Consider the following 274,340-nt stretch of genomic DNA (forward strand, 5'->3'; position numbering starts at 1 on the left):
TAATAAGCAAAGTTACTTTCCCAAAACCACAGACTCATCAGATGGCAAACTAATTAAACCCTAATCCAGCAAAGCCCTTATTGCGTATGAAATTTACAGCATGTGAATAATGACAATGAAATCAAATACTTAACCTGACCCACATTCTTAAGAAAATTACTAAACAGCATATGCCACACTACTTGATGCAAATCCACACAAACTAATGTGGATACCAGTATTTATTTAACCATGAGAAAAACAGCTCAGTGCCAGCTGCTTTGCCCTGCTCCACTGCCTCATGTCCTAAATTCAGGTTTGGTTTGTTTTTTTTTTCAGATGTCATTTAAGCTTTTAAAACCTGGTATCAATTTAGTGCAAATTAAGGAGGCTGTCTTCTTCTGTCAGTAAGGTACAACCTAACTGCCTCTCTGGATCCCTCATGTCAGATGAACAGTCCCAATTCTAATAATTGGGAGATGAGTGGTTCCTGCACTGATAGCTCAGCTCTGTGCAAGTCCATTAGACAGGCTGGCTATGAAACCAAATGTAATGCAGTTACCTGGAGTATTTTTCTCACGTCTCCATTATGAAAACTGAAACCACAGTGATTCCACAAGGAATCATGAAGTTCCCTCCTACTCATGATAGGGATGAACCCACACACCTACCGCAAAGCTTATATTCACTAAAACACATTTATCCTAACGCCCGCTCACACCTCCCCTGTTCTGGGCAGGCCGCCCCTGGCCCGGCCCTGCTTCCTCCACGGGCGCCGAGGGGAGCGGAGCCGACCGCAGGCTCCTCGGAGCGAGCTGGGAGCCCTGACATACCTGAGGGGCTGAGGCGGGCGCGGGGAGGGGAGAGAGACAGCGAAGCGGGAACTGAGGGGCGAGGCGGGCACGGAGGGGTGAGGGACGCGCTGAGGGGTGAGGGATTCGCTGAGGGTTGAGGCGGGAAATGAGGGCTGAGGGACACGGTGGGCACTGAGGGCTGAGGGACGTGCTGAGGGGTCGGGAACGCCCCGAGGGCTGAGGCGGGAAATGAGGGCTGAGGGACGCACAGAGGGACGAGGGACTCGCTGAGGGCTGAGGCGGGAAATGAAGGATACGCTGAGGGGTGAGGCGGGCACTGAGGGGTGAGGCAGGCACTGAGGGGTGAGGCGGGAAATGAAGGGTGAGGGATACGCTGAGGGGTGAGGCGGCCACTGAGGGTGAGGGATGCGCTGAGGAGAGCGCCCCGGGGCGGTGGCGGGCGCTGAGGGCGGCGGCAGGGGCGGAGCGGGCGCGCTTGCGGAGCCCGGCAGCCGCGCATGTACCGCGCGGTGATTGCCCGGCGAGCGCAGCGGGGCGGGCCGAGCCGGGCCGCGCCGCCTCCCGTCCGCCTCCCTCCCTTCTTTCCTCCCTCCCTCCGCCGCTCCCCCGCCGCCGCCTCGCCTCCCGGCCTCCCTGATGCCGAGGGATGGATAGAGCGGCTGCCCTGCGAGCCGCCGGCATGCTGGAGAGGAAGGAGCGGAGCGGCGGCGAGGCGGCGGGGCCGCGGGGCTTGCCGGCCGTGCGGACCACGCTGCAGCAGTGCGGGCTGCTGCAGGACCTCATCGACATTTCGCTCTCCAACCTGCGCGGGCTCCGCACCAAGTGTGCCGCGTCCAACGACCTCACGCAGCAGGAGATCCGCACGCTGGAGGTACGGCGCGGGCTGGCAGCCGCGGGCGCCGCAGCGGGGCCGCGCTGCCGCCTCTGCCCCGCACGGCCGGGGCTGCGGCCGGGGCCTGCCGCTGCCCGCCGCCCTGTCCCCTCGGCACCGGGGCCGCGCCGCGCCCGCTCCTTCTCCCGCGGGCCGAGCGCTGTTGGCGGGGACAGCGGCCCCCCGGCCCCGCCGCGGAGCTGTCAGCGGGCTCGGCGCTCCCGGCGCGGGGCCCGCCGCCCGGGGAAGCCGCGGAGGGGAGCGCGGTGCCGGCCGAGCGCGGACAGGTGCGGGGCAGCCCCTCGGGTGCCGCGGGCTGTCGGGCGGGTGCGCGGCAGCTCCGTGAGGCAGCGTGCGGCCGCCCCGCCGCGCCCCGGGGCCTGGGCCGGGCTCCCGTGTCCCTGTGGAGCGGGATGCGATGTGAGGCGCGGAGCAAAGGTGACTCTGGGCTCGCTGGCAGGAGGTGTGTCCCCACACCGCTGTCCTGGCGTGCTGGGAAAACTCCCCTTTGCCTCGGGTCCTTGGTGTTTGCTCCTGATGCTTCCTGCCCTCTGATCCAGGCCTGTCTCTCTATCCCTGGCTCAGTTTCACTGATCTAATCTGATCCTCCCTTTCCCTCTGTTGCTGTGGCTCAAACGGCATCATGGACCGGGCTGGAGAGATGTTCTGCTGTGTAGAAAGATTATATGAAATTCTTCAAACACAAAATATGTGCTGCTGTGGTGCTCTCAGAGAAGAGCTGTATCTGTATAAAAGTCTGTATAAGTGCATAGGATGTATTTTTCCTTAGTTAATTTGACCTTTAGAAACTTAAATAACATTTCCTTTTATCTTCTTGGCAGGTAGTTTTGCTTTAAGCAAGCAATCCCCTCCTGTTCCCTTCTTTGATTTAAGTTTGATACAAATGCTAATGCTCCTCTACCTGGTACTGGAGACAGTGGAGCTAAATAGAGCTTTAGGCTTTTTAGGAAGTAAGGATCATCACAACACTGTACCTGTACTAAACCTACATGCAGAAAAATCCATCGCATGAGAAATGAAGGTTGGAAAGAAAACCATGAAACAATAGGTGGTAGGTAGCTTTTGGCACAGTCTCCTGGAAATCTATCATTCTTCCTTTATTTTTTGTCTGACTTTTTTGTAGTTTTGTAGTTTTGGCTGATTGGTTGGTTTGTTTTGTGGGGTTTTTTGTTTTGGTTGGTTCTTTTCCCCCAAAAATTTATAGCGCTGTTCTTCCCCCTGTCACCTCCAAATAGCATCCCAAAGGCTATTCTCTGTGAAACAATATTTGTAGAGCCTTTTGGCAGCCCTACTTGAGGGCCTTTTCGATGCCCAAACAATGCCAATCAGCATCATTTTGGAAAATGATCAGCACTATTTTGCTTGTGGACCTGTCTAAAAGAAAACCTTATTCACAAAGTGTAAAGGCCTTTTATGATCTTGAGGCTCTTCTTAAAGCAACGAAAGCTGTTTCTAGTGATAGTTGTTGAGTGTGTGCACACAATCCTCTTCAGCATTTATCTGTTTAAACAAATGGGTGCCACATTCACCAATGATCATAAAATTTATGTTCAGAAGAAAATCTCTTCGATGTACAGTCCAGTGTGTGATTTCTCTGGGAGTTCAACCAAGTGCTGGATCTCTGCCCAAACATGGAGCTGTGGGCATGGGTACAGACTCCGTGTTCTTTGCACTGCTGGGCTGCCTGTACCAAAATACATGTCAGGCATAGCCTGAGTCTTGTGCTTGACTGTGCCAGGCTGCAGTCACAGAGCCAGACTGCAGGAGCTCAGGGGCTGGGTTTGCTTCCCCAGGCTGTCATTGCTTGTGAAGCCCCTGAGGGAGGTGGGCCCAGAGCTGTCTCAGGTACCAGCTGGAGTTCCTGTGCCCTGATTCCTGTGCCAGCAGTGCCACTGAGGCAATGTGCCTCTGCCTGTAGGGTTGTGCCAGCACAGACATGAGCTCTGGTCCTGCAGGGAGCTGGGTACTACTGGTGGGTGGACTCTGCAGGCAGCTCCTGAAGAGTCCAGAGTGCAGCTGGGAGCTCGGAGTTCTCCAGGGCCTGCTGTGCTTTCCTGGTGGCCTCCATGAGACACCAAATGGCTCTGTGGGTCATGATTAGTGTCTGCTGGTGGTGCAGTGCTGTGAGCCACATCTGTGCTTTACATCCACATCTGTACTATAGATATTACTAGTCCTGAACTGAGAGCTTGTCTAGGCTGGGGCTGAATGCTCACAGGGCTTTTCTTCTGCAAAGACTTCAGAGGAAAAAGAATTGTGAAAACTTAGTTCCATTAATATAATGTGTAGTGATGTGTAGTCGCCAGGTAAAGAACACCAACCTAACCAAGGGCACTTGGGCTCAAGCTTAGCTCCCTCCCCATTTACTGCAATGCTTTAATTCCTTCCTCATTCCTCTTGCATGTAAGGTGTTCTCAAAATAAAACACACAGTAGATAAGGATTTCAAACTGGACCTTGGCAGGTACAGATAAGGACTCACAGAGGCTCAGAAGAGTTCAGGGAAAACTGAGATACAGGAAGGAGAGGAAAGAAAGGGCTGTGGGAATTGCTTGCAAAGGATGTGTTGAGTGTAATGTGTTGTATGAGCTGACCCTGTTTCAGGGTAGGAAGGCCATTTCTTAGAAGGGCAGGGAGTTTCCCTGTAGTGGAAAGTAGGTTCTGTTAGTTTGGTTATTAGCAGACTGGGTTCTTTGATGCCACAAGGTCTGGTTTGGGGTTTTTAAGCTTTATATCTTCTGCCCAATAAGTGCTTGAGTGTTTTTCTTTTTACCCAGTGCTGGTCTGTGCTTTCAGTTCTGTCCTAGCATGTTTACTCACTTCTCAAGTTGACTACAAAACTGAAATGGAAAATAATGGCAATTTTAACCCATATGTAAGAGCAAAAAATGTCTGCCATGTAGTGAGCATCCAGTGTGTTTCCAAGCATCATTGGAAAGAAATAGCTCTGTCAGTCTTTACCTCTGTCCTTACACTAATCCCTTGTATGACTCAAATTGGTTTTGCAAAGTTAGAAGCATATTATTTTTAGCTGTATTTCTTTGTGAAGGCAGTATCTTTCTGGATTCATTTCCCTGGCTGGGAAACTGCTGGTGGGACTAGACATCTGTGGTGAAGCACATCCAACTTCCAACTGCAGCTCAAGCCAGTCTGCTGGAGGTGAGCAGGAAAACGCAGTCGCAGGTGTTGGCAGCAGGAAAGGTTCCTGTGGTTTCTCAGCTGCAAACAGCTGCTTTGGTGAGCTGTGGGAGTCCCCAGACTGGGGGGACACCTTCCCCCAGCACCCCCCAGTTTTAACTGCAGCAAAGATGAGAGAGGAAGGCTGAACTGTGAGACCTGGAGTGGATTTAGACTGCAGATGTATTTTCTTTCTAGCTGGGTTCTTGCCTCAGAAGAGCTGACTGCAGTGGCTCTGGCATGGCAGCTGCCTGCAGACTGGTTACGGTGGGAGTGTTGGGGTGAGGCAGTAGCACGCATTCTGAGGTCTGCTGCTCTTTGGGAAAACTGTCCTGCCTCTCTGGCCAGACTAGATCCATGGTAGAGACACTCCTGGCCCTGTGTGCAAAGATCAGTTTGGCCTCTTCCTCGGGAATGTCTTCTGTTTGACACCTTCAGCAAACAGAGCACAGATCAGAAAGCCTGACTTCAGCTGGGCTGTCTCACAAAGAAGTCAGTCTGCTCTCCACAAATCAGCCGTTCAGTGCTGAATGGTACCTGTGCATTAAATCTGTTTGAACTTGCTTTGGCATTATCTCAATTCATTTGGCAATTTGTCTAGAAAAGGCTTATCTTGCCAAGCAATCTCTGAACAGAAACAACTATTTGAAAATGGGGGGAGGCATGAGAGAAGAGGAAGAAGGATTGTAATAGTCCACACTTGCAAATTGGAAGTTGGGCATGCGTAAGAGAAGGACAACTGGGTTTGTAAATTGGAAGCAGTGGGAGTAGTGAATTTTTCAGGCCAAACTGCAACCTGTAGCCACATGTTTATGAGCTTTGTTCAGCTGAAAAGACTTCCTTTCCCGGCAGGTCTTATGTAAGAGAAGAAGAAAGTCTCTTACTTCATCTTACTTTTTGCATATATGCAACACATTTGTTTTTCTTAAAGTGTGTTTTGTTTTTTTAGGACTCTTTCTCCTTTCTAAAATTTGTGCACTTCTTGTACAAGATAGTCTTCAACAGAGATTCTATTTGAGTTGGAAGAAGGGAAGACTATATATTATTATCTAGTCTGCAGTCATCATCTTTCCTTTGTAACAGTTATGATCAGAATTTCCACATCATAATGGAATTTAGCACATCTCTTACCACTGATTTTATATAAATGTTGACACAAAAACTCAGCAGCAGTGTTTTCACTTACCTGGAGTTCCCAGGACAGGCTCTGGTGAGCAGGTTTTCATCAGTATGAAGACAGTACAAGGAACTCTTCACTTTTCTATCAGGCTCTGTGTACTCCTTGCCTAGTGTTGGATTCCATGGTGCACTGATTGAGAAACAAGAAAGGAAGTGTCAGAGTAAGGCTCTGTGCTGCCTTTGCCTTTCTAGGGCTGCCTGTGTGGTCACTGGTAGCACAGCATTATTCCTGCCCACCGTCCTGCAGCCCTGGAGCTGCGGGGCAGAGCCTGGCTGGGAGCTCTGTCTGTCTGTCTGTCTGTGCCTGCACACAGCCACAGGAACCCACAGCCTGTGCTGCCACACTGGCCTCAGTCTCTGCACACAGCTTCTGACACAGAGCTGATCTAGTCAGGGAAGTGGCCAAGCTGGGTCCCAGCTGTGTCCAGCTGAACTCCTGGTTGTGACCAAGCTTGCCCAGATCCCACCTGCACAGACCTTGGGCTGCTGCTCCATTTCCAATGCTGTGAACTGCATTTCACCCAAGGAAAGCCCCAGTCAGTGTTCCAGCTGCATGCTAGAGACAGATGTACAGCAATGAGTCAGCACTGGGTACACAAATTTATCACCTGCTTTGGTCATAAATAGGAACACTTAACAAAGAAGTCAGGTGACATACCAAATTATTTAAGGAATAGTGTCTGGTACAATATTTCCAACTAAGTGTAATCTATCAGATGCTTGAGGGATTAACCATCACCTTTCTTTTAAGATTAATATTTCTTACCCTCATTTTCAGCTTAGAGGGATTCCTTTTTTTTTCTTTTTTTTTTTTTTCTCCTTAATAAAAGGAAAATGATGCTGAAAGCAAGCCTGGCTATCTCCACTGTTAGGGGGTTGGGGAATATATTGGCTGGATTACTGCTGTGGTGAAAGGCACAGAGTGATGTATGGATGATCCTGACTCAGCCAGCTCTCAGACTTCCCTCCCTGCTCATTTTTCACTCCTGTGGAGCAATCCCACACAGTTGACACTACCAGCAGCACAGAGTTGCCACAGCAGGCAAGTATAGGGAGCAGAAGTTCTCTGAATCTGGAAACACACCTGCTCCAAAAGAAACGGGGACTTCTTCCAGCACATGACTTGTGAGCAGTTGTGCATGGAAGTGTCGTGGGCATTGCTGCTTTGGTGGGAATCTGCACCTAGTCAGACTAGCACATGATTAGGAAACAGTTTGGCATTCTGGCTTAGCACCAGTCCTCATTGGCATAGCCCTTGGAATCTAGGACAGGATCAGTCCCCAGTTAAACTAGATAAACTCTGCCTTGCTTGTGGGAGGACAGCTGGGAAGCACCAAAGTATACAGGTGGTCAGAGAGGCCTTTTGCCTTAAGCCAGAGCTGCACAGAGCTCCTGTGGCACCTACAGATCTCAGAGGCGTGTCCCAGCCAGCCCTGCTCCCACTGCACACCTCCAAGGACATGAGGTAATCACCTCTGCAGCTGTGGTGTTCACTGGCCCCTGTGCTAGGTGACAGTCACCTGTTCTGTGCTCGGCTCCCTGCCCTCCTTGGGAACCTGCTTTTTGCATCACCTGTTTAAAATGAACCCTGGAGCATTCCTGAGTGGAATCTCAAGCCTTTGCTTAGGCCCTGCTCTTGGGTTTGAGGGAATCACAGCCCAGGCTGATCATAGGTGTCTGGTGTTTATCCTGCTCTAAGTGCAGCACATAGGGCTGACGTCTGAGCTGGAGGCAGATGGAAGATCCAAATCTCATTGGACTTACACACCTGAGCTCAAGACTGTTCAAAATCTGTCTTTAAAGGTAAAGTCAGTACAGTTATCATTTGTGTATATATTCTAAAGTGAGCAGAGGCCAGGTCTCTCGTTCCTCTTAGGCCTAGTGAGAACATCCAGCTGGTTCTGTGTGCATCATGGGCAAGCAGGGAAGGGTCACAGGACACTTAAGCACAGAGTCAGGAATCACGCTTTGGTCGTGGTATGGAGTGCCCCTGATAGGATGATTAGTAGTTATCCCACATGGAAGAGCTCTAATAGCAGAGCCTGTGAGCTCTTTTTAGAGCAGTAATTAACGTGGCACTGAGGAATGCTGCTGGGATGCAGCAGATCCAGGCTCTGGTCTGGTCTGATCTGATGCTGCCAGAACAGGTCATTGACCCCAGTGTTCAGCATGCAGCCAGGAGCCTCAGGGTTGAGGCCTTGGAAATCTTCAGAAGCTTTTTGCAATGAGTTTAGTACCTTCCTGTCCAGTTCTGCTCCCCTTACGTGCTTCTAAAACGTGGGTTTGTTGATTTATCAAAGAACTTTCACTTCTGTTTGAAGCAACCTAAATTTGGAAAGGAAGTCTTGAGCTCCTTGTTGTTGTGTATGGGTTATTGTTGAGGCCTGCAGGTTCCAGTGTGAGGTTTTAGTTATTAACTGAAGAGAAGAAATAATTAGTAGGTTTTACAGATTGAGAACTGCTCATTGATTTTTGGCCATCAGCAGTAAAAGACACTGCTAAGGGAGGTGATGGGTTTGTCAATAGGTGCACTCATGGGGAGATGTGTGTCCCTTATGCTGCCTACAGTGCTCTTGGAGAACCTCTCCACACCTGGTTCCTACCAATTTTCTAGCAACATTTTTCTTCTTCCAGAGCAGTTTTTCCCTTTTATTTCTAGAGTAAGCTAGAGGATTAAATCCTGCTTTGAAATACAGTTACATAGTTCCTCTGAAATAAGCTGAAGTGGGGAGATTTTGTTTTTTAAAGCTTCCTGACTTTTTTAGATGTCTCCTTAAAAACTGTTCTTTATCTGCCAAGCAAAAGACTTCAGGCCTTGTGTCTTTATGAGCAAAACTGAAACTTTCCACAGTTCTCTTAATGCAAAATGCTTCTGTCTTCATCTTTGCTAGGCAGAGCTCTGTGATGTCCTGCTGCCCGTGCCTCCTGCCTGTGCCTGCAGTGGCTGTGTCCTGCCTGTCCTCACCCTGCAGCGTGTGCTCAGCTCTGCCTCAGCACAAGGTTTTGTCCTCTGGCCCTGGTGCTGTGACAGCTTCTCTGAGGCCCCACAGACATGGCCTGACTCAGCAATTTTCACACCTCTGCCTTGATCTTTCCTGCAGCTGTAAAACCAAGGTGCAGAGGGGAAGGGGAAACACGTGAGGAAATGCACGGTCTGATCCCTGCCTCTCCCTTTCACTCCTCGTGGATCCTCCACATGAATAGGCTGGCTCAGCCCTTTCAGTCTTCCTGTACTGCTGACACGAGGAGCCTGCTGTGAGCTCTCTGCCACTGCAGGCATGGCCCCTTCATACTGCAAAGAATAAAGTCTCCACATTCTGGCTGTGTTTTACAGGGTGGGTTAGCACCATGGTCTGTCACTTCCCTCACAGAGCCTCAGTGGTGTGGGAGCAGCATCAGTGAGCTCTGCAAGTCTCTGCATTGCTAGAATTCTTTAAGAGTTCTTCTAAGTGCTGAGCCTTCAGCCTCTTCATGCAAGTAGCTGTGGCTCTGAGATTTATCTAACCTCAAACTCTGGGAGAGAGGATGGGGAAGAAGTTGGAGAGCCACCCTGATGCATGGGAGATTTGAAATCTATCAGTAAGAAACACTCATTTATTTGGGAAAAATAATTTTGGGAGCTTTTCCTCCAAGATGACTGTCTGACTGCAAACAGACTGTAGCTTCTGGGAGGTCAGGGTGGGTACCATGGCACAGCTTTGCTCTGATCTCAGGTAGCTGCACCAGGATCACATTTAATTACTTTGAAAGCCTGTCTCTGAGCAGTAGATTCTCTTCCCCCAACTGGGATGGACTTCATTATACAGAGGACAAAAGTCTGCGTTTTCTTCAGTAAATTCTTATTTTCATGCAAAACTTTGAACTGGGTGATAGCACATTTGAACTTTGAGACTACTTTAGATTTATACTTGAGCTCTGATGTGAGTTTTATGTTCATATTTCTTCTTAGATTTGAGGTATGAAATAAAGCTCTTTTATTCCTCAGAAGTTGAAAGACATGGAAAACCTTCTGTGAGCTGTGGTGCTTTATGTCAAAGCACATATCATTTCCAGCAAGGTAGCTGTTACATTCCTGTAATGTATTGTCCAACTATTATTTAATCAATAAGACATATATTTCACAGCACAGCAGATACACAGCTGTGAAGCCAACAGCCTTGCAAAGCTTATAGTATTGGCTACCAAGTACCGTCCTCCAAAGATTTTCTCATGTTCCAATGAGCTTCTGCTTGCCATCTGCCCTTCACACAGTCGTCATACCATGTCTGTTCTTTGAAAGACAATTTAATTAGATCTTCTTTCAGTAGGTTTTAATCAAGTGTTATGGGGTTGCTGGTGAATTATTTACAGCCGTATCACTTGATGGAACACTTGGTCTGCTAAAGGTATCATGTAAGTGACATCTGTAGCAAAGAGTAGAGCTGGCTTTGACCGAGAACCCCACTTATGTTCCTTGGGGTTGTCCAGTTGACATCAGATGAATGTCAGGTTATGTGAGCCCACTTTCCTTTACAGGAGTAGCAATTGAATGTGACTGCACTGAAAACAAAGGAGTTGAAGCAGTTTAAAACTAGGGTAAAAGCTGAATTTAGCTCTAGTCTCTGCTGGCTCAGTTCTTTTATAAGTGCCTTTCAAGGCTGAATACCTTAAACAGCATGGCCTTGACCCCACTTGAAGCTCCAGCTATTTAAACACGAGTACTGTTGTACTGTCTTCAGACTTGGTCTGATGTTAAAGTGTGTTTTGAATGAGCAAGGGACTAAAAAACAACACTCACATAGCAAAGGATAACCAACTGAGAAAGGGGATATTTTTAGAATTCAGAAGGATTCTTTCTGTGCCTTATTTCACCTGACTCTTGGTAGAAATTCTACAGTTACAAGATAGCCTTTCATTTTTCATCTTCTTGAATGCACATTTCAGCAACATTGCTCTTTTGCCCGTTCAGCTCCCATTCTGCATGAGACAGCCCCAGCATGAGGCTGCCATCCACCCAAGTACACCTGGAAGTTTACAGCAATAACTGTTCAGCTCTCTCTTGGCATCCAGAACTGACATTTAATTGTTCTTGTCCTTTTTGAGCCATGTGTGTGGCAAGAAATGCCACATACCATATGGTGGTCTCATCCTTAGCATGCAAGTGCTGTTGCCCACGGCCTAAATAATATTCAGTGTTTGTATGAAGATTTAATTTGCTCACATCTATCTCTGAAATCTCTGCTACTGAAATGATGACAGGAATGCTTTAAAGTCCAACTACTCTTAGGCTCCTTCTCTGAATTTTTAAGTGCTTGGACCTTTTCCTGGGGCTGATAGTGCACTACTAGTACTGCTGGCAATCGAGAACTGTATGTAGGAAAGCGACCCCTACCATTGCCCAATCCATGCGTTCTTTCAGTGGGTAAGTGCAGCTGTTTGGCTTTAGGGAATGATGTACAGGGAGGTCCTGGAAACCCCCAAGAGACCAATAGAGAATTTAGCAGGTCATCGTGGCTCGTTGGAGATCGTTGTGTGTCATGAGCCTTTTGTGAAGGACAAGACTAATTTACAATTTAATTGTGTTGAAATCCTGGATGTGTCAGCATGCTTCACAGGCTCCTCAGAAGGGACAATAGGGTGAGAAGTTGTGCACTCTGCAGTTCCCTCTGCAGTAAGAGACACACTGCCTACACTCAACCCATGCTTTGATCCTTCCTCATTCGCTAGAATGACCAAAGACGAGGAGGGAGTTTTTAATGTTGGCCAGTGAAAGCTGAGTAGTTACAGTCGCACTGAGGAACTGAAAGCAGTCGGCCTATTCATGAGAGGCTTTCCTAACTTCTCTTGGCAAGTAGCAAGGGCAGACGCATTTCAGAGAAAGTGCTTCTAGTCCTGATTTTACTTAGTGTTTGGGCCAGGACAGTGTGGAAGTTGGGATAAGAGGGGAATTAACTGCGCCTTTATTGCCCTGTAATTCTCATATTGCTGCTGCAGATGGCCTGGCTGGGAGACAAAGGGAGCCTTAGCATTGCTTATCTGGGTTGGATATCTGGAGCACACACCTGACAGGTTACCTTCGAGTCTCAAGGTTCACGTTCAGGTGACACTGTACAGTAGTGGGCTTTATAGTGGTTCCTCTCCTTTCAGCTGCTGTGGAACCCACAGGTGTTTTCCTCTCTGTGTCTGCCATTGCTGTTTGTTGGTTCCATATGGATCCTCCCTGGTCCCAAGCCTTGTGCAGCTGCTGGCAGAGCCTTTGCAGCAGAAGGTGCTGCTCGTGTCAGTGAGAGTCTTCCCCTCCCCCAGGCTGGGATATTCCTTGTGCAACGTGATCTAAGCCAGAGTGGTTGGGAACTGATGGTCCAGAGTTCATTTCCAGTTATTATTGTAGTAGGGAGTCAGGCTGGATCGAGGTACTCATTTCCAGCACAGACCATATACCCTTTGAAAGCATAAACAACCTCTAGGTCAGTTTTACTTAGCTTCATACACAAGGGTTTCAGCTAAACAGGAAGAGCAAGCAGGAGCTAAGGCACTGCAAGAAGCTGGTTCAGCGCTCATCCATACTGGACTAAGTAAGGTCCCTTTTTAAGTAGAAAAAGATATACATGGAGGACTAAGCTCTAAAGCAGCAGTGGGAGCTCCCTGTTTTTGTCTTTTGAGCTGGTCATCTTAACTGCAATGCCTTTTTTCTCATTATCCAGGATCCTACAGAAGCCCTGTGTAGACAGGATCTAGGATAGCTTTGAAGGCAGGCATGTTCAGAAGTTATTGCCACGGTCTCTTGGAGAGACTGGAGATTAAAGGGGCTGAACTAGGTGAATCATTAGAGTATGAAATTGTAGTGTTGGGGATCCATGCCTGGTGTTTGTGCAGCAATCCGTGTGTAACTACAGCCAGGGTGGGAGCACCAAGTTAGTAGCAGTAAAGCCTCCCTCAACTGTACTTTGCTGCACTCTAATACAGCCTTCTGTTAAGATTTGAGGCTGAAAAGACTCTTTGCACAGCTCAGTGTCTGTATGTTAGATGAGACTAACTTGTGGTGGCTGGCTGTCATTGCCCATTCCAGCTGCACTTGTGCTGCCCTGGCAAACGGGGCTCAGGCAGCTCCTGGAGCAAACTGGGGTCAGAGGCTGTTCAATTCAGAGTGCACTAGGGCTGCGCAGCCAGTGGGGAAGGGGAGCCTCTGGGCTGGACAAACAGGTCACACAGGTTTCCAGAGCTCTGTCCTACCTGAGCAGAGCTCCAAGGCTGCAGGAGCTGGATGCTTTCAGGTAGGAGCAGCACCAGCACTTTGTGAGATAAAAGCTTGTCAGAATTGAAGTTCCATCAAGTACTAGAGCATTTAAGCTTAGTTTAGCAAGCATCCATCTGAATAGTCAATAATTTGACTTCTTTGCAGTTAATAACTAAGTTCCTCCTACAAAGCACCACTGATACAATTAAATTTAATTTCTGACTCCAGATTAACAGCTTCACTTGGTCCTTGCCATAGCCTTTCCTTTAGGGAGAGACCAGCTTGGATATGAGAATCTAACCATTTGTGCCCTCTTCAGGGAGCAGAGGTCACATCCTGCTCTGTCTCTGTAGAGGTGACTCCTACACTCCTGCTCTTCCTGTTGCCTTGCTCGCTCTGCCTGTGGCCCTGCAGAGTAGCAGAGGAGTAGGAAGGAAGAACTAATCCAGCACAAAACCTCACTGAACAGTCAAAGACACCCAACAACTGACCAGCAACTTTAGAGCAGAGTAGAACACACAGCTCATCCCAGTAACTTCAAAACAAAACCAGGGAAAAGGCCATAAATAAAATTTTTCTGCAACACCATCTTCTTTCTCACAGCCTTTCCCCACAGCCCACGTTTAACCCAAAATTCTTCAAGTAACCCTTAATTCTCACTGCAATTATACTGCCTCCTTCAGTGGGAGCGTCCTGGGCTTTCAGAAAGGATCTGCACAGAGGTTTGTCTGGGACTGTGATGTTCCTGATCTTGAGAGCGCAGGAAGGCTAACCCAAGGACGTGGAACTGCAGGGAGAGGGGGCTTTGGACAGGTGCTGGTGAGAACGTTTGTTAGCTGAGAAGGAAAGAGAGCTGACCCTGGAAGCAGATTCACTGGCAAATGGCATCACCAGTCCTGGAGGGAAGATACAGCTCAGACAGTCCACTGACACCATTTTACTTTTGAACTGTTTTAGGAGTGTCTCCTAGAGCTGAGCTGTGGGGGACCCAGTTAACCTGGCAGCTGAATCTCAGTTACACTCACAGCTGTTCCAGTCCTGTATTTTGTGTCTCAGTGCCTGTACACAGCACTCTGGGAGCATTCTTGATAATTGGTGAGCAAACTGAAAGTCTCTGATCCCACTGCATGGCAGAACATACCAAAGCTTTTTTTTTTCCCTTTTAAAATTTTGGGTTATAGGTTCAAAGCATTTTGAACGGAGTGGGGTTTAGTGTATTTTGTTCTTCCTGACAATCCCAAAGTACAATCTCATAGCAGCTTGTTAAAATAAAGCTGTTTTGCAGTTTTAAAAGAGAGAATGTGGCAAGTTGCCACATTCCAGTTAAGCAATTTCCTATAGTTGACTTTTTTTTAAACGCACATTTTTTTCAGCTGTGTCCCTACTCTGTTTTCTCTACAAGAAGACAAAATACCCCAGACAAGACAGAAGCCCCCAACTCTGTATTAATACTTGAAGCAAACCCCCCTCCTGAGTCTCATCATGAGAACAGAACACAGAGCATTGGCACGGGGGACTGTCGTGTATGTGGCAAACTGGAATTTTTAAGAACTGTGGCTTTTTTTGGAAGCAGCATTTTCCTTCCTGGGGGTAGCTTTGCTGTTTTTTACTGCAGCAGCCCTGAGAAGCAGCTCGGCGATGGAGTGGTTGGGAGCCCTGCCGTGGGCACGCCGGGCTGTGCGGGGCTGTGCGGGGCAGCTCCTCAGTCGGAGCCCAGGCTCGCTCCCAGTGCAGGAGGGGAGCAGGCTGTGCCTGCCTGGGCTCAGTGGGTGCGTGCCTGTCCTGCCAAATCGGGCTTTGGCAGGTGCACGCAGAAACCCAGTAGCTGATTGAAGAACATCTGCTGAGTAATTGAAAAGGAAGAGCAGGCAAGTCCTCAAGGTAGTGAGTAATGCTACAGCTTCCTATTTCTGGGTGACTCTGCTCAGCCCTCTCCTTTCTCCTTCCAGCTGAAGGAAATGATTGGCAGTGGCGGAGCTGAAGAGGCAAGACTGGACATGCAGGGGCTTTGCAGGCAGGCCATGGAAATGGGCTCCAGAGCCTGCGCAGCCAGACTGCTTCTATTGAGCTCCCAAATGCCTGTGTTTGTAACCTAACCCAGCACAAGGCTCAGCTGTACTGCTGGGGTGACAGGCAGCGCGGGCAGGACCTCGTCCAGCATTCGGGGAAATCAGGGTATCTGGAAGTTTCAGATAACTTCAGTGTTGTTTGAATGAGATCACAGCTGGAAAGCTAATAATAATGTGCTGCCGATTATTTGCACTTCCAAGATTTTACTGTAAACAATCTAGTTGAATTTATAAATTTCCTTTGCCAAAACACAAAAAAGAAATAAGACTATGAAGGAAGGATGGAGGTAAAAAGTTTTTTTTTCTTTTTGTTCAAGACATTTTTGGATTCAGAAGTTGATTCTAAAGCAAGACTGCTGATACTTAGGGAATTCTGCTATTTTGTTTGCTCATCCTGTGATGGCTGAGCACTGTAAGTTTTGCATTTGTGGAAATCCTCAGAGTGACTGAGCTGTGGAAGGACAGCTTGTGCTCTGTTTTGGATCATGCCAAGTATTAGGAAAGCTGAGTGTGGGCACTGACTTTGTGCCTGTGAGACAGGTAAGAAGCTGTCTGCAGATCTGCTGGATGCCTTGGCCATTTGTAGGCCTTCACTGTGTTTCTGGCTTTGGTATTCTGGAGGAGTGCTAGAAAGAGTTACTCCCAGTAGTGTTTTACAGCACACCTGGCAGGAGGTGTAGTAGAGTAGCAGTGGCATTTAGAGTCTGCCACTGTACAGGTGTGGCATTGCAGCTTTCTACAGCATCCTCAGGATCCAGGATATTCAGTAATGCCTAACTTATCCATGTTCCTGTTGGAGAGATCAAGGCGAAATACTGTAAATGGAGTCGGACAAACCTGTGAGTGATCTTTGTATAATGATGCAGAGCTGCTTGGCTGCAGTGAAAAATCTCAACTCCTGTGGCATGAATTTGCATCCAGCACTCAGAGCTGTCCGCTGGCAGGCAGAGAAATACAACACAGAATCCCTTTGTGTTTCCCCTGCTCCTTGGGAGGAGAGTATTTCCATGACAGACTGGCACACAGGCTGTACAATGGCTTTTTCTTTTCTCCTCAGCAGTTTGGGTTTTGTGTGTTTCTGGTGGATGTGGCTCAGCACAGTGAGTCCCTCCTCTGGGCTGAGCAGGGGCAGTGGAGACCCTGAACCCAGAGCCTGCTCAGCTTCTCTCCAGCACATAATCCAAGGACAGGCTTTAAGAGAAAAGAGATGTAACTCAGCACAAGGGGTGCAAAGGGGTGATGAAGAAGTTTTCTGAAGAGTATTTCCTAAAGAGCCTGAAGACCATGAAAAGAGAAATGGAATGAAAGCATACAAGTGCATAAATAATGTTTTAGAATGTTTCTTACAGGCTGATGCTCTGGACTTTTTTCTGAATTGTGGAAGTGATGGCAAGTGTGAGGACTTTGCTCTGTTCTAAAGGCCTTTTTCCAACTCCCAACTGGAGCAAAAATGTCAGGCTCAGATTTTTCACAAATTCTGCATAAAATAATTTTTGGACACACAAGCAAAATGCTTAAACTCTGATTCTAAACTGGCACGTTTTCTTCCATTGTACATTTAATGCCGATTTTTATTAGAAGAATATGTTTTGAGAACTTTAATTTGCTTCCATAGAATGCTTTGAAAATGAGAAACTTGGTTTTAGCCAACTGTCACAGTACACTTCTCTAAAATGAGCAAAACCAAAGGAAAACCAGCCCCAACCCCAACCCTCTGTTCTGCTTAGGTACAGAGACAAATGTGGTGTGTGAAGTTTCTGTGGAAATTCACAAAAGTAATGGATATTGTACCTGCCTGAAAGATGCTGAGCTTGGAGCTTGTTATCTTTGTATCTGTGATCTTTTTTCAAGTGTTGATTAAAATCTTTCCAGGCTGCTCAATGATGCCAGGTAGGTGTTGCAGAACTGTCTGCTGTATGGCCAATTGCTGCTTATCAGTCTCCTCTGTATTTTTCCTCATACAACTATTACTGGGTCATCACCTGTATTTTTCTCTACTTTTTAAGTGGCCACAACATGGTTTGGGTGAAAGTCTCAGGGTCATAAGAAAAAAATGTTCTTTTTGGGGTTGGCAATCTGGGTTCAGGTGTCTGCACTCTAAATCCTGTATGTCTGCACTCTAAATCCTGTATTTGTATTTAACTAATGACAGAAACCCCTCGTGGTTGCTACAGGCAAATGTGAACCAGTAAGAGAGAGCCCCAAGGAGATTTTTTGAAAAACAAAATGTGAGCAGTGAGCCATGGCAGCTTTCTCACTCAGTGTCTGTGAAAAGAGAAATGTGACCCCCAGTCCTTGCCAAAATAGCTCAGTTCTTTCTAGCAGAAACCCAATAATTGGGAGCATTTCAGAGAATACAGTTCCTTAGCTGAGATTTCCCAGGGTGCAGAGACAGAACATCTTCAGCTCCACGACCTGCAGCCTGCTCCTACCGAGATTTAACACTTCTCTGTGTAAACCTCTTCCCCAAAGCCCAGCCCGGCAGCAGCCTGGGGAACCGTGTGTGCCGTGGAGGAGGGGAAGGTGAACTCTGGAAGTGCTCGAATAATTGAGTCAAACAAGCAGAGGATTTGATTTTGTTGTGTTTTTGTTTCCTTCCCTTGGTGTGCTAATAAGCCTGAGAAAAAACTGCTAATCTGTCTCATTCCCCAGCCAGTACGTGAGGGAATGGTAGAGACTGGAGGTTTGTGCTTGTGTTTTATTGAGGCTACAGAAAAAGAAACGTGTAAGATAAAAGGAAGATCGCTGTGAAGGCAGGGGAAGAAAAATGGGAAAAAGCCTTTGGGATTAGGGACACCTAAATGCTCCATTGAAGGAGATTGATTCCTTCCAAGACCTCTCAGTTCTGTCCTGGGAAGTGTTCAGACCCCATCCAAGGTGTTTGCCTTGGAGCTCACTGTCTGTGCCAGCTCGGGGTGCTCAGGACCTGCAGAATGAGGCCTGCAATGAGGAAAGGGAAGTGCAGGAATATGACGGGGATCCACAATTAGTCATTCTCTTCCTGACCTTGCTGAAGGAAATGTCTGGCTTTATATTGTCTGCTGTAAACTCGCCTTTATTTAGGCTCTAAGTTTACACATGCACAGCTTGTTGGTGTCTTTATTTCCACTTCCTGAACCATCAGCCAAATATACCTGAGAGTTCTTTCAGAGATGTGTGAGAATGATTAGTGCCATCATAAAAACTATGGAGGATATTCTCTTTAAAGGCACTTTAAGTTTTGAATTTTACAGAGAGATCCATGGGCTGTAACACAACTCCTTTCCCCAGAGCATGGCCTGGTGCTTCCTTTCCAGATTCTGAGCCTTCCATAATCTTTCTCACTGTCACTTGCTGCCTTCTGCTGCAGTCGTTGGAAAGCCCCCAGGGGTGGGGGGTAATTGTTTTCTTCATGGGAGGAGAGATCCAGTGGGTTTGCCAAGATACTGAATAATTACAGAGAGAGGCAGAGTATTAATGTTATGTTTGGGCTGCATTTGCCTCTGTAGGACTTCACAGGGTTGGACAGGTACTGGTTTACCTGCACTGCTTGGAGAAGCCTGTGTGGTGTTCTTCACAGGGTAAATCCACTGGCCTGCCCAATGGCCATGCCCCAGCTCCGTGAGGGAAGGGAAAGCTGCACAGGTGTGTAGGGCAGTGTGAAATAGCAATAGCCTTCAGGAGAGGCTGGGCAGGAGGAGCTTGCTGTGCTCCCTGTGGAGGCACAGCTGAGCCTGATCAGGCGTGGCCGAGTGAAGAGGCCCCACTGGGTGCAGCAGAGCTGGGAGCAGCAGAGCTGCAGATCTCATGTGGCAGCAGCAGGGCTGTGCTCAGCAAACGGCAGGTACAGTTCTTAGTCTTGCAGAATGCTCTCAGTCATTCTGTTACACTTGTGTGTCCTTGGGTTGCAAGGGGAGGGGGAGGGCTTTCATTTGTAGTGTTCAGTGGGTGTGAAATCTCTGATCTTTAAGCAGAGCACTGTTCCTGTAGCTGCATTAGGCTCGGATGCCTCGCTGGGACGAAATCTTTGAAGAGAATTATGTTATGAGGCTCAGGGAACTACTTGATTGTGCAGTTTCATCCTCCCACTCTTAGCTGGGAAGGCCTCAACTGAGTGTTTACAGCCTCACTTGCTGGGATTGTGAAAAAGAGAAGAGTGGAGAAGAAAAGGAGTGGTATGTGGCCTTCAAGTGACCCAGAAATGATGCTGTCTGCATCATTTGACAAAGCAGAAATAACATACTGTAGTGTTTGGGCAGTGGCTATTGTGTCAGCCTCAGGCATGACTGAGGGTTCAAAGGAAAATCCATCCATCTGGGGTTCCATCTCTCCCTACCCCTCTACCTCTCTGTGCTTGTATTTACCAGTTTCTCCTAAGGCCTCTCCCCCCCAGCACACCTTGCCAGCACCCTTTCCTGCTGCCTTGTGCTGGGTCCTGTTTTGCAGGGTCTGTTTAGCAATGCATTCAGAAATTATTTCCTTTTCTGTTACAAGTGAGCCCAAAGTCCCTGAGCAGCACAGCTGGGTCATTCAGGAGCAGCAGGGCTGGCACCAGGGCTCCGTGGTGGGACTGCCACCTGGGGGCTTGTTCCATCCCTTCTGACACCTTCTGCTTTTCAGAGTCCCTGCTGCTGGGAGCCACTGCTTAGAGCAGAGCACTGAGAGAGCTTTCGTGGCCCCTCTTCAGAGCTGCTCCTTCACTTTGTGCAAATTATTTTAATCCTTCTTCCTCTTTCTTGTTTTTAACAAGGTGCTCCTGCATGGGGTCCTTTGAGGGCATTGATGTTCCTGAGGTGTTTGTGGCATTCAGAGCAGTGTCACTGTTGTGCAGCCACTCTTGTTCAAGGGCATGGTGCCTGTGGCCCAGCACAGCAGTCACCCCAGACCTGGGGCCTGTCACTGCCCCTGTGTGACCAGGGCAGGGGGCGATAGCAAATGCACCAGGCGAGCGAGAGCTCTGCTACTGTTTCAGCACAGCTAAAGCTACAGAAACCAGGCCTCCCATTCTGGACAGGTGTCCTGCTCACTGCCAAGCTTCTTGCTGAATGAGTCAGCTGGGTTCAAGCAGAGAATGAATTCCACAGCCTGCAGGTCAGAGGCTGACGTGGAAGTAAGTGAGCCCCTTTTATTTCTCGGATGCCACCTCAAATAAAGCAAATGACTTTGCTGCCAGTTATTTCTCTGTAATATTTTGTCTGATACCTATTTTACCATGCATGGCTGGTGAAAATACAGGTCACAATATCATCCTTTAGTAGCTTTGGTTTTCTTGGTTTTGAGGGCAAAGCCATGTGGGTGACAAATGGAGTGACCTAATTTTTTAGGATACAAATAATTCCTTGAAATGAAGTGTTTTACTTCTCTTCCTCATACTTTGGGTCCTGTGCAGATCCTGTGCTTGCCTTGGAAAGAGCTGTTTGAATTTCTTGCTGATCTCAAGGTAGTTTGGAAATTTGTGAGATTGTGAGACTCTCCAGCTGAATCCTGCATTATGTGACTGTTCCTAATGGAAGCACAGATGGGAAGGATGGTTTTCTCTGTGGCTGAACGAAGTGTTCTATGAACAGGTTTGGATCAGATTTCACTGCAAATTGAGCATATGTCATGTGAAAAGGGTACAGACCCACTCTCTCAGTTTAAGCAAGCAGATTTGGTTCTAAACCAGTCAAAACCAGGCAGTGGTTCAATTCTCCCTGTACTAGAAAGGGAACACTTCACACTGCCATCAGGTATCTTTATAGCTACAGGCACAAGGAGGAGTTGTCTGAACAGAGGGGGAAATGAGAATTTCTGAGGCTGCAGTTGGTGCTGGTGATGCTGTGATCAGAGGCTGATAACCATCCAGATAGCTGGGGGCACTCAGATGAGTCAGCTGCTGAGCGCTTGGGTTCACACAGGAGCAGCTCCGTGCTCTGTGGGCAGAGCTGCGCACGGTTGGGTTGCTGTCAGCTGAAGGGCCCTGCAGACCCTCACATGGAGCAGAACTGCTTTGGATGGTTGGCTGCCCAGCACAGAGAAGCCTGTCCTGTGCCTGCAGACCCCTGGCAGAGCTGAGCCTTGTGTGGGCACCTGCACAGGGGCTTTCTGAGCTCTGCCCCAGATCTGTGTGCTGTGTAACAGTGACATCCTAGGCCTTTCCCTTGCAAGGATCAACCCCGCTGCACCCTTTTTTCACTTTAAACTGGATGACTTTGAGAAAGTGCCCTGAAGTATCCTCACATGCTGCTGCTCTCCCAGTAGCTGGTGAGATCTTTATCAGTTTCTCACATGGTTGTCAAGCATGACTTCAGAGACAAATTTGGTAAGTCCAATTCTGACCTTTTATGTTCTCTTCAGTTCTCAGGTGGCCTGGAAGGTTTTTTGGTCTGACATAGCATTTGTATATATAATGGCACTGGGGAGAATAGATAAGAGTCAGCAAAAGGTGTGAAGGGAATCCATTTTCACTGGATGCCTTCAGATGACTCATCTGACTCTCCCCAGTGCCCTGTGCAGATAAACTCCAGCTCAGAAATTTTGTCTTCTGTTTGAGGAGGCAGAAATGCAGAACATTCCTCACGCTGTGATCCTAATCTGGCCAGTGCATGTCCTGCTGCACCAGGAGCTGCTGGGGTGCTTCAGGGAGTGCTCCCTGCCCTCTGGGCTGGTTCTTGGCAGGAGCTTAATAGAGGAGTTCCTTCCTGATTAATTCCTGTCTGAGGCAAGATAGATGACTTGCATTTCTCTTAACCACATGCAAGAGCTGGGCCATACATCGATCTGATCCTTTTAAAGCCTCAGCCAGCAGCTGGGTAAATTGCAGGGCAGGACTTGGTTGTAGCCTTGGAAGTGTCCGTGTAAGCTCATGTTTATCGTCTCCTCCCATGCTGCCAAGCTCCCTGAGATTTCATCTCTGGGCACAGGAGCAATAGGATCTGCTTTTGACCATGTGCTTGATTTGTTGATTAAATCATGACAGTTGTTTGTTTTGGGTATTGCAAAACTCCTCTTCTAAACATTGCGTATGTTTCAAGTCAACAAGAAAAGTTGCAGGCTTCACTGAGCAGATTATAAGTTTTGTGAAAGTGTGAAAACATGGCATTTGGTTGTGAAACGTATGATTGAATCAAATTTGGTCTCCAACTGTTGATATTCTGAAGAAATCTTGGCTGGCACCTTGGTATAGCAGAGTCCTCCCTCTGCCTGTCTCCAAGTTGTTTAATTTATAATTTCCATTTATAATTTCCAAGTCTCCCTTGTTTTTTGTGAGTTGAAAATTACTATATTTGCTGCATTTATAGGGTATTTCAAGATAAGCAGATTAAAAACATGAAACTAAGCCACAGAAGGCTTCAGAAAAATGGGGAGTCTTCTAGCCTTTGCTCCTTTTTCCATGTTTATTTGGATCAAGTGCATTGGATTCAGACTGGGTTTTGACAAAGTGCAGAAGCTGCAGTAGGTCTAAGTTTAATGCCTTTTAGTGACTCTGGAACAAGATGCCACTTTTCTAAACACAAATAAAACATAATCAACAAGAAGCTTGGGGAGAGTTGATGCCCAAATGCATGAAACTTGATTTATCTGGTTAGTATCTCCTGAATTCTGCACCCCAGTGTCAGTGATGTGGTTTTTCAGATGCCTTTCTGTGCCATGTCTGCAGAAGTGCAGCTGAAAAACTTGTGGGCATTTGCTTTTTGTTTATCGTCCTCTAAAGTCCCAGCTGTTGGCTGGAGGTCATGGATACAGGCAGACTTGCATCTCAAGAGATCTGCTGTTTATTTTGCAGAAATAAATTAAAAAGTAGAAGCGTGGCAGATTTCTCCTAAACTTCTTGGAGCTGCTTCTCCTCTGTGCTTTAAAGGTGCTGTAAGGAGATGAACATGCATCCAGGAGCCCCTGGCAGCGTGTGCCCTTCTCGGAGCAGTGAGGACTGGTGTCCTGGCCATCAGCTGCACCAGGCAGAGCAGCAGGGCTCTGCCCTGGAGTCAGTGATGTGCTCCAGCTGCTCCGTATCCTGTCTCTGTTCTTGCCCTTTCCCATCTCTGTGGGTTCAAGGCAGCTGGAGTACTGCTGCTTCTGGTGTGGGGTTTGCCATTTGTGATGAGTAGGACGTGCCATTTAGCAAGCAGGCAGTGAGTAGCTACTATTGGCTTTATCTCTCAGTCTAGTTTGTGGTTGGAGACCTGTGTGCTGGTTGTGGGTTTTTATGTGCGTCACTGAACCCAGAAATTTTATTATATTCTCAGAAAAGGGTTTTGCAACAGCTCAGCTATTAAAGCCAAACCATGTAGTTTAGTAAAAAGTCTGGGCAGGAAACAACAAAATGAAATTCATCCTAGGGGAGAAGCGTGGTGCATGTAGGCTGGGACGAGAATGCAAATACGCTATTTATAGGACTAGGGGGAAACAAATTTGGACTTGAGGAGTAAAAGCGAAAGAGTTATCCGGGAAAAACCAGCCTTGGCCCTCTGAGACACTCAGACCTGTGCTGCCAGAGTGCTTATCCATTTTGGAGAATTTGTTACATTCCAGCAAAGGAGAAAAGCTCCACATTGAAACCCATGCTGCACAGAGTCCCTTCCAGCAGTGTCCTTTAGGAGTTTGTGCTATGGATGGCACCTGGGCAGGGGAAATTCTTGAACCAGTATTTTTTTAAGCAGTACCAAACCAGCTGAGGCCGGTGCCTGCTCCAGGGAGCTCCTGCAGGACGAGCAGGCAGAGCTGTGCAGGGAGAAGGGGAGGGATGAGTGCATTTGCTCCTGATCACTCAGACCAGTCTGTGTCAGAGCCAGGAGTGCAGCCCAGCTCTGTTCTCTTACTCATGTGATGCTTCTGGAGTTGCTCTGGGGCTGGCCAGGAGAACTTCTGTGAGGAGTGCAAAAGCAGTGGCTGTACCTCTGCCATATCCTGCCTGGAGCAGCGTGCTCTCCTCGTGACACTGCATGCTGGAATTGGGTAACGTGGGGCACACACTTTGTGTATCGTTTCTTTTACATAATTTGTGATTTTTCATTTATAAATAGATGCTAAGCCCTCCTTTCCTTCCACTGTGGTTTTTAGAACAGATTCTGACACCTCCAATGCCTGCAGTTCCCTGCTTTATTCTGGAGCATGTGCCACTTTTAGGGCATTTGCCTGTAATTAGCGTTCCATATAACGAAGCATGGAGCTCTGTCTTTACAGAGTATGCTGATAACTCATCCTTCTTCCAGGAAAAATAAATCTTGCCTGATGGGAGATCCTACACTAAAATAACAGATTATAGTCAGACTGCAGATCCAAGCTGCTGCTTTAGACACAGGCCCATCAGAGCTGGCTGTACCAGTTCCAAAACCACTGTGCAATCTTGCCTCTGTCCCTAGGTGCTCTGCAACCCTGAGGCGTTCCCAGGAATGGAGAAGGGTGAGGTGAGCCAGGGGCAGCAGCAGCTACATCCTGCAGTGCCCTGGGAATTCCATGGACAGGCTCACAAACACGCTGAGCTGTCTGCCTGGGCTGGATGTTGTGGTTGCAGTTTGTGTATCAGAACACATATCGTCATTGGCCCTTCCCTCGAGTGGCATCTGCAAAGAGACAAGGCTTGGGTGATCTCTGTCTTCCTCCTCTTTTCCATGACATAGCTATTGCACAGTTGGGAAGCTGTTTCTCATTTGTGTAAGCTGATTTTTGGCATGCCGGGGACTGTTGAGTCTACAAACTTCCTGCAGCCTCTTCTTTCTGCCTGCCCTGAGGGGCCCTTGCCCATCTACTCATCCCAGTGTCAGTGTCCATAGAGGGGAAAAGCACACTGAAAGAAAGAAAATTTAAACCAAGCACCGGGCAGGAAAATCCTTGGGACAGCACCTGCAAGCTGCTTTCTGCCATGGCAGTGATCAGGAGAGCCCTGTGGACAAGCTGCTGTGGGAAAGGACGTGTGACAGTGGGAAAGCAGAAGGTCAGCACTGAGGCAGCCCGTGACACGTGTGTGCCCCAGAGTGCACAGGGCTCCCTGCAGGATCCCAGCTGCCCTGCAGGATCCCAGCTCCCCTGCAGGATCCCAGCCCCTGCAGGATCTCAGCTGCCCTGCAGGATCCCAGCTGCCCTGCAGGATCCCAGCTCCCTGCAGGATCTCAGCTCCCCTGCAGGATCCCAGCTCCCCTGCAGGATCCCAGCTCCCCTGCAGGATCCCAGCTCCCTGCAGGATCCCAGCTCCCTGCAGGATCCCAGCTGCCCTGCAGGATCCCAGCTGCCCTGCAGGATCCCAGCTGCCCTGCAGGATCCCAGCTCCCTGCAGGATCCCAGCTCCCTGCAGGATCTCAGCTCCCCTGCAGGATCCCAGCTCCCCTGCAGGATCCCAGCTGCCCTGCAGGATCCCAGCTCCCTGCAGGATCCCAGCTGCCCTGCAGGATCCCAGCTCCCCTGCAGGATCCCAGCTGCCCTGCAGGATCCCAGCTGCCCTGCAGGATCTCAGCTCCCCTGCAGGATCCCAGCTGCCCTGCAGGATCCCAGCTGCCCTGCAGGATCCCAGCTCCCCTGCAGGATCCCAGCCCCTGCAGGATCCCAGCTGCCCTGCAGGATCTCAGCTCCCCTGCAGGATCCCAGCTGCCCTGCAGGATCCCAGCTGCCCTGCAGGATCCCAGCTCCCTGCAGGATCCCAGCTGCCCTGCAGGATCCCAGCTCCCCTGCAGGATCCCAGCTGCCCTGCAGGATCCCAGCTCCCCTGCAGGATCCCAGCTGCCCTGCAGGATCCCAGCTGCCCTGCAGGATCCCAGCCCCTGCAGGATCCCAGCTCCCTGCATGATCCCAGCTGCCCTGCAGGATCTCAGCTCCCCTGCAGGATCCCAGCTGCCCTGCAGGATCCCAGCTGCCCTGCAGGATCCCAGCTCCCTGCAGGATCCCAGCTCCCTGCAGGATCCCAGCTGCCCTGCAGGATCCCAGCTGCCCTGCAGGATCCCAGCTGCCCTGCAGGATCCCAGCCCCTGCAGGATCCCAGCTCCCTGCAGGATCCCAGCTCCCTGGAGGATCCCAGCTGCCCTGCAGGATCCCAGCTCCCTGCAGGATCTCAGCTCCCCTGCAGGATCCCAGCTCCCCTGCAGGATCCCAGCTGCCCTGCAGGATCCCAGCTGCCCTGCAGGATCCCAGCCCCTGCAGGATCCCAGCTCCCTGCAGGATCCCAGCTGCCCTGCAGGATCCCAGCTCCCTGCAGGATCCCAGCCCCTGCAGGATCTCAGCTGCCCTGCAGGATCTCAGCTCCCCTGCAGGATCCCAGCTGCCCTGCAGGATCTCAGCTGCCCTGCAGGATCCCAGCTCCCTGCAGGATCCCAGCTCCCCTGCAGGATCTCAGCTGCCCTGCAGGATCCCAGCTCCCTGCAGGATCCCAGCCCCTGCAGGATCCCAGCTGCCCTGGAGGATCCCAGCTCCCTGCAGGATCCCAGCTGCCCTGGAGGATCTCAGCTCCCCTGCAGGATCTCAGCTCCCCTGCAGGATCCCAGCTGCCCTGGAGGATCCCAGCTGCCCTGCAGGATCCCAGCCCCTGCAGGATCCCAGCTCCCTGGAGGATCCCAGCTGCCCTGCTCCAGAGCCAGGGAAACTCAGGGCAGGGCACAGCTGAGGGGCTGGTGCGGAGAGGGCAGCCAGAGCGCAGCCAGCAGCAGCCCCTGGGGTGACACAGGGCCCAGCACAGGGCACACAGGGCAGGGACAGAGCCCCTGGGCCCTGCCTGGCACACAGCAGCAGCGTGGCAGCCGCTGGGGCCCAGGCACTGCTGAGCCCACAGCCAGTCTCTCCCCAGGCTGGCCCTGCCCTGCTCTGAGGAAGCAGAGCAGGGGTGGAAAAAAGGAAGTGCTGTGAGCCCCTTTATATAAAAAGGGGTACTGAGAATAAATGGTTGGGATTTCCAGTTCACTGTAGGGCTGGGGCTCCAAAGCCCTGTTGGGAAGTTGTGGTGAAAAGGCTCCTCTGGTTTCAGCAGGGGTGGTCAGGGCGAGAATGCAAAGGGATGGCTGAGTTTCTAGGACATGGTAGTCCTGGATTGCCTCTCCTGGGAATGGCAGTGCTTGCGTTGCTCTGGGCATTACAGGAATTGGAATCACTTCAGTATTCACACACTTTTTGACAAATCTCAGGCTGCATGGCACTGCTGTCAGAATTTGGTGTGTGGGCAGGGACAAACTTGTTACAGCTGATAGTTGTAAGGAATAGATTGCTCATAAAACATGTTCTCAACTAACTTCATAGGAAAGCACTTAAACTGTAAGAGGAGACACATGATGGTCAAAGAATCCATGTTTGTTATTTCCTTTACATTTTCAGTCTGATCATGTCCCAGATGCTAAAATTTGTTGACTAAGAACATGTTTTGGTTTATAAATCATGGATCAGCTAACTTGCTTTGAGGCATTGTTTTGTTAGGAAGGTTTTGAAGCTTAAGCCTGCCTCATGGGAATGTGTGACACAGCGAGCAATCTTTGGAGAGTATTTTCTTTTTGATACGCAAACATAAGGCACAAATAATACTCCTTTTTGCTGTTTTATTCTTTTGTGCCTTAAGTGAAGAATTCTGTGTAGTGCATTTGCCATGAGATGGTCAGGAGATAAAAGCTTTGGAATAAAACTTTAGAATAGAAGATGTGCAGAAATCATCTAGTCCAACTGCCTGAATTTTTGTTCTTTCAAGTTAGCTGGTTTTAATGTTGATTTTGTAATAGAAATGCCCATCAGATAACAGGCCTCAGAGTCTTTGGGTACTTTGGCTATTCCTGCCTCAGAACTGCTGTTGATGGGGGTTTAGAGCAGGCCCTGCCTTCTGCTGGAATGCTGAAGAGCAAAGATGCTCAGTGTGAGGGAAATGCACTGCGTGGATTTCCCCAGAGCTCACAGGAGGATGTCACTCCTGTGTCACAAGCCAGCACACCCCGGGAAGGTCAGCCCGTGCCCAGGAAGCTCAGAGTTTGTTTCTGCTCCCCAGGTGAAGCTGATTGACTACATCCACCGGCAGCGGCAGTGCAAGCTGAGCGTGCCCCTGAGCGACCGCACGGCCGAGCTCAACAGCTACCCCCGCTTCAACGACTGGCTGGACATCGTCAACGTCAGGAAGGAGGTGGTGCAGGTAAGGAGGGGACACAGCCCCCACAGCGCCCTCCTGTCCCTTCAGTGCACTCCCAGCTGCCTGTGGCTCTGCGAGCCACGGCAGGACTTAATCACTCACTACCTTTGTGATACTAACAGTGCTGTGCTGCGCTGTGTTCTGTGTCCAGCATTAGCCAGAACAGGACTGTTGTTACAGTCTCTCACACACACACACGTAGAGCTCAGTTCACTGACAGTTAAACAAAGCAGAAAAGGCTTTTTCTATTCTTTTTCCCATTTTTGCCTCTGCAGGCCAGGTCACAATGTTCTCATTCAGTTTCCTTTGATCGCTAAACAACCACAATTTTTCTTTGACCTCAGCAGGAATCTGCCTGGGTGAAAAATTCCTTAAATTTTCATGGAAGTTATTCCAGCTTGGTTCTGATGTAACTAAGTGGTCTCTTAGTTAAACAGTACGGGTTCAGGACAAAGTTGTTCCTTTTATTTCCTACTGTTCATTTTGAGTGTGGTGCTGGTGTTGCCTTCCAGCCCAGCAAGGTTTTGGGTGGCACAGCCAAAGGTGCAGCACTGACAATGAGAGGACAAAAGCAGCCTGTTGCTGTGGCCAAACTGCCAGGCTCCCAGCTAGTGTTGGTTTCTAAGGTTACTGGAATTGCCTGAGTCTAAAAGAATGTCTTTGTAGCTCTTTTATAAATCCTTTGTGATGCCTACAGAAAGGAGGGGCGAAGAGGTGAAGGAAAGGGAGGAGGGAGGTAGACAGTTCAAATCTGCTACATCCTGCTAATGCAGGAAGCAGAGAGGGTTGAGACTGCCCTTCTGTATGTGTGGTCACTAAAAGGGGTGAACAAGTTCGGGTTTGGTCTAAGGCAGAAAGAATTTCCCAGATCTGTATTATTTTGATTTGTGCTCTCTTGCTGTCCTGTCCCAAGCAGTGTCCAAATAAATGAACTCTGGTCCTTCTGGGACAGAACTGTAAGAAGTGTACAAAGCACTGAAACTCCTCTGGGATTCTGAGTGTATGGTTATCTTTTAAGGGTTCTGCATCCATTTCATGCAGCTGCAGGCAGCTTCTGTAGCACTTGTATTAGCTGGACAGCAGAACTGCAACACCCTGTGTGTCATTAAAATAATTTCTGAGTAGGCATGCTGGAACAGGCCGTGAGCTGGGGGAAGTGGAAATAGCTGGGCTAATAAACTAAGTGCTCTGCTCTTGCAGTGGTTTTTGTTTTGGTCCTGTTATTTCACTGCTCAAAAAATAGCCATGCAGCCACTGTTGGTGCTGGACACTGACATCAGCACAGTGCTGAGCTGTCTGGGATGAGTTACCTTTCAGAAATGTCTCAGGTATCATGGGATCATTCCTGCTGTTGTTTAGATTTCATACAGCATGTTGAACTGCATTTCAGCTGAAAGCTTTCAAAATGGAAATCACTGACAGAAGGAGCTTTAATAGGTTAGTTATTACAAAATCTAGAGTGGTGTCCTGCTTTGTGCACACTGCCTGTGACAGGATGGGGAGGAGCCTTTGCAGACAGAGCTGAGCAGGTAATGCTGTGAAAATGGGGACCCTCGAGTGATTCTGGCTCTGGGCAATGGGGAACAGCTTTCCATCTCTCAGATACTGTTAGGTCGCTGTAAAATGGAAATAGGCATGCTGGGTTTCCTTCTTAAGGCTTCCAAAAAATTGTGCAGAGAGGAGGAAAAGTGCACAAGTGTCACAGTGTGGTCACATGGTAGAACAGCCCTCTCTTCTTGTGCCTTTCAGGCTCTGAAACTGGAGAGGTTGCCAAGTACCTGTGGAGTCTCAGAAGAGCTGCCTCAGAGCCCTGCCCTGAGAGCTGAACAGAACAGCAGGTCTGGCACAGGAGGAGGTGCAGTGGAGGGCTCTCTGTGCCTGCTGCCTCTCAGGGACAAACCAGGAGAAAGGCCTGGGTTGATGGGGTTTTGCTTTTTTAAATGGTTCTGAGTCCCTTTGCATTTCTAGTGCTACTGGAGGGAGTATTTTCAAGACTGTGCTAATCTGTGACATAACACTGTTGAAAAGCAGCCTAATTGCAGGAGTTCTTTAGCTCAGCGGTGAGAAGAACAATGCTCTGTTTCTCTGTCTCCCCTCCCCTCCCCTCGCTCCCCCCAGTCCTCTCCCAAATAAAGCTGCCATGCAGGGAAGCACAGAAGCTCCCAGGCTCTCCTGTCAGAAATAGAGCAGCAGCTCCAATTTAGAATATCTGCTGACTCCTCCACTCCTGAGTGAAGACTATTTTTGCTCAGTGACTTGCTCTAGACATTGTGAAGCTCGAAAGCTCTGGTGATTATAATTGCTGGGCTCCTTTATTTCTTTGAAAACCTATATTTAAAACGAGAATAATGACTGCCTGTAAAATCCTTTAGTTGTGGAGGAGATTACAGCAATAACAATGCAGTGTTTGTGGCGCTGGGCGACAGCTAGAGCTGCCGAGAGCACGGACGGCAGCGAGCCGGTGACGCTGCGCCGGGTGCGAGGGCTGGGCTGCGACCTCGCGGGCCTGCAGGTACGTGGGCACTGCCAGCCCAGCCTGGCATCCTCCTTGGCAATGCACTGCTGCTTCCAGAGGGGTAAGGGAGCTTGGAGCCCCCACCCCAACCTTGCTATTTCTGTGGCTTTGTTACTGTTCCTCTAATCAGCTTCCAGACAGATTTTTATCATAGAAAGTGGCAGCAGGCTCTGCTTTGGAGCTGGGCTAACGTGGTGCTGTAACTTGCTGTTTAAGTGTTTTTCTAGGGAATGCTGGAGTCCTTGTTTTTGCTTAGGAGTTCTAGAATCTGATCAGTTCTAGAGATTGATTAATTCTAGAGACCGATTGTATGTGTGGTTTACTGCCAAAAATTATGTATAAATGGTTAAATATGGTGGGATGAAGGTGAGCAAAGAGGAACTTGAACTGAGACCTAGAAAAGACAGGGCAAGGAGCCTTACAGACAGAAGCTGTGTGCATGCTATGTAGTCATCTTGAGTGGATAAAAATTGCTCTGAAAATGGTCCTAGAAAAATACATTGATCTGGATTGTCCTGCTTGCCTTGGGAGTTGGAGTCAGGAATTGGGAGGGCAATGGGAGAGAAGGAGGATGGGAACAGAGTGCTCTCTCCACTCTTGAGCTGATGGAAGAAGTCTCTTGCAGAGCTATTTACTGGGTTCTGAGCTTGGAGTATGTCTGTCAAATAGAAGAGACTAAAAAAATTCTGTTGGCTTATTTTCTTCAGCCCAGAAAGCGATTTTCTCTGCCTTTATCACTGTGCTTCCCAGAAACAGAACTATTGTATTTCTTCCCACATGTAACTTGTCACTGTCTTAAAAACTAACTTAAGAACAGAGTCATCTTCTTATCATCATCTGAAGCATGTCTGGGCCAGCCCTGCTGGCTGTGGAGCAGAGGTGCCAGTCAGTCAAGCTTGGAAAGCTGTTTTTAGAGTGGATAACTGTCCTGCACAGGGAGGGGCACATCCTGCCCCGGGGTCTGGCCATCAGCAGGGCTGTGTCACCAGGGAGACTGGGAGCAGGTGGAACAGGGCTGTGGTTGGGGCTGCTTTGAGGCTGTTCCTTTTGGGAACAGATGTGAGTCCCAGTTGTACCCTTGTGCCCTTTTCTCCTCCTTGCCTGTGAAGGCCGTCCCCAGCCAGCATCGATGCCAAAGAGCTGCAGAGCTGAGCAAGGCAGGGGCAGGAACAGAGCAGGAAGGGCTCATGCCTTGAGCAGGAACTGTGTGCCCAGAGCCTTGTGCTGCCCTGTGAAAATGCCCCTGCCAGGAGTGAGCCAGGGCCTGGGGCTGCTGCTGTGGGCCCGTGGCAGAGGGTTCTGTTAGCACAGGGTGGCCCCAGCCCACAGCAGATCTGTCACTGGAGGAGCTGTGAGGGGTTTTGGTGAGTGCATCCTTTGGATGGGGGGTAGAAGAGGCAGATCTGCCTATGCCTATCAGGTTTCCCCAGCTGTATCCTCTCATCTTTTTCTGTCAGCATATCTGCATGAACAGGCCATGAGGACCGTGGCTGGCTCTTGGGGATTTCCATGGGTCTGGCAGCAGGAGCTCTGGCTGGCCAGCCAGATAGCAGAGATCCTGGATGTGCTAATTGTGTGTATGCAAATTAATTCTGTCCTGCAGGCTTCCTAGAGCTATAAAATTCCTTCAGTGTTCCAGCTGAAGGCCCTCCCCAGTGTAAACAGCTCCTGGAAGATAGTCCCTACCACTGCCAGGGCTCCCCTTCCCTGCCAAGGGCTCCAGGTGCCCCTGGCAGCTTTGGGCACTGTGAACCCTTCATGCCTTGAGCTCAGCCCGAGGGATCTGCAACTGCTGCACCTGTCTGCCACAGAAGAGTCGTGACAGCAGCTCTCCTGTCCCCAAAGAGCCAGCTGGACACAATGCCCTGAGCTGTCAGCTCCTCTCCAGCCTCTGCTGCGAGGTGGAACAGTGAGGAGGGTGATGTTAGGTGGAACCGTGGCCTGTTTATGCTCACAGCTTAATGCAAGCTGGAAATTTCAATTGAGAGGCTTTCCAGAATGCCCATAAAATCTCCAGGAATTTAATAATACAGCAATTTTTCAGTGCCTTCATTGCTGGGCACCAGAAAAACACTGCAAAATAACAACTAGCAGGCACAAGATGTTCTTAAGAGCATCTTTACATGCTTTGCTTAGAGCTATCAGTGGGAATTTAAGCACCTTATGTAATGGGCTTTCTCTTCTAGCATCTGCTGCTTCACGGGAGGATGATTGGAGAGGGAATGTATTGATTTAAGAGGAGGCATTTGGGGCCTTGACAACTGTCCAGCTTTATGGGAAGAGCTGTGGCTACTGGGTCGAGGAGCAGGTCAGGCTGATTTTGCAGAGTGCCTGCAGCAGCATTAGCTACGTAGGCTTATCTGCAGGGTGGAATCTTTACCAAAAATAACCCCTCCACTGTGTTAGATACCAGCATTTTTGCCATGTTTCAGGGATTTAAGTTGGACACCAGACAAGATTAAAGACTGTTGTGAACTCTTCACCCGGGCTAATTGAGACTGACCCTTGGATGCACTGGTGCTCACTTTTCTCTCTTTAGACATGTGCACCATGAAGTGCAGTCTGTGTCTGATAAGCACGACGTCTTCAGGGAGAAGTCCTCTTACCTGTTGTAGGGAGGAATAATTTCCTGCTTTGGACTTTTTAGCATCCCTTCTGCTGAGCAGTGCATGGTTAGGCTTTAGATTTTGCTGGCAGTTATGAGGTGCTGAAGATCGAAAGCAGATTCTGTCTTCTGCTTTTTCTCTGTTTTTAAATCTGACCTTATTAGTAGAGTACTGTCTGAATATCTTGTAGCTCTCCCTGTCAAGACAAGGTGTGCCCAGGGAGGTGGTGTTGAGCTTGGTCCTAATGCAACCCTTTAATCTGCATTTTTAAAGCTGTTTTTAAAAAAAGCCTCAGCACCCACTGAAGAAGCAGGTAAAGAGAGGTCAGCTGGGCCCACATGTCTCACCCTCAGTGGTGAAGAGTTGGAGTAACCCCTGTGCAAGGGCCCAGAGCTGCACTGAGGGCCAGAGCCCCCCACGTGCCCCTGAGCAGGGGCCCTCCTGCCCCCAGAGCAGCTGAGGCAGGGCAGCAGCAGAACCTGTTTGAGAGCCACCCTGAACTAGTGACCCTCCTCGCTGTCACACTGCCTGCCGGGGGGTGACACGCAGCCAAGGCAGAGCAGGCCAATCTTACAGGGATCAGGTTGACCAGTTTTATATTAAGCCCCCACATATGTGCAGCACATGAGTGGCTGTTTAAAGAAAGCCTCTTACTTCCCCTCCCTCCCCCTCTCTGAAGGCTTATTTCTTTTGTCGCGTGTCATGGGGGCTGGCAGCAGGTTCAGAAAGTCTGAGCTCTCCCAGCTCAAGGTCATTGGGATTGTTTAAATATAATCTCCTTTTCTGTACTTTCTACTTTCCTACAACTTGCTATTCTGTCTTTCTAAAATTAACCTATTGAGCAGAAGAGAGGCCTGGGCTTTGTGTGTGGGTGCAGTCCCCTCAGGCAGGGTCTGTGTGAGAGCTGAGCTGGGGTGCAGAGCAGGGCCTTGTGGGGACCATCATCAGTCAGCTCTGGGCACAGAGAGACTGGGCACACAAAGGGATGGGGCAGTCCTGTGTCCTGCATCATGGTGGTGCAGAAAAATTAATAATACCCAGCATCAGTTGTGATGTCTGTGCGCTTGTTATTCTGCAAAGATTAGTTACAGGGAAAAAGAAAGAAAGTCTGCCCAAACTTCATTGAACTCTGGCTCTGCTCTGCTCCTGCTTCATGCTTACTGCTCATTTAAATTCCTGGCCTCCCTTGAGTCAGCTGTGTTTTGTGTTTCATCCAGTTCAGGGCATGTGACAGAAGATACAGGATGTGTTTCTTAGACTTCTGCCCTTTCTTAATTTATTCTTTTTGTTTGCTCCATGCCACAGTTACTAAAATTGGAAACTCTTTGTGTTGCCACCTACAGAGCTCCAAAGGTTGGGGCAGTTGGGCAGTGTCACAGCTGAAAGTCCTGCGTCAGCTCTCAAAGCCAGAGTCTGGCGTAAGAAAGATGCAATTGTGAAAGGACATTCAGCACATTCACGTCTGCTTCTGAGTCGGAAGTGGGCTTTAAGGACTAGAGAATTCCATGCTTTTTGTTTCACCAAGCAGTGACACACACTTCTGAGTTTCCCCTTCAAATAAAGTTCAAAGCCTTTTATATAGTTTGATTCCAGGAGTCGAAACTTTAGGATGAAGGCCAAATATTGTGAAATTTGTGATCTCATTGTGAGAATAGGCAACAGGGAGGTTTGTTTAGGCAGAACTTTACAGGGAAATTCCTGGGTAACTGGGCTAAGTATCCTGGTTTTGTTTATTAACCACAATTGCTGCAGACTTACACTGGAAACATTTGAATGGGGGAGGAGAGAGAGACACAGCTCAGTTCTGTGTCAGGAAATACCAGATCATTTTGTGTTTTCCAGGCTCTTGTATCTTTTGTGTCTGCCTGATCTGAGCCTTATCACTGTGGGGCTTTGGTGCATTAAGATGTAGAAGGAGTTCTGCACAGATATCTCTCCAGGCAGGATATGGGTAAGGCTGGTTCTCTGATGAAGGAAAGACTGCTTGAGGAGGAGGCCGCTATCTTTGTCAAAACATTTCTTTTTTGTTCAAATAAAGAAGTCATTTTCCTCACTGATTCTCTTGTTCACTTTAATACTGAAAAGCCAAACATCCTTATCTGACTATTTTTCAGGTTTTAGACCTGTTTTATTTCTGACCCTATTTTTAATGAGAAAGCTAAGGTTTATTAGTAGCTTTGCAAAAATTTTCCACAAGGGGAGGAGTATTTTGATCCCCTGTAATGCTAAGTGGAATAGCAGAGGATGAGCAGCCCTGGAGGTGCAGAGCACACTCACACCCCAGGCAGGGGGGAGAGCAGCTGTGGGCACTGCTGGCCATGCCAGAGGGGCACTGCCCACGGGAGTGAGCCATGAGTCAGCCCCGGCAGTGAGACAGTGCCACTGCTCAAATACCCGACAGGTGACACTGCTGTTTGTACACAGAGCAACAAAAGGGTCTCTCTTGCTTTCCTGCAGAGAATACCAGAGGAGCTGACCCTGGATGCCTTACTAGAAATGAATGAGTCAAAGGTGAAAGAAACGATGAAGAGATGTGGAGCCAGAGATGAGGAGTGCTCCAGGCTCAACGGGGCCCTGAGCTGCCTGCGGAAGGTGACGGAGTCAGGTACACACGGCCTTGTTCTCCTGGGGCACCGGTGTCCCCAGCCCAGCCCCACCTGCTGCCTTGCAGACGCTGCTTGGGGGTGTTCTGGGAGCAGTGTATGGCTCTGGGATGTGTGCTGATCAAACCTGTCGAGAGCTGTCAGCTGGGTTTGGTTTGGACATCAAGTCAGATAAAGAAATGGAAATGAATGTATGTAGAATCCTTTCCTACTCAGTAGATGATGTCCTTATTAACCCTTTCTGTTCAGAGTCGTGTCTAATGCTCCAGCTCATTCTCCATGGGTCAGTGACACACATCCTTGACTTACTAAATACAACCAGATTCCTTCTAGGTGATGCCTTTCCCAAATATTGCCAGCTCAGAGAGAAACCTTCCCCTAGCACTTCCACAGGCACTGTACAATCTGTTTGTACAAGAGCCTCTCCCAGCAGACTGGGACTCACATGCACCACATCTTTCTTTGTAGCAGTTATCAATCTGTCACTGAAAGGTGATGTTTCCTGTTGGTATTATGACAGTTCATCCATTTGCAAATGGTAAAGATTAGTTAATGGAAAAAATCAGCAAACAGCTCGGTGTCATGTTTCCCTTTTTCTAATCTTTCTTGTCCCAGGCTGTCAAATATTTCCCATCCACACTGTATAAACCAGCCATTGCTCAGGAATGATGGTGTTCACCTCTTAGAAAGAAATGTCATTTTTAAAAACACAGATATATGTCTCTGAAAAGCTCAGATCAGGCTCTGTCTGAGTTTTCGCAGCCTGGGGCCCTGCTGAGGCTCAGGGGAGATCATTGCCGGGTGAAACGGGCACCGGAGCCCCGAGCAGCCCGGGCTCGGCTCGCTGCGGGCCCGCGCTAACGCTGCTCGTGTCACAGGAGCGGAGCCGAGGGACGACGTGCCGCTGGCCCTCCCCGAGCGCCGGGACAGCTCCTGCCCGCAGCCGGAGCCCGCGTGCCCGCCGTGTGCCCCGGGCAGGGGCGGCCAGCCGCGCCCCGCGCCCTGCGAGCCCTGTCCCTCGGCAGAGGCGCTGCTGGAGCCGCCGGCGCTGCCCGCGGGCCGGCCCCGCGCCCCGCACAGCATCACCGTCACCCCCCCGGCCACGCCGCAGCCCAAGCGCCGGCACCGCCTGAAGCCGCCGCGGACGCCGCCGCCCCCCTGCCGCAAGGTGTTCCAGCTGCTGCCCAACTTCCCCGCCCTCACCAGGAGCAAGTCCCACGAGTCTCAGCTGGGCAACAGGATAGACGAAGTTCCTCCAATAAAGTAAGTTTCCTCCCGGGCTGGAGCTGGGGCTCTCCCCGGCAAAGGCTGCCCTAGGTAGGCAGGAGAATATTGGCAACGCAGCAACCTCAGGAGCCTGTGCAAAGCCACAGGCGTCTGTAAACCTGACAGCGCGTGCTGCAGGCAGCAGTTCCTGCTCTAGCAAAGTGTGTACCTGTCACAGGAGTATCAGAGCCTAAAAAAATATATCTTTTCTTCTTTCTAGGTTCGGTAAGAGATTCTCACAGGGGTGTCCGCAGTGCCTTGCTGAGAGAGAAGAACCTGTGCTTGTCAGCTCCCTGTTGGCCATCCCTGGGCAGCCTCTGGAGGTTCTCCACAGGCCCTCCTATCCCAGAGCTTCTGTTAACTGAGCAGGAGCTTGGCCTGCCACAGAACCACAGGGTTTTACTTGGTTGCACCTGGTATTTTCTAAGATGACACAAGCAAGGCAAAGGAATACTGATGTTTCAAGGGTTAAAGCCAAGGGGGGCTTATCTGTGACCTCAGACAGCTGGCACAGATGCCTCTTGGTACAGGAATTTCACATCTAACCATTTGGATATGCATTGCCCAGTGTCTTTGCAGTGAAGTTAAGACACTTGTGGAAGCTGAAGCATGTGCTGGAATGGGGGGTGTTCCCTGTGTGCTGAGGAGTCTGTTCACATGGGTGATGGCTGGCAGGAGCAGGGCTGGGTTTCTCCAGGGCCACTGGGAGTTCTGGCCATCCTGAGGTGTGTCCCAGACACCACCTGTAACCTTGGAAGCTAATGGAGAGAGATTGGAGCAGCTTGGAAAGTGTCCAAAAGCATCTGAGTATTAAAAGCAAGTATGAAAGTCCAAGCTAATGCCCTTTGAAACAAAAATCTCAGGAATTACTTTCAGAAATAGAAAGATTGTAAAATGAAAGTGCCAGCAGAAATCTGAGCATTTCCCTGAGGAGAGTGAGATAATTGGTGCAATAAATGAAAAAGGCACTAGAATAAACTCAAACAGAAATGAAGGATTTTGGTGCTCCTCTTCATATAGACCTATTGGCTGGGGTGAAGTGGCTGCTGTGGGCTCTGCTGAGTCCTGGACAATCCCAGACCGGTTGATATTCATTCAGTGAGGATTTAACCGTCTGACCCGATGTTCACAGCCTTCTTTACTGCTGTGCTGGGATTGTTTGGACGGCCACACTAGACAGCAGCATTTCTAGGAACAGCAGCTCCCCATTCCAGCCTTTTCCAAGAGGCTGAGGATCACAGATGCCTCTAGGAGCTCCCTGGACTAATGATAAAAAAGACTGTGGTGCCATCTATGGTCAAGTGAGGAGACTGGCTCTGAGCCAGCCCTGCTGCTGTGCTGACACTTGCACATTGGGGTTTGCCTCACGTGTGCAGTATTTCTGTAGATTTCGTTTGGGAAATAATGCCAGAATTGTGAGTATTGGAGAGTTTTCAGGAAGTTATGTGCTCTAACCACTGGCATGCTGGTTTGGCATATGGAAGTCTTACTTCCTGCACTTAGCAGAAAGTTAGGTGAGCTCACATGTATGTTTTCATTCTTCTGGGTCATGCTGGCCCTGTCTAGAAAATTGAGATAATTTTCTGTGAAATAGAATATTCTGAAATCTACTGACACTGCAGGAAAACTGGGTGATGGTAAATCAATTAGGAGTAAAGTCTGACTTTCCACTTTAAGAATGGCTTAGACCTGATCAGATGGACTTCTGTAATCCCTAAATATAAAACATCATGATTTATCCAATCATATGGAAACAAATACAAGGGCAACTTCACAGGGGGCAAATCAGTCTGAGCTGTGTTCCTGTGACTCCTCTTGGCTGGAGGTGCTGAGCTGGGGCAGTGACTGCTCAGTTTCTGTGCAGGGTGGTGAGCACACGTCAGCAGTGCTTCCCTAAACCCTCCTCTTGTTCTCCATCAGAGCTCTCCCAGGGATCCCCCCAGACGGTACGAAGAGACTTTGGCCTGGCTGTGACTCACAGGTGAGCAGGGAGGGATTGGGGGATTGGGGCTGGCTGTAACTCACAGGTGAGCAGGGAGGGATTGGGGGATTGGGGCTGGCTGTGACTCACAGGTGAGCAGGCTGGGACTGGGGGATTGGGGCTGGCTGTAACTCACAGGTGAGCAGGGAGGGATTGGGGCTGGCTGTGACTCACAGGTGAGCAGGCTGGCATTGGGGCTGGCTGTGACTCACAGGTGAGCAGGGAGGGATTGGGGGATTGGGGCTGGCTGTAACTCACAGGTGAGCAGGGAGGGATTGGGGGATTGGGGCTGGCTGTGACTCACAGGTGAGCAGGGAGGGATTGGGGCTGGCTGTGACTCACAGGTGAGCAGGCTGGCATTGGGGCTGGCTGTGACTCAGGTGAGCAGGCAGGGACAGAGCCCAGGCAGGGCTGTGGTGGCACAGCACTCTGACATGGGTTTGGAGTCGGGTCAGGTGTCTCACTGTCAAGTTCAGCTACCTACAAATGTTCATTTTCCCTCGGACACCACCTAATGTCAGTTTTCCCTCTCTTGTCTCTGGCAGGTTCTCTACAAAGTCCTGGTTATCTCAGATTTGCCAAGTGTGCCAGAAGAGCATGATGTTCGGGGTGAAGTGTAAGTACTGCAGGTGAGCACACGGGGATGGTCTCCTTCAGAACAGCCTGGGACTGGACTCACCCCAGCCTGCAGCAACTCCTGTCTCTTGATGTGATGCACTTTTGGCAGTGGCATCATTTTTTCAGTCATTCTGACCTGGCAAAGGGATGCTCCTGGCACAACTCACACTTGAAGGTGGCAGCCTGACACGTGAATGAACCAAATTTGTTTCTCTGCCACAGGCTTCCCACCTCATCCTGGGCAAATCTTGTAGTGGGAGCTGGATCCCTAAATAACAGCCGGAATATTAATTTCTGTTTCTCTCTCAGGCTTGTTAGTCCAGAGGACTGAGATTTTGCTACTTCATGGTTGCTGGCTGAGAGTCAGTGAAAGTAATTCTATTAAAAATAAATCAGATGCTAAGATATGTTTGTGGTTTCATTAGCCTCAATAATAGAATTCTCCATACGAATGCCTGCTGCTCTGGGGCTGAGCATTCCAGAACTCCTTCTGAGATTAGCATAAGAATTACAAATTAAGGGTAGACTTCCTCTATTTGGGAAAGAACAAGTTGCTATTTAACATGTAATGGTTATCTTTCAGATTAAAATGTCACAACAAATGTACTAAAGAGGCACCTGCTTGTAGAATATCCTTCCTTCCCAGTAAGTAATTTTCTACAAATTCTTGGCACTTCAATGTAATTGATTGCATGGAAAGAATGAAAAGTCTCATTAAAGCTGTTTCTCTCCCTTCTCCAACCTGTTTTTCAGTAACAAAAATAAGAAGAACAGAGTCTGTCCCATCTGATATCAATAATCCAGTAGACAGACCCACAGAACCCCAGTTTGGAACCCTCCCCAAAGCACTAACTAAAAAGGTACGAGGTGGCTGAGGCACGTCCAGAGTCCCTGGGGAGCTGCATTAGGGAGAGGCTGGATCTCCCTGGTTGGAGTGAGAGCTTTCCCTTTGCAAGGCTTGGATATGAGACATTTTGTCCCTGTAAAGCAGGGGCTGTGCAGAGCTCCAGGTGCTTATTCAGCACAGCAATGCCACGATCAAGCCTGGGAACAAGTTCCCTCTGCTGTTGTGCAGCAGACACAGGGGAACTCTTCCTTTCTCTTTATTGCTCTCTCACAGTGTCTTTGCCTGCTTTGCAGGAGCATCCACCAGCAATAAACCACCTGGACTCCAGCAGTAATCCTTCTTCCACAACCTCATCCACTCCCTCCTCCCCAGCACCCTTCCAGTCTTCCAACCCTCCCAGTGCGACGCCGCCCCCCAACGCGTCCCCCATGGGCCAGAGGGACGGGCGCTTCAACTTCCCAGGTAAATCCTCCCTGCCAGCAGGCTGCAGGAGCTGGCCAGGCATTCAGAGGGACTTGTGGGTTTCTGAGTACCTGATTCTGCCTTAAACAAGGTGTAAAAGTACCTTACAGATTTTTAAAGGGTATCAGCAAGATATCTTTGCAGGGAACAGATTATTGAGGAACGTTTCTCCTTTTCCTTTTTGGAAAAGGACTGAAGAGAAAAGCTATTTTTTTCTCCTCCTTTCCCTTTGTGCTGTACAATGCATGCTGCCTGCAATGTGTGCTCACCAGGGGCTTTCAGTCAGGAGGGAGGTGCTTGCTGGAGCCGGCTGTAAAAGTGAGAACTGGAATGAATTACTTTACCAAACCTTTCCAAAATATAACCCACAATCAACACCAACTTTTAAACCATTGTCAAGCATAACTGGTAGAGAGAAGTTCACCCTTCATGCCCTATGGATTGAGAGCCTCAGTGTGCAGCTTTAACCAGAGCTGAGAAGGGCAAGCACCTCTGACGAGGGCAAAGATCTAAACAGTGAGAATAAATGGAATTCCTTTGACCTAAAGTCACAATGTGCTCAGTAGCTACTACATCTGGCCTTGAACACTGCTGAATTTTGCATCAGCTTCTGACCTGTGAATTCAAGTTGCTGTTTGAGCCTGCTGAAAAGGACTAGAGGCAGTTCAGTGTAAGGATTCCACTGCAGTTACTTTGCATTGGGACAAACTGCTCAGACTCACTGAAAAAATAAAAAAGGCAGATGGTTCATGAGCTTCACCTTCTGTGGGGGCACCTCTGCAAAGCTGAGACACAAGAGCACATCACATCACACCTGATGTGGGCCTGCCTTGCACATTCCTGGGCTCTGCCTTTGCCCACCAGGCTGTTTGAGAGAGGTGGCAGAGCTTGTGTGTGATACCTGTCATCTGTCAGGGCCCTCCCAAAATGCATGTGCTGAAATTCCCCCCAGCAGGCCGATAATCCACTAATCTGTTCCCAGCAGTGACCTGGGACTAATTCATTGTATGCACATGAGGCACTCACTGATGATCCTCTAACTTGTTTGTGTTGTTTTGTTTTTTTTTCTCCTGGTATTTTTTTTGCTGTTCCTTTCTTACAAAACCCCAATTAATTAAAAAGCTGCCTACTACCTTCAGCATAGACAACAGTTTGTCTTCCCAGGTGAGTTGATTGTTTTAATTCTACTAACCAACTTCTATGCCAAAACATAACTTGTTTGTAAACCTCTGCATGCTGCCCAAGAACAATCATTCTGCTTTAAAATACCTGTCTAAAACAATCCAGACTTTCTCTTTACTCAGGCCTCTCTCCCCTAATCTGAGGTGTGATTTATGTATTGAGATGGAACTTTGAATATTCAGCTGTAGAACATTTGTTTCCTGCTGTGGGATTCTACTCACATCCATGTTCCTCCTTTCTAAAGATTCACTTTTATGGCTCTGTGCCCAGCCAAAAGGACTTCACAGATAGGTGGGGGAAATGGAAGAGGACTGGGCTCAGCCAACATGCAGGCATAGGAGAGATGAGCATAGTTTTAAATCAGTAAAAGTATAAAATCCCTTTGTCTGTGGTTGAGCTTATAATTCCTAAACAAGAAGCAAATAGTTGCTATTGCAGTGTTAAAACTTGCAGTCCATAGGAGATTGAAGTGTAGAAGATGTATCATAACTGTTTCTACTTTCCCAGAAATTCCCAGTCCTGCACAAACAGCACAGCTTCCAGAAACTGCTGCAGACACTAAGTAAGTAGAGTTTTAAATCTTTTCATTTGCACAGCATTTACATGGTAATCCTCACGTCAGCCCAGAAGTGCTGTGTTATGGCCAAAACCAGATTTAACACCCAAGAATTCCCAGGGTAACTTTAGTCAGTGAGGGTGATGCTGGTATTGCCAGTTTTATAAAGCTGAATATGACACTTTAAATGGTACACTAAGGAGTCCAAGCCTTTAATATCTAGTCCTGGTTGTGTGAAGGGTCAGATGAAACAGAAATTGGAGTTCTGTAACTTGAAGGGCACGGCCCACTGAGCTGCAAGCAAACAACTCTTTCAGGATCCCAATTGCAGGGCGTGGAAAAGCTTCCAGCCTGCATTGCCAGCTGCTCCACTGCAGGTGTTTCAGGGGTAGGAATGGGAGCATCTATTCCTGGAACACAGTGTAATAACAGAGCCATGCCACTGCCAAATCAATTCCTGCCACTTAATTATCAAGAATCACTTCCAATCTTTGTCTTACATTTGCCAAACTGAGCTTAGAGTCCTTCTCTTTTACATGGAGCAGGAATTGTATTTTTCTCTGCTTCTGTAACTGTCAGGATCTGTTCTGTATTGGCTTCTTCTGCTCCCCACTGGCAGCAGGGGCCCCCATTGCCCAGCGATGTCCAACTGCTCTCTCTGTTGCTGTTGCAGCGCTGCCCAGCAGCCGGGCACGGGCGGAGGCTCACGGGAAGCACAGGTGGGTTTGTGTTTGCCCCGGGGGTCTCTGGAGCAGCCTGTGCTGCTCTGCCCCCCCGAGGGACTGCGAGCACACCTTTCCCTTCCCTTGCTGGGCACAGGTGGAGGAAGCAGAGGCGGGGAAGTCGGAGCCCGAGGATGATGAGGATGAGGTGGAAGATTTGCCCAACCGGCGGCCGCACCTGCAGGGGATGATCTACCGCAAACCCAGCCAGACCAGCGTGTACCTGCAGGAGTGGGACATCCCCTTCGAGCAGATCCAGCTGGGGGACCCCATCGGCCAGGGCCGCTGGGGCAAGGTCTACAAGGGCAAGTGGCACGGGGAGGTGGCCATCAGGCTGCTGGAGATCGATGGCAACAACCAGGATCACCTGAAGCTCTTCAAGAAGGAGGTGATGAACTACAGGCAGACCCGGCATGAGAACGTTGTGCTGTTCATGGGAGCCTGCATGAACCCCCCTCACCTGGCAATCATTACCAGGTAGGGAGAGAGATCTTTCTGTTGGTTCTACTGGATATGTATTGTAGAGCTAGCAATGTTCTCATATATAAACGTTTCCTGTAGCTTCTGCAAAGGAAGGACGCTGCACTCCTTTGTGAGAGACCCCAAGATCTCCCTGGACATCAACAAAACCAGGCAGATAGCACAAGAGATCATTAAGGTAAGAGCTTATTATGCCAAGGGAGCCACTGGGTAGGGCCTCAGGCAGAGCTCAGAGCTGCACACAGCACTGGGAGCTGCTCCCTCAGCCTCTCCCCACACCTTCCTGCACGAGTCCCACAGGGGCCCTGCCCCCAGTTACAGCTAATCCCTGACACTGGAGTTAGGAAGGGGAAATGTGTTAGAAAGCAGAGTATGCTTGGAAATAATAAAACCCCAAAAACATTTCCATCTCTGCTGTGTTTCCCAGGGCATGGGGTATCTCCACGCAAAGGGGATTGTACATAAGGATCTGAAATCCAAAAATGTCTTCTATGACAATGGGAAAGTTGTGATCACCGACTTTGGATTATTTGGAATTTCGGGTGTGGTCCAGGAAGGAAGGTAAGTGGAGGTTTCAGTGCTTGGTTCCAGCTCTGGAATGACAAATGGTCACATAGGGAAACATTTCCTGGAGTGCACAAGAAGCATCCATTGGTTTAGTACACACTCAGTTTGCATTGTGCCTGTTTGCTTTGTTTTCCTTTTTAGCAGAGTTCTTCCTACAGTTGCAGTAGCACAGCTAGAGAGTTTGGATTAAGCCTCAGAGCACAGAACAAACAAGACCTTAATGCCAGGAAGGAGCTGTGAGTGTCAGGCTGACACGTGCCTATTTGTTAACATGGCAAGAAAATTAGAAATAAAACATCAGCAAAAACATTGGAGTAAATAAAGCCAAAGCATAGGTGCAGCACAGATATGGCCTCCACACCAATGTTTTAGTCCTGCTTCTTTCTTTTGGACTCAGGAGGGAGAATGAGCTGAAGCTGCCTCATGACTGGTTGTGCTACCTGGCCCCTGAGATTGTCCGTGAGATGGCCCCAGGGAAAGATGAAGACAAGCTGCCTTTCTCCAAAGCTGCAGATATCTATGCCTTTGGGTAAGAAAGGAACACCCAGGAGTACCATGAGAGCTTGCTAAGTGAGGCTGGCTACTGGCCTAAGCCTTTCAGTCAGTGCTCCCCTTCTCTCAGACTCAGGATTCCAGCTGGGACACATTTTCCTCACCTATTCCAAAAGTCGTGGGTGGAAGGGGTTTGCTGCACAGCCTCAGGCACCTCCCAGAGCTCAGCTGAAGCAGCTGGAACAGTGCCAGCACCGGGTACTTTGTCTGTCAGGAGCAGCAGAGGCCTGACCCGTCTGTTGGTCTGTTGGCATTGCAGGACCGTGTGGTACGAGCTGCAGGCACGGGAGTGGCCCTTCAGGAGCCAGCCTGCAGAGGCTCTCATCTGGCAGATCGGCAGCGGAGAGGGAGTGAGACAAGTCCTTGCCACTGTCAGCCTGGGCAAAGAGGTCAATGTAAGTACCTCAGCTGCAGGAGCCCCTCACACAGCTGCTTGTCAGGGACAGAGGGGGCTGCTTCAAGAGTTACTATACTCAGAACTCGAAAGAGAAAGGGCAGGAAAGAGAACAGAGGAGAATGGCATAGGTTTAGCCTGTGCAGAAGTGAACGTCCTCAGCACGGGACATTCTCGGGCTCTGGCAGTGTCCAGGCCCGCTGTGAGCAGTGTCTGCCTGGGCTCACACATCCCAGTGCTCTGACAGTTTTCTGGTCTGCACAGTTGACCCATGACCTGAGATAATGAATGAGCCACCACTGTCCTCTGCAGGAAATCCTCTCGGCCTGCTGGGCCTTTGACCTCAGCGAGAGGCCCAGCTTCACTGTCCTCATGGAAATGCTTGAAAAACTGCCAAAACTGAACCGCCGGCTCTCCCACCCAGGGCACTTCTGGAAGTCTGCCGAGTGAGTACCTGCTGCTGCTCACAACACTGATGCCATGCAATTTGCTAACTGGTCATTTCTGAGCTTTATTTGCTTTCCTGGGGCTGTCAGACATGACAGGGTGGGAGCACTGCTCCTGTGCTTCTCTAGTTCCTGGGAAATGATGTGACTAAGCCATGAGCCTCAGACAGTTAATTTCCAACTTCACCATATTCACCTCCCTCCAGCAGCTGACTGATCCCCTGTTTGTGTCAGAGAATATCCACAACAGCATTGGGAAGGGCCCTCACTGACCCCAGAGTGGTCAGAACTTCCCCAGTGATTGTAATGGCAGGTACTGCCTGAGGAGGGGAAGGACCCAGGAACTGTTTCCCTCTGAAGTGGTTCAGACTGCGTGGGTTTGAGGCCACAGACACATCTGTGCCCAGTGCCCATTCACCGTGCCCTTGGTCAGTGTTTCTTTTCATCTCCTCAACTGCTCGTATTTAGTTTCTCTTTGTTCTGATGTTTAACCCATCCCTTCCCTTCCTATAATCCTTCACTCTCTTCCTGTAACACCTGATCAGAACCACCCAAACTCTTGACACAGGAACTGTGGTGACAGCTTGGTCTCTGCTGGGTGTGGGGGCTTTGGAGTTTTGGTTGAAAATTCTGCCACTTCTCCTGTGCAATTTCCCCCCCGTTTGTACTGGAGCCTTGACACACCAGTGGTGTCCAACAACTTTAAACTGCAGAAAAGCTTCCCCCAGACTCTGGCCTCATCCTCACACAAAGAACATGCACTGAGCAGTGGAGCTCCCCCCACCTCACCCAGATCCTTTCACACACGGCACTAACCCTGCTGCAGCCTGGTCAAGCTGTACAATGTGTAGTTCTCAAGGGCTTGCTTTTAATAACTGAAAACTAACTCTCATGGTGTCTTTTTCCCTTCCCTCCCATATTTCTTTGTAGGTTGTAGCTACTGGTGCAATAACGGGCTCCACCTTGCATGCTTCCATGTGTCGTATCCTAACCGGCAACTTGGACAATCACCTTCCATTAAAAAAGCAAAAACAAACCACGAAATTAACCCACGGACATAATCAACACTTTATCCGATTCTCCTCTCTGCCTTTGGCTTGGTGTGGGCTGTAGCTTCAATAACCACTCGTGTCTGCGAGACCCTCGTGGCTAACACCGGGCTCCTGTGCCACGGCAGCCGAGACTCCTCTGGGCAGGGCACGGGCCCCTGTGCCCGAGCAGGTGCCCCCCAGGGCAGCGTGCCTGTTCCACACTGCTGCACCTGTGCGGGGCCCTGAGCCCCTCTGGGGCTGTGTCCTTGGGCTGCAGCTCTGTGCCTGCAGTGACAGGGACACCGTCACAGCCCTTGCACTGCAAGCCAGCAGGGGCTGAGGCCAGGCCGGCTCTCCCTCGGGCACAGAGCCAGCGCTGCAGCCAGGGTCAGTTCTGGAGTGGAAGGAAGGATGGTCCTTGCTCTGCTCGGAGGGTCCTGTGCCCACTGGGAACCAGGCTGGGGCAGTGTCCGGGGCAGGTCCACGTGGGTCACCTGGGATCAGCTACAAAGCTGTGTAAAAGAGGAGGAAAGCAAGAGCAGCCTTCAGCTCCTCCCCTTGCAGATCCAGGCCTTGGAATGTTACAGTTTGCTTCTGTTTACATCGCTGGGCAGCAGGAGGACTCAATGTAGGGCCTTGGCAGAGTCACAGCTACCACAGCAAACATGTGCCTTCTAGAAAAGGTCTGTCTTCACTGGTTTGGAGGGGAGAGGACAGGGACGGGGAGAGCACACTCCAAGGGGGTTTCTGCTGCCTGACATCAAGCTCCCACATCATTCCCTGAGCCTCCTCAGGAAAGCTCTGAGCTGAAAGTGCTTCTGGCTCTGCCAGCAGTGTGAGAGCAAGGGGAGACACCCCTTTATTTGTTTTTAGAGCCTGGGGAGGAGCACATGGGCTTGGGTTTGTTCTGTTGGGGTTTTTTAGCCTGTTCATGTACTTTGTCAAAACTCCCCTTTCTCTTACAAAGAAAATTCTGTCAGTTTTTCCTTCCCTTCTACTTGAAGAGAAGCAAGTGCCCACTGAAAACCAGCGTCAGGCTTCTACCCACGGTAGAGACCTGGGAAAACTTCCTGCTCCTCTCCCTTGGGCAAATCAGATGGTGCAGTTTCTTCCCACTGATAATGTTTGCATGAATAACTTCATGTGTTTGCTGCTGAATTACTTGAGCATCTCTTTGGGTGAACTGATGTGAGAGCAGAACCAAACTCATTGCAGCTCCTGTGACAGGGCAGTAGCTTTGTAAGATGAATCCTCAGTAACTGTTTCCCCCTCCCTTCTCCTCTCCCTCCTCACTCTCTGCAGCATTAACAGTAGCAAAGTTGTCCTGCGTTTTGAAAGATTGGGCTTGGGGATCCTGGAACCGAGTAACCCAAAGCTGTAGGCCGGTGTCATTGCGACCATGCTGGCTGCCTGCTCCCACACAGCACCAGAAACCCTCCCTGGCTGCTCCACGCCGAGGCTGAAGGACCATCAGCTCAGCCCCGGGTCCCGCCTGAGCACCAGCAGCTATTTAACAATGTTTACATGATACTTTTGTGTCAACTATATTTTTTTAAACATAATAAACAGTGAATCAAGTTGAATACAGCCATTCTCAAATGGCACTGAGAAAGAGCTGAGCTGTTCTGGTTCCTCCTCGTGTCCGTGGTCCGTAGGAGCCACTCTGCCCTCAGAGCGGGCTCCGGCAGTGGAACAGCGACGTGGCTCCTGCAGTTGTGGCCTTGCAGTCAGCTCTCTCCTGAAGGAGAGCCCAGCCTGCCGCACTGGCATTGCCCAGGCCACCCATTGTTCCAGCAGGGCTGCTCCAGCTCTGGCTCACCCTGAATTCAGCTACAGTTCAGCTACAGCACAACAGAGCTGCTGCAGGCGCAGTGTCTGGCCATGGGGGCTGGCTCTCAGTGACTCAGGTGCTCTTCTCCACAGAACTCACACTAAAACCTGCTCCTTCTCATACAATCCCAGAGGAATTAAGAATTGCTGGCCTTAAAAAATAAACTCATGACTTGTCACAGCTCTGCACAGGGACCAAATTCCTCTTTTGGTTCAGACACAAATTTGAGTGCAGGGAAAGGCAAGAGAAACAGGACAAAGGAAAAGCTATTCCTAAATAACGCATTAACTAAGGCCTTGATGCACAGAGCTGCAGTGTCCCTGCACACCCACAGAGTGCTGCCACTGCCTACAGTTGGCCACGTTTGAGCTTGCAAGTTCTTTGTTTGAGAAACATAGGACCAAAGCAGTTGCTTTGAGGAAAAAAAACCTTTAAGAATAACAAATCTTGTAACCAAGAAGGCAGTATCTGGGCCTGGAGGTTCTGCCTGACCCCAACACCTCAGACTCGTTTCAGAGGTTAGTTTTAAAATCAAAACCCACCTCCTCCTCCTCCAGTGCACAGTGTGGAGGTTATGGAGGTGACAGCCAGTGACCACACTGAGGTGACAGATGCATCGTCCCCCTTGGAAATCAATGGCAGGCCCCATTAGCAGAGGCTCCCCTTTCCCATCCCTGAGGCTCAGGGGAGCTCCCAGATCTCTGAGCAGCCAAAGCACCAGCCCTCAGTTTGGCTGCCTTGTGTGAGGAACTAAGTGGCACAAAACCTGAGTCCTGTTGAGCAGAGAGCCTCAGTCCTGTGTGCAAGTCCATTGCAGCCTCTTACAAGTGTTGACAAAGACTTTTTAAATGTGTCTCAGATCAAAAAGAGAAATGGGTTTGGCATGGCTGGGCACTGCAGGGCTGCCCTGATCCCTGTCCCCCTCGGGCTCTGCAGTTCTCACTGATGGTGTGTCAGCAGCCTGAAGCAGAAATTGTTTTCCCCCCAATGCTGCTTAATTAAGAGCAGCACAACACAAACCCAAAGCAGGGCAGAAAGGTGCTGCCCCTGGGCTGGAACCCTGCTTTAGGGGCTGCTGCTGGGTGCAGACTGGCCCTTAGCTCAGTCGGTGTCAAGGGCAGCAGCAGCCTCAGGGTGCTCCTCACTGTTTTTGGGTGCACAAAGCAGGCCCTGAGAGCTGGGACACCCAGAATGTTCTGTGTGGGATCAGTGGCCTGGCTGTGCACGGGCCCCAGACTGAGCCTTGGTCCCTCCCGTGCAGGGCAGGCCCTGTCTGTGGAGCCCTTCGTGTCCTGCCCTGCCCTGGGTCGGGGTGTTGGGCACTGCGGGATGGGCCCAGTCCTGGCACAGGGGCTTGTTCACAGCCTGCCCTTAACAGGGGGATCGGGATCCAGCCTGGCCTGGGTGCTGTGTGGGACACCCATAAATTGCCCTTGAACACGGAGCTCATCCTCTGCCCCAGCACAGCCAGAGGAGAGGCTGACAGTGTCTGTGGGGTGGTTGAGTTTTGGCCAGCCCCTGTGGGTGGTTGAGTTTTGGTCAGCCCCTGTGGGTGGTTGAGTTTTGGCCAGCCTCAGTGAGTGGTTGAGTTTTGGCCAGCCTCAGTGAGTGGTTGAGTTTTGGCCAGCCCCTGTGGGTGGTTGAGTTTTGGCCAGCCTCAGTGAGTGGTTGAGTTTTGGCCAGCCTCAGTGAGTGGTTGAGTTTTGGCCAGCCCCTGTGGGTGGTTGAGTTTTGGCCAGCCAGGGGCACCCAGCCGAGCCCAGCAGGGCTCTGGGCACCGAGCTTGGGGCCATGGAGCTGCCCCAGCCCCGCACACCAAGCTGTCCCTGGGTTGTGTTTGTGTCACGCGTCCTGCCCCGTGGAGCTGTCAATGTGACAATGCTGTGCAATGCTGCTACAGGAGCCACATGTCAGTAGTGAATGTAAATGGTCGTTACATGGTGAACATGGACACGTTTTCTTTTCAAATGTGATGTAAACTTTGTACAGTACAAATTTTTTTTTATATTTTCTATGAACTGAGTGTCTTCCAGAATTGCTATTAAATTAATTACAAATTGTTAGAATTAACAACAGTTTCTGTATTAGTTTATGCAACCAGGAAAAAAAAAAAAGAAAAAAAGAGTGCACTCCATGCTACTGGAATTCTGGATATGTAGGAATCTTTTCAGTGAATAAATCTTTGGTCTGGATAAAGCAAGTGTTACTGAGTCCTGGTTTGACCTCTCCTCTCACTGACTTGTAGCTGAACCACAGCAGGAGCAGATTCCCACAGAGACCCCCCAGCACAGCAGCTCCTCCACCCCTCTGCTCCCTGCCCATTCCCTGAGAGACACCTCAGGTGATCTCCCCCTGCAATTACCAAAGTTTTCCCTCCCAGATAGGATGAGTTACATTATTAAATGGGAAATACAACCGCCACGGAGTTTTCTCGAGGCACTGAACTGTTTAAGAAGCTGCTTCCCTCCCAAGAGCAGCACTTGAGGCCATTCTGGGCCCCCCAGCACCTTCTCTGTCCTTTGCTCAAGGTCCTGCCACCACCTGCAGAGTGGGGCAGAGCTCTGCCACACAAACCCGGCCCTCCCCACTGCAGGGCAATTACCGCGTGTTAATTAATCCCAGGAAGGTTCTGCTGCTGCCAGCAGCTTTGTGCCCAGAATAACGGCAGCTTTGTGCTGTCCTGCCAGGAATGGGCCAGGGCATCATAAAAGCACAGTCTTACATCTCATTCATCTTATCTACATCTCACATGCAAGCAATAAAAAGCTTAAGATAAGATGAGCTTTGTTGTCTTTTATAAAGAATAAGAAATAATAAATTTAATTCTCAATTATATTTGAAGGGCAGAGATGTTTCATTTAACAAACCAAACCACACAAACTGCAGTCCCCCAGCACAAAGGCTCTGCCCTGGCCGTGACTGGAGCAGTTTGATGTTTCCCTGCTCAGAGCTGTACCCCAGAACTGCCCCAGGAGGCACCAACATGGGGGTCCCTCTGCCCTGGGAGAGCCACAGCAAACAGGAACAGGAGCAGCCAGCACAGACCCCCCAACAGAGACAGACCCAGCACAAAGGGAGCGTTTCCAGCCCCTGCCAGCTGCACTGCCACGCCCGAGGGCATCCAAAACCCCCACACCCGACAGGAACATTTCGCCAGCCCAGCTGGGTGCTCGACAGCAAAACATCCCAGAGCAGCCACAGAAATGGGGTTTCACTCAGAGGAGACACCAAATAACAACTCACAAAGCACAGCTCAGGCTACAAACGAACAGACTGCAGCAGGGTCTGGCAAACTGGACACACCACGTCCAGCCTCAGCCTGCTCCTCCCAGCCGAGGCAGCAGCTCCAGCCCTGGCTCCCAGCAGCGTTACCGGTCAGCAGAACCCCTGTGCACACGGACAATGGAACACAGCATTACCAAAACACCAAGGAGAAGAAAAAGCCTTTCACTTACCTGGCCTCACTGTCTCCAGGGCCCAGAGCTCCACAGCCTTGCACATCACCCCAACACAAGCAGCCTCTGCCAGACCCTGCCCCACAGACCTTTGCTGGCCCTTGTGAGCCTCAGCTGTCCCTAACGAGCCTCAGGTGTTCCTAACGAGCTTCAGGTGCTCCTAATGAGCCTCAGCTGTCCCTAACGAGCCTCAGGTGTCCCTAACGAGCCTCAGGTGTTTCTAATGAGCCTTAACCATCCATCATCCCCCAGCCCATGCCTGTCCCTATCAGCCCCCAGCTTTCCTGCATTTCCCTGATGCAGGGCCCAACCTTCTCTCACTTCCCTGCACTCGTGGGCTCTGTCCACACGTTCCCTTCCTTTTCCTTCAGTCCATAGTGTTATGAAAATCAGGCTCCAAGTATATCCCAATGTCAGGCTGCTCCCCAAAGCCCAGGGATGCACCCTGCACACTCAGGGGTGGAGGGCAGCCAGCAGTGCTCCTGTGCTGCCAGCCCAGGCTCTCCAGCTGCCCCAGCTCAGCCCAGCTCCTGGGGGTTTTACCAGCACCCAAAACCAGGTACAGAATGAGGCTAAGAGCAAAGTTTGTCTGCACCTCAGTGCCCTGGCACACGGCCTGTTATGGATGCTGCATTCCCTTAAAGCCATATAAATTTGGCTTAAATGTCAATGAAAAAAGCCACTAATTGCTTCAGAAAGTGTTTATCTGCAACTCCCAGTCCAGTCCCAGCCCAGCAAGGTGCACAACCACCTCGGCCCAGTTCCAGGGGCCAAGGGCTGTCCTGAAGCATGTGTGAAACACACTGTTCATACACAGAACTGCTGACTTTAGAGTCTCAACTCTGCCTTCATCAATTCCAGCTCCTGGAGATGAGGGATGGCAGGAAAATCTCACCTTTTTAATATGCTCAAATAGTCCTGATAATTTCAGAGAAGGAACTATTTCTGATGTAACTGCCACACATAGAAAGAGCCTGAGTCCAAATACAACGAGGGCAGTTTCAGGCCAGTCTCACTCCCTGGTGCAAACTCACATTGCCTGGCAGTAACAAAAATGCAAAACTGCTGATAGGCAGGCTGTAACTGCTGGAGATGCCCTTAGCTCAGGGAGGAGCCAAACCCACCTCACCACAGCCTGGGAGCTGCTTGTTACCTCTGCCTTTGCAGGCTGGAGCCAAGAGCAAGAAGAGGTTCACTGATCCACATCCTTTGTGTGAGTATAAAGACAGATTTATTACAAACAAATCAAGTAAACCAGAGCATAGAATTCAAATGTACAAAGTGCTTTGGAATTTTTGGAACCCTCCTGCCATAGGCTCTGTAACAACAACAGCTGATGTTCGTGTACCTGAGTCCCACAAAGCACAACTCCCCACTGCTGCCTGCTGAGCAGACACATCTGAGGTGATGCAGCAGGTGGTGCCACCTGGGGACCAGCACATTATTATTTCATTTGCAAACATTGCTCCAGATCCAGGCACGTGGCCAGACAACTCCCAGCAACACAACCATGCATTCACTTGCTTTCAAGTGAAGATAATATGCAAGTAAACCAATCTGATATAAATAAGGTCACAAAGATAAACAGTACATTTAAAAAAAAGATTTCAGCTCCAGGTAACTTAGTACAAAACTGTAATTTTCCTAGTATGTATAAAAACCACCAGATTATACTAGCATAGATGGTATTAAAAATAATTTGCACTTTCACTATTAAGGTAATGTATTAAAATTTCAGAATAAATAGCAATAAAAGTTAAATTTAATATTTTACTTAATTAAGGCTGAGGTTTATGAGTCAAATCCTACAATCCTATACCCATGCATGATTGAACAAGTATAAGAAGGAGGATTTGACTCTTTGTTTTTTGAAAATAACAACAAATGTGCAAATATTGTCTAAAACACAAGTGGATTTGTTCTTCAGCTGGTCGGTTGCAAAGCTCTTTTGACTTCATGTGGGAACACAGCCCCAAATATATCTTCATGGTATCGCTTTTGGCTCTGCAAAAAGAAAGGACACCCAAGAAATGAATGAAATGCTGCCAGCTACTCCTTATCCATCAGTTCAGTAACTAAAAGGCCTTTTGCATTCGTAGCACTGGTTCTGTGATTGAAGATTTTGTTACTGCCAGTGAAAGGGAGCTCCCTGAATCCGGGGCACAAATGCACCAGGATGAGTTGTGATAACAAGAGGGTCTGAAAAAGCAGCAGCCCCAGGCACGGGGTTCTTAGTGATGGGCGCACAAAATTCCTGAACTCACTTTTCCTCTGTTGGTACAATAAAACCTCAAATCCCAACACCCTGCAAAGCTGATCCCCAGGACCCCGTTTGCAAGAGCAGAGTCCCTCTCTCACCCCGACCGAACAGAAGCCGTGCTGGCAGTGCGGGGGCACCGGGCTGCTCCCTCAGAGCTCACACACAGGAGCCCATGGCAGGCACAGCTGCGCTGCTCCCTCAGAGCCCGGGCCCTGTGCCTGCACACACGGGGGCTCACCACAGCCCCAGCACCCGAGGCCGGCCGTGCCCCGCCCGCCGGAGGGAGCGGCCGGCGATGAGAGCTACCTTGAGCTGCTGGAGGTACTCGTTGGCCTGCTGCGGGCTGAGGTGCAGGGCCCGGGCGAGCAGCGCCCGCAGCGCCGCGGCCACGTCCCGCGCCATGCGCACGTCCCCGCACACGTAGACGTGGCCCTGCTGCCCGTGCAGCACCTCGCACACGCGGGCCTCCAGCTGCCCCTGCAGGATGTCCTGGACATAGACCTGGGAACACAGAAACCATCAGCACACCCGGCTTCTGAAACGCTGCTCTGGCTGCTGGCTCCTCCGAGTCCATCGTGGGTCTGAGCACCAAGTGCCCCGTCTGCTCCAGCTCTGTCCTGCACCACAGCAAGGGTGAAAAATGCCTTCAGGGTGCCCTTTACAAGCCCAGATTTGGAAGCTGGACCTGTCTCTTGATCAAACTTGAGCAGACAAAAACTCTTCTACATGCTAGTGTCTCCTAACTGCCAGGAGAGCTAAAAAGAGGATAACTTTTATTCTGTTGTGTTTTTTCCCAGTCAAGATTCTTCTACATAAAATTAATTTCCATGGTCACTGTGTCATTGAAATGGGGGAAAATGGCCAGTGCCAACTCATTTCTAACTCATGGGCTAATCAAATCCTGCAAAATACAAGGTTTCTGAAAATGTTCCAGTTCTAGTTCCAAAGGCTGTTTGCACTGGACATGCCTCTCTATGGCAGCGAGGGGTTATATTTATAGCAATTTATAGCACAGTTTGCTTGTGCTGGAGTGCACAGGGAGATTTTCCTTCATTTGAAGAATCTCAAGCCTGCTCACAATACGCTGAAGCAAAATGCTAACATTTTTTAAGAACTAAAAGAGTCCAGATCTTAACTTGAGGGATGATTCTGGAGGAGTAAACCTTTAAAGAACAAAGGAACCAGCATTACCTTCTCTTGGCCAGGCAGTCTGGAGTAAGCTGTGTAGACATCTCTCAGGACTCCCCTCCTTTTCATCTCCTCAGTCTCCTCCCTGTAGATGTGATCCAGGTCTGGCTGCCGGCAGCCAAACAGCAAGGTCATGTCCCCTCCTCTGAGCCCTGAAACCCGCAGGGACAGAGGCAGTCTGAGAGCCTGGGCAGCCACTGGCACATAGGACTGGCGCACAGGCTGTGCCCTCCTGGTCCCCAAAGGACCCCTGCCCATGGGAATGGTCCCTGGGGGATGGACTGGCTGTGCCAGTGCAGTGCCCGGTGAGCCTGGGGTGCTGATCCCTGCAGGGGCTCTGGGCTGACCTTTGGGGGTGCCTGTGCCTGCAGAGCCCATGGCTGCAGGGCTGGGGGTGCCTGCAGGGCTGGGGGTGCCTGCAGGGCTGGGGGTGCCTGTGCCTGCAGAGCCCATGGCTGCAGGGCTGGGGGTGCCTGCAGGGCTGGGGGTGCCTGTGCCTGCAGAGCCCATGGCTGCAGAGCCCATGGCTGCAGGGCTGGGGGGGTCCCTGAGCCAGCCCTGCCCCAGGGCCCTGCAGGTACCTCTGTGCTCCAGGTCATAGAGGCGCTGCAGCCAGAAGCTCCTGAAGGGAGCAATGCCTGTGCCCGCGCCGATCAGAATGCAGGGCTTGGCTGGCTCTTCGGGGAGGTGGAACTCATTAGCACTAAAAGGCAAGAAGATGGTAATTAGGTAACTGGTTTCAGACTGAAACTCACTGTTCAGTTGCTTGAATGACTGAGCAGCACAGCCCAAGTCCCCAGTGTGAAAGCAGCAGTGGGGCTGAACTGGGTGCTCCTTGTTCCCTCCCCTTTCCTTGCTCTGCAGTGGAGAATGGGGTCATAGGAATAGAATTATTTCAGAACTTTCTAATGATGTGTAATTTTACTAAATGAAAGTCATGGTAAAAGATCAAATCTCTGGAAGACAGGGAATTCCCTCTCTTCTCAGACTCAGCTGTTCCAACTTCAACTCACCAATCACTTGAAAATATCCACAGGAAAACCCACTGAGGAAGCTGAACTAGGAGCTGCTGTTACCTGTTTAATTTTCTTTACCTGCGGATGAAGCAGGGAACGGTTTCATTGAGCTCTATTGTGTTCAGCCACGTGCTGCAGACTCCATGGTGCAAAGGCCCTTCTCCATCTAAAAGCAGAGCAAGGCAGAACACCTCTGATAGCACCCAAAAGCCCTCTGTTTTTAAAAAAGCACACTTTATACTTAAAATTATAGCTTTAAAATAAATGTATGTCTAGTAATGATTTATAAAACATGGATACACTGATGATGGTGCAGGATTTTAGCAAATCTTGGCCCAGGAGGAACACCTGCTCTGCAGATACTATTCTGCAGGTATGACAACGCAAATTTTTTATTACAGATATGCTTCATGCTGTATGGCAGACATATTTTTTCCCCTGAACCACAATGTAGTCTAAACACCATTTAATTAAGAGAGAGATGAAAACAACAGTTCATTACCTCTTGTCCTGTAGTTTACAACTGCAACTGTCAGATGAATCTCTCTGGCTGTCATGTCACAGGAGGAGCTGACAGAATAGTACCTGGGCTTCAGAAGTGGCAGCTGAGTCAGCAGGAAAGCTGTGGTGACCTCAGCAGAGGGGAACTCCTCCAGGACCTCCAGGATGTTTGGGCTGTTGTAAAACTTCCATTTATTGTATTCCTCTGTGCTCTGCAAGCCAAAGGGCATCACCACAACATTACCAGGTCATGTTGAGTTCAGGAGAGCAGGGGTATTTGAAACGTCACTTATAAATAAGATTCCTGCTTTACAGTCAATTAAATATTCAGGTAAATCAACAAAGAGTTCTCAAAACTTTGCCAGGACCAATACTGGGGTTTCCTAAAATAATTTACTTTTGAACATGGAAGTTCAGAACTCCACTACAATGTTCTCAGAGACCTGCTCTCTCAGTGAGGATGCAGAAACTGGAGTAGAATTCATTTCTCAGCTCCCTGTCATGGCACATCCATGAAATTGTGTAGTCCCAGGTCCTGAGCCCTCCCGACTCTCCCTGAACCTGGTAGGAGGAGGCAGCCCTCACCACACCTGTGAGTCACGACTTAAAGCCACATCCCTCTGACTCTCAGGATAGCAAATTCTCTGACAAAAACATCTACCAGCTCCCCTGCAGCTCCTCCACATGCAAGGTGTAAGGTAAGGTCTTCAGGGATGTCTCAGAAACCACCATGAGGCAAGAGAACCAGGCAGGCAAGTGACCCATCCAGAACCACACAGGAAACACCCGATGCTGGCTCCCACACCCAAGCTGAGCCTCAGACCCCTCCTTCTCTCGCCATGGCTGGCTTTCTAAGACCACAGAATATCTAACAGAGGCATAAAAATCCATCACTACAAAAATTCTTGAGCTTCTGCTACATGGTCAAAGGGAATCAGAGGGCCCAGTGGACAGTAGTGCAAACAAAACTCCAGTCCTAAGGCTCACCTGACACAGCACCTCCAGCCTCTGCTTGTCTCCTTCTGCTGTCACCAGCTGGGAGAGTTTTTTTAGCAGTTGTTGGGAGGGTGGAGTAGTGATATCAAGCAAGTATGTCAAAGCCTCGGGTAGTGTGCAGGCTGGAATCTGTTTGTGCCTTGCCCAGTACCCACCTGGAAATGAGGGAAAGAAAAGGACTTAGCAACACCTGTGGTATTTGACTGCTGCAGAGCTTTGCAAAACTCACTGTCCTTCAAAATACCCCTTCAGGTGAGGGTGCAGCAGGTCCAGACCACAGGGCCCTTCTGAAAGAGGTTATTGTGAGGTTTTCAATGCCTTGTAAGGGGAGGATCTGACACAGAAAACTTCATGACAACAAGACACCGCTTGGAAATGCACAGTTTTTCATTTGGGGAAACCATCTTTCTGTGTTCCAGAATCCTATGATTGTTCCTACTAATATGGGAAAGATGCGCAGGACATATATGTCTATTTTAGGACTTTTACATGTAGCAATAAGCAAACTGCTGATTAATTTAATTGCAGTCAATGGCCAATTCAGCAACTGAATTACAGTGTCACCTCGGGTACCTCTTCAAACCCTGGTGAAGTCATGGATTTTCCAGAAAGGGCAAAATCAGAACCAAGAATAACTAAAAAGCAGCCACAAAATCCTATTGAAACTTGAGAAAAAGATCACAGAATCAAATTCAGTCAGCGAAAATTCTTAGGAATTTTAAAGGAATCTGTCCAACATCCTCTGTTGTTTTGTCTAAAGAGACTCAACTTACCATCAATGCAGGTTTCAAGCCTGATGGTCTGACCAGCTGGAGGGGCATCCTTGACACGGGCAATGATGCCATGGACTAATTCTGCCTGGTTGCCTGGGAAAATCCCAATGTGCTCCCCAGGAAGGTAGTGCACTTCCTGGTTAGTCTCACAGTGAAGTTTAACCAGAATGGTGACACGACTGCGTAGCAAAGAAAGAGAAATGAGACAGATCTTGGTTACACTGACAGGATTTCCCTTGGATTGCACAGGAAAGGAATAAATCTGCAGTGGCTCTTGGCAAGGGCTCCCTTGTGTTCATTACCAAATACCAGACCAGCTTAGGGCTTCACAGAGACTTAAACAAATCAGAGTCCAGGCATGTGAAGTACTTGTATCCAAACAAACTGGGTGCTGAAGTTCTGCCTGTCTGTCCAGTACAGAATAAACATGCCTGGAATCAGCCAGTGGAAGTGCTGTCCCACTGTAGACTGCACAGCTCACATGCTTTTACTAAGGACAGTACAAAAATCCAATATCTTTTGTAATAACTGCAGGGAGAAGATGTTTATAACCAGGCACTTAAATGTTTAAGATTTCAGTAAAATGTAGTATTGCAATATTCAAAAGAATGAGGTGGCATACCTGGACTTCGAACTTTGAAGATTCTGCCTGAATTTCAGCTTCATGGGAATTACATCCTTGGCATGAATGTTTGCAAGAGCTGGTGAGAAAATAAGATATGACTCTTGGTAACCTTGTGATTAGGTTTGTTTAAAATGCCTTCAAATAATATGCAGAGGAGAACTGAACCACGCTTGCCCTAGAAGGTGACCAACCACCTTCAGTTGTGTGTGCCCCATTCCCTTACTAAAAGCAGTTCATCTCAGCTTTTGTTCCTCTGGGGCTGTACAAATGTGTGATAGTTCCAGTGTTACTGTGCTGGAAAAGATAACTTACACAATGTAAACCAGTGTCTTTTTAAATCTGACCATGTACTTCATTATATGCATTCTAGCATCCAGCACGGCCAAGAGCACTCCTGAGAAACCTTCACAGTGAGCCCCTCTGAAGCAGCAAAGGCACAGGGAGGGGAAGGTGGGAGCAATACCTTTAGCCAGGTCCATGGGCTGGGAGTCATGCACTACTCTGTAACTGGTAGGGTCCCAGCTTTCCTCAGAGGTGTAGATCTCAGGCAACTGAATACTGTGTCTCCCACGGATGTTAAAAATGTCACAGGCAGCCTAGATAAAAAACCCACAAAAATAAAGGCTATCCACAGTAAAAAAACTCTTCTTAGCATTGTCATAATGCTAATAAGGAGCTATCAGTTTCACAGATTGCTGGATTTTAGTGCCTCTGGTGTGTGGGTTCAGTGAGTTCAGTAAGGTTCCACTTCTATAACAGTATAGCCAAAAAGGATCTACTGTAAAATATGTTTGATGCCAAACTTGTTCATACTGAGCATTCCATTATCCAAAAGAGTTCACACAATTTTGTGTGGATATTAAAAATAATAAAAAAGGGACTCCGTTCCCTCTCCTTGTTAGGTGAGCAGTAGAGAAGAGGGGAGTTCCAAATTCAGATATAAATTCAGATGTTTGTTTCCTTCATTTTCTCTCATTTTTATGGGAATTAAAGTGCATGGATGAGTGGGTAGAATATGAGCTGTATTTCTATATTCACCTTGAAAGCACTGACTGCCCAGCTGCGGAACGCCTCTTCTTGCCCATTGAGCTCATCCCCTTCACCCACTGGAGTGAGCTGGGAAGCCCCGAGCTGGGCCAGTTTTTGGTCAATGGTGTGAGCAAAGGCACAGAACTCTGGGTACATGCTGGACCCCAGACCAAACACAGCATACCTGCAGGAGATGAACAGAAGATTGCTGTGGTCTGCTATGTGGAGTGCTAAAGGACTCAATCACATGCAAACCAAACAACAAAGTATTTTTACCTAATTTTGTTTCTCAGCAGTTTCAGTCTGAGCAAGGAGTCTTTCAAGGCCTGCAGAAAAATACACAAAATACTTAAGGTTAGAAAAATACTCTGATTTAAGACAGAATACTTTGATCTGAAACCTGATCCATATCTTACTGAAGGACATGAGATAAATGAAAGGCTTGTCTTTGGCCTTTGAGCTGAGTCTCATACACATTCTGAGGTGAACATTACCTTTCCGTTACCTGGAGAATCTCCATTTCCAAAGGTGCTAGTAACCACTAAAAGAAGTGTTTCGTTTTCCAGGTCACAAATATTGTACTCATCCATGCACAGGATCTAGAAGGAATAAAGCTCATGAGACATCACTAGCAGACATAAGAAGTAGCCTTAGATATCTCAGATGACTGCTGACCAAACTCACACAGCATTATGCTAAATGAATACAAAATCAAAGTTCTAGTCCATCTTGTATTTACAGAACATTCCAAACACAGGTTTGGAGACTGGAAAAGCCTGCAGAAGCCAAACTCCTGTCTCCAGGAGGCGTGGTTGGTTTGTACTGCTCACCTTGGTGCTGAAGGCACAGCTGAACAGGCTGCACAGGTGGTTGGCGAGGGTCTCCGACTTGCCCGTCTCTGTCGCGTAGATCACGGTGACCTTGGCCCTGGTGGCCACTGCCCCTCGCATGAGCGAGGATGCAAAGAGCACAGCCCTGGGGAAGAACAATCACACACAACTTTGCATGAAGCTACACTAATTCAGGTTGATTCACAAACAAGCTAGGAAAGACTGAGCTGGAGTATGGCTTTTCTTTGGAAGATCGTTCAGAAGCTGAGCAAGAACCTTAGAGAGGAATGTTACCTCAGGGTGGACAGGTAAGGCTATGATTCAAACCACTCAAGTGGTCCTAACTATAAAAATGTTTTTTAAAGAAGTAGAGCACAAACATTACAAGAATACAACAGTTGGACAAAGCATGAAGAATCTTATTTGAACAACTTACTTTGCCAAGATGCTAAACTTTATTTCTTTTTTCCTTGGCCTCCGGGTCTCATCATGCCACACATGTGTTTTCCATGCATCCACCTTTAAAGAAAAAGAAGTTATGCTTTAGGGAAGGAATGCAAAATGGTAAATAAACAATTTGTGTATCTTTAAGCGGCCAGATCAAATAGAACCTGTATATACAATCCACTGAGTAAAAATATGGTATCAGTCTCTGTTTCATTAAACTGCATTTTACTTAAAGCCAGAGAATTCAACAGAACTAACAGCACCTCCCATGTAAAACAGCTCCTGTCTGCTACTCCTGAATCTGTCTAGTGACCTTTCATGAACCAGGGCTTGGCACCCAGACTCCCTCACGTCCCATATCACATCTGCACTGCTGAGGTTGTCTGCTAGGGTCGGTTTTTCTTTTTGATGATGTGTACCTGGTAGTAATAGAAGGGAGTGAGGACATAGTTCAACATCTCTTGGTGGAAGACGGGGGTTATGCTGCCTGACATGGGAGGCACAATCCACACCCAGTCGGCCGGGCAGCCGCCCCGCGCGCGGTACTCGCTCTGCATGTACTTCAGGAAGGACTCGGAGGCCGAGTGGTGATCCATGATGGTCACGTTCTGTTTCTAGAACAATGGCACAAAGAAAAACATGCATTAAAAACCCTATTCTGCCCTTCTGCCCGGGGTAGCTAAAGTAATCTTCTTGCTTTGGTCAATATTTCAAGGACTTTACTCAGAGTAAAGGGAGTATTTATGGGAAATAAATACTATCAGCAGTTACTCTAAAGATACAGATTGAGGCGCGGGCCTTTGATTAAGAACTCTTAGATCTTTTCTTTAACATCAGCATTTTACCTCCGTAGCACTGGGAGTGCATATTGCAAAGCCTCTGACTCACTTTTACCCACTTTTCATATTGTCATGATACGTTAAACTTGAACTAAAAATAAAATATATTAATCCAATGGCTTTACATAGGTTTTGAAACATAGATAAATGCGTTAAAAGGATGGAAAATCTTTCCCTTAACTCTCTTTGCTTCTTTCTCTTCTGCCTTTACCTGTGAGGAAATACGGATTCCTCCACTTTCTCGTGTGAAAATCAAGAATAACTCTATTGGAATCAAAATGCCATCTCCACTGAGTGAGAGGAAGAGGGGACAGTGAGTGCTCAGTGTCTGTCCAGATCCCACACTCAGTGACTTACCTGGAAGCTGTGAAGCACAGCCACATTGATCTCTACAACAGCTCGGTCCTTCCATAATGATGACAGTTTGTTTGTTTCCAGTCCCATTCTCCTTCCTACCTCCTACACGTAATAGAGAGACAAAATGGAAAAGCAAATTTACTATATGGAACTGAGACCCCATGATTTCTCAACCTCATCCGCTTTGTATCAAGAAAAAATTGTGCAGAAGAAGAAGGGGAAAGAGTCAGTCTCATGCTGGGGAAAGTGATGGCAGCAGAAACACCTGAGATTAAAGGTAAACTGGAATTTTGGAGTTCTGGCTCTTGAGGATGTTCCAGCTTCACAAAGCAGGAAGTGGTTCTGTCCCACCCCAGTGAACACTGGTGGTGTCTCTTTTCCAAAACTTGCTGCCCCTTCCCTCCCCTGCAGCCAGCCCAGCTCCCTGCAGAGTCACCTTCAGGACGTTGTAGCGCTGCGCGTCGCAGAAGTCGCGCACTCCGATCTCGGTGCCCATGTACCAGCCGTTGAAGGGGCACGCGGTGAACTCCAGCCCTCCCGCCTCCAGCAGCATGCTGGCCACCGCAGGCAGCGCGTACCACTGCAGCTCCAGATCCTTAAACCACTCGTACCTGCCCGACAAGCAGCTGCAGTTATTTGTGTGTCTTTTTCTCGAAAACCAGAAAAGCCCAGGAAGATAAAGAGTACCAGTTCTAGGAGGAACCACTGGACCAGGGTCTGCTGAAACTCACTGCAGTTTTTATTGCAGTATTTGGGGATCACCTGCTACAGCAACTGCAGAACCATATTACAGAGTTCTGCAGTCTGCAGGCCAGTCCCAAAACAAACAGGAAGAAAAAAGCAATGAGAGAAAGGCAATAAACTCTGTTATGAGTGCAGTGTTACATGTGTATTACACTAGCATAAGAAATTAGGATTTTTAAAATTCTGAATATAATTGAAATGTAGATTGGGAGAAAAGTTTTCCAACAAAATGGTCATTTGCTTCCTCAATTTAAATCTCATTTCATTGTTCTAACAGGCATTTTATCTTTCAGGATGATTTACCATCGTTTCATCCTGACAAAGAACTCATAAAACAACTGCCACAGGCACAGCCCAATAACCTGCCAAGGTGAGGCAGAGGCAAAAACGCAATTATCTAAATCCTGTGTGCTTACTTTGGATGCTCCATTGGCACTTGGAGGACAATTTCTGGAGGTAATTCAAATATTTCTGGGTCTTGGCCATTTGCTTGGAGAACAAGTGGAAGTACATCAAAGCGGCCATATTTCGGCTTCCACCCAAGCTCGATGCACAACTGCAAATACAGAAAGCACATTTTGTGTTCTTTTCAGGTTTCCCCTCCAGATCTGAAGACGAAAGAATTTTAACCCTCTGAAAACTGCTCAAGTAAATTCTAAGTGAAAAGGGTTCTCTTTGCCATTCAAATAATGTTGAGCCATGCTGATGAAGTGCTGGTTGTGTGCCTGCTTGTGTCCCCTGACAATATTAGCTCACCCTGTTCTGAGATGGAGGGCAGCACTTTTGTATCAGAACTGTAGGGAATTATTGTTCCAGCCTGCACCTGGAACTTGTGGGGCAGAACATCCCATTCACTCCTCACCTCCCACCACTCTGCATAAAGGTGCGAGGAGGGAGCCCCAGGGAGGTGGGTTAGCCAAGACGGGGAGCAGCTGTGGGCGTGAGTTTGGAGCTGTACCTGAGTGAACTCCACAGTGGCAGGGTCCCCGAGGACAGAGCCATCTGGCATGTGGTAGCCAGCGTAGCGGATCAGCTGGCTGTTCCACACGCGGAAATCGTGCTGTCCGTCCGTCCGGGGCGGGAACACCGTGATGGCTGACCTGCCCGGCACATACAAACACATCCTCACTCTCCACACAGAAACTGGGACCAGCAGAAAATGTTTTGCATTTCTAAAATGAACATCAGTAGAAATAAAATCATTTGTCCTCTTTACCCACCTCCTCAAATCTTCATCTCTTTGACAAAGGAATTGCAAAAGATTTTGTAATATCAGCCATGAAAGTTATAAATTTTCAAGATGGTTGATGGAACACATGAGAGGAAAATATAAGTACCAGGAAAATTAAGAGCAGAAACAAGTTGTCAAAATTGTTTAGATAAACTATTTCATGGTTTGATGTCAGATCTGGATACGATTTTTGTTGTTTAAATTAAAATTGTTGTTGTTTAAAATTAAAATTAGAGACCTACCTTATATTGCCATTGTTTGTGGCGTACTGAATATGATGACAGATATGCTCAAACATTTCCTTGGCTGTTTTACAGTCCCGTGCATCAAACACCTGTGTGTTTCCAACAGAAATGTAAAGAAGACTAATTTTGAAACAGTTATGCAAAGTTGTTATTTTTCCTATGCACTTAAGGAAAGATTGTGGCTCCACTAGGAAAGGTTCATTTTTTTAGTTCTTATATGCATCATTTTCACCCATAACAATCCACCAAGGACCAAAGACCAAACACGTACCAGGTTCCATGACACACCTGGTTCCCACACTCACACTGCTACACATTTTCATTCAGCCATGAAGCAGAGAACTACAAAGAAACCAATCTCCTGATATGGACAGGAGGGAGTCCTGCTCAATCGAAACAGTGGCATGTCCTAGCAATGGCAAGGCCATTCTTCTGAGTCACAGAGGACTATTTGGCTACAGCTCAGGTGTAGATCCACAGCTCACCTGCAGGTTGGACCACTGGATTCTCCCGATGCACCTGGGTGCATTCCTCCAGGCCTGCTTGGCAGCAAAGGTCAGCTCATCCTTTGTCAGGTGGTAGGTTCCTGTTCTTTCTATCTCCTTGGTCACTGCTTCCAGCCGGCCCAGCTGTTCTTTGATTTTTGGCCTTTTGAACAGGAAACAGCCATGAAAAGAAACAATGAAAATTTCATTCAAAGTGCAGACATTATATTTTGGCTTCAGAATTTAAGACTTGTCCTTATGGAGTGCAAGGACAGAGCTTATTGGCCCCATAAAGAAACTAACATACTAGAAATTTTAGTAGTGGTACAATCCTTTCACCACCCAATACATGCACAGATTGGCCACAAGCTATTCTGTGTAAGCTTTTGGTTTAAATTTGGATTTTCTAGACAAATTTGAAAAAAATCACGAGAAAATAAAAACCAAAAAACAGGTGAGTTTCAGGGCATATGTAGGCTGAGAGTGACTGTCCTCTCAAAGATCCATTGTGTTTACAAGGCCACAGCTCTTCTGAGTAAAGTAAGTAGGATTTTCATTCCTAAAGGGAAGTGCTGAGCAATTCCTTTGTCAGGGAAACCAGCTCTAAAATTCTTGAGTTTGATAACAGAGAGTGAAGTCAAAACATTAGAAAATATTTATTACAGCAGAGACAAAAATTGTTTTGTTGTCTTACAGACAGAATGAAAATAGCCTCCACTGTCTGAGAGTTTTCACATTTTCTGCAAGATGAAAGATCAAGGGCAAGCATATGAGATAGTGTAAATCAATGTGATCAAACAGCCATGAGCAGAAACACAGGGATGTGCAAATGCAATAGGCTGGTGAGGACAGCCTGTGTGTAAGAAAGGGACTTTCAGAAAGATTCAGAGGGAAGAAAGATTTGAAAGGAGTTCAAAGTGTCTAAAGAAGTGGCCATTATGTGGCTGAGTCCCTCTGACAGTTTGATAATATTTTCTAATGGGATGAGCAAACACTGAACTGTTACTCGAAAGCTCATCATGTGGAATGTCACTGCAAGCCCTTGGACATCAACCAGCTGTTCCAGCACTTCCTGCAACAAGATGCCTCTGCACCATGGCCATGTTTGTGAAAACACAAACCCCTCTCGGGATGCTCACTGAGCCTATGCTGATAGCACAGAGCAAGGCTGAGAAGCAACACTGGCCTTCCAATCTTTGCCTAAAGCCTTGAGGGGAACACAGAGAAAAGATACTTGGAACAGCACAAACAAAAGGCATTATCCACACTGAGACTGATCCGAGTGCAGCTAATCCCAAGAAAACAGAAGATAATGCTGGCAGAGATCCTCAGTGTACTGGAATGTAGCATACTCCAAAGGGATGGAGCTGAGCAGTGCATGGTCCAGAGTCCTTCCCTGTGTTCCCAAGATCTTGGATTGACAGATGGAGCACATGAAGTGCAACGACAGTTTTATTTGGCATTTTTAACAGTCCTTATGTATTTTTGAATGCATGCTATGTAGCAGGACAGTTGCCAAGAGCTGTGAAGAAACCAAACCTCCCTGGAGGCTCACAGAGAGGTAGGTAGAGGATTTTATACCCAAAAATCAAGTTGACTTACTCTTTAAATGAACTGTAATATTGCTTGAGGAAGTCTCTTGCCTGAGGTAAAAGATCCTCTGGTGGAACTGGCCCATCTCTGGTACCTCTCACCAGGCCCTTTGGGGTCATGAGTGACCCTTGGCAGGCTTTGGTTTGGCAATTGATAACCTGAAAACCAATCAAATGTCAAAAAACAATATTGCACTCTGCGTATTTTAAAATTTATGAAAGCTCCCTGTTCATATTTCCGTATTTTACCTCTTTTGCAGTCAGGTGTAGTGTGTCAAGAAAGCTGGATCCATTTTCCAAGTTTCTTACTCTTACATGTCTTGGACATCCTGATATTTGGTTTGAAACTTTGATGTCATTTGGAGGGAGATTCTGGGCAGAGAACAGATAAAAATGCATACTGTCTTCAGACCTATTGAATATCTTTCAGTTTCATTTTAGATTTAATGTTAACATCAAAATATTTCAGTTTATATTCAAGAAACTAGATATAAATGTGATCTGCTCCAACATGATTATTTGACTACAAAACTACTGAGCTAATCTACAGTTTGATATGAAATGAGGGAAAAAAGTATTTTTGTAGTAATCAAACAGGGTCTGCCACTGCAAATACCTGTATAATTTCAGTAAGTCCTCTGAGTATCTTTGAGCATTATAGTCACAGTTTCAGGAAAACAATGAAACAAGTTTAGAGACAGGACAGGTTTGTTACCAAAGGTTTGCAAAGGTATATGAAGGAATCAGGCATCCCAGTCCCTGTGGGGTCACCTCTTCCTTCGAGTCTTATCAATGCTCTGTTTTTGCAGGAAAGAGCTTTCACCCAAAGATGTCCCAGCAGTCCCAACCTCCTGCAACCACAGTCAGACCTCTCAGGAGAGCGTGGAGCAGTTGTGAGCAGCAAGCACCACTCATGTGAACTGTTACCATCAAACAATGATGCTGGGAACACACCTCTCCTCCCTCACTGGGCTTTGCTGAAGTTATGATAGGCAGCCTCTCCATCTGCTTCTTGCTGGGATTCTGCAATTTGGCATCATCCTTTTCTGAGCTTCAATAAAGACAAAGAAAAGTCAGCACAAGGCAGCGTTCCTTATGTCAGGCTTTGCTTTCAGCATCAGCAGGAGATGTTCAGTGCTGTCTCTGAAATATGTACTGAGCCCATAGCCCAGCAGTGGCAGTGGGCAGCAATCAGCAGAAAAGCCACAGTACCCCCTTCCCAGAGCACTTTGTGGAAGGAAAGGAAGGAAGGCAAGGTATGAAACCTGAAATAAGTAGCACCCTGAAGACTGAGAAATTTAAGATGCATGTGCAACTTTTTGTATGCAAGTGTTGGGTATGAACTGCATCACAGCATAACTTAATTACAGCATAAATAATCACTTTGCTATTTTTGTAGCATACACACCTCCTGAGACTTAGAATACATGAAATAATGTTAGCACACCAAATAAATTTAAGACTACTTTTGAAAGAGAAAGCAAGATGATTTACATCCTCAATGACTGTTTGACACAAGTGTTTAATGTTCATTACCAAGTGACACCATCCAGAGACCCACAGTTCTTTGGTTAATATCAGTATTTTGGAAACACATTACGGGTTTCTCCAGGACCCAAATCACTTAAAATCTTCCCTTTTCAAATCAAAGATAAACTGTGAAACCATTGAAACCAGGATCTTACCCGTGGATCTTCCTATTATTCTCCACGTTGTTGTTGATGTCCTTCCCCCTGGGGTACTGGCTCCTGGCAGCACGAGATTTGAACACAAACTGCCACGGGCACAGCATTTCGGATGGGTTTTTTTGGTGGTTTTACTTCACTGTGCTGAAACCTTGCTTTGTGTGATGTGGGAACACTTCTAAGGACATAAAAAAACCAACAAGGTCAGTTTTTACCCAAGAGGGCAACTCCCTTTAGCATCTTTCAGAAACTTGCTGGCCAAACTGATCTGATCTAACATCCTGTGTTTAAAATAAAAATCGCTTGATTCTTAGTATAGTGATACTAAAACTAACACATTGCCAGTGTAATGTGCAGCCATGTACTAATCTAAAACACTGGCAAGAGAATTTCAGATGACCCCCGGTCGTGTAAAGCAGCAAATATTGGTGTCAGAGCAGACCACAAGCTTAGAAAAGGGATGTGAAGTGTTGCTGTGTTCTTCACACATTAATGAAAAAATCTTGCTCATATATGAACCTAACCATTTTGCAGTGTATTCACCTGCCAAACAGGATTCTGAGAGGCTGAAGTCTGTAGTTTCTAAGATCTGCGGCACTTATTTCAATGTTACACACAGCATTTACATAAGGGTGTACAAAGTTTATGCTATTCATTTTAACATACATTGTCTGCTCATTTCTGAACATAAGATGGATTTTGTGCTAGGGAAGGTGTGACAGAAGAGAAAGATCATGCCAGTAAATTGCAGGGTTAGAGAGAATTAGCTCCAGCATTTGAATCTGGTTCATAACAGAAATCAAAACCTGATGTTTCCAAGAAGTTAGAGACGAAGGGAGAAAATAACATTGTCACATATTCATTTTGTAAATTATGTCTTATTTTGATATTTATATTACTTTTACAGTAAAAGTTAAACTTATGCTGGACTCTGAAGATACTGTCTGCTACAAAGTCACACAAGAAGAGAAATCCATCCAGCAGTGTGCAGAAACTGCAAGGTGTTAGGATTGTTTGCTACTCCAGGTGAGAGAAATAATATGTAATAAAAATTTCTCTGCAGTTACAAAACAGGAAAAAAAAATCTAAATTATTTTTCTGTAATAAAAAATGTAGTGAGGTGCCAATTTTGTAAAGTACAGGGGGAAAGAGAGAAGAAATGGAGAGGGGGAAGAAAATAAAGAAACAAACAAAGAAGGAAAGAAAGAAAAAAAGGGAAAAAGGGGAAACCTCAAACAAACATAAAAAAATACACAGGGAGAAAAAGGAGGAAAAAGGAAGAAAAGGAGGATAAGGAGGAAAAAGATGAAAAATAATAACAGGAAAAAAGAAAGATAATAGCAAAAAGAAAAAACAAGAAGAAAAAACATAAAGAAAGAGAGCAGACTCACATTTCCCTTTACTGGCCCTCAGAGCAAGAAGCTGCTTTGTGTCCAGCCTCGTGGGGTTCTGTGGGTTGCACTGTCAGTGTTACTAGTTACATGCACAAACCTTTAAATCAGCAGAAAGGAGGGACAAAGTTTTCAGAGCAGCTGGACAGCTTGGAACTAGAGCAGGAGACCGAGTCTGACACTTTGCTCCTAACAGAGAAAAAAAGATACAGTTTGCCATATAATTACTGCCTGTGAGAGGCAGTAAATGAATGACAGAACAACACCTGGACATGGTGGTGCTTACCGTGCTTTGTGAGAGATGTCCCAGCCCTGCCAAGAGAGACTCCTCCCTCTCTCTCAGAGCTCCTTGCCTTCCAGCTCTCAGGTCTGCATCCCTCCCAGGAGGCAAAGGCATTTTATAGTGCAGAGCATCTATGCAAAATAGCTCTGAGCAAGGCTGGACACGGATAGTGCAATTGGGGATTCCCCTGATTCCTGTCCTGTCCACTTGGAGAAGTGCAGGGTGTGTGCTGCTGTGTGAGCAGCGTTACACAACCCGTGCGAGGAGGGAGGCAGCTCTCAGCATCCCTCCTTCCCTCCTGCAGGTCTCCTGGAAAGGGCAGGCTATCACACCAAACACTGCTTGCAGCCTTGCACACAGCGTTCAAATTAAAATAAATAAATGCTGAAGGGCTTCTTACAGCTTTTATCCCTGTGTGGTCAGCGTCCAGGCACCCTCTTGTACACCACCCACGGCTGTAGGAAGAGAGTGAGCAACTTCTAGAGAAATGTTACAGAGCTGTAGAGCTTTACAGTACAGGCCAGGAAAGCATTTAACCACGTGCTTATAACTAAGGACAGGTATTTTAAGTTTCACCTACACATACTTCCTTACTTTTTATCAAGTTTTAAAGGATCTTTCTCAACAGAGTATTTGTAGAATTTCTTGCTCTCCAGAGCTCCCTGTTCTGCCTGTTGCTGCCTGTGAGATTTGTCCCTCGGTGCCTTTCCAAAGTATTGGAAATACTGGAAGGAAACTGCAAGTTCCTGAAGTACAAACCATCCCACCATGCTGTGTGTGGGAATACCAGAGGGACAGCTGGATGAGGAAGATGGGATTGCTGAGCTGATTTTCAGTCCCAGACAACACGTGGACACGCACCTTTTACAGAAGCAGGCTTCTCCCTGCAGTCTGGAAGGCAGAACCCCCTCGGGACAGGGCTGGCAGCAGCTCCCAGGGCTGGCAGGCACCTGCAGCCCACGAGTCGGGTGCCAGATAGTGCCCCAACAAGGATTTTGACCTGCCTTATTTGTTTCTGATATTATCTACGGCTATTCTAAGGAAACTGTTTACAAATTAAAGATGACTAATAAATCTGCTGAATAATGCAAATCAAATGAGGTACATTGATAACTAGGGAAAGATTTACAGTTGCTGACCAAAGATTACAGAAATGAGGCATAAGGCAGCCAGAGAAATGAGGAAATGTGTGTTCTTTTCTCATCTGTCACTCTTTTACTGGGCAAGCTTGGGCAAGGTGTTTTCTTCTCTCTGTGTCTAGCTTTTCTATTTGAAAATGAATATTAGATGATTGTGTAAAGCATTTCTAGAGGCAAAACAAGTGCTATGCACACGTGTTCATGCACGAGATCCCCTGAATGCATCCCATCCAGGATTGCTAGAGATGAACCTCCTGATAAACAGACCTGAGTTTTCTGAGCATTCATCTGCTTGGCTTTATCAAGCCTGTGCTGCTTAGCATCCACTGCTCATGAATTTTCACAGTTGGATTTTTCTTTAATGTGGTGACTTTCTTCTCACCAGAAATAGCAGGTGAATCCCTTTGTTTAAAATATTCCAGTCATCAGGCAGATGTAATTAGCAGGCAGAAACGATGTGTGAGAACTGTGCCACTCAATGCCATGCCAGAAAATTCTGCCTTTACATTCTTCTTTTGCATTTGCTACTTGGTAACAGGGTTTAAAAAAATCTCTTTTCATCCTTTCCTTTCTTATTAACCTCTTTCTTCTATAGAACATGGGGAATGTTAATGTCTAGTACTGGAAGAAAGAACATATCTTAGAAGTTTATTTGAATTCAGTGGGTTCTAAGCTTTTAGTGTTCACCCTCCTTATTTCCCTGTGCTTGGAACTGCTGAAATCTAGGAAAGGTCATGTAGGTATTGGATATGAAAAATCAGATTTGGGATAACCAGAGGAGGAGAAACATCTTTCCTTAGGATAATTGTTAAAAGGATTGGCTCAGGTACAGCCATTCAGGGAACTGCTTAATCACTGCAGTTGCTCAAATGGGACCTGATTTTTTACTCACTTGAAATCAATAATAAAACTTCTTCTGTATAGTAAGAACAACAGAGAACCATTCAATCCTCAGGTGGATCAGAGATTAACTAAACAAGCTCACTGGGCACTCCTTCTACAAATATTCTACAAGGCTTGGAAGGGTTTTCCTTTAGAAAAGCAATTCTGCCCATTTGAACAGACACTTCTTCCTCTGCCATATCAGAGTGCAAAAACTGGTTGCTTTCCTTGCATTAACTTTGATGAAAGAGGTGCCCTTTCAGAGCAGACTTTGACCTATTCAATGCTGTCATCTTGACTTAAATTTTGTTTTCTTTCTGAGTGTCTGATGGTTTGCAGCTTCAACAATCAGCTCTCTGCAATCTCCTTCCAAGTGAGTCACATTCTGCGTCTGATATTATAATATACATCCTATCTGCAAGATTCTGCATGAGCTCAAGCAGGCATATTCCTGAAAACATTTACAAATCAGGCTCTGCTGTATGGTTGCTCCTCTGAGATCAGGGCATTTTGAGTCTTCAAAGAACCAGGACACTGAGGCAAAGTTGATGACAAGGAGGGTTGATCTTTCCAACTTCATGGAAAGCCAGGGAGATGTTCAACTGTCCCAACATTTCACAGGTTATCAGTGAACTCCTTCTAACTCTCTTTCCCTAACTAATGTAACTATTGTCTAAGATGTCTCTTGCAGCAGTGCTGCATGTGACAGCACAATAAATACAGTACTGCAACCCCTGTAAACACTCAGCATCTCAGATTTGTTAGAACTATTCTCACATCTGGTGGTTTCAGACAAAGATACAGTTAATTACAATAATAACTATTGCTGTTCCCAAATATCTCCTCTCATTGACTACTGTAAGTCATCTTCTTTTACACTGGTTTGGTTTTTCATTCCCCAAAAAAATTTGTTTGGTTTGAATCTTCCCCCAAACTCTGGGGTGTTTTTTGTTTGGTTTTTTGTTGTTGTTGTTTGCTTTTTTTTTGTTTGTTTGTTTGGTTGGTTTTTTTGTTTTTTTTTTTTTTTTTGTGGGTTTTTTTTTGTGTTCTGATTGCTGACTATTCCTTTAAGGACTTTAAGATATTCACCATTAACTGTAGCCCCTTCTTCATTGGCTTCTTTATTATTTCAAAATGTTCCTGATAAAGTGGGGATAATAACTCTACCAAAAGCAGAATAAAAGATCCAGGCCTTGACACTTGAAAAGATGCAAATAAAAGTAGGATCCCAGCCCAGTCTGGACTATTTTTCAGTTTCTGCAGATTTAAGGTATGTTTAAAGCACTAGTTTAGTGTGGAAAGTGCAATGTTCTGTTTACCATGTCCTGCTCTCCAGTGGAAGACTGACTGTCAAATGATGGCAGGGCAGGGTGGAAAATTTCTCAGTCTGACCATCTGAAGGTGAAAACGAAAGTTAAGGAGAGTGCAAAATTTGCAGAGATGTGCCAGTAAACCCATCCCTTCCTGTCTGCTCGCTGTCAGTTAGGCCAAAGTCAGACATGCAGAAAGAACAGAATTCCCTCATCAGTCACCTCTCCAAAACTCCCAGGGATGAGGAAGTGAGGGAGGACCAAAGGCAGTCAATAGCCAGACTTTGTTGTGCCTGGCTGCACGTTGGCTCGGGCAGAAGTGATTGCTGACACTCCTGACTCACCCCTGAGATCCTCAGCCACAGCTGCAGCAGCAAAGACAAAATTACAGCAAAAAATGAGCAAAAGCAATTAACAGTTGACTGGGCCTAAACCTTGGTGTCCTGCATGTGGCTGTCACAAGCTAGGCTCTGTGTCCTGCACTCCTGGACATCATTGCGCTACACTGAGATGTCCCTGTGTGGAGCATAAGGAAAAGCTGACATGTGGATCTGGAAAAAGTATAGAACAGTGTTTGGTACTTCTGCTCCTGCAATCCATGCTTTTCACAGCAGAACAGGAAAAAATTACTGTGAGATTACTGTGTGCAAAAAGACTTTTACGATTTAAAAATAACAGTGAACTACAAAGTTGCAAATGTCTTCTTTAGCAAAATCATGATCTGAAGAAGAAACTCCAATTTCAGTCACAGAGCACTGGCTGAGGCCAGCAGAATCTCTAACCAAGGACAAGTAACAGAAGAGATTTAAATACTGGTTTTGGAAAAACAACCCATAAATTTCTGGGCCAAAATTAAGAACAGAATATTGAAATATAGAAGTAATTTGAGTTCTGAATCTAAAAACTTTGGTGTTTTACTCCAGAACACACAGCACTGTTGGAACAACTTCAGTAAAATGTATGTGCTTCTGTTTATTGGTGACTTCTGAGTCTCTTTTTCTTACACCTGCCTTTATCTACTCAGTTGTTTCTGCACATTCAGGTGTCACACTTTGGACAGTGTACCTTAGTCTACACAAAACCAAAGCATGCTGACCTGCTTTCCATGTTTCCTGCATGGAGACAGGGGTTTTCTCAGGTAATTTTATAGCTCTGCTTTATCTATAAACACTGTTTTACTACCTTAGGTGTTTTTAAGGACTTCTTGCTAAGCACTACAGTTGGGCCAGTCTTGCCTATGCCTGCACGACTTTCAGTGTCTGCATGAATTACATCACATTTTCAAAACTTTCCATGAGAGTGAAATTGCCTCCCCTCCGCCGTTCCCAACAGGGAAGTGGTGCCAGAGGGTGTGGGGTGTGAGCTTACAGCTCCTTCTCTAGCAACCATCTACCTTCCCCTACTGAAAAAGACAATTTCCATGGCACATTCTTCAGAGCATTTTTAGTCAGTTTTCATTGACTTGGAGCTGCAAGTCCAGCTCAATTGGTTCTCATCTTCCCACCCCTGCAAAGAGCCTGGCTCCATCTCCTCAGTGACCTGAAAGCCACTGGAAGGCTGCTCCTCTTCTCCTGGCTGAACAAGCCCTGCTCCTCCAGCCTCTCTTCATGAGGCAGCACCGTGTTCCAGCCCCAAACACCTCCACTGAGCTCACTCTGTGCACTGGAGGCCCAAAGTGGACTCAGTAGCTCACCAGTGAAGGATGCAGATACTCCAATGGTGCTGCTTTTCCTTCTCTCCTTTTATAGGAATTCCAGGCTAGGGACATACCATTGAGCTTAGCTTTCACTCAGTGAACAAACATGCTGCTGACTGAGACAACTCATTGTTGGCCACAGTGACAGAGAGGATGGTCTTTGAAGCTACATTTGGAATGGGAGACGCCACTTGGGAGTTTGAAAGTCACTTACTGAAAATATAAAAAAGAGATGTGGAAGAGTATGTGTTGACAAGGTCAGGTTCTATAAAGTGATGGCTTTATGGAGTGGGTTAAGTCACAGGGGTTAATCTACAATAAACTGTCCTAGTACACACATCAAAGGATTGTTACAGATTAATTAGCAGGTGCTATTATTAGCCATAACAATTTTTGTCTTAATTTCTGAAAGGATAAGATGCAAAACAATTACTTCATTCAGTCTAAATGTTTCACCCAAATCTTGCAGTGAGGGGAATTTGGACCACAGCCTCCAAAGCAAGAGGAGCTGATGTAGAATGTGTATATTATTTACAGGACAGAAATAGCACCTTTTTTGGTCAAAACCATGTTCTTGCATCACCTTGTTTTTATGATGATTACTTTTGATTTAGTCATGTGAAACCTGGCAGAAGGGAAAATAAAGGGGAATTTTCTATGACTTACAACACAGTCCATTAGGCTTGGGCAGCTCAAGAGACCTCTCTGACCAGTACAAGCTGAACACCACCATGACATTTCCTTCTTTCTTCTCATGTACCAGCTGCGAAGACTTAATTGCAATCTGAGAATTCTCCCAAAGAACACACCTCTCCTCTTCCTAGTGGTGTTTTTGAGGACCAATAGTTTCTGTTCTTGCATGAAGCGTCAAAGTCCTTGTTCACCGTAACATCTCTGATCCCGATTTTCTCCCATGCTTTTGCTTTTGAAGTCCCATTTGTTTTTAATGGAAGAGCAAAGCTGCATGTGTGAAAGACAGATGACTGCGATGACTCCACATTCAGAAGAGAGAAATGCTCGCAGTTAATGTCTTGATTTGGTAGAATGACATTGCAGAAGAGGTGACTTCTCAAGTCTCTGCCACCTTTTGAAAAGGATGTGAGAAATGAGAGCTTGTGCACGGTTTTGGTAGGGTCTTGTAATAAGTTCTTACCCAGCTGGATGATAATTCTGCAGGAGACACATCACCCCATCCCTGACTAACCAGCAAATTGAGTGCACCATGGAGAAGGAAGGACCCAGGCCACTGGTGAGAGAAACAAATGAGCAGGGTGTAAACCACTGCCCATCAAACCATCAGCTCATTTTTAAACAGACTGCTGGATTTAACAGTGATAAAGTTGAAAACAAGAAAAAAGGAAGGCAGTTCTTCAGCACTAAAGACAGCAGCAGAATTTTAATATTTATTTTTCCAAAAGAGCATATAAGCATAGGAAAAGAAAGCAACTAATTACTGGACAAAAAACTTCAGAATTCTTTCTACCTTCCCCTCACATAAAGTGATGCCTTTGGGCCCAGATTCCAAGCTGATTTATGGAGAATATATTTGCCTTCAGCATCACACCCACCTCTTGAACTTGTCCACCCAGGTAACTGCAGACACTATGTTTTGTAAAACTGAATAAACAAAACTGTTTCACTTTTAATTCTGGTAGCCATGATTGAGCACAGGCCACTCTGAGTATTCTAGGTAGTGCAAAATGGTTTAAGATGGTGAACACTACTGAAGCCATGGAGTGTACATGGGAGCCTTTGCGTTTGATTCCAGTGGCTGCAGCTCAGAACCCAAGAACAGCATGGAAAGTAAACATCCTGATAAGCAATATCCAGACTGCCTCTGTTAGTGCAGACTAAGACAGAATTTGATAGAGAAAGAAGGCAGGATTAGTGTCTCCCATTTAACAGACAGTCCCTATGAATTCCAGAGGTTCTTACAAGTGTTCCAGAGTTCTGTGGAGCAAAGCTACATAATTATGAACTGTGATTTCTTTCAGATACTTATAAAATTGAAAACACTTTTTATGTAGTAAATAAATAAGGCCTTCCCCATATAGTGCAATAAAGTGAGCAGATTATGGGTTCAGTACTGTACCCAATCTATTCCTTTCAAAGCTTCATTGTTACATCAAAGGGTTTGTGGTTCTGTTCCTCTCTCAACCAGACATGGATTGCATTCAAGTTACTTTTTATGCCAAATACCACTCATATTATGTATATTCTTTGTATAATTACCAGCTACAGAATCTGCACCTTTGCTTATGAGGATAATGAAGTTAGAGTGCAGGGACTGGCTCTCTATCTCAAATTTCATGACAAACCCTGGATGCCTTTTCACTGCATTTAATCAATTAGAAATAACCAGACTTGGCATAGTGTCACTGTGACATCCTGCAGGCTCTATTCTGTCAGTTGGGAGCAGGATTTAGAGATCTCAGTATTTTTAAACCATGTTTCTGAAACAGTTGTAAAATGATCATTACCATGTCAGTACCTCCCACCTCAGAGCCATGCCAGTGGAGAATAAGCAATTTCCTGCTGTTTGTCCCCTGAGTCTCAACCTGTCTGAGAGCTGCTGTGTGCCTTTTAAAGGTCTCCTGAGTTAAGCACCTTAAAGGCAATCTGAGAATTACTTTTGAAATCTTGGCCAGAAAGCTGCAATGTACTCTGAGATACTTCCAGATAGGAAAAGGACAAACTCAACAGAGCTCTTGGGGGAGAGAAAGTTCCAAGACTCAACAGGTGTCTGCATTCTGTACTGTAAACTGTGGTTTAACACACCATTTCTGTGACCTCTAGAAATGGGAGGGAAAAAGAGAAAATGAAAGAGAAAGCAGCCCTTGCAGTTGCAGTTGTGGAAACCAAAATACTCTATTTTTAAGCATGAAAAGTCACTCCCCAGATTGATTCAGTATAAGGAAGGTGGCTCCAAAATATACAACCTTTGCCTCTGCCCACCATCATGACACAATATTTTCCAGACTAAGTTCTGTTTGACATTTGTTTTCAGTTTTCCTTTTTCCTTGTTTCATACTAGTTGAGACACAGACCACTTTCTGTAAATGAAATGACTGCTAAGAAATTGAAGCAAGACTGAGAAAATCCCAGATCTTGTGTGATTTTATTTAATGCAGAATGTAAGTCAACCTCATCAGCCACAAGAATTTATTGTCAATTTTGCATCTCTCAAAATCCATTCTGTAGAAGGGGAGAATATTAATCAAAACACCAGCAGTTTTAAACTCCTCTCAACAAGAATGAATACCAGAGACGATGCAAAATATAAGGTGTAACACTAAAAAGATATTAAGTGCAGTGTTTTTTAAACAGATGGTGCTGAACCCCAGCAGAAGGAAGCCCAAAGGTAATGAGGCCATTCAGTGTGAAGTTGTGCAGCTGCAGTTGAAAGAAAATATTTTATATGGGGTAGCGATATAGCCTCAAGCTGTGCCAGGGGAGGTTCAGGTTGGACAGCAGAAGGAGTTTCTTCACAGAAAGGGTTTTCAAGCATTGGCAGGGGCTGCCCAGGGAGGTCTGGAGTGCCCATCCCTGGAGGTGTCCAAGGAAGGGCTGGATGTGGCACACAGTGCTCTGGGCTGGGCACAAGGTGGGGATTGGGCACAGCTTGGACTCCATGGGCTGGAAAGACTTTTGCCTGAATGATTCTGGAAGCACCCAAACCAAGCTGGCTCAGAAGCTGCTGATTAAATAAACAAAAATCAAATGAATCCTTTTCAGAATGGATTCATGCAGAATATGAAGGCAGATTCTTCTGGGGGAAAAGTCACCCAGGTTGAGAGCTACGGAAGGGGTAAGATCAGTGTCCACAGGTGAGGGCAGCAAACAGCAGTCCCAGAACTTTCCTCCTCAGACCCTACAAGTGCAGTGAGCAATGCCAGGGACCTCTCCCCAGAGACAAACACAAACACTGTTAAGCTCTAAGGTGCAAGTCACAGATGCCTCCCTCTGCTTCTAAACTTTTAAAAACCTATTTAAAATATCAAACACAATTATGAGGAAAACAGAAAATAGTCCTCAAAGAACAGGGTTTTTTTAAAGTTAATGTGTCTGCCCTGCTTAATCACAAGCTGAAAGGAGTACTTGATGACTGGTGTATACTTCAGTTAACACTATTTCATAAAACTTGGCCTGACAGAAGTATAAGATAAATTAATCAAATAATACAAAGTTGAAAGATGCACCAGCTGGCTCGTGCTCCAGCAGAGGCAGATCAGCTCTGAGCAGCAGGCAATGCTGCAGGAAAGGGAGAGACCAAGTGGGCAGTGCAGGTGTGTGTCCAGCAGTGCTGTGGGTCAGGGACCTGCTTTAGACTGCTCTGGCCAAGACACTGCTCACCCCAAACCATCTCTGTCTTTGGGGTGACACTGAGGGACATGACACTGTGGAGCATAAAGCTCTAACGACTCACTCTTACAGTTTAAGGTCAGGGACTCTCACAATGAATAGATATTATGATATTGAGTATTTAAGACTCAAAGATCTGTTGCCTGTTCAGTTTGCAGCTTATCAAAACTTTATATGAAGGCACAATTTATAATGCCATGTTAAAAGCTTTTACAAATAAGAAACTTTCCTCTAAAAAAGATATGAGAGAATATTACTTGTCTCTCCCAGAAACAGCGTGCATTCCTCTTCTTTACAGCATCACAGTAAAGATTACTTCCTTATGACATTTGAAAATAAGCCAAACACCACGGGGGAGAGATTTTTGTTTAGCATCAAGTCCTCATGCTCAAGTGCCCCTAAACAAAAAGCAATGCCTGTGACATAACCCACCACCATGTGAGGAAGTTTACAAAGTGCTAAAGAATGATTTAAAGAATATTCCATTACTGACAAATGGTGCTAAGCAAGGCCTGGCCTGGGTTGTAAATATTCTATTCAGTACCCACCAGGCTCAAATGACTTTGGTGGTGAGTGTGAATGGAAATCAGTAACACTTCTGACACAAGAATGTGATCAGAAGTGTATTTGTCTCTGGCTACATAAAGGGTGGAATGCTGTCCTGGATATTACATAAACCAGGAATTTACAATCTCATCCGTACCAAAACCTGAAATGAATAAATGAATTACAAAAATAAATAAAAGGGAAAGATTTGCACTACACAGGAAGCTTCTGCATGAGGCTCCAAGACTGGTTATAACCAAAGTAGTCTTTACCATTTCTCTGTGGACTTAAACACTAAAAATACATTGACCAACCTACTGCTACTGCTCAATCTTTTGCCATGTTGCTTTCATATTTGTAATGTACAGATTATTCACACATAATTTCAGCTTTACGTTTCCAAGGCTGTGAATACACAAAACAGAAAGTATAGCATCAGTGTTGGTTCTGGCCTTAGACTGGATGATGGTAAGTCTGTGAAGGGATTTAAATTATTAATTCTCTATACTTCAAGAATGTAAAGCATGATATCACTCTATTAATCAGAAGTCTCCCACTTCAAGTCTTTCCTTGTTCTAATGTTTGTCTTGCCCTTCCAGCGAAACCCTCACTACCTTAATCAAGAGTTGCCCGCACACAACATTTGAACTGTTATCTTCACTCAACTCCTAACTGTGGAGTATCCAGGAGAAGTTATTGACTCAAGATCCTACTGGAACTAGCTGCAAAAGTGATTTTGGCAGTGTTTTGGGGTTACTGCAATCACCTATCAACGGCTCATCACTTACCAGAACTGGCACAGAAATGGGTTCCTCATTGCAGTAAAAGAAACTGAAGCCTTTGAATACATTTGTTTCCTTTTACTCACATTATCCTTCGCTCTGTCAGCAGCCTCGTGAGCATCATGAGTTTTTTAAACTCTTCAAAAACAATTACAGAACACAACACAGCCTCATTTACCCACCATCTTTATGGTCAGAGATTCTGGAGGACTGAAAATGGGAACACAGGTGCACCAGTGAATTTGGAGTTGCTATTTTCTCGCCAGTTGCCAGAGCAGAACCCGGGAGGACGCTGCCCTTGTCCCCGTGGGCAGTAAGTGCCAGCACAGCAGCACCAAGGGAATAGGGAACAGCTCTTCAGGCTCAGCAGGGCTGGGGGGCAGAGAGGCACAGAGCTGCTCAAACACTGCTGAAGAGAACTCACTGTGTAAGTCTCAGGTCAGGCAGGTCAGTGAGTGATAAATCTGGACAACTCCAGGGTCAAATGACTTCTGAGCAGAAATTATTGGAACAGTAATTTTGGTCGAAAGTACTGAAGGTCTGCCCAAAACCCCTTTCAGAGTTCTCATCTACATCTGGGTTGCTATAACATCTTTAGTCTCAAATTATGCTGCTGGAGAATGGAATTTATATAATGTCCTGAAAACATAAAAGCCTCAGCTCTGCAGCTGAAGGACTCTTCAGTCCAGTCATCACAGAAACATGTCTGAGGTACTGGGGTTACTATTACAAGGAAGTAAATAGTTGTTAGCATCATATCTTCTCACCAGCAGGAAAATTACTTGTATATCGAGTAAATAAAGTTATCTTTGACTCTATTAAAAGCCTTTTTACTTTGAAAACCAGATTAAGTTTGTACAAAAGTCCTTAAGACTTTTCATGCCTCCAGATGATACACTACTATCAAAATATTTAGTCATGAAGTCTCCTGCCTAAGCAACCATGTTCCTCATCTGTACCCTACTAAGAATTGAATGCTCTATCACTTTCCAAACCCTAAAATTCACATCTATCATACCTTTGGTCTGATGTTCCCATATCCCAGCTGGCACCTCAGACATCTGGAGCTCCAGACAAGCCATGGCTGTACCTTCCAGTTCCATGGTCCTTTCCCTCTTGAACTAGCCATAAATTAAATAACAGGCATGTAAGAATGATTTAAACACATGCAATTATCCTTTTTGTAACTGAACAAAATATTACATCTCACACTACCAAAAGTCAATTAAAGCCATAGAGGGGTGTGATCACTCCACTTTTAAAGTTCAGGAAACTGCTGTGCTTCCATACACTGTTAATCCCACTAAGTCTGAGAGATTTTAATCACTATTGCAATGATACAAAATTCAATGCATCTCTGTGCTACAGACCACACACAGAGAACAGACCTGGAGAACAGCACAGGTCACTTGTTTGCTGGTCTTGATCAGAAGCAGCAGATTTAGAGAGCTTCTACCAAAAATGCTTGAGCTTTTTTATTAGTGTTCAAGATCATACTGGATATTCCTTGTCAACTGCCAAGGTTGAAGCTTTCTGTGCTCTACCTTGCACAGAATTATTTTGAAAATTTAAACCAGAATGGCTGCAATTTCAAAAAAAATGTACCTAGGTAGAAAGACAAGTGGCTTTCCTCACATGGAGAAACACCTACTCTGTTGAGACAGTCCATTACCTTCCTGCTTTATCTGAAGTTAAGCAGAAGGCTGGCTCCAGCATAATACTGAGTATCATCTGGTGCAGAAAAGGACTTGAGGAGGAGAAATAAGGGGGGTAGAGAGACAAGATGAGAACAGCATTAAGGAATAGGTAAAACAAAGACAACAAAAGTTAAAGGTGCATAAGGGTGATGCGAAAGACACGGGAGCAGAGAGAGGAACAGTAGTGGCGATGGCACAGGGAAGTGTAATAGAGAGCAGGAATTCCAGGAGAGGCGGGTTAGCAGAGAGAAGGAAGTTTTTTGATAGAATACGTTGTGGATTTCAGTGGCTGCCCCAATTCTGGCGCAGTCTTGCCAAACTCCCCTCGCCTCTAACGAGACCGGAGCTCATCCCTGCCCTGCCCCGCCCCGCCCCGCCCGCCCCGCCCTACCCGCCCCGCCCTACCCGCCCCGGGACGGCTGCGCCGGGCGGCATCGCCACCTGCCGGCGGCCCGCCGCTACTGCAGCCGGGCGGGCACTGCGGGCACACCGCGGGCCTGTGCCCCGCTGCCCTCCCTGGGAAACACAGCCCGGCACTGCGGGGCGGGCTGCTCCACAAGGACACGGACCCACTGTTTAAAGGACATTTATTATGTGCTGCAAGGCCTTGTGAAGCCTCTGAGCTGCAGAGCATTGCACAGGACACAGACCCACCTGAATGGGCACAGACCCTACTCAGCTGGCACTGACCCCACTCAGCTGGCACTGACCCCACTCGGCGGCACTCTGACAACACCAACCATCCCAGCAGAGGCCGATGTGACCCAGCAGAGTGCCAGCCATAGCCAGTGTCACACGCACAGAGGATGAAACGCTCAGTCCCCAAATCCACGGTGACTGATGCACGGGCACCTTGTCCCCAGAGAACCTGCACAACAAGCGTTATCACACGCTGCTAGGGTTGAGCCAGGCCTAACAGTATAATGGAATAAGTTACTCAAATGTTAGGCAAGCTTGGGATTTAACATAGAAGTTCACGATTATACAAAGCAATTTACAAAATTAAATTTCTTCAGATATATTAATTTAGCTTCATGACATCCCAGTGAAATATAAATTATTGTATTTATATTATCCAAGACAAAACTTCAGGCAATAATTCTAATATAGTACTGTGCTTGACTGCAAGTCCTCTAAGGATGTTTACCAATGTCCTCCTTGGTTTCATCCTTCCTCTTCTACTTCTGGTCTTTATACTGAAGAAAAAAAAAAAAAAGAATTTTTTTTGTGGGAAAGGGCACATAACTAAGTAAAAGTTCATACCAACAAGGATTTACAACTCTTCCTCATGATCCACATAAATTTATGCCCATTTTCTTTAAGTTAGATTGAAATTTGGTAGGCTTTCCCTTTGCAGTATAAAACAATAAATCAGGCACAGTTATTGACTAGATTGTACCTGCTGGGATTTGGTTACTGCTAAAATATCATAATCTGGGACTAATCTGTGTTTGCTCCTGTAACAATTCTCATTTGGATTTCATGGACTGTTAGAGAGAAGGACTTAACAGTCACTTAGTAAATTAAATCACAGATATTTAGAGAGAAAGTTGAACTTTTGACTTGTTTCATTATGCACCGTGTTAAGGTATCACACTCCCCAGCCAGACTGAAATCCCAGGAAGCACAGGTGACTCTCAGCTGTCTGATGGAAACCATTCTCATTCTTTCATCTGAGAAACCAGTCTGACAGCACGGGGGCAGATCCACTGGGTAACAACTGTGCACTGGGGGCCCAGCACCACAGCTCGGCCACTGTGTGGTCTATCCCTGATCTCTGGGCAAGGTCCAGACATGGACAAGGTCCAAGGAAAAGCAACAGTAGTTCTGGAAGTTCATGTAAATTGTCTGAGGATAGATGCTGTTAGGAAAGCAGATGATGCATAGCAAGATGTGGCTTGCAAAATGCTGTATTTTAATTTTTTCTCCTACAACAGTGATACTAGCCACCACTGCTGATAATTAATAGAATTCTACATGGAAACAAAGACTTACACAGAGACCAACCTAAATTGTTATTGGTTCTGAAAAAAACCCCACTATTAGTTTATGCTAAGAGAATTTTCAAACAAAAAGTGTCAATCACAGATCCTCCTGGCTGGGTATTTCCTTTCACCCAGACACTTCAACAACCAGGACAACAATTCGCTATTCAGAACTTGCTTTCCAATGTTTTCTTCTTTGTTCTGAAACCAAAATGCAGACAATCCCAAGCACTTACTTTATTCATCACCCAGTCAGCATCTTCAATGGCTCTTTTAATGATCTGCTGGATTCGCACAGGATCATCTTCATCAGCATGGACTCTGAAACTCTGCAACATTCCAAGTGTCACTGACTTGTCAACACAACAGTTGTCAAAATAAAGATAGCATTGAAATCTCAGAAAAATATTTGTTGCAAATAAACTAAAATAGTCTAAAAAGGTAAAACTACACATTGTAACACCTGGCCATATGGAATTTTAAGTATTCTACTCCTTTCATACATCAACAACAAAAACCCCAGAGAACTTCAATTCAGAACAACTGAAATCGTCTGGTATGTTAAAACTAGAAAGAGGACAACAAGTATGATCAAAGGCATGACATTACTTCCATATGAAGTATAGAATATGAACAGCCAGATGAGATTTACCCGAGTGGGGGGGATATATAAATGATGACATGCAAGCAGTAGGTTTCACCATAAAGTATGTGTTTATGGAGTTCACTCCCTTGACTAGCACAAGAATTAGAGATGAAAGCCAAGAAGAACAGTTTCAGACTCAGAGCAAACAGAAAGAATCGGCCCCGCACTCGCTCCCACTATAACCCTTAGATGCACTAGGTCCCCAGGCCGCAGGAGAGCCGCTGCTCTCGGCCCAGCGGCAGAGGAGCCCGGGACGCACCTGGCGGATGGCGTGGCGGTAGTGCTGCTGGATGTGTCCGGGGGGCAGGCGGCGGCAGCAGCGCAGCAGGTACCGGTACAGCTGCACCGAGCTGCGCACCAGCTCCGCCTCCGGCAGCGGGGACATGGCCGGGCCCGCGGCTCTGCAACACACGGAGAACCGAGCACAACACCGTGAGTGCGACCGACAGCGCGGGAACACACCGACAACGGGAACAGGCCCGGCAGACTGAACTTTAGAATAAACCCCAACATGAAATGAATGACAGTTTGCTGAGGTTACGGACAGGCGCGGGCTGGCTGTCACTGCGCAAGGGAGTAAAGCACAAAGCGCAGAGCTCACTCCAGAGGATCGCTCCAGACTGCCAGTGTGACTTTCGGTGAGTGCCCAAACCTGTATCACAGCCCACAGCCAGGATCCTTGATGTCCTTCAAAGTGCCCGCGCTTTCCTTGAGCATCCCTAGCAGTTCATCCACATGGTGCCTTTTTAGAATGAGGATGCTCATAATGGCTACAAATGGTGCTGGAATTTAACAGTATTTCCTATTTTGTGATTCTGTCAAGAATTTCAAGGCTTCAGATGGAAACAACACAGATAAACATAGGAGAAGACAGAAAGAAACATTGTTAGGTTTGAAATTTTACATGTATTGGTAACAGCAACAGGAAAAGAACAAATTTACCAAGTTTCACTTCCATAACTATATTTACATGTCGTAACAGTAAGTCCATCCAAGTCCTATAAAGTGCTAATCAAAGACTGTAAATGCCTTGTCATTTAACAGATGGTTGCCATCTGCAAAGAACTAAATTAACATTTGGAAAAAGGCACTTTTTACATCATTACTCTTAAGAATAGAGATAATAAATAAACAACTGAATAATGAGGTAGGTGCATGCCATTGTTTTAGCACCATTATGATACCTAGTCATTATTTGAAATAATTTTTTCCTCTTTCGTAAGTAATTTAAGTCCTTTAGCCAAATGTATTTCAGAGTACACCACGACAGCTATTACATGCCTGGGCTGTATATTTGCACAGACTCAATCTTGTTGCAGTGGGGAAAATCTCCCTATGCACCTATAAATGTCCATCATAATGGGATCCAAACACCACCAAGCTTCAACACATTCCTTTCTTGTTTTCTTCCAATGTTTTTCTCTGTAAAATATCCTTTTCTCTTTGCAGTGAAACCTATGCTGGCCATCAACTCCATGCATTTTTGGTTGGGATTCATTTCACTGTGGCATTCAAGTTGGGGAGGTGATTACACGCCCAACAGTCAGCTGAGAGATCCCTGATTCCCCTTCAAGCAGCAGAAAGACAAGCAACTCCAAAATGTGACTCCTAACACAGACTGAATTATTCCCTGTCCTTCTCTCCATGAGAGAGAAGTTTTTATCATCCAAAACAGAAAACTGGAATATGTAGTTGGATTCAAATTGATCTGTACCCAAATTTAACTTTACACGCGTTTTTTGGGCGTGTATTTGGGCGCATATTCTTGGCTGGTAAGAATTTGTATAATTCCACTGACCCTAAGAACCCAACCCTGCATTTCACATATTCCCACTTAATACAGTGAAACATCCCAAAATTCAATACAGATCCCAAAATACACTTTGGGACCACAGCCAATTTGTGAAGTTGTTTCTAGGCTTTGATGTGTAAACTCATCATATGTCACTGTGCTCTAATTAAACCTAAGTGGTGCAATAGATTTCCTGTCACAAATGCAAAGATCCCTCATGTGCTGGGACTGCCCAGGGCAGCTTGCTCCAGCACCCAGAAAAGCAGCTCTGGGAGAGAGGAAGGAACCAGTCATGGAAACATATGGATATGGAAAGACGAAGCTGATCAATGGAATTGAAAACGTTTCACCACAGATAATTAGGAATTTTCCACTGCAGTAATTTTTCATAGGAAAATGATGAGCTGTTGAATTCAAATTGTGTGACAAATACATTTGCACGGATGAATTTTTTTCATCCTTCGCCTTTCATAAATACTGGACTTTCTAAAAGGTTTGAAGATGGAAATCTTCACCCCATCTATTACCAAACTTAAATTCCTATGGGGCTCTCATATTCAAATTAAAAAACCAAACTACTTGAGTTCCAACAGATTCACAGCTCCAAAAATGCTTCAAATGCTGTGATATGGGCAAGCTTCACAGGGAAGTTTATCACAAAAGATCTATGTTTTTCTTAGGATGTAACTTCATCCATTGAAAACTTCACTGGAAATCTACCACAGCACATGGAAAACTTCATGGCTGTTTTCAAAGTGGCTGTTTAATAATAAATAATCTCATGACTGCCCATTGTTGAGTTGTAAGATGCTGGTGCCCTGTACAAGCACACCTCAACAGGGACTAGACCCTGACAACAGGTAATGCTACCCTCTGCTCTTGTGCACCCCGATGCATGGGGAATCTGCACAGCCTCTACTGTGATTTGCCCCTTCCTCGGCACAAAGAGGACAATGAAGCACAGTGAGAATCTGCACTGTTGCCTTTTGTTCTGAAAACATCTCCCCTCGAATCCCACAAATGTTACCAATTTTATCTGCCACGCAAAAACCCTCAACCTCATAAAATCTGGCTATAATCCTGACTAATAATGTAAATCTGCCTCTGATAACTTAAATATTGTGCACAGCACAACAAACAAACTATCTACACCAAGAACTGTTGAGTCAGAAATAAAATAATCCGCTAATTGTGCTTTTCTGGAATGGATGACTGTATAATGTCCTAATCAGAAGGCTGAAATCACATTTGCATTTAGATAAAGCCCTGTTCACAAAGAGACAAGTATAAAAGGAGACACTGAGACTATTGTGGCATTTCTCTGCATTGCATAATCATTTATATTCCTGATAATGATATTCAGATAGTGAAGCAAAGGCTGACCAAAGCCAATTAATCTTCACTGTGCACTAGCAGGTTTGGCAGTTGACCCCGTGCACAGCAAAACCCTGATGAAGCTAAGATGACACTACGCCACTGCTCTCAGTTTACTTTTTTTTCCTGCTATTGTGAGTGTTTTTCAAGCAAATCCCCACAGTTCAACAGTCATGATCCCAATCCCTCCGAACTAGTTAAACAGCCACCAAAGCTGGGCTCCAGAGACTAGAAGTGTTAATTAAAGGACTGCAAGAGTTACCTGAGCTGTTGCTATTTACAGGTTGGCTCCTCCTTCCTGCTCAGCCCTCTCCTTCCCCAGTATACTGGCTAGAGATGTGTTTTACTACTTTGAAGTATTACATCAGGAATTTATGATTCCCCATCCCCGTTAAACTTCATGATCTCAGGGAAAATAAGAATGCCAAAATAACAAAGAAATTTGAAGCCTCTTTAACCACAAAACATCTTGTTCATGTTGTGACATCAGTCCAGGAAGGCACCCAAGTGAACTGCTGCTACCCAGAAGGTTCTTCCTCTTTGCTCACATGTGTCCTCCCTTGCAGGTTTCCCAGATTCAGGTCTGTGAGTCCAGCCCTGAGTGCCTGCAGCAGGGGCAGAACTCCCCCCTGTGGGCCACAGCTGCCCTCACTCTCAGGCACTGTCACACCTCCCCTCAGTCCCCAGCGGGTCACGGGAGCGCCTGGCACGGCCAGGGCAGCGTGAGGGGCTCTGCTGCCCCAGGCAAAGCAGCCAAGGTCCGTCTGTCCGTGCGTCCCTGCCTGCTCACAGCACCGAGAGGCTCAGAGGGCTTGGCAGCCCCAGCTCCCTGCAGCCCCAGCCCTGCTGTGTGGGTGAGCACGGACAATGCTGCAGTCACTTCCAGCAGCCACGTCTCGCTGGCTCTCATTGAGATCGCGGCTCTGATGTGATCGCTTCTGACGAGCCGGGGCCGGGCATTGTTGGGGTTTTGTCCTTTCTAAACACGAGCTGCTGAGTCCCCTTGCATGAGTGATGGCAGCCAGGCCTGTTCACTTCTATTTCTGCTCCTCTGCCCTTTATGCTTTGATTGATGCACGAGGCAGAAGCAATGTCAGGTGGCTCTGCAGAACAATTTGGGGGGCACAGCCCTGCGGTGTAAAGTTTGCTTTACACAGTATTTGTAGAGCACATGAAGAGTTAAGAACTGGAAAATGACAGATTCTGAAGATCTCTTTGTTGACAAGGAATCACCACTGCTTGGACACCCTTCATGCAGTTCTGCAGCATGCGGACCCAGCCTAATGCTATTCAACAATGTCACCAGTTTAAAAACATAAAACATAATAAATTATAAATATAATATAAATACAAAATATAGAATTGTAATTGATAAAACTTGAGAATGACAGAGAGTGCTAGAGCTGGGCATAATGGCTACTTGTATAAATTAACCAAAGCCATAGGGCAGATGTCTTACCTTACACTCTGGTTTGGTATCACACAGCACAGACATGCAATACTGCAAATAAAACACTCAGGCTTTTGCAATCCTACACCAATGAGGAAACATGCTGCCCCTGCTGAGGCCAGATTACCTTGTTCTGTATAATTAATAAGCATGATCAGACTAATTAGAGTAACATTCTTTGGTGCATACTCACTAGTGAGGACAGGAACCTTCCTGGTTTAGGTGCAATTCAAACTTCTCCACTTTTTTCTCCTGAAAATGATTCTCCTGGCTTAAAGGGAATTCTGAAAGGCACAGTCTCAAAAGAACTTTTTCTTCTCAGCTCCGAATTGCTCAGGTCAACTGAACAAAATTAATTTTGTTCACAGTGGCCAAATTCTGTACATATTTACCTCTGGGATCATGCTTGAATAAGAATTGAGTTATCAACTTTAAGCCAAAACCCCCTGTTCATTTCTTTCTTGTAAATATTGTATTTTGAAACGATCCAATGCTTAGTTCCAGTTCAGCAATTGTGATTCTCCCAACTACTTCATGTCAGTTAGTGCAACAGGTTTCTGGCTGAGGTTGTATCACCTTCTGAAACATCCAACTGGGCACCAAATAAGCTGCCACAACTGTTCTTGACAGACAGGCACCCAGCTGGCAGCATAAGGCATGGAAGTGCCTTTGAAGGGCAAAACCATGCTGTCAGATGATTGACCACATTAACTCTATGGACTATGGCTCAGACAAGCATGGGAAGAATAGTAAGTTTTACACGAGGTTTTTTAGTGGCTTCTCACTGTTCAGGAAGGACTGAAATTGGTTAAAGTTTATTTCACCATTATTCTTTAACACATGCTTATTTTGCTCATGCAATTCAACTTTATAATTTTTTCAAGGAAAAGTCAAGACAGTAAATCAAGGAGCTGTCAGTGCAGAAAGAGCTCGTAGGAAAGTACAAGAATTGCAAACATCCCACTCAGCTTACAAGGGAATAAACCTTGTGCAGTGTGACCTCTCCTTTTCCTGCTCCCCCAGCACATCCCTTCCAGCCCTGGCTGTGCACATAATCCCTGGATGGTGACAATGGGGCTTGTGCCCTGCCCAGGGATCTACACCTCATCCTGGAGTTGTCCTTCCCAGCTCACATTATCCTTCACAGCAGTGTCAGGAACAACTCAATGTCTGTTATTCCAAATCCACACCTGCTGAAATTCAGCATCTGCCAATCCTTCGCTCTCAATCACAGCAATAATCTGAGCCAACCCCTTTCCTGGCATAAGCCCTGTCTGTGGTGCAATTAAACCACGGATGAATTTGACCCACCACATCCTGAGCAGAATCCACGTTCCTGGAGCAGTGTTCATAAGCAGCAGTATTACAGGACGTGTAAGTCTGGGAGCCTTTAGCTTCTTAGGGGGATTGGCCCAGCTCACTAATCAGGGATTGTTTCCATACCAACAGCTAATCAGGGGCAGATCCTGCCATGTCTTCGGGACACTTCTGAGCTCTTAAAGCCACAGCTCAAGTTTCCCCCAAAATTTCACTGTCATTCTCCAAGGCCTAGTCTAGCTCAAAGGCAATCTAAGGAAAAGGAAGGTGTGGGCAGTGAGAAGCTCTCCCAAGTACAGACATCCCCCAGAACCCCACAGGACATTTGCTCTCGGTGGTACAGGGCTTGCTCTTCACTGATTACGCACAACACACCACCTCTATTGAGTAACCACACTAATTTAGAGCTCTATTGAGTAACTGCACTAATTTAGAGCTCTGGCAGAGATGAAGGGGGTGAGAGAGAACTCTTTTCCCGTTGCATTTATCAATACTCTTCTGAGTGAACGAGCGTGGCAGGACAACTCTGAGTGGCAAAAGCATTTGATGGAAATGGAGCTGCCTTAGGTTTCACCCATGATTCTGGTCTGTTTACATTTGGTGAAACCTCAGGAAAAGGGGGATAAAAGCTTTGGTTCAATCGAAGTCCTGGTGGTAACCTCCAGTGCTAATAATTAACTCAATTATGCTGAATTAATTTGATATAATTATCGGTGATGAAGCAAAGACAGCGACCCAGAGAAACTTTGAGAGACAGGAAGAACAGAAGTCCTAACAATAAAAAATACCCTATTAATAGCATATTTTTTCCCTCCAAACTGAGTCAAAGACACAAAATAAGTTCATTACAGTCATCTGGCTTCACTCAACCCTCCAAATTACCCCCGTACCCAGACAAATAGCTGTGAAATCCAGCAAGTGCACTAGAATTACAGCAGCCCTGACGAATTTGACATAGCACTCAGCACAAGTGTCTGTGCCCATCCAATTACCCAAACAATGAAGATTTAATAATACATTTAAGAGATCCACAATGATTCTCCTTTAACTGAAGATGTTAATTAAGAACACTTTTCTGTTATACTGTTGTCAGTTGGGTGTTTTTTTTGAGGAACAATCTGGAGGATGCTGCTTATGGAGTCTTTTCATTTGATCTGCAGTTTTTATCGAGTATTTTCAGACTTATTCAGTTCAAAACAAACGAATCCCAGCTATAAAAACCAAACATCTATCTTTTTCCTCCCCCATTTAATATTTCTGTGATTTGCTTTGAAAGAGTATTACAGAAATGCCTTCCTTGCTATGAAAATACACACATTTTTACTGAGGGTTTTTTAATGCTTATGTGTTTAAAAAGAAAAGAAAATGTCAGTGGAAGCAAAAATCAGATGTGGTTAAGTCTTAGGAGGTGGGTGAAATGACAATGAAATCCAAAGAATTCTATGGCAATTATTGCTGGAAGCAGCACCAGAATGTCTCAGGAGTGTGCCCAGCTGCCTCAGCCTGCAGGAAGCATCCTTGGCCTGTTTCAGGGTCAGACAAAGCCTTCAGCACCCGAGCCCCCCCAGGGCAGAGCACCCCAGCAGCACACAGCCCCAGGGCTGTCCCTGTGCACCCCAGCAGCACACAGCCCCAGGGCTGTCCCTGTCCCCAACCCCAGCAGCACACAGCCCAGGGCTGTCCCTGTGCACCCCAGCAGCACACAGCCTCAGGGCTGTCCCTGTCCCCAACCCCAGCAGCACACAGCCCCAGGGCTGTCCCTGTGCACCCCAGCAGCACACAGCCCCAGGGCTGTCCCTGTCCCCAACCCCAGCAGCACACAGCCCAGGGCTGTCCCTGTGCTCCCCAGCAGCACACAGCCCCAGGGCTGTCCCCAACCCCAGCAGCACACAGCCCCAGGGCTGTCCCTGTGCTCCCCAGCAGCACACAGCCCAGGGCTGTCGCTGTCCCTGTGCACCCCAGCAGCACACAGCCCCAGGGCTGTCCCTGTCCCTGTGCACCCCAGCAGCACACAGCCCCAGGGCTGTCCCTGTCCCTGTGCACCCCAGCAGCACACAGCCTCAGGGCTGTCCCTGTGCACCCCAGCAGCACACAGCCCCAGGGCTGTCCCTGTGCACCCCAGCAGCACACAGCCCAGGGCTGTCCCTGTCCCTGACCCCAGCAGCACACAGCCTCAGGGCTGTCCCTGTGCACCCCAGCAGCACACAGCCCCAGGGCTGTCCCTGTGCACCCCAGCAGCACACAGCCCAGGGCTGTCGCTGTGCTCCCCAGCAGCACACAGCCCAGGGCTGTCCCTGTGCACCCCAGCAGCACACAGCCCCAGGGCTGTCCCTGTGCACCCCAGCAGCACACAGCCCCAGGGCTGTCCCTGTCCCCAACCCCAGCAGCACACAGCCCAGGGCTGTCCCTGTCCCTGACCCCAGCAGCACACAGCCCAGGGCTGTCGCTGTGCTCCCCAGCAGCACACAGCCCCAGGGCTGTCCCTGTGCACCCCAGCAGCACACAGCCCCAGGGCTGTCCCTGTCCCCAACCCCAGCAGCACACAGCCCAGGGCTGTCCCTGTCCCTGACCCCAGCAGCACACAGCCCAGGGCTGTCGCTGTGCTCCCCAGCAGCACACAGCCCCAGGGCTGTCCCTGTGCACCCCAGCAGCACACAGCCCAGGGCTGTCCCTGTCCCTGTGCACCCCAGCAGCACACAGCCCCAGGGCTGTCCCTGTGCACCCCAGCAGCACACAGCCCCAGGGCTGTCGCTGTGCTCCCCAGCAGCACACAGCCCCAGGGCTGTCCCTGTGCACCCCAGCAGCACACAGCCCAGGGCTGTCCCTGTGCACCCCAGCAGCACACAGCCCCAGGGCTGTCCCTGTCCCCAACCCCAGCAGCACACAGCCCCAGGGCTGTCCCTGTCCCCGTGCACCCCAGCAGGACACAGCCACGGATGTAGCACCACGGATAGTCCTGGATAGCCTGTTGTAAGGAATTTAACACCCGCAGCATCACTCTATTTAACGTTTTACAGTCCTGCAGGACCAGTGACATCCACCCAAGGAGACCTGGGTGCCTTTGCTCTCTGGCTTCAGCCTGAAATGCTGCTTGACTTACCCCTGTCACAATGCTGTAAATACACAAGTTTCCAAGCTTCTACTGCATTTTTATTATCCTTGGTGACAAGAATAAAAATATTACCTCTATCATCACCAATTGCTTCTGAGGAGAGATTCCTAGTGCCTAGATGTAAGAAATGAATAATATTTTTCCAATTTGCTAAGTAGGTGCTGCTCACACGCCCCCAGATCACTTCCTCCCTGAGCTCTGCTGGTTCTCAAACACAGCTGATCTTTCAGAACTCGATTTAATTGCCACCAGGCTCTGATCAGACTCATCAGTTCAAAGCAAGCTCCATTACATCCATAATTTATGTATTTGATTTCAACAGATCCTTTTGTGCCCAATACTAAGGGGGGAAAAAGCATTTTCCATGGGGAAGATCCTAATGTTTCCAAAAAAAACAAGTTTTAAAAAATATTATTTCTGTAGAGACACCACATTTTAAAGTGGCATGAGGGATTTTTCAAAGGCTCCAACACTTATCTGGACAGCCACTCAAATTTTGTCTATGCCTCTTTCCTACAATCTCTTTCATTTAGAGAGCTGTTATTGCTGCACGGGGACACATCCTGGGGAAGGGCAGGCACAGGCTGGAGAGAGGCACGGCTCCCCCTCCTTCAGCCAGCACACAGGAACGAGCTGCGGGCTCACCCAGCCCAAACACACCCCGTGCCCATCTGACACACGGGGCGTGTGCGTAAGCCAGGAGCTCGGCAGCCCCTCCATGCCAGCACCCGCCTCCCCCAGAACTCCCCCTGCCCACCCCAGCCCCGCTCTGCCGTCACAGCCTGCATTTTCCCTTTCATGGATTTTTGCTTGAAAAAGCATCACTGCCTCGATTGTCTATTTTCAGCCTGTATTTAAGAAAACCCTTTGGTTCCATTTGTAGCCACATCCTGTCTCAGCCTCCCCCTCTTTTTGTTCCTAAATATAAGGCTGATGCAATTTGATGTGACATGACAAAATAGCACATTTGCATTGGCAGAAACTTTCTCTCAGCAGCAGTAATTAAAGGGAGTAGATGAGACATTGCTGAAATTGGTGTTTATTTAGCCTGGAAATAAAAGGCTTCAAGATGTCTTGAGAGGGATGTTCAAGTGTGTCACGACCATGAAACTCATCAATGAGTGCCGCCTTCTACAGGCTTCCTTTCTGACAAAGAAATGGTCACTCAATGTCATTGATTTAAAGAGAGTAAAAACAGAAATCAGAGTTCTGTACACCATATTCCTAACCAGTGAAAATTATTTCATGTGTTTCTTGGGATTATAAATAGTACCAGGACACTTGTGGTTCCACGTAAGACAAGGCCAGTCAATCTCTAACTTTAGAGCACAGGCTCTCTCAACATGAGAGGAAAACCAAGATCTCATTGACCACAGTAAGAATTAGGCACTTAAATATTTGAATTTTTGATCTGAGATGAAACAGCAGAGGACAGGTACTCACCTTCACTTACAACACAGACTTTTATTAATTGTCAAAGACAGAAATCCAGGAACAGCAGCCTGAATCCTGTAAGTTCAACAGGATTCACACTACAGATTAAAATTAATCTACAAAACTCATGAAATAATTTACTGTGTCCAGTTTTGCTGAACAGATGCATAGCAAACACCCAACAGGGTCAGGTAATGTCAGCTTTCTGTACTCTGTTCCATTATTGATGACAGCAGTAGAACACAGTAGTGGAAGAAGAACGATATTTAGAAGTTGTGGGGGTTTTCTTGATATTTAGAAGGTAAATTTAGTTTACTTAATCCATATGAAGAATTCAGGGAAAGGTCTGGTAGCTGTTCCACAGGCCACAGGATTTAGTAGACATAATATGGTTTCAAGTGAAACTTCCTGCTCAGGAGCATCTTCCCTCTCCTTGTGCACACAAGGCTATTCTTTCAAACCCATCTGTGATCAGCTCAAAACCGGCAGCCCACGTTTTGAGCAGGCTCGTTTCCATCCTAACACAGATGGCACCAAGAACAGGGCAGGCCAGAAAAAAATCAGTTTGCATATTATGCTTCAGTTTTTATGGGTCAGATTACCATTCAAAGCCATCAAAATGGCAACCCATATGTGATGTGTCTGCCATCGGAACTGAAGTGATACACCATCAAAATCTTACAGGGCTGATTAGACAGCATTTGATTAACCATTGACTAAACTCTGATATTTAAAAGTAAAGACAGTTTCCTTCCCAAGAATTTTTTCACTCTGACAGACCAATAAAATTGCTTTGGTGAGTCAATAAGGAAAAGCCATTTTGCCATCTTCATCCCTGAACTACTGCATTAGCACAGCTCTCTTGGCAGAAGGGAGCTCAGCTCCTATGCCAAATATTCGCTTCCTCCGTGAGCCAGGTGCAGATGTTGGCTATGTCATCTGTTCCAACTTCTTTGTTCTACAAGCCAGAAAATTGTTCCCACAGCTTTGGGGAGAAAACGGGGATCTGAAGAGCTCTTTGCATGCTTTCATTGATGGAAGAACATCAGATGTTTTAAAGAAACTCTCTCAGAAATAAGAAACGTGTCATTCCCCCACTTGTGACAATTAACCCACAGAAAGCCGTGCCCTATGGATCCCAAAGGGATGCTACAACAAGGTCAAAGCCACGGCATTCTGTTCCCAGCCTCCTCCACATCCTCTGCCTTCCTGCAGTGCCAGCTACAGCCCATGCCCTGCTCTAGGGAGGGCATTGTCCCAGGTGCTCCAAAGACTCTGCTGCCACAGGGATAGGGTTTAAAGTGGGCAGGCCTCTTCTGGGAGAAGCCTATTGAATAGTAAAGGCTATTGGAAATGTCCCACTATGTTACCAGGCACCTGGAACTCAACTGCCATGCTGATGGCCAGGGCCACCACCCTGTGTCACACTGCCAGTGAGAACATTCTTCATTCACACATTTTTTCGGCCCTCTAGCCTCTCTACATGATATTTTGCTCAATGCTGATACTTCAGGTGCATATTCTCAACCAGATACAAGACACACAATGAAAAATTCACTTACAGCATCCACAGTAGAGGAACTTTAATTATCTTCACAGATTAGGCCTGTCCAAGTCCAAAAGTAAGCAAGAGACCTGCAGAGAAGAATCAATTTTCATTATCTGTTTCTCTTCAACTCGCTACTTGAAGTGCCATTAATAAAGAAGTGCTGAGAAGCCCATCCACAGCTCAATTTATCCCTATGGGAGCTTTCACTTTTGTCTGACCAGTTACATCAGACAGGAATGTATGGCTTTAACATGAACAGGCTGTTGCTTTCAGTCATCTACTCTGAAAAGCTTAAAAAAATATACTCTGCAAAAAGATTTAAGTAGAGAGAAATTCTAACTGACCCTTCAATATTTCCTGATAAGAGTTGCTGGAGGTAAGAAAGCATTTACCTCCTTTAAAGAGGTAAACCTCACACTCAGAACTCTGTACAATGACATAATAATTACTTTACAGTATTCTGCTTACAAAAAACTGCTTTGGACCCAGGCAACAACAGACGGCACACAAGAAACTGCTTTTTCTCAAATACACGACTGTACAGTGAGTAAAGCAAAGCAACTCATTCTCTAAAGCCAACACTAATTTGTTTATTCAGAACCTCTCCTAAGTTTGTTGAAGTCAAGCAAACAGATTTATCTGGCTATGCAAAGACATCTGGATCAGGTTTTACCTCAGATCCTGTCACAGAGATTTTCAAAAACTACTTAAAACAAAAGTCCTGGAAGATAACAACGACAGAGACTCTGAACTGATGTGTTTTGCCTCCCTTTGAAAGACAAGAGTCTTTGAAAAATCTAAGGCAAAACTCTCAAGCACATTTACAAACACATGGATCAAAGACAGCTGTTGTCACAGATGATTTTTTTCCCCCCAAGTATTTAATAGTAGCACAACTTGGTGACATATGATGATTGACAACAGCTTGGGATGTTCAAGTTTTGGTATCTAATGTCAGCACTTATATTTGCCCTCTGAAGGCCATATCAAGATGCTCACAGGCAGACTTACTGTAATAGGCAATGTGAAACAAGAACCCAGAAGAACAGATTCAACTTTAAAAGCTCATCCTGAGCCCACTGACACTTCCTAGCTCTGGTACAAGAACTAAACACCTTATTTTCATCCATCACCTAAATTTTCCTTTGTGAGAGCAGAGGACCTCTGATAAAGATCTTGGCTGAGTGCTGCAGAAAACATTGTTAATTAGCACTTAGCAGATACACCTGCAGTTACTATCCCACCAGGACATTCACCACGCCCTTTCAGAAGTGCAGTCCTCCTCTGTTAACTCATGGCCAATGTAATACCCAGAGAGCAACACAATTAACTTCTCCTTAGGCTGATATTCAAACCAGCAGTTACTTCTATAATTCACTTAGCAGAGCATCAAGCACCTGGGCTCAGAAAGCTTTCCAAACCTACTCAAATGCACCCAGCTGAGCTTTGGGAACACAACAAAACAGTAGCTCTGTTTCATTGTTCAGTGATAAACAGTGCTTAAGGTCTAACTTGAATTTCCACTTTGGAAGTGTCTTTTAAAGAAAAGTTCATGTCAAACTTGAGGTTCCTTTGTGCTGCCAAAATGTGTAAAGAGCACTGATGTAAATGTAAATTACACTCTTGACACAGTTACTAACTGGTGTAAGTTAGTTAAAGCCAATAATCTCCAACTTGCTGCCCTATTTTTATCTACTAAAAGCCCAGTGCCTTCTTGTGATCCTCCAGTGCAAAGCTGACCTGCACTCAATCCCTTCTGTGCATCAGACTGGTGACAAGATTCCTGCATCTTCATATGCCACCTCCAAACAGCTGCAGCCTGGAACAATGCCCGCATGATAATGTTGATTTTATATAACCTTTAGAAACAGATAATAAAATTCTAGTGTGCCTCTAAAACATGTTTGAGAAAAAGAGGCTTACTTTCCATGCACAGACATACTTCCAAGCACAACTTGGGAGCCCGTGTTCATTCCTGTCTATGAGGGAGCAACAATATTGCTGTTCAATTTCTTATTTATCCTCTATCATACATGCTCGCCATATCCAAAAGGAATAAGGAAATGTGATCTGATCTTTACACTTTAATAAAGCGATTGTAATAATGTACTGAAGGTAAACAGGTATAAATCTGCTGTTTCTAGCATGCTAAAACTTATTTATCCGTTTGTCTTTATGGAAATTTGTTTCAGAGGGCAAAGATCAAAGCCACACACACATTATTTTTCAGAGGGCTGCCAATGTTTGTTCATGGAATGATGAATCCCATTTATTGTGTTACATCCCTGTCTCTGTAAGCCACAGCTCTGCTCCCCACTGGAGTGAGAACAGGAGCAGGAGCAGAATCAACAGCCCTGCGCACACCTCTCCTCCCCAGCACGAACGGGTCAGCTTCTGCTGGGAGAAACATTTCCATAAGTCTGACCAGACTTCTCCCTCGTTTGTTTGCAATGAAAGAGTTAATATCTGTGACCCAAATATGGAGACCCATTTTAAACTTGCTGAAAATTGCTTTTTAATCCTAGCTCTCGAGGATTTCCTTTGAAACCATCTGCCATGCACACTGGGTACTCTTTCCCTGTATATATGCAGGATTACTATAATATGGATTCTTTTGTGTAACTTAATACATTTCAGCATATTAAAAAATTAGTCGAAATTTCCATTCTTTTCTGATTTCAAGTGCCACAGAAATGACTGTAGAAGTCAAAACCACTGACAAAGCCAGAACCCATATTTATCTTATTTACTGCAGTATTTACCTTGCAATTCTAATATTTAGTCAGTCTGACATTGGCTGGGTTTAAGGAATAGTTTTAAGTTATATTAATAACTAACGCACATGCTTCAAATCAAGTTCAAGAATTTTGCTGGATAGAAATGGATTTAATCATGTGCTTTACCATGCTTAAATTTCTCGTGCTTACTTTCAAATCTGGAAGACCAAACATCATAATTATTAGAGATCAGAAAATATTTCCTGATATTATTTCAAATCTATTGCCCAGCTTTTTCTATTTTCTTGCTACAAACCTTTATGCAATTGCATTTTTATAGTACATATGCTGAAGAGAAATAAAACCATCACACTTGTAAATAAACTGATTTTAAGATTGGCACATGCAACTATGTATATTTTAGCAAATATCCAAAACTTAAACCAAAGAAAGTGTATTGCTTACTATCACAATAATCACAGCCAGAGTGATTGAAAATAGCAAACATTCAGCAAGCTAGATTTACAATCAATTTATTGAATCAGCCTATAAAGAAAAAAAAATCTAAATGCCAGCACAATTATCAAGCATCTTCAGAGTGAAATACTTTTTAAAAAATGTGATTTCCCTGCAAATATTCTGAGAATAGAAAATAAGGACAATTATTTGCATGGGTTTAATCACATAATGTGACACTGATATTTCAGGAGGCAGACAGCCGACAGCCCGTGAACTTCTTTGTTCCACAAAAACACATCTCAGAGCACCAAACCTGTGCCTGGGCTTCCTGAGCAGCTCTGGGTCCTTGCTCACATGATTCATCTCACAGCCACTCACCCAAGAGCTAATGCAAGCGAGCGGCAATGCAGAATCCCCCTCCAAACCAGAGGGAGGATCCTGTTCCCTTTGATGCCTTTTCCCTAGAAAGGAGCTGTGTTAGATGGGATAAAAATATACAGGATAGATCTACACATGCAGATGCTGGGAGAATATAGAGAGGAAAAAACAAGCAAATCATTTTGTTTTAGCAGTAACAGATGTTGAAGCATCATCCTGCAGACATGTTACTTTTAATACAATACTGCTCATAAAGTGAGGGGGAAGGACAGAATCAATGCCCAATTACCCAGTTTTTTCAGGGTTTCCATTTTAATGAGCTTCCTGGATGATTCTGTCCTTTTAATTTTCCTCTTCTAATAATCCTATCAAATTAATTTTGTCTAAAACATCAGCAAAAAGAAAATCAGCTGTCTAACAAAATCCTAAAATTGCTGGTAGCAGGTTCTTAAAAATGACACATTATACATCATTTACTTGTGTATAAATGCAGAGCAATTCCCAAGATCCTACAGCATTGCTGGGATTAGACTTGAGTGACTGAAAACAGCCTCATGTCCCGACACATCAGCTAATGGCAAACGGATAGAAACAGACTAACAGTGCAACAGCATTTGCAGATAGATCAGTGCTGAAAAAACAACCAAATGCAGAACAAATAGATTAAAGCCACCTTTCTGTGGCTAAGGGAGGGATTAGGGGAAGCCTGGCCTGCATTCCAGCTGCAGACTAACCTGCTTTCCTGCCAGACTGCATCTGCCACTCCCGTTATCAACAGTGGCAGTGACTTCCCACCTGCCACCTGGCCACGCGAGGAGCTGGAGACACCAGGGGTGGCCACGGAGCCACTGCTGCAGCCAGAGAGCTCACAGAGCTCACACCCCCTGAATCCACCGGGCAGCAGAGCCCAAACCAGCCTGCACGCCCTCTGCAGCGAACAGCGCCCGGCCTCGCAGCAAGGACGGGGCAAGCACGAGCAAGAGCTCAGTGATGGCACCCACGACCTCTGAACAAAAAACGTCAAGACAAACCCCCAACAGCCATAAATGTTTACTGAGCAGCTTCCTTACGACCCACTGGTCCCCCAATACCACAGGAATTAGTGATGCAGAACTAATTGATACAAATCTCCTGAGGGGAGAACTGCTGCTGGTTATCTCAAGATGAGAAATTTAGTCCAGAAGGATAAATTGGACAGACAGCTGAAAAGCTTTAGTTCTCCTGGTAGGAAAGGAATTGATCTGGTAAAGAAAGCCCTTAAAGAGATATTATCATGTCAAAAAAACAGGACTAGGAAAAATATTAAGAGTCTTAAGACAACTGAGAAACCTCTGAAAACTATGTTTGTATGAGTGCAGCTAATTATTCCCACCTTCACACAAAAGATGAAAAACTGAAGATGTCAAAATTTTAACATTTCTCCTAGTTAAACTTATGTTATGAATATAATTATGAAACTGCTATAAAAATCCCTGTTCTTCAATTAGTGATTTAATTTTTGCATCTAGTATTTTTACTTATCAATTCCCCTTCCACCAAGTTGAAGAAAAATAGAAGTATTCAGATATTCACAGGCATGTCAAAGATTCTATTCATGATTCTGGCAAAAGGTTGTATCAGACTTTTTCTGGATTAAGTTTACTGCCCAAACCCTCAATTCCATTAATTACATAAACAATTTTTTTGATAAACAAAATAACAACAGTTCACGTGCATGTCACATGTGCAGCCCACATTTTTTGCTCTGAAGTGCACATATGCAAGATATACTTTCTTAAAAACATCAGATTTCAATGACAGGATTATGAAGCAACAACACAACAATGAATTCTCAAAATGCACCTGCAACCCGTGGAGCATTGGCTCATCAAGTAGAGGGACTTCAGGACGTGAGCCCTGCACTGTACTCAGGGACAATGGGATGTCACAGCCCGGCAGCTCACGCCATCCCTGCTGCTGGGCCCAACGCTCTCCTGAGGCTGTCAGGGAATCAAACACCCCAACCTAGCTGAGGGTGGAAAAATCTCAGCAAGAGCTCCCAAACTAACCAAATTCTCCATGTAGAACCAATGCCTCTTTTCTGTCTGACCACAGAGACAGAGCTTCCATCACCTGAACCAGTGACTCCAAAGTTCCATGGAAGGGAAGATTTCCAAAGCTGCCATCTTCCTTGGACAGCAGGTTTGAATTGAGACAGGAACTGAAGTGCATGATGTGACTCAGTGCTGAGTTCAGCCTATCCAGGCTGTGGCACACCCCACCAGCTGAGAATCTCTGCTCTCCACAGGGGCCACAGCCACCCTGAACCTTAGACAGGGTAATTCAGAGCACCTCTACTCAACTCGTGGCTTGGCATTGTTTCAGTTACCAGTTTACCCCAGAAACAGTGGATCATGAAGAACAAGGTCAATCAACATGGGACATATTTAAATAAGCAGCAAACAGCAATGCAACTCTTGGAAAAAACTTAAATGTACCATCACACAGAGATTAAAATCATGCATTGCTTTTTGCCTGGAGAGGAGGAAAAGGAAGTAGCCTGCTTCTCTCCCCTCTCCAAAACCCATCATTTAGGGATGCTGCTCGCACAAGGACAAGTGCCTTGTGGTGATGCTTTCAATTCTGCACCTTCTAGGGAAGATAACACACTGTGGAGCTATTTTAAGAACATCTCATTCACAAAGGTCTCCAATTCCGTCTTCAGAGACAGAGACGATTTTCTTGCTGCTTCAACATCTTTGCTGGCTTGACATTTGCTTCAGAGGGAATTCATTTGCTGTTCCAACATCAGAATGGAGCAAGAGCAGCTGCCAGGAGAGGGATAAAAGGAAACACTGTCGACAAAGAGCAGCAGGGTCATTTCTGGTGCAAAGAAATATAGAACAGAGAGAACTACAGAACTGACACTTTCTCCAGAAAGCAGCAGGGGATAAAGATGTCCCCTCTGCCTCCTGCAACTGGTGTTTAGGAAGGGACTAAACAATCAGGCTTAAGTTTGTAAATGACTAATTATTACAAACCAACTGTAAGCCCCTGAGCATTCCCAGGTAAAGCCAAGTTCATGCTTAAATGTTGCAGTCAGCAAAGAACTCAGCAAGTCCTTCAGAACTCTCAAAAGAAAACACTTCTGGCTAGAAAGCTCTGCAGAGCACAAGCTCAGTGTTTGGGAGGTGACATTTTTGGGATGATTTCAGGCTGCAGTGCCAATCTTGACCATCATGTCTGTAGATGGAGCACACTGGACAGACTTGGGGCAGGGCTGTGACCCCACCACACAAAAACTGCTCAGCAAGAGCCAGAGGGGCTGATGGGCCAGGGAGGCAACACAGGTATCTGCAGAGTCTGATATCCAACATCAGGGAGAAGCTCAGTCTTGGATGACACCATCTGTCACTCACACCAGCTGTCCCCATCCCAGGCACATCACGCTGCCCTGCTGCAGGAAGCACCATTCCATCATGTCACTGCTGCCCAAGGCAGTGCCACATTCCCCAGTGCTGCTCCAAAGAGTCACCCTGCCTGTTGGCCTGGCTGCCAGCCTCACCAGGGGTCACCTGCTCGCTTGGATCACTCCATTCTTTTCCCTCTATCTTATTAAAATGTTGCCCTGAGTAGGGCAAGGATTTGTCTCTCATTCACAAGACAAGCAGATCCTGCCCTCCTCCTAGATGAAGGAATATTGCCATCCTTTCAAAAGTTAGGAGAACCAAAGCTACACAACCAAATGCTACCAAAGCTAAACCAAAATATTCCTTCCCCTGCTCCTCTCTGAATTTTATTAATGGAGGAATTTATTATTTTCCAATTTCACGGATAAAAGGTTTTAAAGACAAACACTCTGGAAAATTATTCCTTGCAAAGAAAAGGGCTAATGTACGTGATTAACAGCAATTTTAATCCCATGATATTTTGTGTATATGCTTATTCTGTTACACGTTAGGATCACAGTTTATTTGGAGCGTGGTATTTATCTGACTAACCAAACCTGCTCAGATTCACAGGCATGAGCACCATGTTTCTGACACCTTAAGGGCTCCAGCATCAGGATTTATGAATTAAATATTTCCAGGGTGTTACAGAACACTGAGGACTGTATCTGCAGTGTTATATCAGGGTATGTGTGGGCTTGTCAAACACCCACATGATAAATTATCAATAGTGCAGCTCAGAGCACCCCTTTTGTGGATCAGAGACAAATCTGTGCATTTTATTATGCTTTGTTCCACTTAATGTTATTTATTTCTGCATTAAAGGTTCACAAAACCCCTACATGTCTAAATGCTGAAGGATATTCATACACAACAGATGATCAAAAGACTTATTCTAATATTTCAAGTCCTGTTTTCACAGTTAGTTCATGTGGGATAAGAAAAAAATGCTGACAAGTTATGTCTGGAACTGGACAATTACATTTTATATTGTTCAAGATGATACAATCTTTTGTGTAGAACTTTAAGGTTAAAACACTGCTGAGGAGCATTAAAGAAACAGGACTAGCTGATTACAAAGTGTCTACCAGAGCACTGTCAAAGAGATTATACCCCTGCAAACCAAGCGTCAAATCCCAGAGGAAAATAAATCTCTCAAGAGTCAGAAAAGACTAAACTTGAAGCTGTGGATTTTAAAAAATGAACAAGTGTGAGCGCAGTGTTTCTGACGCACAGTACTGACTTCTACACACAGTAACAGACCTCTGCTGAGGAAACAAAGGGTCTATTAGGTGAGCACTTTGCAAGTTTCGTGTTTTCTTTACTACCCTTCTGTTTTTTCCTTACACATACTTCCCTATGAATCAACTTGACCTCATCCTCCTTAACCTTCAGAGCACGAGCAGCCTAAAAGCAGTTGAATGGAGAGCTCTTAAGTTTCAGAGTGTGACAGAGGCCAGGGACACCAGCGGAAGCGTTTGTGAACGCAGTGTGCAGGGCAGATACACTGGGCAGGGTGGCACCTGACAGAACTCCATCTGGGCACCACGATAAGTGCATCCCTCACCGGGCCTCACCTCACTGAGCGGGGCTGCTGCAGCTGCCAAGGGCAAACAGAACAACGTGGCTGCAGCATTCTGAAATCAATACAGTGGGTCCCAGATTTGACCAACACTTCCCAGATGGAAGCTGGGGAGTGCAGTTTGGAGTGATCTGGTCAAGGACTGTCAGGAAACACGTGCCAGTGCCAGGACTGCAAACCCTGCACTGCTGCTGCTGAGAATCCACCAGCATGACAGCATCTAACAACACTTTCAGGGTACTTCTAAGGCAAGACACTTATTTACCCAGTAAAGTACCTGACTGAACAAACAGTTAAGGTGACACTGTGTGCTCAGACTTGAATAATGGCACTGAGACACTGACCTGCAAATACTCTGAGAACCCAGCTTCCCATACAAGGATTATTAGGCCACTGCTCCCTTTTACTACTTGAAAAGGTTTTGCAGAAGAGAAAAGTCCATAATGAAAACGTGTGGGAGAGTTTTAAAAGCCTTCCAGTCCTGCCAACACAGCCCTATGCCCTTTTGTACCCACTTCCTTCCTTCTCCCCCACATCACACCCCCAGAGCCCAAGGGGAGCAGAAACCAGGAGAACCCTTGGGGTGCGTTGTATTCAGACCCAGCTTGTTATCAGCTCCCACAGAAACCTTAACCAGACAGCTACAAATGTGAGTGCTAAATAAGTATTCTGTCTCCTCTTCCAACAGGTGATATAAAATGGCTATAAACCAAAAATTGCTTCGTTTTTTTTTTCTTAAGTGCAGTCTGTGTTTTTAAAATGGTGACATGACAGCAAAACTCTGATATAATTCCAGACTGGACTATTAGTAACCGTATTTCCAAATGCAACAGGGATAAGTTTAAGGAACCCATCTTCAGTCCTGCAAGACTTTTCTTGATTATATTCTTGTAAAGCAGGCAAAAATTACCAAACCCCATTGTTATAAAGTATCCCCAAGGTATCAAACCCATTCTTGCAAATATTTTGCACTGAGTTTTTGGGAACCACAACAGGCTGTCACATTTATATTCTCTCTTCCTCCCCCTGCAGAGGAACCCGATGCTGTCCAGTTTTCAGAGACAAACAGAAAGGACAGGGGACAGGACTGCACCTTCAGGGACCTGCTGGTAACACCTCAGCACTGCGGCTGTCCTGGCACAGCTCTGCTGGGCTCTTTTCTGCCCAGACAGGAGCCGGGGGCAGCGAAGGAGAGGCTGTCAGCTCGCTCCCAGCACAGCACCAGCAGATCCCCCCTCAGTCCCTGACTGCCTCTGAACCGCTCCGTTCAGTTACCTGAAGGAACCTCTTTATCACCCTCACGGTAATTTAACTCTACCACCATGGGAAAGGCTCCAGTAACCTGGGAGAGTTTTTCTGAGGTAAAACTATTAATCAGATATGATTAATATTCACATGAGAAAATGGAAGGTGTTAAAACTGTCGCGTTTTTACCCACCCCTGCGTTTTAGGGAACACTGATGCCTTACGCAAAGACACTGCAGTCCCCAAGCATGCAGATTCATAGCGTGAGGGAACTAGAACAACAACCAAAGAATATTTCGGTCCTGGTTAACACGTACCTCGCAGTGTGAACACCCTGAGCGTGTTCTGAGCACACTGAAGGGAGCCTCGCAGGGACCGCCTCGGGCAATGGGCCACGGCCTCGCTGCTGCGAGCATCTACACCCTCATTAGCGCTTTATTCCCTGTCCTGCCAAGGGGCCTCACGCGCGCCGTGACAAGGTGCCACCAGCTGCTGCCACAGCCCAGGGGCCCCGCTGCCCGCCCCGCATTCGCCGCTCTCCGGTCCTTAGAGACTCGAAAAACAGGCCCAAAGCCCCGCAGACCCTCACACCCTTCGCAGGCAGCCCCCGTCGGCCCCCGTGCTGCGGGACTGGCTCCGGCGGGACGGAGCAGGCTCGGCCCGCAGCCAGCGGGACCTGAAGGCACCGTGACCCGGGCGGGAACAGAGAGGGCACAGAGGAGCCGCTGGCGGGCACCGGGACGGGGCAGTCGCAGGGCACCAGGCCGGCGGGACCCGCAGCCCGCCCTCACAACGGCTCGCGCCCCGCTTCCCGCCGCCCCCTCAGCGCCCACAGTGACCCCGCGCGCGCCGCGTCCTCACCTCACCTCACCCCGCCCCGGGCCGCTATTGGCCCCGTCCGCCGCCCGTCAGCAGAACTCCTCCGCCCATTGGCCTCTTGCCGCCTGTGGGCGGGCGCAACGGCCGCTTCCTCATCCGTCACGCGGCGCCGTGCTCCGTGATTTGTGGAGCGGCGGCTCCTTCACTGCCCATCGGCTCCGACCACTGGTGAGGAGAGCCGTCGGTCTCGCCGCCGCCCCGCCTCCCAGTGCCATTGGCCCAGTAACCTCTTTTCTGGCTTTCGTTCCTCTTCATTGGCTAATTGGATTGGATGGGCGGCTGCGATTGGGCGAAAAGCGGGTCCCGGAGGCGGGACTTGGCTCAGGAGCAGAGTCCATTGGCCGGCGGCCCGCTGTGAGTGGCAGGAAGGTGAGGGAGGCGGGGCCGCCCGGGGTGAGGGTTGTGTGAGGTGAGGGAATCTCGCGGGGTCTCGGCGGCTCCGGGCGCGGCGGCGCGCGATGATTGGCCGGAGGGGTCACGGGGGCGGGGCCGCGCCGTGGGGGGAGCTCTGCACGGCCGCGCGCGGTGGGCGGGGCGCGCCGGGCCCCGCGCGGTGATTGGTCGGGGGCGGCTCTCGCGCAGCCCAGCGGGCCGGGCGCGATTGGCTGCGGGCGGCGTCGGGCGCGCGCCCCGCAGGGGGGGGGGAGCGCGTGCCCGCGGCGCGGCGCGGGGCGGCGGGACCAGGTGAGAGCGGGGCCGGGGCCGGGGCCGGGGCCGGGCGGGGCGGGGACCCGGGGCCGCCCCCAGACCCTCCCGCCGCCCGCACCGCGGGCCCCCTGCCCTCCACCCCCGGCCCGACCCCCCCGGCCCGGCCGGCCCCGCCCCGCCGCGGGTCGCGCTGTCAGGGGCCGCTGCGTCCTGCCCCGCGCCCCCTCCCCGGCCCCGCGCCGCCCCGTCATTCATTCGCCACTTTTCCGCCTCCTTCGCCCCCGCCGCGATCCCTGTCCTGCCCCGGCCCTTCCCTTCCTCTTTCTGTTTTTATCTTCTTTTAGCCCCCTCTCCTCGCCCAGCGCCCCCCCTTCACTTTCTCTGGGTCCTTGTGTGTGTTTCAGGCCTTCAAGGAAAAGTTGCAAACTCCCGAGTTATTGCTGCTGTGAGGGAGCAGGTGCCTGGAAGGAGGGAGCAGGTGTCTGGAAGGAGGGAGCGATGTAGGAGGTGCCCGGGCTCAGGGAGGTTCGGGGGACACATGGAGAGGGTGCGGGAATGGCAGGGCTAGGCTGGCCGGCCCTCGCGGGGTGTTCAGGGCAGAGGCTCCGAGCCCTCCCTCCGGAGGGAAGGGGGATTGATCACGGTGTTTAATTTTTATAACAAGAAAAACAACAAAAATAACCAAAAGTGAAGGAAAAAACCCACCCCGGCCCCACCCCAGCTGCCCAAGGATGGAGTTGGAGTAGCCAAGCCCGGCTGGATGCTGGGGAAGGGGTTGGCGCCCGCACACATGAAGAGACTCCCCGAGTTGTTTGGCTTCGCGAGGAGATAAGGCCAGTGGAGCTCCATGTTTTTAAAGGTGGGCCGTGTATGATGAAACCCAACTTCTTTTAAAGTGTAGCAGATTTAATTTTTATGGCCAAATGACAGCTTGACCCAGTTGTTATCCAATCAAAGGGCATTTTTTTGAATGTCTCTTTGTGGCACAACAGCCAACGCAAAAATGATGGCGGCTTACAATGGCGGTACGTCTGCGGCAGCAGCAGGTCACCACCACCACCATCACCACCACCTTCCTCACCTCCCTCCTCCTCACCTCCATCACCACCACCATGCTCAGCACCACCTGCACGCCGGCTCGGCGGCCGCGGTGCACCCCGTGCAGCAGCATGCCTCCTCGGCCGCCGCGGCCGCCGCAGCCGCGGCCGCCGCCGCCGCGATGTTGAACCCAGGGCAGCAGCAGCCGTACTTCCCATCCCCGGCCCCGGGCCAGGCCCCCGGACCGGCTGCAGCAGCCCCAGCTCAGGTACAGGCTGCAGCAGCTGCTGCAGTCAAAGCGCACCATCATCAGCACTCACAACATCCACAGCAGCAACTGGACATTGAGCCGGACAGACCCATCGGATACGGAGCCTTTGGTGTTGTCTGGTGAGTAGAGACAAAAGTGAACCGATACCTCCTTGTCATTCTTTACCTGGTCATAACTCATCCTTGTTTTTGTCATTTGAATCAGAAAGCAGGAGAGCTGCTTACTAAGAGCTTTTTTGCTGGTTCTTCTCCGTTCTTAGAAAGTCGCTTCGCTTGTTTGCGTTGGCAGAACGAGGTTCCCGGTGGTGAGGAGCCACCTCTGACTAACAGCCCACCCTGCCATTCTCTTCTGAGACAATACAGCTTGTTTGTGCCCTTTCTGTACCTTTAATTAGAGCGTGCATCCGTGCAGCTAAGCCGTGCTTCCTAAAATTTCAGGTTAACAAATGAGCATTAGAATATTCATTTTGACCTGGCTTAAGAGTCAGAAATGAAAAGCGTATGAAAATGTCTTCCTTGTGCAGTCACCTGTCAAGATCTTTGTCTCACGGCGGTTTGACCTGCGGTAGTGCTGTGTGCTACCTAAAACGGCACAGCTGAACTTTGCTCCCCTCTCAAAAATGGAAATGGGATTTCCTGCCTCACTGTAGCTGTGCCTCCGGCCCTTTTATCCCCCAGCCGCGTTTCAGAGGAGTCTGTCAGCGGAGTGGAATCTCTCCTAATGCATTTTGTGACTACCTTAGAGCCATGTATGTAATTAGTGCCCTTCAGGAGCGCTGACACAAAGCCGGCAGCAGTGTATATATATATATTTGTATATAAATGTTTGTCAGCGTGCCCTATTCGGAGCTGTGCTGGGAAGCATGAAGGCTGGCAGGGGGTTGTTTGGAGAGCAGGCGTGTTGCAGTGCACTTCCTGCAGCACGAATGCAAAGTTTGCAGCTGTGCGTGGTGTCCCAGCCCTCTGCAGCGTTCCCAGCCCAGCCTCTGGGTGCCCCTGGAGTTTTGCTTTAGGCGCTGGCCGAGCTGCAGTTTCAGTGAGAGGAGTGGCCGGGGCACGGAGTGTGCCAGGCACAGGCAGAGGGCTCAGCAGGGCAGGCCTCAGGAGAGCAAAGCCCCTTCTGCCTGCGGCCCAGCCCTTCGGGGCGGCCACGCGTCACCAGCCCGGTGCTGGCAGCAAATGGTGCTGTCTGAGGAGGCCGAGGGAGCTGCAGGAGCGAGGTGCAGGTCAGTGCTGGGGCTGCTCTCGTGTGCCTTCCCTCAGAGCTGGGGAGTTCATTTAAACGCCGAGTTCTCCCCGTCGGAGGGGAGTGTTGTGCAGTCAGCGCTGACGTGCTCTGGCTGTGGTACAGCATTAAAAAGTGGGTGGAAAAGAATGAAAACTGACAAGGAATCTGCTGTAAAAAATTATCTGAAGGTATTTCCATCAGTTTGTATATTTTTTAAGGTATGGAGTTCTATAAATTTATTTGTTAAGGTCTTTGCTTAAATTCATGTCGTTATGTAAGATCAGCCCTTTTTACTGGTGTTTTGTTTGCCTGTGCATTTTCCAGGTCTTTATTTTCCCGGCTCTGTTCGCCAAAAAACAAGGTGCAGAGAGAGATCTGCTTCCACAGTATTCAGTAGAATGAAAGGTCACGCTTGCATATTTAAATATAATATCATTAAGGTTGCAGGGGGGAGAAAGGAGGAGTGGAGGGAAGGGTCTGAGTGACATCAGGTAGGAAAGGCAGTGCCAGAGCATCTGCCCATCCCGAGCCCTGGGCCGCGCACCCGCGGGACCTGCCCCTGGGGGACTGTGTCTGCAGAGCTGCAACTACAGCTCTGCTTGGAGGTAACAACAGCTTGGGAAAGAGAAAACAACAAAGGGGGAGGCTGTCAGCTAAAAGCAGAAGCTGGGAGCTGGGATCCCTCCGGCTGCACTGGCTCAGGATGTCATTGGTGGGAGTGAGTTCCTCTTTGCTCACGTGTGTTTGAATCCAGTGGTCACTGCTCAGCTTTTGGCATTTCATGTTAACCTCTGCTGGTGAGTGCAGGCTCAATTTAGGAGTCTGTAAGCAGTAATTAAACTGAATTTTAGTTTCATTCAAAATGTGGAAGAATGCCCATGTAATTGAATTTTATGTGAGATAAAGTAAGCACTGACTTGAGTATTTATAGTTTGAGGTGACTTGGACATGAGCAATGTGCTCTTGGGTTCAAGTGTGACAAGGGATTCACAAAGCCTGAGTGACTTCGGAAGGAGGATTTGTTGTTCCTCAGTATCTTGTCTGAACATTATTTGTGCTAATAGGTAACTGAAAAGTTTTTATCAGTGCTTCTGAGGGAAATGGATGTTATTGCATAGACAGTTGGGCTATTTGCAGAAGTCTTTCATCTCGTGCTCTGGTGTGTCACAGCTTTGTTTGGGAGGCACAGCTGACCTGCAGCTCAGTTCAGTGCATCAGACGGGCGATCAGCGTGGGGCGTTGCACTTCCCGTTACCTCACCGAGAGATTTTCTCTTGGCAGTTGAATTAGCATTTGTCATTAGTTCATTTGTCTGCTGCTCGGTGATGTTTCGGGGTAGCTGATGTGCTGCTGGAGTTTTTCACTCGTGAAGAGCCAAAGCCTGGTGCTGCAGCACTTTGGTTATTGACCCCTGCGGGCGGTGCTGCTGCTGCTGGGGTCTGTGCACATCTCCTAATTCCCGTGTCCTCGCTCAGCTGGGCACCTCTTGTGTGGAGTCAGCTGTCCTGGCACAGCACCTGCTCTGCCTGCTGCCCTGCGACAGGGAGGGAGTGCAGGGGCTTCCCCCAGATCCTGCAGGTTTGTTTCCCCACGCTCTGGTTTGGTGAATTGCTGCAAACCCAGTCATGTTCCTCATTTGCCAAAAGCAGAGTGATTTGCTCTTGGAGTGTTCCCTGCTCTCATGTTCCTGAAGTGCTGAAAAAATCCAGATTTTAATGTCAGCGACAAGCTCTGTCTGTGTCCTGTGGTTCAGACTGAGCAAGGCTGAGTTTGGGAAGCCTTGTGTCTGTTCCAAGAATGAGGAGCTGTCCTTTGGAGAAGTGCTCCCAGTTTTGCTGGGGAGACATGCTGCTGCCATCTGGTGGGATTCCTAAAAAAATAATAATAATGATAATTAAAAAATTGTATCGATTGAACCTGCCAAGGCTGGTAGGTTTGAAATAAAGGTTGAAGCCTCAGTGTCGCTGCAAGAGGTGCTGGTGCTGTTTCCATGCAGGGTTCCTGAGCTGGTGAAGAGGCTCTGCAGCTGCAGGAGGGAGATAGGGAATGACAACTCTTGCTGCTGGCTCATGGTGGTAACACTGCTGCTGAAATGTGGAAATGTCCCATTGGCTGGGATATATCTGCTCCAGTGGGATAGGAATGTAAGATATGGGGGAATTCTGCTTGTCTTCCTTGTGTCTCTTAATTTTGAAAAGTTATTGTCGTTCATCAAAAACTGTGGAACCAAGCAATCTCTCTTAATAATGTCAAATCCATGTTAAAATGCATCTCTGTGGGAAAGCTGTTACAAGTGACAATAGAAGAAAGTATTTGAATTAATATTTTTTAAATTCCTGATTTACTCCATTTGAAATTGTGTGTGTGGGTTAAAGTACTTGCCTCTAATCCTTTTTATTCAGGAGGTCACATGACAGTACAGTGTTCTAAACAGTTTGGCTGTTGGTGTTGAGACAGGACATCATGTTCAGGCTGTCATAACTTTAAGGGCAGAAATAATTTAGCCTTAATCTACTGTTCATTGCTGGCCTGCAAAGGCCTGAAAATGCCAAAGTCATTGCTCCATGAAACCCAAAAGAATATTGCATACAATGGATTGTTGCCTGGACCCTGGAACTATTTTAAGAGGGTTTTATCCCAGCAGTGATACTAAGCACAGCAGCAGGAAAGACGTTCCCAGGATAAACTGATAATCTCCCTCTCCTTTAAAGGAATGTGTCCTGCTGAGCAAGGATGCAGTGGGGATAATGTGTCTGGGACAAAATTGCCAGAATGTATATTAAGGAAAAGAAGGTGTTATGGGTTCAGAGCAGTCTGAGAAGTGGCAGGAGAAGTTCCCCTTCTGCTATCTGATACTGCTGAAAACCACAATGATGTTTGGCATAGTTAATACTATTAACGATGCCTAGGCTGGAAAGTGAGAGACGTTTAGCAAAGGCTGAACTATAGACATTTCTTTTATGAAACTCATTAGGACTTCTGGTGGGAGAGGTTTTTTCTGAAGTTGAAGCTGTCTATATAATCTTTTTCCAGTCCCTCAAAACTCACCTGCCAGAAGACAGTACTTGACCATCAGGAAGTATTTTCTGTTAATTAACAGGTGGACAGTGGTTAGCTTTGACCTGTGTAATGTGACATTTTGTGTTACTCTGAAGTGACTATTTTGTTACTGCTGGGCAGTGCTGGTGCTGTTCTGCTGCTCACCCACCCCACAGGAGAGGGCTGGGGTGCACGAGGGGCTCGGTCCCTGGGCCCAGGGGAGCTCCAGCCCCGTGGCACCGTGCCCAGGGCACAGAGCAGGGGCAGAGGAGGGCTGATGGCCCTGGGGTGTTTTCCAGCCCCATGGCACCGTGCCCAGGGCACAGAGCAGGGGCAGAGGAGGGCTGATGGCCCTGGGGTGTTTTCCAGCCCCATGGCACCGTGGTGCCCAGGGCACAGAGCGGGGGCACAGAAGGGCTGATGGCACTGGGGAGCTCCAGCCCCGTGGCACCGTGCCCAGGGCACAGAGCAGGGGCACAGAAGGGCTGATGGCCCAGGGGAGCTCCAGCCCCGTGGCACCGTGCCCAGGGCACAGAGCAGGGGCAGAGGAGGGCTGATGGCCCTGGGGTGTTTTCCAGCCCCATGGCACCGTGCCCAGGGCACAGAGCAGGGGCACAGAAGGGCTGATGGCACTGGGGAGCTCCAGCCCCATGGCACCAGGGCACAGAGCGGGGGCACAGAAGGGCTGATGGCACTGGGGAGCTCCAGCCCCATGGCACCGTGCCCAGGGCACAGAGCAGGGGCACAGAAGGGCTGATGGCACTGGGGAGCTCCAGCCCCATGGCACCAGGGCACAGAGCGGGGGCACAGAAGGGCTGATGGCCCTGGGGTGTTTTCCAGCCCCATGGCACCGTGCCCAGGGCACATAGCAGGGGCACAGAAGGGCTGATGGCACTGGGGAGCTCCAGCCCCATGGCACCGTGCCCAGGGCACATAGCAGGGGCACAGAAGGGCTGATGGCCCTGGGGTGTTTTCCAGCCCCATGGCACCGTGCCCAGGGCACAGAGCAGGGGCACAGAAGGGCTGATGGCACTGGGGTGTTTTCCAGCCCCATGGCACCAGGGCACAGAGCGGGGGCACAGGGGGGCACAGAAGGGCTGATGGCACTGGGGAGCTCCAGCCCCATGGCACCGTGCCCAGGGCACAGAGCAGGGACACAGAAGGGCTGATGGCCAAGGGGTGTTTGTCTCCCCAAGCCTTCCCCCAGCTCTGTGGGGCCAGGCTTGGACCACAAGTTTGCCACTCTTTGTGTTCTACCTCAGTGAGTTCTGCTGTTGTCTGATGCAGATAGACACTGATTTCATAAGAAGGAGGCAGAGTCATTTTTATCCAGTTATTGGAGGGAACCAGGAGGATGCCTGAGGCAAAGGAGGCAGCACTGGCAGTGGGCACGGAGTAGAGTGGGGATGGGGTTTCACATTCACCATCACAGTGGAAGGAGCTTCAGGTGATGATCTTGGATCCCCACGTCAGTATTTTTTTATAGGATTGCTTTATCTAAATTGGATTCTGACCTTATTTGTGAAGAAATGTAGTAGAACAATGACCTTATTCAGGTTTTTCTGTATGGGAAATTTTGCAGAGCTTTATGTGTTTGAGTGGTTGGGGCTTTTTTTTCAAATTTCCTGAAAAGAAAAGTTCTGTTAACATTTAAATGACTGTTTCCCAAATGGAGTGAATTAAATGAAATGGATATAATAACTCCTTGCATTCAAATTAGACATTGGGATTAGGTGAAATTCTATCCAAGTAATATATGAGTTGTTCATTATTGTCTTGTAACATGATGCAAGAAAGAAGGAATGTGAATAACGTTTTTTTTCTCAAAGTTGGGCAAGGAGCATTTGGGATAAATTAGTTCACTGTAAATTATGCCAAGGTCAGCATTTCAGAGGTCATTTGAAATGCAAGTTGCTTTGCAGCACCTGCAGACTTTGATGTTGTTTGTATCCACACAGGACTGGATGCTGATAATCCAGTTAGATCCTGGTAGCATTCAGTGTTTTTTCTTTCTTCCTCTGAATTCTGCAAATGTTACAGCTTGTGACTGGATCTGCAGTCTAATATTGATTTTCCAGAAGACATATTTCAGATGTTCTTTTCTCTCTCCCCCTGACTCTTTCACCTCTTTTTAAGAGGCTATTTAAGTTGTTGAATTCCCTAACCCCTAACAGAGCTGTTGGTGTTTTGGGGGGCTGAAGGAGTGAGGGCGCAGCCCAAAGTGTGGGATCCCCCATGGCAGGAGATAAAGGCCATGAAAGAGTCTGGGGGGAGGCTGCTGGGTGTGCCTGGGCTGCTTCATTTCTGGGCGAACAATGGCATAGAAAGAATAGCTTTGGGCAGGTAAAGCGGAGGAAGCCTTGGGGATATGTTTGAAGTGTTTTTTGATTACTTGTAATGGTTGTATCTGGGTCTCATGTATCTTTAATCCTCTGGAAAGTTCTGCCTCCTGGTCTGGAGTAGGTAATGTGCAGCTGTTCTTGTGAGAAAAGCTGGCTCAAAGGTGTGTCGAGTTTGCTTAAATGGAATTTGTGTTCATTAATGTAATTGGCGATGTTTTTTAAAAGGTGTGTTAAAAATCCACGAAGGGTTTCAAGTGCTAGAAAATCTCTCTGTAGATGCTGTAAGTTTTGGTTTATTGATAGTCAGAGTAACTACTGCACCTGCTTTGTAAAAGTAGACCCCTGAGTAGGGTGGGAGATGCTTAAATCAAAGTGTCAGATGGCAGGCGGTACAAACGTGTATGAAAAGGGTAGAGACTTCTGGGATCAGTGCTTTGTTTATTGATGATAGTATTTGTTCATAATCAGCAGTAATAGGGAAAAAGTGGATGGGATGGGCACTGGATGGGTGGTAGCTACAGGTGGTACAAACCACAGCCATCACCTCCCTAAGAGGGGTTGTAAAAACAAATGTTGTTGTAGCAGTATTTTTTTTAATAACATAGGTCATATGTTTTATTTAATTTTTATTTCCCCCACTGTCTTTTCTGACTTTTTTGTCACTTCTGCCCATTTTTCTCATTTTCTGCCATTGTCTGTGGTACTTGGTATGAAGTGCAGCTTACCAACAGCACGCTTAAATGAAAACAGTAGTGTTTGGAGACGAGGGGTAAATTGTAGAAAATAAATAACATTTCCCTGTGGAAATCACTGTAGCTCCATCCATAGTGCACTGCAGGAGGGGCCTGGAAAAGAGCAAAGTCATCTCCTCTGTAGAACACGTGGCCTTCCTCAGTGTGTCCTGTGGGCACATGGATGGGCTGCAGCCTGTGGGTGCCAACACTTGTGATTCCACCATGTGGCTCACAGAACTGAGTCTCATTTGGGGAAATCCCCAGCTTGCCCAGGGTCACAAATGCCTTAAAATCACTGAGGTGCTGATGCTTGTAAGGTTCAGTTTTGTATTGTAAGTCTGCTGGGAGCCTCGATCAATGAAACTGTCAGCTCGGTTTTCTAGGTTCACAGTTCCCTGGTTTTGCTACAAATTGCCTGGGGGGGTTTCAGTAATTGTGGAAAAATGCCAGTGGTGCTCAGGTGAACTCAGGTGTGTGAAGTGAGTGCCCGTGGTGCTGTTCAGGCTGGGGTGGGTACAGCCCTGAGCGGGAACGGGAGGGCAGAAAGCTGCAGGGGAGGACAGCCACGTACCAAAATGCTGCTCAGAATGCACCAGAACAACACACCAAACCTACCAGAATAATCTGGACTTCATTTCAGTATTTAAAGCTGCATCATCTTTCCTTATGCAATCGTGACGGATAAATGAAGGCAGACTTACACCAGCCTTGATATGAAACAACTTCCATGGCTACAGCTCTGGAACATGGCCATGTACAGTCTTTAAAAGTGCTTAGTAAGATTTTGAGCTTTAATCTTGAGGGCTGTGGCAGAATCAGTGTGTCCTAGTAGTATCATTCTTTAATTTCCTGATGTGGTGTTTTTCTGTAAAGGCTTGGAAGCATTTGTGTGTGAGTGGAATTTTTATGCTCTTAATGCTGTTGGATATAACATCAGAATGGTTATAGCAGGATCATTGTGTAAAATACATATTCTCTTATTTCATTACGTTTTCTTAGAACATGATATGATGGTATTTATGTGGGATTTGAAAAAGAAATGTTTTTTCAGAGCATTCTGTTCAAAAACTCTTACAGGAAATTTTGTGGATAAGTGAAATATACTGGGAACTGTAGTCAGAGGAGGATTTTCTTTCCTCCCTTCTCTGTTACATGAAAACACATTTTAATAGTTGCTAAAGAACCCCAAAATTGCTCACCAGAGAAGCTGGTGTTTCAGTTTCCTTGTCCTTTTGGAGTGGTGCTGATCCCCAATCTGCTCCTGGTTCAGAGCAGTTTGTCTCCATTATCTGGGTGCCACCAGGAGGGTTTGCTGAGTTTTGTGGTGTCGGGGTAGAGCCTTTGCTCAGTGGGACCAGTGAAGCTGGGGATGGTGCTGAGCTGGTGGCCAGGTACTTATTCAGGGTTTGAGATGGTTTATTATGCTTTTTCTGAGGAGTGACTGACTCTGCCTTCTTCCTTGGCTGTGTGTGTGGAGTTGGCTATTGGAGGTTACACACTTTATTGTTTGATATAAATTCATGTAACTATGGAAGAGTATTTGTCTGTGAACAGCAAAACTTGCTCCGTGGCGGCAGCAGCATCTCTCAGCAAGGAGCAGCGTTCCTCCTGTGCGCAGCTGCTGAGTGCGTGCTGGCACCCTGGCTGAGGGAGGGGAGCCTGGCACGGGCTCTGTCTTTCTCTGAGAACCATTCTGTTCAGCCTTTGCTGCTTTGGTTCCTAAGGGGTTAAGGAGTACTACAGGAAATACAGGAGTTCTCTCCCAGTCCATTCTGAAGCCCTGGACTGATGTAGGGCACTCCTGTCTGGAGCAGAGCTGCAGGTCACTGCCTTCTGAGCACAAGTGTGCCTCTGCCTTTTAACTGGGGACCTGCTTGGCTTCCTCCCGCCTTCGTTTGTAAAGGCCCTTGGCAGCCCATGTGAGACTATTTGAAAGCCTCAATTAGAGCTTTTTCCCCCCAGAGATTGCACAGTGACAGCACAAAAGCATTGTTTAAAGGCTGTTCTCATCTTGCAGTATAACTTCTCTTTGGATGCTTCTGTAAGTTCTGCTTGGCTCGCTCAGAGCAGTCTTTGGAAGGAGGATTTCTTTTCAGGACAAGGAAGAGAAGGCATTATTATTTCTGGGCTGCTTGCCATCCATCTTTCTTAATTTTATCAATTCCTAGGCTGGTGTTCTTGCTAAAATGAAGAAAAGAATTTCCTGAGCCTCTCAGTGCTTTCTGGCTCCCCTGTGTTGTCCCTGATGTGTTTGAGGTGGAGGCCAGAGCTCCTTGCTGCTGATTTGCAGCTGGTGGGGGTGCTGATGGAGCAGAAGGGCAGTTTTGGTGGTTGTTGTGGCCACAGGAAGGGCTGTGGGTCAGACAGGGAGCCGTGTGCTCCTCGCGTGAACCCGCACAGAGCAGCACTGCCCAAGGTCACAGGGGGCTGTGTGCAGGGCTGCCCAGCACCAGGGGGGCACCTCAGGCCTGCTCTCAGCTCTTTGGAAAAACAGAATAAAGGCAGTCAAAACAACGCCAGGGGAATTGAGATGCTATTTCTGGTTTTGGACAGAGGTGGGGAGTCTCCCGATCAATTAGCGTTTTTCAAGTCTCAGCTCGTATCTCAATTGCAAGGACAGGTAGGAATGGACCCAGAAATGGAGATCTGCCAATAGTTCTGTCAACGGCACGTGTCTTCTAAGTCACTGTTCTCAGAGTCACTGTTGTTAACAAGATGTGCAGGTAAAGACCAGTGGGGTTTAGTGATTTTTGTTTTCCTGTGGTTCAGCATATGGAAATGAAAAAAAAACCCAACTACCAAACACAGAACCAACCAAGGCTAGTATAAAAATAATACCCAGCTTTTAAAGTGAAATGGCAGTGAGTAATGATTAGCATCTACTTTATTCTTATGCCTAAATTCAAATTGTTGGGGGCAGAAGCTCCCACATATTAATTACAGTTAATTTAAAGGGACAGTGGCCTGCATCATTAGTGCTCTGTCCAGTGCTGCTTCACCAGTGAATATTCACACGATGAGCTGGAACAAAGGGATGTGAAATTCAGACCTGCTGTGTTTAAGTCTAAAAGCCATTGAAAATTGCCATTTATGATTTGGCAGAGAAAGAATTTTATCTTGTCCTTGTGGATCCGGACTGTGTGCAGAGGGGAGTGTCTGTGTGGGCTGGGGAATCCTCCTGTGTCAGTGACTAAAGCAAGACCAGCCCAGATCCTGCACTCTGCCAGTCTTTGTGCACCACTGTTCTAAAAGAGAATGTCCTACAGCCACTCTGAGAGGCAAAAATGTATTCTAAAATATCTGTTTTACCATGGATCGCTTGATTTAATTGAAGACAGTAAGAGTTCTGCCTAAGAGCTTAACTAAAAGCAGATTTTAATTATGAAGTCGAAAGTACATTTGATTTGGTTTTTCAATTATTATAGATACCTCAAGGTATCAGAGTGCTTTTCTGAGCATATTTGCTCATTGATTGCAGTTGAAAAGTCAGGATCAAGGACTTGCACCGTGCTTTTGCCAGCAGGGCATTCACATCCTCACCCAAGCCTGTAAGCTGAGCTGAGCTTCCCTTCTGCCCCTGCTGAAGAGACAAAGCATGTATGCTCCTTTGGTTTGGATTGCTTATTGTTTTCTGAAGCAGTTGAGGAAAAGTAGGTGAATGTTGACAGAATCAGGACCAGCTTTGACCTACTTGTGGCTTTTTTTCTGATCTCTGTCTTGGGCATGTCACCTTATCATTTTTAAGCTACTGTTTACTCATGTGAAACCTCATCTACAACATTGAGAACTGACAGGTGTTTGGTAATTTGAATATTAAATGTATATATCATCACTCCCACAGTTGTTCCCAAGGAGATTTTGTCACTTACCAAATGACCCAGTAAAGGGAATTCTTCTGTAATAGTTTTATTTCATCCTGAACTATTGTTTAAATTTTGAGTGTGAAGTATTTTAGAGTCATTAATTTCATTCCCCTGGAATTGCACCCATGGTAGTGATTCCATCTGTTATCACAAGGTTTTTGACAGACTCAGAATAGAGAAACATATATTAGGATTTTCCTGTCAGTTCATGGAGATCATGGAAGCTAAATACAGCTGCGAAAGGAGGAGGTCAAAAGGGAGTCCTGCAGGTCAGACCTTGGTGTTTCTGTGGATGGAGATGTGAAACCAAACCAACTGCATTGTAGCATGTCAGTTAATTTGGTTTATAACAATTCAGGCTGGTTTTCTTCCAGTGGGAAGAGGGAGAGACACACTTTCCTTGAAGATCTTGTAATATTTTAAACAGTTCTGTAAGATGACATTTTGTGGGTGAGTTTTGGAAGGGGGAAAAGGCTGAGCATCACTGGAGCTGTGCTGCCTCCAGCACCTGGTGCAGGTCACCTGGCCCTGGCACCAAGGCATGAACAGGGTTGGCTGGCTTACCTGAAAATTTAGATTTTGCAAATTTTACAGGATTTCAGACATTTGAACAGTAGCCAAACGACCTCTCACAGAAATTCATCAGCTACATGTTCTGCTGTTGCAGACAAGGAAGAATTTTGAGCAGTCTCGTCCCACTCTCAGCAGGCTGTTCACTCAAAGGTGCTGTTCACCTCTCCACTGCAGTGTGTCACTCCAATGTCTCCGGATCTCTGAAATTGCCTTTTGAATCTATTGAAAAGGAGTGGTTATGGCTCCGGTGTAATTGAGACTGTCAAGGAAATAGGTGGAATTTTTACAGCTCCGTGAGACTTGATGGTATGTGACAGAGGATCATTCCCTTCACTGGCCCATGGTAATGGGAGACTGATGTGTCTTTAAATGCCCTGGCAATAAATAGAAGACTGATTTTTACCTTTTTTTTCCCTTCTTTTTTGCAAGGCTATGGGTCTTTCTTAAATCTTCATTAACATGTAATAATATATAAAGCACTTCTTTCATGTTCCAAAAATATCCCATCTGAGACATGTTCTAGACTTTGGGACTGTAGAGGTTATGAATTTATTTATTTCACACTTGTGTTTTGACGTGTCCCTTCTGTTCCTACAGTAATTCAGAGAAGGAATGACTGGGCAGGGTTGAGCACATAGAAATCTTTACATAGGAAACAAATGGCAGCAGTTTGCAATAATTTACGTGAGTAAAATGTGCAGAGGAAGCCTTAGAGAAGCTGATGTGAAATGCCCTGTGCACAGCTACAAGGACACAGCTTACAATGTGGCTGGGCCTTTCCCACCATTGTCAGACAGCCTGAAGGAGGACCCCGAGCTGCCCCAATGGGAAAGGCTGCACAGCTCGTGTCAGATGTGCTGCTCCTTTGGCTCTCAGCTCTTGGTTGGGTTTGTTCAGCAGCAGAGCAATTGAGATGTCTCTGCTCACTGTTTACTTTGGCCGTTGTGAAGTGTTGGGCTTGGGAATTACAGCATCTTATAGGCTTAGTGTGTATTTAAAGTAATATTTTAAAGTTTGGTGATTCTAACATCCGTGCCTATGCAAGACAAATAAAAACACTGTTATCTGAAATAATTTCTGGTAAAGAGAATGAAAGAGAAAGTGTCAACTACGAAGCATTTTGGATTTCAATTCTGTGTTCTGTATTGTAGAATACAGAATTCCTTTGAATAAGGAATGGGCGGAGTAAGTTGAAACTTGAAAGGTCAGTAAATAAGATTTAACTCTTCCAGCTAAAAACCTTGATGAATGTTCATGTATTTATCATCACTACAGAATTTGGGGAGATGAATATAAATAGCAGTAATTCATAAAATTAGAAGGTAGCCTCAGCCTCATACATATATACCTATTTATTTGTGTATTTATATACAAATACATCAAAGTCCTGAGGCTTAATCCTTAACCAACAGATACAAATATCTCCCTGGTGGAAGCAGGGAACACTGCAGTGTAATTACTTTGAAGTACTGAGTTTCAAATATTTGTTGCACACTTTGGTTTGAATCCGCTTCTGATTTTTTAAGTCAGGAGACATGATTGTGGTGAAACAAGGACTGGCTGAAACAGGACAGGTTTCCCCTGGAGCAGGAAGTGTTGAGGTATTGATTGGGATGAGGTGCTGAGCTGCTTCACAGGGATTGCTGTGCAGAAAGGAGCTCAGGCACCGTTTCCTGTGGGTTTGTTCTGCCCTGGTCTGGAGATGTGGTGGGAGAGGTGATGGGAGGATGGAGGTGCAGGGAGAGTGCTGGTGAGGAGAGGAGCTGGGTGGTTATTGCAGGTTGGTTCTGTCCTGCTCCAGGGAGAGGAGCTGGGTGGTTATTGCAGGAGGCAGAGGAGAGCTGCTGAAGAGAGGAGCTGGGTGGTTATTGCAGGAGGCAGGGGAGCGTGCTGGTGAGGAGAGGAGCTGGGTGGTTATTGCAGGTTGGTTCTGTCCTGCTCCAGGGAGAGGAGCTGGGTGGTTATTGCAGGTTGGTTCTGTCCTGGTCTGAGGAGAGAGGAGCTGGGTGGTTATTGCAGGTTGGTTCTGTCCTGCTCCAGGGAGAGGAGCTGGGTGGTTATTGCAGGAGGCAGGGGAGCGTGCTGGTGAGGAGAGGAGCTGGGTGGATATTGCAGGAGCGAGGTGGCAGTCGGGGATATGACCAGAGACCTTATTAACCTACTTTGCTTGGAGGTGCAGAAATACTCCAGGAACTGTGCCAAGGCCTGCAGGCTTGTTGGACGTGGAGAGGAAGGTTTCTCATCTGGGTTTTTCTTGGTTGGCTGGTGGGAATGGGAATAGAGGTCAGTGAATTGGGGCAGGACTGTGCGTGTTATAGTGGTACAAGCTTTAAAAATAAAGAAGAAAGAACTGTAAAAATACATGAAGCTCTATGTGTTTATTTGGCATGTTATTTATTTGTGATCATCACATCCAGAACTATGCCATTGGCTGAAAAAAAATTAAAAATTATATTAAAAATTATCTGAATAAATGTTATGTGTAGTGTAGTAATTTATTGTAGCTGTGGTTCATATAGGCAGTTGAGAAGTGAATAAAAAGGTCTGAAGCAGAGTCAGAAAATTTTGTATAAGTGGGGAAATAAATTTGATTTGGAAAGCAGTTTCAATTTTAAGCTTCCATGAAGGAAGACAAATTAAACATTTTTAAAGATATTAGCCATAACAGTATCCCTTTAATTTTCACTCCTTTCTTTTAAGTAAGATACTCTGAATCACTTTTTGTTCAAGGAGACAGATTTCCTGCAGTAATCAGTTTTGCTTTTAGCTCTGATTTGTAAAGAATAAGTGATAATGGCACACATGCTGGAGGGTGTGATTAGAACCAACGTTAAAGGCTTTTTTTGGACATGGATGGCTGGAAAAGGAGCTCTGGAGAGGTCTGCATGTAGCAGGAGGGAGTGAAGCACACCTTTGAAGTCTCTTAACCCTTTCCCGTAAAACACCTGTAAGTGAAAATGAAATCTGGATGTTTTCTTCAGGCTCATGTGGAAGTTCTACATGAAATCTGTTAGCTTGCATTCAGCCAGTTCTTTCCCAGATCCCATACCACTGAAAAGACCAGCTCCTGAGGATATGTGTTAGAAAGACTTTGCTATTTGGGATAACTTACAGGTTTCCTTGAAGTGCCTTTGGGTATTTTTTGATTACTTTACAGTATTCCGTGGAGAATGTTGAGAAAACTTAATGAAATGCTGAGAATGCGCATTGGTAGTCAGTTAATTAAATTGTCTTTTTGTGTAATGTTCTTAAGTAACTTATTTTCTGTTCAGTGCCTTTCCCACAAACACAAATTTTTTGTTCACATGCAGACTCCTGCATGCAAAACCTACTTTACTTGCCAAAATATTAAGAAAATATTTAGCAGGTGGAGTATATTTTTTGAGGTCCCAGATGTCTAAAAGTGTAAGAAGTTTTTAGTTTTGCCTGTGAACACCTTCACCCAGCTTTTGCCAATCCATATCAGCCCATGGCTCCTTGTCAGTCTCTCAGTTGTGTCAGTGAGCCCTCAGACTCCTGCAGCCGATCCCAGGGATGGGTGAAACAGGGAACTCTGTGACTTGGCTTCTCTGCCTCAAAGTTCAATCCAAGTGAAATCCAAGTTTTGCTCACTAGTATCTCCTTAGCTATCTTTTTGCAGTTTGCTTTCATATCATATCTCTCAAAGATTTTTTTTTCCCCACTGTAAATATTTCATTTTAGGATCTTTGAAGTATTGCCAGCTGGAGGCTGCCACGGAGCAATAGTGACCTGAAAATCAACAGCACATCCAGTGCTTAAATAGCTCGAAAAATAACAGCTGTTCTTTTTGATAATGTCTTTTAACAATGAAACCTTATTTTTCTGTGCTTGTGTGCTAAAAATTCTGCTGTCGCTGACAACTCTGCCTCAGTGTTTCAGACTCTTCTGTGCTGCAGCTACTGGGACTTTTTGTAGGCAATGATTTACTGCAAGTTTTGGAATATTTTTTAAGTCCCCAAACTGCTGATGTGAATAGGTAGACACACGTGTCAGTGTTTGGGCCCTGCAGAGTTCCTCGGGGTGAGCAGGTATTTAATGTAACTCACAAGTGGGATAATAGGGAGTGGTGTGATTTAACAGGGAATGGTGTGAATTAACAGGGAATGATGTCATTTAACAGGGAATGGTGTGAATTAACAGGGAATGATGTGATTTCACAGGGAATTGTGTGATTTAACTGGGAATGGTGTGATTTAGCAAGGAATAATGTGATTTCACAGGGAATTGTGTGATTTAACTGGGAATGGTGTGATTTAGCAAGGAATAATGTGATTTCACAGGGAATGGTGTGATTTCACAGGGAATGGTGTGATTTAACAAGGAATGGTGTGATTTCACAGGGAATGGTGTGATTTTACAGGGAGTGGTGTGATTTCACACAGAATGGTGTGATTTAACAAGGAATGGTGTGATTTCACAGGGAGTGGTGTGATTTCACAGGGAATGGTGTGATTTAACAAGGAATGGTGTGATTTCACAGGGAATGGTGTGATTTTACAGGGAGTGGTGTGATTTCACAGGGAATGGTGTGATTTTACAGGGAGTGGTGTGATTTCACACAGAATGGTGTGATTTAACAAGGAATGGTGTGATTTCACAGGGAGTAGTGTGATTTCACAGGGAATGGTGTGATTTCACACAGAATGGTGTGATTTCACAGGGAATGGTGTGATTTCACAGGGAATGGTGTGATTTTACAGGGAGTGGTGTGATTTCACAGGGAATGGTGTGATTTCACAGGGAATGGTGTGATTTCACAGGGAGTGGTGTGATTTCACAGGGAATGGTGTGATTTCACAGGGAGTGGTGTGATTTCACAGGGAATGGTGTGATTTCACAGGGAGTGGTGTGATTCCTCTCTGGGCTGTGTCCCTGGCCCCTGGGTGGGTGCAGGACCCTCCTCTGGTCGGTGCAGTTCCTCACTCCCTGCAGTCATCCCGGGATTCCCTGGCTTGTGCTCCTCCTGCAGCCTCCCTGCTGCTGTGCCTGTCGGGGCTCCTGATTTCCAGTTTCATTGCTCCTTCCTGGGGACAGGCCTCGTGCTGTAAGTTCGGAGCAGCCTTCCCCAGAGCTCTGGCCATGGCAGTAACGTGCAGAGGACTGAGCACTGCTCTGCTGTAATGTTTTCCTCCTTTTCCTAATGATTCTGTGGGTGGCTTTTCTTTTAAAAATTATAGCTGAAATGACTATGAATATCTCCTTTAAACGAGATTGTATCAGCTTTTGCATCTTTCAGACAATGTATGTACAGCCAGAGGGTAAAACCCATTATAATGCCATGCTAATTGCATGAGTGTGTCTGCTAAAACTCTCTTGTTGTGAGAAATCCAACCAAAACAAATCCTCGCTCCTGATGATCCCTCTCCCAGCACTGCTGGAGGGGAGCCCAGGTCACCCTGGTGGCAGGACAGGGTGCCCAGGGGGCTGTGACGCTCAGCAAGGCCCTGGCTGCACACACAGGGAGAAAAGACTCGTATGGAATTGGAAAACTGGGGTCCTCAGATCAGGAATGTGGTGATCTACGAGGAGGCTCTGCTGGTTCTCTGCATTCACTGCGGGGATGAGGCACCTCTAGAGAAACAGTTCGTGTGCTACCCAAGAGCCCTCAAAAAGAGATAAATGCCACCTCTCCCTCTCCTCGTTCCCTTGGCAGAGGCAGTGTGACTGACTGAGATGCTCTCTGCCATATGCCCAGGCTGCCATTGTTCCTGAACAAGCGTCTGTGTGTCCTGCCTTTGTCGGGGCTGTCCCTGCTGGCCGTGTCACCGTGCCAGCACAGCTGTTTGGGGCCAGCCCCAGCTGCAGCAGCCCCTGCCCGGGCAGGAACCCTCACTCACTCAGCTTTGGGCTGCAGAACTGACCTTCAGGCTACTCAAGTTAGAACCATTTAGCATGTGAATAACTTAGCTTCCGTTAGGAGTTGTCGCAGAGCTTCAGAACACGTTTTGTGTGCGGGTCAAGAGCGGTGTGGGACGTGGACTGCAGTCTGTGGTGGGAGAAAACACTGCTGGCAGTAGGCAAGGTCACTGCAGGGCCTGGAACATCACCTCTGGCCTGTCTCCCTGGTGTTTGAATCTTTATAATGGTAAATTGCTAAAGCAGCTGCTTTGCGTAAAAACTCAGCCTCTGTGGATGCATTTCCTTTTCTTCCTTCAGTAAGACATCTGTTGCTAAATCCACATATATATATTGGTTTGTTTTCTTAAGGATTTCACACTTGAGTCCTTATTTTCCTCACCTCTCCTCTCTGCTACCCTACAGTCCATTAAAGGTTGTGGATCAGTTTTTGTCACATTTTGGTCGGGCTCAGTGCCTGGCAGTGACTTTGCAGAGAGCAGAGCCTGGTCTCATGGCCTGTGCCTGTGTGCAAATTTTATGTACTCAATCAAGCATTTCCCAGATAAGAGATTTGATAAGTGCACAGCCTCTCCTTGCCCTTCCATTTCAGTCTTGGGAATCTTGTGGTTTTGTGAGCTTTTCTAAAGGATTTTTAATATCATCCCATGCTCAAGTATATTTTGAAATATGCCAAGATGTGATTGATTGCAATACCATGTGCTGAAAAATGGCATATTGGGATCACATGCCCTTGAGTATGAGCTGTGCTGTTTGTTTTAAAGTGGTACATCAAACATGCCTGGGTGAGCAGCTGAAATGCTTGTGGGACCAGGCCACTTACATATCTCAGAGTAAGGCTTGCTGGAAAAGCCTGTGTGATTAAGAGTCAAGCAACTGAGGAAAAAAGTTCACTGACTAATAAGAAAAACTTGCAGAGTAATCCTATTAAATTCCCTCCCTTCTGGTAACTCCTGATGTAAATTTATAGATATTCTCTATAAATGTGAAGGAAGGTTTCTTTCCGTGACAGAACAAACTCCACCAGCACTTTCCCACACCACCCCAAGAACATTCTTTCATTATCTTGCTCCTGTGTAATAATTGCGCACGGAACAGTCACAAACTTGTTTTTCTACCAGTTGAAACTACAGAACAATGTGTATGCCTTGACCTGGATTCAGGGAGAGAAAAAGTCACTGTTGGCATAGACTCCACCTTGAAAATTTGCCATCAACATGGCAGAGAGTTGCTAAAGGCTTATAATGCGTAATTGAAACGGCTGAATGCCTGCAAGGATTCTTTGAGATAAGGATTGTCTTTGAAAACATTTTAACTAGAGGTCTGGATTGTGTCATTAATCTCTTCTGTGGTCCTATTACTTTTTAAAATTGTATTATTTCTGGTGTGATTAGCTTGCAAAGTAAACAGAAGGTGCAGGTTCTGTAAAGTATCTTTTTTCTTTATGTTTTTATGTCAGACTATTTTAAAAGCTTTTTATGTAGTTCTTAAATATAGCAAGACATGCATACATTATGTACAATCAGCAGAACAGAAGGGTTTCTGGTGGCAGGAGAGTGGCCCTGCTGCACAGGGCACCCAGTGCAGTTCAGGGGATGCATCCCATTCCTGTGCTGGCCCCAGGGCTGCTCTGGTTGTGATCTGCCCCCCAGAACGTCCCGTCCCTTTGTCCCAGCTGTGTGCTCCCCTGTGTCCCTGCAGGGCTGGGTTTGGGCTCACTGCACCCTCAGTGCTCAGTGCTGGATCCCCAGCTCAGGGTCGCTGTTCAGTGTCACTCCCAAAGGCACGGTTAGAGCTCAGCTGGCTGCCTTGGCACAAGATTCAATCATTTATTTTTTGCCCCATACCTATATATAATTTTTGCTAGGTTATTTTTGGTTTGAATCCTGGTCTGTGATCTCTCTATCCCAGCTGCAGTTGGTGGTTGGTAAGTGGAGCCTTTGAGGCTTCAGTAGTGCCTTGAGATGGATGGCTGCTGCCTGCTGGGCGCTTTGCTGCGGGATTCACCTGTGCTGGAATGGCCTCACAAAGCAGGGCAGGGGATTCAGACGTGTTCTTCTGACAGCAGCAGTGAGTGAAGCTGCCTTTCTAGCTGTTCTCTCAATTAGCTCCTAGGAGATTTTCCCGCTTTTCTAGTTTCTCCTGGGGATATGTGACCCGATAGCATATTGCTATAAATAATTATTTTACTAGTATCAAAGTAGGTGCTGTACACAAACACAAAGCAACATTTTCAGCATCTTTTTTTGGATGCTGTAAATACCAGGTTTTCAGACAGGCTGTTTCCTTTCTTCCTTTCGTGTTTCTGTTCTTTGGAATGCAGGCCTGACAGTTCTGATCTTCAGAACTTGGATTGTTAGTTTTGTGCTGCCCCTTGAAGTGGAATTGCTGGTGAGTAGCACAGAGCTGCCAGCCCAAGGCAGGGAGGTGAGGGGCAGGCTGGCATTGCTGCTGCTGGGGGGAAAGAGCAGAGGAATTGCTTTCCAGGTGGATACTGCGGGGGATCATCACTTGTTTGTGAAAGTGGGTTATTTAAAAGAAAAAAGAAAACTGGTCATAGATGAGAATGGCACAGCAACCCCACTGAACTCCTTCCTCTGTGAGAGACTAGGAAAAGTCTGTTCACCCAAAGCAGTGGTTATTGTGTGGAGACATTTGGAAGAGCAGAGCAGCCACGCCAGGCCTGGCACAGCAGAGGAGTCAACTGAGAGAGAAAACCAGCAATTTTTTAAGGACAAGTGTAGTTAATCAGGGTGCACAGCTGGATGTGGATTCTTCTGTGGGTTCAACACTGCGCTGAGATTGAAGTTATTTTGGTCATCCCAGTAAAAATATGCATATACTCTATTCTGTAGTTTGAGAAACTCACCTTAAAAACTGGGATTGGGAATTGAGGCACCATAATCTCCTTGCTCTAGTTTTATGGTTCTCATTATAAAATTCTATTTTCAGAATCCAATTATTTTAAATTAAAACACATGCCATGTGCAAAGCACCTTACAATTCCTGAGCTACTATATTTGCATTCCATAAGTTGTGTGGGAGAAGGACCAGTATCATGCCTGTTTTACATTTGTGCAAACCTGGATACCACGTGCTGTTGCTTCTCCAGATGTGATTTGGTGACATACCAATAAATAGTCTTACACTTGCCAGAGTTTTGTCAGAACAGGATTATTAGATCTTTTACCTTCTTTGGAGAGGAAGAAGTGAGCGATAGACCTGATAAAATCCAATCTGGGTAACTGAGAGCGTTTTAATGAGGTGTTTTTGGGAGGTGAAGGGGATGTTTATCCTGACATCCGCTGCAGGTGTTGATGTCACCATGAGCTCCGTGTGTGCTCCATCCACAGAATGGTCACATCTGTGTGGCACAGGCTCTGCAGGACACTGCTCAGTGCCCTCACATTAGTGCTCTTTTCCCTAGAAATGGCTTCACTTTGTTCTGACTCACTGAGCTGAGAATGATAAGAAACTTTAAAATATTCTTTTCTTCTTTAGCAAACTGTCTAACAGGAGTATGTGATGTTCTTTGTCTTTTTTCCTGTAGGTCAGTAACAGATCCACGAGATGGAAAGAGAGTTGCACTCAAAAAGATGCCCAACGTCTTCCAAAATTTGGTCTCTTGTAAAAGGGTCTTCCGGGAGTTGAAGATGTTGTGTTTTTTTAAGCATGACAATGTAAGTAAATTCAAAGTAATCTTGAAATCTTTGAGAAAACAAACCTAAATGTAAAATGGAGCTCTCTGTACCAGAAGTGTGTTTTGTTACAGAATATCTAAAATTCTTTACAGTGGTCAGATTTTCTGGAAACTCAGATATTACTGTTGCAGACACTATAAAAATGAAACTGTCAAGAGTCTAAGGATACTCATAATTTCCCCTCCAAAGTGTTTGCAAACAGACAGTCAGTACACTTCTTCCCAGCCTTATTTCAGGCTTCAGGTAGATGTCAGGCTGCACAGAGCTGTGTCAGCTGGACACTTCCTCCTGAGCTGTTCTGTCCCCTTTGCTGGTCCTCTCCCAAACCTGCTTTAGGTAAAATCAGTCAGCTTAAGTTAAAACATTTAATCACTATTTGGTTTGACCCATGAAGTCTGAAGTGCATCTGAAGTTTGGGTGCTTCACCCAAATGTCACGAGCCTTCCTAGGATAGGATCCAAATGACCACACCAAGGAGTATCTTTCTCTGTGAGAGGATGGGAATTCTTTGCTGCTGCTTTTCTATGTTTTTGCTTTTTTCTACCTTTTTTACCTTTTGCTTTTTGTACCACTGAGCTGCTTATTCAGAATGGGAACATCTTTGGGGTTTGCAATTCCCATGTGGAAGCAGTGAATCACAAAACTCTGAAAGACTAAAGGCAGTACAAAGTGTAATATCTTCTGCTTTTACATTTCTTTGCTGGAATTACTTTCAAAGATTCTATGTTCATATATATTGTAAAGAAAACACTTTTTATTGGATAGATAAATTTGTGCTTTCAAACTACTGCTCCAACAGCTGGAAAAAATGTCTTGAGTTAGAAAAGAGAGAGACATTGAATATACAGAATATCTGACATGGTGGGTTATTAAATTTACATACCTGGTGAGACAGAACATTGGTCTGTCTGTGGGATAGAATAAAATGAAGCCATGTGAGAAATGTGCAGTCTGTCTTTTGGAAAGGGATTTGTTCTGGAATAGGCCTTGACCTTGTGTGGTGTTTCCTAGGTACTCTCTGCCCTCGACATCCTCCAGCCTCCACACATCGACTATTTTGAAGAAATGTATCCTAAATATAGAAATAGAACATCTTAATTGAGGTAGATGTGATTTTCATTAGCTTAGAAGCTGCCAGTGTGTGGTGTAATCTATGAAATGGAATCACAGAAGCCTCGAGCCTGCTTGTGGACAGTTTTATTTCCAGGAGTGAACCTGTAGCATCCCAAGCTGTGAGGTGGTGCTGGGGTGGGCTGGTGCAGGGCTGAGCTTTGGGCGGGCTGGTGCAGGGCTGAGCTTTGGGTGGGCTGGTGCAGGGCTGAGCTTTGGGCGGGCTGGTGCAGGGCTGAGCTGAGCTTTGGGTGGGCTGGTGCAGGGCTGAGCTTTGGGTGGGCTGGTGCAGGACTGAGCTTTGGGTGGGATGGTGCAGGGCTGAGCTTTGGGTGGGATGGTGCAGGGCTGAGCTTTGGGGTGTGAAATGGTGCAGGACTGAGCTTTGGGTGGGCTGGTGCAGGGCTGAGCTTTGGGTGGGATGGTGCAGGGCTGAGCTTTGGGTGGGATGGTGCAGGGCTGAGCTTTGGGTGGGCTGGTGCAGGGCTGAGCTTTGGGTGGGATGGTGCAGGGCTGAGCTTTGGGTGGGCTGGTGCAGGGCTGAGCTTTGGGTGGGATGGTGCAGGGCTGAGCTTTGGGTGGGATGGTGCAGGGCTGAGCTTTGGGTGGGATGGTGCAGGGCTGAGCTTTGGGTGGGCTGGTGCAGGGCTGAGCTTTGGGCGGGATGGTGCAGGGCTGAGCTGAGCTGTGATTGCACCTGGGCCAGTGTGTGCAGGAGTGTGGGACTGACCAGCAGGCCCTGCTGCTGCTGCTCACAGGGATCCCCCCCGAACATTACTTTTTAGACCATATCCAGTAATTAATCTCCTCTCAGTTATTTGTATTTTAAAAGACGTTGTGGTGGTTTCAGAGAGCTCTGCCTTCGCAGGCTTTGGAGCCCTGAGTTAGCAGAGAGGGTTCAGGAGTGGCAGGGCTGTGGCTGTCCTTGCTCAGCTCTGTCCTGGTGCAGAGCCCACTGCCCAGAGCTGTGTCCCACGAATGTTCTGTGCCCCTGGTGCAGCACAGGTACAGCTGCCGGTGTGGAACTGGGCTCTAGCAGTGAATTTGAGGGAAGAGCTTCACATGAGGGTCATGTTTTGGTTTGGTTGTTTTCCTTTTCTGACTTGGCTTGGGCTGTCTTCTCGTCATGAAGGAGGGAATTTCTGCTTTCTGGAGTATTGAAAAGTGAATCCCTGAGCTGGGAGGGCTGTGACTCTCTTGGCAGGAGAAGTTCTTTGCCACTCCTGTGGTTAGGCTTGGGCAGGTTGGGTTTTGGTGCTGCTGGGTCTAAGCTGCTTTTTTGTATGACCCACTTTGCAGTTAATGGGTGGGAAATTGTCATTACTTTTAGGAAACCTGAACTTTTGAAGTATGGTTTGATCTAATTATGTAATACCTTGGATTGATTGGTGAAGAAAGTAGGTGTAATCAACGTGGTAATTTTAACCAAAGTACAGCACAACTTGCTGGTGGAGAAACACATTATTGAGTTGAAAATATTGCTGTGCTGTTCTGGGGCTTTTTCGTATGAGTTTAGGTAAAGCTTTAAAATTCTGCTTTGATATTTCTTTCACGTGAGAGCATATAAGTAGTCTTCAGAAACTGGATTTTGGTTATGTGCACTAGTTCAATGCCCTCATTTAGAACAAGTCATATGAGTTATAAATCAGATCTAGGTTAAGGATTACTCCTTCCGTGTAATTGTACAATCAAGAATATTTAAATGGGATAAGCTTATTTTTATGAGCTTAGCTACTGCCAAGTTTTGAATATAAAACCAAAATGTTAGTTTCCTTCATGGCTAACTGACTTTAAGTCATTCTGAGTTGTGTTGTATAGAGCTTTTTTCTATATTTTTGTTAATTTCTCGACTCTAATATTGACAACAGAAGATTATGTGTAATCTTCTTTGTCCTTTCTTTTGAAATAATTACAATAAGTGCACTTAGGACTCTGACATTCCTTAAAAGAATGAATTAATACCTATTTTTAATTGCATGTGTTTCTGCTTACTGTAGTGTAAGGAGAATTTTCTTGAGAAAGGTTTGAAGAAGATCAGGTAAAGATGTTCCATACTTGGGGGGTGTAGATGTCAAAACTTCTTTTGTTGGTCCACTGGTAGAGTTCCCAAAGATATCATAGGGTTGTTCCATTTTTACTGTAGGACATATTGAACAGTGATGAAAGTGTAAAGGGCTGGAGTTGGTATTGAGTGATTTCCTTTGTTCTTTCCAAAGAGTTGTAGTGCCCTTTTTGGGGAAAGAAATGTAATAAAAGAATGACTAAAATGATATGAATGATGTGTTGCAAATGAGCTGGTAGAGTTCATTTCAATTATTCAGTGTTTCGTAGGTACCAGCAGGAATTGCAGAGTGTATTTTTTAAAGAGAACTAATTATAAAACCACCTTAACATTTTAATGATAAATTAAAAGATTTCTAAGGAAACTAGTGGTGAATAAAGGAATTTTAATCTAGTGAGATTTTTGTTTAGGATGAAAATTCCTGGCAAACACTCAGATCAAGATATAATTTGAATTAATAATGAGGTTTTCGGTTGAAAATCTTTGTGGCCATTTTGAATCTTACAGGTATTGATGTTTTTACCAATATCACTTAGTGCAAAAATGAATGATTGATACTCTTTTTTCCAATTACAGAACCTTCCACAGTTGATTGTAATACTGAATTCAGCAACTGCAGATCCACAGGTGTTCTCCTTTAAGAAGCATCCAAAGTTTCTGTAGTAACTTTATGAAAACTTTGCCCATTAAAGTGGATATCAGAGGCTGCTGAGAAGCCACCACTTTTCAGGGTGAGGTCTGGAAAAGGTTTGAATAGCAGTAAAAGCAAGGATGTGCAGTAAATCACAGAGAGGTGGAAGAGCTGTGTTCTGGTGGATTCTGGGTAGGTCCCTGGTGTCTGTGGGCTGGAGAGGAGCAGGGTGAGGGGCAGTGCCAGCCCTGCAGGACCAGCAGCACGGGCTCACCCTGGCACAGGGCTTTCCTCTGATCCATGGCCGGGGCCGGTTCCTCTGGGCCAGCCCCCAAACCAGCAGGGCGGGAACTGCCAGGGTCCCTCTGAGCCGCAGAGCTGGGGTTTGAGGCGTGCAGACACCAAGGGCAAGCCACGATGAGGGTGCCCCATCACCCAGCGCACCTCCTCCCTTCCTAACGTTTATCTGTCGCTCTGTAAAATCCACCAGCTCAGCAGGTCCCAGCCAGCGGAGCAAGCCGGGTTCTTCTGTGCCGCGCATTTGCTTTGATAATTACTCTGAAGCAAATTGGTACATTTGTAGATCTAATTTTATACAGCTACTTAACTAATTACTGCTGTCAGGAGCAATTTCTCTCCGGCAGCAGCGCCGTGCTCGGCGCCCGCGGCCGCGGTGGCGCTGGGAAAAGCAAACTGAGGTACCTGTGTGAGCAGGGCATGGCATGCCGGGTTTGGGGTCCCTTCTGCTCGGTGTCCCCAGCAGTGTCCCCAGCAGGCAGGGTCCCTGTGTGAGCAGGGCATGGCATGCCGGGTTTGGGGTCCCTTCTGCTCGGTGTCCCCAGCAGTGTCCCCAGCAGGCAGGGTCCCAGCAGCAGCAGCAGGGCCCGTGGGTCACGGCAGAGCCCGCTCAATCACCCAGAGACAATAATCAGATGGCTGCTGCTGCTGCTGCTGCTGCTGCTGCTGCTGCTGGGGTTAATGGCACCTCTGAGCCTGTCAAGGGCTTGATTTAATGCGCCCCAGACCTGCAGTGGTGCAGGTGCCATTTCAGGCCCTCATTTAATTTAAGCTGCTTTAGTTGGCATGGCAACTAGTTGAGACATCTGGGAGACATTATGCTCGGGATTGAGATTTAGGAGGATTTGTGGCGTAGCAAAACAAAAATCTTATCGTGATAAAGTGCAGAGTAATGCTTTTGGGTTTTTAAAAGTATTTTGCATTAAATTGAATGTAAAGATTTGTTGTGGGTATAAGGTAAACCGCAGATTTTAAAAGTCTGGTATAAATATTTAAAAGGGTCTTTGCTAAAGGAAAAGAAAAATTAGAGGACTACAAATTATGGTGCTGCAGGGTTGGGTTTTTTCTTTACGAATTCTTTATTAATGCAATTTTAATACTTTTTTCCTCAAAAAGTTGGAGATATTTAATTTATAAAATGAGTTTTTGTGTGGTGTTCTGTTGGCAGATGAACCCTTTGGCCAACAGGGATTTAGCTGGAGAGGGTTTGTAGAGCAACAGATGAAAGCAGAGCATTGACTGGGTAGAGATGAAAGAAAATGAGCCTTCAATACCTGGCTGTATCAGTTAACATGGGGCAAATGTGTTTTACCTCCTTCAGCCACAGATGTGATAATAGCACACTCCTGTTTCAAATGTGACTGCTAAACTAAGCTTTTAAAGCAGTGATGTTTTTAGTTAATGCCTGTATTTCCCCCAGTATTTATTGTGATGATTTCTGCGTGTGTTACTGTTGTCCCACAGCCAGGACATTGTCAGGATGGTCTCCATCCTATAGGGTGCAGCTTTCACCCCATTCCACTGCTTCTGAACCCCCTGAACACACACAGGCCCCTCTGGAGCCACCTCCCCTCAGTCTCACTGGTAATTTGCCTTTCAGTAACTTTGTACAACTACCTTCATGCAAACTCTCATGGACTAATCTGTTTTCTTTCACAAGATGTTTTTTATTTTCATTCCTGTAAGAATTTGACCTCTGAAGCAGCTTTCTTCTCTTTAACTCAATAGCTGTGACCTGTAAGAGCTCAAGTAAGTAGGAGTTAGTGAATGTTTTGAGAGACTGTGTGCCTGTTGTGCTTTCCTTAACCACTGAACTGCAGCTATGTTGTCACTGAGTTGATGCAGAGTGACCTCCATAAGATTATCGTCTCTCCTCAGCCTCTCAGCTCGGATCATGTCAAAGTTTTCCTTTACCAGATTTTAAGAGGTAATTTTCTTCCTCTAAATTTAGTGAAAATTGTGTAGTAGAAATATTTTTTTCCTTAATGTTTATTCTCAAGACATTCTCATCTTGAATAAGCTTCCTGTAGGAACTTCTTTTAATGTCATATTTAAATAAATACCAAGCATGAATTATTGTACCTACAACAGCATGGCACCCCTGCTGCCTTAAAGCATTGTCATGGAAAGAAAAGTCATGCTTTTAGAATCAAGGAACAAAAAGGACACTTAGACTGAACCAGATAGGTGAATATGTGTAATTATATCCCCTTAAGGCAAAAATTGTTACTGAAAAACAGAGCAGTAAGAGGTATCTGAAAATTCCAGAGTGGGGATTAGCAGAGTATCCATGCCATAATCAGAGAGATGATGCTTTGCTTTTGATTTGTTGTTTTTGGATTTTGGCGGGGTGGGGAGGGGTATAAAAAGACTGCTAAATTCCTTTTTCTGCCTATTTTTTATACTCCAAAATTTTACCCTGTGATTTAGTGACTGAGTGTGCACTAGTGGCTGGGAGTTACTCATTTGAAAACTGAGGCACAGGCAAAGCTTTGCTGATCAGGAGTTGCCAGACCTTCTGGGAAAATATTGTCAGCCTTAAACTTCTTCTAAAAGAGAAAAAAAATAAAGTTAATTTTCTTTAATATTTCAGGTCTGAAATATCTACATTCTGCTGGCATTTTGCATCGAGACATTAAACCAGGGAACCTACTCGTGAACAGCAACTGTGTCCTTAAGGTGCTGCTTACTTTTATTGAAGATGTTTGTGTGTGTATGTTGTTAATTTTAAAACAAAAAACGTTCCATGTGAATGCTTTCCCTGGAAGTCCATGTAAATTGAAAAAAAATCCTGCAGATTTTTTAAGCAGTGGAAATGAAGCAAACATCTGCCTTTCCCCTTTTCTCCCTGCCTCTCCCCACATCTCTGAAAGCCAGAGAGAATTCCTGAGTTTGGCTTGGGTGGGATGTCCTGTGCCTGGGAGGGCAGGGGGTTCTCAGTGTCCCTGTGCTCCTCAGGGGAAGATGGCACCAAATGCCCAAGGCACCTCCATTTACCTTGGGTATATGGAATTTTGGAGGACTGAGGTGTGTTGTACAGCTGTGCCAAACACAAAAATTCAGTGTTGTTTACAGGGATTTGCTGAGAATTCAAATTGGCAAAGTTTGGTCTCTTTTCTTAACCCTTGTGGTTCAAGACATTTTTAACAATTCTCCAAGCCCAAATGAGTAGAGCTGAATCTTTAATATTTTGAGACATGTCATGAGCAAATGAAGTTTGTTTGAGTTGAAATACTCCACATCCAGAGGCTGAGTTTTTTGTAGTGCAAAGCTTTTCAATCTTCCAGATTATAAATATTGTAATGCCAACTTAAAAATATACTGTGATTTCAAATCAAATTGTAGGAAGTTTAAATGGCTGTGGAACAAAACGACGTGATTTCCTCCTATCCCCTCTCCCCTGACTTGTGCAGTCAGAGCAGATTATCGATGTGTTTAAATGCTGCTTGGGGATCCCCTGCCTCCTTCCCAGAAGGTTGCCTATTTGAAACGCAGAAGGTGTTTTGGTTGTTTTAATTTTCTTATTTGCCTTCTCAATTTAGATTTGTGATTTTGGATTGGCCAGGGTGGAAGAGTTAGACGAATCCCGGCACATGACTCAGGAAGTTGTCACTCAGTATTACCGTGCTCCGGAGATCCTGATGGGCAGCCGCCACTACAGCAATGCCATCGACATCTGGTCTGTTGGCTGCATCTTTGCAGAGTTGCTTGGCAGAAGGATATTGTTCCAGGCACAGAGTCCCATCCAGCAGGTATCTCTGGATATACCCACCTCACCTCTCCCTGGCTGCCTGCCTGCTGCCCCTGCTCCTGCAGGCAGAGCTGCACCTCGGGGGACTCAGGGAGGGGCTGCAGCGTGCCCAGGGGAGGCAGTGGAGGTGGCAAGGGGCTGGAGAACTCCTGAGGGAGCTGGGAAGGGGCTCAGCCTGCAGAGAAGGAGGCTCAGGGGGGCCCTCCTGGCTCTGCTCAGCTCCTGCCAGCAGGGGACAGCCGGGGGGGTCAGGCTCTGCTCCCAGGGGACTGGGAAAGGATGTTGGTTCGTGGCAGCTGGGGAATCTGCTGCTCCAATGGAGAGCATCCCGTGTCTGAGCTGTGTCCTTGTGCTCTGTGCAGCTGGATCTGATCACAGACCTGCTGGGCACGCCGTCGCTGGAGGCGATGAGGACGGCTTGTGAAGGCGCCAAGGCACACATACTCAGGGGTCCTCATAAACAGGTACTGCAGGGCTGCCTGCAGCCACACAGCCCCTCCAGGCAGGGCTTCCTCTGGGCAGGGCGAGGAATTCATCCTGACTGAATTCCCGTGGCCTGTTGGTTCAGAACACCCGGCCTGGATGTTTGCTCTGGGAGCTGTGCCTGGGATCGGGGCTCAGCTGGCACAGGGGGTTGTGGTGCTTGGGACGGGGGCTGATCTGTGCTGATCCATCTGCTCTGGGCACAAGGGGGCTTTTCACTAGTCAGGGGCAGTTCTGGATTCTGCCCTGGGGGATTGTTGGGCTTGATGCCCCAGGTGAAAGTCCCTTTCTGAGGCAGCAGTGTTTTGATACCTACTTTGAATGAAGATGTTAAATTTAAGAGTTAGTACTGGCAAGAGACATAAATTAGAATTGACAGCATAATTCATAAAGCCCTGGAGGGCTGCTGCACTGCCAGGATCAGGAGTGCTAGAGGTGGAATCCTCTCCCTGCCCAGAGCCAAGGGCAGAACCTCCAGCACCCCACCCCAGAGGGTCCCTGCTCACCTGAGCTCAGACCTGAGCTGCTCAGGAATGCCCAGAAAGAGGCTGAAAGCTGAGATACAGCATTCTACACAACTGGAGTAAAAGTTAGCTTGGAAAAAGATACCAAACCAAAGGAGAAAGGCAGGATGGAGTCATTGTGCTGACTGGGCAATAAAAAGGGCAAATGCAATGTAGTGTTAACAGATACAAAGAAATGCTTGTGCAGGCATCTCTAGTGCGGGGATGAGGCTCTGTGGCTCTCCTATAGGGTCATTTTTATGATTGCTAATAAAATTAACAAAATTATTGGCCTGTACTTGCTCCAGTAGTTAAGTTTGCATCATTATTTTCTGCATGTTGAAGTAATTTCTCACGTCTGCTCACTACAATAGTAGTTACCATAGAAATGAGCATTGCATGTATATTCTGCTTTATTATTGACATGTGGGAGTTCTGCCTCCCTGGCACTTTGGATCCACTACATAAAGTTGTCGCTGTTCCATTTCATGACAGGATTTTTTAGTTTGAGCATTAATAACAGAAGGATTTCCTTCACATTTTCTCTGCCAGTTTTAAGTTAAGTTTATTTTTCTGCTATCGTGTGCTAGAAGAGTTGTGACTCCTAAACCTGGTGTCTTATGACCCACAGGATGGGAATCCTAAAAAGCTAGTGAGGTGAAATGGTATAAAAAGTTTCCACTACAGATTTAATGTCCTGTACCCACAAAGTTGTAAGAAATACACTCTTAAGAGTTAGTTGTGTGTGTTGGGGAAAACAATGTTCATTCTCCCTGGAGTGCCATGGGAGCTGGTGTGCTCATTGCACCTCGGAGACAGGGGATATAGAGCATCCAGGTGATGATTGGTATTTGTGTTTTCAACTTGAGGCGCACTTCATGTTTGAGTGCAAATTTCTGGCTTTTCATATTCTGAAATGGAGCTTTTGCTGGTTGTAAGTGGTTAAACGTTGCTGGTTTCCTAATTAGACTAACAGGGAGAGCAGCCCAAGTTAGAAACGGGCGATTGCTTTGTCACACCAACTATTTTTACTCACCGTAGGTGAGCGCAGTGGGAGAGAGGGGTGAGGCATTTTGCTGCTCTGTGCAAAAATAGATTAATGCCAGAAGTTTCTGATTAAACCCCCCCTACCCCACTGTGTGCTGGCAAAATGGGTATTTACATACTCTGTAGACTTTGTCAGTTTGGTATTTAAAAGTTCAAGTGAATTTTGTCCCTGGCAGCCCCAGGGTGAGCGAGCTGTCCCTGTCCCTGTCCCTGCTGACCCCCTTCCCAAAGGAAAACATGTGGGGTCCATCCCCTGCCTGTTGTGATCCCTCTGCTATGGGAGAGCAGGCCAGGAGGAGGGGACTTACCAAACACTGCAGCTTTATATTCCATAGGCTGCCCTGAGAAACCAAGGCTGGGGAGTGCTCAGGGCTCTGTGTGGCACTTCAGGGTTAACTTCGACTGATGTCACTCTGGAGGTGTAGTTTTATTTATTCTGGGAAATTTACAGCAACCCTGACATCCAGTACAGTCCTTCTGTCACTGTCAGTCAGCTGTGGATTGCCTGGGCAAGGAAAAGCAAAGTAATCCATAATTTGGGAGGGGTTGAGATTGACAAATGAACTACTGGAAATGATGGAGTTAATCAAACCCTGGTGGGAGTGGTGTCTGTAGAGAAAAATACAGAAAGAAAAGCAGGTTTTTCCAGGGATTACACCTGAACTAAGGGGAGCAGTGATCAATTGGACCTTTATTACAGTTGCTGGGTTTTGCAGTGGTGATTATTGTCATGCTGGAAAGCGTTGGGTACCACTTGTCCCCTGTAACAAGGAGTTTGTCCTTGCTGACTGGAATAGCGCGTGCGGGAACAGGGCTCTCCTGCTGATGGATCTGACAGGACACTCTGTGCTTCTCTTCCTCCCATTCCCCCTACAGCCATCCCTTCCTGTCCTATATACACTCTCCAGTCAAGCTACACATGAAGCAGTTCATCTCCTTTGCAGGATGCTGGTCTTTGATCCAGTAAGTAGGACTGAAAATCACCTCTGATACTTCTGCTTTGAACGGTTTTTGTTGTCTGGTGCTTAAATGAGTGCTGTAAGTCAAGGACTGCTTTAGCTGGTTTCCTTCTACATGGCATTGCAGTACTTCTGGTCCATGAAAAAGTAAAAATATCATATAATTGGCTGATCAATTCCCCCTGGAGTGGGGGTTTCAGGTTTCAAACCGAGTGGTCCTGGGAAGGAAGCCTGGCAGTGGGAAGGATGAGGCTGTGCATGACTCATGCTCTTTTCCGAGCTGGGTGTAGGTAGCAGAACATCAGCTACTTTGATGCAGTTCTAATTAGGGACACGGGGGTGTTCCTGGTCTTGCAACACACAAAAAATTCCTCCTGCATCCCCAATCACAGAACAGGATCGTTTTTCCACTGAGCATCTGTTTTTCTAATGAAAATGTGCTGCTGTGGATTTTGGATTTTGTTTCTTGGGACATTTTAGAGAATTGTCACAAGAAAATATGGTATTGGAATTGATAATCTTCATTATTTCGTTCCTACAGAACTCCCCAATATTGCAAATGTGAAACAGTGACTGCAGTGCAAAGGAGGAGGCTGGGGGTTGATGAAGCATTTAGAAGCACTGCCTTTGGAGTGTATTTTTTTTAAACCTTAAGATTGCTTTGCTGAGCAGAACCATGGAAATGTTAAACTATAACTTCCACATTTAAAAAACAAAAATTCCTTTCTGACTCCCTCAACAGTTAGAATGCTGTCTTTCCCAGCTTGTTTTGATTTATTGCAGGAGTCATAATTGTAAGGTTATCTGGAGAAAAAAGCCTTTGAAAGGGGTGTTCCTAAGAGCCGTGTGCTCAGCGCTTGCCGCGGTGGCTGAGCCAGGTCGGTGCCACCCAGGCTGGTTTGTGAGCCTCAGCTCCCCTCTAGTGGCAGCTCCTTCCACACCACGGCGGGTTTGTTAAGGATGAAGTGATGAGTAGTTCCTCACCTCACGCCTGCTCTCTTCCCTTCCCTGCAGTCCAAAAGGATATCTGCTAAGGATGCCTTAGCTCACCCCTACCTGGACGAGGGCCGCTTGCGGTACCACACCTGTATGTGCAAGTGCTGCTTCTCCACTTCCACTGGCAGAGTTTATACCAGTGATTTTGAACCCATCACTAATCCCAAGTTCGATGACACTTTTGAGAAGAACCTCAGTTCTGTTCGGCAGGTTAAAGGTGAGCAGGAGTTAACCTTGCACGTGCAGTTGTCCCCCTGCACGGGGGGGATGTGGGATGGAGCTGGGAGGGAGTTGGGATTTGTGCTCTGCATCTACACAGTGGCCCCAGTGCTGGTTTCTTTTAGTTATTTTTCCATAGTAGACACTGGGAATAATTTCTTTTCACCAAAAGAACAGAATTATAAGTGTTCTGAGATAAGGCAGTGGCACTAGCATGAGCTGATCTGCAGAAGTCTGTGGGTTTCAGACCTCAGCAGTGCCCATCCCTGGCACCCTGTTCCTCATCCTTTTGCTGAAGGGGGGCTCTGGGGGAAGGGGAAGTCGCTGTGTGTCTGTGGCTGTTTGGGGCTGTGAGCTGTGACCTCCACAGCTGTCCTGTAGCTGGAGCTGAAGCTGAGTGGTCAGATTCAGGGAAGCTGCAGCTCTTCTATCCTCCCTAAAATGTACTCTCAATAAGGGAAGTTCTCTTTCCCTCCAGTTGACATTGCATTTTACTGAAGCCAGAAGTGTTAATGCTGTGTTGTTTTGTATTTTTCTCCTGTGTACAGAAATAATTCATCAGTTCATTTTGGAACAGCAGAAAGGAAACAGAGTGCCTCTCTGCATCAACCCTCAGTCTGCTGCTTTTAAGAGCTTTATTAGGTAACTGTATGTAATCACATCTGATATTAATTCCCATTTATTAGTAGTACAGAAATCACACATCCAGAATGTTTTAGGTTTTCAGTTCCTGAGATAGCAAGGGCCCATAGATAAAACCCTTGTGAACTGTATTTGTGAATTCTTCTAGAATTTTAAGTAAAACATGAAAAACTTTCAAGTAACATTTTGTGCAAAAGAACAGAAGTCAGACTGAAACTGGAATTGTGAAGGTTGGCAAGTTGAATTTGGGTTGTGGAGCTGCAGGGTGAAGGCATTGCAAGGAGGGACTGAGGGGTGAAAATGCACAGATAAAGGACTATTGGCTCTTGTGCTGGTGGCCGTCGTCAGGCTCGGGTTGGGTTTGGCGTTTGGTACTGGGGTGTTTGATCCCCCCAGGCTCGGGTTGGGTTTGGCGTTTGGTCCCGGGAGCTTTGGTCCCCCTGAGCACTGAGCAGTGTCCCTGTCCCTGCACTGAGCACTGTCCCTGCACTGAGCAGTGTCCCTGTGTCTGTGTGTCTGTCTGTCCGTGCAGCTCCACGGTCGCCCAGCCCTCCGAGATGCCGCCGTCGCCGCTGGTGTGGGAGTGACCCGAGCGCCCTGTACTACTGAAGATGTAATGTAGCTTTCCACTGGAGCCTGGGATTTGCAATTCTGGAGGTTAATCATGCTTGTACTGTAATTTTACTAATGAAGTTTTAAATTAACAACCACTACTTGTACAATATGAATAATACTTAGAAATGTACTAGACTTTTAATCTTGTAAAGTGGTTGTGCTTTTAGAAGAAAATATTTTACCCAGAGTTGCACGTGTTTTATGAATTCTAGTGCAGCTGTGATGGCTCAGCTCAGAACAAACAGAATTGAACCAAATTCGGGGAGGTTTTTTCTTTTTTTTTTCCATTTTTTTTCCTTTTTTTTTTTTTATTGAAGTGAGATTGTACAAACAAATAGACATACATTTTGATATTGAGCCATTCCTGAAGATTTTTGGTTTTCTAAAACTAAGGAATACAGAAAACTTGACTGCGACCAATCATGAAGTCCCTCTGGGTGGCCGTGGCCGTGGGAAGTGGCCACAGCCCCTGATGCCCAACCCTATAAATAGCTTCTCACTAGAGCTGTGATGGTGATGTGTGCTGTTCTAAAATCAAATGTTGTGAGTAGAGAGAATGAGTTTGTGACTAGGAGAGACTAAACTTCTGTTTCCTTACCCAGTATAAATATATATATATATTTAATCTATTTTTATTAGAAGTTTTTCTGCTCTTTCTTACATAAAACCCCCCAGCATGCATCTTCTATGTGTGTAAATAATTCCATTTATGGGCTAATTTCAGAGATCCCTGACATCATTGCTGTATAGAGAGAAACTAGCTTGCACATTTTAGGTCTGTGAAATTTTGTGAGAACTTTTTCCTGCACTGGACAGTTGAGAGAAAAAAAAAGAAAAGGACAAAAAAAAAGCACATAGGGAATTCTGTTAATTGTGTTCGTGTCTTTAGGCAGAGCTGTGGAAGTCTTGAAATGTCACAGTAGTAAATAACTTTTATTACTTTTTGGCTAATTCTTTTTCTGTTGGAACACTGAATTCTGTGCATATGTATATATGAACACAAATTGAAGGCCTCTACCTCCTGGAGTATACAACTTGGTTTGTTTACCTCCACATGATTTTTTTTTTTTTTAAGTTTAGTGTGGAGACTTGAAACTTGAATGTCCCTTCCAACTTTTGTATTTAAAACAAGACTAGAAAATTGAAGACTGTTTTTCACCTGTACAAAGGAATACTAAAAGGTGGTCTTAAAATTTGAGCCTTGGTCTGGAGAGAAACCATGGTGTTTGTTATGGACAATTAACTGTTAAAGTTATTGTAAGTTATCTGTATTTAGCAGAGTATTTTCAACAAGAGTGATCTGAGCTGGAATTGGAGACTATTAGTAAGTTATGTTTGGAAGTTTTAACTTCAATGAAGTAATTATTTGCTGTGAAAGAGACAAACATTGAATAACTGAACAAAGATGGTGCAATATCTTTGTTTTTTATGAGGCTCCTAAGAATAAAACCAACTGAAGCATTTCAATTCACTTGAATGAGAAACGTGTTTAATTATCGAGCCCCAGAAGACACTGGTATGAAAGGTAAAATCTCAGAGGTTGGTCAGTTAATGTGGCACACTTGCTGGTCACTTTGTAAAATGTAGATTTGGAGTACAGTGGTGAAAACATTAAATGTGACATTTGAAAATGCGGCGGTGGTGTCATTCTTCCCTGCCCGCTGTGTCCCACCCCGTTCTCCTCTGGGATGTACCGGGGCGGGAGGTGCCGCTCCCGGCTCCGCTCCCGGCTCCGGGCGGCTCCGCAGCCGTGGCTGTGACCGGGCCCGGCGGAACCGGGGCCCTGCGCTCGGGCCGGGCTGTCCCGGGACGCGGGCACGCCTGGGCTCAGGAGCTCCGGGTCCGCGCGTGCGGGGGAGAAACGGCGGGGCCGAGGTGCGGGACCGGGGGGGACAAGAGCCGGGCTGGCGGGGGGCGGCTGCCGGCTCCCCGGGGAAAGGGGAGAGAGCGGGGAAAGAGCGGGGAAAGGGGGAAGAGGGGGGGGAAAGAACGGGGAAGAAAGGGGCGTGGCCAGTGCAGGGTGTGGCCGGGGGCGGACCCAGTGCAGGGTGTGGCCGGGGGCGGGGCCGCGCCGCGGGACGTGGCCGCCGCCGGGCGCGGGGGGGCGGGGCCTGCGCGGGGGGCGGGGCCAGCGCGGCGATGGCGGCGGCTCCGCGGTGGCGGGAGCGGCTCTTCGCCCTCTATTTCATCTCGCACATCCCGATCACGGCGCTCATCGACCTGCAGCCGCTGCTGCCCGCCGGGATCGCGCCGCGGGCCGTGAGTGGGGCCGGGGGTCGGGCCGGGGCTCGTTCCGCCGATGCGTGAGGGGCACCCGCCGGTTTGATGGGGCCGGGGGCGGCCTGCGCCGAATCTCGTGTGTGGAGAAATCGGGGGGGGAGAGGGGGAGAGAAACTGCAGCGAGCGTGTGAAGGAGCGTCTGGGAGAGAAACGGTGCTGGTGCCACGGGATGAGTCACAGCCGGGTCATTCATTGGGGAGGAGCGGGAGCGGGAACGGGAGCGGGAGCGGGAGCGGGAAACGGGAGCGGGATGCTTGGCCCGCGCGTCCCGCGGCTGTGGCCGGTGCTGCTGCCGAGAGCTGTGGCGGGGATGTGGCGGCCGCTCCGTGTCCCCCGGAGGCCCCGGGGAACCGGTGCAGGTCACTGCTCGTCCCGGAACGGGCGGTGGGGATGTTCCTGTGCCCAGAGCGGGCTGTGGCTGTTCCAGCGCTGCCCAAGGACATCCTTTCCGTGGCCGTGGCCCCGCTGTCCCCTCGCCGTCGCGCTCGGCACCGGCGCCCGGAGGCTGCGGCAGCGCGGGGCCCGCGCCACGTGCCCCGGACGTGGCTCCTGCGGGCCCGGGCATTCTCCGATCCCGGGCTTTCCTCAAATTCCTGCCAAAAATGCAACAGGGAGTTGTTGCTGCTGCAGGAGTAGGCATGCCAGATTTACTAATTTATTCATAAAAATCTCTGGCTTGCTGGGTTTTGAACAAAATCATAGAAGACAATATCATAAATTCAATTAAAATAACGGTTGGATGACAGATAATTAGTTAAGCCCTCATAATCAGGGTGTCACCTCCTGCTTGAGTTTTACAACTGGTGATTTGGTTTTTGCCATCGGAACTTGCCAGTAGGATTACTCCAGTATAGGAATCATTTCCAATTAATAGTTAACCAGCAGATCTCAATGCATATCTCTCTGTTCAAAGTCCAACGTAAAGCCATGCTGGAGTTTACATTTCTGTCAGAAACTAATTGCAACTGCCTGACTCCAAATCCTGGTGCTGAGCTGTTCCCCTGCAGCAGCCCTGCTCAGCACCAGGGGCTCACAGCCTGGTGGCTTCATCCCATAGAGAACCACAAGCTCTGCCCTGCTCTGGTGGATGCTCAGTGACTGACTGTCGTTTTGGGCTTTTTCAGCTGACAGACCTGTTGCAGCAGTATGCAACTTCCTTCAGGGACCCCCTGATGCTGCAGCCCCCAGAGTGGTTCAAGGCGTTCATCTACTGCGAAGCCTTTCTCCAGCTGCCCTTCTTCCCCATCGCTGCCTACGCCTTCCTGAAAGGTGGGGGCAACCAGCGTGATCGAGGGCATGTCCTGGGGGCATTTCTGCAGGACAGCTGCTGCTGTGCAGCAGAGAATGTTTCTGTATCATGATTAGGGGGTTTGAGGGAGGTACTGCAGAGGGCTGGGCTGCCAGGGCCCACATGAGTGTTCTACCTGAGAAAGCAGCACAGAATAAAGTTTGTCATAAACAAAACCTTGCAACTACAGGTCCTTGTGAGGTGCAGCCATTTGTGTAACCACCATCAGCATTTGACATCTGGGTAATTTCCAGGCCAGCTAAAGATCTGGGTCAAGCCTGTGTACTCATTTTGTTACTTTAGATCTTTCAGGATCACCCCTTTGTTCTAAATTGCCATCAGGGGAGAGAAATTTCCTTGGTTCCTACTAGTACTGAGGGTTTTTTCTGCTCCCTATTCCATCTGAGCGATGGCTTACCCTGGCAGAGAGGCAGCAGTCGGTGTTCTGTCACTCGGAATTCTAGGTGTTTCAAAATACTTACATATTGTTTCCTTTTTGCTTCTGTACAGGTGGCTGCAGATGGATCAGGACTCCTGCCATTATCTACTCCACCCATGTGGCCACCACTCTGTTTGCCATCCTGGCCCACATCCTGTTCCACGACTTCTCCAAGGCGGAGCACGCGGGGCCTCAGACGCTGCGCGAGCGCCTGGCGCTGCTCTCCATCTACCTGCCCTACCTGCTGATCCCACTGCTGCTCCTGTTCACCATGCTCTGCAACCCCCACTACAAACACGTGGAGAAGAGGAAAAGGAAGTAGCTGGCTCTGGAGGTCGTACACACCGCACCTGTGCTGCACCTGGTTCCGACCCTGCGCTGGCGGAGTCCTCCGGGACAGACGTCTCCCTCGTGTTGGCTGCACTGGCTGCTGCAAGGAAAAATGGAATTGGGTGGAATGCACAGCCCTGCTTCGACCTCACACAGCTCTGGCAGGGGCCTGGGCCAGCCTGGGGTCAGGTCTGTGCAAGGCCTCTCTCCCAGGAAAATGGTCTTTTAACCCTTTGATGTGTAACTCTGTGAGGGGACACACACACACACACACACACTCACACCCTGCAGCTGATACTGTTCTTCCAAGGTCCCTTTTCCCAGAATGACTGTTTGGAAACCACTCAAGTAGGAAATCTGTCTTCCAACCACATATTCTGAAGAATTCCCAACCCATTACACACAGATTTGCAAAGCTGTTCTTTTGAAGCATTCCAAATCATATCATGATTCTTAACTTCCTTGCCCCTTCCTTTAAAATTTCCACTGCCTTTGCTCTGCTTCATTTTGATTAATTATAAATGTCTGATCAATGATAAATGTGCCAAAATCTGGATTCATGAATGCTTAAAGTTACCCTTGACGACCAGGAGTACTGCCCAGAGGATTCTGAAGTACTTCAGGAATTGTAACCAAGGAGTTGGAAATTTCTTTCTTGCCTAAAATCACTTCAGGTATGGAAATAAATAACTAAACGCATTAAACTGCATTCAGTCTTCTTCAGGGAATGGCTGAAGGAACCTGCAGTGACCACGAGATGGTGGAGAGTTCACAGAGTAAATCCATGTGTAAGTTACAACTACAGGTAGAAGTTCTGTGGTTGGGGTTGGTTTTCATCTGGAGCCTGGTGAGGTGACGGGCTCCTGAAGCTGCTCAGGCACTACTGGCACATTTTATTCACTGTGTGAAGTTAAAGCCTTCCCCAGGCTTTGGAAAATGCAGCATTTCCATACTGAAGTGCTGCAGGCATACACAAAATGCATCTGTTTGCACTTCCAACACGAGGCTTGAGTTCCCACTTGGGTTTGTAGTTTACAGTTTGTGCACTCCTGGTGTCACTGACACTCAGAATGGTTTCCCTCATCAGTCTGGTGTTCCATCCTAATAATGCCCATAAAAGGATTCAGCTCTCATGACAGTCCTGAATGGACATTCCTCAGGAACAGTTCAAAGTTCTAAATTCTCATGTAGTTTCTGCTTTTTTGTATCTGTAATTGGTCCATTCTGGAAATCATACATTTCTGTCTTTTTTTAATAATTCTATAGAAAAAGTAACCGGCAGATATAGATCCAATACTGCTGCTTGTGTGTAAACCTTTACATTGAAAAATAACAGAGGAGGAGCAACTAATTCTGGTACAGCCAGACAGTCTGAGAACAATAATTTATTTTCTGATTTCTATGAAAGAGCTGTAGATTTCAAAAAGCGACACAACAAAGCACCAGTAGCAGTAATTCAACTGGAATTTGAATTAGGACTACTGACTGTACAAAACTGGTATAAAATCAAAGGCCAGAACAGTCTGTGCAGCTGTGAGCTGTCAGCCCTTCTTATTGCCATGGTACACTCAAGCCGAGGTACAGCCCCTCCATTGTACAAACCATCTGCACTCCTGCACAGTGGAAATTGCATATTTCTGAAATTCTCAAGATTCTGGAATGGTCAAGTTTCCATGTGAGCTGGTTTTTATCTTAAAATCCTCTATTTCTGGAAGATGAACTGGTCGATGAATTCGTTCTGGTCCGCTTCGATTTTGCAGAGGGTCTCGTACTCGATCCGGTACCTGCGAGACAAAACAGAGGGTCCAGGACGCCGTGTGAGAGGGTCAGGGCAGCCCTGGGAGCTGGGAGGGGAGCTGGGCTGCCCGTGGGAGTCACCTGCAAGCAGCAGGTGCCTGAGTCACACACACAGCTCTTTATCAGCCAGACACGAGGCGATGCAGCTGTCAGAGTTCTGCACTGCCCCTGCCCGTGCTGCCTCTGTTCAGCCCTGAAGTCCTCAGGGATGAACCTTCTCTGGGTCACTGCAGGGCCTGAAGGTAACTCCAGGCCTGTGGCACTGCTCCCATGTGCTCTGGCCAGGACACACCTTTGATGCAGGTGGGGCTGTCTGAAGCAGCCCAGGGTCCCACAGCACAGGCAGACAGCCCTGTGTCCACCCTGAGCCTTCCCAGCCTGCACAACACCCCAGAGCACTGAACACAAAACTCACCTTTCCAGCTGCATCTTCTTCTCTGCTATCAAAGCCTGGAGCTGCTGCTCCTGAGCCTCTCTCTGCTTTGCGATCGACTTCAGCAGGTTCCGTGCCCCGATGGCCTGGCAGGACAGGGCAGGGATGTGTGGAGGGGTTTTGGTTAGCTCCTTTAGCCCCTTTCCCTCCCAGCAGGTGGACTGTGAGGCATTTCAGCCATGCCAGCAATAACAGAGGGTGACGCTGCGCTCCTGAGGGGTGGGTGGCAGTTTGGTGTTCCCTAAACTCAAGGAACAAAGTCAGCGACTCCTCTGGATGCACAAACTGGGCACTGGCCCTACAGCCAGACAAGCTCAGGCTACCAGAGGCCTCTCCTGCCTCTGCAGGACAAATTCTACCAAGATGGAGTGATTAAAAAGCACACGTTCTGTTTCTGTGCAGAAATATAGACAAGCAGGGAGAGCGGGACTGGTTCATGTGTGAGCAATATGACACTGTCATAAGTTTCATTAATTCATTACTATTGATTAATATTATCATTGATATCAATTTTAAAGGCCCAATTAATCCCAGAGGAATGCCAGCAGAATACTGACAGAGAATCGTTGCTTCTGCTGTAAAGGGAGGGAGGGATAGAGAGGCCCCACACAGGACAGTGCACACGAGAAGCGAGGAATTTACTGCACAGTACCTTCATCTTCTCACTTTCTACAGCTTTGGCCAGCTGGTCAACGAGCTCAATCAAACTGCCCACTATGTTCTGAAATTCTGCTGTTTCTGTAAAGGAAAAAATTGTCAAGTGATATTCACAACTTCCCTAAAGAGATCGAACGCTCCTGCTTTGCCGTACAGTTTTTAGACGCAGCTGTACGTTTAGGGTTTACAGTAAACAGGAAGGTTTTAGGACTCGGGCGGGATCAGATGACAGGGGCGAGAGAAGGCCTGAGGTGCCCGGCCCGGCGCGGCGCGGCACTCACTGTCCACGAAGGCCCGGCACTGCTCGCGGAGCTGCGCCGTCTGCGCCGCCACCTCGGGCTCCAGCACCCGCAGCTTGTTCAGCTCGTCAAAGTGCAGCCCCGCCGCGCCCAGCGCCGCCTGCGCCATGGCCTGGGCAGCGAGCCGAGCCGAGCCAAACCGAGCGGAGCGGGGCCGGAGCGGGGCCTCAGCCGGCACTGCCGGGCTCGGGCTCCTCCGGCACCGCCCGGCCCGGCCCCGCCTCCGCCAGCGCTGCGCCCGCCGGGAGCCGGGGAAACTCTTCCGGGCCGGCGGCTCCCGGGGCGGGCCGGGGCTGAGGGCCGGCGGCGGCGGGTGAGTGAGAGAGGCCGGGCGGTGCGCGGGGCCGGGTTGCCTCTGTTCGCTTCCCGCGTGCCCGAGGCGGACGGAGCTTATCCCGGGGGGCTCGGGCGGAGCGGGCCCGCGGCAGGGCCGGGCAGGGCCCGCGGGCCGCTCGCTGTGACCCGCGCGGGGCCGGCTCCCGTTCTGCACCGGTACCCTCGGGTTCCCCCGGCTCCCCCCGGGCCGTTCGGGTCGCTCCTTTCCCGGCCGTGCGGGGCCGGGGCGGGTCTCGTTGCGGGGCCATTGTTCCGCAGCCCGTCCTGCCTCCCACGCGGGGCAGGAAGGGACGGGAAGGGATGTGGGGAGCTTTTGGTCGTGTCAAAAGGGGTAATTAGAGATCTCTGGCTGTTTACAGAGACCTCACAGCTCCTCCGTGGCCACCTGCAGGAGTTGTGCTGGCTCCTGCCTGCGCTGGCGGGGCAGGGGGTTTAGCTTCTTTGCTCGTGTTTAGCTTCGTTCTTGGTCAGAGCAGTGAGAAACTGCCTGGGGGGACGGAACTGACCGCTTACCCTTCTGAGGAGCTCGGTCGGACAGGCTGGATTCCTGTCTCCTCACGGGTTCGGTCTGGCTGCTGTTAAAAACATGCCACTGTTCTAAAAATGGGATTTTGAGGGTTTAAAGTAAGGCAGGACATCAGTGACAAACAGTGGTGTACGTGGTGGGGAGTTGTGTTTATTTTTTCAAATTAGAGCTGCGTTCACTGGTCGGGGCTCCAGGATGGACGCAGGAGAGTTTTGAATGAAAGGAGTTACCAGAAAATAGAACCTTGTGATCCATCTTTTCAGTGTTGAGGCATTTGAAGAGACATTTGTGTCTCCAGTTCAAAGTCAAACCAACATCAACAAGCCCCGCTCAGGGGGACGCACACACACCCCAGCTGAAGCAGGGGCAGGAAGCTCTTCAGGGCGTTTCAGCTGGGCTCAGAGAGAGTTGGGCTCTGTTGGGAGGCCGAGGGGGAGCTGAATTCCAGCAGCGTGTGAGCGGGGCCCTCCTGCCGTGAGGTGTTTGCAGTGTTGGCTGGAGATACAACAACAGGAAGTCGGGAGAGTTTCACGTGCCTCAGAAGTGACACTGCACAGGCCGCATCAATTGTCTGAGAAATGGCTGAATGGTGTTTTGTCAGGATGTGCGTAGTTGTGTCCTTAGGAAGTGTCTCTTCCGCAGAGCGACATCCTTGTCTGTGTGTGGAGTGGCCGTGGGGCTCCGTGCTGACCACGCTCCGTGTGCTGGCCCCTCGTTGTGGTGCCCGCTGGCCCCACGCCGTGCTGGCCCCCGGCCGTGCCGAGCCCTGGGTGATGCCGGCCCCTGCCCCGCCGTCCTGGCGGGCTGAGGCGTGAGGGCGGCACCACGGCGGGGCCGGCCCGGCCCACGCGCTGCAGGGTGGTCATCTACCTGCAGAAGGCCATGTCGGGGGACACGTGCCTGGGCAGCGCCCTGTGCCCGGCCGCCGGACACAAGCCCAAGGCCGGCGCGCTCAAGGCCGGCACCCTGGGCAACAAGTACGTGCGGCTCAACGTCGGGGGCTCCCTGTACTACACCACGGTGCAGGTGCTCACCAGGCACGACACCATGCTCAAGGCCATGTTCAGCGGCAGGATGGAGGTGCTCACCGACAAGGAAGGTAAGGGTGTGGCATTCATTGCTAGCGGTTTTGTAAAACAGCAGGAGTTTGGTGGTGGTTTTACTCCGTTAAGGATGTCGAGGATGATATGTGCCAAAAATAACTGGGAGCATTAGGCAGCCAAGTCCTGTTGGTGCTAGCAATCCTTTGGCTTTATAGAAATACCTGGTTTTGTTACTCAGAAAAACTGGGGAAGGACTGGTCCTCTTTCCTGCCCTCGCGCTGGTGAGCAGGTTGGTGTTGGTGTAAAGACTGAACAGACCGTCTGTGGGTTGTCATTTCTGTCACATCAAGCAGTGGCATCATTCAAACCACGCACGTAAGGAGGGACGTGCAGTTTTCGGCTTTGAGGCTCAGAATAGCCTGCCTTGCTTTGTTGAAAAATCTTTTTTTTTCCCTTTTCCTGAGCAGCATGTTTCAGTTGTGGCTCATGGTGCTGCCATGGCAGCATTTAGGGATCAGTCAGGCAGTGTGTCACCTCCAGCTGGACACAGGATATTTTAAATCCCTGATACGTTATAAAGGGCAGAACAGGCAATTTTGTGTAAGAGCCTCAGCCTGGATGGAAAATGAGAGTCATGTTCTGATAGCTCCAGCTGGAGAGTCCAGCAGGGGTTTAGCTTACTTTCCTAGGTTGTTTTCTCTGCCTAGATTCCAAAATAACACTTTTTTCCTGCCTTCCACGTTATGGGAAAGGGTTTGGCACCGTACTAAGCCTTGTGTGTGCATGCATCCTACACTGCTATTGTTTGGCAGCAATCAGACATCCTGTTTCCTTAGGGAATGTGACTTCAGGGATTTTGTAAAATTGCAAGAATTTGTCCATTTGCTACTGTTTCCTCTGCTTCATCCCCTCTATGCTTCCTCCTGATCTGTCTGTCCTATTCTTTGCTCCTCTTTGGGGACTAGAACAGCTTTTCCCCCACACTGAGTTTTTTGGGCTGATCTGCCTTTTAGCATCTTCAGAACATTTCTCTCTCTTTTTAACTCCAAACAGCAGCAGCAGATATGTTTGGAGAATTGCCAAATCCTCCTTATTAGGCCACAGAAATTATCCATATCTACTTGTTGCAGTCAATAGTGAACTCTCTCTTCTAGTCCTTCCCTGGCTCTCAGAGCTTTCTGTCTGCCCAGCATCACAGTGTAGCCCTGCAGTTGGGTTCCTGCAGCAGTCTCAGTGCATTGTGCTGGAAGCTGAGTGTTTTTAGCTTGGGACTGTGCTTTTGGGGTGCTGGAAAGCAGTGGGAACATCTGGGCAATATTCAAGGGGCTCCACTGTCAGGTTCTGTTCTGGAAGCAGCTTCAGTTTGCTCAAAGGCAGTAGGGACTTCCACTGGGTGAAATGGGAGAAGCGTCCTGAGCAGTGTCAGGAAACCTCGGTGTTGTTTAACCTCTCCAGGGAGCTTTTCCTTGCCTCTTGTGTTGAGGGGACTGAAATGTGTTGGCTCTTTTTCAGGCTGGATCCTTATAGACCGTTGTGGGAAGCACTTTGGAACAATTTTAAACTATCTCAGAGATGACACGATTGCACTTCCAAAACACAGGCAGGAGATCAAAGCCTTGATGGCAGAAGCCAAATACTATCTCATCCAGGGCTTAGTGGACATGTGCCAGGCAGCCCTGCAGGTAAGAACAGAAGTATCCTGTGAAGTGTTTCATGGGTGTTTTGCTTATAAAATTTACTTAAGACAACTTGAGAGATTATCTCATGGCCTTAGAAATGGCACCAAGTCTGAGATGTGCAAGGCATTTTTAAAAAATGAGTTAGTAAACAGGTGGTGAGGGATCTGGGGACACGGCCTGTCCTGCCCACACTTGGGTTGTGCTCTGTGTCCCTGAGGGCTGGCTCGTGTTGGTGACATCCTGTTCTGCCACGTGCTCAGTCCACAGTGGCTGATGCTCGTCTGTGCAGTGGTTTGAGTTGATTAAAACTACTGCAGACTCTTTCAATCCTTTTCTTCAAGAAAGGATGTAATATTAAACCCACTTAAACCAAGTATGACTGGGCCTTGTCCTGGCTATAGCTGAGGACATCCACCTGCACCCCAATATTTCAATTACTGCTGCCTTCTGGGGATGGGAAATCTGTGCTGTGATTCTGGGTTGCAGACCAAGGTAAGCTGGGTGGTTGCTGTAGCAACCCAGCTCTTTTCCTGTGCATCACAGCGTTTGGGAACATGGCTGGAGGGGCTGAAGGAGGCAGCAGCAGCAACATCAGCTTTAGCATTCCTTTCTTATTTCCTCTCTTTCTTCTTTCATTAAAACAGGACAAGAAAGACTTGTATGAACCTGTCTGCAGCATCCCTATTATCACCTCTCCGAAAGAAGAGGAGAGACTGATAGAGTCATCAATGAAAGTAACTGCTGTTTTCAACTGTGGATTTATTCTAAATGTATTTAAACACAGAACTTACCTTTTCTTCTTTTCTCTCACTCCCAACAGCCTGTTGTTAAACTGCTGTATAATAGAAGCAACAATAAATACTCCTACACCAGGTATGTCCCTTCTTTTTTCCCCTCACTTTAGTGGAAAAGTTGCTTTTTGACTGTGGGAGTGGAAGATGATGATGAATGATCTAACTTCACTTTTTTTGGTTTGTTTTGGGTTTTGACAACTATCTTGGTTTGAAAAGTAAGTAGGGCCTTACATTGCATGTCTGACAATAAAGCTTTTTTTTAAAAAAATGATGTACTCATTCTGGCAGTGTGTCTGTGCTGTGCAGCATGCAGAGCACATGGCCTTCCAGCACACATTGACTCTGGACTTCTGCTGTCATCAAGCCAGAGAACTTCAGTGAAGTGGGGTTTGATCATCTCAAGCATGGATAGTTCATGTAATGGTTTGGGACATTGTGCTGTCCTTATTAATTGTGTAAGTTGACCTCTAAAGGCTGGTGTGTTTGCTCGTGGGGTCAGAGCAGTGCATTTGTATCTGAAATGGGCTATTACCCCTCTTTTCTTGGCAGCATGCGGCAGTGAGTCACTACTTATTTGTATTCTGCAGTTGGATCAGTGCTGAAAGCTGGTGGAACAGGCAGAGATGGCTGCTTGAAAAGCCCTGTTCCTGCTTTTGTTGCTGTGTTTCAGTAACTCTGATGACAACTTGCTGAAGAACATCGAGCTGTTTGACAAGCTGTCCCTGCGGTTCAACGGCAGAGTGCTGTTCATCAAGGACGTGATCGGGGACGAGATCTGCTGCTGGTCCTTCTACGGGCAGGGCCGCAAGCTGGCCGAGGTGTGCTGCACCTCCATCGTCTACGCCACCGAGAAGAAGCAAACCAAGGTAATGGAGCTTCACCTGCCCGTGCTGCGGGTTACGAACGGTCCCGATTAGCTTCAGGAGTCTGCAGAGCTTCTCTTTCTTCAGGAGTTAACTTTGAATTTGCAGCGGTGCAGCTGAGGTTACCAGGGTCCAATGTTAAGAATTAGAGAGACTGTGTTCCCTTCTAGAGCAATCTAAAAGATAAGGTGAGGGAGGTGAGCTGGTGGGAGTAACCCTCCAGCACAAATTTTTTACTCTTTATGATGTGTGGGTTTATGGCTCACGTGTGGGTGTGTGTTGCAGTTGTTACCCTGCGTGGCTGAGGAGCAGGACACGTGCTGTGTTTTGCAGGTTGAGTTCCCTGAGGCACGGATCTATGAGGAGACCCTGAACGTCCTGCTGTACGAGACACCCCGAGTCCCGGACAACTCCCTGCTGGAGGCCACGAGCCGCAGCCGCAGCCAGGCCTCGCACAGCGAGGATGAGGAGGGGCTGGAGCTGCGCGAGCGCGTGCGCCGCATCCACGTCAAGAGGTACAGCACCTACGACGACCGCCAGCTCGGCCACTAGCTGGGCTGGGCCTGCAGCAGCTGCAGCTCCCCTCCTGTCCCTGGGCACGAGGGGGATCCCTGGACAGCCGTCTTCAGGGGGCGCCTCGGCCCCTGCAAAGGCAGCGGGGATTTGTGTGCGCAGAGCGGCACTGGAGGCCGAGGCCTTGCAGAACTGAGGTGTGAGTTGTGCGCCTTGTGCCGTACCTGCAGGCTGGCCCCTCCTCCTGCTGGGAGGGGGATGTGGAACGCTGGTTCTCGGTTTGTGGTTGCTCTTTCCTAGCTAACGATTTGCCAGTTTCCCCCTTGCCGTGAGCAGCACTGCTCTTTCTGAGTGAGGTTGGGTGGTTTGAAAAGCTCTTTCCAGACAGCTCCCCTTCCAGGGCCTTGTACAATGGAACTTGCAGTTATTAAATCAAGATACTGAAGAGAGAACTTGAATGTGGCTGCCCTTGGCAGACCCTACACGGGATGGTCCCCAGGAGAAACGTTTGGCTGGCCAGTCAGCTGCACCTGTGCTCTCCCACCCCTGTCCCCAGAACACCTGCAAAGGTTTGTGTTCCAGGATAGTGTCTTTAAAACTCATTGATTCCTAGACAAGCTCTTCCAAAATGGTGAGAATCAAGTCATCAGCCTCTCCATGTGAAAAGTGGAACTCTCTGAAGATGTAAATGTGTAGGTAATGACTTGTCCTGGGAGAGGGGGAAATGGGTATGGTGAGGGAAGAAACCTGAAGTAAGCAAACCTGAGCAGATTGTGGCACTGTTGCCCTGGTTGAAGCTTGTCACTGTGAAATCCTGTTTATATAAACAAGGGCAATCTGGGGAATTGGTTTTACGTTCCTCCTGTGGCCTAAAAGTCCTATTTGATGTTAAATTTCTCAAGCAGCGGGGAAGAAATTGCAGTGGCTGGAGAAGTACAGGCTGAACAGTGTTTTCTAAGGCTAGAACATGTGAGTTCAAGTTCTGTGTCCTGAATCCCTTCTAGAGGGTAGAAGTTGAAGAAGGAAAACAGCTGTGAAAATATTGTTCTAGCATGGAACTGTGAGAGGCTTTGGGCATAGCAGAAAGTTGGCTTATACTGGATTTTAAACTGAAATAATCACTTTTATTCTGAGTGCTTGGCTGGGTGCTGATTTACAGGGCACTTCAGGAGGTGGGGGTCAAGTCTGCTCTGAAAATTTGGAAATTTCTGGAAATTTTCTGGAAGCAGTTTCAAGTTCAGTATGAAAAGCCATTGTTGTACTTTTAAACATTTGCTTGTATGTTTGAGCTGTAGGTAGCAGTTTTGCCACTGTCATGGTAATTCCTGCTGGCTGCCCACTGGAGCCAGGGATACTTTGGATATATTCCACTGCTGCCTTTGTGTTCCCATATCATTCCTGGTCACGAAGCTCCAGATTCCACAATGGTCAGTCCTGCACTGCTTTGACCAGTGCCAAATCCACCTGTAAGATTTAAAGAAAATTACTGCAAAACCCTGACAACAAAATGATCCTGAATTATTGCAGGGAGTTCCGAAGGAGAATTGAGATCTAGATGGTTTGGGAGTAATGGAAGCAGGGGAGGGAGCAAAAAATTATTTGCACTCATTTAGGTTTTTGAAAATTAAAACATTGTGGGTTAGTAAAAAAACACTAACAGACTTTTAGGATTTTCTTGCCTCTACACATGGCAGGATTCACTTCATTCTCCTCACATTCAGGAAGCAGCATTGCACAGGGATGCACCTGCCTTCTTGTGAAAGGCCTCTTGAAATTTCTAATATTCCTAGCAATCTCTTTTATACTTCCTTCTGTAAGTTTTTGTTTTCCAGCTGGTTATTCTGTTGTGCCAGGGAAAATACAGCTGTTGAGATTTAGTTTCCACAAAGATTTTTGTGATATTTCTCTCTAATTCTGCTAGAGTGTGATGTGGATTTTAAAAGTTTTTTCCCTCCACTGATGCTATTTAATTAGAAGCCACCAGCAGAGGCTGCAGTGATGGGGTCTTTGTGCTGCATTTAATAGCTTCAAGTTATTATCTTGTGCTTTTTCTGTCTTGTAACAAAGGCTGATGCCATTTAAAAAAACACGTGGCACTTCTGTTTCTTGGCAATTATTTACATTATTTTTTCTTGTTACTATCATAGTGAATGTTAACAGAATAAGTAAGTGATGCTGATAGCCTTGCAAAACTGTGTTTAAATGAAGTTATAAGCAGAAACATGTCATATTTGCTTTTATTTTTTCTGGGGAGGACAGGTGTGGGAAGGAGTGTGTGAAAGAGAATGTCAGATCCCTGTGCTGCTCCAGAGGCTTTCTGTACTCACAGATTCATTAACAAATTGGACCCAACTTGTGAATTGTTACACTGTAAGAAGCAGAGGAAAGCCCATGTTTTGGTTTAGTTTTCCTTTCCCTATTTCCCACAGCCAACAAGTAGTATTAATTTCTGATCTGAATTTAGATTAATTAACCTGGGAAGCAAACAGTTTTGAGAACCATCTGGGTTGTGAGAATCTTTTACCAAGTGCGAAAGATCTTCTGGGTGTTTGTGGAGTGTGGAATATCGATAAGAACTGTCAGCAGTTGTGCTCAGGTTTGAAATACGTGCAGATACCCTTTCCGTTTCACTGTGGGCTCTCCTGAGTCCTGCTTGTCTGGAGCTGCTCCAGCACGGGGTGTCACTGACTCTGCCTTGCCCCGAATCATGCCCTGCTCCAGTCTCTGTCCCACCAGGTTCTGCTCATTTCGAGTACTGGAGCCGAGGTGTAACACGTGCTTTGTGTTCTCACCTTAATCAGTCTTTATGTGATTGAAGGCTATTAATTATTGTGGCAGGAATGTTCTAGACATTCCAGAACATGAGTTTACTGCCAGGGTAGTGCAGAAGCAGCAGCAGGGAGCAGGGTGACGCCGTCTAAAGGCAGCATTGGTGGGTTTGCAGTGAGCTCTCCAAGGATCTCTGCTCAAGTTAAGCTCAAATTAAGCACAGATTAAGACAATACAGGTTTCTAATTGTATGTGTTTGTCTGCAAGTTGAGACTTGTACTGGCTTCCACCCAGACCATTACAAGTGGGTGCATTAACAGGAATTTGGAGCAGCCTTTGGGAGAAAAAAGGGCCTTTTTGCCCCACTTGTAGGGTGTGAATTGTAACTACATCAGCTGTCATTCTTACAGGGCTCGCTGTCTCTTCACTCCTAAATTGAGTGCAAGCCCTGTGCATGCAGGCAGTGCCCTGAATGAGGGAGTGAGTGTGTGCCAGCCGTGCCCAGCCCTGCGCCCCAGGGCTCCGGGGTGTTTCCCAAACAGAGTGCCCCTGCCCTGCCAGCGCCCCGGGCCCTGCAGGGAGGGAGGGAGCCCTGGCTGGGGTAGTGGGGCAGCAGGGGCAGAGCGGAGAGCTCTGCAGGGCTCAGCTCCGGCTGCTGCTCAGTGCCCAGACAGAGGCACTGCTTCACCTTCACCCTGACATTCTGGTTTTTGGGCAGGAGACGTTTATCCTGCTGCAATGTTCCACTCAGTGACTTTGGTCTTTTGCACTTGTTGGTTAAAACAGAAAATAAGTGATGGACAGGGAGGGTGTCGGGGGGACCATGCTGTCACCAAGGGCTGCGTTTGAATGGGCATTGCTTACTGTGGGCTTGGTTTGATTTTGTTCTTCTCGAGGTTTTTCATTTTCGGACAGAATTCTCTCCAGGCAATACTGGGGATAGACCTGAACTGGATGGGTCTGCCTGGCAGCCCCTGCCTACACAATGAGGTTGTGTTCTGTGACAATCCTTGGCATTCACCTCGCAGCCACCTTCCCCGTGCTGTGGCACAGAGTCCTGTTCCAGCCCTGCCCGCCCAGGGGACAGGCTCTGTTTTCTGCACGTGTGTCACTTCTCCTCCTCCCATGGAACGAGTAACACCCTCCCCTACCTCACAGGGTGGCTGACACTTAATTTGTTTATTGAGAGTAAAGGATTCTTTTGGATTTCTATGATATTTTATATCCAGAGGATCACAAATATGATTGCTGATCTTTTTTAAATTGACATTCTGTGATCAAGTTATTTTCTTAGAGATTCAGTCTTTGTTTTATTTTCATGTCTAACTTTTAAGGGTCAGTTTTACAGAAAAAGTACCTAGCTAATGCAGTAATTAATCAATTATCTGTTGATTAAAGTGTTTCACCAGTGCATTAAAATGAAACAGAACACTAATTTTTAATAAAGTGTTATATTTTGTCTTCTGTGATTTTTCTCCAACATCATTATTTTTTATTGGTACTGTGGGTCGCTGGAACTTTAGTTCCGTGTTGCCGATGCGATCCCCACCGGGGATTTGGGGTTGGTGCTCCCAGACCGGGGCCGGCAGCGGAGCGGGGATCCGTGTCCCGCCTGCCCCGTGTCCCTCTGTCCCCCTCCCCGTCCCCCCTTGTCCCTGCTGTCTCCTCCTGTCCCTCTGTCCCCTCTGTCCCCCCTGTCTCCTCCTGTCCCCCCGTCCCGCCCGGCTCCGCTCTCTCCGCTCTCTCCCCGCTCACAGCGCCCCCCCGCGGCCGGGCTGCGCCCCCGCCCCGCCCGCTGACGTCACGCCGCGGTGAAGATGGCGGCGGGCCCGGGTCGGGAGCTGTGAGCGCCCCGGGCCCGCCAACATGAGCTGCTCGGCGGACGCCGTGAAGGACAAGCTGCTGTGGAACGTGAAGAAGGAGGTGAGGGCGGCGGCGGGGGAGGCCCCGGGCTGTGCGGCCGGCAGAGCCCCGCGCTCCGGGGTCCGGCCCCGGGGGGCCGCGGGTCGCATCGCGCGCCGCGTGGGGAACGCCCTGCGGCCCGGGCGGGGGCCGGGGCCGGTCCCGGTGCCGCTCCAGGTCCCGGTGCCGGTGCCTCGGCGGGGAGCGGGCTCGGCCGTGCGCGCCCGCCCGGGGGGCGCCGAGGACGCGGCTGTGCCCCGGCGGGGCTGGCGGGGTGCGGGCGGTGCGGCTCCGGGGAACCTCGGCGCTCTTTCCCCCGGGCGCACCTGGAGCCGGGATGCCGCCCGCGGGACTTGTGGGCGGCAGGAGGCTGGCCGGGCTTGTGTTTCCCGCAGCACTCGTTTTCTATGACTTTTTCCTTAACTGGGAGCTTTACCGGAGAAGGGAGGGAAATCGGAGGTAAGAAAGGTAATCTGAGGTGCCCGTGGATGAGCCGAGCTGACTCCCAGGTGCCAGAGCACCTGTGCCCTGGGAAGGGTTAATTTGGGTGGTTGTTCTGTACACACCTGTGTGGCATTGCCGGGCTGGGGCAGCCAGAGCCGTGTGTACATGAGGAGCCCAGCCCCGCACCTGAGCGGAGGTGTTCGGTCACACTCGCGGCCGGGGCGGTGCTCGGCCGTGCTCCGTGCCCGGCACCGCTCCGTACCTGGCGGGCGGTGCTCCCTGCCCGGGGCTCGGCAGGACGGACGGATGGCATGGCGCTGGAGCGGCTCCTGCCGCAGGGCAGGGCTCCGGCCGGGGCGGGAGGAGGTGCCGGTGGTGCCCAAGGGCCGTGGGCGTCTCTGGAGCGCGTTCCTGCTGGGGCTCCCTGCGGCCGCCTCTCCCCTTGCGCCCATACCGGATTTTGTGGGTTTGTGGCACTGGCCGTGGTGAGCCGCGTGTAGCTGCCGGTTATCACACGGCAGTGAAGCGGAGGTGTAATGCTTATCCCTCACAGCAGTAACGAGTTTTTCTAACAGGTACCTGCCCTCCTACTCCTTCCTCTCCTCAGTTCACTGCTGGGGAAGCAGCAGGAGCCGTCCAAGTTCAGATGTAAAGTTGTTGCTGTGGCCAAGGTTCCTGAGCCCGGCTGCCATGTCCTGGTACTCATTAATGCTGGACTCAGAACACATCAGGTGTTGCAGGGAGTATGGAAAGGGCAGAGCAGGGACAGACACAAGGACTGTGTCCCAGGATGACCCAGCCAGCAGCTGGCTCTGGGCAGGTGGTACCTGCTGAATGCTGCCACGAACATGCCACTTGGATTAGAAATTTCTGCTTGAACCAGAACCTCTGAGCTGAGGCAGTGCAAGGTTTTATTTAGAAGTGGGTGCGCTTGCTCTCCTGAGTGATGCTTAAATATATAAATAAATCTGATAAATGTTTTCCGAGTGTGAACATTGCAATCTTGTGCTAATGCATGAGATGGAAAGTGAAATGGATTTTCATAACCCAAGCCAGCTCAAGCTGAGGAGAAGTAGTGGTGTGTAATTAAAAAATCTGAGGCTAATTTGTTTTTAAAGTCTCTAAAATGTTTTTAATTGGACTCTGGTTTTTAAATTGCTTGAATAATGCTTGAAAGTGTTATTTGTACCTTCTGTGTCATCTGCATTTTTGTTTTGTCTCTGGTTTGTTTTTTGCTTCTCCCAAGTCCTCACCAAGGCTCTTCTAGAGAACTTAGAGTGGCTTGGCTTTTTAGGGTTGGCCGGAGCTTTCCAGTCTAAAATAGCCATGAGAGCCTGTGTTGATTAAAAGCAGGTTGAGGTAACACCCCTCACCTGTGCCATCACAGACCTGTGGCCCCTGTCTGTGCTCACAGTCAGAAAATGGCTCAGGTCGCAGTTGGAGACCCTGAGATGGAGATTTGATTTGTCTTCAATAATCAATTGACAAAGAGGCAGGAATTGAACAGGAGCCACGGGTAACTGCCCACCAGATAATGCTGCCCTTAAGGACTGTATGTAACTTTCTCCAATAGAATTTTCAACCTCATTTTTTTATCATGTGTGACTTCATACAGCCACTTCTGCCTGCTTGCTGGGAAAACCTGACTCCATGTCCATGTCTGTTCTCAGAGCCCTGGTCCCCGTCCCTTGTCCTTTAAACCCAGACTCTCATTTCCTGCCGAGTGATTTTCCCATAACCTCAATAGCCAAAGGAGTTCATAGGCAGTGGATTCTTTCTGTGGGCTGTTCCACCAAGCCTGGTAAAATTCTTTGCAAAGTATAGAACAGTTATCTCCAAAGTAATTTGGTCCAAAGTGTTTAGTTTATTTTGCCTCAGTCTCTCAGTTAAAACTTCTGCATTTTTCCTTTGGGAAATTTGAGGCTGTTTGCTTTTCCTCAGATGGACTTTCCCATTGGTAGGGAATGTATTTTGTTGGCTCTCACAGAAAGGAAGACATGTAATGTGTTTCGAAAATGTAACTGCTGGGATTCATGCTGAGACCGCTTGGAAGTTCACGTTTCAAGCATTTATCTCTCTCTGCAGGAAAATCTGTTGTGACAAGCAGACTCATAAAATAGGCTTTTTTCTCTGGCCATTTCCTTTTGCCTCCTGAAATGGAGGGTTTTGCCATTTCTGGATTTAAACAGTACTTTCTAGCTGTGAAACAAACAGGATAACAATAACCTTAGCAGTTCTACCCTGAACGATTTCAGAGCACTTCAGAAGCTCAATTGCTCAACTTGCAGCTGAAATGTAAGGGCTTCTGAGCAGAAGTGCAATAGTTATTGAACAGCTTTTATTACACTGCCAGTCTTTCATCAGGAGTGAGGAGTCAGTGCAGTAGGAGCTGTCGATAAAGGAGGTGAGCAGAAGCTGCCCAAGCTGAAGAAGATATGGATGGTGGACATTAGGTTTTTTCCTTTAAGGAAAAAATGCTGTAGGCTTTAACTGTGTTCCTGGTTATTGTGGTATGTTATGAGCATTCTTCTTTGCCATTTTTAAAGTTTCCTTAAATAAAATTTTAAAAAATTAAACGTAGAGGCATTTCTCTTGTGTATTTTTTGAGTGAAACTTAATAAATAATCCATGTATTATAGTATGGGTTCAGTGTTTGACTGCTTCTGAAAGTTTTAGCCCTTGTAGGATGTGGGATAAAGTCAGAGCAGTGATCCATTAGAAGATGCTGCAAATGCCAAGCAACTTCTCTCTGGGGAGTTTGCTTTGCTTTACCTGTACAACGCTGCCACCAGGACCTTCTGTACTCCTCAGCACTGAGATCTTTACCTGGCTGGGCAGAGCTTTGCTGTCCCTGCTCTCAGGGGGGGCAGATGTGTGTCCCCAGAGCCTGGCACCTGTTCCAGGGCGAGCAGGTGTCCCCAGGGCTGCAGCTGGTTCAGGAACAGTGGCACCGAGTGGCACTGAGCGGCACGAGTGCCTCGCTGTGCCACCAGGCAGGTCCAGAGGAGAGCCTGGTGAGGGCGAGTGGCTCCTGTGTTCTGCAGGGGAGGCACAGAGCGCGGATGGTGTTGGACCTGGGCCGGTGTCACCGCCGGCCCCAGCGCTCCCTCGCCCTGCACAGGCTCCTCTCCAGGCCCTGGAGCAGCCCTGCGTCCCTTGCACATCCCTTCCCTCTGGGGGCAGGTGGGGACGCTTCTGGTAAAGAGATTCATTTGCAGTTTGGTCAGGTCTGCTGGTAGCTGCCAGTGGGTGTGTGTGGGGGCTTGTGCTCAAAAAGCTCCATTGTCAAGTGCCTCCTGAGAACAGGGACAAAGCAGCAGAATTCCCTATGAAGAGCTGTGCAATATTGCAAGGGAATTAAGGAAACAAGCAAAAAGAAAAGCTTGTGTTCCATTTGATCAGAAACACTTGCTTTAGCTCCTTGCCTGGAGCATCCATGAATTACGTGGCAGTGAGGGATGACGTGGGATTGAAGAACATTGCATTCCTGCTTTTGAATCTTCTCATATCCTGTCTATGCCTTAAAAATGTTTTCTAATAACATTCAGTCACTCTCCAGAAAATGCAGGGAGCTTGCTTGGCATCTGGTGGCAGTGGGGAACACACAGAGAGCCTGCTCTGTGTCCTTAGCTCTGGAGGCTGGGTATAAAGTCTCCTCAGGGACACTGGATGGTGCTGCTCTAGAAAAGTAGCATTGATTATTAAATCTGAAACACTTTTCTTTCTCAGTTTTTGTACACTTAAAATTTTAGCTGATGGGGATCTCAATAACATACTGAGCTGATTGGGGTGTGCCTGGGAAATGTGTGTAGCAATGAATTGGCTGCTGAGCACTTGAGCTTTTGCTCGTTGAAACTACTCTTCTTCGTCCCCGTTGTTAGGATGTGAATTGCAGTTAATGTTCTCTGGGATGCTGAGGCTGATTTCATGGTGTGCAGTGCTGAAGTCCTGTCTGTGCCCTTGAGTTGTGTGTGCTCAGGCTGCTGTGACTGTGCTGCACCAGGGCAGGGTCTCTCTGCCTTCAGCCCAGGGGCGCTCAGTTGCTTTTTGCCAGTAGTACACCAGCCCTTTCCTTGGGTGAATGAAACTGTGCCGAAGGGATTGCTGAGCACACAGCATAATCCGGATGTGAGACCCATTCACGAGGCCTCCTCACACCTCTGCTTCTCCCTTGATACCCTCCTACTCCTCCACCTCCCGCTGCCTCACTGTGAGGTCCTCAGTTCTAACAGCCGTGTCAGAAAAGCCACAGGAAAGAAACAAATTGCCTGGCTCAAAGTTTATATTGTCAGGCCTCAGGTGTGAGCAGCGAGCCAGGTTTTATAGAGTGCAAATGACTTGTTTTGAAATCCTCAGTTATAAAACACGTTCTACTTTCAAAGCCTTTTACACGTTTCCTTTTTCCCCTCCAGTGTTTTCTCGGCGACTCAGAGGGCTCCTGTTTGATAAGGAGCACAGATTCTGGAGGATCCATTTGACCCAGAACTTGGAGCGAGGCAAATGCCATGTGTTGAGAGGCTCGTGCAGCAAGTGCCAGGGCTGCAGCCTGCTGCCAGCCGGGCCGGGGGTGTGCGAGTGGGCACAGAGGCCCCAGGAGGAGTTCTGGGGGAGGGGGTGTTTAATTACAGCATCCAGAATTGGTCTCACAGATGGTCTTGCTGCAGGAGGAAGCCCTTCAAAGCAGAGAAGGCGCCTCCACAGGCAGCTGCAGAGCCCAGCTGTCAATGGAGCACTGCAGCTCTCCTGGTCCAGCACCAAGGGGAAAAGCCCAAAACCCTGGGACCCGTCAGTGCCATGAAGTGGTACCCAGTCAGCTCTAAATGCTGGAAGAAGAGAGTGTTTGGTTGAGTCTTCTGCCATGGTAGCACTTACTTTCATGTATTAAAAGTGAATTGGCATATGTTTAGTCAGGGTGTCATAACCCTGTAATTGTAGCTCACAAATGAGAGAAATCAAAAATTATGGTTAATTTGTACACAGAAGAGAGCGAGCTCTCCACGGCCAGGAGGAAATGAGTGTCTGATAAATGAGTTGGTGATGAGCTGGAAACCAATGAGGTTTCATGTGGTGTCAGGCTGAGGAAGCCACTGGGGAGAAATCACTGGCAGATGAATGGAGGGTGACTACAGCCTCTTGCCAAGAGCCTCATTGTAAGAATTGTCTGTTTCTTCTTTAATTTTTGAAAGTCAGTAATTTGCAATTATTTCCCTCTGGAGCTTGATACATCTTTAACCCTGAAACTGGAAAGGAACTTTGTTTTAAATCATTAAAAAGTGTGATAAGTGTAATTTTATTTGCTACAATTGCTGAATCGTGTCTTGAAGTGATAACTGAAGGCGCTGCCTTCTCTGTAGGTACTGTAATAATTTTGTGTACTGTCTGGTGCAGCAGAGCTTCGAAGGCATCATTTGTAATTGCTGTGGCATGCTCCCTGTTTCCCAGGTAGGGAGGAGGCCCTAAAACTCTCTGGGAATGTGTGCCCATGTTGCTCAGTGATGCTTTGTGCTTGAAAAAGAGCAGAATGGCACAAGTGGAAATGGGACATAGCTACACAATCTGGTTTCATGAGCAGAAGAGAGTGTGAAGGCCGAGGATGAATCATATAAAAAGTCTTTCACAGCTCTTCAAAAGTTGTGCTGGAGAAGTTCTCTGGAGGGTTCTGTGGGCACACTGAAATCTGCCTTCGATGGGGGCACACCCCAAACAGCCTGTCCTTGTTCTGCCAGAGGTTTCCTCATGCTGTTAGAGGCCCCTGAGGTTTGTTTGTGCTTCCTTCCTTAGATCCATTCCTCCCTGCAAAACGTGATGTGAGGGAGTTGTTTGTCTGTTGGTGAGGGGGAACGGGCAAGCAGTGGTTGAAACTGAAACTCCCAAGTGCTGTGCTGATTTTGTTGGGATCGTGCAATCATTTCTCTCTATTCATTTTAGGTAAAGCAGATCATGGAAGAAGCTGTCACCCGGAAATTTGTACATGAAGACAGCAGTCACATCATCGCCTTATGTGGTAAATGTCACACAAAGAGCTAATGCTACCTAACCTTGCTTTTCCTCTAGACATTTATTTTCTCTGCTGTCAGAGGTAAATGCAGGGATTTAGATACTAGAAATCATGGTGTTCAGGCCCATTTCACCTCTGTATTTGCTATATGTGTGTTTACATTACAAATTGTAAAATAACTCTTGCTAAAATGTCATTATCCAAGTACCCAGCCAAGATGACAGGTGGGTTTGCTGGAGGCTGGCTGTGTGTTCCAGGGAGCTCCCAGTGTGATCTGCCTGCTCTCTGTTCCTGGAATCCTGTCCTGGAAGCTGTGCTGCATTGTTGGTGTTACAGGTGATGGGGTGGCAGCTGTTCCTGTTAGACTCTGCTTGGCCAAAATTAGGAATACTTTGAAGTCTTCATACTTCTCTCGTCCTCCTACTGTGATTCCAGTTGGTTTTGTGTTCTAAATTCTTCATGGTCTGAATGACTAACGACTCTGCACTGAGCTGCCTCATTATTGCCCAGCAATCCTACCTGTCCTGAAGCAGGACTCCAGCCTGCTGCCGCTTTGAACAGAGCCAAACCAGAAGAAGGTGAAGCTGAATGTTCTGTTTTTACTTTGGCTGATTGAATGGAGAAATCCCTTCCAGCAGATTTGGCTAACAGCTCCTGGCTGGTGCTCTCCTGTGTGTACATTTCTCTTCCTTCCCCCACTCCAGTTTCGTGTGACTCTTCAAGAGGTTTTTCCCTTCTATTTAAAATTAGATTGGTTCAGTACATGAGTCATTTTTGGTGAATCTTCGTTATAAATATAGAATTCTTGTGAATCATTTTACTCTCCTGCTAGGCTGAGTTTAGCAAGAGCCTCTTAAATACCTGATGGCTGATTTCAGGGTCCCTCTGCATCAGTAGCTGAACAGGTCGTAGCTGCCCTAGGTCCTAGACGGCTGAAGGTGCCAATTAAATGTCATGTGCCCCTTGTCCTGGGAGATGCTCCAGCTCTGTGCCACCCTTGCTGGCCTGGAGGAATGGTGCCTCTGAGCAGGTCAGCTGTGCTCATCCATCCAGCAGGAGGGATTTGCAGCCACGAGGACTCTGCTCCAGCCTGTGCTGCCTGCCTGGGTGCTGTGGGAGGAGGAGAGCACTGCCGATGTTTGCATCCTTGTGGAGGAGCAGTGAGTGCAGGAGATTCTGTATTTGTTCCCAACCTGGTGCATAACCAACCTAGGTTACATCCCAGGGCTCTGCCATCCCCTCTGCTTTCCAGGAGATCTGGCTGTGGTTCAGAGCCACAGCAGCCCCATTGGCCTGTGGCTGATATGTCCACTGTGGGACAAAGTTTTGAATTCCTTTGGGCTAGGTTTGCTGTGGAGCCAGCCCCAGGGCACAGTGCAGTGCTGAGGGTGTTTGGAGCAGCTTCTGCTGGGAGCTGCTGTGGCCGATTGCAGCCGGGCTCTGGAGACGTTTCCTTGGGAACAGCAGCTGCACTGACGCGGGGCTGGTGGAGCCGCAGCTGCTCCTGCCCGGCCTGCCCTGAGCTCCTCTCTCTGTGCCAGGGCAGCTCCTGCTGCCCAGCCTGCCCTCAGCTCCTCTCTCTGCCCCCTGCTCCTCCTGCCCTGCAGCTGCACCAGCCCTTGCCCCCTTCTGCGGGGAAGGGGAAGGGGAAGGCAAAGCAAACATCTCTGTTTCTGCACTCACCTCAAGTGTATTTACAGGGTTTCCAGTGCAGCACATTACGCCTACAGTGTTTGTCCAAAAGCTGCCTGCAGTTTGCTGAGCCTTTTCTGTGTGGCTGCCCACCTTTAGTCTGACAGTAACACGCTGCTTGAAGCAATTAAAATACTTGTTCAAGTCAGCTTCATACTGCAAACAGGGTTTATTCATGGATGCCTCAGACATGGTAACCCGGATGATCTCTACATTTCCAATATCTACTTTGAAATGAGTCTTAGTCATTTGCTCTCTTAGAATAATACTTTGAGTATATTAAATTAAATAATCCTGAATTCCCCATGCTATAAACTAATCACCATAGAATTCAGGTGGGTTATGGAGAGTTAGTGTGTGTCACAATCAAAATATATGTTATTTAAATAAATCCAGCATGCCACCTTGGCAGAGGGAATATACTTACTATGGTTTTGGGAAAGGTTAGTAGTAAATGTGAGTAAAAATAGTAACTTGGGCACTATTAAATGTGCAGAATTTGGCTTTTCAATGAGATTTCAGTTCAAATTAAGGAAGAGATGAACTGCATGAAAAGCTTTTTTTGGCCTGAATAATAAACCTGCTACCAGTAATTAAACCCATTAATTAAAATGTGCAGAATCCCTTTGTGGCTGAACTGAAAAGGCCAGTTCTGATTTGAGCTGCAGAATGGTATTTAATGTTGTGCTTGGGGCTTCTTGTAAGCCTTGCTTGGGGATGGCATTGCACGTGTCCCTTGGGGTGTGAGGGAGAGGAGGGAGCTGGGGGATTCCACTGCTGTTCCTGGGGGATGCACCTGAGCTGTGCAGCTGTGCGTGGGTTTGTGGCAGGTCCTTTCCTCTTCCTGAATCTGAACTCAAATCCTGGAAGACATTGAGGCTCTTCTATCAAAGAAAACAAAAAAATCCCCATCTTCTTTTTGTTTTCTTGATGCTTTGTAGCTTTTTTGGTATACTTTGGATACTTGGCATGTGCTGTTTCTTCCCATCTTCAGTTACTAATTGATTACAGTCCTTCACTTCAAAGACAATCGGAGGTATTTGGTTTTCCTTTCCTTCCGTGACATTGAATAATCTTTGCCTTCTAAATATGTTCTAAAACTGTGTCTAGACCAGACCAGAAATGCTTTTCCCCTTTTGAACCCAAGGAGAAAATTTGCCGTTTCTGGGTGTTACTTTACTGCTCCATCCTGATAGATTTGTTGAGGATCTTTGCTGCAGAGCCTGCAATTCCAGGTGCAGAGAAGAGGAGCAGAGAGCCTCTCCTAGAGGAGCTGAGGAAGCTGGGCTGGCTCAGCCCTAGGGGATGAGCCAGTCCCGTTGATTTAGCTGCATTAACCTCAATTTTTTCTTTTTCCATCCCCATTATGTTTATTGCTTTTCTTCTCTTATTAACTGATGAAAATGACTGGGGTTTTTTTCCTAGGTAATGGTGTGTTTAAATAACACAGGTCTTAAAAAAAAGAAGAACAAAACCACATCACGATCTGTCCAGTCATGCACTGGGAAAGGTGACAGGGCTTGACTGCAGAGCTGGATCTGGATATTAACTGGAGGTGTTTGTATGGGGTCTGTGACTGTGTTTAGTCATATGTGCAGCCCTTCAAACAAAAGAAGGATGTGGTGCCTGCCTGGGGGAGCTTGGGAGATAATGAATTCCCATTAGTAAGCAGTCCTTGGTGCTTTCTCTGTGTGAATAATACATCAGAGAGGTGGCCTGAGGCCTTTGAGCAGACATCTGCCACCGAGAGAGAAGGGACACTTGCCTGAGCACAGCCAAGTGCTGGCTTGCCCTGCTGCCAGTCCAGTCTTGTCTGAAAGCTGAGCAGCCTGTGAGCCTTTGGTGGTTCTGGACGTGGTGGCTGAGGAGGTCTGTGCACAAACAGACCCATGCACAAACAGACCCATGCACAAACAGGTCCATGCAGTGGATGCAGTAGCTGTGGTGGCTGAGGAGGTCCATGCACAAACAGACCCATGCAGTAGCCATGCAGTGCTGTGAGTGCCCTTGGCCAGCTCTGCAGGGTCCGTCCTTCTGTGTGGTGAGCTCAGGTGTAGAAGCAGGATGTGCCAGGTGGTGGGGCAGTGCTATGGTGCTACCTCTTCTCATACAGTCTCTCCTGGGTGCTCCTGTAAGTTGTACAGCAGCTCTTTCAGCTTCCTGTGTTTCCTTCACTCAGAGACTCAAACGCAGCCTTGACTTGTGCCAGGCTGTGCCAGGCTGTGGCCTGACTCCGTGGCTGCTTCTGTGAAGCACTCCTGAGCTGGCATGTGTGTCTTATGCTGGTGCTTCTGCTCTCCTGCAGTGTCTGTGTACATCAGGACTGCGTGAGCATTTATTGTTCTCAGAAACAGAGCAAGGAGAGCTATCACCCACAAGTGCTCCTGGGATGTCTGTGCTTCAGGCTGTAATTCACACTCCAGGTCTGATGTGTGGGCCCCAATCCATCCTTGCAGCTTCCTTCCACAGAGCCCTGGGGCATCTACACTTGATAATCATCGCTGTAAGATGCTTCCTTCTTCAAAAATAAGTAGAGGGAATTGTTGTTTGAAATAGGTCTGTGTCACTGAGTATCTGTTCACAGCAGAAGGACTGGTGTATTCTGAGAATCAGAGTGGCTCTTGGGTCCTCTTCACAGTTCAGAGCAATCCAGTGTATGACAGGATTGTCGTTAATGAATGTGCAGAACACTAAGATTGGACTTTGTGTGGAACAGTTCAGCAGTTACTTCCAGCAGATGAGCACTCCATTCACTCTGCAGGGGGAGGCAGCAGCAGAGCCCTTGTGTGGCTGCATTTTCTGGAGTAGTTGAGATCTGATAAGGTGTGAAATTTTAGGGCCTTGCGCGTCTGTAGGAGCACAAAGAGCTTCAGCTGAGGTCATGGGTCAGTCCCCATCCACGCTGGCAGTGGAAAAGCAGGAGCCCTTGGAACATGAATGTGGCTGGTGCCTCCTGGAGAGCAGGTACCCAGGGTCACCTGGGATGGTTGGAGTCTGGGCTGCTTTACAGTCCCACTGTAAAGACCCAGGGTTAATTCCTTCCTCAGGGTGACTTGTTATCCCATTTTGCACAAAGTTAATTGTGTTTGAAAGATAACACGATTTTGTTCCCATCATTTTCAGCTGGAGTGACAGCATTCCAATTCTTCTGAAAACCAGCCCCATTAGGAAGAGATGCCTTATGCTTTGGGATTTTTAGCTGATTGCCTTGAGGCTTCTAAATAGCACCATATTCAGATTTGACAGAAAACAAAGAATTCAGTTTTCTCTCTTTTTTCCTTAGCTCACAGAAATGCAACTTCTGTAGAAACAGATGTAAATAACCACTGCCCAACCTGACAGTTTATAATCTTAATTCTTTTGGCTTTCTACCCTTGACATTGATATTTTAAAAAAATGAAGATTATCTGCTGTGGAAATGCAGATCACTCACAAACAAAACACAAGTCTCCCTGTATTACCGCTCCTATTTGGGAAACAAACATTTTCAATGATGAATAATGCTTAAAAAATAGTTTACAGAGATTCTACCTCACTTGATAAACACATTAGCCCAGAGAGTGTACCAGAGATGATCATAATTGGGGGGAAGCAAATATTTTTTCATGCACATTTATAAGGTTTTTGATTGTGCTCCAAAGATGATGCTTGAATTAATGAGTGGTGTGCTGTGGTGGGGAGGAAAAAAAACAGAGTGAATATTAGCTCTGATGTGAAATGAAACCGTTTTTGAACTGGATGTGTTTTTAGCTTGAGAAGTGAAATAAAATCTCTTGTGCTTTTTAGAGAACTCTGCTAAACATTTTGCTTTGATCCTGGGTCATCAAATTGGATGATTTTCAATATTTAGAGAAACTTCGGTACTTTCGATTTGCCCTTAACAGTGTTTAATGAAAACACTTCTGTTTTCTGGAGGTTGCTGAGATCCTTGAAGCTTAATGATCACGGTTTTAAAGAGGAGCAGTCACCAAATTCCAGCCCCAAAGTTTCCCAGCCACTTTAGAACTGGAAATTGTCCATTTAGATACTTTTTAAATTATTATTTTCTAGGGAGTTACTGAACATGGGATGTTCTGTGGCACAGCCCACAGAAGCAGGTTGAGTGCAGGGGCACAGGAGCTGGTTTGGATGTTCCTGTGCTGCCCTTTGCACTCGGGGACCAGCATCTCCCAATGACACAGCAGGCTGAACTGGGCAGGAGAACTGCCTTCAAACTGGGCAGATCTGTGACTAGGATAAAGCAATAGCAGCTGGAGATCATGAGCAGCTGATGGCTTCTTTATCATCCTACTCCTTTCACTTGTTTTTAATTTCTTCAGCCTCATGAATTCAATTCCCCGTGCACAGTTTCCATGAAAACAAGGTATTTAGCTGGAGTATTTCTTCCTGTCTAAGGAAAATCTCATCTGCTAAGTACACCCCATAAATAATCCTTCCACAGGCTTTCTTTTCTCTGCTCACCACCTTTCCAGCCCCAGAACTTTCATTTCACAGTCCATTAAGTCATATCAGAATTTTCATAGAGCCAAAAAAGGACAAAACCAAACCTGTTCACCTGACCCTGGAAGAAGTAGCTGTGGTGAAGTCATGAAAAAGTGACATTTCCTGAAGCCTGGTGGGCACTATGATTATTTGAACTGTAAATCAATAATATATCTGCACTTAATTAAATTCAGCAGTGAATGCTGCAGAGAATGCTCCTCAAAACTGTCTGGAGTTAATGAATTTTTAGATGGCTGCTGTCAGCTGAACCATACAAGAGAATTACCTGAGCTGTGCTGATTTATTCCCAGTGCAGAGCTGCTCTTCCACTGTGTGTGATGAGTTGCTGCCTTTTTATCTGGTGGGTTTTGGTATGTGTTTGTTGTAGGTACAGTGACAGTAGGCAGGCTGGGGATCACCCTGGGCTGTGCAGTAGTTACTTACCTGTGTGCACACATGCCTGTAGCCAAAAGCATGTGTACATTCACACAGACTACCTGTGTGCACACAAAGCCACCCAGTGATGCCTTTCTGGTGTCAGCAGTTTCTCCAGGAACAGCTGAATCATTTATTTTTAGGTCTTCTTAGAGTGTCAGATTCCAAAAAGGGAGAAATGGCTCATTTTCCCAGAAATGGGTAAATAACCCCATTTCCCTGTCCCAAGGAACCACCCCTGAAACAGTTTGTGTTGTCTCTTTAGGCAGCAGCGTGAGCTGTGCAGTTTGTGACTCCTGGGGATCACCTGGTTTGGGTTTATCGAAAAGCACCGCGGCCAAGGTCCCCTCGTGTCTTTGGAGAGGTTCTGCAGCGTGAGGTGCTCCTGTGCCAGTTTGTTCAGGGCGTGTGAGGTTTCCTTGTGACTCAGCCTGGCCGTGGGCGATGCTGGCGAGGTGCAGTGAGATCAGTGCCTGCCTTGGACACGCAGCCAAAGGGAAGCCCTGGGGGCTCTGCCAGGAGCTGCTCCCTGCCTGCAGTGCTGTGCCATTCTGCTGCTGCTGCCCTGTGCCCCCAGGGTGGCACCCACACGGTGCCCTGGGCTGCGATGGGACGGCACCTGTGTCTCAAGGTGTACTGCCCTGCTTGCCTGTTTTGTGGTCTAACTGGGTAAAAGCCACGGTGCGTTTGCGAGCACATTCAGATCGAGTCAGATGTGAATGTATTCCAGCTGTTCTGGAGTAATTCTTGTAGAAAGGAGCCTGGAGAGAAGAGTGCTGTTAGTCTCACCCTGGGGTTGAAGTGTAGGAGAATGAAGTGACCTGAGGGTCACACAGGCCAGGCTGTAACCTGCCCCCCAGTCCAAGGGCTCCTTGCACACAGAACTGGGCACGTGTTAATCTCTTGTCCTGTGGAAAATACATTTTGAGGCAATCCAGCAGAAATTTCAATGTCTCGCCCCTTGCAGATGACCCCTATGTGTGCATTATAGGCAGCTGGGGACTAATCTTACCCAAGTTCTTGTGATGAGAAATGTCACAATGGAATAGTTAAATATTGGGGCTCTAGGGACAGTCACTGGGGAAATTGCCCTCAGTGGCAGCTGCAGCATTTATTAATAATTAAAGCTGTGCCTGCTGTGCTTTTCACTAAATTTGTTTCATTAATATTTTATTGTTTTAAAGAAATAAAAAAAAAGCAGTGAAGGTGGGAAGAGAGTCTGTTTCCTAAGCAACAGCAATGCACTTCTTTGCAGTTATTTTTAAAGGCAGGTTGCTTCATCTAAGATTTGGAATCAAATTGCTGCATTGCTCCAGGCATCTGGGAAGCTGCTTTTCTTTTTTCTTTATTTCTCATTGAAAGACAGAGCACAACAGTTGCTGGGTTAAGAGCTGTTGTGATGGTTGCTAGACAGGAGCTAGACTGTGCTGTGCAGAACTTGGTCGTGCTGTCATCGCTGCTGTCCCCCGCAGCGCCGCGGGCGTTCCTGCATGGATGCTCCTTCCCCTGGCAGGGAATGAACCAGCCTGGCTCCACTCAGAGATGGCATCAGTGTCATGGGTGTTCCTGCACAGGTGCTCCTTCCCCTGGCACAGGAACCGGCCTGGCTCCACTCAGAGATGGCATCAGCACCGGGCTCCTGTTCCTGTCAGACCATGGGCTGATTTCAGTTTATTAAATACTGCCATTACCTGTACTTTACAAGGTGCTTGTAGTAGCAGATTATACACATGCTGACATCATCGGGGTGTCTGTCTGTCTGTCTGTCTGTCCCCCCCTGCTGACCCAGCCCTGCCCAGGGGCCGTGAGCAGGCTGTGCAGGCCCAGGAGCAGGCAGGAGGCAGCTGAGGGTAACGCTGTGTCCGTTCCACAGGTGTGGTGGAGGCGTGCCTGCTGCACATGCTGAAGCGCAGGGCTGCCGGCTTCCTGCGCTCCGACAAGGTGGCCGCGCTCTTCACCAAGGTGGGCAAGACCTGTGCCATAGCTGGGGACGTGTGCAGGAAGGTGCAGGAGCTGCAGCAGCAGGTGGAGAGCAGGTGAGGCTGGGCTCTGTTTGTCAGCCAGTGCAGGTGTGTGTGCAGGTGCTGACACGGGCTGCCCGTGAGTGCACGGGGGCTTGGCCCAGGTGATGCAGCTTTGTCCTGTCAGCACCTGTCGGTGTTGGCGTTTGATCAAGCTGGCAGTGAGCAAAGGGGCAGACGTGGGGAACTGAGGCTTTGGGGTTTCATTTTGCCTCTCAGTGCAGCAGAGGAGCACATTCAGCCCACACACAGCAGCAGAAGTGACTAATTACTGGTGATTGCAGAGAGGGCTCACAGTCTGGGGATGGTGGACCAGCTTGGACTGTCGGCGGGAAGGGAGGGGGTGGAAGGAGGAACTCAAGAACAGACATACTGGAAAAGCTGTTTTGGCATGCTCCTGCCAAACCAGGAGCAAATTTCTTGGTATCATAGCAGAAACAGTTAAATTAATGGATACAAACAGTGATGGGAAGAAGGATGGTATAGGAAAACTGTTCAGTACAGACTGGACTTAAGCACAACAGAATCCTGGAGTCAAGTACTTAAGGTTACTGAAAGTCTTAGGCTTCTTGCTGGTGGTGAGTAGCAAAGTTAAAATTTCCCATGTGGTTCTGTAGATGAAATCACAGTGCGTGAGTGTCTTGTCCTATAAGCTCAGGACAAGAACATTTTTAATTCTGTTTGTAGACACTGCTGAGCCCTGAGAGCTCTTTGCACACGGTAGGAACTTTTAGCTTCTGATCAATTTTCTGTAAAGAAGGGCTTTGTGAGAGAGCTTGTCTTTCATTACTGACAATTATTTAAATTAGCACTTATATTTCTGTGTAATTTTCTGACATTTATCTTTATTAGACTTATAATTATCAGACTTTGTTATGTAGTTTTTGACAGATATGTGCCTATTTTGGATATATTTTTAGTTGGGCCTACTGATACAGACAGAGATTTTATTAAGATTAGTTTTTTAAATGTTGAGAAGAAGGATGCTTCCTACTGAAAATTCACCAGCCTCTCTCCTGGTTAAGAACCCACACAAACACCCTTCTAACCACAAGAGAACTTCAGCTGTATCCTCTAACAGAGAGGAGCAATGAACTTAAATTCTGTGGTTTCTCTTGGACAAATTTTGTGTGTTTTTCAGCTATTAACAGCCACAAAATTTAAGTGCTGTAGAAAATACACACAGAAAAGATACTATTGGGAAATACTGCAGGGGTGGACTCACTCTGCTGGATGTGTGAAATGAGACAGAAGGGCTGTAACAGCCTAACTGCTCCTGAGGCTGTGGCTTAAGAAAAGCCTGTTTGGGATGCAGCTAAACACCCAAATTGTTCTGATGGGGTGCTGTTATGGCCTGCTGCAGGACTTGGGACCCTGTCAGTGCAGGGGGCAATTACAGATCTCACCCAAGCAAATTGTATTGACTCTGTGTAACTGAACAGTTTCCTGAAAGGGAACCCAAGTGTTGGCAAAGCACCTGAAGATGTCAGGGTTTCCTTTCCTCATTGAGGCAAAATGGAATCTTCTTTTATTTTAAGGGGGAGGTTTTTGGAAAAGACATTGAGGGGGTTCCTGCTCCGCTCAGCCCGGGGCAGTGTGTGCAGAGCCAAGGCAGGTGCCCCTGTGCTTTGCAGCTCCTTTCTCCTGCAGCTGCTCTGTGTTACCTGATGCAGGAGGATGGGTTTCACTGGATGATGCAGCTGTGCAAATTCTGACTACTTTTATTTTATCACCTTTTGCAGGAAAAATCAGCCAAATGGGCAGGAACCCCTCAAAAGGCAGGGATCAACCACAAGCAAAACACCTGTCCTGACACCTCAGGCCATCAGGCACATCTGGGTTCGGACAGCCTTGATTGAGAAGGTGCTGGACAAGATTGTGCAGTACATTGTTGATAACTGCAGGTAAGGAAAGCAGCAGAAGCACAGGGCTTTGTTGGATTGATGCATTTAGGTGTCTGCAGCAAGGGATTTCATCAGAAGTCTTTGGCAAACCCCTGTGATGCAGGCTGTTGGTAAGATGAAACCAGTTACATAGGCACTTAGAAAAATTGTACTTTAGCTTTTCATCACTGACAGTGTTTCAGGCTTACAAAAAAACATTAAGAGGCATTCAGCTTTCCAGAAATCAGCTACAAATGTAACTTCAAGTATATCAGGTGCCCGTATTGTAATGGGCATGATACAGAAGACTTAATGGGGCACACTGAGGACAGTCTCCCATAAAAAGAGAAAGGAAGGGACCCTAAAGCTTGGTGTGGTCCCACAAGGGAAGTTTGCTGGCAGGGTGCTCTTGTCATTCTGCACTTGCAACACATTCTTGTTCATCCAAAGCCAGTGGGTCTGAACAAGGATGAGAGCTAAGGGCAAAGCAGCTTATTTTCACAGAATTTTCCAAGTTTGTGTTACTGTTTTCCTTGTCACCAGCTTTGCTTTCATGATGTATCTTGCCACTAAAAGCAAGAGAATGGAAGAAAGGTCTTTGTGCTGTTCAAGCAAACTGTTGCTCTGGGATATGTAATGCCAGCTTGGATTTTATGAGCTTTGTGCAGAAGAGACAGAGGGAGGGTTGGCCATGTCCCAGAGACACAGTTAATGAAAGCATTTTAGTCCACTGCCTCAGTGTCCGCAGATACATGGGTACAAGGGGTTTTAATTTCTTTTCCACATAATCCACAGGAGACACATCAGGGGAGTTTGTTTTCAGTTGTTCCATCATCTCACTGCCTTCCCCATCCCTTCAGATGAGTTAGGATCAGGTCCTTCATTGCAAGTGTGTGATTTTGAGAACCTGACTTGGTGAATAAAACAAACCTTTTCATAAGGCTTGTTACCGTGCATTTTTGTGTCATTACTGCTCAAATGCTCCATGTTCACATCCTTCAGCTGTTCTGTCCTGGAGGAGGAGCAGGTGCTTTAGAGTTTGAGCCCCATCTAGTGAACAGACCACAGAGGACAGTGGCATTCCAGAGCTGTGGGTGTTTGGATTTTTTGGCTGTGTGGTTTTGTAAAGCAGCTTTGCCCGCTGCAATGGCAAGATTTGGGGGTCACTGCAAGAGCAATGCAGTAGTTCATAGTTCTTCACAGTGTTTCAAGATGATTCCTCACAGATGGAAGACATGTTTAAGAATGTGTGGATTGTTTTGTCTCTGTGGAAAATGGGCAAAATTGCTTGCAGAGAACTATTGTTTGTTCCCATATTGCAATTCTGCCCAAAGCCCCAAATCAAATATACTGGGTAAACACACTGAGCACAAGGCAAGCTCCCGCCTCTCCGAGCTCAGCTGGAAAATAGATGAGACAGAATGAGCATATCAAGAGGCCCATTGTGTTAGACCTGTAGCTACACCCAAGCTTTGAAATGGTTCATACCAACTACTGTTCTGATCTTTTATTTGTAGTAAATACTATGAAAAGGAAGCTTTACTGGCAGATCCTGTTTGTGGCCCAATACTGGCTTCTCTGCTAGGTGAGTTCTTGCAAAGTTACTTTTTATGCTGAAGAAAGTAAATTGTTTCTTAAAGCATTTTGCATTATAACAATGTTACAACAGGTGAATTTTGTATCCTGTATGTAGTTAACTATTTATAACAGAGCAACAGTGACGATGTTCAGTTCCTTACAAGACCAGAAGAGATTGATCATCTGGTGGAGTTAGAAAGCAGAATGGGAATGGATTTTTACTAAATGCTGGCAGTTTGTAACTGCTAATGCTGCTGTGGCAGGGCACTGTTTCCTACAGGAATACTCTTACACAGCCCTGGATAATAGGAGTGATACATTATTATATTGTCTGCATTATGGGCTGATCCCCTGGGATCAGTGACCATTGTTATTCACTTGGCTTGAGAAGGAAATCTCACCTTCAGTGCTCAGCCAGCAGGGTAGCAGTGAGTGTGTCTCTGAACAGACTCAGAGGGTTCCTCCCTGGGTCTCTTCTCCTAGTTGGACCGTGTGCTCTGGAGTACACCAAGCTAAAGACAGCTGACCACTACTGGACCGACCCGTCGGCCGACGAGCTGGTGCAGCGGCACCGCATCCACGGCGCGCACGGCCGCCAGGACTCGCCCTCCAAGCGCCCGGCCCTGGGAGTAGGTATTAACTCTGTGCCTGTCCCTGGCTGGGGCACGGGCTGGGAACAGAACAGCCCCCTGAGGGAGGGACCTGGACCTGGCACAGCCTTCCTTCTGTAACGGAGCTGTGTCACGGATTAGAACTCCATTTGGGCCACAGTGCCCTCTTTATCTGTACGTAGAAAAGTCTGGGACCCAGCACTAAGTTCTGTGGCATTTGACAGTTGTGGTCTGACCAGGTAGTTCACAAGAAACTGTGAGGTGCCGTGGTCAGGGCTGAGTTTCCCTGCCAAGCCCTGGCTGCACAGAGTTGCCCTGCTGCCTGTGCCCCGGCTGACCCGCCCGCTGTGTGTGCAGATCCGCAAGCGCCACTCCAGCGGCAGCACGTCGGAGGATCGCTTCGCTGCCTCGGCACGGGAGTACGTGGAGTCCCTGCACCAGAACTCCAGGACCCACCTTCTCTACGGCAAGAACAACGTCCTGGTGCAGCCGGTGAGTGCAGCAGCCCTTGGGGCAGGCACTGGGGCAGGAGGGCTGGAGCTGGGGTAGAGCTCCGACCTGGCGAGGGCTCGGTGCATTCTGTTCTCAGCACAGAGCTGCCTTCTGCTCGCCTCTCCTGGGCTGGGGTACATTCGACACGTCACAAATGCTTTCACTGCCTGGCCACTGTCAGTGAGCAGTGGGCTGTAGGCAGGAGCAAACATACTGGACTGTATTTCATAAACCAGCTGACTGTGCTGAGGTTTTTCCCCTCTTGCTATAGCAATGTTGTATAGCAGTACTTCTGCTGTTAGGGTTTCCCTCCACACTTCCCAGATACTGCAGCTGTGGAACTTGCATGGCATAGAAAGACTGGAGCATATGTTTCATGCAGATATTTTGTGCACTTGAGTCACCTGGGTTGTCTGTTTGTTGCTTCTGTGAACAGAAAGATGACTTGGAGGCAATTCCTGGATATCTCTCCCTTCATCAATCAGCAGATAGTTTGACATTGAAATGGACTCCAAACCAGCTGATGAATGGAACCCTTGGAGATTCAGAACTGGAGAAAAGGTACTCATTGCGTTCAGGAAAGATGGGAAGAACTGTGTAACCTGCTGGGGGACACCAGGAAAGAGGAAGGGGAGGGGAAGAGGGAAGCAGAGGTTGTACAAACCTAGTACCAGAATATCCAGTGTGGAGAAACTAGCTTTCCTTTGCCCTTTACTTGACCAATAATTTACTTTCACTGACCAAATTTAATAAGCAGTTATTAACTTAGCAGAGTTCTTTCTATCAGGTGCTTGGAACTGCAAGCATTCCTGAATATGGAAAAAACAATGTTTCCTGCATTTTCCTTCCTTTTTAGTGTTTACTGGGACTACGCATTGATTGTGCCACTGAGCCAGATCGTCTGCATCCACTGCCACCAGCAACGTAAGCATAACCCTTAAGCATATTCCTTAAAAATACATAAACAGGAGAGCCACTTGAATGGTTGCTTTTCCTCCCTCAGTGTCAGGAGCATCTCTGACTAGTTCTGGCCATGTGGGAATGAGTGTTAAAATCTCCAGTCCCAGCTGATAGAGGATGACAACTGTATGAGGCTTTCATAGTTTGCATGTATCCTGAGTTTCTTTAGGACTAAAGGGCTGATATCATCCTTAGATCACACTGTGCCTTACAGGTTTATTTATCTACTTAGAGATGATCCCAAATAAAATTTGCTTAGAAGGTAAGAGCAGCCAGCTGAGGCTGTGATGTAACAGTGTGGACTCCCCTTGTCCTCCTTGCAGCAGAAAGCAGATGGACGTTGGTGCTGGTGAGCCAGGATGGGACCCAGAGGCCCCCGCTGCACTTCCCGCAGGGAGGGCACCTGCTGGCCTTCCTGTCCTGCCTGGAGAACGGGCTGCTGCCCCGGGGCCAGCTGGAGCCCCCGCTCTGGTGCCAGCAGGGCAAGGTACTGTGCTTCTGCTGGGCTCTTGGTGAGGCTGCTGGTGGGGTCTCTGCTCCTCGGGGCCCGGCACTGCCTTCAAGCTGCTTTGTGGTAAAGCAGGACACAACTCCATTTAGTCCAGTCTGCTTCTTATACACGTGGTCTGTAAAAATTGTTCACACCTTCATTACCCCATTGAGCAATGAGCTGGAATCTGCTATTCCATCAAGATACAAACCCACACAATAGAAGTGAGACTCAGATGGACTGGACAGAGCTGCTGCCAGAGGCTTGGGGTGCCCAGCTCCCATAGATTACAAGAAAAGGCTGGTTTACAGCACACAGAAAAGTAGTATTAAGTACCCCTAAACCTCTACCTGTATATGACTCCACTGTTTTCTCCCTCACCCCTCCCAACATTGAAAGTTTGGAGATTTAAGATGCCAAAGGACTGTAGTACTTAGTTTGTTGCACTCTGTTAGTCACTCACAGCTGAATGTATGGAATTATTCTTTTCTCTAGGGCAAGGTGTTTCCAAAGCTTCGAAAGCGGAATAGCAACAAATCAGTGGACCTGGAGGAGATGCCAGCTGAGGACACATCCACAGATTATGTCTTCAGAATTATTTATCCTGGACACAAGCACGATAACAGTAAGTTTCCAAACAGTTCTGCTTTGTTTGGAAAAAAAACCAAATGAAAAACCAAATCAGGCATCTGAGAAAATCTTGAAGTAATATCCTGCAGGTGACAAGCCACATTTTTGTAAGGGGGCAAAAAAACCAAACCTCTGATAAATTTAACTGAGAGTTAATTGTGATCAACAGGTACAACTTAGGTTCCCTTAATTCAGTGAGAATTGCTATTTTAGTGGAAATGGAGTTGAGGAGGGGAGTCTTGTATTTACTCTGTGTTTTACAGAGCAAGTTTTCAAAATACTCCCCTGGGCTTGCAAACTGAGACTGAAACAAAAAAGATTGCTTGACTAGCCAAGAGCAGTTTTGCTCCTGAAGTGAGGATATTTTTACTGGCCACAATGCTTGCTCATAATGTTGTTATTAGGAAAAAAACCCTCAACCATAAACCCTTAAAAGTACCCCAAGAACTCCCTGGGCTAAGTTTTCCTGGCTTGGAAGCACAAACTTAACAATGGATAAAGGCTCTTCCAAAGAAACTAAATGAATTCCCAAGCACCAAACCACCTCATATCATCAGTGAATACAAATTCCTTACATGCAAGAAGGCATTTGAGCTAGTTCTCAAGCAGCACATTCAGTTTTATTCCCCTGGCAAAGAAGCAAGAACTTCCTGGGAAGATCAGACCCTAAAGTTTACAGGGGATTTGGAGTTACTGCTCACACTGGGACTTAGTGCAGCTGAGAAAGCTGAGAAAGTCTCCTCTGCAGCCTCCTGGGCCTGGGCCTCAGTGCTGGCTGGGCTTTGCCAGGACTCCTGGGCTGGCACAGGTGAGTGTGGCACACACCAGCAGAGCACCTGGTGCCTGTGCCTGCTGGAGGGAGGGCTGCAGGGGCTGCAGGGGCTGCAGGGGCTGCAGGGGCTGGGCCAGCAGGGGCTCTGCCTGTCTGCAGAGCCACACACAGCTGGGACTGACCTTTGCTGTCCACGTGCGTCTGGCACAGGCTTCAGAGCAGGGGCCACAGCGCTGCTAGGGCACAGGGAAGGACAGAAGCTAGCTGGAGCCTAGAATTCCTGTGGAGCTTTGCTCAAAAGCATACTCAGCTGCTGCAGGCTGGCACTGGGATCCTTGTCCCTTGCCATGGTGTGCCACGTGTGCACTCACAGCCTGTGCACACTCAAAGGCTGGCCTGGTTTGGTGGAGCATGCTTTGTTTCTGTAAGAAACTCAGTTTTCACAGCCATTTACAAGAGCTGTGCCCTCGAGCAGAGGGCAGGATTCAGGGCCGTTGTCTTTGCTGACCATGTCCTTTTGAGCTTTCCCACAGCACTGAGTTCTTTCTTCTTATGCTCCTCTTTCACTATTTTCTTTGAGCAGTAACTATTAACTACCACCACTTAGCTGCCAGCCGCTCTACCTCTGTTGACGATGATGAGGAGGAGGAAGATAAGCTACACGCAATGCTATCAATGATCTGCTCTCGGAACCTCACAGCTCCTAATAGGATGAAAGGTTTTTATCCTCCTCCCCCTGTGTCCCAGAGCTCTCTTGCAGCTCCTTCCACTGATGCATACAACAGTGTTGGCATTATTGCAGGGAAGGACATTGCACTCACGCCACGAGATGTGCAGAGGCTGGGAGTGGGCTCGCAGCCTGTGGGGAGCGGGAGCAGCATCTTCCCATCTTCCTGCCCCTGGATGTGTGTGCTGCTGAGCAGCAGACCTCCTCTGCCAGGGGGCTTCCTGCCGCACCTCCATACAGGCTGGACACCAGAGCAGGTTCTCAGGGAAGGAGGAGGGAGTGTGCCAGCTTGTGATCTCGCAGCTGAGGGAGCAGAGTGTGCAGAGAAGGCTGTGTGGAGATGCAGTTCCTGTCAGGGCTCAGTGCTTGCATTCCACTTCCACCATAGGCTGGGTGGGCTTCAGAGGACCAGCTGTGAGCTCCACCACCCCTCCACAAATTTGTCATCTATTTCTTCATATTATTTAAGTTGGTATTCTCAAGATGTGTGTGCATTTGGCATCCAGTAGTTTAGCTCTGAATTCTGAGAAGTCCTTGATTTCTCTCACAGCCTGGACTGGTGGGACTCACTGCAAGAGACAATAATTGCCCTGCATCTCTGTACAGTGCTAAAGTTCTGGGTTAGCCAGGGTATGAACAGGTGTTCAAGGAGAGCCTCAATTCTTCTAGGCTGCCCACACACTTATCCCAAGGGAGCAGCCCCTGGAAATTGATAAAGCCCAGCCCAAGTCAATAAAGAGTTCTTGGAAGGCATGGATGGAAAGAAGTTCCAAAAATAGTGTTGCCCTTGAAAAAAGACTCTGTTTTAGGAAGTTTCAGTGTGTCCCAACTGATTGTGCCTGGATATGGGCAAAAATGCGAAGGAAGACATTTAACTGCCACATACACATTAGCCATAAGGAACACAACTTAGTTTTTAGTCAGTTGATAGAACATGTAAGGTATCCCACTAGAATGGCTGTCAGGTGCCTGCTTTTGGCTATTTAATCTTGAAGGGGATGGTAGAGTGAGGGATGTGCCTGGGAATAGCCTGTCTGGGCTGCTGTCTCTCCAGCAGCCCCGTCCCATAATGACAACACTGTTGTAGCAGGTTTGCCAGCCATCTGCTTTGACATTTTGCAACATGCTCGACTTTTGCATGTAGCTGAATTTACAGATAACACCACAACAATTAAATAAAAGATGCTGTTCACTCTAATTCTTCACTAATTCAGGTACCTTTCATCTGAATCTTTAGGTTCTGTGGGGTTCTTTCCTTGTTTCTCTAATAAACAGAATAAAAAATTAGAAATTAAAAACCCAATATTCCTGTCTACAGAGGAGAGGCAAAAACTAATGATCTAAAAATGTTTATCTAGTGGTTTTTATTTGAACCCAATAAGAAGCTGCAATAAAGACTGGGTCGTTCAGCTCCTTCCTGAAGAATTAAGGTGAAGAGCATTTTTGCATCACACTTTGTTTTGTGAAATGAAATACACATGACTGCTTCCGCATGAGCCTGTGCTTTTTCTGTTAACAAATGGGTTTACTCCACTCCTCCCTCACCTTTGCCCACTTTCTAATAGGCACTCCTAAAATGCTTTGTGCTACCTTGATTTAAAATGCATGAGATGATTTGGAATTGCCCCTCCCCACCACTCAACAAATATCTGTTTTAAAAGCACGGCCCAGGGGACTGGATTTTGCTTGTAAATGTTAATTTAGTGGCATACTTTATGACATACATTATTGTATTTGCCTTAATTTTAATCATGGGTGAGCTGAAAGGCCAGTTATTTATTATAAACCAAAAACCCCACGAGTTCAAATGCCAGCTGGGAAGGCTGAAGAGCTGAAGCCAAGCTCTCTGAAGGGAGCTGCTGATTTTCCGAGTTGCCTTTCTGAAGCTGGTTTAAAAAGCAAATAGATTTGGTAGAGCAGGGATAACTCAGGAAGCTGCATTGTACAGTTGGATCACATACTCCTGTAGAGAGTATCCTTTTCTAAATATAGTGTGGATATTGGCAGGACTGGAACTGTCCTTCTGTGCTGTGTTTTAGAACCTGGTTCTGAGGGGAAAGAAGCATCTTCTGAAAGTAACTGACTCAGTCTGCCTTAATTTCTTTCATGCTCCAGCTTTCACTCTGGCTGGACCAGCAGTTTTATGGCTGATTCCAGGAACCATGGAATCATGGTTCATGGCAAAATGAAATTCTGAGACCTGAATTAAATAGAAGGTTGGGCTAGACTATCTCTTCTGGCCATAAATAACAGTTCCATAATATTACACAAGAACCAGTTTAGTTGTTACTGCAGCACCCTTTTCTCTATTCTCTTGAAACGTGAACTGGGATGTGCATGGGCAAGAGAGGGGCAAATGGTGAAGGACCCTGCACAGCATGCTGCAGGGCCAGAGCAGTGATTCCGAGGATGCTGCTCTCCTGTTTCTGGAACCAAGGCTCAGAGCCTGTTGAGGAGTGAAGCATGAACCATCAGGATGCACAGAAGGAGGAGGGGGAGAGAATGGAAGAGGCTGATATCCTTGTGTCTTGTCCGGTTTTTCCACAGACACCAGTGAGATGCTAGAGATGCAAGGCTTTGGGGCAAACCTGCTGTCGTGGCAGCTGGAGCACTGCAGCCAGGGCTCCTCCTGTATCTCCTGTTCCATGGGCAGCTCTCCCTACGACATTCCCAGCTGCTGCACCTGCATCCACGACAGGTGAGCAGGCTGCGCAGAGCTTACCTGGGCACTGTGTGCACACCACGGGTAAAAGCAGGAACGCTTGAGTAGTTGCAGCACTCAAGACAAGGGTAACAATTTTCAAGTAGTTTCTAATATGAAAAGATGAAGTTAAGCAGCAAGAAATTTAGTTTATTAGAACTAACCTGTTAAACTGTGCTCAAGTCACATTTTGATAGAAAAATTTCATCTAGTTCTTTTGTCTAGTGTAAAATACTTCAGCTCTGGGAACGTTATCTTTAACAAGTCATTCACAACTGAATGAAGGGCAACAGTTCCATTTGACACAGACCTCTACAGTGCACCTGCAGCAATTGTGGCTGTGTGTGCCAGTGGGAAATCTCTCTGGGGCCAAAACGTTGTGGGGGGATATGCTTTAATAAGTGCAGTTTGTTATTACTGCGTCCTTTAACTAAATAAATCTTGGTGCAGAGAAAAAATTGCTGTGTGTAGGACACAGGGATCAGCATGAAATTCTTTATGCTCTCTGTCTTCGCCACCTGCTCTTATCCTGTTGGTGCCTCTCCACAGAACTCCCCTAAAGATGTTGTGCGAAAGCATGAAGAGGCAGATCATTTCCAGAGCCTTTTATGGATGTAAGTGCAGCTTCTTGTATCTGGCCCATGTGGTATCCATATGTTTATCTAAACAACACGGGATGTTTGGCTTAGAAAGCAGCGTGACCCTAAATTCAGGGCAGTAGGGTGGATGTAGCTGCAGTGGCAGGGTTTCAGTATCTGTGGGGTTTGCTGCTGGCAGTGGGAGGAACGATGCCCAGTGAGGACAGAACACAGTTTTACACGGCAGCGTAATGCACGACGTGGATGTTGCTGGTGCGTGTCGATCCGTTCAGCCTCTGGCTCTGCTGTAGCCGCTCACTGTGGCAGGTGCAGAGGAGCTCAGGGCAGTCCCTGGGTGCCCTGGCTGAGCTGTCCCTCATGTCCCAGGGCTGGCGCACTGCCGGCACCTGTCCACGGTGCGCACGCACCTCTCGGCGCTGGTGAACCACAGCATCGTGCCCCCCGACCGCCCCGCCTGCGCCGCCGCCGGCCTCACCAAGGAGCTCTGGAGCAAGTACCAGAAGGACAGGAAGGTCAGTGCCGTCCCCAGTGTGCATGCACGGGCTCCACGAAATACTGGAGGTGTTCGACCCCAGGGTCACTTCTCAACTCGTGAGAGAGTCAGTTCTTACAGTCTCCTCTCTCCTTTGCTTCTCTGATGATGCCAAAGATATAAATTATTATCGAAGGAACTGATCTATTCAAATTTAGATTATTTTTATGGAAGGCATGACAGCCTGTATTAGGCTGGATTTCAGCTAAGGTCCTAAAGGCTCAAGCTGCAGAATTTATTTAGTGTCCTGCATGTATTTCACTGTCTCTGTACTCAGTGTGAAGTGTATCTGAGTGTACCTGAGTTAAATACTATGTATTGCCTTCAACACCTCTTTCTCCTGGCCACTGTAGAACTACAAGGAACTGGAATTACTAAGAAGAGTCTATTATGGTGGGGTCCAGCACGAGATTCGGAAGGAAGTGTGGCCATTCTTGTTAGGTCACTACAAATTTGGCATGGCCAAGAAGGAGATGGACCAGGTAAGCCATAGCTTCTGTGCAATCTGAGTTCCATTTGCAGAGTAGGTTTTGTTTTCTGAATAGTAACTGTTGGTCTTTATTACTGTGTGATATTCCCAAGGGAAAAACACTACTGAAAACATTAGTAGAACATGCTAGCAGAGGGGTTTTGGTACTATATTTTAATGTCTGAATGTCACTAAGTGAGAGTTCTCTCTTTCTTGAAGTCAGGGAACCTGCATTCAGCTCTGTCTGAATGCACGTGCCCTGAGCACACTCTGTGTCCACAAATTTGTCACTTATACAATGGGGAGACATTGACATTTGGATGGGAATTTTACTCACCCTGTTTTATATGGTGTGTTAGCTGAATTATACTTCAGACTGCTCCTTGAAATAACTACCTTTTCTCCATGGTGCTGCATCTGCATGCATGGGCTTTTTCTGGAGCTGGGAACAGCCCAGATGGACCCTCTGGAGTTACTGTGTGGTGGTAAAACATTGCTTTTGTGACATCACCCAAAGATTGGCTGAACTGGATGGAACAGTAATGAGGTTTGGCCTGGAATATAATTAACACATTAATCTGCTTTTCAGTTAGTGTTATTACCAGGGAGGTAGCACTCATGCAGTAGCTGATTCTGTTCTGGATTAAATTGATAATGAGGGGTTTATATATCAAAACATTTGGCATTTGCTAACTCCCAATTACTTTACATGCCAAGGGGTAATTTATATCCCTGTGAGCACCTGCAGAGCTGAAGGACAGCCTGACCTCGAGCCTTGCCATGGTCAAATCAGTGTCTTACGAAGGGGGCACTAAACCAACATTGCTGTGGCAATTTGAGTTGTTTTACTCACAATAATCAGTTCTGAACAGAGATGGAGAAACAGAGCCCTTCACTGTTCAAACTGGGTCACAGTCCAGACTGTCCCCCCTGAATCCAGTCATCTTAGTAGATGTTTATTATAGATTTTCTGGCTGTAGTGTGTACATCAGGAATGTTCTACTGAGCACTGCTCCATTCTTTTTTTAATCTCAGATTTTCAAGAAAGGCAAGGATATTGGAGGTTTCTTGCATAGACTGCATTTTGCTGTCTCTGATCTCCACAAGTATATGAACTATCAGATTTATGATCCATGTGTAGAAATAAAAGGTATGTCTGGAAATGAACAAGAGGACCCAGATGCTTAGTTTTGAGTGGGAGATGTGAAGCCATCTCTCATGGATGCTAGCCCCATCTCCAAAGGGCACGTGCATTTGTACAGCTAGAACATCAGAGATTTGGCAAGAAGAGATAAATACTGGAGTCTGTACGATAGGAATTACAGTAAATTCATACAGAGATGTTACAAGACAGAAAATATCTGATGTGCAGAACAGAGGCTCCTGCAGAAGATTTTTCTCCCTGAGTTTGTACCCTACTAACCCAGGGGTACTCCAAACTTACTTGGAATTGTAAGGAGCTACTCAACACCAGTAGTAAACACGAGAGATAGCTGCCTCCTCAAAGGAATGGGTTGTTGGAGACCTAGTTTACACTGAATGTAGGAGTCTGTTAAATGAGAGACATGAAAAGTCATAACACCTGCACGTACAGGAAACTCATTGTGTCCTAAACTGAAGTCATTGCAGGTGATTTATCATCTTTGTCTTCTGATGGTATTTTTGCACTCCCAGATGTGGCTGTCCTCCAGCCCTCCACCAACTGCTGTATTTTATGATTTATGACTCGACAGCTACCTCAAGTGACAAAGAGCCTGCAGCTCTCAGCAGCAACGCTCGGGCAGCAGCTCAGCCAGCTCACAATTGTGCTTTCTCTTCAGCTCTTGACAAGCGACAGAGCAGTAAAATTGCTCCATGTCCCTTAACAGCTCAAGGGGGTTTGTGTGGCAGTCTTTCAAAAGAGAAAGCCAGCAATGACAAAGACCTGGTTCATTCCTGTGGTGCCCAGTGTGGATAGATTTGGCCATGCACAGTGCAGCCACAGGACGGGGCTGTGGGAGCGGCGATCCAGAGTTTCTCCTGGGCTCTGACTCTGTACGGGCTGGTGTCTGTGAACTTGTGACCTGGAGTTCTCCACAAGGGCTACGTTAGAGGCGGACCAGAGGAGTTGGAAGGAGGTGTGATAGAATTAGGGACAATGCAGGTAGAGGCAGTGCTTTCTCCATAGACTGCATCTGAGTTCTGTGTGAGGTTTCACATGACATCTTCTGTTTTGTCCTGGGTCACTGTGGCAGTGGCTCAGTGCTGTTGATAGTGTATACACCTGCTTATATTGACCCTTTCTGGTGCCTACAGTGTTATTAATGCCCTGCATTTAATACCCAACACTTGAGTACTCCTCTCCAGTCACAGGGATGTGCTGCTGCAGCAAGAGGGCCTCAGCACCCTTTGGGCTTTCAGTCTGAGACCCTGCAGCTGCCTTAGAGCTGTCCCTCCTGTTTCCTCCCGGTGTCAGTGCCTTCTGGCCAGGGGGGCGCTGTCTCAGGACGTGTGTCTGTCTGCAGGTGGACGCAGACATTGCTCTGAGGTACCAGAAGGTGATGGCTGAGTGGAAGGCCTGCGAGCTCATAGTGAAGCAGCGGGAGAAGGAGTCGCACTCGGCCACGCTGGCCAAGTTCTCATCGGGCAGCAGCATTGACAGCCACGTCCAGCGGCTCATCCACAGGGACTCCACCATCAGCAACGATGTAGGTACTGCCTGCCCACTCGCCCTCCGGGGTGGGCAGTGCTCAGTGTTTGCAGAGGTGGAGGTCAGAACAGCTCCTGAATCCTGGGCAGAGACTGGAGCTGCGGTGTGCCCACCTTAGAGTGAGGAGCAGGTCTGAATTTTGGATAGTCTAGAGCTGCTGCTAAGCAGGACGTGCCTAAGGGGCTCTGAGGTTCACCTAGGAGGGCAGATCCCCTCCCAGCAGAGGAGCAGCTCTCCAGATCTCCTCCTCGTAGCTCCTTTAGTCCGAGCCAGCACGGAGCAAACGACGGCTGCTGCTGAGGCGCGTGTCTGGTTTCGCAGGTGTTCATTTCCGTGGATGAAGCGGACCCGGGGGAGCAGGAGCCCGGGGGGCAGGAGGAGCCCGCGCTGACGGCGCCGCCCGCGGCCGCCGAGTTCGACTCGCCCGACTCGGGGCTGCCCTCGTCCCGCAACTACTCGGTGGCCTCGGGCGCCCTGTCCAGCATCGACGACGGCCAGGGCGGCTCCTTCGAGGACGAGGAGGGCAGCGCCGAGGGGGCGCGGCCGGGGCCCAGGGCCCGGCCGGGGCAGCTGCCGCCGCAGGGCTCCGGCCCGGAGGAGCAGCCGCGCTCCCAGCTCGGCTCCCAGGACTGCCTGCTGGACGTCGCCTCGGTCTGCGCCGCCTCCTACACAGTAGGTCACAGTGAAGCACCTTCATCTCTCTGCACAGCACTGCTCTTGAGCAAACACTGGCACTTTTCAGATAGGATTTAACGAGAGAGAGAGTCCCAAACTAGAACTGCACCGGGTGGGATGAGAACTGAGGATTTTTCCATCCAAATCTTTTCATCTGGATTTTGAGCTAGAGTGGAAATATTTGGGTGTTTTTTTAAGTAGGAGGACAAGACAATCAGTGTGGTACATCTGTAGCAGTTAGAACTTTCCAGTGCCTGGGGGTGTGGACAGTGTACTGCTTGTAAGATTCTAATGTTATTTGAATCAAGCTAAAACCTCCATCTAGTCAAACTGAACCACAGCCTAAATCTAGATTCAAGATGCCACCACCTCTGTTACTCTTGCTGTCACCCAGCAGCATAGTTTTTGCTTCTCTCTGCTGAAGTTATTTAGCTGGAAATAGCCATTTGGAAATGACAGGTTTGGCACATTTCCCAGTGAAAACAAATGTGTTTTACCTGGCATTTTTGACAGTAATTGAGTATTTCGATGTCCTCATCTGCTCAGAGTATAATTGTACTGTTTCTGGTTTGGTGATTCTCAGAGCAAATTTGCAGAGTCCTGGGAATACTGTAAACTTGGCAGATCTAACTAAAACTTCTGTGTTCTAGATAGAGTTATTGGACACTGTTGCCTTAAATTTGCATAGAATTGATAAAGATGTCCAGAGATGTGACCGGAATTATTGGTATTTTACTGCTGAGAACCTGGAGAAGCTCCGAAATGTCATGTGCAGGTAATGAGCTTGTAAACACAACTTCTGTCACAATCCATAAGCTAATCTATAAACTGTAATAATATGCAATAAATAAAACAGTCAATAAGAATTCTCACTAATGACTTTAAGACGACTTGCCAGAAGGATGTCAGGTTAGAGCATGGGTCCAAGTTTGGAATGCGGGTTTGAGAAGATTTCTCAAGTGACAGACCCTACTTTAGAGAACTGTTCTCTGAATGTACTCTGAGGTTTGGGTTTCTCCTGATCAAGATGATACCTCCATGCTCAGAGGGCTACTTTATCCAGGCAGCAAACAGTAAAGGGCTGTGAAATACTCTGGGGAGAGTCAGAAGGTTCTGAGACTCACACCTGCAGCAGCTGCTTAGGATTTGATCTCACATATGGAATCAGCCGTCAATACAAGGATTTCTTCTTTCCACAGCTATGTCTGGGAGCACCTAGAAGTTGGTTATGTCCAAGGCATGTGTGACCTCCTGGCTCCTTTGATGGTTATTCTTGACAATGGTAAGAAGGGTTTTCCTTTGGGACATGCTGGTATCCTTAGTGAGGCCTTTCCTTAGAAATGCTGTTTCAGAAGGAGTTGTCTGCATTAACCAGGGCTGGGTCACCAGCAAAATCAAACCTACAGCTCCTGATTTGTGTTTTCTCCACCCGTGGCTGTTGAAATGGCCAACATTAGTGTCTCGGGGCTGCCCTGTCACTCACTGACTTCCAGATTAAATTTTACCCAAGTTAGTAAAATTACTGTGTTCTGGGAGTTGCTGATGCTGAAAAGTCAACTGCAGGCTGGAATCTTTGAAACATAACTAGTAAAAATGGTCCAGAGTCAGGAACCAACCTGTCTTTCATCTAAATCCTGGGATTCAGAGAACAGCAAAGGGGAAGACCCTGTTTTTCCCAAGCCCTGCAGTTCTATTGTTTTGGTTCAAGAAGTGCCACAATTGCCAGCACTGAGTGTCGGCCTTGTCCCTGCAGATCAGCTGGCCTACAGCTGCTTCAGCCACTTGATGAAGAGGATGAGCCAGAACTTCCCCAACGGAGGTGCTATGGACACACACTTTGCCAACATGCGGTCCCTCATCCAGGTGAGTCTGGTCTGAGGGCATCTGAAGGAAACAGGGCTGTGCCAGACGCTCAGCACTCACCTGATGCCACAGTGAAGGGCAAGAGCTCCAAGGAGTGGGGCTCAGATGTGACCCCAGAGCTGGGGAGGAGGAGTTGTGAGTGCATTTGTAGAGTTACAGCCTGAGAGCAGGGTGGAGGTGGAGATGGACATTTGCCACTTGTTGGAAATCAGCAGGATCTTCACCTTGTTCCTTGGCCCTTTAAAGTCACGGTGAAGATGAGCTGTGACTCCTCAGCTCAGCACTGAGTCAGGGCCCCCAGTCCCAGCACTGGCACCCACAGCAAAGCGCTGTTCCTGTGCTCAGCAGCTGCTCTGGCCATGGGATGAGAGCACCTCTGACCCTGGCTGCTTTCAGACCACATCCTCACAGCTGATGTTTTCCACTCTAGATTCTGGACTCAGAACTTTTTGAATTGATGCACCAGAATGGAGATTACACTCATTTTTACTTCTGCTATCGCTGGTTCCTGCTTGACTTTAAAAGAGGTAATAATGTTCTGTGCCTGTCGTTTAGGGTTGTGTAGAAGTGTAGCAGCTCTGTGTTCTGGTGTGAGTGTCTGTCAGGATGGTGAGGGGCAGCTGGGATCACTGGAGAGTTTGTAGCCAGGAAAGGTAATGCAGCTCTGAGATGAAACAGCACTAGAACAAACTGGAACAAGTCCAGGCTTAGAAAGGGGAGTTGCAAATTCCTGATGATGTGATTGAAGCCAAGTTCCTGCCCAGTTCAAATGCCTGTTTGCTCAAAAAGGTGATCCCACTTGTCTGTGAGCTTTGATACCTCCTGTCTCATCCTCGTGGTGACAAGGAGCAGCTCAGCAATAGCTCAGGAGCTGCTGTGCTTGGGGTGAGGGGCCTTGTGTGGTGTGGGAGCAGCCCTGGTCCCAGGGTCCTTGCACAAGCACACTCCACAGAGTTGGTGCTGACAGGCCCACTGCAAAGCCAGGCACACCTGGGCACACCTGGGCACACCTGCAGCTGTGACGGAGCCCTGCAGAGCAGCCAGGCCTCCTGTGCTGCTCCCACATGGGCCCCGTGGTTTGGGTTCCTTCCTGGGCTGGGCTCTGCACCGCCCTCCAGGCTGATTGTGGTAATTGTTCTTTAGGCAGCTCTGTGCCCTACGTGCACAAGGGGCAGGAGCTGGCTGAAGGAGAGGGGGAGAGGGAAAGGAGGAGTCTCCAGGGGCTGTTCATGTCTGAGTGAGGCCTGTAGACATTGGTGAGAGAGGAGGGACGTGGTCAGTTGAATAATCAGATGCTCTTGTAATGTTTATTCCCATTCAGAATTGTTGTACGAGGATGTATTTACAGTGTGGGAAGTTATTTGGGCAGCAAAGCACATCTCTTCAGAACATTTTGTCCTTTTCATTGCCTTAGCACTTGTGGAAGTTTATCGAGAGATTATCCGTGATAACAACATGGACTTCACTGATATTATCAAGTTTTTTAATGGTAAGAGCCGTTTTGATAAATAGTAATGAGACTTTGCTCCTTCTCCCTTCCTGAGACTGTCTGGTGCAGTTCTTGTTGTGACAAACCCATGATCATTTTAAGCTCTGAGTCTCAATGCCAGGTCCTGCAGCACAAGGGATTAATCCACTTCTTCTGTCTTTAATTCTCCTCTAAAACCAACCCTCTGGAATGTTCTGGGATTGCTGCTTGTTACAGTAATTAATTATTGCTAATGCTACATGAATATCAGTGCCAGGGCAGGAAGGTGGTGCTGGGAGTTAAGATGTTTGTCTATGTCTCTTAGAAATGGCCGAGCACCACGATGCTGCAGAGATCCTGAGGATAGCCAGAGACCTTGTCTACAAAGTGCAGACACTGATTGAGAACAAGTGACCACGGACAGGCTGTGCCTGGGGCCTCGCTGTGAGCCACTGGATGGAGCATTCCTTGCACTGTAACTCCAAATGGTGTTTTAATTGCATCTTCCATGTAACGTAATAAATAGTGAGGACACAGTAACAGACTTTTAAAACCCAAACTTTCCCTTCACCAGATGAGGTTGGTGTTTGATAGTCCTTGTTACACTGACTTTGTATTTCCAGACAAAATCTTTTTGCATTCTCTATTTCCCTCTCTAGAAGACATCTGCCTACATCTTTGCGATGTTGAAAGGGGGGATTTGACAAACTGCAACATTTCTGTTTTGACTTACTGCACCTGTAAAGCCTGGATGCACCTTGTGTGCTCTGCCAGAAGCTGCCATGGAGGCAAGGCTGGGCCCACTGCTGCAAGCACTGGATGGGGTCCTTGGAGGAGCACGGTCCTGGCCTCACTGTCCTTGCCTTGAACATGGAAGAGAATGTGTCTGAGCTCCTGTTGCTAAAACATTTGGGTTTGTATTTAGCAGTGATTAAAGCCGATAAGGTTTCTGGCTGGGAGGATGGCCTTAACCGAAGTGCCACAGTTGATGGGAGCAGTGATGAGCTCATGAGCTAAAACACCAGTCTGGCCTTGGCTGACTGGCTCTCGCTGCTCATTCTCCATGGCCCACACAGACCTGCCTCTGTTGTGCTTTGCAAACTGCCCCTGTGGCCGCTGCCAGCTGCCAGGCCCTGCCCTGTGCTGCTCAGGTGAGCGGGTTCAGCCCACAGACAGGCCCCTGCTCCCTGGGCCGTGCAGGGCCCTGGCGTCCCATGCCATGGAGAGCAGATGGCAGTGCCCAGCCCGCCCAGATCCCTCCGTGCACACTCCTCCTCCTCCTGCCTGCCCTGCAGAGCTGTCAGGGCTCCTGCAGACACAGACCAGGCTCTGCTCCCGCAGCCCCTGCCAGGTGAAGGAGCTGCAATTCCTGGCGGCTCCGGGTTGCTGCTGCAGCCCATGCAGGGTGTGGAGCCCTCTGTGTGCCCCAGCCCCTGCCCAGCCCTGTGTGTCTGTCCACTTGAAAACTGGAAAAGTATTTTTTAAAAGAATGAGGAGAGTGAGAAAAACCTCCAACTCCCAGAGCCCAGGGAGTGATGGATGTACAGATAATACTGCACTATTTTCCTTTGGTATGTTGGGAATGTTCTGTACAGCTGTTTCACACAAACCCAATCTGTGAACTTTGCTGTATTTGTTAGAACATTCTGTCTGATTGGATTTTATCAATGTTGTGTATTATTTATTTTTGTTGAGAGCAGACTATTCTCTTTATTGCTCAATTATTTATGTTTAAATGTAACTTATGAATAAATACTTATCATCAAGGCATCCCATGGAGCTCTTTGGGAGCGATTTCTCTCCCCCCGAGGTGATTCCAGCCACAGAACAGGGATGAGGCTGTCTGGGAGGATAGGGCAAGATGTAATTAATGTTTCTCTGATGAGCTGCACGGGCTGTAGTGCTCAAGGCAATAAATAGGTCACCATTAAGTAGACTCCTGAGGTCGCTTAAATTACTTTAAGGGCGGTTTTCATGCAGCCGCTGGCTGAGCCTGAGCCAGCCCAGCCCAGGAACAGAAATAAGCTTATCACAAGTGTTAAAAAAGTAAGTTTCATCCTGAAATTTTAGGCCTCATTTGCTGCAGCTGCATTGAATCCAGCTGAGCTGCTGGACTTCCAGGAGAGATCCTCCTCCATCACTCCCAGCCCTTGTTCAAACCCCTTAAACCCCTCTGGCTATGTCCTCTGCAGCAGGGATGGTCCCTCCTCAGTCTCACCTGGCTGCTACTGGCAGTTTTTGCAGCAGTGTTCCAGGTTTTCAGGCTAAATAGGTCTGCCTGGAGATGAGTCCCTGGGGAGTCACAGATCATTTCCCCATTCCACCACAGAAAGGCCCAACAAAGGCCTCTGTGTGCTGGGGTGGGCGCAGCTCTCCTTCAGACGCTGCTCGTTCCAGCTGCTAATCAGGTATTTATCCCTATCAACAAGGATCAGGCCTTTATGAAGGGCATCCAAGGACATGTTGGCCTAAATAAACTTCCAGTGTCCTGGTGTCCTCTGTGTTCACCTGTCTACAAGGTGAGACTGGGGTGGGCACCTGAGCACCACAACTGGTTCTTGTCCCTCTGTCCTTCCCACACGTCCCCACCATGTCCTTTGCACAGCCTCAGTAATTTTTAATGCAGTTCTTCAGACCCTGGTGCTCCCCCAGCCCCTCTGCCTGAGCCCACCTGGGGTCCAGCCCCACCCCAAGACCACCCTGGGGTTTGACTTGCCCAGCGCAGGCTCCGCGTCTGTCACATCCAGCGCTGGAGACGAGGGAGGGGGAGGCCCTGGGGCTGCGGCTTCAGCACCTGCAGGAGAGAGAGTTCCAGGTGGGGCAGGGGCGACCGGGCCGCTCAGCCCATCCCTGCTGGCCCCAGCCCAGGCGCAGGAGGGACAGACGCCCCGTGGGGCTGCCCAGGAGGGTCCAGCAGGAGGGTCCCGGGCACGAGGCTGCTCTGCTGGGGCTGCTGGGGCCCCTGTGCCCTGCAGCAGGGCTGGCATGGGCTCCTCAGCAGGAGAAGGGCAAAGGCTTTGCTTTCCCCTGCAGAGCACTGCTGGATCCTCGGGCAGCTCCGTGCCTGCTCCGGGGGAGCTCCAGCCCCGCGGATCCGGAGGGAGGGAAGGCTTTGCTCTTCAACTGGGAAGTCACAAACAAAGTGAGGGATCTGCATGCAAAGCACAGGGAAGCAAATGCAGAAACCTGTTTCCGATTTCAGTGCATGTTTATTTCAGTTTTATATTTATTTCAGGCAAGTGCTTATTACATGGATATCATTCATGTTGGATACCTAAATTCTGGAGCATGAAGAGCCAGTATTGTACAGCTGAATAGTAAAAATACAATATGTACAAAATTAGTTGCTTTTTCACATAGCAGATGTATCCAAACACATAAAAATCTTTACAGTCTAGTTTGTCAATATTCAGTATTTCAGTAAATTGGTAACACAGTGACACGTCCTCACTGTAAACACAGACTGCACCTGCCCAGGTGAGCGACACGGGGGCTCCTGTGAGGTGCAGGGAGGGACGGGGGCTCCGGGCCAGCGATGGCAGCGACTGGGCTCAGTCAGCAGCTCCAGTGACACATTCCTAACGCGGGGAGCACAGCGAGACAAAATAAATAAATAAATGCTGTAGGCAGGAGGGGGGTCCCCACTCCCACCACGGCTCCTCACCCAGCGATGGCCAGGCTGGGGCCTGAGCAGAGGCCAATAAATGGTTGGATGGGCACAGTCAGTCCCTGGCCTGGCTCTGCCAAGCCCCACGCCCTCCTGGCTCAGGCTGTTAAGGCGTTTCCATAAGGCATCACACAGGGCTCTGCCACAGCAGCACAGCCTGGGGAGGGCCTGCCTGCCAGGGGCAGCCTCAGAGACGGGCTGGGCTCTGCGGCACTTCCCTGGCGCTGACTTCTGCTCCCTCACACTCAAATTCCTATTCACAGCACAAGGAATGGGTGAATCAATGGGCCTCATCCAGAGCCAGAGCAGAACCAGCCATGCCGTCCTGATGAGGAGCACCGTGACATCCCACGGCCCATTCCCACCAAATCCCAGCAGAGAACAGCCCTGTCCCTGCCCTAACAGCGCAGGGACAGAGGCCATGGGGCCTTCCTTCACTGATCAGCAGCCTCAGGCAAGGAATGAGCCAGCCTGGGAAAAGCCAAACACAACCTCTGCCAAGCCTGCACCATCCAGTGCTGGGCTCGGGCTGGTATTTTAATAGTTCAAGTTTGGATTATCAAGTTCTGTATAACGGGGACAGAAAGAAGCCATGACTGATTCTACCCACAGCCTATTTTCCTTAACACGAAATATCTGCTTCTAACAACTGATGTTTCACTAAGGGAGGAAATAACCTAAAGACAGTGTTATAATCCATTTTAATCTGTCCCAAATGATAACAAGGGATGGAAAACAGGCCATAAGTATGAGGGTTTTCCTCTCCTCACCCCCATAGCTTTTAGAATCAAAATAAGACTGGAATGAACAACTGCTCAGAAAAAAACATGCCAAGTCTCAGAGGAGCCTCACCTGTGAGTGCTCAGAGCTGCCCACCTCCACACCAGCTCCAGGAGCCCTCTGCAGCAGCCATGTATCTAACTAAGCTAATTAAGCAAGTGCCTAAATACCCAGACAGGCTGAGCCTAAGTCCTGCTCAGGTAAGCAGAGGTCACCTGGTTCATCTGGCCAAGGCTGCTCACCCCACAGACACAGTGGGGACACTGGATCCCCATCCTAGAAAGCAAAGGGGCCAAACAAGCACTGACCACATCATCACAAGGGGCAGAAGGCACCTTCCCCCTGACCCCTGGCACACGGGAGGTCCCCAGGGCCCCTTGTACCCACCCAACCTGGAACAGTTCTCACTTTTTTTCTTTAAATGCAAAAAACGCCCTCAGGATGCAAACCAGTCCAAAGAGACACAGGCTACATACAAAAACCAGACACAATAAGCCTTGCATTGCATGTCTACAGGAATCTACCAGGCGTGCACGGACAACCACACCGACACCGACACAGCAGCGACACCTCACCTCCACCTAAACCACCCAAAGGCATTTTTTTTGTTTCTTTTGTTACAGAAGGCCACTTTGAAATAAAACAAAGAAAAAAAAAGACAAGGAGCCCAACAGCAGCAGCAGCAGCCGGCTCAGTGGGATGACGAACGCTCCGGACATGCCGTGGGCACCTCGAGAGCAGAGGCCTCTGCAAGGGCCGTCCCCTCTGTCCAGCTCTGCTCAAGAAACCAAAACCCAGCCGTGCCAGTGGCCAGGGGCCCAGTGGTGACACTGGAGCCCTTCTGGCCTGGACACCCAACACTCGGCCCCAGCACGGACAGACAGACGGACACACACACACACACACATGCAGAAAAACCCCGACGGCAGCAGCTTGGCTCCAGCCCTTATTTCCCCATGTGAAATGTGGGTCCCCAGGGACACACGAGGGTCCCCAGCTGCCCCCAGCTGCCCTCAGGAACACACGACCCGCTGCCTCTCAGATGCCACGCAAACAACTGCAGAGAACACGGGAAATCAGATCACCTCCCTTCCTAAGATAAACTACACAGATCTGGCAAATTTTTACTGGTGAGGCCAGGAATACATTCCTGTATCTAAAGTGTCAGCGTTAAGAGCTCTTTTGAGGATCATTTCAAAGCAGCAGTTTGGGCTCTGTGCCCTCTGCCTGCCCCTCCCTGGCGGGCCAGCTGGCACTGCCCAGCACGAGGTGCCCCGAGGCCATCCCGGGGTGCTGTGCCCACACAGTGCCCACACAGTGCCCAGCTGCCAACACCCCCGGCCGTGCTGCCTGGGCTCCAAGCACAGCTCCAGCTCCCGAGCACCACTTGGCTGCTGGCAGCAGGACATGGAGCGTGTGGGCTGCAAGGGCACCTGCCCTCGGCAGAACCAGCTCCACTGACCAACAGGCTCCGAGCCAGGTGTGACAGGACAGAAAACCCTCTCGAACTACTGTGCAGAAACCCCATTTTCTATTGTTTCTGTGGCATGGTTACCAATAGCTAATATTATTCAACAACAGAAAAGATTTCTTGTAAACTTCATATATTTATTGGTTTTTGGGGGGACAAATTAGATCTCATGAATCCCCAAGTGTACATATATATTTATATATAGCTTTCTCCATAGGGAAAACATATATCAAAGGAGGAGAGACATTCCTAAAGTGCCTCTTGTCATACAGTACTGAACGGGATTTCTAAGAGCATCAGTGTAAATCCAAAGTTTCTGAGCAGGAATAACAGAGGTGGAGAAGGAAGGGCTGTGGCTGCTTTCTTCCCACAGAACAGAGAGAAGCTTGCTGACTTAAAACCAAAAAGAAAAATCCCAAAGAATGTTTCTGGTAGCCCTGAAAAAGGCAGCTGAAAACAGGGGTACACACAACATCTGGAGCAGCTCCTGGGCAGGCCAAGGGGGATGTTCCTAATGGGAGGCCAACACCCACGAAGGGGATCAGACAAACAGACTGCACGGCACAATTCCAAGGGGAAAGAAAAACTGGCCAAGACACAGGACTGGGCAAGGCAGGGGCACTCTTTGCTCTAAACCATAAGGGAGTAGAGGATGAGGTCAGCAGCACCCCTGTCCAGACAGCACAGGCCATTCAGTAACCCAGCAGCAAGCTCATCTCCCTGGGGCTCAGCCAACACTCCTGCACTGAGCACATTCTCAACCTGGCTCCTTCTCCTTCCATGAAGAGAATTTGTCCTTTTGTGAGTTGGAACAGTAAAAAAAGGCAGAAGAACACGTCCTCCCCCTCCTGACACTGCTGCAGAGGGCAAAGCCACACTCCCTCCTGAGAAGGGAGTGACCCCGTTGCACATGCTCAGCGTTGAGGAGTTTCTGATGAGGAGAAACTGAGCCATACCCAGCCCTGTCTCTCAAATACTGGCACACTATGGCCTCCTTGGGAAAGCACCTGCAGGGACAGAGGACAACACAGTCCTGGCAATTCTGGGAATTCCCCAGTGTTAGTGATGCACTGGAATGAGAACAAATGATCTCCTTAAATGGGTTCTATGAAAAGAAATCCTTCGAGGTTTGTCCATTCTGCAGGAGCTGTGCTGGCAAGCACAGCCAAGACTTTCCTGAACTTAAGAATGCATGAAAGAAAAATAAAACAAGTGGTAACTGGGGCTTTATGAACAGACTTCACAGAATTCCCAGTGACACCTGCTCAGAAGGCACAATCAGCCCTGACCTCTGCAGTCACTTCTGCCTCCAGACCAGTTTTATCTGGGGATAGTATGGAACAGGCAGATGTTCTCAATTACATCCCTGACACTGCTCACACCAGTCCCCAACAGGCTGAAGTCCTGCTAGAGCCAACAGGTCTTTATGGCAGAGTATGGACGCTGTTTTCCAGCAGGACACAGCCCTGTGAGGTGCTCAGCCACCCCCTCCTCCTCTCCCAGAGCTCCTGGGCAGATGTGGGACCACCCTCCCATCCTGCCCTGGGAGAGGGGCTGCTGGCTACAGCAGCTTTTTGCCTGCAATAAGGACTGTGGAATACTTGTTTTAAAAAGAGAGGAAGACAGAATGGAGATCATTCACAGCAGCAGCTACACACACTGTGCAAGGACCAGAACATGCAGAGAGCAGCACAACACACCCTAAGCAGCCTCCCGGGCAGGCTGGCAGATACCAGCAGGGCCAAACAGCATTCCTCCTCCCCTGGTCTCTGGGATTTGCCACTGACCTCAGACAGGTCTGCCCCAAGCCCAGGAAGGGGGAACGGGAGGGTCCTGAGGGATGAGGGTTCTTTGGTGCACATCTTACGGTCAGACACGAGCTCACACTGATCTCCTGCAGCAAAGCCTTATCCTGCATAAGGAGAGACTGCTTCCTTGTCAAAGGGAACAAAGCTGCTTGAACTGCCTGCGCTCTGGAAGGGAACCACATCCCCTTTTATCCCTTTCCAAACCCACCGGCTCCCACACCAAAGCGTGGTCAGGACAGAACAAATTAACAAACATTAAACCATGCAGCAAATCTACCTCATTTCTCTATGTCTTCTTGTCCCAGGTTCCATTCACCAGGCCTCAGCAACGCCCTGCAAGCTGCCAGCACAAAGCGTGTGCCTCTGCCAAACAACAAACCCAAGAAACCTGGGGGGAGCTTGGACCGGCAGGAGGGACCCTGACCAGGGCCATGCCATGCACAGAGATCTGCAAAATCAATTATTGCATCAGCAAACCAAGCCAGACAAAATACAAATTCCTCCAAAAACAGGCAAACAAAGCATTGTCAATCATTAAAATAATAAAAACCTGTATTTTTTTTTGACATAGCTATAAAATCATGTCATTTATAAAATGGCAACAAATCAAGTCTGGTTGTGTATTCTTTTTCCTTTTATTAGACAGGACAGAGAATTTCCTTAAAATGCCATAACAAGTCACAGTGATTTTAGATGGTTTTTGAAATGTAATATATTGATGGGAGATACCTTTAAAATGGTTTGACTCGTGGTTTGTTGTTGGGGGTTTTTTGTCACTGTACTGTGGTCCACCAAACCATCTATCTTATAGTTTCTTGTTTAGAGAGGACACTCTGGCTTCTTCCTCCAAAAATGAATTTTGTCTCATAATCCTGCAAAATAATCAACCTTACAAAAGGCCTTCAAATGTTATATTTATATATATATGTATATACATATATATATACACACACATACACACATATATATAAATATAGACTTCTATGATTTTTTTTTTCCCATTCTACGCAATGTCTCAATAAAGAGATCAGCAATTTTTATTCTACAAAGAAGCAACACATAAGAGGGCGAAATTAAAGTCTTAAGAACATCATATCCATAGTTCACTCATTACACATAAAAGGAAAAAAAATCACCATGAACAACTGTCTTTGAAGTCTCTCGGTGGCGCGGCCCGAGCGCGGCGCGGCCCCGTCCCGGTGGCAGGCTGGGTGCGGGGACAGCCCGGGCACGGGGGCAGGCTGGGTGCGGGGACAGGCCGGGCACCGGGGACAGGCCGGGCACCCGCACAGCCCGGGCACCGGGGACAGGCCGGGCACCGGGGACAGCCCGGGCACCGGGGACAGGCCGGGCACCGGGGACAGCCCGGGCACCGGGGACAGCCTGGGCACCCACACAGCCCGGGCACCCGCACAGCCCGGGCACCGGGGACAGCCCGGGCACCGGGGACAGCCCGGGCACGGGGGACAGGCTGGGCACCGGGGACAGGCCGGGCACCGGGGACAGCCCGGGCACCGGGGACAGCCCGGGCACGGGGGACAGGCTGGGCACCCGCACAGCCCGGGCACCCGCACAGCCCGGGCACCGGGGACAGCCCGGGCACCGGGGACAGGCCGGGCACTGGGGACAGGCTGGGCACCGGGGACAGCCCAGGCACCCGCACAGCCCGGGCACCCGCACAGCCCGGGCACCGGGGACAGGCCGGGCACCGGGGACAGCCTGGGCACCCGCACAGCCCGGGCACCAGGGACAGGCTGGGCACTGGGGGCAGCCCGGGCACGGGGGCAGCCCGGGCACCCGCACAGCCCGGCCCCGCCGCCCTGGGCGTTCCGCGCCTCCTCCCGCCGGCCGGGCGTGGTTGGAATGTACGGAGTTTCCTTAGGAAAGGTTGCCAACAAGACCTCGCCGTGGAGCGTCCCCTCTAGGCCAGCTTCAGCGTGCTCACCGGGAACGACGGCATGGTCACCATAGTCACGGGGTTTAGGACCGTCTGGCCCACCAGCTGCGGGTGATGCACCACCTGGGTTCCCACGGCCGGCTTGGCCATCACGGCCGGCTGGCCCAGGCCCGCCGTGCCGTTCACTTGCTGGTGCGAGATGGTGTGAGCGATGTGGCTCACCACGGGCTGGCTGACGGCCACGGGCTGGGGGTAGATGGGCAGCTGCGGGCCCAGGTGGGCCATGTGGTTGATGGTGGCCGGGTGCACAGTGATGTGGCCGATGGGCTGAGCGGCGGTGGTGAGTTGCACGGGGCTGGATGTGGAAGGTGCAATGTGAGCAATGTGCTTGGTCTGTGGCCCCTGAATGACGTGGTTGACGGTCTGGATGACCGAGGCGTGGGTGGTGGCCGTGTGGGCGATAACAGTCGATTGCACGGTCGAGGCCGCCACGATGTGAGTCTGTGTGGGGACGATGGCCTGCGGCGGGACCAGTGCCTGCGGCTGCAGGGAGGGCTGGGCGTGGGGCTTCTGCTGGATGGACACGTGCGGGGGCAGGACCGTGGGCAGGGGGGCAGCAGCACTGGGGGGGACGGCTTTCAGCAGCTCCGGGTGCTGGCGCTGGGTGAGTTTTGGTAACGAGTTCGCTGGCCTGTCATCCTCCATATCTTCATCCATGTTGTCTTCACCCTCTGGAAAACACGAAAGGAAGAAACTCCCATAACAACGCATGCAGAGCACGAACTGGACCAACGAGCTTCCCTAGCAGGCAGCATCAGCAGAAAGGACGTGCAGGAGGCGTCCCTGAGCTACAGGCTGGTGGCACAATGGCACGGTATGGTATGGCATGGCACAGCCCACTCCTCACTGCCTGTGGGCCGAGGACCAGGCAAGTGTGAGAGCTCAAAAACCCAGCTAGAGCAGGGTGCTCCCAAAAGGCTGCGAGGTCTGTCTGGGAAGGCAAGGGGAGCACCATGAGCAGAGGCTGACAGAAAGCACCTGGCTGAGCTGTCTGGGCTGAAGTGGCCTCCTGGGAGGAGGAACAGGGTTTCCTTTCCTGGCCAGTTGTTCCAATGATTGGCACCATCCTTCTGCTCCCAGAGCAGGAAGGAAATTGCCATGAAGAAACATGGCAGCAAGTCTCTCATCTGGTTCTGGAAAATGGACTCTTGCCTAGTCCAGGAACTAAGGAAGCATAAAACAGGAGCATACTAGTCCTGAGATCAGGAAGACAAGCCTGGCACCCTGCACTGCCTGTTCTAGTGCCAGCCATGCAGCAAAGAATAAAAATCTCAGGAGACACAGAAGCAGCAGGAACACCAGGAAGCCACTTCCCCTTCCCAAGCTCTGGGAAGCAGCAGCTTGATGTGGTCACTTTCAGCAGAGGCCACTGCAGAGGGAACAGCTGGCACTTGTAAGGACAAAGCACTGGGACTCCCAACTTCCATCAGACTACACCTGGAGCTGCTCCTACCATCAGAGGTGATGAGCCTGAACAAATCCTGGTCTTCCCTTCCCAGAACCTGCCATATCATCTGCCTGGCATGCCAAGAGCAAATGCTGACTTGAAGGAACTGCTGTAAATGCTTCTGCACTGCTACAGCCTCCGTGTCTCTGGGAAGCTCTGCATCCACAGACTGCCTACTCTTCCTGCTGCAGATCCCTGGCGTGGAGAGAAGCATGCATTCTCCTATCTCACAGAAACTTATCACAGGAACTGCATGTCAGATATCCATTAGTGTCATTTCATCTTCACTGTGAATCCTCCTCACGCAATGTGAAGGCTCATCAAGTTGTCCAAATGCTCTGGTGATCCTCTCTGTACCAAATCCTTCTTCTGTATGTGCTGAACACCCTCCCACATCCACACAAACACACCAGGATGCCCACTTCTAATGAACAGGGCTGCAGAAATGTGCAAGAAAAGAGCTAAGTTTGGAAAGCAGGGATTTATCTCCACAATCAGGTCACATGAGCAAACCTGCACATTATATCTACCTGACACTCATACACAAGTTTCAGTTTACTTCACATGAGCAGCCGTGTGTTGTTAGCAACATCAATCATTACAAAAACTCCAAAACCTCTTACTTTATTCAGAATGCAAAGAAACCCTGATGCTGCTAAACGAAGATCCCCACCACTCCATGTAACTGTGTCAATGACATGCCAAGGTAATTACGGAAAAAGAGAACAACTGTGGGTACCTGATGCTGTCGAGGTAGATGCCTGGTCATCCTCTGGCTGAACTGTCTGTCGAATAATTCTGTCAATCTCCAAGACATCCATCCACTGGCTCAGCTCGTTCTTCAGTTCTGCCAGCCGCTGCTGCGTAGCGATCTTCTCCCTCGCCAGTCGCTCCATCTCGTGTTCGTATTCTTTTTCTTTCCTCTTTAAAGTCTGAAGTCAAAGAAAAGAAAGAGAAATATAATGAGAACAAAGACAAGAATAACCTACACTAATCTGGTCACTCCCATGTCCACAGCTCATTATCTTATACTGCCAGTTATGCTGGTGTAAAACGTGCTCAGGTATATTTACACCTCCCAAATGCGGGCAGAAAGGGAAGGACAGAGCTGGCACATAAAGCATTGCTCTAGTTGAACATCTGCTCTCTGAGGGAAAACTGGTAAGGCCCCAAAACGGAAATGCTTAGAAAGAAAGAAAAAGCCTAAGTACCGATGAGCTTTTGAGCAAGAGCTCCTGACCTAGAGGAGATGGTGGACGGTAGAACCAACAAGCCCCTGCATCATGGGGAAATCCTGAAGTCAAACAGGAAGGAAAGGTGTTTGTTGTCCTCTCCTGCTAATGCCCCCTTGGTGCTGGGAATCACCACATCCATTGATAAGGTCAGGGGAGCTGCTGCATCAGTCAGCACAATACAGAGAAATGTCCCACACTGCCCAGCACTACTGCTGGGAAATACAAACCACACTCCCCGGGGGGACCAACCATTCCAAGGCCTGTTCTATGAGTTTTTAAATCAGTGTAGCACTGCAGAGTCAGAGGCCTGGTCCCTCAGCCCAGGGCTACACTTACTATATGCATGAGACAAAATTAGGTGAAATCTGTAAAACCACGTACAGACTCTCCATTTTCTGAAGTTAAGTTTCAACACTGGGAATTTAAATCCCACACACACTTCTGAAAATACCAGCCACACAGAGCCCACAGGGATGCTCGTGTTCCCTCACTGCTGGCAAGCACTGAGCTCAAAAGCAAACCCCACACCTGGCAGAGGACCAGGCTCATGGTCTTCTTAACACATCTCCTTATTTCTCTCTCAGGTTCTCCAGGATGAGTACAACCAGAGCCTGACCTCATGCCTTTCAATCGTTCTGCTGGTGTTGTAGCTCACAGGTTTGCTGGGAAGGACCTTAAAGCCTGTTCAGACAGCCTTTAATGCAGCCTAAGGCAACGCAGATTAGGGCAGCTCCTGCCAGCTACCTTTGTCCCAGTAACAGCAATAAAGGAAATATTTTTAAAAGAGCCAAACAATGTGTGTTAGCAGGGCACAACCACTGCAGGTGTGTCAATGGAGACAGCTCCTCTCCCTCCAGAGCAGCTAAAAGCTCCTCAAAACAGCGGGTTTTCAGGCAAAAGGGGCAGTTCTTTCTCTCCTGCTGCTTTCCAAGCCAAACAGGCAGCAGAGAGACCAACACCATGTCCTGGGCAAGCCCAGCAGCCCACTGCAGGGAAGTAGCTGTGGGGACAGCCAGAAAGGAAGGATGGGGACTCCTGGAATCCTGGCTCTGCACCAGCCCTGACCTGTAGCCCAGAGATTCCCATGTGGCTGAGGCCCAAGTCCACAGGCTAGTTTTAAAGTCTGTTTCCTGTCGAGTGCAGCCAAAGCATTTTGCCTGACCCAGAAAAGTCATGTGCTGTGTGTGCTCTGACTGCCTAGCAAAGGCGTGTGGGTGAGACAGGGAGTGATGGAGGGGAAGGTGATGAGGAAGGCGCACGCTCCCAGATCAGGTTTAAACACGCACGACTTGCATGCAACTCGTCTGAATGTCCTCCCCTCACTGTGTCATCAGGAAAGAGGCAAGTAGAAGAAAGGCTGAGGCTAAACCTGCTGTGCAAACATGAGCCCAGTCCCTCTCTGCAGCATCTCCACGCAGGGCACGAGAGGACGGGAGAGGAGCAGGCAGAAATCCCCGCAGCCGCCTGGCGCCGCAGCGGGCACAGCACACGCATATTCAAACAGATCTGGCTTCGCTGCCTGCTGCCAGAGGAGACTCCCAGCACCGGGGAAAGCACCACTGCAAAGTATGAGCAGGGCCGCTGGTAATTAGTTACAAACTTTTAATTACTGGGAAGGCAGGCAGGCAAACCCTTAGCAAGCACGAGGACAAGAGAGCCAGGGAGTTCACTGTGTCACTGTGCAGGCACTCACAGGCACTGGGACATGGCACTGCTCCAAGCCCAGCCCTGTGGGCTCTGCCTCGCTCCGTGCCAGCAGTCCCAGCTCCTGCCTGGGTGCCAGCCCCGTGCTGGGCCTGCATCTCCTCCCGGGGCTGCGGCACATGGGCTGGAGGAACCCGCAATATTTCAAAACCTATTCTAGGATGCAATTCACCAGAGCTCACTGGGTAAAGACACATCTCCAGGCTGAGCTGCTCTGGCCTCATAATGAACTGGGTGGGATGAACTGGAGCCCTCTTCCCTCTCCTCTGAGCTCCCCTCCCAGCACGGCCCACTCTCTGCAGGCACACACGGGGGCAGTCCCCTCCCAGGCTCTGCAGGGAGTGTGCCCTGCCCTGGGAGCTGAGCCGCGGAGCAAGAGCAGGAAGGAGCACCCGTGCAGGGACCCCCCTGCCTCCGTGGCTCTCCCTGCGGGCACACACAGCTCCTGGCACCCGCCTCCTGGCAGATTATTTTCTGCAAATCATCCTGCCCGCACCAGGTGCCAGGATTTCCCGTCAGTCAACAGAAAGTCCACAGTGACAGCCAACCCTGAGTCATTGGGACTGCGGTCACCGACCTGCCCCGGCACATCAAAACCTTTAGAGACTCACACTGATCCCCTGGATGTTTTTCTAAAACAGGAGTTTCTGTCAGCACTATCACCACGGATCCCATGCAATACAAAACCAGACGCTTTAAAATAACATATAGCCACACAGACACTTTTCCCCAAACCCAAGCCTTTGCAGTTTTCCAACAGAATGGGAATGTAATGGTAGCACTGAGAAGGGCAGAGGGGACCCTAAAACTACAAACAACACAGTAATTGAGAATTAAATTTGATAAAATAAATTCATACAAATGCCTAACCACCTTTCCTTTGAAATTTCAGTAAAGCAGAGGCCTGGGCCAGCTGCAGGGCAGGAGCTGCCACCTGACCCACCTCCACAGCCACTGGGCAGGACCATGGCAAGGGGTCACATCTGGGGCTGGCACTTGGGATGGCAGTTAAGGTGCCTGCCAAGATCCTGAAGGACACACACTTAACCTGGCTCATGAAATACTGATCCTGTTTCTCCACAGCAGAAAAATCACTGAAGTTACCTGCATTTCTGTTTTCCCACCTCCTCAGGGAGAGGCCAGGCGGGGCTGGTCCCAGGAAGGCCAGGCATGGCCCTCGAGCTCTGTTCTGTTTGCAGAGGGCAGCCCAAAGCTGGGGGTGGCTCTCACTGAGGCCACCCCATCCCAGACTGCTCTTTGCAAGCACCAGGCTCCAGCACAGACCCTCCTTCTTACGTCTGCATCTCCATCATTGCAGCATTTCTTTCTCTCCTGTTAAGCAATTGGGAATCCTGGTTGCCCAGGCAACTGTTACACTGCAGTGTGAGGAACCTACAGAAGCTATGACTTTAGAACTCTTTTATTTTTCACACTTAAAAAAATTCCACATGATCATCACTGAAAAGAGTAGGCCCTGGCCATGCCAAGGGGGAAGCTGAGCTACCCCAGGAAGAAATAACGGATTTCCTCATACTCTCGTGAATCCATCTATGGCTTTTGATGCTTGGGAAGTTTTGCCAATCAGCAGCTGGCTCTGGTGGAAGCAGATGATGTTCCTCTCTGAACACTCAGTGCTGCTGAGCTGAAGCTGAGCAGGGCCTGCCCCTGCCCTGGCAGGCAGCCCTGCACGGGCACAGCAGGGGCTGCTCCTGGGCAGGTGGGAGCTGTGACAAGGACACAAGGGCAGTGCTGAGTCCCTTCATCTTTTATTGAAACACCAGCAACCAAATTAAAATCCACATGTGGGTTTGCTTTGACCCCCCTAGAGCATCTGATTCTCCTCCTGTACCTGTCAGCTCCTTGGCAGCCTTTATGCACCTGGATTACTGAAGCGAGACCAGCCGACTGCAGGGACAGCAAAGGCCTGACACAATTCCAGTGAGAACTCTTCCCCACTCTGTGCCCACCATCCTGGCTGGTTTGCAGCCACTCTTAGGTCCTTGTGTGCATCTCCTTGTCATCATTTGGTAAACAAACCATACATCAACTCCTGCTCTCCTTGTATAGCAACAGTCATTTGTCACTGCAAAGAATTTTCCATTTTATAGCCGTCTGTAATTAAATTGCTCACTCTCCTGTCAAGACAGAAATAATGCCCCCAACGCCTTCCCTGCACCTGCCTCAGGAATGCTGCTGGCCCTGTGGCTGGCATTGGAGAGGTTTAAAAGGCCTTATTACACAGCTCCCCTCATAAACATTTTATTAGCCGTTTAAAAACACACTTTCAGTTATGAGTTTTCCAAAGCATATTTCAGCTCTTTTCTTCTGTAACATTTGCTGATTGAAAATACCTCATCAATAAGCAATCGGGAGAGTGATTTGCAATTTTGAGCCAGATAATCTCTAACTCTCTGCTCTGGGGATCACAGCTGGTGCCAGAGAAAGGGACATGCTGAGCCAGGGGGGCCCTCAGTTACCACTGACCTGCAGGACCTCCAGCACAGACCAGACCAGTTGGTCAGGCTCTCCACTGCTGCACAGAGCTTTGATTCCTATATGTAATGGAAAAAACCCTACATCCTAAGGACGTTATTCTAGCTGGGACTGCCATGGTGCAGGAGATTCACAGCAGGAGCAAGAATCCACCAGCCTGACTCCAAAAAGGTTCCAACCAGAACCAGAGAGATGCTGGGGGAACAAGCTGTCCCCACACAGTCCCAAATGGAACCCAAACAGCCCCAGCTGCCAAAACTCCATCGGCCAAGGCACTCACCTGTAGGATCTGGGGATTTTCCATCACTCCTATCAACTCTGAGCATTCCTGATTCGAACGGTGCTCATTTGTCTATGTTGCTCAGCTGCCACAAGCAGTTTGTTCACGGCCCGGCACCGACACCGAGCGCACGCCCCAAGCCCACCCGACCTGCTGCCCAGGAGCAGAGCCTGCGGGGCTGGCAGGGCGAGCAGCCAGCTCCCCGGCGCCAGACCAGCGTCCCCAGCCTCTGCAGCCACTCCCAGGTGACAGCGCCTGCCCGCCCCGGCCCCGTGTCCCTGCCCGCGATGCCCACCGGCCCCTCTGTCTGCGAGAAGCAGCCGCGTGCGGACCCGGCTGGTTGCCACGGGAACCACAGCCATGGTTTCCATGGCAACTGCTTCATCCTGCCGGCTCTCAGAGATGAGATCCCGCAGTGATGCCGGATGTGCTGGCCTGGTACCACCGACAGCAGAACACAGGTGGGGCACCAGGGCACCACCACAGAGCACGTCAGCACTGCGCTGCAGCCAGCCGGGCACTGCCACCACCCACTGCCACACCCGGGCACTGCCACCACCACAGCCACACCAGGGCACTGCCACCACCCACTGCCACACCAGGGCACTGCCACCACCCACTGCCACACGTCACTGCAGCCCGTGCCTCAGGAGCCCCTGCTCAGCACAGGACCACAGTCCCGCTTTCCCCACACACAAGCTAAAATCACAAGGGGCCTGACCCAAAGCCCCGAGATGCCAACAGACTGTGCTCAGCGCCGGGAGAGCGGGGCGAGGGTCTCACCATGACCAGTCCCCAGGGGACTGGGTGCAAACGGGGGCAGCCACAGGACAAGGACTTCAGGCTCCCAGTGCTCCCAGAGCTTCAGCCTCTCAAGATCTCAAACTCAAACTGCACAGCAGGAGCCGAACCAAAGTAAAGCCTGCAAGGTGAAGCAGAGCCTGCCCCTGGCTCCCCGTGAGCGTGAGGCCGTGGGTGTTTGCCAGCAGCCTCGTGAGCCCCAGCCCAGGACAAGGACGGCAGCCAGGGAGTGCTGCTGTGTCCTGGCAGGTGACCTCACCCTCGTGAGCACGGGGGCTCGAGGCAAGCAGCCCATCCTCACTGCACCACCCACCGCTGCTCAACCGGCCTGCAGGGGTAGGGATGAACTTCTAGACAGAAATACTCCCCAGAACAGGAAATATGCCTGGAGCAATCATGGAAACCGAGAACATGCATTGGTATTTACATTTATCATTTCACACTGATAACTGCACTTCAGGCTCCAGATAGAAAAAGACATCAGGCCTTAATCTGTGATCAAAACTAGGGCTGGAACGTGGCTGCTTGCACCAACCTGTCAGAGTCAGCCTCCTGAAGCACCACACTCTGGACAAAGTACAAACAGTCACTGGGGCAGAGAGCAGGAATGATCCAAATCAGGAAGACAAAAAAGAAATTCAGAAGAAAATAAACAACAAACAAACTACCAAAAAAAAACCCCAAAAAGCAAAGCAAAAAGGCAGCAACCGACCTGAACCCACAGTACAACAAAGCAAGGAAAAGCAGAGCCATGCCCAGGCCAGTCACTGGCCCCATGCTGGCTGTCACCAGGTAAGCAGATATGGTTTAATTCCTTGATATGACTCCCAAGGACACAAGAAATTCAATTTTACAATAACTGAAGTACAACTTGCAATCACTTGGTGTTTAGTTTGGCCATGTCTTTTGCTTTTCCTATTTTTATTTTTTAACCAGTCTCTGTTGTTCAGGAAACAAATGAGATATTTCTAATGATTCCACTGGATTCCAGAAACCCCAAAGACCCTGAAATACCACAGTGTATTTGTTAGTTAAAAAATGATCCCCCAAAAAATTAAAATAACTTGAGAAATTAAAACTTGATAATTTTTAATTTCAAATTTAATTCTGCAGTACTTAAATTTCAAAAAAACTGAAATGAAAACGAATTGTGGGAAATATGCTTTCGAGATTAAGTGTCACCATTTTCTGCAAACCGAAATGAAGGATGCTGCATCTCAAGAAGGGATTATTATTATTATTATTACTAACAACACGACTGCTGGATGCAGGACCCCAAAGCTCTTCCCAAGCCTTTGTGATGACGTATGGACAGCAGCTCCAGAGGGCAACAGGCAGGTTTATGTCTTGGAGCCACAGCCAGAGCTGTGTGCCAGGGATGAGGAGGAGATTTCTGAGCAGACACTTTATCCCTACATCCACTTGCTGCAGTGCCTCTGTATTTTCCTTGCAGGCAGATCTGAGCAGCTGCTGCAGGAGCCAGGGCAGAGTTCTGGATGGGTCCTGGGCGCAGCCCTCCCTCTGTTCCTGTTCCTACACCCTGGCTCAGCCAACAGGCACACGGCACAGGTAAGCTGCACACCTGAAGGGACCCTGACCAGGGGGTGAGGGCTTCTCCCGGGAGAGGACACCTCCCAGAACAGCTCTGGCAGGTGAGGCTGGCGCCAGGAGCCAAGGGCTCTGACAGCAGCACTCCCCCTCGCACGCAGCAGGTCCGAGGGCCCGGTGACTCAGAGATGTGCCATCCTCCGCACCACCTCTCCTTCCTGTTTGCCCATGCACCTAAGGAGGTCGGTGCCACTTACTCACACCCCAGCAGCTCCACCCACGGCCCACAGAGCAGATCTGGGTCACCAGAGGATTGCTCTCCATCCACCTCCCTTGCTGGCAGGGCCACGGTGGCAGTGGGAGGACACAAACCCAGCTGTTAAAGGCAAACCCACTCCAGCACCTGCGTGAGGCCATGAGGCAGGGCTGTGCCAGGCTGCAAACCTGCGTCTGTGCAGAGAGCTGGGGCTGCCCCTGGGGCTGCCCTGCCGCTGGCACAGCTGCCCTCCATGCCATGGCACCCACACCGCCCCTGCTGCTCCCAGTGCAGCTCCTCTGCTGGGCTGAGGGGCTGCCTTTGCTGTGTTCCAAAGACAGGCGACTCCTGCAACGTCACACATAAAATAGAGCCCATGCAACCGCGCTGTAATTATCACCACTCTCGTTAGGGCCCACGCGCTGTCTCCCCTCCCATGCCAGCTCCCACAGCAGGTGGCAACCAGAACAAGCAACAGCCCCCAAACACACCAGCTACCGTGCAGCAGCATTCCCAAACCCTTGCTGCAATCCCCTTACAGGCTGGTTTGGTTTGTACAACCCTGAGTGCTTCTTAAACTACTACTTAAATGACAGCAGTGGAACAGGTGTGGATTCTCTGACAATTACAAACACACTGACAGATTTATAATTCCATTCACCCTTTCCAAATTCTCATCTACAACTAATGAGCGAGATACTTCAAAAAAATCACCATCCCTCTTGGCAACGGTTAAGACACAGCTCCAATTACTCAACAAGTTCCAAATGCTGGACATTTTTAATCACTATTGCAGGACATGTTTTGTGGCCACTCCTGCAAATAAAAATGCCCTGATGGCTCCCTGGACAAGCCTCCCTACAGACAGGTCCTGCTGCAGCTGGAGGAACAGCAGGGAATTAAACAGTGGGTTTTTTTAAGGTCTTATTTCTTCTCATCACTTTCTGAAATCTACAGATGACACCACATTGCTTGACCATAGCCTACGGATGCTGCAGGTCTTCATTATTGACACTGAGATTCAGGCTAATTAGACAAGATAGAATCAGTGGATCAGGTCAGGCAAACACCATGAAGCAGCACAGCTTGGCATCTGAACGCTGCTCACGTGAGGGAGGCACGGCAGGTACTGATGTACCCCACTCTTACTAGACAAGTTTTACAGAAGATGAGTCTATTCACCTCATAGCTGGCACAGAATAAAAAATAACAGTTACAGCCATCCTCGTCAAGGTGGGGAACTTAACAGGATTCAGCAGCACAGTTTGGTTTATGCATTTTGATCAATAATCCAGTCACAACAGTGCCTGAATGTAAATGAGTTCTGGTCTTTAATCACAACCATTGTCAGACCTGTGGCTTGTGTCTGCAGTCCAGCACCTCCCTGCACCAGATCTGGCATAGCTGCAGGGCTCTCTGCACCCATCAACGCCCAAATCAAGCACTGCTATGGCACCCAAAAATCACTTGTTCTTGGTTGGCAAATCCACTGGCCTTGTTCTGGTTCTCTACACAGACAGGATGAATGACTGTGCTCAGGCAGCAGTGAAGTGACCGATAAATAAACCAAACTAGAAGACAAAGAGATGCTGTGAATCTTAAAAGGAAAATTTAACCAATGTAAATCCAGTATCTGGTCTGTTCACATGTCCACAAGATCAGCTTAAAAAGGGCTTCACAAAGGATTTTTACATGCACTACTTAGGCATCCTTGGATAGTACTCTGGATTCATCCTACCCCGAAGGGAGTCAAATCTGTTGATTACTGTTGGCATGAACAGGAAACTGTATCATTCTTAGGGGCACAACTGTTACTGCAGGCAGTTTGAGAAGACAAGGGAGATGATGCGAGGATAAACAACTTCAACACCATAAATGATTAGCAACACTAGTGAGCACAGGTAAGTCATAAGGAAATTTCATCTTTCTTGCCCTTTCCCAAGGTAATAATGACAAACCATAGTATAAATCCTTAGCTCACTACAGCTACATCTTGTCTCTAACACTACAAGCACGGCTGCCAGAGGACCTCTGTGAATCAGTAAGCAAAGTTATTTCACAAACAGAGCCAAAACTGCTCTGCAGGACCAGGCCCATCTGCCGCCACAGCAGCCCCCGGTGCCTCTGCCACACCCGAGCAGCATGTGCAGGGCTTGGGATCACTGCCTTGCTTCCACACCTTCCAAAGACTTTTGCTCTTTGCGTTTTGCATGCCCTGGGAAGCACAGCTGCGTCTCAGACTTTGAAAGCACCTTGTTATTTAGTCAGCGTTTCAGCTGTACTGGGGAAACTGGCCAACAGGCAGGACCTGCGGCACAACCCAAGACTGATGGGTTGGGCTGGGCTGTGTGCCAGTTGTCCCAGTGTCACCTGGTGACCAAATCACCTGGATGTCATCTGACGCTAAATGTACAGTAGAAAATAACCCCCAAAACTGGAGGGTGCTCAGGTGCCACAGCGACAGGCACAGTTTGAGAACACGGAGTAGCAGTGTTGCTTAAGGGCTTCAGTTAGCTTCCAAAGATGATTCCATTTCCTAGGGGGAAGGAATCCTCCCGAGAGGGCCAAAGCCAGCCGAGCTGCACGGGCTGTGAGCCATGTCTGACATGTGCCAGGCTGGGCACTGCTCCCCGCTGCCCTCCCCGCATGGGCACAGCCAGAGGGGCTCTGGGGAGGACAGGCCTGTCCTCTGCTGGGGACACTGCTGAGGACACAGGGCTCTGCTCTGCTGGGACACTGCTCAGGACAGCCAGGACACAGAGCTCTGCTCCCTGCTCTGCTGGGGACACTGCTCAGGACAGCCAAGGGACAGGGCTCTGCTCTGCTGGGGACACTGCTCGGGACAGCCAGGGGACAGGGCTCTGCTTTCTCAAAGCAAACAGCATTTTATTCTCACTGTGGTTTTTTCCACATCGCTCCACGCACCTTACAAACTTCCCAGAGGTCTCCTGCACCTCCACTCAGGTTGTGCAGGCAGCAAAGTGAAGACCAAGAGCCGAGGTGGCCCCTGTAAAACAGACTTGGCTGCAGCTGTGTGCCGGGTCTGGAGCCCACCGTGCTGCTGGACCCACGGGACACCCTCCTCAGCTGAGCTGCAGCACAACAGCCCACACTGCCTCAGGCTGAATCACCAGCTAAAGGGATTATTAACTTCCAGCTGCGCTGGGCCCCATTTCCTTTGTGCAACAGTGTGCCTAATTGCAAATTCTAATTTACTGTAGCAGAGCACAAGCCCAGGTCCAAGGATAAATTAAAATGACAGCTCTATGGGAAGTTCAGAATTTAACTTTCTAACTTATCTGATTTGATGCAGATACAAATATTTAAATCCAGCCAAGGAAACAAACAGTCTGTTTCTAAGAAGTTCCAGCTGGGAAGGGGGGCAGGAAGGATTCTGTAGGAAGAGAGGCTGCAACAATCAGTGTACTGTCACAGTGCCTGCAGGAGCAGAACAGCCGCTGTGCAGCTTTGGCTGGTGCTGTGCTCCTCCCCTGCCAGACTCATTTGGGTTTAAGTTTCCTGAGCTTTTTTTTTCCCTTTAGTGAAAAACTACTTTGCTATCCTGAGAGCAAGAGCTTTTACTTTTAAATCTCCTTTGTACAATTGCCCTGTTCTCTTTTCAAGGGAAACACTGAGCCTGTGAGCGAAACACACGGAGCCTGGCACATGACTGGTGGTCATCTCCACACTGATAGATGTTAGCTCTATTGAAACAGATCAAACCTGAATTCAAACTGCAGTAAAAAAAAATTTTAAAACTTTTGTTTCTGAATGCTGAAATTTCAAATCAGATTTCTAGTAATCTGGGTTTTTAGCACAATTGAATCCTGTGACTGAATCACAGACCCACGGCTTTGGTGCTGCCAAGGAAAACAGTGCCCGGGATACTCCCTGAGCAGCTGCCAGAGAGGATGAGGAGGAGAAGGCAGCGCAGTGAGGAGGTTACACAACACCACCCAACGTCACTGCCGTGGGCAGCCAGCCAGCCCTGCCCTGCCGGGTCAGCGCCAGCTCACACCGCCAGCAGGGCCTTGTGCTCGCCATGTGCTCCCCACACACGTGGAGGAAACGCTGGTACGGCCCCAGGGCACCGTGACCTTCCCTGCCACGCCGGGAGAGAACCGGGAGAGAACCAGAACCGGCTGCGGGAGCACCTGGCTGACTGACAGCCACGGACAGACTGCACACGGACCGACGGACAGACTGCACACGGACCGACGGACAGACTGCACACCGACCGACGGACAGCCACGGACAGACTGCACACCGACCGACGGACAGACTGCACAGGAACCAACGGACAGACTGCACAGGAACCAACGGACAGCCACGGACAGACTGCACACCGACCGACGGACAGACTGCACACGGACTGACGGACAGACTGCACACGGACCGACGGACAGACTGCACACGGACCGACGGACAGACTGCACACCGACCGACGGACAGCCACGGACAGACTGCACACCGACCGACGGACAGACTGCACAGGAACCAACGGACAGACTGCACAGGAACCAACGGACAGCCACGGACAGACTGCACACCGACCGACAGACAGACTGCACACCGACCGATGGACAGCCACGGACAGACTGCACACCGACCGACGGACAGACTGCACAGGAACCAACGGACAGACTGCACAGGAACCAACGGACAGCCACGGACAGACTGCACACCGACCGACGGACAGACTGCATACGGACCGACGGACAGCCACGGACAGACTGCACACCGACCGACGGACAGACTGCACAGGAACCAACGGACAGACTGCACAGGAACCAACGGACAGATTGCACACCGACCGACGGACAGACTGCACAGTAACCAACGGACAGCCACGGACAGACTGCACACCGACCGACGGACAGACTGCACACGGACTGACGGACAGACTGCACACGGACCGACGGACAGACTGCACACCGACCGACGGACAGCCACGGACAGACTGCACACCGACCGACGGACAGACTGCACAGGAACCAACGGACAGACTGCACAGGAACCAACGGACAGCCACGGACAGACTGCACACCGACCGACGGACAGACTGCACACCGACCGATGGACAGCCACGGACAGACTGCACACCGACCGACGGACAGACTGCACAGGAACCAACGGACAGACTGCACAGGAACCAACGGACAGATTGCACACCGACCGACAGACAGACTGCACAGTAACCAACGGACAGCCACGGACAGACTGCACACCGACCGACGGACAGACTGCATACGGACCGACGGACAGCCACGGACAGACTGCACACCGACCGACGGACAGACTGCACAGGAACCAACGGACAGCCACGGACAGACTGCACACCGACCGACGGACAGACTGCACAGGAACCAACGGACAGACTGCACAGGAACCAACGGACAGCCACGGACAGACTGCACACCGACCGACGGACAGACTGCACAGGAACCAACGGACAGCCACGGACAGACTGCACACCGACCGACGGACAGACTGCACAGGAACCAACGGACAGACTGCACAGGAACCAACGGACAGATTGCACACAGACCGACGGACAGACTGCACACCGACCGACGGACAGACTGCACACCGACTGACGGACAGCCACGGACAGACTGCACACTGACCAACTGCACACTGACCGACAGACAGACTGCACACCGACCGATGGACAGCCATGGCCAGCCAGTCCTGGCCAGGACTGCGCTCCGACTGACAGACAGCCACGGACAGACTGCACACTGACTGGCCGTCAGGGAGGTTCCTCCTGCAAACTACAACATCAGCCTGCCAAAACCCAAAGAAAGGCTCAGATCGTCTCTAAAGCCCATTAGGCCTCAGTACAACCACACCCCCAAAAACCACTTTTTTGAGCAACACAGAGAGTGGCTGGGTACAGTCAGAATTTGCCGCAGCCCAAGTCTCTCTGAGGGAAGTTGTTGGTGAAAACTAAGAAGAGGGCTGAACTGGTCTAATTCTGAGGCATTACTGACTCTCCAAAGCAAAGCTGAAGTGAATAATCAATTCTGAACACCAGAGGGAAATGGTGTTTGAGAGTGGCTGAGGAAAAATGGAAACAAAGTGAGAAAAGATTACATTTTACTGTGGAAAAGACCACTGTGATCAATCCTCAGCACCTTTTATTTCAGTCAAAATGCACAAGGTGTACTAGGTCTCTATTTGCATTGTAATCGCAGCAACTCTTCCAATTTCCAAATGAATTTTAACTGCCTTACATACTACTGATTTCACATTCACAGGGGACATCTACAATTTCTTTTGTGCTACCATTAACCACTTTCCCAAACATTAAACAAGCAAACACTAACACTTATTTCCCTCCAGCTACAAACACAACTGATTTTCACCTGTGCTTTCTCCCAGATTCACTCCTGGTGGTGCCCCATCCACCTACAGCCTCATGCTGCAGCTTCAGATTCTGGGCTTTCCTTGCCTCCAAGCAAATGACTTGTACTCACATGTCCCCCTCATCAAAATTTTGAGACATACCAAATCTTTACCGAAATCTGTCTTTCGGTTAAGCAAACAGAAAACCTCCCCAAACCACACATATTAAAATTCACCTGGGCCCAAAAGGAAACAACTGAAGTTCACTCAGCCTGGGTCTCTAAGATGAATTACCTGCTCCCTGCTATCACCCCTTCAGGAAAGGATGATCTGGGTTAACCTGGCAGCCCCACAAGGGGGGTTTCTGTGCACCCCACGCCAGCCCCGGGCTCTGCCCATCCCCACGAGCGCTGCACGTACCTGGATGTATCGCAAGGCACTCCTGAGGACGCTGAGGTTTGAGGTCTTCTTGTCATCCACGTTGGGGATGTTGCGCTTTAATGTCTCAAAGCACTCTTTCAAATGAGCACGTCTAAAGAAAACACAGGTGGGTCGTCAGCTGCCAGGAGACACAGCAGGAACCAATTCCACGGAGGGGAGAGCTTAACTGGGGCCTTAATCCAGCAAAGCACCTACACCTGTGCATAGCAGCCCCCAGCACAGCATGCCACAGCTGAGCCAGCTCACCCAGCAGGGTCTGTGCCTGGGCTCTGTCCCAGCTTTGTTAGGAACACCGTGCAGCCTTAAATAAAATATCTCATCTCACTGTGCTGGTGCTTTCACTGTCACCATACTTCCAATTTAGCTAGTCAGGCTTATAAGAGTCTTGGGTCAGAAACTGATGTTTATTCTGTATTCGCACTGTACACTGACCCCTCATTTGGGGTATTTTTCTCTTTTTAAATCAAAAGAGAGTCACACTGTTATGCACTGTTACTGCTTTGCAGGATCAGGGTGGTTGGGATGCAATGGTGCAGTTAAACAGAACATATTGGGAAGCAAGAAATGCAGAATTAAGCTATAAGAAAGCCAAACAATACTGCAAAATTCAGTAATAGTCACTAAGAATTTTATTCAGGTTATCTGTTTAAAAAACAAGCAAGCAAACAAACAAAAACCCACCAAAGCCAAACAAATATTGACAGACAATAGGCCAAAAAAAGGAGGGGAATTACAATTAAAAAACCCAAACCCCTGGCTTTCTACGCACCTGTTCTTCTCCAATTTATTATGTACTTCCCTGGTCCCAACCCTGTAACCCAAACAGAACAAAGATCAGCTCAGTGTCAGGTTGAAAACTCCTGCCTCACACCTGTGCCTGCAGCAGTGTCTGTATGTTGAGATGCAAAAGCAGAAGTGTTCATATATCACTGGTTTAACATTAAGTACATCTATATTTCTGCCTACACTGTTTCAAGATAAACTCCATACTTTACACGTGCATCAGAGGAACCAAGCATTGTGCACACAGTGCACAGAAGATACAAACAGGTGTAATGCATGTGTGTATAGACACTGCCACTACCAACAACAGGGAAAGACACAAAGTATGGATTTTAAATATTTGTACAGACCCAGAGAGCCCAGATTCTGACCTGGTTCTGATCTATGCCTACACTCCAGTGGGACAAGGTTTGTGCAGTTCCATATTCAAGCGTATGGGATTGAGCAGACACTTCCAACTTTGGGTTTTTACTGTGCGTGAAACAACACAGCTGAGGATAAACATGGAATGAAGCAATACAGGAATTCTCCAGTCACTGCTGAAGGAAAAACCACCGTGAGTTTCTGGTTTCGGGGTTGGAGTCCACCCACTCTCTGAATCAGAGGAATATTTTTAGGAAAAGCCAAACAAATTCATGTTATCTCAGTTTTTCAGCTCAGTTTTTCAGTGATAAGGTACATTAGCAGATGTGGAGATTTCAAGAATCTTTCATACACTCTGCAAAGTAATTATTTGCCTTTGACTGAAAATACAGGACATTGAGGTAATAATATTTAATAAATTGTCACAAATATTTGACAGCATTTTCCTGTGAAACATTTACAGGCTGAAAAAGACATCTTTTCTGTGCTTATGGAGCAATTCTAGGGGGAGGCAGTGGTGATGCTGTGCTCCACACTGGCACCACAGCCCACCTGCCAGGGCAAAGCTCAGTCTGGCAGCACAGCAGCAGGCTGTGGGTGCACTTGCAGCCACCCCACTGCCCACAGCCCAGGCAGCCAAACTTGTGCAGCCTGCCCTGGTGCCAGCAGAAACCTCCTCCACAGCTCCTGAACCCACACAACGTCAGGGACGGGCTCTCTCCATTAGTGCACAGACCAACAGACCCTTCCAGCAGCAGACAGGCTCTCAAGATCTCAATCTGCTTAGAGGAACTACACTGGCATTCTACTAAAGCCTTTATCTTCACAAACTCCTATCTGCATTACTTTCACTGTTTCTATGCATTTTGGGATCTGTACATCCCAATGAACCTTTTTTCTGTCCGCTATACATCTCCACCATCCCCATGGCATTCACACACCATCTCTAACACCACTGCCAGGAGACATCCCCCTGCTGCAGGCAGCCAGGAGAACAGAGGCCCAGACAGCACAGCCAGGAGGGAAGCCTGCACAGATCCAGGTCACTTATGCTATGGGAAAATTGAGGGGCCAAAGGAAACAGGTAAAACTGCTGCAAAGAAGGGAACGATTTGTTCTCCCAGTCCACAAGCAGTAATACCAGACTCTCTACTGGGATACTGTGGTCTGGAAACAACCACCTACAGAAAAGGCAGGGTCTCCACCAGCCAAAGTCCTTAAGAACAAGCCAGAAAAACACTAACCTGGAGCAACATCAGAGCCACAAGTCCTGTCAGAGGGTGAGGGCAGACTAAATAGTCCTCAGCCGCTTCCAGCAGCAAGATTCTGAGCAGGCAGGAGGCTCTTAGCACTTACAGCACTGAGAAACTGGTGATCTCTGTCCTCAGAATAACATCTCCCAGATCCCATTCCAGTTTTCAAGAAAGCTCCCACAAGCAGCAGTGCACTTTGATTTCCCTGACCAGTACAAGCAGCGATCTTTTGCCAAACATAACACGAGATACCACTTGAGATCAGACATGCAGGGCTGGGATTTGCTTCCTAACACAGTTCTGGCCTGCAAAAAAAAATCCTTACACAAAATCTTACAGTGTGGAGTGAGGGAGGGAAATAAAAACCCATCAAGCTAAAAAACCCTGCTCTCAGCAATCTGAAGACATTAAACATCCACAGGTCTTGGCATTTCTGATCCAATGACACTTTGCACAAGCAGGAGCCGCTCCAGGGGGACGCAGCTCCGGCTGTCCCTCCTGGACACACGGCGCACTCACCCTCCAATTCTCTTCTTGAGCTCGATGGGTTTCATGTCGTCGGCGGGCGCCAGCTTGAGGGCGCCGAGGGGCGCGGGCGCCGCCGGGTGCTGCAGGGGCTGGATGGGCTGCGGCACCACATGGTGCTGGGAGATGGCCAGCACGGGCGCCGCGTAGTGCGGCAGCGGCTTGGGGCTGCCCGAGGGCGGCGTGGCCGCCTTCCCGTCCGGCAGGTGCGGCCCCGGCGGCCGCTGGATCACCGGCGCCACCGAGGGCGCTTCCTTGGGCACGCTGGGAGCGCTCACGAGGGGCTGGTGGCGCTGCACCAGCGGCGGCGACAGGGCGGTCTGCGCCGCTTGCTGGGGGGAGCTGGTGACGACGGGGATGGGAATGACCGAGATGGGAGCGGCCAGCGGCGGCGGCGGCAGGGGCACGGCGCCCGGCGGGGAGATGGGCACCAGCAGTTCGCTCCGGGGCTCCTCTGGGGACACGGTGCTGTTGGCCCGGGGCACGCTGGCCTTGCCCGCCTTCTTCTGCTCCTGCTCCCTCTCCACGCAGAGCTTCTCATGCTTCTCATTCTCCTCTGAAAGAGAAACATCCACAGTGAGCAACGGCACATCCCTGACCTTCCCTGAGAGCAGCCTACAACCAGCACGGGGCAGGAATCCTAAGTTAAAATACCTTCACGCTATCCCGAGTGAACCCCAGCTCAATGGACACTGCACTGACACAAACACATCAGGGCACCCCTTTACTGCTGTGGATTTTAATCAAGCTCTTAAACTTGGCTTTGATGTGTGTATGTTCCTATATGTTTTCAGAACACCAGACAAAGTAAATGAAATCTGTGTGGCCCGACTAGCAAAATAAACCTCATCAAACCCAATCCAGGGCTCTGGCTTTAATTGCGTGAACATGGCACAAACAGAATTTATTTATACAAGTCCTGTGGCGCCAGTGGCCCTGGCATCTAGACATTGCACAGCCTTAATCAAATATCTCCAAACCCACCATCCGTGAGGCTCAGCAGATCCTGCTCCTGACAACCTCTGAGGAGCTGCAACGAAAGGTGGTGCAGCAACCTCGGCACAGTAATATACAAACATCTGGAAAATAAAACCTTAATTTATCAAGGGAGGGATCAGGGGAAGGACATGGACAGTTGAGTGTTCTGTGTTATACAATCACCAAAATCAGGTAATTCAGAGGAAGCTCTAAGAAACACCCCAACAGAGCCTCTCCCAGGAGAAGCTCTGGCTTGACTGAAACACTGAAGTCAGAACATGTATTTAGGAAATTAGAGAGAAGAGCATGTATGCTGCCATCTGGAATGACCAGGTTATGTTCAATCTCCCAGTGATCTTCAAGACAATCTGTACTGACATAACAAGGGGAACAGGGCCCCACCAGGCACAGAGCTGCCCAGCCCAGGCCACCCCAGACCGGCCCTGCCACTACTGGGATACTTTCTAACCCATCTTCTTATTTTGAAGGGTATGGTGCAAAAACTACAGAGAGCACAAAAGGCAACAAAACTCTTACTCCCGATTCTGAATGCCCTTTGGTACCTGTGACCGCACAGCAACACTGACCCAGATCCAGCTGACACAATTTCCTGAAGTTCAGCTGCAGCAGCAGCCCAAACACAGCCCAGCCTCCCCTGGAGAGCACGAGCCAGGTCAAGCAGCCAGCTGCCAAGGTAAACACGGTCCTGAACCCACACCTGGAGAAACCACCCTTGGACCGAGCTCTAGCACTGGGGCTGCAGCCCCAGCCTCTGACCCCGCAGCACTCACAGAAGCACCATGTGAAATTCGGTCATCAGGAAGGATTTCACATCCATACAGCACTCTTCTCAGGGCTGCCCGAGACTCACATCCACAGTTTGCGTTCAACTTCTGCAGCACGAGTAGCATGAGTGAGCAAACGATCTGACAGACTCCAAAATAGGAGGGAAGTTGCTTAAGCAGCAGCTGAGCCTTAAAGCTGCATTTCTCTGTATTTTCTCAAAATATTTCAGGGTATTATCAACAGTTCCTTAAAGGAAGAAGCGAAGCAGCGCAGAGTGGCAAAAACCCCATCAGGAATCCCCTGGTGCAAACACAAATCTCTGCTACCAACAATTTCAGAGTGGTTCAGTTCAACGACATTAATAACTAATAAAGAAAAGCCCTTTGTCTGCAGATCTTTCGCTCCACTTTGCTGCTGGTTCGCAGCCAGAGCCAACGCAATGGCCCTGGCACAGGGTGCGTGAGGAAACCCAGCCCCGAGGAGCTGCTGACTCACGGTGCTCCCTGAGCCCGTCCGGCTCAGGGACGGAGAGCGGCCGCAGGCTGAGCGGCACCGCTGGCCGGGCACGCACAGAGCAGAGCCCGCACAGAGCACAGCCCGCACAGAGCACAGCCCGCACAGAGCAGAGCTGCCTCCCGGCCTCCAGCCGCACCGGGACCGAGAGAGGGAGCAGCAAAGGGTCACTAGTGGGAAGCCCTGGCAGTGCCCGGTGAGGACAGCAGCACCTGCCGGGCTGCTGGAGGTGACACGGCCACAGCAGAGCAGAGCTCCCAGCCAGGACACCTGAGACCTGCACCGAGGCCAGTGCGGGAGCAGGAGCTGGCCTGCAACCAGCTGCACTCGTGGGGAAGGGAGAGAACAGCCAAGCAAGGTTAGAGCAGGCATTACTGATCACAAGTATTTATGTAAATGTCTCTGGGAGCAGGTGCAGCCCTCGGGCTGCTGACAACCTGCCAGCAAGGCCTTTGGTGTTGCTCCCTCGAGCTAAAGAGTTTATTTCAAGGATTTTTTTAGCCAAGATCTAACACTGAAGAGCCACTGTCCTCTTGGGTCTGAGGTACCCACAGGCAGAAAGGACCCATGCTCCCAGGCCCAGCAAAAGGACTGCAGGGCCCTGAGCCAGCTCCCTGGACAGAAAGCAGAAACCCTCCCACTGGGTGGTGAAGGTCTGTCTCCTGCTCGCTCAGCACTCACGCCCTGCACACAAACCAAACATGCTCTTTGAAGAAAGCCCCCCCAAGCTCTATGTTTTCTCATATGAAGGAGGCTCACCCACGTTTGGTCACAGATACAGATCAAGAAGGGGTGATCACCATGCTGTGTGACACATGCCAGACACATGCAAGGCTCACTCCCTCCCTTGTGGCACACTCAGCACAGGATCTCCTGCAAGCCCATATACAGAAAGTAGCAAAGGCTCAGGGCATCCCCTTGGCTAAGAGGACAGGTGAATCCAAAGGTGCACCTCAAAATTATGTGTCATTTCCACTCATTGTTCACACTCTTAACAAGGGGACAGAGGACAGAACAAACCATGGGAGTGAACCAGTCCTGAGAACCCCTAGGGGATCTGAACCACAGCCCAAGCACAAGGGGTCCTGGAATCCCACCCTGGCCACACCACCCAGGCAGTGACAGCAACTTGGGCAGCCACAGGACAGAACAGCAAATCCTGTTCTGGGAGGACACAGAAACAGGGTCAACACCCCTGACCAGTGGCCTGGTGCTATTTAGGGTCTCCAAGATCTGAGTACACAGCACCAGGCACTCTTTGTTACCTAATAATCTGCTGCGTTTAAATATATCTCGTCCCTTTTGGCTGCCCTGGAAATGCCACCCATCTGTCAGAGCCCTGCTGCCAGGGCAGCCAGGAGCAGCGGGCAGAGCCCTCGGGCCGGCAGCGGGGCCTGCAGCAGCCAGGCCATGGCTCAGCCTCCCGGGAGGAGCAGGCTCTGAGGGATGCCCGAGCCCTTGAAGCGCTCCTGCCTTTCACCAGGGACACCATCAGTACCCAGAGTTTATCAACAGCGTGTGCCTTCACACAGCCAAGCATCCCACCTCTGTGCGTGCTCAGTGGAGAACATCTCTCACTCCAGGAACAGTGAGGCAGCTCTGTGGTGCTGTTTTCTGAAGGGTCTGAAGTGTTTTCTGAGTGATTCAATGTGTCTGGAAACTTATCCTGCATCCCTTGAACTGCTTCAGCCCTGGAGAGGAGTGCCGTGGGTGTCACTCGCTCTGGATATGCAGCAGCGTCACCCGCAGGAGTCACTGCCGGCTCCTACCAGGAAAGTGCTGGGTACTGAAGAGTCTCCAGGTATTCACTGCTCCAAAGGCTGCCCTGGGGGGGACAAGCCATGCCAAGAGGAAGGGCAGGCTGGAGCCGGGAGGTTGGATTGTGTTTCTGCAAGTTCCTGGCTCTGCAGGGGAGAACCAGGAGGGGGAGATAAGAACAGTCAGCAGAACTGGAGCCCAGCAAAGCTCAGCATCAGCCAAGCAAGCTCTGAGTCACAGCAAATGCTGCTGACACCAGAGGCTGCAGCACACAGCCACGGGCACTTCCAGGCTTAGGAACAAGCCTGCAGGACTGAGAACCCTTTAAAATCAGGACACTTTTCTGACTCCTTCTGAATTTTGGTCGACAACAGCACAAGCCCCCCTTTTCTCTCCCATCTTAGCTGAAACTTGGCAGTTTGGTGCCCAGCCCTTGGCACTGCGGTTTCTCCACCAGTACCACGGCAGACCCAAGACATGGCCCTGGTTCCCAAAGCCCTGTGGGCCCCTGGCCGTGCCCCCAGTGTGGAGCTGGCTCCAGGCACGGGGTGACCCTTGCTCAGGGCCAGCGGCCGCTGCTGCTCCCAGCGCTGCGCTCACACTGCAGCCTGACCCCGAGGGACCGATCCTCTGCTCCCAGCGCTGCGCTCACACTGCAGCCTGACCCCGAGGGACCGATCCTCTCCTCTGCTCCCAGCGCTGCGCTCACACTGCAGCCTGACCCCGAGGGCCCGCTCCTCTGCTCCCAGCGCTGCGCTCACACTGCAGCCTGACCCCGAGGGCCCGATCCTCTGCTCCCAGCGCTGCGCTCACACTGCAGCCTGACCCCGAGGGACCGATCCTCTCCTCTGCTCCCAGCGCTGCGCTCACACTGCAGCCTGACCCCGAGGGCCCGCTCCTCTGCTCCCAGCGCTGCGCTCACACTGCAGCCTGACCCCGAGGGACCGATCCTCTGCTCTGCTCCCCACACGCTGCGCTCACACTGCAGCCTGACCCCGAGGGCCCGATCCTCTGCTCTGCTCCCCACACGCTGCGCTCACACTGCAGCCTGACCCCGAGGGCCCGATCCTCTCCTCTGCTCCCAGCGCTGCGCTCACACTGCAGCCTGACCCCGAGGGCCCGATCCTCTCCTCTGCTCCCAGCGCTGCGCTCACACTGCAGCCTGACCCCGAGGGCCCGATCCTCTCCTCTGCTCCCAGCGCTGCGCTCACACTGCAGCCTGACCCCGAGGGACCGATCCTCTGCTCCCCACACGCTGCGCTCACACTGCAGCCTGACCCCGAGGGCCCGATCCTCTGCTCTGCTCCCCACACGCTGCGCTCACACTGCAGCCTGACCCCGAGGGCCCGATCCTCTCCTCTGCTCCCAGCGCTGCGCTCACACTGCAGCCTGACCCCGAGGGCCCGATCCTCTCCTCTGCTCCCAGCGCTGCGCTCACACTGCAGCCTGACCCCGAGGGACCGATCCTCTGCTCCCCACACGCTGCGCTCACACTGCAGCCTGACCCCGAGGGCCCGATCCTCTGCTCTGCTCCCCACACGCTGCGCTCACACTGCAGCCTGACCCCGAGGGCCCGATCCTCTGCTCCCAGCGCTGCGCTCACACTGCAGCCTGACCCCGAGGGCCCGATCCTCTCCTCTGCTCCCCACACGCTGCGCTCACACTGCAGCCTGACCCCGAGGGCCCGATCCTCTCCTCTGCTCCCCACACGCTGCGCCTCACCAGCACCTCACACCCAACTGAACTGCATTCAGGAGCACACCGCTCACAAAGGAACCTGAAACGCTTCAGCATTACAACTCGGACGTTCACAATACACTCCAGAGAAGCAAGAGCTAGGCCAGCCTAGCTGGGGTCAGTTTCAGGGGTTCAGAGACCCCCACCCCACCTGAGACCCTCCCTGCCGAGTGATCCTGCTGCACTGCCACTGCTGTCACATGCTCACACCTCATCTGCAGACTGGGTCACCGTTCACTGCTAACAACCACAATACTCAGATCTCCACTTTCTCAACCAGAAGAAGAATCAACAATAACTAAATAAATACCTGGCAGACATTTTTAAAAACAGCTTCTCCAGTCTCTACAGATAATTTACATTTACAATAGCTTTAATAAGCTATTCCAGTGCTTAAATGAATTCCTGAATCAGCTCTAGAGTAATTTTAGCTGCATTTTAGTTACAACTAACTCTTTGTGGACAGAAGAAAGAAAGAAAGGGTGAGGATTTAGCAGCACTACAAAGGAAAACAGATCAAGATTGCTAAGAAACCAAAACCATCATGGAGAGTCTCATCTCTACAGAAAGCCCAGGACCATCATGTCACCAGGACGCCAAGCATGCCACTGTCACAGCTGCAGCATCACACCTTGGTGGGCTGGAGGGATGCACAGCTCCTGTTGTACCTTTCCATGGTTCTTGGGATAAAGTGCAGGAAAGCACTGGCTCTGACAGGCCATGTGGGCACCAACAGCACATGCTGACCCTGCTCCACCATCCAAGGGGCTGCACCTGGGCAGCCAAGCAGGTGAGCTGTCCTATACAAGACGGGCCTGTGCTTTTCCACCAGGCATCAGCGTTTTTGAGACAGGGAGACAAAGTAACACACTCTGATAAAAAGCTTGTATTTCTGTCAGCTGAACAGCTTCTGTGTCACAGTTCAGAGCAAGAAGTGGCAGGGCTGATAGGCAGGACCCAACCCACCCGCTCCCACACACACATGAGGACACTGCTGTCCCTGCTTCTGGCCCAGGGACAGAGGCACACGCTGCAGGAACAGTGAACCACGACATGCCTTAAATGTACAGCTTGGAAAAGAACAGTCAACATGAGCTGACTTAAAAAACTTATATAAACAGACTATGTATCCTTAAAACAGACCAAAAAGTCCACAGATGTGCCCTCAGAAGAAACTCTGAGACCCCACTTCATCCGCTGCTGGCAAGAGCTCTGCAGGCTGCCTTGAGTCTACAGCTCGTGTGTTACACAGCCAGCAAACACACTGCTTGTGTGTTACACAGCCAGCACAGCGTGTGTGTGTTACACAGCGAACAAACACACTGCTCGTGTGTTACACAGCCAGCACAGCGTGTGTGTGTTACACAGCGAACAAACACACTGCTTGTGTGTTACACAGCCAGCACAGCGTGTGTGTGTTACACAGCGAACAAACACACTGCTCGTGTGTTACACAGCCAGCACAGCGTGTGTGTGTTACACAGCGAACAAACACACTGCTCGTGTGTTACACAGCCAGCACAGCGTGTGTGTGTTACACAGCGAACAAACACACTGCTCGTGTGTTACACAGCCAGCACAGTGTGTTTGTGTTACACAGCGAACAAACACACTGCTTGTGTGTTACACAGCCAGCACAGCGTGTGTGTGTTACACAGTGAACAAACACACTGCTTGTGTGTTACACAGCCAGCACAGCGTGTGTGTGTTACACAGCCAGCAAACACACTGCTCGTGTGTTACACAGCCAGCACAGCGTGTGTGTGTTACACAGCGAACAAACACACTGCTCGTGTGTTACACAGCCAGCACAGCGTGTGTGTGTTACACAGCCAGCAAACACACTGCTCGTGTGTTACACAGCCAGCACAGCGTGTGTGTGTTACACAGCGAACAAACACACTGCTCGTGTGTTACACAGCCAGCACAGCGTGTGTGTGTTACACAGCGAACAAACACACTGCTTGTGTGTTACACAGCCAGCACAGCGTGTGTGTGTTACACAGCCAGCAAACACACTGCTCGTGTGTTACACAGCCAGCACAGCGTGTGTGTGTTACACAGCCAGCAAACACACTGCTCGTGTGTTACACAGCCAGCACAGCGTGTGTGTGTTACACAGCGAACAAACACACTGCTCGTGTGTTACACAGCCAGCACAGCGTGTGTGTTACACAGCCAGCAAACACACTGCTCGTGTGTTACACAGCCAGCACAGCGTGTGTGTGTTACACAGCGAACAAACACACTGCTTGTGTGTTACACAGCCAGCACAGCGTGTGTGTGTTACACAGCCAGCAAACACACTGCTCGTGTGTTACACAGCCAGCACAGCGTGTGTGTGTTACACAGCCAGCAAACACACTGCTTGTGTGTTACACAGCCAGCACAGCGTGTGTGTGTTACACAGCGAACAAACACACTGCTCGTGTGTTACACAGCCAGCACAGCGTGTGTGTGTTACACAGCGAACAAACACACTGCTCGTGTGTTACACAGCCAGCACAGCGTGTGTGTGTTACACAGCGAACAAACACACTGCTCGTGTGTTACACAGCCAGCACAGCGTGTGTGTGTTACACAGCGAACAAACACACTGCTCGTGTGTTACACAGCCAGCACAGCGTGTGTGTGTTACACAGCGAACAAACACACTGCTCGTGTGTTACACAGCCAGCACAGCGTGTGTGTGTTACACAGCGAACAAACACACTGCTCGTGTGTTACACAGCCAGCACAGCGTGTGTGTGTTACACAGCGAACAAACACACTGCTCGTGTGTTACACAGCCAGCACAGCGTGTGTGTGTTACACAGCGAACAAACACACTGCTCGTGTGTTACACAGCCAGCACAGCGTGTGTGTGTTACACAGCCAGCAAACACACTGCTCGTGTGTTACACAGCCAGCACAGTGTGTTTGTGTTACACAGCGAACAAACACACTGCTTGTGTGTTACACAGCCAGCACAGCGTGTGTGTGTTACACAGCGAACAAACACACTGCTCGTGTGTTACACAGCCAGCACAGCGTGTGTGTGTTACACAGCCAGCAAACACACTGCTTGTGTGTTACACAGCCAGCACAGCGTGTGTGTGTTACACAGCGAACAAACACACTGCTCGTGTGTTACACAGCCAGCACAGCGTGTATGTGTTACACAGCCAGCAAACACACTGCTTGTGTGTTACACAGCCAGCACAGCGTGTGTGTGTTACACAGCCAGCAAACACACTGCTTGTGTGTTACACAGCCAGCACAGCGTGTGTGTGTTACACAGCCAGCAAACACACTGCTTGTGTGTTACACAGCCAGCACAGTGTGTTTGTGTTACACAGTCAGCAAGGGAGCGCAGACAGGTGAAATGAGTTCAGTGAGTCATGGCAAAACTGGATCTGGCAGATAACAGCCAGCCTGTTAGGTAAGCATGTTTGCTCCAGGTAACATTCCTCGATCCTGTGACAAGAACAAGGGCTCACTGCTGCACCTTCATCCCAGGGCTGCACCAGGCCTTGCTTCCACAGGCTGCTCACTCTAGCCAGCTTTCTTCTCAAGAAAATGAATGGAAATGTGCAGATTACCCTTTAGAACCCTATCTCCATACTTGAAAAAGAAAGAAGAATCAATTTTGATGGGTATCTGCCCATCAAAACGGAGTCACCACCATCACCTGAACGGGCAGCACCAAGGCAGTTATCCCTGGAATCCCATGACAATTATCATTGCCACCCCTGAGATTCAGACATTGCTGTGTCACAGAGCAAGGCTCTTCCTGAAGTCAAAGTCTAATTGTCACTATGGCACTATGGCACTGTTGTCCTCAGAACTGCAGTGCAGCTCTCCTGCAAGCCTCTGGAAACAGATAAACTCACACTGTGTGTCGGGAGGTGCTTTAACCTCCCCTGACAGAAACCCAGGGGGTGTGCTGCCTGTGGCAGCCAGCGAGGCCCAGGCTGAGCCACACACCTCTCCCTGGTGAGACGGAAGCCAGCGGTGGGCAAACAGCCCCACGAGGTTTCTGGAGATGCACCCCAACATCACACTGACGAGATCTGTTCAAAGACAACAGCGAGAGACCACACAGAGCACACCTCTCCTCAGGAGAGGAATGGTGTGAATGAACTGTGCAGCACCGGGAGAGCAGCAAACACAAGATGAGCATCTATGGGAAAAACCCTAGGAAAACAAGTATCAGTTACTTGCAATTATAAAGAAATTTGTTTTTCTTAGATCATGGAACATTCCTGGATTAATCTAAATTCAAAGAAATCAGCACCCTCTAATTCAAGTCAAATGTCTCTGGAGCTTGCACACACAGAGAGAGAAAGATTTGAAAGGAGATGACCCCAGGCTGTGAGTCTGGGCCCATGTAAACGACTGTTACATGCTTGGGAGGCACATGCTTACAGCAAGAGGGTTACAGCAGCAGCAGCAGGCACTGCTGTCAGCTGCAGGCCCAGCAGCCCTTGGATGAGTTCAGTATTTATTTTTTAATGCTATTCCCAAAATTGACTGATTTTCAGGCCATACTGGACCCCTGGAGTTCCACAGTGTAACTGGGGGTAAAACAGACCATAACACTTTTCAGAGCACAAGATTCCAAGGGGGAGGAGAGGAAGAACACAAGGCAAAGAAGCGAACGCAGTCTTACTGTTCTTATTACTTCCTAGTGCTTCCCAGCTGTTCCTCTGCTTGTGCTCTCCCCTGAAATCTTCCTGCCACCCAAAGGTCACTGCAGGGCTCCTCCCTCCCGTGCCAGAGTCTTCCTGGTGTTCAGACTTCCCTGAAGTGGCCACGTTCGCACTGACTTTGCACTGACGCTGCTGGCCCGGCACCCAGCCCAGCCCTTACGTGTCTGTGTCCCCCAGCAGCACCCAGAGCCCGGGGCCTGCAGCAGGCTTTGTGTAACACCACATCCCCACACATCCCTGTGAGCTGCTCCTGCAGCTGAGAAGCCTGCAGGCTGGCTTTTCTTTGCTGCGTTACCCTGCCCAGTAGTAATTCCTGCCTCAGAAGCTGTCCAGCACAACAAGGCAGGTCCCTCCTGCTCCTCTGTAACCCAGAGCACAGCCTGTCAGACCCACTCACAAGACGCCCCCGCAGCGTGGGGCGGTGGGATGGCAGCGGGAGGGCAGCGGGATTGGCAGGGGGATGGCAGCGGGATGGCAACAGGATTGGCAGTGGGATTGGCAGTGGGATTGGCAGTGGGATGGCAGCGGGATGGCAGCGGGATTGGCAGTGGGATTGGCAGTGGGATGGCAATGGGATTGGCAGTGAGATTGGCAGTGAGATTGGCCGCGGGATGGCAGTGGGATTGGCAGTGAGATTGGCAGCGGGATGGCAGTGGGATTGGCAGTGGGATTGGCAATCGGATGGCAGCGGGATGGCAATGGGATGGCAGTGGGATGGCAGCGGGATGGCAGCGGGACTGGCAGTGGGATTGGCAATCGGATGGCAGTGGGATTGGCAGCGGGATAGCAGTGGGATTGGCAGTGGGATTGGCAGTGGGATTGACAATCGGATGGCAGCAGGATGGCAGTGGGATTGGCAGTGGGATCGGCAGTGGGAGGGCAGCGGGATTGTCAGTGGGATTGTCAGCGGGATTAGCAGCGGGATTGTCAATCGGATGGCAGTGGGATTGTCAGTGGGATTGTCAGCGGGATTAGCAGCGGGATTGTCAATCGGATGGCAGTGGGATTGGCAGCAGGAGGGCAGCGGGATTGGCAGTGGGAGCTGTCTCCCAGCAGCAGGAGACAAACCCAGACCTGCAGAGGTCGAGCCCCGGGTGTTTTACCGCTGCACCGTGAGGCCGGACACCTCCTGTAAGCCCGGAGCCGGGATCACCACAGGGCTGGCGGTGGCAAGGAGGGTGTCAGGAGCTAGGAAGCAGCACCGGAGCTGTCACCCAGCCGGCGGGGAGCGCGGACCGGGCAGCCCCTGCCGCCTGCGCAGCCTGGGCTGTGCTCCGGGCTCGGGATGCTCCCGGCCCTGCGCGGCCCCTCAGCACCGCATCCCCGTCTGCTGCGTGACTCATCACCGACACAATGGGCGGCGGCACAAAGCGCCGCTCCCGCAGCTCCGCCCGAGTGCCCGCGCCGGGGCCGCCGCAGGAGCGGGGCCGGCGCCGCTGTCCCGCAGCCACGCGCGGGCGACAGCCCCGCCGCGCCCGCCGCTGCTGCGCGGCCCCGGGGCACAGATCGCCGCTCCCGGAGGGCCAGGGCCGCCGCGGCGGCGCGGGCGGTGCGGGGCAGCGGGCGGTGCGGGGACGGCCCCGCGGGGTTCCCCGGTCCCCTCCGGGGTTCCCCCGTCCCCTCCCGCCGCCCCGGGCGGGCCCCGCAGCCCCCGGAGGGGCCGCGCGGGGCGGGGCCGCGCGCACGTGGTGGCGGGCGGGGCCGAGTCGGTGACGCGCCAGGCCCCGCCCTCCCGCCGGCCGGGGACACGCAGCGCGCGGGGCGGGGGCGGCGGCGCCCCCGGCGGGAGCGGGGCCCGGCCCGGGGCAGCCCCGCCCGCACGGAGCCCCCGCCGCGCCGTCCCCGAACCCCCCCGTACCCTGACGCTGCTCTGCCCGCCCCGAGTTTCCCCGGGTCGGATGCCCCCGGCAGCGCAAAGCCCGCGCCGGTGCCCCCCCACCCTTCCCTAGTGCCAGTGCCCGGGTAGCCCCGGCCGGCCGCCGCTGTCAGGCGCGGCCCCGCGAGGCGCGGGCGCACGGTCACTCACCACGTGCGGTCTGCTGCTGCTGCGCCTGCCACTCCAGGAACCGCGCCGCCTCCAGCAGCGTCTCGATGCTCATGGCGCGGGCCCGGCCGCCGTCGCCGCCGCCGCCGCCCGGAGCGCGGGCCCGCCCCGCCCGCGCCGCCCCGGGCTCGCCCCGCCGGCCGCAGCGCTGGCGACAAGATGGCGGGTGGCAACAGAAACACAACAGGCGGGCGCTGGCGCGGCCCCGCTACTACGCGGCGGGCTGCGCCAAGACGTGGAGTGGAGTTCGGGGCGCCGCCCGGACGGGACGGGACGCGCCGGGACGAGGCGGCCGGCCCGGGCCGGGGACGCGCGGGCACGGCCCCGCAGCCCCGCCGGTCGCGCGGGGCGGGCGCCACCCGGGCCGGCCTCGGGACGGGCGCCGGGCGCGAGACGAGGCGGCGGCCGGTCCGTTCCGGCGGCGGCTCGATCCGGGCGCCGCGTTTTGCGGGCGGCGCTCCCCCCGCAGTGCGCTCGCGGCCCGGGGCGCGCTGTCAGCGCGCGCGGGCCAATGGGCGCGCAGCACAACACGCGTGCTGCCCTCCACATGGGCGCCCCGCGCCGCCGCGCGCCTTAAAGGGGCCGCGCCCGCCGCGCCCCGCGCACGTGCGGGCCCCGCGCCTCCGGCGGGGCTGCCGCGCGCGCACCGGGCCCGAGACCGGGACCGGCGGAACCGCGCCAAACAAACCCGCCCGGCAGCGGCCGCTCTGCCGTCCGGGCCCCCCGGCACCGGGTGCCCGCGGCATGCGCCCGGCCCCGCTGTGCCCCCCGGCGCTCCCCGCTTGTGTCCCGTCCCTCCCCGAGCTGTCCTCGGTCCCCGGCTGCGGGCACGCGTGTCTCTGCGCTCTGCCTGGCCTTGCCCCGCAGCCGCGGGCTGGCTGCACGGAAGGGAAAAGCCGAACCGTTTTTAAGGATAAAAGCAAGGAAAAGGGAGCCCGTTGGAAGGGGTCACGCAGCAGTGCCAGCTCCCCGGGAAACACCTCGCACTGCGGCTGCCCACGCTTACCTTGAGCTACGTTTTCCTGTATAGGGCCCCTTTGTCAGTCGCTTGTGAAACTCAACTGAACTTCAGTTATCCACAAGGAAATTTACCATTCAAATGTCCAATCTATCTATCTCTGACTAACTTCTTGTTTTTGGCTGGGAAGAGATACTGAAGTAAAAGGAAAATAAACTGGTTAGAAAAACTAGTAATTCTCACGGAAGGAATGGGATTTTAAAAACCCCAGATTTTCATATGAGAATTTTCATTCTACCTACAAACATTAAGGAATTTTCAAACCTAAAACCGCCCTGAGGCACAGCCACTGAAGGGGGCAAACCCAGATTCCTGTGGGATGGGCTGTACGGTTTGTGGAGCTTGGGGCTGGCTCTAAAGGTGCTTCTCTTTCCCACTGCCCGTGCTGGGCGGTCAGGGCGATGCCTCATCCTTGCTCAGCGTGTGACTCGTGGCCTCATGCACTGCCCGTTCATCTGACCCTCCTCTGCAGATGCAAGGAGTCATTTCCTCCTGGGCTTTGCCGTGAACTCATCCCTGCGTTATCAGAACTCCTCACAACAGCAATGAAGGTAGCATCATCACACATGAGCAGAAGATGTAGATAAAATACAGATGTAGATGAAGCCTGGCCAAAAGAACTCACCCGGGGTAGCTTTGTGCAGGTGTAGCTCACGGAGGGACAAGCTCATTTCTCATGGAACTTGTCAGCTGCTTTCCAGTGATCTTGCAAACTGCCTCTCGGGCTCCTCCCAGCTCCCGCAATGAATGGAGGAGTTTTACACCAGGAATGCCTTCCATGAGCCGGCGCAGCTCCCCAGAGCAGCCGGGCTGTGCTGAGCCTCGCCTGTGACAGCAGCGGGACGCGGTGCCCGTGGCTTTAGGGAGCTCGGCATCAGCCACCCAGGGCTGCCTGGAGCTGACATCTCCCAGGTCCTTCCCTGTGCAGCCTGCCTGTATTCAGGTGTCTGTTGCATGTGCTGTGTGTGACTGTACGTCAGATTCAATAACCGGGTTGTCTGATCCAGCAGAGGAGCTGAGGACAGACCAGCCCCTAGCAAACGCAGCTGGAGAGCAGCAGAGGGCTGGGACACCCACAGCTTGGGCAGGCTTGTGCGTGCTGCGGGGCTTAGGCTGCTCGTCTGGCGCTTCAAAAAGCTGGACATCCTGACAACAAGGTGCCTTGGACTTCTGTCAGAGGGGAGCACACGGCTGAGACGGGCACTTTGCAGTCCAGGCTGCTGCTGTGGGCTGCAGGGCTGCGCTCCACATCTGTGCATGCACGTGCAAGGTGCAGGGGTCTCCAGCCAGCTCTCTATAATCCTACAAACCACCTGGGTTTACAGTGCTCTTCTAGACGCACTCGGTTTGAGGAAGGAATCGCTATTCTGGCATCAAACCTGCCGTACAAACTGCCCCTCCTAGCCCAGGCCTGCCCGCAGCGCCGCAGCCCAGCCCAGAGACCCCAGCCCTGCAGGGCCACAGACTCTGCGTTTAGTGGGTAAGACAAAAATCCCAAACAAGACAACCTCGTTAGAGGAGGTTATGGAGCATACAAGAGGCAGTGCTCTGACTTACTGAGGGTGCTGGATTGAACACAGCTTTTGAAAGAAACGTTTTCAGGAGCCATACAATATTTTAGTCCTGTTCTGGGTTAATGCTTTAGCAGGAGGCAAAACATTCCTTCTGCCTGCTCACATCTTTTGCAACACTAATCTCCAAGGAGAGTTGTTTGTTTTGAAACCCTGAGCTCTGTGGGCTCTTGACTGCTAGGCTGGCTCCTAGCTTTGGCAGCTCACAGTAGATCAGCATCATTAAACATTCATATCTGAGTGATGTTTCCTGATTAAATTTACTTATTGCAAGTTTTTGGACCTGGCTGACGGAGCAGCTTGTGTACACATCTAGAATCCATCAACTGTATATGTTCATCTACCTCTGGAAGGCTTTATGCAAGGGTTTTCACTGAATCATTTGACACTGTTACTGGGGACAGGGATAAACCAGAGCACTTATATTATCTGGGTTGACTTTGTGAACACTTTAGGGACTGTGTTTAAAACTTTGCGTGTGTGTTAGGAGTCCCAAGAGGTCCAATTTCTACTCCATTATGCTCCGCACCTGGGAGGAGCAGGCACTGGGCTACCTCCACAGCCCTGCCAGACACAGACCTCAGGGGCTTGGTGTGAAGTCAGAGCTGCCCTTCCTGTCAGGCTGCCCAGCCTCAGGGACCCTGCGCAGGGTTGTGCTGGTCCTCCCCACCGGGGTGCCCCTGACAGGGACCCGTGGCAGGGATCTCTTCCCAGGGAGAGAGGGCTCCTGAGCAGGTGGCACTGCTGGAGCTGCCACATCCAGCCCTGCACTAGGGGGACAGGGGTCTCTTCAGTTTCCATCTGTGGTTTTAAAACTTTCAGTCAAATCCTTTGACTGATGTTTTTAAATCTCTAAATATCAGATGTAACTTACAAGAATTCAGACCTTTGGTCTCCTTATAAGCATCTATATTTTCCAAGGTGAGCCTTTTACCTGTTTTGAGGGAATGCCCGGGGCATTTTATCTTTTTATCTGTGTATTATTTCCTGTTTAGTCAGTCCTTTAGATTGCATTCGATGATACTCAGATGGCACAGATATTGATCTCTATGATGTTGTGGCTGTAGTTGAGCCTGAAGGAAATCACTCTGAAACATTCTGAGTGGTGAATTTGGATAATACCTTAATCATGAAGCTGGGCTGTTTTAAATGCCTTTCTTTGTTTCGAGAGTTTGATGGCATTATATAAAGTTTGAATGGGCTTAGATTTACTTAGACAAAATGATGATGATATTCATATATAGACAGTGCAGGAAAAAACAGCAGTGTTTATGAGGCTCATCATCTTTCCTTATATCCACCTTTCTCCCCGCCACAAAACAGATGAGATTTGAAAGGAGATGACAAATTTCCACTTGAGGATGACACTGTCTTGCAATGGCACAAGGCTCACCTAATACCCTACACATATCCTGTACCAGGGATATGATGGACGTTTAGAAAAACACTTCAGCTGTGCAGACCTGGCAGAATAACTGCAATAATGCTGGAGATCTGACAATCTCCTTCCTGCTCTTCTGCTTGTTTCCTTTCTGCTGTGCAGAAACAGCTTCTGTGTGCTCAAACCATCCTCAGGGTTTCTGCATCTCGTGACCGGCAGTGAGTTTACTTTCTGGCAGTATTCACCTCTGTGACTTTTCCCCCAGCTCAGCAATGATGCTCATTAATTGCCTGACTTTTCTGAGGTCACACAGCCCCTGAGAGCCAGGGCATCACCCCCAGCGCTGGTGGCTGTGCAGGGACTGAGCTCTGTGTTTGCACCCTGGGTTGAAAACTCTCAGCATCCATCTGCCGCAGCTGGGCTCCACAGCTCAGTTTCCAGCACATGGAATTCTGGTCTTCTCTCACTCTGAATAAGGAACTTCTCAGTTCAGGCATCTGAATAATCTGTCTGAAGTCACTGGAATATGTGACTGCCTGAAGTTTTCTCTCCTGCTTAAATACTTTGTTGCTCAGGGCCTAAATTACGACTGAACATAAATGATTAAATGAGTGTTAATTCTCCCTTTTCAGGCTTCATACCAAGTAAGAAATCACCCCCAACTGTGCTCACATGAAAGCAGGAGTTTATCTCAATATTTTCGTTCTGAAATTCAAGCACCAAATGCAGAAAAACCCACAAGGGTGAAAATAATTAGTGCTGTTTCTTACTGAACCATTCTGACTTTCTCTGTAATCCTTTTATTTAGGGTTTTAATGATAAATAAATTCTTATTGTAAATATTTTATCATGGAGAGTGGTTAACAGGACATGTGTGATGAACAGGTCTCACACAGATCTGCTGATATGGCTGCAAACTCACCCATTCCTCCCACAGCATCACCTGACAGCCACCCTAGGGCAGGGCTGGCACTGGATTCACGGGGTCTCAGACAGTCCTCAGGAATCCCAGGAATCCCTGCACTGGCCCAGGAACTTCAGCACGACATAAGGACAGTTTATATTATGCCAATAATATATTCTTAATATTTCTACTATAACAGCCCATGCTGCTACAGATGAGCTCAGGGGAAGACCCAAACCCTTGCTGGGCTCCCGGGGCTCACGCCTGGGCTGGCTTTTCCTGGCGTTCTGCTGCATCCCGTGGTCTTCACCTGTGCGATCTGAGCAGGCCCAGGGTGAGCTCCAGATGGGGCTGGTGTGGGAACACGGGGCTTTAACAGCTGTGCCTCTCTCAGCAGGTCAGAACTGACCTCGTGTGGTTTGCAACAGCGCAGGGAAACTCTGCAGCAGGCATGGGCTGCACTCAGCTGCGGGACCTGCTGCGCACTGCCGAGGAGCAGCGGGAGGGAAAGGCCCATCCAAAGTCCACAGGCTGCGTGCTGAGGTCTCCCAGGTCTGGAGCAATGGCTGACAGATCAAACACCAAACACATCACCACAGTCTCCTGCAAATATGGTCTGTGTCTAAAACACCTGCTTGAAATGGTAGAATTTAACCTATAGAATACACAGAGAAACAATTCTTCTCCCCTGAGAACTGGAGTGGGCTCTGCGTGGCTTGGAGTCACTTTTGACTGCATTAAAAGCCCCGCCAAGTGATGCACCCTGGAGACGACAGTTACCGAGCGATTTTGACCTGACCGTGCTCTTCTGCATAAATGAACGGCCGCGACAGCGCTGGGCGCGCTGAGAGCGCTGGTGCAGCGCTGGGTGCGCTCGGAACAGGGCCGGGAGAACCCAGGGCAGCGCTGACAGCCCCGGGGCAGCGCTGACAGCCCCCGTGCCCAGCCAGGAGAACCCAGGGCAGCGCTGACAGCCCCGGGGCAGCGCTGACAGCCCCCGTGCCCAGCCGGGAGAACCCAGGGCAGCGCTGACAGCCCCGGGGCAGCGCTGACAGCCCCCGTGCCCAGCCGGGAGAACCCAGGGCAGCGCTGACAGCCCCGGGGCAGCGCTGACAGCCCCCGTGCCCAGCCGGGAGAACCCAGGGCAGCGCTGACAGCCCCGGGGCAGCGCTGACAGCCCCCGTGCCCAGCCGGGAGAACCCAGGGCAGCGCTGACAGCCCCGGGGCAGCGCTGACAGCCCCCGTGCCCAGCCGGGGGCCGCGGCTGTCGCTCTCCGGCTCCGGGATCGCCCGCCACTCCCGGCAGCCGCCGGCAGAGGGAGCCCCGCGCAGCCGCATCCCGCAGCGATCCGGCAGCGATCCCGGCAGAGATCCCGCAGAGATCCCGCAGAGATCCTGCAGAGATCCTGCAGCGATCCCGGCAGAGATCCCGCAGCGATCCGGCAGCGATCCCGGCAGAGATCCCGCAGAGATCCTGCAGAGATTCCGCAGCGATCCCGGCAGAGATCCTGCAGAGATCCTGCAGCGATCCCGGCAGAGATCCTGCAGAGATCCCGGCAGAGATCCCGCAGAGATCCTGCAGAGATTCCGCAGCGATCCCGGCAGAGATCCTGCAGAGATCCTGCAGCGATCCCGGCAGAGATCCTGCAGAGATCCCGCAGAGATCCCGCAGAGATCCTGCAGAGATCCCGCAGCGATCCCGGCAGAGATCCTACAGCCATCCCGGCAGAGGATCCTGCACCGATCCTGCAGCGATCCCAGCAGAGATCCTGCAGAGATCCCGCAGAGATCCTGCAGAGATCCCGGCAGGGATCCCGGCAGAGATCCTACAGCCATCCCGGCAGAGGATCCTGCACCGATCCTGCAGCGATCCCGGCAGAGGATCCTGCAGTGATCCCGCAGAGACCCCGCAGCAATCCCGCGCCATGTCCCGAGGCTCCCAACCTTCTGGCGGCTGGAGCAGGATGCATCTCCGGTGTATTGAAGGGAGATTATTGCAGGGCTGCCGAACAGCGGCACTGGCGCTGCTCGGGAGCAGCGTTGGGCAGCAGCAGCTGCTCTCCGGGGAGGCTGCGACCTCCGAGTGTGACCTCCGAGGCACGCAGGAACTGGGCTACAGAAAACAGGAGGAAAAATATTTGCTGCTCCCTGCAAGTTCATTTAAATGGAGGACTCAGCAAAAGGACACTCAATAGATGTTTCTTGCCTTTGATGACTTGACCAAAGCTGACCAGTGCAAGGGAAAAATGGACACGTTCTGCTCCGTTTGCTACAGTCAGTAAAGGTGCAGAATATTAAATATAAACTGAAGTTGTTAGAAAAATTACAAACTTATCAATGTCTGAACAACGCTTGTACCCACACAGGAGTGTATTAAGCTCTTCAGAGACCGTCTCTGCACAAGGACAGTGCAAACACTGTCAGCTTAATTCTATGCCAACATCCACTTTTATTTTTAAATGTATTCTACAATATGCATGGGAAAAATAGAAGTGCTTGAATGGTACAAGGCAATTCAATTTGATAAAAGGTCTGAAAAGGGGTTTTATTTAGATATATGATAAACAGCTTCATGGTTCATAAAAAGACAATTTTCCTTTTGTTGTTTCTGTGTACTCATGCTTGTATCAAACAATTGGATATCATAATATATGGCTATGTTAAAATGGAATGATAGCAAAAGCACGTTTTAAGGAACAGTAGCTCTAAAAATCATGCTTTGTGCTTGCAGTGGGATAACACTCCTGGACACTTTAAAATAAAACCTCAGTAACAAAATTATGACCTGCCTTTTTAAAAGCAGATACTAAAAAGTATTGGCTGTATACTACCACAGTTGTCTGTGTCTGCTCTGGGAAGGGCCAGGGCCATCACAGCCACAGCCTGGTTTAGGAGGCAATGTGCACATAAATTATTCAACACCGTCAAATCTAAAAATCAATGCTGTGTGCTGTGTAATCCAGCTTAATGTAACAGTCAGAAAACCCATTTATGAGCAATTTTAGAATAGGTTTTCCCACAAAACCTCAATGTTGCAATAGCAACAGGAACAAGAGGCGGGAGGCTCTGCCCCTGCATGTTATGCACAGGTACCACATGCTATTCTGCAGGTGACAGCAGAGAGCTGCCTGCAGCTGACCTCCCCTCACAGGGTGATGAACAAGGAGCTCTAAGTCAAACGGTGACAAAGTCTTTTACACTGTTTGTACTCCCTGGAGTAGCAGTACTGGAACCCTCACACACCTCGCAGTGGTTCAGAGGCCCAGGGGCTGCACCTCCATGACTGATGTACGTCGCAGCTGTGCACAAACAAACAGACACCAACAGAAAATTCATTTACATTCCCTCCAGCACCACGCACTCTATCAGGCCTTCAATAATTAATACTCTAGCTTATGGTGTACCTTTCACCCCAGGATCTCAAAGCACTCTGCAGTGTGTGGGGATGGATTTTTATTTTACTGGAGTAAATAGGGTAGAGAAAGATTAACTGATTGACCAAGGTCATGCTGCGTTAACGTTTTATTTCTTCTCTAGCCTTTAACTGGATAGCTGCCGTGACCTTGGAAAGCTGGAAGAAAACCGCATTTTAAAGCTAACAATGTCAGGATAATCTCCCCTAAAGTGTACCATATGTTTGTGATTAGGCAAAAGAAAAAGCATCAGAAGAATTGCTGGTGGTGCGAGTGTTCGCAGTGCTCTCTAGGGTATAATAGCTGGGAGTTTCAGTGCAGCCTGAGAGAAGTGCATGCAAAGCCCCCCTGCATTTCAAGGAAAAATGGTTACTCAGCATCCCTGGGCTCTGCTGGAAAATCAAGCTTGGTTATGCAGGAAAGTTTCCCAATTAGAAAAGCTGAGGTGACGAGGTGCTCGATTAGAAAAGCTGAGGTTACAACACGTTCTGCTCTGCCTGTTCGGTTCTGCTCTCGCCAGCTCTGATTCCCCCTACAAGAACTAACCTCAGCAATATCTCTTTTGGGCCTCTCTGGTAATTTTATCCCATCAGCACTCACAAGCTCACTGAGGGTGTGTGCTCTGGGCTGCCCCACGGCACAGGCACGTGCTGGGAGCCACCACGCTGCCCTCCTGCCCAGCCAGCTCTGTGCCGGCACCAGCACCAGCCCGACTGTCCCAGGGTTCCAGCTGGGATGTCCTCCTCTTGTAATGAAGATAAACTTAACTCATTGCCAGTGTATTCCCGAGGGGATGAGGCTTGTCACATTTGACTGTCTTTTCCTGTGGCCCTAAATTGATGCTGCGAAGTCACAGCAGTGACAAACCCTGACCAGCAGCCCTCAGACAAGAGCTGTGGGCTGCAGGAAAGGAGCCACTTGACTTGGCACAGAAAGAAAACAATCTTTTTTCTTCACGGCTCCCTCAGAAGTGAGTCAGTAGGCCTGACGAACAGAAAACACAAGTTGCCATAGAAACTCGCATGCCTTCCACCAGGCGGAGAAACAAATGTAGGCCAATATTTCTGCTTAGCTGGCTCGTGCTCTGGGTGCTCCTGCCCGCTGCGGCCCAGGGCTCCATCAGCAACTTGCTGTCATTTTGCCCCCAGCTGCACCAGAGCCTTTCCCCACCACCTCAGGAATGCACACACGGCCACGAGGGCCCACGCAGGGACAGGGACAGGGACACCACAGCCACTGAGCCAGCACAGCTGTGGCTGGCAGAGCCCACATGGGGAGCCCACTGCCCACAGCAGCCATGGGAAGAGCCCTGACACTGCAGCCCAAGCCTACCCCAAGCAGCACCTTCCCCAGCCTCCTGCTGGGAGCCTGGCAGGGAGGGCTGGAGGGAGAGTGGCTTTGAAATGGAATGTTTGTGCTGGATTATTCCAGCCACCTTTGATTTCAATAAACTCCTGTTTCTCATCTGTAAAAGGGTGAGCCCCCGGTGGGGTGCAAACGCATGCAGGTCATCCGTGTGTGCAGAGCCCTCTGGGATGCTGGAAGAGCAGAGGTTTGTGACGTGCAATCTCTACTGAACCAGCCTTTGCTTTATTGTGTTCCCTGATCACATGCTATTCTTGGGCCTCACTTTTAATTGTACCACAGGCCAAGTTGCTTTCCTTCTTCCCTTGCTTCTTTTCTTTTGGATTGCTTTTGTAGATTGTCCAGTGGCCTCCTGGATATGCAGCAGGCTGTTATGCAGTAACTGGACTGTAAATAAAACCAATCTAACAACAGGAAGAAAGACCGCTTTCACCCTATTTTTGCTGTAATTTTTTGTGACTCACTTCTAAAGAAGAAAAATGCTAAACAAAATAGACCTTTGAAACTGCGTTTGGGCACAGGCTAGCGTAAACCCAGTACCCAGCTTTGCCCACTGGATAGAATCCACCACCAGGTTCTTGGAGCCCAGGATAACACAGCCATGAGAGAACAGACAGCTGGGCCCATGCCAGCCCTACGCCCTGTGCCAAGCGCTGGCTCCATCAGGGCAGTTAAAGGAATGTGACCAAAATGATGGAGAAAGCCTTTTCCTCCAAAATAGAGCCCACAACCCAGACACCATCATGGAGACGATATTTGTCAGTTCAGCTCAATGGTCTCTGGAACATGTACAAACAGGTTTAATAATTTAATATTTTAAAAGAGCTGCTCGTGGTTAATGAATGGGCTCTGGATCTTGACAGCTGGAGAGACAGGTGGTGGGTGGTAACACCTCTCTTCTGAAAGGGCTTTTGGTTTGAGGGCAGAAGGGAGCATCTCAGTTTGTGTGTGATCTATGTTATTTGGGCAGTGATGTGACTGTTGGGTTTAATATAATTTCAGGTCTCTCCAGGTAAAGAGAGTTTAATGCAATTTTCTACTGATTGTGAATGAAGATATACCCATAACACCCAAATTCCTACAATACATTTACTTTGAGACATCTTAGCAGGAAAAGGTTTCTTTTTGCTGTAAAATATTGAGTGAAAGAAAAATGAAGAACGAATGGAACTGTTGTACTCTTTTAAAAATAGCTAAAGAGGGTGGTCTGGCCATACTTCTCCCAAGATGCTGGACTCCAGCAGCCCCTCATGTCCAGCAGCCCCTTATACCTAGGCAGCCCCTCAGTGCTGCCAGGGCTTCTGCAGGGCTCCAGAGGGCACAAGGAACCTGCTTCCAGAGTGACACTCGGCTTTATTCCTGGATCTGCTGTGGCCCTTCTCTGTTTACCCTGACACCACTTGTTTGAGGCTCTTTGGTTTTTTCTACCTTGAAAGCTTGTTTTCTGTGACAAGATCTGCTTTTTTCAGTGGTGACACTAATGTCCCCCCTGGTTTTTAATAGTTACTGTAACATAGCTAGCTAATAATCATTGGGTTTATTTTAGATACCTGCTTTGGGAGAGCAAGAGTCAGTAAAACTTGTTTTACAGCTAAAAGTCACTTCATGGGTTTAATGAAAGTAGAACAAAATTCAAGAGAAACTTTGCCATGTTTTCACAGGGGAAGTGAGAGTCTAATTCTGTGGCTGCCACTGCTGGATTCAATATGTGGGGCACTTCCCGCTGGGAAGGAATGAGTAAGATAGTGTAGAGTTAAAAAAATAAAAGTCCTAAGCTTACTAGAAAATGAGAACTTGAGACTGTACTAAAACTGAACAATAATTTCTAGAAGGTCAAAAGCTGGCAAACACCAAAGCTGACTCTGCAAACAGGATCACTTGGTGAGCTGCTGCCCCGGCTCACGTCAAGAGGGAACTCACAACTGCCTTCAGCCCCTTGTGTGCTGGCTGAAGCCATGCTGACACCCAGCCTCAGAAACTAGGTCTGCCCTTTGGAAAGGACCAAAAATCTTTAAAAATATGTAAATCATGCAGAATTACAACTGAGAAATCCTTCATTAGAAGGAAAGCAAATCCTTCTCTTTGTGGATCTAAAATGCAGGGGGAAGGTGATCCCTGAGAGCATCAGCTCCAGCTGAGCAGAGCCAGGACTGTGACCTCGAGCACAGGGACAGAGCTAAAGCCAAGGCTGTGCCCACTCCCAAAGCTGAGGCAGACCTTGATTATTTCACTGCTTCCCACCATGGCCCAAGAAAAAAGAAATTTAAGGTAAGAAATGAGCAGCCTCTCTCCATCCCGCTCTCTCTGCTTACAACAATGTATTACCTCTCACTGAAATAACCTATGAAGTTCAAAGATTTATGTTTGACTAGAAGATTCCAGTTTTTGTAAGAGCAGATGTAGAAAGCATCACTATTCATACACTGGATTTGTGCCTACTTGAAAGGAACAGTCTAAAAGAACCACAGAAGAAATTTTCTGTTCAGGAATAAGTAGCAGGTAACCAAGTTCCCAGAATGTTGAATTTAAATGTTTCTCTCCATACTGAAGTTACTGGAGCTCTCTTGTACAGAGCTTTACATGTTGAAAGGAAGGGAGTTAATTGGTGAGTGATCAAAGATTTCTGCCTGGTAATTTACAATCATTCCAGGGCAGGATTCCTGTGGAGAGGAAAAGCAGGCATCAGTAGGATGCTAAATGATGAAAGGCTCCTATGGAGGCAGTTATATATTCACCCAAATCCCCTGTATAAATGCAGCAATCTCCTAAGAATTATAAATTTGCTTTTCTGCAGAGGAGCCCCTGGGTCAGCACTTTACATCTCTACCACAAAAATGGAGATCAACAAAGACTTCTCCCTCCTTTCTGCACTTCCAGTGCCTGCCATCGTGTCTCCTTTCCATGCCTGGGTTCTTGAGCCCCTCTGCTTGCCAGTACCAGGTGAGTGATTTTAATAGCACGAGTTGCATGAGTGAAACTACTGGCACATAGTAACCTGCAAAGAACCGCCACTGGCATCAGAGCTCTCCCGTCCCTGGACACGCTGCCTTGGTCACCAGCCTGCACAAGGATGGAAACAGCGCTCCTTGGAAAGTACGAGGTGATTTCCCCCCGGCTGGGCTGGCTGGTGCTCCCACATCTGATGGAGGGGGAGGAGGGGAGGCTGCTGCCAGCAGCTGGTGGGCTATGGGATTCATGGGGGCTCTGGGCAATTCTGCAGACCTGAACCCAAGGGTGAGCTTTTACATCCCATTCCCCTTGGGACAAAAAGTGATAGACGGCATCCTCACAGCTCTAACTGTGACTCCACATGTACATCTGCAGTCAGGGAAAGCAGCAGCTGCCGCCTTGCTGGGTGCCATGGGCCGGCTCCTGTGGGGTGGGATGTGAGCGCGAGAGGAGCTCCTGCTGCGCTCAGCTGATGTGCCCAAGGGCTGTGCCCAGAGCCACCTCTGCTCACGGTGTCACCCGAGCAGCCCGGGCTGAGCAATGCTGGGCCCTCTCCAAGGGCAGCCTCTGCCAGCTCCGAGCCCACGGCTGCCGCGGCCTCCGAGCACGCGGGCACGGGGCCCTCGCTCCTCCAGGTTCCCACACAGAGCCCTGAGCACCCCAAACCTGGCTCTGCCTGCACCCCTGCCTCCCTGCACAGCCAGGCTCTGCTCTCTATTCCCACACCATGCTGAAAGCAGATGTCTCGTCCGCTGCACGTCTGCTGGATTTAACTGTCCGTGTTCTGTTACCAAATTGTCTTTATGCTATTAGGAATTGAAAGGAAATGGTTTATACTATTGGAAAGTGTGCTGTGCTAGCGATTTCAACTAGTTTTAATAACCCTTGATAATTTTTTTCTCCCGCTTTCTCCCAATTTGAAAGCTCAATTAATTTTAAGCTACAACTCTGTCTATCATTTCAACTACATGTGGCAGAGTGAGAACTCATGCAAGATAATGGTTAATTTTTGGTATCTTCTGCTGCCTAATGACAGGTGTGCTGTCCTAAATAATTAGCTTTTAAAAAGGGATCCCCTTAACCCTTCTCTGAAATTGGGTAGTGATCTCGGTTTTACTTCATTAAGCTCTTGACAGCTCAGTGTACTCACATCTGTTACTGTTTGGTAGTTTGATTCCAAGAACACAAATCGCTTCAAGAACTGGCAACAAATTCATTCAGGCTCATGATGCAGATCAAAATCCATCTGTTTACTAATCAAAAGCCATATTTTAATCATAGTATAGCAGTGGTGTCAGCAATATCCCAACTTAGACCTTCTCTTTGCCCTAAACATGATAGGTAGAATTCTTCCTGTAAGCTGCATTTATTTAAATTGGATGTTTAAATGCTTCCAAGGATTCTGGAGTCTGATATTCCAGCCCTTGCCTACAGGATTTGATCAATCTGCTTGCCCTGAACAATGCTATCAGACATTTTTGTACCTACAGGTGAACCTGAAAGTCTGTTACATCAGTCACTTTTGATATTATTCAAATTACAACAAGAGAGGAAAACAATGTGATAAATAAAATTTCAACTTGAGTATCCAATTATTTGTTTTTTGGACTAAAATTCTTTGCCTACCCCAGCCATGATAAAGCTGACTAATGTCTATGAAAGTGCACAGGTGTGCTCAGGTGTCTAGGAGGGGTTAACTGAGGAACTGCAGCATTGCTGGGTAGGCAGCATTGCTTGTGGATGGAACTGCCAGGGTGACTGCAGGAGCCTATTACACAGTTATAGTCTGGTTTGCTACTACAGATTTCGTGAAGTAGATAAAAAATTAAAAGTTCCTGTGAGTAAAGATGCCAAGCAGAAACAAACATGAATTTTGTTTGGCAGCAAACAGTAAACACTCTGTCAATAAAGCACCTGGCATTTAAAATGTTGATGTTTATGTCTTTCTCTCTGAATATTTTAAGCATGGAAAACTGCTCTGGAGAAAGGGTTACACTAGGGAAGGAACCATAACTATCAACCTCAGCCATGTTAGAGATTAATTCATAATGTCACTTCACTGAAAAATTACTCATATTTCACTTCTCTTCTTCCAAAGATCTTTAATTCTCCCTCAGCAAAGGAATGGTATTTTTGCTGTTCAATTACATTTCAACCATTCAGTCAGACTCAGCTCTATATAAATGTATGGATCCTTGCTTCAGATTCCCTTGCTCAGCTTTTACTTCATGAAGAGATGAGCTGTGTGCCAAGGTCACAACTGATTAATCTTGACCCGTGAACCTTGAAGAATAAAGTCTTACTATAAATGTATTACTCTACATAGTAGAAGCAAATGTACTCTGTATCCATGACAAATAATGAACTCATTTTTTCTGGCTTTACTCTTTAGTTGACAATTAAGCACTTGAATACAAGACCTGTTAATTCTTCTGATAAATGATGTGCCGACAAAAAGAGTGAAATCCTTTGCCCTTTGAGCAGGAGTGATGAAGGCGTCTTCTCATCAGGTATTTTGGGAATGGATGCTTTGCCAATGCTTGTGGATGCTTGGGAAGGAGCTGCCACAGCCACACTGCACCCCTGTGACACAGACAGTATTTACAAATGCATATGTTTAAGGCATCCAGTGATATTGTGGCAATATTTCTGTATTACTAGTACTATGAATATTTTAACATATATTTCTGATATATTTGTTAGAAATTGGGCCAGAAGACGGTACAAGTGGACTTTTTTTAAAAGAAAAATGCTTGCTAAATGGAAACTGTTATGCAAATTCAATTATACAGTCAATAAAAACAAATAAATAAAACCAAGACTTTGAGGGGAAACCGACAAAAAAGACAACATCTACATTCAGGTCAGCCTTACAAAACACATTTCTCATTGTGTGTGTAGTTCACTGGCAGGCTCTTAGAAGAAAATGAAGCATAGTGCAGAACAGGCCTCATAGCACTGGTACTTTTACATTAATCACGAAACAGCAAAGTCCAAACAAATTTACCAAGCACTTCTTGTTATTGCAACCCGGACGTCTCCAGTAGTGACAATGAAATTAGCTGTGCTCAATGGACACTGTGGAATCATTTCCACAGTACATTAGGGCAGGCTCACATGGGTGTTTGCAGCAGGTGATTCCCTATTGCTCACAGATCTGAGGCCCCATGCAAGCAAAAACATAATAGATCTATTTTTATCTTTAATCATTCATTTGGAAGCACTGACAGGCACATTAGGGATTCCTGTCTAAAATTAGTCCAGTTCATGCTGGAAGCAACCATTTATTCTATCAAGCTATTTGTACGCTTAATGTCAGAAGACTTCTGGGAGCTGTTCCTGGTTTTGTGTGAGTTTTCTCTGAAACACCCGAGTTTGTTCCTGGAACATGGCACTGCTATTGCAATTACCATCCTAAAGCTCTATGAATTGTATGTCATTAAGATCTCTGTTAACTGTCAGACCACAAACAAAGCACAAATGTCACGCTGGAAGCTGAGCAGTAAGAAAATGCTTTAGGGGCACAGAGAAACCCCAGCCCTGTTTATGACACTGCATTACCAGTTCTAGTCACCTTTTCTGTTTAGGTTTTTTGTTTGTTTGTTTGTTTGTTTGTTTGTTTGTTTTTGTTGTTGTTTTTTCCTTCTAAAGGCTTTGGAGGACTCAGGAGCACATGAAACAATATTCTACATCTGAGATGAGTGCTGCTGCTGCAGCCCTGCTTGTTCCCCAGTCCCAGGCAGCTCTCAGAACAGCCACCAGCTTTGCTCATGCCCGAAGTGCTTACAGACTCGGCAACACTTGTTTACAGAGATAAAAGGAAGTTTTAAACGAGGAGTCAATCTATGCCTAAAGCCACCACCACCACAGGAGAGCTCACAGCAATCCCTCTTGTAGACACGCCAGCTCTTCCCAAGAGAACAAGTGAGAAGGTGGCATGGGTTTGGCTGTCATACAAGTCTCGAGCGTGGCACATTACATATTCATTCTGAAGTCCATGTGATCTAAGCCACCATGACTGATCCCTTCGGCCGCTCCATTCGCAGCGATTGTTCCCGTGGTTGGGTCGCTCAGCCACTGGATGTCACTGTTACTCTGAGCACATAAATGCAAACGGCATTTGTTTGGCATTAGAAAATGTTTAGAGACATGGAATGATGTCTTTAAACATCATCAGGATGAAACCGAGTGCACTGCAGAGGGATCATCTCTTCAGATGCTGAAAGCATTTGCTCAGGGCTCACACTTGTGACAAGTTGATAGTGTAAGAAGTGCCTGATTTAATAAGGGTTCTTTTCTCTCTTTTGGTGACTCATTTATGAAGCTGATAGCAACTGGTGCGTTCTCGGTTCCGCTCCTCTCCTGGCAGTACCCTCGCATCCTGAGCCACTGGTGGTTCCCAGGCAGGAGCGGCGCGCAGAGCCCGGCTCCTGCCCGGGCCAGCCTGGCCGCGGCTTCCCGGCACGCAGAGCCCATCCTGCCCGGCTCCTGCCCGGCTCCTGCCCGGGCCAGCCTGGCCGCGGCTTCCCGGCACGCAGAGCCCATCCTGCCCGGCTCCTGCCCGGCTCCTGGCCGGGCCAGCCTGGCCGCGGCTTCCCGGCACGCAGAGCCCATCCTGCCCGGCTCCTGCCCGGCTCCTGGCCGGGCCAGCCTGGCCGCGGCTTCCCGGCACGCAGAGCCCATCCTGCCCGGCTCCTGCCCGGCTCCTGCCCGGGCCAGCCTGGCCGCGGCTTCCCGGCACGCAGAGCCCATCCTGCCCGGCTCCCTGTCTCCCTCACATGGACAGCCCGGCAAAGCTTTCCCGAGCAGCTGCCTCCAGCACAGACACACACCTTGGGAGCTTCATTTCCAAGTCTGGTTTGCCCTGTTTAAACTGTCCAGAGCCCCAGTGACACAAAACATTCAAAACAGGAGCTGTCATGATACCCTATTGAGTTAGGAGTGGAGAAAGGGAAACTTCTATTATTTTTCTCCTAAAATCTTCAAGTATCAAATAATGAAGTACCAAGTTAAGATAATCTCATGTTCTTCTTTGTAGGGTTCAAGTCAGAAGAGCCATTTCTCCAAAGGGTTAGAAAAGATGCTCTGGCCAAGTGACTGTAGGGTGTGAGCACAACCTGCCAGAACGAGCATAACATCAGGGAACAAGTACAAGGTAATGGAGAGTCCATCCTTGGAGAAGGCAAAGAGTGTAATATGAACATGGAAAATCCAGAAAAAAATCCTAATAAAAGCAATACTGATAATAAATAACCCAACTCTACGCTCAATGCTCCTTGTGCTGCAGGAAAGCCTGAGCACCCAGGAAACCTCTCAAGCAGCTCCGAGCAGTCGATGCCACCTGTGCCAAGCCCGACGTGCTCTGTGTCGTTGTCGTGGCACTGCTGTGACCACGGCTGGCTGCACCTGACAGTCCCTGACACACAACAAGAACAGGCCTCCTTCTAATAGAAGTATTTGAAGAAAAGTAATTTGAAGCAATTCTACAAAATAGGATCACTGATTTGTTTTACAGTTATTTTAAATAATTATTTAAAATAATGACATTGCTCCGAACCAATACTGTAATTTTAGCACAGATATAATCACTGTAAATGACATTAAGAGCTTGTCTACAGACAAATTGCATTGCTCTGGTTATAATGGGATTGTTGAAGCTCAGCAAATCCCCAAATCCAGGTATGGCTGAAATCACATAAAAGGAAGGGAAAGAAGTATACCAAACTCCTCAACCTTTTTGGGCTTACATTGACATGGCCTTTTCAGTCAAAAGAACTCCTAACTAACTGAAAGGATTGAATTGGAACAGAAGCAAGTGATACACCATCCTGAAAGATGGAACTGTGATGGCAGCAATGCTGAAATTTTCATACATTTAAACTTGAACAGATCTAGAAGTCCTGGCTACTGAAGGTAATGGTGAAATTCCCCCTTACTTAAGGGAGAGTTCAGAGCAATAAGTACCTGTACCAGGTTCTGCCTCCAAAGCTGAAAACTAGAAATGAAAAGTGACCTAAATATTCAAAAATTAGTGACTGTTGGTGAGTCTATTTTTGAGCAGGTAACTGCAGACTCCTCAAAGAGACTTGATCACCAGAGATGAAGCTTTAGCACAGCAGCACCTTTTAATGGATTTCAGTTTGAGGCACATCGAACCACTAATCACTTCAGTGAAAAATTGGGTCAGAGTTAGCCTCATCTTCCCCAAAGTGTTGCAAAAGTACATTTAAGTGTATATATATTTATATATAATTTTGTATTCTGCTTGGGAGAGATGGCAAAATATAGTGCTGAAATCCTTTTGGATGATATTCACTGAAGGACAGCAATAAAAACACCATCCATGGGGCCTTTTCTGCTAAGTCCTCTTTCAGCCCTGTTCTCAATAGATAATAAAATCTGTATTTATTGGTGAGTCCAAAAACTCTCTACAGTTCCTAGTGCACTAGGCAGAGACCGTGATATTTTGTACCTGGTCATTAGCAGGTGCAACATGAAGTAAGCAAAAGCATTGATATGTTATTTATGCCCGCACAGACCTGTAAATAAGAAGTAAATAAGAAGATTGGGATAAATAAAGGTGTATTATTTTGCACTGAAACTTCCAAACTGTTAAGCTCATATCTTTGGCTTAAGGACAGTTAGTGGACAGCCCCTTGGTCAGCGTGGCTGGGCGGGCAGCGCTGGCCATGGAGCCCAGGCTGCCTGGGAGCACGAGCTGTGCTCTTGTGCTGCTTAAGCAGCAGCCTGGTAGGGCTCCATTTTCAGATGTTGTTCAGCACTAATGCCTAAAGGTGACACGCTCACTAAACAGGCCTGCTGCAAACAACACCAGATAAGACACAAAAGACATATTGGATTACCCAGTCCACGTCTCCAAATGCAGCAGAAATGAATGCCAAACGCTGTGGGGTTTGTCACTTGCAGCATGCAGCAGCCTTTCCATTATGCATTGCCTGATCCTTTGCCAGATTTCTTCAGGAAAACCAAGTGCTAGGATGAATGGGAAGAGCTTGTCTGGAGGCCACACTGCAGGAGCTGGGAAGGAGGAGGTTGCTGTTCCATTCCTCACTTGCCCAAATGCCCTACCTGGCCCTTCCTTCCTTGTTCTACCGAGCTGTCAGATAGTGAAGCTTTCTGCCCATGCAAGTCATACAGGTAACAATGATATCACTGTTACTACATTTATTAACTAATCTTAATGCTATAAGTAAATCCAGGACCCCAGAAATGGATTGGTATTTCCCAGATGATAGGAACTATTAAAATTATGAGGATTGTAGCCATTCCAGGGCTACTGTAGAAATCATTTGGTGCCAAGACAGCATTCTGCAGTGGAAGAGAGCTGTTACAAATAACTGCTGTTACAAATAAGAGCATCTTAATTCCCAGTGCAAATATGTTGGTAACAGCTCTACAGACAGCTGGGCTGGGGGAACACTGAAGCAAACCCAACTAGATGAGTTTAATTTCCTTTTGGTTTGGAATTTCTCTTTACAGTGCCACTATACAAGTCCACGTGTTGGCTTTGAGCTGCCAGCTCCTCAGGGCAAGGTTTAAATTAAGTACTCTTCTGCTTTTCTCTTTCTTTTTTTTAAATCAGGAAACTATTTATATTCATTTCAAGCTTTGTAATCTGCTCCAACCTACTGTTCCAAAACAACAAACAAAAGAATACCCAAAGCTAAATGTTGACTCTTCATCCCCTTTCCCAGCCTTCTATTTAATCAGCCTTGTGGCATATTGGAAAACAGAGCATTTAGTTCCACTTATTATTATGGGGGTAAAAAAAATCTTACAGTCAGGCTTAAAGCATTCAAATACCTGAAGCCACATCCTAATCTGCACAGCACATGGGTGTAAAATAGACAGGCAATTTTTGTTTCCTTGGGGCAACACTGTTCATGGTGTCTGGCAGGGGCTCTCTGCGTTTCATCAGCTCTTTCTGAGCACACTGCCAGGTGTGGCTGTCAGCTACTGGGTATGAGGGTGTCAAGGGGGGCAACTGAGGGGCTGGAGCAAGGAAAGTTGAAATTAGAAATACACTGAGGTTAACATCTAGTGTACACTGAAATTAGCATGAATCTAGCAGTGCTGTAGTGAAAGCCACCTGCAATCAAAGCAAAGAGTTTTACCCTTCATAAGTTCTGCAAAATCCTCCCTATTGCCTATGCAAGGGCCTGCCCACAGCACGATTTGGGATCACTGGAGAAGAGAGGGCCAGGAGACAGAGGCTATTTGAACCTGGAGAAGACTCTCATCCTCTTGTGGTAAAACTCCCCACAAAACTCTGTGGTGTCATAGACATTTAGGAACAGGATTCCATGATCCTGGGGATGGCAGCTGACTTGATGACAATTACAGACAGTCATTCCAATTGTCTGGTCCTTCAGCAGATTCTCAACTGGTGTCTAAGAAAGTGAGGTCATTGATAAACAAGACCTATATAATATTAGTGACAAAGTGATAATATCTTTGAAGAGAATATAATTTGGGTTTCATTCTTTCACATGTCATTCCCCAACATTCTGAAAAAAGCCCCCCAAATGTAAATACTGTAAAGTCTGATGATGCTGGTAAAAAATGCCAATAGAGATTGAAGAATTAATTAAAATGGAAAAACATTATCTGAGGAAGGCCCTACATAGAACTTTCAGTTTTCAAATATTTGGAGTTGACCATTAATTTCTCTGTCTTTTCTTTCTGACTGAACACCACCTTCATCAATACAACTACATTAGTTCCTGTCCTTAGAAATGGACATGAAAACACCCTTCTGCTGGTCCAAAATGATGGAGGTATTCTAAAAGCAATCATGTTAGAATACAAGAAAGAGACACAGAGTCATAATTTCTTTATGTTTTATAAACATTTAAAGTCAAAACAAGATAATAAAGCATTTCTGAACCTAGCCACCAATCAAAGGATTCTTGTTTTAAGTTGTTTTTCAAAGTCAATAATTTTCAGGGACTAAAATTGCTCAGCGAGTTCATTGTGTACTGGCCAGAGATTACAGACATGCTTGGGTTGCTGGTGCAGCTGTACAGGCAGAGCTGGTGCACACCGTGGGGCTCCTCTGTGGGCAGGGGACGAGCAGGGTCAGTCAGGGATCACCGTGCCTGCTACTGGGCGCCTGTCCCGCCGCTGATAACCAAAACCCTGGTCTCACATAGCCTTTTCTCTCTCCGAGCTCCTTTTCTCCCTCAAGTTCCCTTGAGAACCTCTCCCTCCCTGCCGTGCGCAGGGCCGGTGAGCTGGGGAGGGGGCAGAGGAGCACCGGGGGCGAGCAGGGCCGCTCTGGGGTCGGACGGCCACGAGCTGCCCCGCTCTGCAGCCCTGTGCGCGCAGGGCACAGGGGGGCACGCTGGCCGCAGGGCAGCTACACAAGGAGAGCCTGATTTAAAACACAGACACGTAAGCACGGCAGAAACCCCACCTCCGTGGGATGGCCTGCGAGGGATCCAACGGGCAGAAATGCCACGGACACACTCCTCCCAGCGTAATTGTGACTATCGCAGCTGCGGCGGAGAGAGGCGGAGGCGGGCCGGCGGATGATGCAAGGCGCTCGGCATCACGCCGGCCGTGGCCAGACCGCAGCGTTCCGCGGGAGGCGGCGCCGGGAGCCGCCCCGAGCCCAGGTCTGCCGGAGCCCCGCTCTGCCGGTGCCCCGCTCTGCCGGGGTCCCCTTCTGCCGGAGCGCCGCTCTGCCGGGGTCCCCTTCTGCCGGTGCCCCGCTCTGCCGGGGTCCCCTTCTGCCGGAGCGCCGCTCTGCCGGGGTCCCCTTCTGCCGGAGCCCCGCTCTGCCGGGGTCCCCTTCTGCCGGAGCCGCGCTCTGCCGGAGCCGCGCTCTGCCGGAACCCCGCACTGCCGGAGCCCCGCACTGCCGGGGTCCCCTTCTGCCGGAGCCCAGGTCCGCCGGAGCCCCGCTCTGCCGGAGCGCCGCTCTGCCGGAGCCCCGCTTTGCCGGAACCCCGCTTTGCCGGGGTCCCCTTCTGCCGGAGCCGCGCTCTGCCGGAGCCGCGCTCTGCCGGAGCCGCGCTCTGCCGGAGCCCCGCTCTGCCGGAGCCGCGCACTGCCGGAGCCCCGCTCTGCCGGAGCCGCGCACTGCCGGAGCCGCGCACTGCCGGGGTCCCCTTCTGCCGGAGCCCCGCTCTGCCGGAGCCCCGCACTGCCGGAGCCCCGCTCTGCCGGAGCCCCGCTCTGCCAGAGCGCCGCCCTGCCGGCTGCGCTGGGACCGGCACCGCGGGGACGGCGGTTTCGGCATCTGCTGCTGCCCGGGCCTCCCACCCTACCCACACCGTTTATCCAGCAGCTGTGAGATTTACTCCACCACCACCGGCTCTTAGTCACTTCTCTTCAGAGCTCATTACAAAGAGTAATTAAATGGTCGAAACGTCCCCAGTCTTAACCCTGTTTAGTAGATAAAGTGGATAATTGAGCACTGTTAGCTCCGTTTTGCCATGGAAACTGGTGAGAGAGGCTAACACGAGGTCACAGGGCCACTCTGAGTCAACTCAGAATCACAGTACATCAGTTACTGTCCCCTTCATCCAAAAATGCTGGGATATTTCGTTGGCTTTAAGAAGTTACGGATCAAAACTGCTATTCCTGTCTCATCATTGAGAAGTCTAACAGAGAAGTATTACATGATTTAACAAATAGAGTATTTGAGAACTTGAAACAAGTACTGGTATTTTGTATTCCACCTGCCAAAGGAGACGCCACCCTGCTTGACGTAGCTGATTGTCTCATATGCATAGCCTTGTACTGATATATAGCAAATCAGCGAGATGTGACCAATCTGACACCTGGCCATTGAGTTTTAAATGTCACTATTTGTAGCTGCCCAGGTAGAACCACAAGCCCCGCCATCATTCAGTCAGTTTGTCACGTGTGCCACTGCAGTGACAGCTCTGAGATGTTGGCCAGGCCTCTCCCCTGAGAGCACCTTCCCCGTGCTGACCGTGAGTCATGGGGCTGTGCTGAACCACTGCATACTGCAGGCTATAAATAGCTCCATTCCTACAAACTATTATCTCACTTTCAGCCAGTCCATTGGCCTGATTCTGAAATGTTTATCTTGCCCTAACTGCCAGCCTAAAGGTGGAATGCTATTTTCAGCCTATGAGAAACTTAAAGAGAGATAAATTTTAAAAGACTCCCATTACCTTTATGTTTTAATACCCTAGTACTTATGCAAAATGCTACAAATGGAAGACCTCTATGTATTCACAACATATGAATAAAACTGACAGATTTTCTTTACTTACATGTCCCAACCTGGTTTCTAGGGAGTGGAAAAGACTTCCAAAAATGTTTGGCTTTGCTTCTATGGCACATCAGTAGGGCTTGAGAAAAGACCACATGCACTGCCTCCAGAGAGCCACTAGTGTGGACAAACAACATCATTCAAACAACAACCTCACTGGGCCATTCCATCTCCCAAATCCTGATTGTCTTTCAAAACTTTCTCAGAAAATCCATTATTATGCTCACATAAGCACAGCAAACTTTGACTTTTATACTTTCATTTAAAGCTATGGAAAATTTGTGACAGATGTAAAGAGTGGGAAAAGCAGACCCATCAAATAAAGTGTAAATAATGAAGAGTATCTTGCATAATCTGCTGAGGTGAAAAAAACTTTAAAGGGCAATTGCCTTTATTGAATGTTCAATCGGTGTGAAAAGCAGAATTTGAAAACTGTCCTTATTTCTAAAATTCTTGGTTAGAATTAAGTGCAGCATTATTTCTTGCTAAGTAATTCAGGTGTAATCAGGCATATTCCACCTGTGCCACAATCCCACTACCAGACACGGGCTAACATTCCCTAAATTGGATCAGCACTCCAATGCAGTTTGGAAGTTAAATGATCTGGGTAGCTCCTCTCTTGTGTGGACAGACTCACTGCTTACAGCACGGCACAGCTGTGCTCTGAGCCATGGAGAAAGTGCTAGAAAAGAAGAACATTGAAATATCCAAAAGATTTGGACAGCTTTACTGCTTAAAAACCACCCCAAAACCAACCAACCAACCAACCAACCAACCAAAACAACTCACAGCAAAGTCTCGAGAAGCTTTCTAGAGGAATGGAAAGGAGCAGGAGCTGCCATAGGGGCTGGACTGACGGTGTGGTGATGCTCCCTGTCCCTGTCAGAGAGCTGCCTTCTCGCTTGGCTCCAAACCAGTGTCATTGTTAATTGGATGCTGAGTGATGGATCTGGCCACCTGGCACCCTGTCTGCTCCGAGCTCACCATCAAGTCCCTTGGCAGACTGAGTGGGGAACTGGCCACCTGGTACTGTGGGGGCCACAGACTCTGCCGAGCCCATCGCTGCCCTGCTCAGACATTCTCTGGTCATTAACACCAACAGCAACTTCTTTCTTTTGCTGTGCTCACCTCTCCATCACAGCTGGTGTGCTCACAAACACCCAACTCATGACACCCTCTTCTCTTTCCTTCCGTCTGTCTGCCATGATGGATAAACACTGAATCCTGCCTTAATTGATAAATGGGAATAAAATGAGCTACTTGCCTTCTCTCCAATTTCTTTGAATTATTTCAAGTTCCCTACCCCCACTCCATCCTGTCTTGCTTCTCACCATAATTCTCAACACTCCAGATTAAAATGTGTATTAGCTGTTGAGCTGCACAACAATTTTTTGAATGGTGCAGTTTGTTGAGCATTTTTCTAATTAGTCAAAATACTGATAAATTAAGAATAACATCAAAACAATTAACTGGACAAAAATGCAGTGAAATCAGATTCATGCCTGAAGGCAAGATTCTCCACTTGCCTTGCACCCTGTTCTATTATTAGCACTAGCAAAATCGTAGTGAGAAGGGACACAGTTTTGATTTAATTTTTTTGCATTCATTTTACATATATGTAAATTACTCCACAAGAAGCAAGACAATTGAAAATGAATTATGAAATGCACAAAAATAAATCAGTACAAATGTAGAGTGCTGTTTGTAAGTCCCATGAGAATTAATTTTACTACAAGATCTTAAAGGACTTACTACAAGTCCTCACATTTTCTTCTCCATTTCCAACGTACCGTAAGGAGGCTCCACAGTGGTTTTAAGCTGGTCTGGGGATACAGTAAGTAGCTAATGTCAAGCTCTTACATCCATTACAAATGATCTGAAAAGAATGTACTTCACTAATGAAACCTTTGCACAGAAATGCGACCACTGCTTGGAGCCAGCTGTATTCACTAGTGTTACTTCCTTATTTAAACAAAGATTCATTTGCACCTTGAAGCACCTGCTCCAAGTGAATTCAGGGGGGGCTTTCCATAAGCTTATAGAAGGTGGAAGAAAGCATTTTAGATATTAAGGCAAGCATGAATGTTAAACTAAACAAATTGCTGTCTTCACATTATTTTTAGCCTTATTTCAGCTGGACAACTGATTTTCCCGCATCCATGCTGGAGAAGATTTCAGGAAACTCCTACTGCTTTTTAGGGAGCCCTTACCAGCTTGAGCATCATCTCTGACTACCCCTGAGCAGTCTTTACTGTCCTTTACCTGGTGAGCCCCTACCAATCAAATTACTGGCAATCTTCACACAAATTTATGGCTGAGTCAGGAACACACATGACAAAGCACAACCACCAGCAGCCACTGAAGGAGCTTCCCTGTCCTGCAGAAGCCTCTTCCCACAGAGCAGCACCACTCCCCTCTGCAGTCACCACTGCAGTTGTCTCCCAGGTCACTCTGGTGCTCCCTTGGGACATGGGAACAAAAGGCACTGCTGTGCACCTGGCTCTAGTGCGCCTGCTGACCTCCCTGCATTTCCAGCACCTTCCATGTAGCGTTGGTACCTGGCCTGCCACTGCTGGACTGAGAGCCCTCACTGTTCAAGGCTGACACCAGAAAGGTTTCTGCTTGATTATTTGACCCCATTTGTCCATTCTGGCTTTAAAGACATGTTTAGCTCCACTTTGCTCCCCCTTATGTCTCAGAGCTCACATAAACACTGGGCGGCTAATATTAAAAAATGAAAAAATTGAGTCATTTTAGTTGATTTTCAGTCTCAGGTCTCTAAATGTCAGGCTACAAGAGGCTCCCTTGTGCTCCCTGACTCTGTATCTGAGCTTGAATTACCAAGTTATTAGGTAACAGCTCACTGGCACAGGCTCCTGCCCGCACGTTCAGCGGGCTCTGCTCTCTCTGAGCTCAGTGCTTTCCATTTTCTGACTGGTGATGCATCCCTCCAGCAAGGACCCACATAATTTTTTAATATTCAGGGGGTAATGGGCTGCTGAACATGTATGATTGCCATTTCCAAGTGTGACATTTAGCACTGCTGGTGTTTTATTTTCCCCATCTTAGGTGTCAGTAGAATACTTGTTGCTGTTTGCTAACAGGCTTTGAAGACTTCCAGCTAAAAACAAGGCTGGTGGAAGTTGTGGGGCAAGGGATATATTGCAAAACCTCAGCATCAGGCACTATCTTAGGACAGTATGTGCCTTCTCTCTGTACAGCAGTCCCTGCTGATTTTGACCCCAACTGTAGCTGAGTGCTTGTAAGCAACTGAATTTTAGTGTCCTGTAAAAAAACTGTTTTTCCTTAACTGGTCTGGCAGCCCCAGAATAGTTCTGTGCACTCTAATTCATACAGTTTTGTAAGTAATGACAGATAATACTATCAAAGTTTGTTCCTAGAACATGGGGATTAATTCACCTCATTAAAATGTACACATTTTGCACAGCAGGACTACTTGAGAACAACTATTCTAGCCAGCCCAAAGATACTATGCTCTGTGAGAACTAGGATGATCCCTAGCTGTCCTCTACTTCCCCGTATTCAGATTTAAGGAAATCTTTTTTAGATGACTACATAGATATCATAGCACTGAGCACTTTTAAAAACCTAAAATAGACTACATTAGCTTAAAATTCTAGGTAGTAAAGAAACTCGAGAGGAGAGAAACATAATTAACTCGGAGCATGGAAAGATTCCCTTGTGGGAAACCACCCTGAATTAAAAAAGGTGGTTTGTACAAAGTACCTAATGGTGAACCCAGAACCTGGCAGGTTACACACTCTGAAAGCTGATCTCTCAGGCTGAAGGTGGAAATGCTTTTGGTTTATTTTCCCCAGAGAATTTGTTCTTAGCCATTTGAAACTTACTTGATTTCTTGGTTATTAAAATGCAATCACCACCTTTTTCAGTGCTTGGTCTTTTTCTGTCACGAAAATTAAAATAAGAGCTGTGTTGCTGAAATTGCCTACAGGTATCTGTCTGCATTCAAAGAATGCTTCTAAAAGCTCCGCTGGCAGAGCCCAGCTCTGTTCACCTGAAAATAAAAGGTGAAGGTTTCCTGAGCAGACAGACAAGGTAGGAGATGGGTGTTTTTCCCAAACAAGTCCATTTTTATTCCTCATAACTTACATTTTCTTTTCAAGTCACTACAGTAACTCTTAGCCTAATTTCTTCCTGCTTCTGTAACAGAAGCTCTGTGATCTACGGGAACTGCACACACAAGTGCTCCAGAACCGAGCTCCTACCCTGGCATTCACCAGCAGTGGCCATGCCTGTTCCTACAGATGTGCAGGTGGCACAAAGGCAAATTTTTCAGAACTGTCTGTTGAGGTATTACAGCTGAAAATTTTACAGTCCAGACTCCCATTGTAGTTATTACTGCCTCACCATAATTCAATTGCTTTCTAACAGCCTTACCTAACTCCATTATTCTGGCACATTGCCAACCAGTCACCCTTCCCAACTGTCTGTTTTTTATGTTTTTGGGGTTTTTTTTAAATTTTTAATTATGGTTACATTGGCAACTTAAAAGAAAACAAAGGGTATTTCTTTCAGCTGTGTTATGTACCATCAGGCTGATTAATTCTAAAAAATAATTATGAGAAAAAAGAATTCTTGCAACTGTTGCTATGGGAAAAAACTTTGCAAACTCAAGCTCCTTATTTATGCAGTTCTCAGTTTTTATAGGCAGGTCAGCATCCCTGGCTGCATTACATCCCTCTCCATGAGTCCTTAAAAGAGGAAAATTGGTTGGTTGGTAGGTTATTGAAAAATCACAGAGTAGTCCTGCAAATACAATGCATCGGAAGACTGTACAGATCAGATGTGTTAGACAGAGTTCATATCAAAAATCTGCTTTATCAGTATGTCAAAAATGTTAGGAGATACTTAGTATTGTCTTGTGCCGTAAGATGACAAAATTGGTCTAATCCAATCTCTCCTTCTCAGACCCTGCTTAATAATGAAGAAGATGCCATAGGAGATAGAGCAGTGAATACAGATAATGCAATGAAGCCTGAAAATGGGGACAGAGAAAACTCTCCAGGCCAAATGGAAATCTACTGGGACTCTAAATGAAACAAAGAGAAGTTCATTCCTATGTTTTTAACAATTGGTAAATCATTCTCAATTAGAAATCCTTCTCAATTCCAAATACAGATTGTCATTATTTTTTAATGCCATTTCTAACCAAGGATATCACCATGGATTAAAACAAGAACAAACCAAAACTCACAACTGTAATTTTTACAATTCAAGTCTGACATCTTGTTCCTAGACTTGTGGATCGCTCCTGGCTAAGTCAGAGGGAGTACTGGTGTAAAATAAAGGGTAAAAAATCATGTCCTGTCATGTTCAGAGCCCATTTCGCCCCACATCTCTCCCAGTCATAGAAAATTTATTGAACTATGAAACTATTCACTAAAACATTCTATTACATAACTATAATTTCCTTACAGTGCAGCTCTAACTGGCACCAGTGGAAGTCTTGCCTGCAAACTCTTATGTCACGGTTGGATGCTGATTTTTTACCTTGAGGTAAAGGTTCTATTCCCTTTTTCATAGAGAGCTCTTAACATCCCGGAACTCAGTCTTTTATCATTTTTTTGGGTAATACACGTTAGTTTAATGAAATTTGTTTAGAATTTCCTATTTGGAATGAATACAGAAAATCCAGTGGATAGTCAGGGACAATTGATCCTCTCTGAATCAATTTTAATAAAATGCATTTTTTAACCTGGCCAAAAATACCACATCCTAAAATGTATCTTTTTCTAATTATATATATATAAACATAATAAGGTCACAGAGGGCACTAAATGATGCTTAGAACAAATAACAAAAGTACACCAAATGTCTGAGAGAGCTTTACAGCCAGCAGAATGTGGAGACATATCCACTGTTCTCTATAAACATTGCAGACCAGTTGGATGATTAATTCCATCACAGTCACCAAGAGCTTTACCACTGGTTTGGGAAAAGATTTTTTCCAATACTTGATAATATTACTTTTATGGTGACATTTACTGAAGCACAAATATAAACAGACTTCATAAACGTGAATGAATAATGCTGGCATTGGAAATGTTTCAACAAGTATTCAAGAGACATTAAATGATTTGCCCCAAAGAAGAGGAGTTCCTGAGAGGACAAAGCACAGGATATCACAGTGTATCAGTGTTAAGAATTTGTAACTTTTCCAAAAATGGACAGATATTCCTTCTTTCTTCCCTTCCCCCCTCTTGGGACTCACAGTTGCACCCAGAAGGGGTTGACTGCAGCAGTGTTCCTGTTCATGTACCACTGAACAAACCCTTTCACTGCCTCTGTCTTTAGAGCTCCTGAAGCCGCACTTCCCCAGGCAGGGCTGCAGCCCCCCAGAGCCACAGCCAGCTCTGTCCCACACTGTGTCTGTTCTTTGCTGTCTGACAAAGGTTTTAAAGCTCAAGTATTTTCTTCCATTTACAATTTTGAGTACATTTACTAGAAAATACCTACTGCAACAGGGGATGTCTCGAAGTTGTCCTTTCACAACCATTTAAAATAATATTCATTACATTAATATATATTGCTGTTCTCCAGAGGGAAGCCAGTGGTAAAAGGCAAGCTAGGGTTCCTGTTTCCTGGTGCCATGTGCCATGAGGTGCAGCCCTGCAGTGTTTCATCATCAGCCAGCACCACACTGAATCACAGCATCACTAACATGTGTAATTGCTTGCAGAAAGGTTCAGTTTAAGAATGTGTCAAACATATAATTTGATCAGGGCGTGTGAGTATCCATGCATGGGTTGGTGGTGGTGCATTCTTATGGCCATGAATCACACAGCATTTGAGCCACCTACCTCCTCCTTGTAGGGAAGCTGCAATACTCTGTCCTGTTGGAAAGAAACCTGGACTAGCTCTTTAGAAGTTGATAGGACTGTCAGCACACATCTATTTCAACATCTCAGCCCTCTTGTTAGACCAGTGATATTCATGATGTTGCTGAGAAACACGAGCTTCTAATCTAATAGCATATTTTCATTTTCTGGTAATAACAAATATTCTAAAATGTAAAAAATAAAGCATCGGTATGACATTGACATTTCTGAATAACTCTGTTGTAAAATGTTGCTGTTTTTAATGGGAGGGATATACTGTGAGTTTATTAAAGCTGGTGCAGGCTTGTCAGCTAAACAGATTGTACGTTAGAAAAGAGCATTAATTTTGCTGCATGAGGAAGTGTCTCTGCTCGGGACTATACTGCTGTTTAGAAGACATGTAAGATTAAAAGTCATCTTCCCCGTAGGTACTGACCAGGCTCCCTGCATACCTCGGCCTGTAGTTGCAAATCTCCGGTGCAGCACCTTGAGCAGCAGTCCGTCGCCCGCGGGACGCCTCGGGCCGGCTCCGCCCCGCCGCACCTGCGGAGCACGGACAGAGGCTGTGTCACCGCGACACGACACCGGGGCCGGCATGGTTCCTCTGGCACAGCCCCAGCTACAGCTCCTGCGGGACAGCTCCCATTTCCCTCACCTAGAAAGGAATCACATCACGAATAACATCTTTCTCCAGTATTCACAGATTGACTAAATAAAGATCATTTGTCCCATAAAGTTGTGTTTGGAATGCTGCAGCACCCATGGAGCAGAGGCCACACTTCTCCGATGTTTTACAGTATCATGAAAAACAGATTGGTGCTGCAAGAGCAGAATTTAAAGAGCAAGCTTGAGTGGACAAGGGATGCTGAGGTACAACAAGGCTTATTCTAGAGTTCATCAAACTTCTAACTGCAGCTGAAGTGCAGCTGTGCAGCACATCTGGGAGAGCCAGGAGCAATGCATCCCATCCCAAATATCTGCATGAACCTTTGCAGCAGTTTTCTACACAAATCAAGTACTAATGCACAAATTATCCTGGTTAGCTACAGGAGCCTATGATGATCTGATCCGCATGTTCAGCTGCAGCATTAGTATGAGAACTACGTGCAGCTTTTGCAGGCAAAAGTGCATGCCCCAATTAGATTAAAAGGCGGGATGTTTTATTATCCCTGCACTATTTTACCATCCTTTTAACTGGAATGTGTACGTTACTGGCTTTCACTATAACCCTGAAAAACATGTTGAAGACATAAGAAATAATTCACTGAAACTATTGAATAAAAGTTTTTAAGTAAGCATATTTATCCTTGAATAATATAATTCTCATAAATTTTAAAATTCTGGGAACAAAAACCGTCTTGTTTGACAATAAATACCTGCAATTAAAACTCCTATGTTAAAAACTTTAACAAAGTTATTCTAGGAAACATTTGTTTTCACAGTCTCCCAGAAAAAGGATATTTTAAACACCCCACTCACTGTATGGGGACAGAGAAGGTGAATGTGAGGCCGAGCAGACACCAATTACAGCCTCCCAGAACCACAGAGGAACCAGCAGATAACCCGGGACTGGCACGGGAGCCAGGCTCACGGCTGCCAGGGAACGCGGCACCTCCAGGGCGAGCACTCAGCTTTGGATAAGGCCTGGCAGGGGACACCAGTGGAAACAGAACTGCTAAGTGACTGAAATGCTCCTTGTACCTGGACTTTCACCCTTTGGCTCTAGGAAAAGAACTAACACGTGATTTTAAAGAAGGAACCATGTAACAGCAGTATCATCAGAATAGCATTGGACTATCAAAGACTATTGAGTTGAGATACAGAAACACATTATCATGGAAAGTAACATAAACTCTTTATAAGCTCTATGCGATCAGCAGTCCAGGTGAGACACAAAATGGAGTGAAAACAGGCATGGCCACTATTAGCAGTAAAACAGGAACAGTTGCTGAAAATTTAATTTTCATTTCCTTCATACCAAATTAGAAAAGGGACTTACTTCAATGAAAAATTTTACTGCAACAAGGGAAGACTTTGCGCAGGGCCAAGGTTCCCCACACACAACGTCAGAGGCAGGATTTGTTTATCTTATTTCTAATGCTATTGAGAATGTCACGTAGAGCAGGACGCACAGATTGCTCTCTTCCTTATGTTTATAATGTAGAGGGAAGGCCACATGAGTACTGGGAGTGAGATTTCTGAAACTTCTGCATCTATAAGAACAATAAAGTGGAAACTTGCAGTTCTAGAGTCTTGCTTGAGCCACAGAGAAGTCACTAGTGAAAAAAAGAAGAAAAAAAATGCTCATTTCTTGTGATTTATCCCAGTGACAGGGTTAATGACACAGGTAGACATGCCCATTGACTCATTAAATTGAACTGCAAGACATAGCTACAAGTCAATTTCCTTTGGTATGTGCTTAGGCACCTTGTAATGACAGTATTTGTGTCACTGGAATTCAGTCCCGACCTAAAACTGCACTGATCTTTCAGTTCAAATCTGTGGAGGCATTTTCATGCAACTCTTTCCCTTCCAGAGCTGTGTGGCTGTAACAGCTCCCATCTTTTGTAGGTCAGGCACCGCGACGGACGTGAAACGTGTACATGAGCCGGCTGCAGCAGTACAGTCACTGCAGGTGCTTTGCTACACAAATATGTACACGCGCAGAATATTAATGACAACTTTCATTCAGAGGCAACATATGAATTATCAATGAATCCAGTTTCCGTGTTTAGCAGGAAGCGTGTGGCAAGGGCTGATGGAACGTTTGGAATCATAATCTCAGCTGTAGTAGCTACTGCTATGTGTGCCACCCCAGATGGCAAAAACTGCCCTGAAGAAGCCTGGCTCACGCTGCAGTAGAGCTGTGCGAGCTGCAAACACTACCTTTAGGAATATTCTGAGGGAAAAACTGAAGCTGAGATCAGAGGGAGCTGTGCAATTTGGACCTGCCTGTCCCCACTGAGGCGCAGGGTCCATGTTTGCTATTATCAAGGTACATGGTGGCAATCAAGGAAATGATCAAGAAAAATGGGCTCTGAGACTCCTCACCGTTCAGCTGTGCTGGCAGCTGGGACTTCTTTTCCACTCTAGTATCAAGCAATGATATTACAAGGAAGGCCAGCTGCAAAAGGAGAATAAAATACCAGTGTCCTAACAATCTCTGGGAAATTCATTAATCTCCGTGAACTAGACTTAATTTTTTGGGTAGATGCTAATTATCACTTGAATACGCACTCCAAAATACTTGAAATATTAGAATATTGAGGCTGTCAAAACAGTTTTGTCTGCTTTGCAAGTAGAGGGAAATAAAGCCAAGGTAATTTGGGCAACCATTTGAAAGTCTTCCCCTAAATTTCAGTCCCCTGTTTCTTATGTTGTCTGTGAAATAACGCTGACGAGTGTGGTGTAGGGGGTTTGCACAGCCCTGTCTTGTTTACTGCTGTATAAAATAAACAAGAGCAAGCCAGGGGCCAAGGCCCAGCACAGGCAAGGCTGACACCAGCACCCTCAGGTGCTCTGGGTACAAACAGAGAGATCCATTAGGTAACTGTTACATTAGCAACCTCCACTGCTACTCACAGGAGTAACGGACAGGACTATACAGCTTTTGATTACGAAATTTTCAGCATCCCTTGAAGTTTCTTTCAGTTTTTGCTCTCTAGATAATTTTCCACATGGAATTACCTCTGTCCTTGGGTCAGCATTTCAGAGAGCTGTGTGGCCCCACTCTCACTGCATTGCTGCCAGCGCTGGAGGTGGCTGTGGTCACTGTCCCTGGCCAGCGCAGCTGGGAACTCACCCTGCTGGGCTGTGCAGAGTCCTGGGCAAGCACTGCTGCCCCTGACACCACATCACTGCAGAGCACGGGGACTCAGAACTACAAACTGATGGCAGAACCGTGCTGCACAGAGCTGCTCGGCTGTGCCAGCCACACAGGAGCTGGGACAGGCAGTGCCAAGGCTCTGCTGTCACCTCCTGTGAGTGCACGGGTTAAAGCAGCACTGGTCTGTGCCTCAGTTTACCACCATTTTGAGATACCAAACAAAGGACATTTTGATATTTAACTAAATGGGGTTTGTAGATAATGCGAACATCTAGTTCCCAGTGTAAAGTGCGAGTGTTTCCATGCTACCCCTGTGAAGGGGCTCTGGGAGGTGCACAGGGGAACCCCTAGAGCTCCCCTCACACGGAGGTGATGGACACAAAGGACCCGAACCTTCTCTCAGCTGGTGACTCAGACCTAAGGGACAAGGTCACTCACTAAAACAGAGCTGTCCTGGGAAGGGATTCCTAGGAAGGGACGCTCGGAAAGCACTACAGAGCGCGGTGCCTGCGGGAGGCCAGGGGCGATGTGGTGTACCGGCGGTGCCTCGCCTTCCCGGTGCTGGTGACA

General features: G+C 48.5%; 9 protein-coding genes across 14 annotated transcripts; 5 read left to right on the forward strand and 4 right to left on the reverse strand.

Annotated features, from left to right (window-relative positions):
* Positions 1 to 1,424: 1,424 nt before the first annotated feature.
* On the forward strand, positions 1,425 to 48,866 carry KSR1 (kinase suppressor of ras 1). The gene is made up of 20 exons (XM_054287285.1): positions 1,425 to 1,665; positions 28,231 to 28,371; positions 35,947 to 36,094; positions 36,971 to 37,355; positions 37,579 to 37,583; positions 39,279 to 39,339; positions 39,885 to 39,968; positions 40,541 to 40,602; positions 40,711 to 40,817; positions 41,098 to 41,266; positions 42,389 to 42,430; positions 42,956 to 43,010; positions 43,678 to 43,723; positions 43,824 to 44,203; positions 44,288 to 44,384; positions 44,634 to 44,767; positions 45,171 to 45,302; positions 45,585 to 45,720; positions 46,032 to 46,165; positions 48,499 to 48,866. The coding sequence occupies exons 1-20, from the start codon at positions 1,441 to 1,443 to the stop codon at positions 48,575 to 48,577; spliced, it is 2,622 nt and encodes an 873-aa protein (XP_054143260.1). The 5' UTR covers positions 1,425 to 1,440; the 3' UTR covers positions 48,578 to 48,866.
* A 4,969-nt stretch (positions 48,867 to 53,835) lies between these two features.
* NOS2 (nitric oxide synthase 2) lies at positions 53,836 to 67,961 on the reverse strand. Its single transcript, XM_054287145.1, has 24 exons — positions 67,890 to 67,961; positions 67,651 to 67,799; positions 66,049 to 66,211; positions 65,561 to 65,652; positions 65,046 to 65,187; positions 64,504 to 64,643; positions 63,780 to 63,954; positions 63,344 to 63,445; positions 62,567 to 62,761; positions 62,137 to 62,219; positions 61,701 to 61,845; positions 61,365 to 61,469; positions 61,147 to 61,196; positions 60,880 to 61,054; positions 60,305 to 60,437; positions 59,839 to 59,917; positions 59,217 to 59,395; positions 58,431 to 58,598; positions 57,449 to 57,652; positions 57,025 to 57,112; positions 56,512 to 56,633; positions 55,934 to 56,082; positions 55,049 to 55,243; positions 53,836 to 54,486 (listed from the first exon to the last, which is right to left on the reverse strand). Exons 2-24 carry the CDS (start codon positions 67,758 to 67,760, stop codon positions 54,406 to 54,408), a joined length of 3,075 nt encoding a protein of 1,024 aa, XP_054143120.1. The 5' UTR covers positions 67,761 to 67,799; positions 67,890 to 67,961; the 3' UTR covers positions 53,836 to 54,405.
* A 15,961-nt stretch (positions 67,962 to 83,922) lies between these two features.
* On the reverse strand, positions 83,923 to 108,549 carry LYRM9 (LYR motif containing 9). The gene is made up of 5 exons (XM_054287356.1): positions 108,199 to 108,549; positions 98,086 to 98,158; positions 86,304 to 86,445; positions 85,635 to 85,727; positions 83,923 to 84,609 (listed from the first exon to the last, which is right to left on the reverse strand). The coding sequence occupies exons 2-5, from the start codon at positions 98,088 to 98,090 to the stop codon at positions 84,592 to 84,594; spliced, it is 258 nt and encodes an 85-aa protein (XP_054143331.1). The 5' UTR covers positions 98,091 to 98,158; positions 108,199 to 108,549; the 3' UTR covers positions 83,923 to 84,591.
* An 850-nt stretch (positions 108,550 to 109,399) lies between these two features.
* On the forward strand, positions 109,400 to 146,859 carry NLK (nemo like kinase). 2 transcript variants are annotated; one of them, XM_054287333.1, is made up of 13 exons: positions 109,400 to 109,444; positions 109,813 to 110,267; positions 110,401 to 110,836; positions 131,923 to 132,052; positions 133,085 to 133,140; positions 137,994 to 138,100; positions 138,767 to 138,852; positions 139,716 to 139,925; positions 140,287 to 140,388; positions 142,834 to 142,920; positions 143,931 to 144,129; positions 144,680 to 144,773; positions 145,306 to 146,859. In XM_054287333.1, the coding sequence occupies exons 3-13, from the start codon at positions 110,412 to 110,414 to the stop codon at positions 145,358 to 145,360; spliced, it is 1,551 nt and encodes a 516-aa protein (XP_054143308.1). In that variant the 5' UTR covers positions 109,400 to 109,444; positions 109,813 to 110,267; positions 110,401 to 110,411; the 3' UTR covers positions 145,361 to 146,859. The 2 variants fall into 2 exon arrangements, with proteins under 2 accessions (XP_054143308.1, XP_054143307.1); XM_054287332.1 differs by having other exon boundaries at positions 109,813 to 110,836.
* A 649-nt stretch (positions 146,860 to 147,508) lies between these two features.
* TMEM97 (transmembrane protein 97) lies at positions 147,509 to 150,429 on the forward strand. Its single transcript, XM_054287131.1, has 3 exons — positions 147,509 to 147,647; positions 148,793 to 148,937; positions 149,467 to 150,429. Exons 1-3 carry the CDS (start codon positions 147,528 to 147,530, stop codon positions 149,715 to 149,717), a joined length of 516 nt encoding a protein of 171 aa, XP_054143106.1. The 5' UTR covers positions 147,509 to 147,527; the 3' UTR covers positions 149,718 to 150,429.
* A 666-nt stretch (positions 150,430 to 151,095) lies between these two features.
* Positions 151,096 to 153,029, reverse strand: IFT20 (intraflagellar transport 20). Its single transcript, XM_054287132.1, has 4 exons — positions 152,894 to 153,029; positions 152,608 to 152,693; positions 151,938 to 152,041; positions 151,096 to 151,509 (listed from the first exon to the last, which is right to left on the reverse strand). Exons 1-4 carry the CDS (start codon positions 153,018 to 153,020, stop codon positions 151,428 to 151,430), a joined length of 399 nt encoding a protein of 132 aa, XP_054143107.1. The 5' UTR covers positions 153,021 to 153,029; the 3' UTR covers positions 151,096 to 151,427.
* Positions 153,030 to 153,209: 180 nt separating this feature from the next.
* On the forward strand, positions 153,210 to 162,903 carry TNFAIP1 (TNF alpha induced protein 1). Its single transcript, XM_054287298.1, has 7 exons — positions 153,210 to 153,224; positions 154,416 to 154,872; positions 156,329 to 156,498; positions 157,140 to 157,229; positions 157,316 to 157,368; positions 157,960 to 158,155; positions 158,486 to 162,903. Exons 2-7 carry the CDS (start codon positions 154,656 to 154,658, stop codon positions 158,702 to 158,704), a joined length of 945 nt encoding a protein of 314 aa, XP_054143273.1. The 5' UTR covers positions 153,210 to 153,224; positions 154,416 to 154,655; the 3' UTR covers positions 158,705 to 162,903.
* A 360-nt stretch (positions 162,904 to 163,263) lies between these two features.
* On the forward strand, positions 163,264 to 198,556 carry SGSM2 (small G protein signaling modulator 2). Of its 5 annotated transcripts, none has more exons than XM_054287100.1 (24): positions 163,264 to 163,357; positions 169,709 to 169,784; positions 178,261 to 178,423; positions 180,151 to 180,312; positions 181,809 to 181,876; positions 182,353 to 182,498; positions 182,838 to 182,972; positions 183,409 to 183,533; positions 183,829 to 183,896; positions 184,256 to 184,419; positions 184,918 to 185,047; positions 186,408 to 186,542; positions 189,099 to 189,249; positions 189,802 to 189,866; positions 190,218 to 190,363; positions 190,737 to 190,865; positions 193,357 to 193,539; positions 193,863 to 194,213; positions 194,867 to 194,991; positions 195,416 to 195,498; positions 195,970 to 196,079; positions 196,510 to 196,606; positions 197,401 to 197,568; positions 197,873 to 198,556. In XM_054287100.1, the coding sequence occupies exons 1-24, from the start codon at positions 163,301 to 163,303 to the stop codon at positions 197,959 to 197,961; spliced, it is 3,126 nt and encodes a 1,041-aa protein (XP_054143075.1). In that variant the 5' UTR covers positions 163,264 to 163,300; the 3' UTR covers positions 197,962 to 198,556. The 5 variants fall into 5 exon arrangements, with proteins under 5 accessions (XP_054143075.1, XP_054143079.1, XP_054143078.1 ...); XM_054287104.1 differs by having other exon boundaries at positions 186,432 to 186,542; XM_054287103.1 differs by having other exon boundaries at positions 184,259 to 184,419.
* An 8,512-nt stretch (positions 198,557 to 207,068) lies between these two features.
* MNT (MAX network transcriptional repressor) lies at positions 207,069 to 239,269 on the reverse strand. Its single transcript, XM_054287206.1, has 6 exons — positions 239,197 to 239,269; positions 226,702 to 227,263; positions 224,553 to 224,594; positions 223,763 to 223,874; positions 209,417 to 209,609; positions 207,069 to 207,901 (listed from the first exon to the last, which is right to left on the reverse strand). Exons 1-6 carry the CDS (start codon positions 239,267 to 239,269, stop codon positions 207,195 to 207,197), a joined length of 1,689 nt encoding a protein of 562 aa, XP_054143181.1. The 3' UTR covers positions 207,069 to 207,194.
* Positions 239,270 to 274,340: the final 35,071 nt, after the last annotated feature.

Source organism: Melozone crissalis, unplaced genomic scaffold (assembly GCF_028551555.1).
Source record: "Melozone crissalis strain CALT ecotype California unplaced genomic scaffold, PUWL_Pcris_2 ptg000057l_1, whole genome shotgun sequence".
Lineage (NCBI taxonomy): Eukaryota > Metazoa > Chordata > Aves > Passeriformes > Passerellidae > Melozone > Melozone crissalis.

Excerpts from the sequence above, each read along its gene's own strand:
- KSR1 (XM_054287285.1), top strand. The coding sequence starts at position 1,441 with ATGGATAGAGCGGCTGCCCTGCGAGCCGCCGGCATGCTGGAGAGGAAG. Across the intron at positions 41,267-42,388 it reads CGGGCGCTTCAACTTCCCAG|CTGCCTACTACCTTCAGCAT; the intron begins GTAAATCCTCCC and ends TTAATTAAAAAG. Across the intron at positions 43,011-43,677 it reads GAAACTGCTGCAGACACTAA|CGCTGCCCAGCAGCCGGGCA; the intron begins GTAAGTAGAGTT and ends TTGCTGTTGCAG.
- NOS2 (XM_054287145.1), bottom strand. The coding sequence starts at position 67,760 with ATGACCCCAAAGGGCCTGGTGAGAGGTACCAGAGATGGGCCAGTTCCA. Across the intron at positions 61,055-61,146 it reads CTGCTGAGAAACAAAATTAG|GTATGCTGTGTTTGGTCTGG; the intron begins GTAAAAATACTT and ends CATCTCCTGCAG. Across the intron at positions 57,653-58,430 it reads GGAGGTGCTGTGTCAGGTGA|AGGAATACAATAAATGGAAG; the intron begins GCCTTAGGACTG and ends TGCAGAGCACAG.
- LYRM9 (XM_054287356.1), bottom strand. Across the intron at positions 85,728-86,303 it reads ACCGCCACGCCATCCGCCAG|AGTTTCAGAGTCCATGCTGA; the intron begins GTGCGTCCCGGG and ends GGAATGTTGCAG.
- NLK (XM_054287332.1), top strand. The coding sequence starts at position 110,379 with ATGTCTCTTTGTGGCACAACAGCCAACGCAAAAATGATGGCGGCTTAC. Across the intron at positions 133,141-137,993 it reads ATCGACTATTTTGAAGAAAT|CTATGTTGTCACTGAGTTGA; the intron begins GTATCCTAAATA and ends ACTGAACTGCAG. Across the intron at positions 138,853-139,715 it reads ACAGCAACTGTGTCCTTAAG|ATTTGTGATTTTGGATTGGC; the intron begins GTGCTGCTTACT and ends TTCTCAATTTAG.
- TMEM97 (XM_054287131.1), top strand. The coding sequence starts at position 147,528 with ATGGCGGCGGCTCCGCGGTGGCGGGAGCGGCTCTTCGCCCTCTATTTC. Across the intron at positions 147,648-148,792 it reads CCGGGATCGCGCCGCGGGCC|CTGACAGACCTGTTGCAGCA; the intron begins GTGAGTGGGGCC and ends GGGCTTTTTCAG. Across the intron at positions 148,938-149,466 it reads TGCCTACGCCTTCCTGAAAG|GTGGCTGCAGATGGATCAGG; the intron begins GTGGGGGCAACC and ends GCTTCTGTACAG.
- IFT20 (XM_054287132.1), bottom strand. The coding sequence starts at position 153,020 with ATGGCGCAGGCGGCGCTGGGCGCGGCGGGGCTGCACTTTGACGAGCTG. Across the intron at positions 152,694-152,893 it reads GTGCCGGGCCTTCGTGGACA|AAACAGCAGAATTTCAGAAC; the intron begins GTGAGTGCCGCG and ends TTTCCTTTACAG. Across the intron at positions 152,042-152,607 it reads TAGAAAGTGAGAAGATGAAG|GCCATCGGGGCACGGAACCT; the intron begins GTACTGTGCAGT and ends CTGTCCTGCCAG.
- TNFAIP1 (XM_054287298.1), top strand. The coding sequence starts at position 154,656 with ATGTCGGGGGACACGTGCCTGGGCAGCGCCCTGTGCCCGGCCGCCGGA. Across the intron at positions 154,873-156,328 it reads GGTGCTCACCGACAAGGAAG|GCTGGATCCTTATAGACCGT; the intron begins GTAAGGGTGTGG and ends GCTCTTTTTCAG. Across the intron at positions 156,499-157,139 it reads TGTGCCAGGCAGCCCTGCAG|GACAAGAAAGACTTGTATGA; the intron begins GTAAGAACAGAA and ends TCATTAAAACAG.
- SGSM2 (XM_054287100.1), top strand. The coding sequence starts at position 163,301 with ATGAGCTGCTCGGCGGACGCCGTGAAGGACAAGCTGCTGTGGAACGTG. Across the intron at positions 178,424-180,150 it reads CAGCAGCAGGTGGAGAGCAG|GAAAAATCAGCCAAATGGGC; the intron begins GTGAGGCTGGGC and ends CACCTTTTGCAG. Across the intron at positions 189,867-190,217 it reads TTCCAGAGCCTTTTATGGAT|GGCTGGCGCACTGCCGGCAC; the intron begins GTAAGTGCAGCT and ends CTCATGTCCCAG.
- MNT (XM_054287206.1), bottom strand. The coding sequence starts at position 239,269 with ATGAGCATCGAGACGCTGCTGGAGGCGGCGCGGTTCCTGGAGTGGCAG. Across the intron at positions 223,875-224,552 it reads AATAAATTGGAGAAGAACAG|ACGTGCTCATTTGAAAGAGT; the intron begins GTGCGTAGAAAG and ends TGTTTTCTTTAG. Across the intron at positions 209,610-223,762 it reads GTGCCTTGCGATACATCCAG|ACTTTAAAGAGGAAAGAAAA; the intron begins GTACGTGCAGCG and ends CTTTGACTTCAG.